This window comes from Arvicanthis niloticus, chromosome 14, assembly GCF_011762505.2.
Source record: "Arvicanthis niloticus isolate mArvNil1 chromosome 14, mArvNil1.pat.X, whole genome shotgun sequence".
NCBI classification, from domain to species: domain Eukaryota; kingdom Metazoa; phylum Chordata; class Mammalia; order Rodentia; family Muridae; genus Arvicanthis; species Arvicanthis niloticus.
Window position 1 is genome coordinate 70,727,972 of NC_047671.1, and position 248,529 is coordinate 70,976,500.

Consider the following 248,529-nt stretch of genomic DNA (forward strand, 5'->3'; position numbering starts at 1 on the left):
AATGCAATTTTTAATCACTGCTTTTTATTGAAAATGTTTTGATATTTAAGGTTGTATTCTGGCTTGGTGAGGAGGTGCACACCTTTAAATCCAGCACCCTTGAAGCAGAGACTCGCAAAGCTCTCTGAATTTGAGGCCAGCTTAGTCTAAATAGTGAGGCACATCCCACACAGAGAGAAAAAAAAAGGCAATTGTTCTGTAAGTCATATCTTCAAATGTTTGGCCTCTTTAAGTATATTACATACAGAGAATTTGAAATTCTTTTGGCTGCATATTCATGAAAACAACTCACTTATGGCTCTTACTTTAAGCAGAGTAGATGTGTTTCTATAACAGAATATTGACCTACATAACCCTTCTCTACTGACATTATAATTTCAAAAGCAGGATTATTTTTCATAGTTCTAGGTGGGACGGAAAAAAACTAACACACACACACATGTACACACACACTGTTGTGGAATTGGTTTATTACTTATATTATGTTAATTGGGTTCCCAAACACCTTTATGTTCTTATTGAAAGTGGTCACTGGGGATGAGTTATCCAAACACTAACAAGGCAGAAAGAGGGAAGCTTCATCAGCCCATAGAGGACCAACATGACAGCCTGAGCCCACAGGCTCACTCAGGTCTCACATTCTTTTCTTGATCCTCCTCTTACTCCCTGGGTGATCTCTTGCATCTATGGCTGTCCCTCCCCATGCTGTGGCCAGCTTATCCTCAGAGCCTCAGGCATGGCACTCATCCTGACAGCACAGAGAGATGAGATGTACCCTTGACATTCACCTTTTAGATAGGCAAGATGACAACGCATGCAACGCTACCGTTTCAACATCTTGTGTCATAAGCAACAGCACGTGTAGGGTTGGTCAAGCATTTCTATGAAGTACCAAAATCCCCAGGTCTTCTTTTGCTGCCTTCAGGTCTCTTGTCTCAGCTCATAAAACCTCCTGCCACATGGGGGTGGGGGGGGGATTTCCTGTACTCCCAACTTTATTCAGTCACCAGCTGTGGTGATCTGAATGAGAATGACCCACATGTGTTTGAATACTTGACCCCTAGTTGGTGGAAGGGTTTAGGAAGGATTAGGAAGTGTGAGCTTATTGGAGAAGGTGGTGGGCTTTGAGGCTTCAAAATCAATTTCATTTTCAACTCCTTTCCCTCTTGCGGGCGTGCATGCGTGCACACATGCACGTGTGTGTGCTCACACGCATGCACACACACTTCAACTTGTAAATAAGATGTAAGCTCTTAGCTACTACTGTAACACTGTGCCTGCCCACTCCCATGTTCCCACCACAATGGCCATGGACTCACCCTCTGAAACTGTAAGCTCCATTGAATGTTCTCTTTTATAAGTTGCCTTGGTTACATCGTCTCTTCACAACAATAGTAACCCTAAGGCACCAGCTCCTGAAGGAAGCACCTCCTAAACATTTCTCTAGTCTTTGTCCATCCCAACTACCACTTTCAAGGACGTATCACATTCATTCCATTCTTCCTCCGTGGGCCATTTCTACATGTTCTCCATTCATTTGGCTGGTGAGAGGTGAAGTGCTGCCCCCTAAAGTCTAGCACTTGCATCGCAGCCCAGCCAGTTGGACTGTAAGGCCATTGCTTCTTGCTTCATGTCTTCAGTGTAACACTCAGTGGCCTCTCCAATCTAACTCTAAAGACCCTCACCCCTTCCCTTTTGCCAGTCACCACATAACTCGTGTTTTACATAATGTTTGTAATGTCATCACATGTCGTAGTGGTTTGGAATACAGTTATCCTCTTGCTGATTTAATCCATCCTTCAAGACCCCTTTGCCTATCACCAGATCTCCACTTCCTCTCAGCAAAATGATCCCTTCTCTTCAGATCCAAAGCATTCTGCTTGTATTATATATTTACTAATCTAACAGCCACCTTTAAGCTCTCCAGTGGGAAAAAAATCTGGCTTACCTTCAGTACCTAGCATGTGTTAGTTAAAGAGATACGGGTTTTGTACATTAGAATTCTTTCCTGCAGTTCAAACCCAGGACTGTTTGAGCCTCCCTTCCTCCCTTCCTTCCTTTTTCCTGTCTGTGACACCAGTGCTTGGTGCTGTCCACTCCGTCAAATTGTAAACTTCATGTTATCCAGGTCTTTCGATATCTTTTCTGGTTCGGCACCATGCTGCCTAGGTGTGAACAGAAAATCCTCAATTTTGAGGAACAGGAACAAGATGCTCAAAGAGGCTCTGGTACACACAGGAACGAGAGCTGAAGAGAAAAGAAGAGCCTGCCAAGAAGGGCCTGTAAAGGTTTGTGCTGAGGAATCAGTGGAACAAGAAGTCTTGTTCCTGAGGCTGAGAAAAGGATGGGACTCAGGTTTCTTTCTCCATTGCTGGCAAAGATGGTTCATACTCTTCTTTTTTTTATTTAAAACTGGATCTTACTGTATAGCTTGGCCTGTCCTGGAACTTATTATGTAGACCAGTCTAGCCTCAAACTCACAGAGATCCTCTTGAATGCTGAGATTAAAGGCATGCACCACTCAGCTTAGTTTGATTGTTCATACCTTAAGCACTAAATTAAAGAAGAATAAATTTGGGGCTGAAGAGAAGACTTGGTGGTTAAGAGCATTTATTGCTTTTGCAGGGAACCTTGAGTTGCAGGATCTTCTGACCTCTGCAGGCACCAGGCATGTGGAGCACATACATACACACAGGCAAAACACTCTTAAACATAAAATAAAATAAATAATCTAAAAAAAAACCTGTTTAAGAATAAATTTAAAGCAAGACACACACAACAGGAAATCCATTTATTAGTAATAGGAACTGTTTTCTCCACTTTGGTACTTTAAATTTTTTAAGTACTTTACATTTTGCCTATTAAATGTCAGAGTGGTCTCCCACATTTGAACAACATGGAATAACAAGCTTACACTTCCATTTGGAATAACTAAAAACCTGACAAAATACAACAGCTAGTGAGACCTTGGCTATAAGACACCAAAGGAGAGGTACCCCAGAAGGGTAAATAGCATGGTGAGCCCCCAGATGCCCTGACACCTTAAGAAGGACCACTCAGGGTGCAGAGAGAGATAATCTAGACAGAGAACTGAGATTCTGTACCAGGCAGGGTCAGAGCTGGGACTCTCAGAGACCAAGGCAGCTTGAGTTCACAGAACAGCAGTGGTAATTACTTTTCCTATTGTTACGACCAAATATTTGATCAGAAGCAATCTTTTGGCTCACAGCTTGAAGGTGAAGCACATCACTGTGGGAATCACAGCAGCAGGAAGCCCTTCTGTGGCAGCAGGAACAGGAGTTGCTCACTTGCTCAATCCGGACAGATCAGGAAGCTGAGCTACTCCCGCTGACAAGATGGAGCATACGCTAAAACCGTGTGTCAAAGCAAACTCTTCTCCCTTTAGCTGTGTTTTATTAGGCATTTGGCCCCAGTGATGAGAAAAGTAGAGAAAACTTGCTAAAGAGAAGTGGAGACATTGCTTTGCTCACCTGACAACCCTGTGGTTAGAGGCATATGCTCTGGCTTGCAGGATGCAGGGAACACAGGGTGCAGGCTCTGCCTTATATCTGGGCTGGCTTCCTGTTCAGTCTGTTTCCTCCAGTCAGGCTCTACCTCCTAAAGGTTCCAACCTTCCAATACAGCACCATAATCTGGTGACCCAGTGCCCAGGAATGGAGCCTGGAGGACATCCAAACCATAACAACCATGCAGTGGGAAGCAGGGAACTACACAATCAGGATCTCCTGGGAACCTTCAGGCGGTACTGATCCAGTCATGGAAATGGCCCACGGTCAGGCAAACAACTGAAAAATTAGAGACAGTGATACCCAGATTGGTCTTGACCCACTAGGCCAAGTGAAAAAATGCAAATCTGCAGTCATTGGCTAAAGTACCTAGAATGCCGCAGTAGTCGGGAAAATTAACCCTGGACTATGCACAGCTCTAGGCTCACCTAAACAAAGCTTTAATGCATGTCTCCAAAGGATCGAAGTCTTTCTAGGAAACTCAACTTTATTCCAAAAGGCAGTGGAAGGATATTTATAGGGACACACACACACAGAGCATTCAACACAGTAAAATGTGCAATACCTGTTATCTCACCGGTGCCAGTAATCTACAACACCTGTGGTATCAGTTCCTTTTTTCATTGCTGTGATCAAATAAATACCTGATGTGAAGGAACTTAAGGAGAACATACTTATTTTAGCTTGCAGTTCTGGCAAGGGAGGTGTAAAGGCAGGAGCATGGGGTAGCTGGTCAACTTGCCTAGGTAGTAAAGAAGTAAAGAGAGGACAGGAAGTGGGGCTGAGCTAAACAAAGCTTTCCCTCAGCGAGGGAATAAAGCAATTCGAACACGAGCCTGTGGAGGACAGTTCACATTTAAACTCCCGACACTCAGGATACATAGTGAGATACTACAACCAAAATAAAAAAGGTAGAAATATTAATACTAAACAATGCTGCTCTCTCCAGTGTGGGACAGAGACAGTTCTCACACTCTCATGACCCCGGGGCCAGCTCTTCCACCTGCAATAGGTAGCAAGAAGCAAGGTGGGAGAAAGGTATCTCTAACTCCTCCATACCACTGCACAGGAGACAGGAGACAGGGCCAGCTCTCCCATGTTCATACCCTTGGGCCAGCTCACCTGCTCACCTCCCACAGTGTGCTGGACTTGCTCTTCCAAGCTGGCTAGGGCGGGGTCAGCTCTCCTGCTCTCTTGCCCCCAGGGCCAGTTCTCCTGTGATACTCAGGCAAAGGGTGGGGCCAGTTCTGTCCAGACATTAACAAGTCAACCATCGGGGAGTTGGGGGGGGGGTCGTAGCTCAAACCAGGGACCATCTGCCCTGTAAGGTGGTAACAGGCCTCTGCTGCTGCTGGGTCATGGATCCAGACATGGCCCCCAGTGGCAGCACAGGTCAGGATTCCACCATGATACCGTGTGGCATCACCAGCTACTCACATTTGGCTGTTTGTCACTCCCCCTGAGTCTCCAGTTCTGCCTCTCTTCACCAAGCCCACATCCTTCTGTTTCTCTTTCTCTTGCACTTCTCCATCATTTACTTGCTTCTTTTAGTGGCATCCAGGGTCTCTGAGTGCCTGGGGTCATCTCAGGAGTGGTCTCAGGCTCATGCATTGGGCACCCAGCAGGGGTCATTGCCAGTGCTGTCTGCCCTCCCTCCAGGTCTGCACAGCACTGGACCGGTGGTCTTCTCAGAATAGCTCCTGTCTGGGGGCCCCTGGTACCAGACTGGTGGTGGTCTCAGGCTTGCTTTTTTCAGGGAGTGTTAGTGTCCTTATCATCCCAATGTTCACAGGACAGAACACGGAGTGTAGACATAGCCTCTCTTCTCTCTGCCACCTACTGATACACATGTGACAAGGCAGTGACACCTCCCATGCCTCTAGGGGCAGGAAAGCCCTATGTTTTTATGTGAGATGTTCTTTGACTTTTATTTTGTTTTAAGTCTTTTGGTTTTGTTTTCATGACAGGTTTCTCTGTGTAGTCCTGACTGTTCTAGAACTCACTCTGTAGACCAGGCTGATCTCAAACTTAGAGATCAAGCCACCTCTGACTCCCAAGTGCTGGGATTAAAGGTGTGTGCCACCACTACCAGCATCCCTGACTTTCAACATTAGAATAATTTTTTAAAGGTTTCTTATATTCTGTAGTGTGTATGAGGGGGTAGTGGAGCAGGGATAAGAGAGGGCATTACCTTGTAGCCCAGACTAGCCTGGAACTTTCCATGTAGTCCATAATGGTCTCAATGTGTAGAATTCTTTTACCTCAGCCTCCAGACTGCTAGAATTATGATCTTCAGCAACTACAGTCATATTATATGTCTTTCCAATGACAGGTATTTGTTTTGTTTTTTAAAATGAGGTAGGGAAAAAGGAATGGAAGAAAGGAAGGAGAAAAAAGAAAGGGATGGAGGGAGGGAAAGGGAGAGGAGAAGACAGGAGGAGAGGGGAGGGGAGGGAAGGGAAGGGGAAGACACAGTAATTCTGGCTGGGTTACAGTTTAGGTTGGGCTGTGGTTATTGGCTAGGTGAGGATTGTGGTTTAACTACAGGGTTACTCAGAGTGGTGAGGTAGAAAAACAATCTTTCCCTGGGCCCCTTCTGTCTGAAATGTACCTGATAAATGAGTTCATCCACCATGTAACATTGCCTCTGCTTCTTTCTCTAGCTTGCTGGCTTCCCAAGACCAGGAGCGGGAAGGCACTGATGCTCTTTGCCTCAGCTTGCCCGCTTGACAGGGCAGCTCCCTGTTGTTGGAGTGACCATACAGTAGAGCTGTTTCTGACCTTCAGCTCTAGTTTACATCCAGCCACTGTCTAACAACCTCTGTCTGAAAATGTTCAAACCAACAGAAAAGCCAAACTGTTACAAGTAACATTGTTCACCTGGATCCATGAGCTAACATCCAGCCTCATTTCCTATTTATTGTGCGCTGGTTTTCCTGAACTCCTGGGAAGCAAATTACAACCATTTTGACAATCTAATCCAAGGTACCTCTAGAGCAAGAACATTCTCCTAAAATACTGAAGAAATTTAATATTAGCGTGACATTTCTCTTGTGCACATGTATGCACAGAAAATGGTCAATATTCAGACCTCCTCACCATCCAGAATCCCCTCAGTTATCCAGACTTCCTGCTGAGTCTTGGCTTTGCTACTGGTGAGCTACTCGTGAGCATAACCACACTGGCAGAACACTCACATCTATGTGCTATATTCAGTTAAGGAGACCATATCATATGCCACAAATCTGCTTCTAGAGAGTTGCAAGTCACACCTCCTTGTTCTCTCCAGGAACAGTCAGGCATTCCCTTAAGCTCCAGTTGTTCTGGGGAACAATTAAGAAAGCACAGCATCTAGGCCAGCCTGTAAGTCCTCATTCCTCCACTGAAGATTGCCTCTACTATGGGCATTCTGGTTTATCCTCATGGTCTACAAATAGTTTGCCTTTTAAACTCTGACTCCAATTTGGTCATGTTGGTGCACTCCAAGGAGCAGATATCATCTTGGCCTTGGGACCGGTACAACGAGGTCTGCCTTTACCCTCTGCATTGCCCAAAAATTGGCCTGTCACAGTTTTAGCTATTAAAGATTGTTTCTTTTCAATCCCATTGCATCAAAAGGATATGGCTAGGTTTGCTTTTACAGTCCCTTCCATGAATCATGCAGAGCCAGATCATCGATATGAATGGGTTGTATTGCCACAAGGCATGGCCAACAGTCCCACTATGTGTCAACTGTATGTTGATGCCGCCTTGAAAGAAGTCAGACAGATTTTTTTGAAAATCAAATGTTATCATTATATGGATGATATTCTTGTTGCTGCCCCTACCGAGCAGATGCTTGATGAAGCCTATAGAGCTGTTGTGTTAAGTTTAAGAAAGAAACAGTTAGTGATAGCTCCTGAGAAGGTACAAAAGGGCTCTGTGGTTAATTATTTAGGAACAAAAATATCTTTAGGACAAGTAATTCCTCAAAAAATCCAGATTCACACAGATAATTTGCGTACCTTGAATGATTTTCAAAGATTGTTGGGAGATATACAGTGACTTAGACCCTATCTCTCATTGTCTAATAAACAATTACAGCCATTATATGATATTTTACCAGGTGATTCAGACCTCAACTCCCCTAGACATTTAACTAATGAAGCTAGAGCAGCATTAACATTAGCGGAAAAGGGCATACAAGATGCAGCCTTGAGGCATAGAGATGAATCACAGGATATTACATTATGCATATTGCCAACTGAATGTCAGCCTACAGGAGTATTATGGCAAGGGGCCCCTTTACTTTGGGTGCACCTGAAAATTTCTCCTGCTCAGACACTCACTCATTATCCAACTGCAGTAGCCCAATTAGCCATGCTGGGAATTCGTCAGAGTGTTCAACACTTTGGCATCCAACCTACAAGCCTAATTGTACCATACACAGCCGCTCAACTTGAAGTATTGACGGCCACTGTGGATGATTGGGCAATTTTGAGATGTACTTTTAATGAGACAATGGATAATCATTTTCCAAAGGACCCTATATTACAATTGATTAATGCTCATCCTGTGGTCTTTCCACGGATCACCCATAGAAAGCCTTTGTTAAATTGCCCTACTATTTTTACAGATGGTTCTAAGACGGGATGTGGAACATTTTTGGTTGCAGGATCGTTGCCTGTAACCATCCAATTTCCTCCAGCGTCACCTCAAGTTATAGAATTACAGGTTGTGATAAAGGTTTTTGAACGATTTTCTCGTTCCTTTAATTTGATATCTGATAGTCAGTATGTAGTAAATGCTATTAAACAATTGGAAATTGTAGGTATAATAAACCTAAAGTCCACCATAGGAGAGTTACTTACCCAATTGCAATTTCTTATTTGGAATAGGGAACAACCCTTTCTTGTTCAACATATTCATGCCCATACTGGTTTACCTGGTCCATTGACTGAAGGAAATGATATTGTTGATAAAGCTTCAAAGACCCATTTCAATGTTGCAAATTTTGCGCTCCATGATTCCCTGGAGTTAGCAAGACACTTTCATAGCCAGTTTCATGTAAATTCTAAAACCCTATCATCTCGATTTGGCATTCCTTGTGCTGATGCTAGAGATAGTGAAAACTTGTCGAGCTTGTGCCCCATTGTTACCCCAGATGGGAATGGGGTTAATCCCCGAGGCCTACGCCCCCTACATTTATGGCAAATGGATGTCACCCATTTCCCTGAATTTGGAAGATTAAATATATTCATGTTTCTATAGATACTGCTTCTGGAATTATGTTTGCCTCCCTGCATTCTGGGGAGAAGGCTTGCCATATCATTGCTCACTGTTTTGAAGCCTGGGGAGCCTGGGGCATGCCTAAATGTTTAAAGACAGATAATGGACCGGCGTACACCTCTACTTCCTTTGTGTCCTTTTGTAAGACCATGGGAGTTCACCTTAACCATGGTTTGCCTTATAATCCTCAGGGGCAGGGCATTGCTGAGCGGGCACACCGCACCCTAAAGGAATGTCTTCTTAAACAAAGAGGGGGAATAGCCTCTGGCTGCAAGTCTAGAGAGAGAGAGTGGCTATAGCCCTCTTTACCCTAAATTTTTTGACTCTGGATAAGCAGGGACGGGCTGCAGCTGATCACCATGCTGATCCCGATGCTACCCATAAAGGCATGGTAATGTGGAAGGACATATTGACAGGAAAATGGAGTGGCCCTGACCCAGTATTGGTGTGGGCGAGAGGATCTGTTTGTGTGTTTCCTCAGGATCAACATCAGCCAATTTGGGTTCCAGAAAGACTTACCAGGGTTATACAGCAGGAAGACAGGAATGGAGATGCTAAGGAAGACTCTTCTGCTGATGTGGATGCTACCAGCGATAAGGAGCAATGCTAGTTTTTGTTATGGAAGTCTCACCTTTGAAAGCTCAGTACAAATTTTAAGTTTAGGACAAAATACTTCTTTTCAACCCACACCGGTATGTGTGTGTGGCCTCCTTTTACATTTGTTGTATAAAATGATATTTTTAATGGTAGTGTTTTAATAGTTGTTTTTATTCGTTATGTTGGAATGTTTCTAAATATCATTTTGTTATGGTTGCCTGTGTGCCTCGATATCTTCCTCGGCCTGTGGAAGCCCCTTCAGCCATGATTTTATTTAGATATAAAAGAGATTTTGGCATTACTGCATCAATAGTTACAGCCATTGCTGTTTCAGCCACTGCACTATTTCATCGACCACCACAGTCCAGACTGCAGCTGCTTTGAATAATATGTCTGTGGCAGTTGCTGAGGCCTTGGATACTCAAGGAAATATTAATAATCATTTGAAAGCGGGCATTCTATTGCTTTATAAAAGAATTGATCTTGTTCAGGAACAGGTAGATGTATTGATGGAGTTGGCTCAATTGGGTTGCCAATGGAAAAATACAGGTATATGTGTTACCTCTGTGCCTTTTCAGAATATAAGCCATGCTAGTAATCTTTCCAAAAGCCTTTCTCAGTTCCTTACAGGAAATTGGTTGATAGAATTCGAGGGAATGTTGAGAGAATTACAATAGTCCATTGTTTACATTAACTTGACCAGAGTAGACGCCTTCCTGGCCTCCAGATTGACTAGCTGGATCCTTCAAGCAATGTCCCACATCAAGGAATGGGTGGGAATCAGGGAGGTTGCTATGTGCCTGGTCCTCATCAGTTGCCTTGCCTTTTAGTGCATGCATCAGATGAAAGCCTGACAGAAAACATCTCAGGCCTTGATTGTACAAGCGTTTGCAGCAGTGGAGATGGGACAGTCTCCTCAAGTGTGGCTTGGCATGCTAGAGAAATAGTCAATGACAGGTAAGACTCCTTGGGCATGTTACCAACCTAAGACAGGGACTAAACCAAAGCTGTTTGACTCCCCATGACTGGTAAGAAGCGCTGATTGAAAGGGGCAACCTAAGACAGGCACTCTCTCTGCCAAAATTAATAAATAAGTGGGAATTGTGAGGAGCCGGTGCAGCAGCACAGTCAGCAAAAAATGGCGCCTGCAGAGTTTCAAGAGCCGTTTCTTGGCGGTTTGTGCGCTGCCTTCCTTTCCCTGACAGAGCCACGTCCGCAGAACTACTGCGCAGACTCGCTGCCATGCAGAATCGGGCCATTTGACATGCACCAATGAGGCAGGCCCACGTGGCAGGTTCTGAATGGGACAGGCATGGGGATAAAAGGACTGCTGTTAAGGGAATCAGGGGCTTCCAGAGAGAAGATTATAAAGGGTTCCTGAATAAACTGCATTGAGAAGAACTCCAAGTTGCGTAGTTCCTGTTTGCTGGCCGGATAGAGAAGCGACAAAGTTATTATTCAAATATATGCTCTCAGCTCAGACTTCATAAATATTGATGTAGTTTGTTCTACAATGGTCACCTGTAGCTCCCTCATTACAAGAAGCCTGAGTCAAACATCAGACAGTCCCCTTAGTCTGGGATTCTAGCAAGTAGTGGGGATAGACCATGGAGAAATTCATATGTCACTGATTAGAGAGAGACCCAGAGTGGAGGAAAAATGAAGAGGAGAGGAGGAGGGAAGGGGAGAGAGGGAGGGAAGAGAGGAAGGAAGGAGGGAGGGATGAATAAGTGGAGAAAGAAGGAACAGGTGAAAGAAGCTTAGGCCACAAATTCTTTTAAGGGCACATCCCCAGTGACCTCAGAACCTCTCACCAATATCCCCAGCCTACACAACACACACACACACACACACACACACAGAGAGAGAGAGAGAGAGAGAGAGAGAGAGAGAGAGAGAGAGAGAGAGAGTTCTGTCTCCTCGAAATTGTGCAGAATTCCTTGAAAGACATTTACCTTTTTCTCCCATGGCCCCCTGTCACACCTTGCTCAATTCCAGGCTTGGCTCTTCCAGCCTTTGCAGCTCACCTGCTATGGCTTTCTATCTCTAAACTCAGCCTTAAGCGGATGCAGTCAAACCTCGATGAGAGCACAAGCCACTGGAAGCCGTGCTCGTGCGCGGAGTAGGCGAGCAGCTGTCCTGGAAGCATGTAGACTTCATTGGCCTTGCTCAATGCTGAGCCTCAAGTCTTAACCCACTGGGATCATCACAGGAGCGTGATGGCAGTAACAGAGCATGAGGCATCCCATCCACAGAGTCAGAGAGAAGGGGCTGCAGGGCTGGGAGGGACCAGGGAGAACGGAATTCATTTGATGACTCAGAGTTTCAGTGTGAGAGGATAAAGTTCTGGAGCTGAAGAGAGAAGTGTGCACAGTTGTGTGCATGTGCTTAATGCCATGAACTGCCCGCTTTAAAGTAATAGAATTAAATTCTGTCCTATGAATATTTTACCACAGTAAAAAAAAAAAAAGAATAAACAATCATAGAAAAAAGGGGACTGTGGTTCTGAATTTTAAAATGACCTAAGCTGAATATCTGTCCTCAGAGCTTACAAGGCAGTCAAATGGAGTTCTAACATGTCCGAGCTAGTAGAGTGGTTGACCCAGAGTTCTCCAAAGAGAGTGTCTCAAAACACATACAACGGGGAAGAGAGAAAAATCAGAAGTTCCATATGTATTTTTTAATAAAATATTTCCTGCTTTGAAGAGTAGATTTAATCTAGTTGGAGAGACTAAGGAAACACATGCATATAATTTAGAAACAAAGAGACTTGCCCCGGGCAACATCATGCAAACAATGGTACTCCCCCTTTTGCATCATTTACAAACTTTTTTGAGACAGAGGCTCAGATATCCAAGACTGGCTTTGAACTTGATATATAGTTGAAAATGGCCTTGAGCTGCTGAGCCCGTGCCTTGTGGATGCTGGGATTGCAGGTGTGCACTATGCCTGACACATGTAGTCCCAGAGATCAAACCCTGGGCAGACGTCCTTCCAGGCAGGCACTCCAGCAACTGAGTTCCATCATTGACTCTACAAATTTAAAGACCACTATTTAACAATAAGTTTTAGACAAATGTCACATATTCCAGGCTGACATCGAACTCCCCATGTAGCTGAAGATGAACCTTGAACTTCTGATCTATAGCTTCTACTGCCCAGGACTGAGATTACAGGTATGTGCCACCATGTTCCATACATGTGGTCCTGGGGGATGGAGCCTGGGGCTTTGTGCATGCTAAGCACGCATTCCAGGCCTGAGCCCCAGCCCAGGATTATTTTCTTACATCCAAATCACACCACTAGCCTGAGATCATGGGCCAAAGGTCTTTCCATGTGTTTTGCTATATGTAGCCCACCTGGCCAAACCTGCCTTGCGTACAGCAGATCCTCCCTGACAGTCCCCGAGCAGACCTTCTACAACACTCTGCTGCAAACGAGGGCCATGCTGCTGCAGCTTCATGACACTGGACTAGATCTCCCCGTCAGTCCTCCCCTTTCTGATCCTCTCTACATTCTCTCCTTTCTCCTCCTTCTTCTCTCCCTTCCTCTTTTCCTTCTTTTATCTACATTCTCCTTATAAAGACAGGATATTGGGCAGAATGCTTTCAAATCTCCTTTCTTTAAGAAGTGTGCTGGGGGGGGGGTATAATGAACATTTTTTAATTTAAATTTCTATTTTTGAGAATTTCGTACACGAATAGTGTTTACATTGTTTTTATCCTTCCCTCTTCCCCTGTCTAACTCCTCTTGTGTCCCATCCCAAGTACATTATTTCTTCATCTACGATAATCTTGTTTATTTTTATTTACATGAATATACTGTAGCTGTCTTCAGACACACCAGAAGAGGACATCAGATCCCATTACAGACGGTTGTGAGCCACCAAGTGTGCTGGGAACTGAACTCAGGACCTGTGGAAGAGCAGTCAGTGTTCTCAACTGCTGAGCCATCTCTCCAGCCCGCAGTAACACACACACACACACACACACACACACACACACACACACACACACACCCCTCTTACTAAGTCCACTCAGTAGTTCTCATACCTAGGTTTGTTTAGGGCTGACCACTTGGGATTGAACAACCTCTCATGGGCTCGTCCCTGGGGGCAGGGAACAGCTGACTCTCCCGCTCTTCGAAGCCACTGACTGCCTGTGGCTCCTCACCAAGCATTGGAGCCTCATGGAATTTCCCTATCCACACAACATACGAAATATGTTGACATTCTGTATATTTTTATAAGTGCATGAAATCCTGAAATAGATCATTTTAAAACCTATGATAGGTTTATAAAAACCTATGATAGGATAATAGAAGATGGTAAGACCCCTGTCCTTGAATCAGAGGGGCAAGCAATCTCACTTATCATGGGAGGTATAATGCCCCTGCTCTCGTATTCTGGAGCCTACACTGCCCGGGCTTTCTTCTGGGCTTCATAAGGAAGAGTGTTTTGCAGTCTTCTTGGGCTGGCTGCTCACCTTCTATATGGGTGGCAGAAAAACACCAACCTCCTCAGAAAGCATCTGACCCTACCCTTGTGACAGCTCGTCCATCCAGCTTGTAAGAGAGGCAGGAGCAGAGGGAAACAATGACTAAGAGACTCTTCTGTGTTAGCAACGCTGCTACCCCACAGGTTTCATCCACACTCTGCCCTAGGCACGGATCTGAAATGACATCACCCCTAAGGTGCAACAGATGCTCAATGCTCGCACTGCCATTACAGGCCACAGGCAACCTTCTAGAACACTCTTCAGGGCACGGAGCTCAGGGTATGGTAGAAATAGGGTGGTCCAGAAGCACACAGCAGACCTGCTCCTTCATTGGTTGGCAGATAAACTAACATTCCCCAAGCCTAAGCTCCCATTGAAAAGTGAAGATAATCACTACCCAAGCCCGTTGCTTTCCAGAACCTTTGTGATGACCACAGGCTAAGCTGAGGATGCTAGAACCAGGTGAAGGGGGAGGACAGGGAGTCACCAGCGAGCCTCTGTGCCTGCAGGGCACTGAGAAGGCTGGCCTGGCTGGAAGCTTGGAGCTCTGGACACATGTCTAGTGTCCCTGGCACCGGCTGGCAGGTTACTACATGATCCAGCTGCACACCTGCTTCAGCCATTCACTCTCATAGCTTGCCCAACCCAGGCATATTGGGATGACAGCATCTGGCTGAGATTCCATCCAGATGCCAAGGTTCTTCTGCGATGTAGCAGATAGCAGATCTTGCTCCCACAGCCTCTCTATTGCACAGCTGGCCTTCAGCTCAGGGGAGGCCCAGGCAGCCATAGGCATGGGACATCTGCTTCCACCCTCCAGCTGGACAGTAGGCATGAGGATTTGCAGGTAGAAGCTGGGGCACCTAAGGTATGGGACACTAGGAAGTGCAAGCCTAAGAAGGAGGGCTAATGGCACCTGCCAGGAAGCAGATGTGACTGCAGGGACTTGCTAAATCTGATTTAGGAAAGTGCTAGGGAAACTCAAGGCCAGTACCAATGACATCCAGAGCCTCAGCCTATGGTCCTCGACTAGGTTTAGGAGACCCAGAGGTCTTCTCTACCCTGGGTGGCCAAGTCATGCCACTTCCTCAGGCTTCTATAAAACTCTGCATTGATGGAGTTGGGCAGAATCCCTCTTCTCCCATGAGCACACGTCACCCCAGCTTCCATCGTGGTGACAAACTGCAAATGTCTCATCTTCCCAAATGCTAACTTTACTTGGGAGTTAGGAGGTAAGGAACGGGTTTTCACTTCTCAAACAGTTTTACGAGTTCTAATTCACATCGCATATGATCCACTTACTAAAACACTCAATCAAATGGTTTTGAGTACTCTCCTGGTTATGTGACAATCACCGCCACCCGTCCTAGATCAGAGCTGTTTACCGCTCAAAGGGAAAGTGACTGTTCCATCAGCCACGGCCTCCCAGCGCCTTCCAGCCCTCCCTGCCTTGGCAAGTACTAACCTACTTTCTGCCTCTATAGATTTTCCTCTTTTGAACATTTCATACAGATGGAATCATTCACATGTGGTTTTACAGGGATAATTATTACATTAAAATGAATAGTTCTGCAATGAAAAGCAGGCAGAAGATTAGACTCATTTTAAATTACAAAAGATTTATTTCAAAGACATCCCCCTAGCATCTGGCAGCTTCTTGCTAAGTCTAACTTTCCTGTGAACAGTAATTCATTCTTCCCCTCTCCCTAGGGCCAGGTCGGGGAGGAAAGGACCTTAATGATCTTTTGACCCCCATCCTGGCTTCAACCTTAGAAGACCCCAGCGCTCAGAGAGCACATCTAGGAACATCTATTAGTGACTTTCTGTCTTCATCATCTTCCCTTAGATCCCTTCTCTGTGGGCACAGTCTGTTCTTAGTCATTAAAAAAGCAACACCCTGTCAGTCTTTCAGATTTCTAAGAGACCTAATAGACTGGGGATGTTTCCTGCTTACTCGCCTCAGACCATTTTCCTGGCCTCATGGGCGGGGCTGCTTCTTGATTGCTGAGATACGATGTTCACACACATTTCTGGAGAACACTGTGATGAATTAATATAAGCACCCAATCTGTATGGGATGGGGGATGATCAGATGGAAGACTGTATTAGGAACTTCTGATCTTCATGGCTGGATACATGAGAGGAGCGTTCTAATCTTTTTACTCACTGCAATGTGGAATAATACCAAGGAGTGCCATGGTGTGGGCAGTGCCAGTTCAATGAGTACTTTCTGAAAGAAAAGAAATGCAAGAAAGAGTGGAACATGGAGAAGGAGAGAGAAAGGGAGGGAAGAGGGAGAAAAGGAGCAAAAGATGGGGTGAGAGAGGACAACCTAGAAACACGCTTCCCATTATCATCTGTGGTCGTTCAAATTAAAATGGCCCCATAGGCCCTCTGTTAGTGGCACTATTAGGAAGTTGTTGGAGGAAGTCTGTCTCAGTCTCTTCCTGTTGACCTTGGATCAAGAGGTAGAGCTCTCAGCTCCTTCTCTAGTCCCATGTCTGCTTGCATGCCACCATGATTCCCACCATGAAAATAGACTAAGCCTCTGAACTGTAAGCCAGCCCCAATTAAATGTCCTTTATAAGAGTTACCATGTCATGGTGTCTCTTAATAGCAATAGAAACCCTAACTAAGACAGCATCCCTGGATGAAATAACCCCTGAACTTACTTTTTCATAAATCTTCTCTGCCCCAAATCAGGACAACAAAACTAAAGACGTGAGAACAGAGAGGCGGAAGAGGCAGAAGAGGTGGAAAGGCTGCCCCAATTAGTGACTAACCCTGATGCCAGCTACTTCTTAACCCAGCAAGGGCTTTGGCATTTTTTTGCTCATTAGACCTTTCTAGAAGCCAGCTGAGGATTCTTTGGGCTACCTTTTGATGAAGGAAGCCTAAGGTGGAGTACAGTGCTTCAGCCTGCCCTGGGTCCCTACAGCTGCAAGCTTGACAACCCTGCTTGACATTGGTAATTCTCGGGGACACAAACAACCAGTGGACATAACAAGAAGAAGGGTCAGTGAGTGTCAGGGTCTGTTTGCCTACTTTCTGGCATCCTGCTTAAAACACTACCTGGCTAGTTAGGATAGACGACAGAGGTGCGGGTTAGTAGGAAGAGAAGGAGTAAGAAGAGGAGGAGAAGAAGGGGAGGAGAAGCTAGGGGATGAAAGAGAGATAGAGGGGGGAGACAGGGAGGCAGATGTTCATGTATCTCCACCAGTCAAAGATGGTTGATATATCTAGGTTGGGTAGTGGGTTACACCTCTGATTGAGCAATACCAAACTTATAAAGCCAATGATTAGCATTTTAAAAAAATGTATAAATGCAAAAAAGAAAAGGGGGCATGGGATAGGGGTTTTCTAAGGGGAGGGGGGAATGGGGAAAGGGGATGGCATCTGAAGTGTAAATAAAATATCAAATAAAAAATGAGAAAAAAAAACACTGCCTGGCAATGTGCCATGATTGGACCCCAGACTGAGATCTCACCTCCCATCAGTCTCCCTTTCTATGGAGCATAAATTGAGCCCAACTAAGGACAAGAGACAAATTTTGCAGGGTCCTGGGTCATTTGAGTACAGATACAGGCTGTTTCTCAAGGAAGTGTTCCTGCCCCAGGGAACGTTGAGGGTCAACCACTGAACAATTAGTTTGGCATATCTAAGTTTCTATTTCCTCTGTAAATGGACACGCAAGTGCCTCCCTCAGAAACCTGTAGCATGGCAATGGAGACTGCACCCACAAACTCTAATGCTGGCCCTGCACAGACTGTCCTGTCCTATCCACAGCTAGATGTGCTGCACTGGACCTTATGCCACAGCTCAGCACTCAGCCAGTGCTTCTTTAGGGGCACCAGGCTGTCCTGCTGTGATCAGTGCACTGCTGACTCTGTTCACTGGACTCAGACAAGTCTCCAGTCTTACCAGTTGTTGTGGCCCGAGCTGCCCCATGCTTGGGGGCCAAAATGTTGGGGACCACTCTAGCTCTATCAATGTTGGAACCCACACTGCCAAAAGCCTTGGGGGCTAAGTTGTTAGAACTCGCACTGCCCCAAGCTGCTTCAGTCCACAGGTTGGGGTTCAGCAAGGGAGAGAGAGTGAGGATAGATGTGAGGATTGGAGACCAGACAGAGTGTGATTCAATCCCATTTATTCATCAGTCTCTCTTCTTCTCTCCAAGTCCCTAGTTCCATGTCCCTAGTTCCTAGTACCAAGTCTCAAGTCCTAATTCCTAGTTCTAGTTGCTAGTCTCTTCCTCAGTTCCAAGTTCTTTCTCCAAGTGCTAAGTGCCTAATTTTCTGTCTTCTGTCTGCCTCTTGCCTTTTATATGTCTCACTTCTAAGTCACGCCTTTAAGTCACACCCCTAGGTCTTATCTCTAAATCACATCTTTACGTCTCACACACCCAAGGGAAAATCCTGGGTATCTAAGACAAGATGTTATCAGAGTGTGCTCAGCTGTTGTAGGCTATTGTAAACAAGTCTCTTGTCAGGGTATATGGCTCAAGATGGCTGCAAGGATGATAGCCGCCTTCTGTTGGCCCCCCACAACCAGTGGACAACTGTCTCAAGGCATCTGATACTTTGGGGTTCAGGAGAGCCAAGGGATTTACCCATGAGGATGTAGAACCTTCTCCATCCAGTTCCTTCTTCTCACTTCAGTATCTCAGGGGTTAAAAAAGAAATTCCCTGAAATCCTATATGAAAAGATGAAGCAGGAAGATTCTTAGGAGAACTTTGGTTCCTTGGCAGAAGAGTGTTTGTTCTGTGCCTCACCCACAGTGTGGCTCAAGGACAGGTACCTGTATTAATTAGTTTTCATGTAGATGGGATGGAATAGCTGACAAAACAATAAGGAAGGCAAAGGTTCAGTTGGGCTCATAGCTGGAGGGTGCAGCCTGCCATGGCTAGGGGAGCGTGAGGTGCCTGAGCACACTGCATCCACACTCAGGCAGTGAACAAGTGGTCTCGACAAGATCACATTCTAGTGCCTGTTTGGTCTGGGCCTTGTACCCATGGAATGTCTGTACATGCTTAAGGCTATCCCTGCTACATTAATTAGTCTAATCTGGAAACTTTGTTATAGACATGTCCGTGAGGACTATCTCCTAGGGATGCTAGACCCAATGAGGCTAACACCAGTACTAACCAACATAACCCTGCAGTGTGTCAACCATGTTGTGACCACATACCATAGCCATACACTGTGAGGAATCTGTAACAGCACAGGCAGGATCTACAAAGCACAAAGGTGCGGGAGTCACGGGACACTTTCCTATCAAATCCCACCAAGCCTTCAACACCAGTGAGCTTAGCCATGACCTAAGTGAATCTGAGCCAGAAGTTGTGAGGTAACTCAGACAGAGGGAATGTTGCACAGATGGGCACTGACTTCTGGGAATGCAAGCTGTCTTTACTAATCTGTCCACGTATATATGGATATATGTACATATATGCACACACAATATGTTTTGTGCTTTTATTGGTATAAAAACAAATATAATCGAGCTTGGCATATACTTCACAGTGTGTGTGTATGTATGTGCTGAATATAAATGAATATGATTATGACATGGGATACACTGAATATATCAACTTTATCCATTTTACTTCCTTGATTGAATATATGAACTTTATCCATTTTATTTCCTGGATTTAAAGCAATTAAAACAAACATTTTTCTAGGCCCTCAGCCTTGTGATTCTGATGCTAAAGAAGTTGGCCCTGAGAGCAGACCACTCAAAGTGCCTAGGGACAGTCACAATCTGGAGCCATTCCTTTTGAGACAGCCAACTCCTCAGCCTCTGGTGTTCAATTGTTCAAGCAAAGGCCACCCCCTGTGTTAGGGCTGAAATAATAAGGTAGAGATGGTCTGTTTTGACAGCAGCTGAAGCATAATGCTGAGAGAGAAGAAAGGAGGCAGGGCTGGGATCAGATGCTTCAAATCTGTTGGTTCCAGATGAACACACACAGGTGCACCCAGGGCCAAGAATTTGGTATTTGGTGACTGCTCTGGACTAGGAGAAGATGTATGTGTATGTGTGTGTATGTGTGTGTGTGTGTGTGTGTGTGTGTGTGTGTGTGTATTTGTGTGTGTGTATAATATCTCACATATGCATACATATATATTAATACATATATATTAGCAAATATATATGTAATACTAAATATATATAATACTAAATATAATGTGTATAGCCCATCAATGGGATATTGCCAAATTTCTATTCCTTTAATGTTACATGTCTGTCATTCCACCTACAAAGCTGACAGAAACAAGCACCACAGGCCTGCTCTCCAGATCCTGCCCCAGCCAATGAGCACCACACATTGCTCAATGAGCCAGACTCCTCCGGGAGAGAAGGGGAGAGAAGGCATGTGGCGCCACACTGGGGACAAGTGACCTTTAAGATGGGGCAGTAGCAAGGCTACTATTCTGCTTGTTTTGTGGCAAAGTAATCAGATTTATCCAAAACTTCACAGAGAAATTCACTCCCTAAATTATCTAGGAGAGAACAGAGTTTGGGCAAGGGAGGGGGGGGGGGGGCTCAACATACAGGCCCAGGATCCTTCTAGGCCACACAGAAAATACAACTTAGTCTCACCCAGCCTCAATTCACTCATCTGTAACATAGGAACATCATTCTCTTGCCACAATTCAAAGATGTGTCATGTGTGGGAAATGGGAAGATGAAGATAATTCAACCTTTAAACTCATGTCTGGAGAATGAGGAGATGGCAAGTAGATGAAGAGCTCACCATGCAAACCTGAGGTCCAAGGCTCAGATTCACAAAACCCAGATAAACGCTGGATGAGCATGCCATACCACCCACAACTGCAGTGCTTAGAACACGGGGGCAGGACACCTGCGACAAGGTGTCTAGTCTCACCTGGATCAGCGAGCTCTGGGCTTAGCTGAGGTATCCTGCCTCAATCTAGAAACTGGAAAGCAATCAAGGATGACTTCCAATATCAATCTCTACATTAATATACCTGCACACACATGTATGTCCCCACACATACATACACATTTTTAAAACAAATCTCTTATAGCCTTTTGTTCAGCACACATGGAAAATATAGTTAATATTGGGTAACTCAATATTTCTACCTTGTTCTCTAATTCGAATGGATAGATGCTCATGGATGCAATCCCAGCACTTGGAAGGTTGAGGCAGGAGGATCGAAAATTCTAGGCCAACCTCAGATGTAGTAAGTTCAAGGCAACCATAGATTACATAAGACCCCATCTCTTGACTTTTTAAAAATGAGGCAAATAACTTTAGACAAGAAATTAGCAATGATACATATGTAAAGTCAATTCACTTACTTCTCATCCCCAACAAACCCTTTTGGGAGATGCTTGCCCTTTGAGCTAGTTTTCTTGTGAACATACTGCCATGAAGTTCCATCTGTGTCCTTGGCCCTGGAGGATACTCTTGGAGACTCTCTAGAGTGTCCCTGTCACCCACTGCTCTGTCCCATGTCCTCCACTCTAGAAGCCGCTCTCCAGCATGCTGACTCGAGTTGGCCATTACTTGACCTCATGCCATGGCCAAACTGGCAGAGGTGTGTCCAGCAACATACAACAATGGACTTCCCAGATACTGTAATGAGCAATGTGAGGGGAAGAAAAAATCTTAGATATGCATGTCTGAGACCTCTTGGTTCTGAGCAGCCTGGAAGGGAGAGTCCTCTCCTGCAGAGGACTGGTCTGTATACCAACTGGTCTGTAGTGAGCTACCCCCAAAAAATAATGATAAAAGGAACCCTCTGGAGAAAGGAGTTTATCATTCTTTAAGGCTGACTGTTTCAGAGATGACATGGGCCTGAGGGACAACCCAAGAACCACTAGCCTGGCTTTGACAGGCTCACCTTCCACTATGGCTGTTCACCGGCTATTGCCCCAGAAAGGGCAAGCTCTCCCACACACTTTTCAGTGTTTCACCTGGGGTTTTTGAAAGTGGAAGAGGAGGTGCCTTGAGCATGAACCCAGGGGATTTGAAGCAAAGGGGAAAAGCACAGCTCCCAGCTCCATAGATCCTGAAGGCCACTAGAGTAAAGCTACATAGTTATCAGGGTGAAAAAAGCAGGATGCCCCAAACAGCAAGGTGACAGGCATGTGTCATGGATGTGCACTCCCCCTTTCTTCTGCTCTACCATCTTTCTAGAAGCATGCTACTGGAGCTGGTGTTACTCCACCATCATGTCAGTTCTGGTGAGCCACTAGCCCTCGGATGTCACCAGAGACCTCCCACCACCTTGATCCCAGACTGAGGCTCATCTATTGAACTCAAGTTCACTACTGTCACATGAGGTTTCTCAAAGGAATGTTCTCAGGGGTGAGGTGCATAGTTTAAATTGTCTTTTTATCCCAGTGTTGGGGACTGAACCCAGGGGCTTGTCATTGCTAGGCATACTCTCTCTCAGCACTCAGCTAAATCCCAACCCCAAGATTTATGGCTTGAAAGTGATGGTCACCAGTGACTTAAAGTGGAGTTTGACTCCACCGAAGACATTCTCTTAGCTGCCCTACTTTGAGAGATCTTCATTAATGAGTAGTTTTCCCTGGACACACAGCTTTGGACCCAACACCATGACCATACCACCAGCCCTGCGCCTGCTCCTCGGTGCTGACCATGATGGAAAGTTACATTATTTATTTATTTTTTATCACACTCTCCTCCCCATGTTCTCCTCTAGCCTTGGCATTGCTGGTCTCCACTGCAGCCCTGCTTGTCATCTATAACTTATCCCACATGCATTCTCTGTCCCGGTCAGTGTCATTCTTCTCTTAGCTATGGAAAACTTGGCTGATTGCAGAATGGTTTGTGGCCATTACAACTCATTAACTAATTAATATAGACAAATTAAAACCTTAGAGATGCCTTGCTCCATGGAGTGTATGAAAAGCCTGCTGTGCTTTGTAGGCTGTGATCCTGAAAAATTATTCAGTTTCTCTAAAACTGCTTATTGGTGTATAAAATCTTCGTCTATATAGTTTTTTTTTAATGCATCACATATGTGATAGTTTATATTGTCACCTCAGAGATAATTTTCCAGGCATGCCTGTTGGACAACTTGGAAAAAGTACCCTAAATGTGAGCAGTGACATGCCTTGGGCAAGTGTCTTGGACAAAACAAAAAGGAAGAATTGGGTTGAGCACCAGCATTAGTTATTTTTTGTTCCCTGACTGTGGATACACTGTAACAGCTACTTCACAACTATGGATACACTGTAGCAGCTGCCTTAAGCTTCCACTGCCCTGGTATCCCCACTATGATAGACTGTACCTTCAAATGTCCAGCCAAACAAAACTCCTTTACATAAGCTGCTTATATTGGGTATTTTGTCATTGAAACAACATAGTTAATGTAACATTCTATGTGATATATATTACAAGTTAAACAAAGGTAACTTTATTGTTGTGTTTAATACTCACCCAAATTCTCTGAGATGAGTGACATTTCTCTCACAGAAGTAGAGGACACCAATAGCTTCCACTCAGTAAATAGTGTGAGAGAAATTCAAATCTCAGTTTGATCTCAAACTTCATAGTATTTTTCATGGGTTTCCATTACAGCCTGAAGACCTGTTTGAAGTGGTATGATGGCAACAGAAAAGTGCCTGGTATCAGGACAGAGGCAGAGAGTGGTGAGCCAAGGCCAAAGAATGAGCCCAGAGCCAGAGCAAAGCAACTGGAGTCAGTAGACACCACTAAACCAACTTGAGAGCCGTTGAGGGACCTGGAGGAAGGAACTGGAAGAGGTTTACCAAGGCATATGTTTGAATGTAAATGATCTAGGTGACAGAAGAGATGATACATAAACATACACGAGAGCAATGAGACCATCAGATGAAAGGACGGAGGGTGAGCTGACTCACATACAAAGCACATACAAAAGACCATGTTGAAAATGAAGGTGGAAAGAGTGTCCACAGTCATAACTGAAATTGAAAGGCAGAATCCTTAGTACAAAGAGAAGTGCTGAGAAGCTGTAGGGAGCAGGTAGGGCATCTGAAGAGCCACTTGAGGTCAAGAGGACATGCCAGCAGCTAAGAGGACTGCTCAGAATGTTGTGTGCAGCAAAACTGAGGAGATGAGGTGATGATTACAGAAAACTGTAATGCTTCATTTCATCCCGATGCCACAGGTTGGTCTAACAGACATGTACAGAAAATCATGCTAAACAATGATATAATACACACACTCTCAGCAACATTTGCACACCTCAATCTCAACAGATTCGAAGTATTGGCAGGCATCCTACAGACCACATTCTGTCACCACAATTCAGCCAGCACAGGACAACCCCAAACCCTTAGGCACTCAGAAAAAGCATAGGTGTGGGTAGCATATAACATAAATGTTAAGATATACTGTTTGGGCTATCAAGGTGGCTCTGTGGGTAAGGATGCTTACTGCCATGCCTAACAGCCTCGGATCTATATGATAGAAGGAGACAACTGATTTCTACAAGTTGTCCTTTGACTTCCATGTTTATTTGGTGGTGTTCCTCCCACAGAAATAAATGGAATAAAATTTAAAAGATGGCAATATTTATCGTTAAAGGACTGGGATGAAGTTCAGTGCTAGAATGCTTGTTTAGCATGCACGATGATTCTCAGCGCCATCAAAAAGTATTTGCTTTCAGCTATAAGTCAAGCAATATAGCATCAAAGATAGCTAAATTGACAATTAGAATTAAGAATTAAGAATCTTTTCTTAGTTGGGGTTTCCACTGCTATGATAAAACACCATGACCAAAAACAACTTGTGGAGGAAAGGCTTTATTTCACCTTACAGCTGTATTCTGTCATCGAAGGAAGTTGGCACAGAAAACCAAGGCAGGAATCCAGAGGCAGGAACCGATACGGAAGTCACAGAGGGACACTTTTTTTATGGGCTTACTCCTCATAGCTTGCTGAGCCTGTTTTCTTATAACACCCAGGACCACCAAACCTGGGGTAGCACTGCCAACATAACCTTCCATCAATCATCAATCAAGAAAATACACCATAGTTTGCCCACAGGACAATTTCATAAGGGCATTTTCTCAGCTGAGGTTCCCTCTTCCAGAACGTGTCAGGTTGGCATAAAAGTACCAACCCAAACCTCAAACAGAACAATATGTATATGAAACTGGCAGCACTTAGATCCATGGAAAAGAAGAAGCATCTGACAAATTACAGGAATAATTTTTATCTGATTAAAACTGGACCCCAATTCATACCAATTAAAAACTAATTTCAGAAGCTAGGTTTTACATGTATCATCTGTAACCCTAGCACTGGAGAGACTGAGGCACGAGAGGTGCAGTGAAGTCTGAGGCCAGAAGTCAGGGAGCGATGCTTTTTTAATGGGCTTGCTGTTCATGGCTACATCTGGACCACATAGTGAGTTCTAAGCCAGCTTGTGTTTCAGAGTGAGGCTTTATCTCAACAAGTCAGTAAGTGAGTAAGTAAACAGATAAAATCAATTTCAAGTAGGTTAAGTAGTTAAATGGGAAAACTACAGAATTTTAAAAGTGTGTTTAAAAGATGAAGAGACAGCTCAAGGAAGAGCACTCCCTGCCCTGCCAGATGATCCGAGTTTGGTTTCCAGCCCACTTTCCAGATGGTTCATAACTGTGTCTAACTCCAACTTCAGGGGATCCGATGCTCTCCTTTGGCCAACATAGGCACGCATACACATTTGCACATATTACTACATACATATATACATAAACACCAATACATCTTTAAAACAGACATTTGAGTGGATAAAGAAACACACACACACAGACACACACACTCGAGTTTTATTCAGCTGTAAAGAAGGATTAAATTATGTCATTTGCAGGAAAACGAATAGAATTGGAAATAATCATTTTAATCAAATAAGCAAGACTCATGCAAATATCATATGCAGAAACTGGATTTAAATAAATATGTATGAATACATATATGATATAAAAGTAAAATGAGGACTATGTGGGACTTGGACCCTTTTCATGCAGTGGGTAGAGGCACTCAGAGAAGATAACAGAGGGCAAGAAAGACATGGATTATCTTACATGCAGGAGGAGGAACACCTGCCAGGAGAAAGAGAAGGGGTAGAAGAGAGGCAGAGGGGAGAGGAGGTCTATGAGAGGAACAATATATATGTTTGAAAATGTCATAACGAAACCCATTATTTTCACCAGCTGAAAATAAATGGAAAAAAGATAACACAGATACATCATGAACTTGTATGTGGTGAGATCCCAGAAGCCAAACACAATCACATGGAATATACAGAGAGGACTGGAGAATTTAAATGACAAAGCCAGTAACTTCTGAAACAATATGTCAGACTGAGAGCACAGTTGCTTCTCCATACCTGAGGGAGATTGGAGCCAAGACACTCCCAAACCAACCATGACCGAAATCCATGGGTGCTCAAGAATGACTTATGTTTGAATGTATTTGGTATTGGAGTGAGGGGCTTAATGAAGAAAGAGGGGATGGCAACATTGGCAAATGCCTCAAAGACCGGACCCCACAATGAATGAAGTTCTAAGAAAGCTCACCAATGCACCCCAAGAAAACGAGGATTTCTGCTCACTGCACCAGCAGTGGGGTGGGGGAGCAGAACCCTCTTTGAGCACCCAATGCCCTCCCTGGACAATGCCTGGTGAAAAAGTGCCTGAGAAGGAAAGGGTTCTGTGGCTCTGCCAGCCTCACAGCCTTTCGAATTTCTTGCATGAATTACAAATGTCTCCATCCTGTTCAGCCTGTCTGGTGTCTGCCTCACCTAATACCAGGCATTGCTATGCCTTCATTCATCCTAAAGCAAAGCCTGTTGTCTGTCTCTCTTTTGGCAGAAAGACAAGTCCACCCCTTCCAGGCCATTCATTCTTCCATAGGCTGCAGGGGGCAGGGCTGTGGTGCAAGGGGCACTGCAGGAAATCCAGGTCTGCTTGGCTTCAGCGCAAGGTGCAGGGTTGGTATCTGTATCAAAGGGTGCAGGAGCTGCTATGACTCAAACTCAGCTGTCCTCAGAGTTCGAGCTGTTGAGACTGTTTGTTTGTACTCTTATTATATTAGGCATTTGAAGAAAAAGAAAATGTTTTAATCAGCAGGAATCAGTCTCCACATGCTTTTATTATAAATATCTCCAGGCAAACCTAAGGTTATTTCATAGACTACCAAAGTTACAGGCCTGCTTCAGCTTCAACAGGAATCTGGGAGGGGCACCAAGTAAGAAGCTCCCTCTCTAGGCTTTGAGAAGTCCTTGTTTTAGAAAGCTGGGCACCCATTCACCCATGCCCGTAACCAGCAGGGAAAATCCCAAACCCTGACCCATCCATCCACCCACTTCCTACTAACAGCAGTAGTTATGGGTTTGGGTGGTCCTGATGTTTACAGTAAACGGTCAGAGCTCAAGCACTCCAAGCCTAACTGGGCCTCACCTCTAAAGAAGATAGCGTAGTCTGCTGTATTAAGGCCTCACTTCTTTCTTGCCTGAGAAAACAGAAGATGAAAAGTCTGAGATTGTTAGAACCAGGATGAGGAAGAGACTCTCAGGACTCTGCTTCAGTGATCCAGATTGGTCTTGTTCCTTCAGACCCTGTAGGGATCCAGCACTAGCTGGGGCTAGGGAGCCATTGAGAAGTGAGCTGGCAGCAGGCCAAGCGTTTCTGTTCCTCTGTTCCTTGCTGTGCAGACCCCTGCTTGGCCTCTTCAGCTAGGTTCCCATAAGTGTGTGTCCTACATGGAAGGATACCCCCTTCCTGTCCATACTGTTCCCCAAGGTTGGAGTTTCTTGAGCCAATTTTTCTTCTGTGAGGATGAACCTGGCTCTCCTTGCTCTTTCCCCAAAGGGCTCTTTCTGGCCTCCTCCCTGGAGACCCTTACCAACCAGGTCAGTGAAACATGAGATCACCTATGTCCGGGAATTGTGACGTTCCTGCCGACCACCACATGGTTTCCCGGGTGGAAACATCTCAGACTGTAGACATGGCAGCAAGAGGCCCTGAGAGTCACCCAGGCTGATTTTTAGTAAGAATGTGAAGCTACAATGACTCTCCACCTGCCTTTAGTGTGGATTCACCCTCTTGTACTCCAGACTCACAAGGCTGAGCCATGAGTGACCTGGCTGCTATCTGATCTGGGACTCCAGCCCTATCCTAAATGTCCAGCCACATCTTAGAAGAGGCCCAAGGTGGACAGTTGGTTCTCTGGTAGCCTATGACCTCTACAGAATTGCCTATGGCTGTCACAGTGACTGTCCCAAATATAGGGGCTCTGCAGACCTGAGAAAGGGCACTAAAACCATACCTACAAATGCATAGCCAGCAAGTATGTGACCTCCTTTGGACTCACTCAGGTGGCAGTCTCTGGTGACACTAAGAGGGGATGCCTCCTCTCAACCTTCACTCCCACAGCAAGCAGCTGAGGCTTCTAGACCACCAGCTATCCCTCCAACCCCTACCTCCCATCCCCCACCTCCACCCCCAAGCAATGCTGCAGTTAGTTGTTGGTCAATTGTCCCTGTAGTGCTGGAGGATCACACTGGAAGCCTGTGTCCCATGTGCTCCAGGCTTGCTTGCCAGCACAGGATGAGATTAGCTGATACAGTCTTTAAGACCCAGGGCCTTCTGGGGGGAGGGGGAGTTAGATGCTGGGATCTACCCTTAAAGGGAATTCTGGGACCTCACTCAGCCCTCCCTGTTTCTTGTCATTTCCTGGCTGTCATGTTGGGAGAAGTTGCTACTATTATGTGCTCCTAGCACACTGCACTGCCTTGTACTGGTCCCAAGCAACAGGGGAACTATTCAAGGACTGAAACTGGAAATATGAGCCAATATAAATCTTTCCTCTTTTTAAATTATCTTCAGTATTCTATTATAAAACTAAGAGACACAGATATTATTTGCTCACCTGTAAAATGAGATGCTTGCATCAGTATCTAAAACTCCTTTGGATATGTGTACATCAGACCACCTCAAAAGCCCTATAAATTTCTGTGGTTAATAATGAATGACTTGAACCAACCACTACAAAACAAAAAAGTAGTTTTTAAAAATTAGAATAATTTATGAATCAAATGGAAAATTCAGTGGAGAAAACTCTCAAGAACATAATAATATTTTTTTTCACAATCATAATGCCATGCTATAAATTCCCCCAAAAGCCCATTCAAAAACTGAAAATCTTTAGTTATTATAACCACTACCAGTGTTGCTATTACAATTACTTTTATTTTCATGCTGTCTGATTTGGATGGAAAATTTGTGTGGGAAATTTATGAGAGGGTTTGGGAGATGGATCAACAGGTATAAAATTGGTTGCTATACAAGCTTAAGGACCTGTGTTCAGATCTCCAGCATCCACTGGGAAAAGCTGAGCCTGGCTGTTTGAGCCTGCAATCCCAGTGCTCAGCTGTGTGTAGGGAGGGACAGGAGGATCCCTGGAGCATACTAAAAATGGTAAGCTCCAGGTTCAGCCAGAAATCCTGTCTCAAAGGAATACGCAGAGAATGATAATGCTGAATAATGGGCATCCTCCCGTGGCCCAAAGACATTCAGATAGGAATTCAAGTGGAAACTGAGTGGGTGAGATGGCTGAGTAGGCTTGCTGCCGAGCCTGAGGATCCGAGTTCAAGCCTTGAGCCCAAAAGTAGAAGAGAATCACCTCCCATAAATTGTCCTCTGACATCCACACACATGCCATGGCACACAGATGCACATAGACACATACAAATAAATGTGAAAAAAATCCAGAAATTGAAAATATAAAAGATACATGAGGAACTGCTTAGACACAAGGCAAATAATCCTGCTGTCTTTTCTGACTAAAACGTAAGTAGAGTGAATGGCTGAGTGTGGTGCCCTCTAGCTGGCAGTGATGGTATTCCTCTTTGTGAGAGGGTTCTCCCTTCATGAGTGCTTTAAATGCAGTTGAAGAATGCAGTCAGCCACTTCATCTTCGCCTTAGGTTTAAAATCACTTCTTAAACATATCTGGCTTAGAAACTGACTTGTGTTGCCAGGTTGCTAATGATTTTTAAAAAATAATACTGGAATTTGTACATAAATTAAATGCATTCTAGTGCCATGTCTTTAGGCCAATGGACTTCTCTCACTAGGTTTCTGTTCCTGGGTCTAAAATCTGATTATAGCAAAAGTTCATTTGTGCTTCAAGATTCCTGATTCCTAAGCTTGGATGTGGTATGACCCATGCAGTTATATAGTTATTGACAACTGAGAAGTCCAGATTTACTATAAATTAGTAAGAGCATATTTCTACTGAAGTTCTTAGCACTTATAACACACACGCAAATTATCTGGACATTTTGCTAAAATTCAGATTCTAATAGAGTCACCAAGTATTTACATTTATAACAGTCTTCTAGGTGACCTGCCTGAAGGTTTTCTCCACAAAACACTGCCAAGATGTGTCTATGGCTGTGATCAGTCTTTCCTTATGCCTGTGACACTGCCACCTGGTCAGGTTGTCTGAAATGGGGGACTGCCCCTTGACTCTAAAGCAGCCATTTTCAGCCTGGTCAGATATCAAAGAGATTGTTTAGCAGAAAATCACTCTCAAAGGTACGGATATTCAACAGGAAGAACATTTCACAGGTCACAGATTGAAGATGGCATACATGGGGGAAACACACAATAAAGACCAAAGGCAGCAGCCAAAAGTTGGTCATAGACACAGAGACCAAACATCTGGGCACCGGAGTTGAAAGACAAAATTCTGATACTTCAAGGGCATATGATAGCTGGCGAGCAAGCTGGGCTAACAAGAAGGCCCAGCAGTTAAAGGCGCTTGCTGCCAAGTCTAAGGACCCGAGTTTCACCCCTTAGAACATACATTGCTGAAGGAGAGACCTGACTCCTATCCGTTGTTCCCTGACTTCCACACACATGTTAAGGTTCATACCACACTAAACAAACATACAAGCAATATAAACCTATGACAGGTGGCTACACTTTGTGCTCTGAGCTGAAAGGGTTTTGTGCTCTTTGAAGCCTGACTTAAACATATAGAAACTGTTCCAATGGAATGTTCTGTAACCTTCCACTAAATCCATGAATGCGGACATCTTACATGCCCCACTACACTTTGAAGCCCCAGTGAAGGGCTCCTTTACTTTGAGGCAATCTTTTACTGTAGCCTTGATTTCACTACAGAAACTAGGGCAAAACCCAAAACCACCACCACCACCAACAAAAACCCCTAAATTTAAAAGATGTTTTAAATGTAGACTCATTTGTGATCACATGGACAGTAAGCTCTCATTCCAGACCATCCTGTCACACTTAGGGTGGCCAAGGTCACTAAAAGCCAATAGAAGAAGGGAAGGAATAGGCTACTGTAAAGTACACAAACCTACCAGCTTAACATCGAAATTAATTCCTAGAGTTCTAGAAATCCAAAGTCAAGACCCAGCTGTGCTGGGGTGAACCAACCCGAGTATCCTTGGCTTAAGATGGCCATTACCTCACTTTGTCTCCATGTGATCTTCCCTCTGTCTATCTTCGTCCTAATCTCAATCTTAACAAGACATCATTTGCCAGGCAGTGGTAGCTCACACCTTTAATCCCCACACCCAGGAGGCAGAGGCAGGTGGTTCTCTGAGTTTGAGGCCAGCCTGGTCTACAGAGCAAGTTCCAGGATAGCCAAGACTACACAGAGAAACCCTGTCTCAAAACAAAATAAACAAGCAAACAACCTCCAAAACCAAAATCCAAACTGAACAAACAAAATAAAAGGGAGGGAGGGAGGGAGGGAGGGAGGGAGGGAGGGAGGGAGGGAGGGAGACAGACAGACAGACAGACAGACAGAGAAGAAGAAAGAAGACAGCTGATATATTAGGGTCTGTCCTCATGGTTTCATTTTAACTCTACTTTAAACCCTCGTTCTCCAAATACAGCCAGATTCTGAGCTAGTTGGAGCTTAGGCTTTCAACATAGGAATGACTGTATGTGTCACAATTCAGCCCCTAACCTTGTCATGTTCTTCTTTGAGATGGCTGCTGGGCTGATACCATGGCTAGGTATCATTGTAGCAATTGCCATGACAACGTGGTGAACTCTACAACAGTATGGTCAATTAGATACAGTTAGAGTTGGCCATGAAGGGATAGCAAGGCTAATTAGTAGATTAGTGTTGGAGGGCAGTTACATGCCTTGTGGTTTTATTGCTGGCCCTGTCTTGTTCAACACATTTATGGACAAGGAATGAACACAGAAGGCATGCTTATGAAGTCATTGGAAGACACAGGCTGAATGGAGTTCATGCTTACAATCCTAGCACTCAGAATACAGAGAGGGAGAATTAGGAGTTCAAAGCCAACCTTAGCTACATAGTGAACTAAGCCAGTCTGAGTTACATGGGACTCTATCTCAAAATAAAGACAACTTTTGGCTGAGAGGCATAATGAACTACATAGTTGCCTGAATAACTTTAACTCCAAAGTTCTCATCAGTGACAGTGGGAAGTCCTGAAAACATCTGCTAGAGTAAAGATTAAATTGCAGTTCCTGAAAGTAGCAAAGGGCTGGGATTGTAAGAAGGCTGTGGTGCCCGGTGCACGGCCTTTGCTGTACATGCAACTGAGGCTCAGCTGCCATGCCAGGAAGAATGCGACCCCTTATGAGAGGAATCACGACGGCAATGGGACATGTGGCTTGCACTCTTCACTGAGGCCTCTGATGCAGCCTGTAAATTGGAGGAGGAGGAGGTGGAGGTGTTGCCCTGCCCTTCCTTACAGCTGGGGAACTGAATGAGAAAGAAAGATCAAATTAAATCTGTTAAGAAGCCCCCACTGAGACCCAAAATCTTGGAACCAAGAGTCAGACAGTAAGAAGAGAACGTGGTAAAGCTGACAGAAGAGAGCCCTCAGCTTCAGTAGAGAAGGCAAATCCATGATTGGACATGTAGACAGGAGCCTTCTCAATGACCCAATACAAGAACCTATGTTAATCAGGGAACACTTGGTGTTTGACTTGAGAAAGGCTTTTAAACAGGCAATGAAAGATCCTGTATCAGGCCTTGATAACATTTATATTTTAGTGTTGGGCCTAACACGAGGTCTAATCTCCATTCAACCTGCGCCTTTCAGTCACGTACACAGGTAGAGGGCATGATGAACAGGCCCTAGAGAGATTTACATACTAAAAGAGGTACCTGAAGGCCAGAGGGTGGAGCCGATTAAACGTTCCTCCTCAGCCCCTCTCCCCTCTTCCCCTCCCTATTTAACTCAGGTCCACCCTGGGTTTATGGGGTGTGCATCCAGATCCATCCACCATCTGCCATGTCAATAAACCGGTTTTGGAAACCCAAGGACTTTCTCGTGTGTTGGGGCAGCAATGCCATGAGGAACCTTGAGGAGCCGTGGAGAGGCCTTTAGTTAATGAGCAGCCGGGCCCAACTTCCAGCTGGAGGAACCCAGAGTGTTCCCAACTGACTACCCACAGCATGGCGGGAGGAAACCTGGGATGCCCAGCCATATTTTTTCCTACATTTTAGTATCCTCTTAGCTATCCAAAACCAACTTGAATGGATGGTGCTGAGCATTCAGAGAAGCTGCTTAGACTCTAAAGGGTTACTTTAAATAATGCTAAGTCTGTGTGTCTTACACATTGTAAAAGGACATGGGAAAACAACCAGGGCAGCTAGTAAAAGACTTTAAATTTAAGCATTCCAAGGTCTAGGAAAATATTGTTGGGTGGAAACCTCAGTACCAAGGGTGGGCTATCTCCTGCTGAAGATTCAGAAATCATAAAAACTATTGATATTGCTATTGGATTCATGCCAGAACTAGATGATTAGCCCCTACTGCTAAAGGCACTATCAGCTTTAGCTTCAGGACATTTTAAAAATCAACCTGAGCTTGAACTAGAAGCTCCTTTCCTACTAGCTGTCTTCCATAGCGTTGCACGAGGCCATGCAGGTTGCTCAGGGAGAATGTTCACTGATAGTTCTGTTTGGCTATGTGCCCTGTGTGGCTATAGTAGCAATGTGCCAGGCAGGGTGCACCCACTGGTGAAATAGTGACACAACTGCTTTGGGTGGGAAAACTCATATTCGATTCAAGGTTTGCTTCCCAGGAGAGAATTCACATCAGCTACTCTATTCAGGCTATAAGCCTGTGGCTGGGAGAGTCATAGGCCCTGGAAGAAAGCCCACTGATAATTTTTTAAGTGAATGTGATATGTCTATCAAACTGCCTTCTATACATGTGTTTATGCTCATAGGCCTCTGTGTCTGTTAGCTTCAAGTGGACATGGAAGTGGAAGGTATATTATAAGGACTCTTAACTAGTCAAACTCCTAAGAAATGATGAGGGCAGTGACACACTAGTCTGGTGCTCAGCCAGAGACAGAGATAATCAGACATTTATATTACCTTCCCAAAGACTCAAGGCACACCATGAAGATTAGACAGAAAAAAAAAAAAGAGCTATAAGAGGTAGTGTTGTATAGTAACTTCCTCTGCATTGAAACATTTCATCCTAGATTGACATTTGTTAAGACTTAAGTAAAACTTACAAACCTTAGTGAACAACTCATAAGTCTCAGGAAGTTCCTGAAATTTATAAAATTCACAAGACTCACCCCCTTACTAAGATTATACCAACAACCTGATGAAGAATTTCCTTAAGACTAGAAGGCCCATAAAAAATAAAAAAAGACTTCTGAAGATGTTCACTTGAAAATATGTATATATATGTGTGTGTGTGTGTGTGTGTGTGTGTGTGTGTGTGTGTAACTAGAAACTCCAAGATGTCACTGTTTTAATTACAACAAAGACATTTCTCAGAAAAGATCAATTTATGGAGAATTTTGAGTCTGGCTTTAAATGGAACAGAAAGGTAGAGAGAGTAATAGGCAATATCTTTGCAGACCATAAGATTTTATGTTTCTATGTCTAAGGAGACACAAAATCAACACAGTCATATCTTAACAAACTTTAGATTTTCACTATTTCTGAAATCAGAGACTGAAGGTATAAGACTTATTAAAAATACAAAATCATATATAGTGTGTTTCTATAGTTGGCTGAAGGGTGTCCTTCCAAAATCCATGTCCCCTGGAACCTCATAATGTATTACTAGAAAAAAGAGAGTACTTGCAGATGTTACTTCTAAGAGTCAAGATGAGGTCATATTGTACTAAGCACGGGCTTATGCCCTGAATACAGTACTAGATATGAGTTATCTCCTAAGAAGCAAACCTTGAATCTAAGTCCTTCAAGAAGAGAAGACATAAAGACTCAGAGAATCCATGTAAGGACAAGAAAAGTTCTGCTGTCACAAGCCAGGCCCTACCAGTAGCCAAGAGATAATTAAGGAGTCCTCTAGAACCTGAAGAGTGAGTGTAGTCCTGCTTAGACTGGAGCCTTGCATTTGGACTTCTGGCTTCCAGAACTGTGAGAGAATAAGTGCCTTGCTTTCTGGCTTGGCTTCTTTTCCTGCTGCTGTGATTACATGCTCTGACAAAAGCAACTTAAGGGAGAAGGAGTTTATTATGGCCCACAGTTCAAGGGAGTAGTCCATCATAGTACTGAAGCCAAGAAGGCTTGAAACAGCTGGTCACATTCCATCCATGATCAGGAAGCAGTAATGAATGCACAGTGCTTTTCTCAGCTCCTCTCTCCACTTACAAGGTCCAAGATCTCATCCAGGGAATGGTGTCATCCATAAGGGGTACGTTTTCCCATCTTAATGCAATTAATATAATTCCCCATAGTCATGCCTCAAGCTGTATTTTCCAGGTGACTTGAGATTCTATGAAGTTAACAATACTAGCATCTGTGGTGTTTGAATAAAAAAATGTCTGCTAAAAGTTAATGTATTTAAACAGTCTCTAGTTGGTAATGCTGTCTGCGGAAGTCATGAAACTTAGAACCAAGAACCTTGATGAAGGAAGTCAAAGAGAAGACTGTCATTTATCAGTTGTCTTCCTCCCTTTGGGAATAGAGGCAAAGATATAATTCTGTAAGAATTAACATTACTAAGAGCTGTGTGGTGAGAGACATTTACATCACCAACTGAAAGTTAAAGTTTCTTTAGAGAGTGCAGGCATGGTGCTAGGGCAATAGAAGAGAGCTAACATAGGATTCATAAGCACAAGAAAGACATAGGATCCACAAGCACAAGGAAGAGAGAGCAAGATTAACTTTTCATGGTTTGGGTTATTGAAATCTCAAAGCCTCCAACAAGGCCACAGCTCTCAATCTTTCTCTAACAGTTCTACCAACGGAGGGCCAAGTATTCAAACATAGGAACCTATGGATGCCAAATTCATTCAAACCACCACAGAGAGACCCACTTAGCCTTAGGATTGGAGACCCAACACAAAAGGCTTCAAAAAGGCAACCAGCAAGTCCTTTCCTTTCCTTGAAAAGCCTTCATTAGTATTACAAACAGAAAAGGCTGAGTCCTATAGCGGCAACCTCAAGTTGTACCTTTTATACTAGCTTTCCATCTGCTAAATAATTTGCATAGATAGAATTGCGGTGACTTTTTTCTGACATTACTTCGACATGTGAAGGATTACTGTCAGTAAATAAGACAGAAAGATATTCATCTTGTCCCTCAGGTAAGCAAGATGAAATAATTTAAGGCAATCTATGAGCTACTTGAGGGAATGAGAAACATGGCCTCCATATCACACAGCTTTCTCTCTCTCCAACTGGTGCTGTTCTTCACGCTTCCCCTGATGTCTCCTGTGGTACGTACATAGGACAGAGTGCTGTGTTAACAGATTAAAAATACCTATGGTTACCACAGAAGGAACCCAGACAGAAATGCACCAAAAATGCTGACAGTCATGTATTTTCAGTTTTTTAAAATGTTATTTGCCAAATTCCTCAGTAAGACTATATTGTTCTTATAATCAAGGAAAAATCTTTGAGCTAAAGAGATTGCAGGTGACACTTCCAGTTCCTTTTTTGTAATTTCTTTGAATCACACATTGTGAAGAATTTATCTAGACCAAAGTGGGTCCTTGACCAGTCTCATGTTCTTTTTGAATTTTGGAACAGTTTGGATAGTATCAATGTATGACTAACCCCTCCTTACATTTCCAATGTTAGATCTCCCCTCCATGATTTAAAAAAGTCAGCCAAAGTAAATGCTTACTTTACCTTATATTTGATATAAAGTAGCATATTTTTGTACTTTTTACCTAAAACCTTAGAATTTGTGACTTAAAACTCTCTATCAGTGATATAGCTCAGCCAAGCAAACCTTGACAACCTTTGATCCCCAGAACCCACATAAAGATGGAAAGAAATGATGGGCTCCAGAGTGTGTCCTCTGACCTTCGTATGATTACTGTGGTATAGAGTTTTAAAAAATTTTTTTTCCAAAGTTGAGGCCAATTTTTATTTCTTCACTGAACATGAGTGCTCCATTTCAGCAACATATTTCTTTCCTAAGGAGTCTGTGAAAATCCAGTCTCGTAATTATGTTTTTGGAAAAGAGTACACCTGGCTATATATTAGTATTTATGCAGATATTTTGATTTCTGAAAAGAGCCTCACCAACAGATTATTAGAGGCTTAATATGAGTAGTTGGGTATTCAGGCAATCCCATCCATGTCCATATCTAGAAATGCTAAATTGATATCATCCCGCATCTGACCCACTCATTGTTTTTTTATTAAGAATATAATTCTCACAGAGAAGAGGTTGGAGTGATCGTGAATTCAGGTTGGCTCATTCAGGTTGGATGAGACCAGTGATGCTTCAGAGTTAAAACAACATAGTGGGTCCTTCCAGTGAATGACCTTCCTTCTTCCCTGCCTCACTGCCACACTCCTCCTCCAGTAACAAGCATAGGATATCCCTCTTCTGTTGTTCTTACAGCGCTTATTTGGTGAAGGAATAGTGGAACCTGCAGACATAATTTGATAGATTCTAATGAAATAATATAATTTATAAAATGGAAAATTCATGAAATTTATAAAATAGTAAATTTTAAGTGAAAATTGTTTTTCCCATATAGACTATAACAAGATTCTACTAGCACACCTGATCTAGAAAACAGGTAGGTGGAAGTAAGAATAGAACTGTGAAAAAGGTGAGGTCAGCATGCTGTCATATGTAAGTAAGAGTGTAAGAACATAGGGACTACACAGAGTAGTATGTATGAAACTAATGAACATGGATGGACCTTGAGAAGGGATGGAGGCCCTGGGGAACCTGTAAGAGAAGCATTCTGGTGTGTCCTTTTATACTGTTTCAATGTGACCCATGTTTCTATAATGTTTTCAATAAAAATCTGGGAGGAATGGCAATTATAGCTCCCAACCCTACAAGAAACTTAGTAGACAAAGTCATGAATGTGGCTATCTTAGGATTTCTATTGATGTAATGAAATACCACCAAAAACAAGTTGGGGAGGAAAGGTTTATTGGCTTACACTTCCACATTGTAGTTCATCATTGGAGGAAGTCAGGACAGGAACTCAAAAAGGTCAGGAACCTGGAGGCAGGAGCTGATGCAGAGGCCATGCTTGTTCCGCCTGCATTCTTATAGGACCCATGACTACCAGCCCAGGGATAGCATCACCCACAATGGGCTAGGCACATTAATCACTAAGAAACTGCCCTAACGAGTTTGCATATAACATTTTTTTAAATTGAAGTTCCTTCCTCTCAGATGACTCTAGTTAGTGCCAAGTTGACATAAAACTATCCAGAACAGTGAATTGTCAACCTGACTGGATTTATACTCAGCATGGAAACACAACTCTGGGTAGGTCTATAACAATGTTTTCAGAACGTTATAAACTGAGCAGGAAAGATCCACACTTAATGTGGGCTGCTAAGGGGCCTGGACTGAATAAAAAGAGATGGGCTGAATACCGGCATTCATGTGTTTTGGCTGCAAACACCATGTGACCATCTATTTCACCTTCCTGCTGCCTTGCCTTACCAACCTTGATGGATTCCACCATGAGCCAGAATAATCGTTCCTCCCTTGGTGGATAGTTTGTCACGGTAACAAGTAGCTCCTACAGGGGTGCAGCTATGGTAGAACCTTCATATAGCAAGACTGAGTTCAATCATCAGCACACCATCCTACACACACACAAACACACACACACACACACACACACACACACACACACACACACAGAGAGAGAGAGAGAGAGAGAGAGAGAGAGAGAGAGAGAGAGAGAGAGAGAGAGAGAGAGAGAGACTGATAAATGTCTCTGTTAGTCAGATCCTTCCTTCTTGTGGCTTCCTGTACCAGTCTCCAATGCCAAGAAATTTAGCCAAGTAAACAGTTGGGTAGGGAGGGCATAAAGCTGTGTCACTTAAAATCTCCAAATAACAAAGCATTACTCTTGCATTATGTCTCCTATTATATTTGATAGGCTGGTTTGAACAACTTACATACAGTCTTTACTAAATTCTCACAGCCACTGTATAAGCCGGGTACCTTTTTAAAGATGTGGAAACAAAAGTAAAATAATTTGCCCAAGGTAAGTAGCACAGGCTTTTTATTGCTGTGATAAAACACCATAAGCAAAAGCAACTTGAGGAGGAAAGGGTTTATTTCAGTTTATAGTTCCACATTACAGTCCATCACTGAGGGAAGTAAAGGCAGTAGAACCGGACAGAAACCTAGAGGCAGGAGGTGAAGCAGAGGCCATGATGGAGGAGTGTTGTTTACTGACTCGTTCAGCATGCTTTCTTGTAACACTCAGGACTACCAGTCCACTAAGAGCTAAACTGTTCCGTATCAATCATCAATGAATAAAGTACACCATAGGCTTACCCACAGGTGAAAGGGTTCCCTCTTCTAAAAGGACTCTAGCTTCTGTCAAGTTCACATAGAACTAGCCAGCAGAACTGGCTATGGTTAACAAGAGACCAGAGCTGTTAAAGTACAACGTTCGTTCTGTGTGACAATTGATAATGGTCAACTGCAGCTGAGAAATTAGTGGTGACTAAGAAGAGACTGGCATCACTGAGGTGAGATCTGGAAAGTGTTTCCTCAGGGTCAGCACACAGAACCTGTATTCTTGAGGCATCCAGGGATGTATCATGTGCTGATAACTCAAGTTGTTAGTATAAGAGTCACCCAGGTAGTACTGTTTTGAAGTGTGCAGGGTTCACAAAGAGCAGCTGCATCTTGGTACTGTGTGGTAGTGCTGCAGTCCCTGAGGAGAGGCCATTGGTGAAGATACAGACTTAGTTGCAGTAGAAGATCTAGGATAGAAGGACTTATGGAGAGATGCTGAGGCTTGGCACCATGTGGCAAGGTCAGAGTCCTTGAAGAGAGCGCAGAAGAAGCCAGTGGGAAAGGTACAGCCCAGTTGCAGAGACTCCAGGACTTTGGAGATGACAGTACCACTGCATAACCACCAAGGACTTCCTGTATCGTGGAACCAGCCTGAAATAATGAGAGATGCTGTGTGTATGCTGCAGATTAGGCAATAAACCTAAAGAAGATAACCCCTCAGAGGCATTCCCAGAAACCTGTCTCTGATGCTCACCAAGTGACAACTGAGATAGTCTCATTACACTCAGACATGTGACACAATATGCTATCCCCTGCAGAATGTAACTGGAACATCTGAGGACAAATTTGTACACACACTTAATGTATTCAATCTACAACATACAAAGTGAAAAGCTCAAGTCAGCATGTACCTTGGTTCTGTTACTTTGCTAAAAATTATACCATACCATTGCCGTGTTTTCTGCTGGAACACCACCACTAGTATGAAGTCTTAATTCTAAGCACATTTCTCTTGACAAAATCCTAATGGAATTTATGCCACATATAATTTTGAAGAACTTTATAGGTTTTAAAAAATATTTGTTAAGTCAATGAAATGGCTCTGCAGGTTAATGACACTTGCTGCCAAGTCTGATGATCTGATCTGTCCCACATAATAAAGAGAACCAACTCCTGTAAGTTGTCCCCAGACCTCTATATGTGCATGCCTATAAATCATACACATATACAATAAATATATAAAAAACATTTTCCCAATGTTTCTTTAAAAAGGAGACTACTGGATTAGGGAGGAGACAGTGAGCAGGAGTGTCTTCTGTACAAACAGGAGAGCCAGAGCTGGATCCATAGCACTCACAAAACAGAACACCACCACCAACAACAAAAAAGGCTTGTTAATACTGTATATAAAAAACAATGCATCTGGCAAGCAAAGCTACCCTAAAGTCTCCATTTTGTCAACTGTGTCTATCTTGGATACACACATTTGTTTTTCTCTGTATAAGACAGGTTTTGAAACCTGTACAACACACGTTTCAACATGCACATTAAAGAACTTGGGAACTGGCTCAGTGGGTAAAGTACCTGCTGTAGTGAGCATAAGGACCCACGTTTGGATCCCCAGTACCCATGTAAAATGTTAGCCATGGTGGTACACTCCTGAAATCCTAGAGCACAAAGGAGGAGATGGGAAGAACCAAAGGGGCTGCTGGCCAGCCAGTCTGGCCAATAAGTAAGCTCCAGACTCGGACCTTGTTTTCAAGCATAAGATGGAGAGGTGAGAGAGAAAGACACCCATACAAACACCACACATATGTGTTATCACAAAAGGTTTATATTAAAAATTTTGAAAAAGAGTATCTTGGTAAGAAAAACTCAATGGACCAAGAAAATCTTTCATAATGACTATGTTTAGCTTTTTTTTTTTTTTTTTTGGGAGTTAAGCAGTGGGCAAAATTACGGCTATTTCAAAGGAAGTGATAGAGAAACTTAGATCTAAGTGTGAGTCCAGAACCCAAATGTCCACATAACCCAAATGCAAAAAAGAGACTCACTGCCAGGCAGAGCTGTGTCCTCCAGGGACTGGTTGCTAATAGAAACTGCTGCAAAGTCAGCAACTGAGCAAAGTTTTGTTTGTTTTTTAATTATAAAATAATTATTTTAATGGTGTATTTGAAATAATTTTAAACATCTGATCAATAAGATTACACAAGTGTAGAGTATGCTGCACTTTACAAAAAATAAAGGTAAGCACTTAAATATACAACTTTGGGTATAGATCCTTGATAAGGTACTTTTTAAAGCATATACATAATTTACGGCATTTTACATAACTTGCTAAAACAAAATTTGTGGCCAGTTAAACTCTTGCAACAGTATAGAATGTGGCCATAACAGTCCCTATGGGAAGAACAGGACGAAGAGTGACATACTGAAGTGTTTTCCCAGGAGAGTTTGGCTTTCTGTATGTGATTTCAATTTCACCATTATTTTTGTCAGCTATAATCTACACAAGTAGATTTAAAACGGAGAGAGGAGGTACTTTGAATATCAGCTTCCTCCTCAGAGAGAGGTACATAATGTGTTGCTCACATTTAGAACCACCCTAAGAGCGAGACATTGACAGCACCTCTTAAGTTCACAATTCAAAGGAAGTCCTACTGTTTAAATGTTCTTACCATCAAGTTTCTAAACTTGAAAAGCACTAGATGCTTAAAACATAGGGTAACTAGGAGATTCTTTGTAAAAGAAAGAACTCCTTCTTGGGAATTAAAATAATACAAAACCAAATCATTCTTTTGAAATACTGTAACTAAATATCTGCCAGGTTTTCCTCTTTGGTTGACCTATGATTTTTTTTTTTTCATCACTAAAACAAGGGCCAGCTTTGACATTCCCAGTGCAGCCATTTCCCCTTGGACACATGGTGCACACATCTGTACAAGATGCCATTCTCATCCTTTGTCAATTTGAATGCAAACCCTCATTTTGTCCAGTATGTTCTAGCTTTTCCAATTTCAGTGAGGTATATCAGAAGCGATTTTAGTTTTAAAACTTGGCCGAAAAGGACGGCATCAGAAACTAGGTATCAGAAACACTGCAGCGTGGGAAGCCAGAGTCTGCAACCTCAGACACAAATGATCTCCATCTGCTGTGTAATTCTGGCTCAATTAACCCAAGTTGAGTCGCCTCTACTCTGTAGCTTGTCACATTTCAACTACAGAAAGTAACTGTTACCATTAGCAAAGCACCTCTAACTGCAGACCATAAAATCTAATACTAGGAGACAGGTTCAGTATAGGATACATTCTGACTCACTCTTTATCCTACATCTAGATGCAGCCTGTATCAGAGGAAGGCACCTCACTGCTACTGAATGGAAAACAACAACAACAACAAATGAAGGTGGTAAAAGGGAATCCCTAGCTACTGTACTTAGACGCAGGTCGGTAGGTGATACTTCTATATAAAGTATACACAGTACTGACTTTCAGAAAGCATCTGAATTCTCATCTGCAAGAGTCCACAGGACATACAAGATGTAGTAAAAGCTTGTCAGTGTAAACAGTGGTCTTCCAGACTGGTGACTATTTTCCAGAGTAGATTTCAGAACAGTGCAACAGTGCTCTCTCTCAGTGTCTTCTTTGGCAGTAAACATGTGCATCTGGATGGATGGAGTGATCACTTAAGAAGAGCAAGGTATAGGGCTCGAGAATACTTCATCTCTCTCTCCTGTTCCATACAGAATATCAAGTCCCTGAGGCAGATTCTTGTGATTCTTGGACGAAGCAATGGTTTGGTGGCTGTTAGGCTGGAAGTCCCAGAAGTAGAAGGATTATCTTTGAAGCTCTAAAAAGAAAGAGAGAGAGAGAAGTAGTTTAAAGTAAGGACTTTTTATAAAGGGAAAGCCTGTTGCTGTGGTACATGTGGCACTGTCCATTGGGAAAGTGTGCTGGAAGGCTCAACCCACTGAAGTCATGACCTCATTTGCTCCTCTCTCCTGAGCTAGCAGAGCCTGGAAGAGAGACCTCTTCTCTTCCAGGTGCTCCTTTGCTCCACTCTCCTGCCCCTTCACGGTCAGACTTCCCACTTGAAAGATTTTACAAAAACCTTCAAAGTGATGGATGAATCTATTATTTTGATCATGGTGCTGAAGGGTTACATACACGTAAAAAGCCACTGCCACAAAGCAGTTTTTTTATGCATCAATTATAAAAATAAATATAACAAAAGCCCATTATGGTTCAGATCTCATCAAGTTACTGTGCCAAAAATCTTTAATGGCTCCCCAGAGGCCAGAGCTCCACTTGAAAATGTGTCTCTTTCTTTCATACAACATTGCAACAAGGTCTGTGAGGGCTGCCTCCCACTGCTTAGACCAGATAGAAAAATGATTCTGGCCTGGGGAAGTCATGTGTCATGAGCCTCACAGCAAGGTAGAATAGTACTCGATTTTAAATGTGATCTGAAGTCAGTGTCATTAGCCACTGTGCTATGTGGTATTATTGATGGTGCCAGGTAAGCACCATCCTGGTTCCCTCCAATCACACAATTGCCATTCTCTTTTACAAAGGACTTTACCTACATGCAATAGGCAGAGATCTCCAGAAGGGCACTCAAGGGCAGTCTATTCACCTAATGAGATTTATTATGAAGCTTATGCTGTATAACAGTGATTCATAGATGGTTCCACCACAAACCCACCAGACCAGAAGCTTTCTAAGGACAATGACTATTATTTATGACCCCTCTGGAACTTGGCAAAGTATGAAGAACAGCATGGATTATCTATAGTATTTTGTTTTTGAAACAGAGACTCACTATTTAGTTCTGGTTGGCCTGGAACTCACTGTGTAGGTTCAAGTAGGCCTCAAACTCAAAGATCTACTTTCCTCTTCCTCCCAAGTATTGAAGTGCTGGCATTTAAAGGCATGCACGACCACATCTAGCCTAATATTTTCTTAACTGAATTTACTGATTATAAACAGAACAGCCAATGTGAGTTTCAGATTCATCTAAGAATGAACTGAAAGCCAGTATTCCTGCAGTAAGACAGTTCCTTAAACATTGACATCTATGCACTATTTTGCTAAATTTTCCTTTTTAAGTTTTTACTTACATTGTTTTGTTTTTTTTTTTTTTTTTTGGCTGCATGATGTGGGGTTGAGTGAAGGGCACATGCATGATATGGTGTGTATGCAGAGGCCAGAGAACAACTCTGTGGGATTGGTTCTCTCCTATAATTATGTGGGTCTTAGGGATCAAATTCAGGTTATCAAGTACTTTATCCACTGAGCCATCTTATTGTCACTTAAACAACAACAAAAACAAAGAAGGCAACCCACAGTCTTACTGAGTTTTGCCATCTATTAACCAGCATGGCATCATAACTCTATAGGTGCAGTAGTGGAGCACATAACTTGGCAGTAACCAACAGCTCTCTAATTAAACCCATTCAGCAAGATGGATACCATGTCTGGTACTGGAAACTTAGCTAATTATTCAGTACTAGAGAAATTAGGGTTATTAAAATACAATCTACAGCTACCTAAACTAACTACTAACATAATCCCTAACAATAATTCATAAATGAACATTGTGTTCTTATGCCAGCACTTAAGGGTAGTTTTCAGCCCTCACCCAGGAAATCTCTTTACAACAGTAAGCGACCACTCTAGAAAAATACAACCAATAAAAATGCAGAGTTGTGGAGCCCTGTCCAAACAGGTACCTCTACAATCCAATTGCACCTCCACTCAAGGCTCAGAGATCATTTCAGAAGAATTATAAGTGCCTGAGGGACTGGGAGTTTGCTGTAAGACTGTACCTTCTGGTAATATCAGAAGCTATACACAAAGTCTCACAAATATGAAGACCCAGATGTGAACAATGATGACACCAATAATCAGGCCAAACCAGATGGGGGAAAGCCTATAAGGCCTCAATCCAACACAAAGAACTATGGACAACTGAGGAAAGAGCACACCAATTGTCTGTTCAGTGCCAAACAGTGATTCCTGAAAACACATGCACAAGTAATACATGGATTCAATAAGCTATACTGAAGACACAGAATATGTGTGTATACATATTCACAACAATTAGTGAAAAAATAGAAGCCATTAATTTTTTAAAAAGCAGGGAAGAATATATGGAAGGATTTGGAAGGAAGAAACATAAAGAAGAAATGTTATTAAATTATAATCTCAAAAATTAAAAATAAAGCCAGGCAGGGTGGTGCATTCCTTTAATCCCAGCACTCAGTGGGGAGAAGTAGGTGGATCTCTGAGTTGGAGGCCAGCCTTGTCTACACCATGAGTTCCACAGCAGACAGTACTACACAGAAAAACCCTGTCTCAAAAAAAAAAAAAATAGCAATTAATTAACATTAATTAATTACAAAGATGTTTAAACTGTTATATGTATGTATGGTATATATGAGTGCTGGTGGGCATATACCACATCTAGTGTGTAGACGTCAGAGGACAACTTTCAGAGTTGGTTCTCTCCTTCTACCATAGATTCCAGGGATCAAACCACAGTTGCTGGAATTGTACAGTAAGCACATTCATCCACTGAATCATCTTGCTTGTCCCAAACAAAGAATTTCTTGGATGATAACTGTGTAAAAGTAAAACCCTCATTTTGTGTGTAGGGATGTGGGGTGTACTCTAGCTCAAAACTCCAGAGTACAGACTATCATAGCAGGCGAGTCACAGCGGCAGGGCCTTTAGGGAAATTGCTGTATTATATCCACAGACAAAAGAAGAGAGGCACAGATAGGCACATCATTTCACTCGGCTGGTACTAGGTACTACACTCTTGCACAGTTCAGGACCCCTTTCTTAGGGAATGGTGCCACCTACACTGAGCATGTCCTCTAATCTTCAGTAACATTATGAAGATAATCCTCCACAGGCAGGTTAGTCTAATCTAGACAATTATTACTCATCGAGAGTCTCCAGATCATAGAAACCTTTGCCTTTTCATTTTTTAAAACTACATTTTGTTTTGAAATGTATTTTCAGGACTAGAAAGATGGCTCAGTGGGTAGAGGCACATTTGGCACAAGCCTGAGACCTGTGTTTGATCCCTGGAACACATAATAAGGTAAAAGAAAAAAACTGATTCCACAAAGTCTTCTTCTCACTTCCACATGAAAGTAGGGCATGCACACCCATGCATGTGCATCATGAATGCAATACAATAATAAATTTCGTAAAACTTTAGGTATTAAAAAAACCTATTTTTGATAGGATTGGTAAGTTTGGTAGGATGAAGCAAACTTGATTCATCCACTTGAGACTTACTAATTTTTTTTTTTTTTAAATGGTTTTTCGAGACAGGGTTTCTCTGTGTAGCCCTGGCTGTCCTGGAACTCACTCTGTAGACCAGGCTGGCCTCGAACTCAGAAATCCACCTGCCTCTGCCTCCTAAGTGCTGGGATTAAAGGCCTGTGCCACCACTGCCCAGACACTTGGGACTTACAGAGAGGTATTTAGGTAATAACATGGGAATCCAATCTTCCCATCCTGTTTTAATAACACTGAATTTTAATTATTCTCTTCACAATTTTAGTTTGTTTTGACAGTGTGGGGCATGGTATATACAGACTACAAAACACCAAGGTCAAAACCAGTCAACCAAATTCCATATTCACAGCATGACTTCAGGGAGGCTTTACTTAGTCAAACAACTTTTCTTATAGCATCCAATTTTTGAGGGCTATACCATCCTAACCATGTCTGTTCTTTCATTAGGATAAACTTGCTCATAGAACCCTATGGAAGAAACGGTTGTAGAGTGTGATCTGTGCATGTCCAAGTGGTGAACTATGGCTGAGCAAGCATGGCAGTCCATAGTGAGTGACCTGGTATCTTCCTTTCCTACAACCTTTGCTACTCAGGCATCCAATAGTTGACAATTTACTACTGTCAATTATTAACACTAAAACATTTTCACATGATTTTTGCAGGATGATCTCAACCACTCAGCTTTGGAAACAATAAATATACATAATAGGAAGTCAGTAAAATGTATTATTGATAGTGACAGGCAATCTTATTTTTAAGAATTGGAGTTATTTAAAACTTCAGTGAATTCTAAAGACGTAAAGAAGAGGAAGGAAGGAAGGAAGGAAGGAAGGAAGGAAGGAAGGAAGGAAGGAAGGAAGGAAGGAAGGAAGTTAGGAAGGATGGGAGGGAAAGAGGGAGCAAGGGAAAGGAGATGAGGGAGGAAGGGAAGACAGATGGACAGATGGATAGATAGATGCATCTCATATAGTTCAGGTTGGTGCCCAAAATCACCTTGAAGCCAAAGATAAACTCTGAACTTTTGGCCTTCCTGTCTATACTTCCCAAATGTTAGAATCAGAGGTGTATGCCACCATGGTTTATATTGTTTATATTGTGGTGGGGTTCAAATACAGGACTTTTAGCAATTTGCACAAGGACTTTACTGATCTAGTTACATTTCCAGTTCAAAAAAAGGGCTTTTTTCAGTCATAAATGATATATCATTGATAATTCTAAATCTATAAATATATTTAACAGTGTTCACACATCTGCCTGCAACCAAGTTTACCATCTTATATAAATTTTAAAGTTGACTAGATAAATATGTCTCAGCAATTTTATTTTTATGAAAATACCTAGAAATGTCATTTCTAACAAAAGTCACATAAGTTTATATTTTGTACTAGTATTCACAATAATCCTAACTGGAAACACAAGGACTATTATAAATGAAGTAAGCTGTAACAACTGAGAGACCCAGGACACAAAGGAACAACTACTGTATGGTTCCATTTTTGCCATGTTTCCAAACAGGCAAGCTTGCAGGAGTCAGGCAACAATTCTTGGGGATCCAAGGAGCTGTGCAAACCCAGTAGTTTTGAAAAGCTCCACGATGCTTCCTTCTTAGTCTGACTACTGTCTAGGTGGGTACATTCCCTGCCTAAAAACTGAGTCAGTTTATGCTTTGGTTTTTGTTCCTTCTGGACCAATGTGTGTTTTGATAAAAAAAAAAAAAAAATTAAACTGCTAGCAAAAATCCCACCTCATCTCCGTAGGAAATTAAAAAGAAAGTGCAAGAGGGGGGAAGAAAAGATGATAAGATTGTTAAATGTAAAGAAAATAGAGACCCAATTATCTGAGTTAAAGAACAAAGGGGTCTCGGTTCATGTTTGCCATATGACAAGCCTGAAGGGTACAAGGGAAGAGCTGCATTATAGCTGCCACTCCAGGGTTGAAGAGAAGGTCACTGCAACAGGATGCAGTGGAAAGCCTGAGGCAATGTTATAAATGAAACAAACCCCGAGGGACACTCTACAACCCACCACAAATGTCTTTCATAATTCACAACTTTACTCTCTTCCCCCAAATCATGACTGACTTAGAAAGCCAAATTTTTGGAACTGCATGCAAAGTAAATGCCTACTGTTTTTGTAAGTGGGATAGTTAACAATTCTGACTGGTTAGTTTCACCATGGCAAAGCCATAATAATCAGATAATTCTTGGTTATTGAATGACTACTTGTATTCATCAACACTAAACCTGCCTCTTAGTTTTCCTTTTCCTCCATGCCACCAGGTCCTTTCCCCAAGTTTACTTAGTTCAACAATGCCAAGGCTGAAGAATTTATTGTAGTTCAGGGAGAATATAAAAGAAAAAAAATAGGATCTTATAAAGAGTGCATTGTTTTGAAACAGAGGGCTTTCCAATCCACTTCTCATGAGGATATTCTTTTATATGAATTCTTAAAATGGACAAACAACCAACTTACCAAATGCCTAACTAAACCTAGTGTCAGCACCCTCTATAACAACAGACCAATTAAACTAGCTTCACTAATTCGTTAGGATTACACGGTTGAACAAAGCTTCTTATTTCTATAAAACAGCAAAAATTATTTTATTCTTAAAAGAAGAAAGTAAGTACCAGTAGTTAGCATCTTTAGATAATTAACAATGCAGTGACTTGATGTGCCAGGATGGGATGGATGATATACAGAGGGGATAGGGATGGGCTATGTGAGGGGTGGGACTGGGAAGGGAGCTACAATCAGGATGTAAAGAGAAAGAAAGAAAGAAAGAAAGAAAGAAAGAAAGAAAGAAAGAAAGAAAGAAAGAAAGAAAGAAAGAAAGATAGATAGATAGATAGAGGAACAATTAAAAACAACTAGTCATCCAAAATTTTATTTCCATCTACATGATGGAGCAGGTGATATAAAATAAAATCTTTAAAAGCCTTTCATCTTTTAAGTTATGTCACTACTACACCAAGTTAGAAGCCAGAACAAGAGCTGGGTGACAGAGTGACTTCAGAAGCCCTGCCACACTTCTCTCACATCAGGTGGATCTTTACCCAAGTGTCGCCACCTTTACAGAAGGGTGGAAAAACCCCTAAGAGTCAGAGGTCAGGAAGAACCTGAGCAAAACAGGGTGTCCTGGACAAGCAGAACCAATACACAAGAACTCATAGCAGCATGGACTGGGCTGGGGCTCACGAACTGCCTGCAACAAGCTGAGAAGTTGTCAGTAGTACCTGTCTCCATTGCTAGGTCACACTCTGATGTAGTTCATGTATTGTGTCACAGGCACCTACGTTGAGATGATATTGTAAAAAAATAATGCTAGTTGTCAACTTTATAAACAATCTCAAACAAACAACTTCTCTGTCCCTCAGTTTCTTACACTGTAAACAAGAGTACCAACAGCAATACCACCCCACCCCGAGATCTATTTGAAGATTAAATGAGAATAGCACTGGGAGCACAATATGCGATCTTTAAATGCTGGCCTTTATCATCTTAATGAAATAACTGGTCATCTGAGAGGCACTGAATGATTGCAATCAGGAAAAGTATATATAACTTTAGCTCCAGACATAACCTTTCTCCTAATCAAATGTTACCACCTGTACTCATTCTCAAGTTCTTATCAAATCACCAATTCGCTAAAGTTAGAGAAATGATAAATCTTGTTATGCTCTCTTGTCTCTCAGTGAACTCTTCAAATTTTAGTGGAGCTTTCAGTTAGTGCTTAAAGCTAAAACGCACACTGATGGGGCACTCTGCAGGTAGCAGGTAGCAGGTAGCCAAAAGACACATGTACAGATAGGACATCTTACACTTCTCCAATGAAAACACACACACACACACACACACACACACACACACACACACACACACACACTCACACTCACTCTGTACAAGCGAAGTAACAAGAAAATAAACCTCTTCTGTACTTTTCCCTGGATTGTAAGACTAAGAAAACACAAATGTTCTCTGTACCTTAACAGTTAACCAAGCACAAAAACTGGGGCAGCTTTAAATGAGAGGAAAGAAGTAACAACATACAGACTTCTCAGATTCTCTGCCCAGTTTCTACCAAGGCCCAGTGTTACGTCATTCTAACAGCTCTTATGGTGGGATACAAATCTTTATAAATTCAAAGGAGGAAACAAAGATTACACGTAGGAGTTAGGGATCAGAATGAGACCTGGTTCCACAATAGAACATTCTCTAGAACCTGGGAACAAGGATAAATAAGAGTGTTACTAGAGCTGGCTCAGTAGGTAAGAGTGCTTGCTGCACAAGCAAGAGGATCTTAAGTCAGATATCCAGAATCCTCCATCTCCCTTCCCCAACCCCCTCTCTCTCTCAGCACTGAATGGAAACATGGAACTGAAGTGGGATTACTAGGGTTAGAAGTTCTAGTTTAGTAAGAGACTGTTTCTCAAGTGAGTAAGGTGGAGAGTGATAGAACAGGACATCCATCTTCTTCTGGACCAAGAGCATATACACAGGTGAACACAACTTCATACATACACCCCTCTCCCCAATAAGTAAGTTATTGCCTCACCCAGTGCAACAACACAGAGAACCTTATGTCCAAAAGACCAAGCTTTCAAGTCAGACCAGAGTTGGTAGAGTGCTTGTCTAACATGCAGGTAGCCCTGGCTTTGATAGTGGCACCACTAGCTCTTACCTGTAAATTCAGCACTAAGATGGAGGCAGGGAGATCAAAATCTCAATGTCAACCACATCAACACTGTGAGTTGGAGGCCAGCTTAGGCTACACAAGACCCTGTCTAGAATACAAAAACAAAAACAAAACAAACAAAAACCAAACAGTAAACTTTCTAAGCCTTGAGGGGAACACAGCAGAACACACTGAACTTTGAGGCCGACTGCCCTCTGGTGGTCAAGAGGCAGAACTTTTGAAGCTACAGTCTGACTTTAATCACATTCATTTTATCCTTGAGAGTTGTACCAAGGCTTAGGCAGTCAGACATGTCTGTCTCTAACCAATAATTTTGTCATTCTAGTGTGTTTCAAAGGAAGTAAGCATACTTAAGTGACATTGAACCATAGGCTTTGAACTATAATTGTAGTTATGTCAGCTGCTAAAGAAATGAACTGGTTGTCATAAGTACTAACCCTAATCTCTACTTCAGGCCCCACCGTTTTTGTTTGTTTTAAGCAAATTTTGAGGAAAGCTTCCAAATGAATGTACTACACATATCTCACATTCAACATACTTTGAACCATTATTCTTTCCCTTCTTCCTCTTTTATTTCCAGAAATGTAAATGTATATACATAGAATGCCCAATGCAACAATCTGGATGAAAGCCCCCGCCCACTTCCATCCACTACGCTCTACTGACCCACCCACCATGCTTACCATCCCACCTCTCCTTAACACTCTTAAGTCACTTACATCTTTCAACCTTTTCACTTTTATTATCTTCTATTATTTGAAAAAAACACTAATTTTAAACAGTCTACCCTTTTGTATTACTATTGTTTATACTAGAGTGTGAATAACTGTTCTAAAACAACCATCTGGTAATACAATTTTCCTGTTTGAAATGCTCCAATGACTAAAAATCTATACAAATACACAAGGATATAAACAGACATTTACATCCACAATAAAGCCAGTCCTGTGTCTCATTTCTTTATTCCTGTTATAAACTACGGATCATGGAAGAAATAATTTCTCTCTTTGATGTGGCCAGTAAACAGCAAACAGTATGCTTTCTTCCTAGCGAAGCATTCTCCAGTTCAGCTGTCCTATCCTCAAGTTCCAATGCTGTAATGCTTAAGGACTGAAGTCAGGTAGTGTATTTCCCCAGTGCCTACAAGCACTAACTTGTCCAGTTCTAGACTAGTTGCAATCTGTGCACTTTCCTAGGATTCTCCTCAAACTACAAGCCTGCTCTTCCGTTATCTCAAACCTGTCACTCACTGAACTGAAGAGGATGACTGTGATCTATAAAGATCTTTTACAGTCACTGAAGAAGGATCTGATCGATGTGTGCAGGGTCCAGTGTCACATAACACAGCTGGTATGAATGAGCACTGAAGTTGAATCACCACAATCCTTGAACCTTCTGAGTCAAAACTATGCTGCTATTCTCAGCGTTAAGTCAAACAAATCTGGGATAAAAACATAAAGTTCTTGGGGGTGTATTTGTGAAGTATTATCCAGTCCTCTAAAAACTGTTTTATCTACTTACTCCCACTAAGCTACCATTAGATGGAATTTATTCAAAACAGTGGTCTTTTTAAAGTTTTTTTTTTTTCCCTTACATCCTCAAAATAGTGTAAGGCAGTTCAGCCAGCCAAGTAATATGACACATATGAACATCAAATGGCCAACTAGCAGCCAACTCTGAAAAGCCGTAACTTGACTGCCTCCAGTGGCCAAGTACAAAAATACATCTTAGGTATTTTCTAAAAGTCATTAGAAAGCTCATGCAAACTGTCTGGATCTCAGTTTTCTTTTGTTAAAGCTTCTTCCCAGACTGACAGTGAATAGCAACAAGCAGTCTAGTTTCATACTAGAAGAACTGTGTGTGAAGGTTGCTGTGCCTAACAACTGAAGGTGCAGACTTACTAACAGGTTCGAATGTATTCACATTAGCTTTATTTATAAGTTTAGCAACTATAGAGTCCGTGAGCTCCATACAGGATGGAAAATATTCCTATAAAAATATCTGGACTGACGGGAAAACTGAAAGAGCCTGAGCAAGGCTGCTTTTCCATTAGTAACACGTTACAAGGCTACATAATGGCAGTCTAGGACAGGAAGTTCAAAGCTAGCAGCAGCAGCACACAGAACAGAGGGCAAGCGGGTGGTGGGCGGAGGGAGGGCTCCTATGTGAAGTGAACGATACTGAACCTCAGCAACAGTCAGAAATGCATATTTATGTTTCAAAAGATACAGATGCCACTTTAAAAAAAGGATACATATAAAAAGGTAAACAATAAAGAAAGAAAAGAATATTGTTTTTTCTTTATTGTTAAAATATATTTGACTAATTCAAATGACAATATATAGGAGAAATAAAAAAACAATTTCTTAAAGACTCACTATGAATGAAAGCATAATTAAGTTAGAGGTACATATGTGGAAAAAACATGTAAATTCTAGGCATAAGAAAGCTATCACAACTATAAAATATTTAAAAAGCAGGCTTACAAAGAATATTTCTAAAAATGAAGATCATTCAGTCCCTAATGATAAAAGCACAATTTCTGTCAGAAAGATATATGGCACCTACAAGCAAGCAATGATAGAAACAGGAATTAAAGTAGACATAGGTAAAAACATAATTATAGTAGTCTCACCCTATTCTCTCAGCACTTTGTAGAATAAGTACCTCTGGCCCAAAGTAAACTAGTAAGAAGACAGAGAATTATATACACATACTAATAATGGCAGAATATATATGTTTATAAATATATTCATCTAAACTGACCAAACAAACATAAGCTTCAACAGACTTAAAAGGACTGAAATAATAAATTATGTTCTCTGCCACATGAAAACAAAACAATGTAGAAAAGAAACATTTCTAAACAGCTGGTATGTGAAAGTTATGAAGAAGGAAATTAGAGTTAACACAAGCAAATTATATACAACGTATTAAAGTTTGTATGGGTGAATCCAAGACAGAAAGATAATGAAAATTCACAGTAGATTACTCAATGTTCAGTTGGTCAAGTGCAGGCCTAGCTTGCATAAAAGCTTTTGTTCAATCAATCCCTAGTATCCTAGATGTGGATGCATATGATGGTGAACGCTTCAATTTCTACAACTCTTAGACGGGAGAAATAGGAAGATCAGAAGTTCAAGGATATCCCTGATGATGTGGTGAGTTTTAGGTCAGTTTGGTCTACATAAAATCATGGCTCAAGAAAATGTTCAAGAAGTTGTAAATTAGTGTCTGATTAATAAAAACCAATGAGGCCTTTCTAAACTAATGAAGAAGCGAGAGGAGGGGGAAAAAAGGATAAAACCTACTGTTTATCAACATTGGGAATGAAAAAGAATATACTTTATTACAGACATTAAAAAGATAGCAAGACATGATGAATAGTTTCATGTTAACAACCTGAACAACTCAGACAAGACAGAGTCTCCCATGGCAGAGAAAGTATAGTGACAAGAACAGGAGGTGCTGGTTAAGCCTCACTCACACTCAGGAAGCAGAGAACAATGAATGTGCTCAGCTAGCTTTTCCCTTTGTATTCAGTTTTGAATCACGCTATTGCCTAATTTAGGCTGAGCCCCCCCACCCCACTTAACAATCCAGATAACCCCTCACAGTTAGCCCAGAGATTTGTTTCACTGATTCTAAATCCCGTCAGGTTGACAATCAAGATTAATCACCCCAAGTATAAAAACTGTTCAAGAAACATACTTTTACCAAGCAACATAAAGAGAAAATCCAATATTGTATTTTCTCCACAATGAACTCTCGGTAGACCTGGATAAGAGAAGTAATAAGCAGTAGCTATGATACAGTCTGAATACTATGTAGTCTTCACACCAAACAAATCAGTCCCTTACCCCTGTAGACTGCCTCACTCAAAGTTGTAGACATGGAAACAATGCAGTCAGAATGTCACAAATGACTGCTGGTTCAAGAAAGTTCTTGCTCCTTTCTGAGCTCATGTTTACTATCTTTCTTCTCCACTTCTTGCTACTGTGCTCTCCTTCTCTCTCCCCTCTCCCTCCCTTTCCTCAGGTGAGAGCAGTAAGCAGTAGCTTTATCACTGCACTATAGCCTGGACACTAGACTGTCTTGAAACTCCCTATGTGTGTGCACGTGCAGACATGCAGATGCCCATGGAGATTACACCTAGGACAAGCAAGCACTTTATGACAGTAATATTTCCAGCCAATTTTTCATTTTATTTTTGCACACCGTTCAAAAGTTATCAAGGGTTGGCTCTGAACCTACTCTGCAGCCCAAGCAGGCCTTGAAAGTACCATCCTGATGCCTCATATTCTCAGGCAGCTGAGATATAAAATACGCTTATCAACAGTATAAAAAACTAGTAGATAACTATAAGTATGAAGAATGACATGACAGACTGAGAGGAAACTAAAATATTATAAGGAAAATGAAGATGGTAGACACAAATCAACAAGGCTACAATACTCATAGGTGGAAAGGTAAAATGTCCATTCTCCACCAGTTTTTGTAAAAATTAGAAGATCAATATAGGCTGACTTCAAATCAACTAATGAAGAAAAATCTGGAATATAAAAATAATAGCTATAGAAAAATACACCAATATAAAACATATGTGTATACATGAACATTAACTTTTGTCACCCTAACACGATATTTGAGATAATCAACTAATATAGAAAAAAAAAAAGGTTGACTGGCTCATAATTTGAGGGCCCAACCCATGATAAGTTGGACTGGTTAGTTTTGCATCATGGCAAGGTAGTACATTATGCCATCAGTCTATGATGCAGCAGAATCCTTTCAACTAAAGGTCAGGGAGCAAGAGAACTAGGAGGAGCAAGAGTCCCCAAGTCCCCTTCAAGCCACACCATTAATGACCACCTATTTGGTCATTTCTCTCAAAAGCTGTACCATCTTCCCATAGATATACTCCCTAAGGATCAAGGCCTTATTCATTGACCTCTAGAAGATATTCAATTTATAGTTAATATACTAAATGCTTTTCCAGCATAATATATATGGTAATAAGTAAAATGCAATGGAGGGTTTTTCCAGCAAGTAAAGTACAGTAAGGGTATCTCTTGTGTGAAAAAACCCAGTTCATGCCTTACACTAGACAAGAAAATAGCAAGAAGGGTCAAAGACCTTAAAGGGCAAAGTTAAATCCATAAAGTTTCTAAGAAAAAAAATAATGACAATAACATAGTAAAGTTTTACAAAGATGGGATAATGCTTTTTAATATATAAAAATTACTAATTATAAAAGTATGGGTTAGACTTCGTGATAATTAAAACCTTTATTTCTTCAAAGACAGCAAAATAAAAGTACATTGCTGAAAGAAGTCTGAAGTAGTATAGGCAACCTGTTGAAAATCACATAGAACTCTTTGGAAGGTTAAAACATGTGACTTTTTCCTGCTCTAATACTTACACTAAGTACTTACCTAAGAGAAATGAAAACCCTTCTACAAAATTACTTTTACAAGGATGTTCATAGTCACTTTAGATGCACTAAGCAAAATGTGTAAACCAACCAAATATCTGATGCATAAGCAAATTATAGTCTTCATACACTAACCTGCTGGTCAGCACTGACAAGGATGTCCCCCTAATGGTCAGTATAAAATCTCAAAGCCATTATGTGAATGAAACTACTCAGATGCATTATTCCATGATTTTCAACTATTCAAGACCCTACAACAGGCAAAACTAAGGTATGGTAATAGATATGAAGGCCTTGGACCTCAGTGGTTGACAGTTCATACTAGTTTTGCAGAGTACCTGAGAACCAGGTTGCTTAAAAACACTTATAATTCTAGCTCCAACAACACCTTCTTCTGGCCTTGGAGGATACCTGCACTCACATGTGAATGTACACGTACACAGACATGCACACAATTAAGTAAAAATAAATCTGAAGAAAGAAATTAAAACAGGAATTACAAAGGGGGTTGAGGGTTGCAGGAAGAATGCATTTTATCACCCTACTTTCTGTACAGTGATAAAAATGGTGTTATATCTTGATTTTAAGAAATGATTATAATAAAACACAGCACATTTTACGGCATATAAATTATATCTCAAATCTAATAAAAAAAAAACTAAAGCTCAATTAAATTTTAAACTTAAAATTCAGATTTCAAAGATATTCTGTCAAGGTGTCCCCAATGGAACCTGGTAACTCAGCCATATGGTCAGGTGCATTTTGCAATAAAAATCTGAGAAGTTAGTGACACAAAAATTTTACATTCACAACTACAAAAAACAAACAAACAAAAAAAAACAAACAAACAAACAGTGTTTACTCCAGTACCTACACAGAAAATTTGTAAATTAATTCAAAACAAAATGTCATCTGGAAGATACTATAAGATCCTAGACTGTGGGCTTGGAATGTATCTCAGCTGACAGAACATTTTCATGGCATAAATAAAACTCGAGTTTGATCCCTAGCACTGCAGAAAACTGGGCACGGGGGTTCACACCTGTAATCTCAGCTAGTAAGAGGCAGGAGGATCAAAAACTCAAGAATATCCTCTACTACATAGCAAGTTGGAGGCCAGCCTAGGCTACAGGAGCCCTGCCATTAAAAACAAACAAAGAAACCCCAACCTAGAATACGGTTAACTCCTCCACGTATTATTGGGACATTTAACTACCTATTTCTCAATGGGACTATCAACAGAATTTTGGGTAGCTAAGAGAGTGAGCCTGATCTCTCACACTGCTCAATGCTTCACTTTAGTGGAGCTCACCTACCAAATTCTAGTAACATATTTGAAGGGAGTCATGGTATCACAGTGACAAAATGACATTCAGAGTTGTGGTGTCAGAATAACATTGCACATATTTCTAAACATTCCACAGGAGAGGGTACTGGCCCTAGTCGAGAATATCTTAAGCTAATGATCAAAAGCATTAAAAACTAGTCATCCAATTAATAGATTTAATCTACCTTACCAATCTAACTCTGAAATCGATGACTTACCCAGCATTACTTGCTTAATCTCTTAGGGGATAAAATACATACTTTTATTTGCTATGTCTAAGACTGACTCAAGCAAATGAGGAATACTAATTTTGTTGATATTTCTAATTAGAGAAATTATACAACCAATAAGAGACTGTAATATGTTAGAAATACCATTAGAAATCAAGTTGCTGAGTGGAATAATATATCTCCAAGATGACGTCTAATGGACAGACCTCATGAAGGACCCATTTAGGTGTAACACTGGCTCAAACACACAAATACATGCATGGTACTCCCATAGGGTCCTCCATAGCAGTACTTGGTGAACAGCTAAAACCTCCTTGAATAACACATTCTAACTAAATCAAGCACAAATTACCTTCCTTCAGGTCCCTAGCTGGATAGTACTGCTTTGGGAGGTTCTGGGAACCTTTAGGGGGCAAAATGGGACCAATCTGGAGGAATTAAGTTGCTGAGGAGCCAACCTTAAGATGGAGCCTGTCCCAGTTCTTAACCCAGTTTCTGGTTCCTGACAGATACCATTTAAAAATTAACAGCCATCTATTCTGGCACATGGACCAAGCCTTCTGCTATGGCTACCCACCAAAATGAACCCTAATCCTCTGAAAATGTGAGTAAGAAGAATTCTTCCCTCTCTTAAGTTGTCAGGTATCCTGTCAATTGACTGAAATATTCAATATTGTTAAGATGATGGTATTATTCAAAATTCAATTCCAGTCAAAATATCACTTACATTTTTGGATGAAATTACCAATCTGCTCCTAAAATATGTGAAACTTTAAAAGATCCATAATATATTCCAAACATTTGAAAACAAAAACAGGAAAACAAAAAACAAGTTATAGGTTCCCATTTTGTAATTTCAAGACTTACTATGCAAAGTCACAGTGACGAAGCAATCAAGTGCAGCGTATGGATATAAACATGGGTAGAGTGATACCAACAGGACAAAAATAACCTTGACTATCCACTGGGTCTTACAAGCTTCCTGAGAACCTTCAATGGGAAAACACTGGTCTTTCTAAAATGAATGCCAGACAGATGGATGTCAGTGGCCAGGGGAAAAGATCAATGGCTTGCTCAACAATAATCAGAGAAGCTAAAGTAGATGGGAACAAAAAGAGATCCACAGACAGAAGCTGTTCAGAGCGAGACACTTTGGAATGCTCAGCCCTAAATGGGATGTCTCCATCAAATCCTTCCCCCAAGGCTCATGGAACCCAGAAGAAGAGGTGGAAAGAATGTTAAGAGCCAGTGAGGATGGAAGATACCAAGGAAACCAGACCTTCTACACAGCAGGACTGAAGCTCATATGAACTCAGAAATGGTGGCAGTATGCCCAGGATCTGCTTGGTCTGTACCAGATAGAGTCCTAGCACTGGAAGGGGATGTGAACACATGCCCCCATATGTAACCCAAACGCTAGCTCTAATTGTTAACCACTTGCAAATGAAATATTAGTTTTCTCCAAGGGACTCCCAATGGGGAAACAAACAACTCTTATGGGCAGGCCCCAGGCTCAGCAAGCAAACACAAAACAAACTCAATAGCATCTTTAGACATTCTTTGTTGCATAAGGGCTTTTTAAATTTTTTTAAACCTCATAGGTCCTCTGCAAATATGTTATGGTTTCTGGTGTTGTGTCTTTATGGATTTCCTGTGTGTGTAGGCATGTGTGTGTCTATCTGTCTGTGTGTGTTTCTTTGGTTTTTTTTCTTCTGTTTGTTTTGTACTATTCCACTTGTTTGTTTTTTTTTTGCTTGTTTTCTCTTATTTTACTTTATTATTATTCCTTATAAGCTTCTGTTTTCTGAGGAGAGGCAGAAAGGGTATAAACTAGATGGGAGATAACATAGGGAGGAGCTGGGAGGAATTGAAGGAGGGAAAAACATAATCAGAATATATTATATGAAAAATCAAACCTATTTTAATAAAATAACTTATTTTAAAATTATTTATTGATTTATTTACTTATTCTCTATGTTTGTGCATGTGTACACCATGGCACATGTATGAACACTAGAGTACAGCTAGAGTTCTCTCTTTCCTTAAAGTGGGTCCTGGGTAATGAATTCAGATCATCAGGCCTGACATACTTGCTGAGCCATCTCCCTAGCCTAGAAGAATGAATTTGACATGACTCATATCATGTCAAACAAATCAAAGACAGTAAATATAAGGAACAGAACATGGTAACCCTTAAGAAGTTAAAGATAAATATAAATCTTTGTAGAATTCTATTAGATATTATTTCTAAGCTATGATCCTCAAAGCATAAACAATCAAATCAAGACTAGACTAGATTGTTTCCACAGTGGATGACATAATTAGCCACCAGAGAGATGCAAAACAAATCCACAAGTGAGATATACTTCACACTCACTAGGATTGCTATAGTTTTAAATACAGATGATGGTAAGCAGTAGCAAGGAGAAACTGGAACCATCCTGCACTGTAAGTAAAATATGTGATCACCATGAAAAGCAGTTTGTCAGCTCCTTTATTTATCAAACATTAAGTGCCATCTGATTCCAAAAGTCTACTAGAGCTATACCAAGAGAAAAAAAAAAAAAAAAACAAACCAAGTACACATGAACTTTTGTATATCAATGTTCAGAATGACATTTTTCTTAGTTCCCAAAAAGAACAAACAATGAAAGGATAAATAAAGCACTGTGCATTCACACAATGAATTATTCAAACAAAAAGAAATGGTTACTGATACACTCTATACAACATGTAGACCATGAAAACATGTTAAGTGAAAAAAGCTAAACACAAAAGGCCATCACACAAATCTATTTACAGGACTGCCCATTTGGATTATATGAAAGATATTCCAAACAAGCCCTTCCTCCCCCCTCACCCTTTGGACACAGGGTATCTCTACATGGCCCTAGCTGTCTGGGAACTCATTATGTAGACCAAGCTGACTCAAACTCATAAAGGTCCACTTGCATCTTCCTCCAAGTTCTGGGATTAAAGGTGTACACCACAGCTAGTTCAAACAGGAAAAATTTTAAGAAAAAGCCCCAAAGCAGATGACTAGCTACTGCTATTAGCAGAATAGCTAACAGCTAATAGCTAATGGCTACTGTTTTAGAATAACAAAAATGTACAAAGGTTAGAGTGATGATAATTGCTCTATGTGGTGAAAATATTGACAGTTACTGAGTTGTACACTTTAAAATAGTGCATTTATTGTTCATAAATCAAGTATCAACAACTCTGTCAAACTAAAGATTTATAGGTACTGTTAAACCTAAACAAAAAATAAGCTTGTATAAATATTTCAAAATCAAATTATTTTTTTTCCACTCAATAGTCTGGAATTCTTGTGGATAAAGTAAAAACAGGAGTTCTAATGCTATAAAAGTTACTACTACAAGCATATCTAAAGTAGATTAATTTTTTTTATGAAAACAATTTTTTTAAACTGGTAACATCAATTAAAAACCTGAACATCTAATTTGGGCAATAGCACAGGGAACTTAACTGTCATTTCAATTAACTGCTTTTTTTGCAGTAATCTGACAATAAATGCTATCTGCTGTTAATTAGCACTTACCTATCATTTTGGAAAGCCCTTTAAAACCTAATACTTATTACAGATAATCCTATATAACAAGCAATTCATGATTTTAAAAATCACTAAAATGTGAGCCAAATAGCTGCATAAGAGTCTGAAGCGAAGCACTAAGGAATACTCACAACAATATAATGGGTTGTGTGCGAATAAGGTAAGAGTAGTGTTAGTCTAAACTCCAGAAAATACATCCATATAATAAGATAGACACAGTCTTTCAAGAAATGCTTCCAGAATCCAGATAGCTCACAAAAATCATCTTAAAGCTATATAATTTTAAGCAAGCGAGTTTCTCAGCATAAGTTTAACATTAAGCTAACTTTAATGAATACACTTTAAAAAAAAAAATTACAATGTAAGTTCTTAAATGCCACATATAAACACCATGTGCCCTCAGGAGAACTGTACCCAGAACACTTAATGTAGCATAAGAGTGCAAACAATGATTCCGACAGGCTCACAGACCACTCTATACAGATGTTTCAGCATTTTTTTCTAGACTACACCAATTTCCAGTTTAATCACAAGTATCAACGGTAAACTCCTAAAAGGAACACAATACTTTTACCATTTGTCTGTATCAATGTCATAGTTCTTTAAGTTAAAAGTCAGAAAAGTCTAGAACACAAATCCAGCACTGCTTCACAAAAGAAAGCTAATTTTTAGATTTAGATGATTACTTTTCAAGAAACTGGAAAACCTTGTTCTGTTCTTTTTACCACTCACTGTACCTAACAGACCTTTCCCTTTTGAGTCAACTTGTTAGTCTCAAGCCATGCAATTTTTAAAATTGTATTTGGTTGCTCATTCATTCATTGAGGGAGGGGTACGCTCCAGTACTCCTGCAGAAGTCAGGACAAATTACAGGAGTAGGTTCCCCCTTCCATCATGTGGATCCAGGGAATTAAACTAAGATCATCAGGTTTGACTGAAGGTACACTTACCCATTAAGCCATCTCCTTGGCTTAAAACCATTAATAATGAATATCCATTTTTACTACCAATCCTATTTCTAAAATTTGAAAGAATAAAAATCAAAACCATGGCTAAACATTTAATTACAAAAAGAATCATACATTGCACTAGAAACCAAATATACTTAACAACAGAGATGGGTAAATTGTGCAATAAAATGTATAAAGTAGCATTTAATGATCTGGGAAATGTACAGATTAGATAATTAAATTAAAAAGTAGATCACCAAAAACAAGCTAATTTTGTTAAGTCACGGCTGAAGCTGACAGTGATAGTACCTGCATGCCTACAGCACTCAGGAGGGGAAGGCAGGAAGACCACAAGCTTAAACCACTGAGCTTATACAGCAGGTTCAAGGCCAGTCTAGGCTACATGAGAGCCCATATCAAAACAAAACAAGCAAATAACAAACAAACAAAAACAGCAGAATAGAATAATTAATTTCCCATTATAAAACTTTCTTCAGATCAAAGTAAAACTTTTAGCTTTAAACCTTAAAATGAAATAGGAAAAGAAAGCTAAAAAGAAAAAAAAGTCATCTAAAGACTTGAGTTATATGGCAAGAAAAGGAAAGTGCTCTGAGAAGAATAAAAGTGTCCTGCTGGGAATAAGGCAGGATTACTACAATTACTAACAAGAAAAGGTCTGGCCTTGAGGTCTCTAGTGACAGCCATAGGGAGATCGACTCAAAGCAGGAGGACAATTACAGGAGCATGTTGCCTTTAAAAGTCCTCTTTGTGATGCCAATGGTTAGATTTATTAAGTTATTTTTATCTTAGAAAAGGCATTTCAACATGATTTAAGCCAGTCAGTCCCTGAGAAACTTATTAAAATTTTTGGACTCTAAATTTTAGTGGGATTTAATATTTTTCATCTATACATATATATTGAGGTTAATATTTAAAACAGCACGACCCAATCTTGTTTGTTCTTATGGGGCCGCCATGTTTTCCACTAGACAAGGCCTGAGGCCAAGAGTGGCAGAGTGCTCTCGCAGCTGCTCGGCTCTGATCCGCAGCTCAGGCCAGGCAGAAGCACTGGCCCTGCCACCCACCAGACGCCAGCGTGGGAGATGGCTCTGCCAATCTCCCATGCTGTCTCCACAAGGCTGGTCTGAACCCTGATAATACCTGCCATCCACATGGTACCAGGTAGAAATGAAACTCTAAAGCTTAATTATTATCCAAAGGCTTTATATATTTGTTAATGCTCAATTAACAATCTGCCCACACAATGAGTTGTTTTCCAATATCTAACCTTAAGATATAAATCGTTACTCAGGGCTGTTCTGGACCCACGTGTGGTTCTCCAAGGTGCCTACATCTCTCTCCCTAACTCCTCCTCTTCCTTCTCCTCTTCCTCTCCTCTCAACTCCTCACTCTGCCTACCTCTCATACAGCTCACTTTCTGAGCTTTATACAAAGTAGTGGGAAAATATCCTGCTACACATATATGCCAAATGTCTACAGAAGTTGTTGCTTATTGCTTGCCAGAGAAATCAACATGGTATCCATATGGTGGAATATGTGTTCAGACCACCCTTACACATAAGGAGTCAGGTAACCCTGAGAATAACATTGCTGTTCTGGCAATTTTGACTTAATGAGATATGAAGGGAAAAAAGCATCCAGATCAGTACCTACATGTTAAAAGCTGTGCTCATTTTCTTCTGTAACAAAATCACATGTGGGACCATGGTAATTCAAATGACCTTAGGAATAAAGGTATGACTATCCATTGTGATGCTCAAAGATCCCTCTTACTTCTTCAAAGCCAAGTGTTAAGGGAAGTAGAAACATGATCTGCGTCATGAGTGTCATGATTTCAGATCTCTGGTAATGGCTCTACAATCCCTTGGGGAAGATGGTTTAGCATATTAGTAGGTAGTTAATTCTAGTTGCTTTCACTTACTCTTCTTCACTTCCACAGGCTAGTGAACCAATATACAATTTTACAAGTTGTTGAATTTGTTCATTAAAATGATGCATTCCAGAAATGTGTAGATGTTCAGTGGACCAAAGCCTAAACTCTAGTGACACTGGTAGAACACAACAGTGCTTTGAATCTTCTAGATTTCAAGTGAGGTTCAGAATCAATGTCTAACAGTTCCTAAGAAGTCCATTTATTTCCTTCTCTGATGTACAATCACACTGGCAAATGGTTTCAGGTCCTAAGGAAAGACTAAGAAATGAAAGTATAAATTTCTAGTTATGTGGTTTGTCTTTCAAAGGTCTTCAGGTCTGTGAGCTGGCTTATACACCTGGGAGTAGACTGACTTTACCAAATTAATCTAAATCTTATATGGTCACTGGACCTAGAAGACTCTTGTTTATAAAAGTCAAGAAAGACTTAATAGGTTATTTATTAATTTCATAGTTATAAATTCTCAGAATCTCTGAAGCTTGGACTATAATGGTTACTGCATTGGCTTTGCTGGCCATTAAATCCACTATCCATCTGTCTTTAGCAATTTAGAGTCATTATTAGTTTCTGTCACCCAGGATCCCATTATTACCAATAATTTCAAGGAACTTAGTCTGACAGTACAAACTCCTGTCATTAACATAAAGTGAAAAGCCAGAAGAACTTTTCAAGGATGTTGTCTTCCACCAAGTACATATTCTCTTAGTTACAATTTTTAAAAAGAGTGTCCTCAAGAGAACCAACTCCTACAAGTTGTTCTCTGACATCCATAGGCATGCCATGGCATGCACAGTCATGTACAAAAAAAGGAGTAAGGTTTTTAAAGTGTCTGTCCTCTAGATCTATCAGAAGACAAGTGATAAACTCTAACATGATACATGCCCTCATGCATCTTAATCACTCCAGTCTCTGTAAACAAGTACTTCTAATAAACAAATAGAGTTCTAGCGCCTATTCTGTTCTGCTTGGTACAGACTTCCTACATATCTAATTTTAAGTCAACCGAGCAAAAAAAACTTGCTCAAGTCACTCCCAATCCTCTGCCCTAAACCTTCTATCAGAAATCTTTGCTTAGCAAACTTCTATCAATGAATTTGGCCTGACTCAATCTATATAGTCTTTCTACTCTGATCCCAACAATTCAAATCCATTCTTACAGTATCTCTTGGGCAACCGCAGGCAAAAAGGAAGCAGTCTGTTTAGTGTTTCTTGCATCTTCTCATGGATCATTTATCTCACCTTATGGGGAATACTGGAAGCTGAGTAGGCATAAAAGCAGTAAGAGGTGGCAAGGGCCAGTTCTAAGGAAGATCAGTTAACTTTTACAAGACAACCACCCTAAGAGAAGCCGTAAGTGATTCCTTGGGAGACTAACCTGCTTCACACGGGGCTAGAAGGATTGGTTTAAATGCAATGAAGCACTGAGTTGTTAAAGGTACTCACTTAATAGGAATCTATTTATATTCCTATCTCAATATTTAGGTTTCCATCCTTTCCCCCGAAATGTTAAAATGTTAACTTAAAAAGATGCTACACAGCTGGATATTCAATCTGAGTTGTAACTCAAATCCCTATAGACTTTGGATTTGGTTTCAAGAAATCTATGACTTTAGCTAAAAGATATAAAAGTTTCTTTTGGGGTAAACAAGAGCTTCAACTTCCTTCTGCCACCTGAGCTCAGAACTTATAGCTTCTTTCTTCTGTAAGTACTTCAGTATACTTTGAAGGAAGCAATATATATCATTATTCATGTTTTTGTTAGGCCAGACTTGCTCTCCCAAAACCCTGCCTTCCTTATTTGTAGAGTCCAAAGTGTAGAAAGTATCTTGTTTGTTATTAAATGCCATCTCTGTCTCTGCTGTCATTAAAAACAGGGTGAAAGTAGCCTAATTAGACCAGAAAACAACTTTAAAAACGCAGAACTACTTCAAGAACTTATCCTTATGGTTCTATTCCTTTACAGTGTTGATGGCACACATTTCTGACCAGTACTTGGTAAAATAATTTTTAATATGGTATCAGTAGCACCTCATGGCCTATACTAACCAGGAGCTGTATAAGAAAGGAATTCTGGGAAGTACAGTACCAATTTAGAAATACAACACAATGTCAGCATACCATCTTGACCTTTTTCTTTCTTAACTATCTTTGTAGTGTCCTGGCTTTAAAGTCATAACTCTCCTATTCATTGCTTCTTTTTTTAAATAAAAAAAGTGTGCATGTGTGTGCATGCACACATACATGCATGTAAGTGTGTATGTATGTACAAGCAGAAATCAGAAGATTGTTTCCAGGCACAGTTTTTGCCTTTTATTTTGTTGAGGGAAGGTCTCATCACTGTTGCTGCATTAAACACACCAGCTAGCTGTCTAGGTCACAAACTTCTAGGAGATGTCTTTTTCTCCATCACACTGTAGAAGTGCTGGTATTATAGATGTGTGCCACAACAGGTTTTTTATGAGTCCTGGGAGACCAATCAGGTCATTAGGCTTTGAATACTAGTACCTTTATGAGCTGAAACATTCCCCCAGTCCTTATTGTTTATTTTTGTCACTACTTTCTAAGGGGGAAAAAGGCTTTTAAAGAATTATTTAATGTTATACACATGAGGAACATACAGAAAACTAATCTGGACTTCCAGTGAAAGTAGATGGCAATAAAAAGTGGCTACTGTTTGTGTTCCACGAGAAAATAAAGATTAAATCTGGACTTCTCATGTCAACTGTGTACCTTTGAAAAGTACCTTTGGATTCCATTGCTCTGTGTCTCCTGGTGTTCCCTCCCTCCTAGTATGGACACAGCAAAGTTGGATAGAGCTCTATCCACCTTAGTGCCATCAGGGCCTTTTCAGGACACAAGATCTAGCCTGTTCTGAATTCTTTTTTGGTTATGAGGAGGAAGTTATGCTGCACACGTTCTGTGCATGTCTGGAAATGAAAAGCATCATTTTGGGGTGTAATGTAGCCAGCTTTCACTTCAAAAGTACAGAGACCACAGGAATAAGAGGTGGAAAGAATACTGCTGTAAAGAATAATGGGGGTGGGCTGCAGGGACTATCTACTTCACAGACTTCTTCACAAAACCAGAGTAGTTTTGGGACTCCAATTAGCAATTCTTTATGAAGTGCCTACATCCTAACACATTGAATCTGTAGTATAGAGCAACAAGGAATAAAAAAAGAAAGTCTGCACCATTATGAGTGAAAGTTTTTTTTTCCAATTTAGTGTAGTAGGGTTATTAATGACACTTCAAATATCCTTTTTTCAGAAGAATAAAACTGAATTTTTCTGGTTGAGACTGTAACTCATTAGTAGAGTGGCTTCCTAATATACAGAAAGCCCTGAGTTCAACTGCTAGCAAAAAAACCAATTAAGTCATTAAAGAGTTTAAAAACTAAAGAAATTTATCCAACATACAAAATATTGTATTATTTTTATTTACTTCAACACTGGTTCAGAGGTAACTTTCAGTTTTTCTTTAAACAAGCTCAGTTTATTTCTTATATATAAAGAATTGTATGGTTGCCCTTGTCTTTATGACAGTGGTCATTCTTTAAGAAGCCAGATCTGCAGACTGCAGAGATCAATCAGGCTATGCTTCTCTGCAGATTCTTCCTAACAGAGTTAAGCAAGCTCTTTGTCCTGTGTCCCAACAGCAGCCCCTGATTTATGTTTTAACCAGGTCCTGGCTATTCTATGCTACTAGTCACATACTCAATGCTGAACCAATTCATATGATGTGAAATTACCCACCAGACCCCAGAAAACTGATATTAAAAAGTCTGATACTTCCCTCCTCCCCCCAACTCTATTTGTCTTATTTTCATTCTTTATGAAGCTCCTCTCCTGGTTTTAAATGGAAGCTGTAGTTTCCATTTAAGCCTCTCATTATGTTTTGGCCTGTCTCATATTATTGTTCTGTTTACTGCTTAATGCTTCACCTCCCACCTTGACTGAGGCCCCATCACGGCCTGAAGACCCTTTTTCCAAATAAACCTCATTCCTGAACAACCTCATGTATTGGCTTTCCCTTTCCCTGGACTAACACTGTTGTTTTATCATTATTTCTTTATTATTATATTTAACACATACCAAATGCAAAATAAAGCTCTGGTAGGTTTTAGAATCCTGGTGTACTTTAATCCATAGGGCTAGAGGTGTTTAGTAGGATGGAACGGTATCACTTGTGTTTTGGGGGGCCCAGGTATAGGGACCCCAAAACAACAAAGAAAACATGTAGGAAGATCCTGAAAGCATGATTCTATTATAGCATCATTATTCATTTATCCTGACTTTTATTGCTATTTCCTCATTCATAACAATTCCTAATAAATTTGAAAAATCCTCTTCCTCCTTCCCATGCTATCACCCACAAACAACCTATTCTAATAGCTTGAACATCATGTCAAGTCAGAGTTAGCCCACTCCTGGTGAAATGCACCTCTCACAAGGATATCATACATATCAGATATTTACATTACGGTTTATAGCAATAGCAAAATTATAGTACTAAAGTAGCAGTAAAACAGTCCTAGCATCAGGAAAGTTGAGGAGGAGCCCTGGCCTAGAGTTTAATGGTCAGCATTGTACTCAGGGTCATTTGAGCTAAAACAATAGCATTTCTACAACGATGACGAAGATAAAACTATTAAGCTCTTACTTGATAGTAGAATTTACATAAAATTAATCCATAAAGTATTACAAGCCAAGTGTTATATTTTTTCAACCTACGGATAATTTAGAATGAGGTTTAAAGGACTTGTCCAAATGTAAAAGCTTACAATAGTTAAGAATCAAGCTCAGACCTGTATTATATATGTACTTACTTATTATCCCATGTGCTCTATATAAAAACCAAACCAGTAGTGAAAGAAAAATTTCCAACGAATTACACTTCTGTGTGATATCTGAGGATTTCAATTTATAGAAGCAGAGTAGAGTGAGGTTTACAAAGGGTTTAGGAAATGGAGAGATGGAAAATTGTTTAATCAGTGTTGTAGTCTTACATGATGTACAAGTATATAAGATATTTTAATAATATGAGTATGTTCAATGAACATTCCCTATACACTTAAAATGGTTCAGATGGTTAAGAGGTTTTGGTACTAAAATATTTACAGATATATACCAGATCCAGGGTGTACCATCACTGACAGACTATGTGAGACCCTAAGTTTAACTTCTAGAACTACCAATAATAACTAACTAAATAAGTAAGATATGTCATGAGAACAGCCTTTTTGTATTGCCTGATAATATAGCCAATAGCCAAAAGTAAATATTAAAATTCATGCTCATTTAAAGGATAAGAATTTCCTACCTAATGCTAGCTAGCTTCATTTCAAGAGCTCAATAACCACATGCAGCAGACATAAATTATTTTCATATTCATAGCAAATTCTATTAGGACAGGTTCACAGTGTGTAAAAATGACAGTAATACAAATACATTCTATTTAAAATTGTATGTGTGGCACTTCAAACCAGCAAGGTAAGAATTACTGAATAAATGGTGTTAACTAGTTATTAGGACCAAGAAAAAAATAAAACTAAAGGCACATTAACAACTTTCCTTCCTCTTTGACACAATGTCTCAGTATGCAGCCACAGCTGGCTCAACCTTGCTACTTAAGAAAGGCGGGCCTGAACTCCTAGCTCCACTGAGATAATAGGTATTCACTGACTAGTCTACATTTAAATTCTTATTTAGAGATTTAGGAATAAACCCAAACCACATTTTTCTTTTTTTTAAGAGTGAAAAGATGCATGCAACCTCACAGTTTCAGAGAAGTCAATTCATTTCTGACAGAGAAAACATGGTAGAACAGAGTTTACTTCACTGAGCCAGAAAGAAATGTTGGATAAATGCACAAACACAAAGCTATGGGTTTAATACCCAGCACTATGACAAAAGCTAGAAAAAAAATTAAAATATAGACCTAAAGCGTATAATGTAATCCTAATTAAGAAAGAGCTTTCATAGAAAGGATAGCTACAATGCCTGAACTTAGGAAGCTATGGCAGAAGGATCCAGGTTCAAGGCTAGCCTGGGCTACACAGTGAGTCCCTGTTTCAAAATAAAACAAAAAGAAACAAGTGATAGAGATTACAAAAGAGAATATAAACCTAATAGACAATGGAAGACTGATTTAAAAAAATAGAGAAAGCTATCAAATGTAAAGCAAAGCAAACAAGTAAACTTTATATGAATAAAGAAGAGAAAAACAGAAAAGAAAATGATAGAAAAGGTTTCTGTTTCTTTAATTATAAAACATAATTCAGTGGGAAAAAGTAAAAGTGTCTCTAACTTTGTGTATGTCTGAGTTATTCTAGTAACTTTTTCTAGATATGGATATTCTCTAACCAAGTATTTTCAGAATTTCACTTATACAACAATTTAAGTAAAAGGAACTACTAAGAGGCAATGAAAGCAAAGACCTGAAAAATGACCTGAGCATTTATTGGAGAAGTAGTTGAATAAATTATAATTCATTTAAGCACAGTACTGTCATATATCTAGGTTTTTAAAAAATTCATGATATACCGGCAGTGGTGGCACACACCTTTAATCCCAGCACTTGGGAGGCAGAGGCAGGCGGGTTTGTGAGTTCAAGGCCAGCCTGGTCTACAAAGTGAGTTCCAGGACAGCCAGGGCTACACAAAGAAACCCTGTCTTGAAAAACCAAAATAATAATAATAATAATAATAATAATAATAATAATAATAATAATAATAATATGTTCCGAGCCCCTCCGTGTCCCCTTCGCCCGCGAAAAGAGACACGTGAGGCGGTGTTCGGGTGGTTACCACAACGAGGCTTTACTTCTTGTATAAGCAGAAGCAGAAAGACGAAAGACCAGAAAAGGCACTGCTTATATACACCCTAGAGTAACGTGTTCACTTCTGATTGGCTGTTCACTCATTACCCATAATACGCCCCGGGATGGGCAGTGACTTTGGCACGCTTTTAGCCTTTTGCACCTGCGCAGTCAGTTGTTTACTTGTGGAGACACGGGATGTCAGTGCCATCTTGCAATGGCGGAATGTATCACCGCTAACCACGGCTTCCTACAAATAATAAAATTAATGATATGATGGTACATGTTTGTAATCCCACCATTTGAAGGGAGGATGGGAGGTGGAGATGTTCTAGAACATTACCTGGCAGCTTGGCAGCTTGTAGGCCAGATAAGCTGCAGTAAGCACAATGGCAACAGATCCAAGAGAAACCCTGCCTTTAGAAAGTGGAAGGTGAGAACTGAGTCCTGTCAGCTGTTCTCTGACATTCTATGTGCATTTTGACAAGAGTGTGCATATCCCATTCACATACACAAATGTGCACAAAACAATTAAAAATTTAAAATAGAATTTAGGAAAAAATAATAAATAAGCCACTGTGGGTTGAATATGCTTGGCTCAGGGAGTGGTAATATTAAGACATATGGCCTTGTTGGAGTGGGTGTGTCACTGTGGAGGTGGACTATGAGACTTTCCTCCTAGCTTCCTGGAAGTCAGTCTTCTGTTTACCTTTGGCCTTCACTAGCACCATGCCTGCCTGGACACTGCCATGATTCCTGCCTTGAGGATAATGGACTGAACCTCTGAACCTGTAAGCTAAGCCCAAATAAATACTGTCCTTTATAAGAGCTGCTTTGGTCATGACTGTCTTTTATAAAAGTTGCCTTGGTCATGGTGTGTCTTCATGGCAACAGAAACCCAAACTAAGACAGCTATATACACACACTTTGTGCTCAGAAATAAGAGGGCTAATGCAGTCTCAGAAGACAGGTATAGATAAACAAACAGGAGATTACATAAAAATATAAGAAACGGACCTAGAGTGTCCTTTGAGAATATACAGCTCTTGTAGAAGAAGCAAGTTCAATTTCTAACACCTATGTCAGAAGGCTCAAAAACACCTGTAACTGAAGCTCTCTCCAGGGGATCTGACACCTTCTATCCACTACAGTCATCTGTATTTGTATGCCCAAACCCACATGCAACTCCCCCCCATACCCCACACATATAAAAAAAATGAATATTTACAAATGTTAGAAAGAATACACAGGGGTTTTTAAAAAGAGAAATGGCATACTTGAAAATAGGGACTTAAAAACAACAATATTTTTTAAAAAAAGAGTTGAAAAAACACACATGTTTAAAAAAATGGCAAAAATAGATTTTAAAAAATATATAGAACTTATATAAAAAATTCTGCAAAGCAGAGAAAAAGAAAGTTTGGTATCATGTAGAACAAGATAGATGATCTCCACGCCTCTTGCCTTTGTTTTCTTCTTGGCTTACATTTTTGACATAAAAACAAAAGCAACAACAACAAACACTATTATCAGTACCTCGTTTCCTGACTCTAGTGGTCTCTTCTTCCGTGGTCCAATAGCTGCAAGAGCTGTGAGATTAGCATCTCTGTATTGGATCTGGGCAAGCTCCAACTGCTGCAGCTAGAAGATGGGGGAAAGGGGAAGAGTCAGCATTTACACAGATGCTTAGAAGGAAAATGATCACAAAACCAATTTCTATATTTATTCCCAATAAAATTATAGACTAAAATAAATATTGACTTCCTTCCAGCCAAGGGCATATTCCTCATGTCTTGACTCCAGTAGCTCCTAGTCCTTAATCTTTACATAGAAGAAACAGAGCTCAGGGAAGAGGAAGTACAGACAGAAGAAGAAAAATAAAAGTAAGACATGCCTGCAGAAAAAGTTACAGTCAGTTAAAAAGAGACTGGTCAAGCCACAGTCATCCTTTTCTGAGTAAAAGGAAATCAGCACAGTGTTTGAAGATTATAGACCATATACAGTTCTAACGTACTCTTATCTCTGACAACCACACTAAAACCACTGACTACTCAAAAGAAAAAAAATTGCACAGTGAGGGTCTAAGAGAGTAGAGCAATTTCATAGAAGCCACCCAAAGACATGGTAGAACCAGTAATCAGAGACCAATGTCCTCTGTAAAAACATTTGCAAATAAGATTTGTGGATTTATTTTATATTCATCTTCATGGCAAAAATCTTGAGTGATGTACATTAGTCTGGAATGGTCAAAACTATAAGGCACAATTTTTCAGTCTTAGGGCAACAATACAGAAGGTATCCACAAAAGATGTCTTATTGAAAAAGGATTTCAAAGTGATTATATGTGGAAATAGTGATGTATCTTTATAAAGACAAAGTAAAAAAATAAAATATCGCTGCATAAACCCTTCAGCTTTTCTAGAAGAGAAAAAAAACTTAATTCTCATGAAATCATACTGCTGTGTAAGGAAAAAAATAGTTGTTGAGGCTGAAGATAGTCACAGCCTATCTATAAGGAATATTCCTAGGAAACAAAACAGTAAGCAAAGATCAAACGTGTTATAAAAACGGTAAGGCCGAGAGCACAGCACGGGGACACCTATGAGGGCTGGGCTCTCATCACACATATCCAGCTCTCATGCTCATGTTACATTGCCTAGTCTCCAGAGCTGTGGAAAATAAAATCCTGTTGAATACATGCTATCTGCTAAGGTTTGTTTTAATGTAGTAGCATAAATATACTTAGAAAACCAATAATCAAAGTAAGCTACGAAATATTCTATCTGCACTAAAATTTATAGGATAGAAATCCTTTTAAGCTGTAGGCTTTCTTATAAATAAATTGTTAGATAAGGGTTTTCAGAAGTTATAAAATCTTTTGTTGCTGCTGGCCTTTTTAATAAAAACTATAGTCAAGAGTCTGATGCTGCCACAATCCAGAACTTCTATGTAACAAAAAAGCTGGTTCTAGTTAATCTACCCTAAAGCACAAATCAAATAAAAATATATTTTAAAGGCCTTCCCTATAGATATATGATATCTTCAAGATAAATCACACCAAATAAGGGCCCTCTCCCATACCTTGTAAGGAAGATTTTTAAACTGACTGGGTAAATAACTCTTCCTTCACACATGCTTTTAAAAAAATTTCCAAAACAAAACAAAACAAGCAAGCAAAAATCTCTGAAAAACTGGCCATTGTTTTAATTAGTTCTTTAGTTATAACATATTCTCAAAACCAATACCATTCTCAAAACCAGCAAAGAAATCAGACATAACTAGAACAAGAGGAAGCTCTGGCATTAATACAGATTTGATACCTGTAGTTGAAGATGACGACAACATGAAGCTCAGAAAAAAATTCAACAGAACTACATGGTTATATATATAATCATTATATATATTATATATATGCAGAAAAGCTAAATTATCAATGAAAAGCATCATCAACAACACCCTCCTCTCCCAGCCATGGCTGGCAGGCAAGACGGCTCAGATGGGTAAGAGGCTTGCTGCTCAACCTGATGACCTGAGGTTTGATCCTTATGGCTCACAAGGTAGAAAAGAGAATCAGCTTCCCAAGTTGTCTTCTAGTCCTCACATTTATATGTGCTAGAGTACATACATACACACACACACACACACACACACACACACACAGTCATATAAAGGTAAATGTAAGACAAAACAAACAAACAAAAAACATTAAAAAAGTCACCCTAGTTTTAATGTATGCATTTAGCAAAACTACAAGATACAAGTTGCCACAAACAGTAATAATCATCTACCCAATATTAGTAAGGAACAGGTGGAACCAGATACATTGAAATGAAATACTGAGAAATAAATTATGTACAGCTATTTGTATGCTTCAAGTCACAAAATATCACACAAGAAAAACAAACGAAGAGATGACCGTGTTCATGAATTACTCCATTAGACTTGATAAAGATCTTAAAAGGTAAGGATATAGCTTAACAGCAGGGCACCTATCTAGTACCTGTGAGGCTCTGGACTTAATCCCCAGAACCCAACTCCCCTGCCTTATACACCAAAAGGATTTTTGAAAACTGACCCAAGGATCTACCTCCTGCAATGTGAGTGCTAATGAAAAGACCACAAAGGATCAGAGTTCCTGTGTTAAGACTGAGTCTCTGCCCTCCCAACTCCCTAATCCACTTTGACAGTACCTTGAATGTCTAACATTATATCTATTGAAAAAATGGAAAGGGGGAGAAAAAAAAGGGGCTTGGGTAGTTCACATTTTGAATTATAGCACCTGGGAGGCACAGGTGGGTGAACCTCTCAGTTCAAGGCTACCATGATCTATAGATCGAGTTCCAGGGCAACCATGCTAAACAGAGAAACTCTCTAACTTGGAAAACAGGAAGGAAGGGAGGGAAGCAGGGAGGGAGGGAGGGAGAAAGAAAAGAAGAAATGGAGGAGAAAGTGAACCTCCACGTATAAAATAAACTTTAAAAACATCTAATCTGGACATAAACTTTAAATGTTATACAAAAATTAACTTAAGGTTTAGAAACATAAACTATAAAAAGCACAAAAGATAATCTTCATGAGTTAGGAGTCTAGCAAAGACTTCTTAGATGTGACATATCTATTTACAAAAGCACTGAAAAACTGGTCTTCATTGAAATTAAAATCTTCTGATCTGTGAGGGATACATTTAAGAAAATGAAAGGCTAGTTTTATGTCAACTTGACATAAGCTGGAGTCATCGTGGAAGGAAAAAACTCAGCTGGGAACATGCCTCCAACCAGACTTGTCTGTGGCACATTTCCTTAATGTGGTAGACTGAATGTGGTAGAATGATGTGGTAGACCCAACTTACTGTATTGGTGGTGCCACCTGGGCTGGTGGTCCTGAAATGCTATAAAAAAGGCAGGCTGAGCAGGTCAATATGTAGTGATCCATATCCTTTGCTTCAGTTCCAACATCTAGTTTTCTGCTTTAAATTCTTATGTCAAATTCCCTTCCCAACGGTCTGTGATTGGGATGCCTAAGTGTTGACGCCTGCCTCCTTCTAGCATAGCTGAAGCCACTGTGTCCCAGCCTGACAGCTACTTCATATTGTTGTTGTAACATGCCTGCCAGTCATTGTCACTGAAAAGTAACTTGACTCAGATCGGGTCATGCTGACCCCAGTTTGTTAATCTTAAAGAATCCCACAAAGCTTTCTATAGAACCATCAAATTAAAGGTCAATATGAGCTGTTAAAATGTAGCAGTCTAAAAGTGCTGACGCCTGTGTATGAGCTCACTGTGGTTGTTGTTGTTTTAGCCTTTATAAGCTGACATATAAAAATGTTCAAGGTTGTAGTCTCAGACCCCAAATTCTAGCTAAGGCACTGATTGGTAAGTCTTAGGGTGTGTGTTAAATAAACAATCCCTGTGTGACATCAGTGTTCGTGGGATGATTCCTGAGTCCCAATAATAAGCTTAAATAAACCCTTTCTTCCCCAAGCTGTTGCTTATGGTCATGGTCTTAATCACAGCAATTGAAAACTCTAGCTAAAACAGAAATTGGCACCAGGTCGTGAGGCACTGTATGACAGATCTGGCCTTGTGTTTGGGGAAGATTGTGGTAGAACTTTGGAACTTCTGGATGGAAAAGCCAATGAAAACTTGGAGCTTAATGGGCTGTTGCGGGAGCTTTAAAGACAAGAATGCAGAGAACAATAAGAATGATGGAGGCCTGACTTGCGAATAAAGTTTCAAGGGGAAGCAAAGACACTGCTAAGATCATTTATGTGATGTTCAGAATTTAAACTGTAGTTCTGGTCAGCTGGTGCTGAAGGATCAGCCATGATTAGCAAGAGACCAGCACCACTGAAGTGAAACCTATGGTTTACAAGAACAACTGATGTTGGTTAGTAGGAACTGAGATATTAGTAGTGATTAAGAAGCCACTAGTGTCATGGAAGATTGTAAATCTGAAAGTATTTACTCAGGGAAGACACAGATATTGAGGGCTGCAGCTGATGTGTCTTAGGCTAGCAGCTAAACTTGGTAATAGGTAAGAATCATTCAGATATGCACTCCTTTAATCCCAGCACTCAGGAGGCAGAAGCAGGTGGATCTCTGGGTTTAAGGCCAGAACAGGTTTACACAGAAAGTTTCAAGGCTATATAATATAAGGAGACCCTGTCTCAAACATACAAACAGAACAAAATAAAATAATGTCCTCCCAAGTATAGTGATATATACTTTTAACCCAGAATTTGGGAGGCAGAGACAGAAGGATCTCTATGAATTCTAAGCCAGCCTAGTTTACACAGAGTGTACCAAGGCATCCAGGGCTAAATATTGAAACCCTGCCTCCAAAAAAAAAAAAAAAACCCAACCCGAACAAACAAATAAAAACAAAAAACAAAGCAACAAATAGTAAAAGACCAAAATAACAAATTCTGTACAGCCTTTCTCAAAATATACTTTCTATTCAGAAATGAGGCCTTATATGCAGTACTCTATTAATTACACAATAGTGGTCTCTGGAGAGTTGTAACCTGAGTTTTCAGTTTCATAATCTATTTAGAAAAACAATCCTATTTCAGAGTATATATTTCTAATTTGTCATGCATTTTAATCACTTCCCCACAGGTTGGTATGCAAAGTCAATGTTCCAACAGGTACATGATTGTAGTCCTTTTCTTCCCCTTTATTGTCTGATATAAAATGAAGCTGAGAAGGCTTCAAGTGTTAAAAAGAAAATGAATGCATATTTTTTTTGTTTCACTTTGCACAGAACTCACATGTCTCAAAAGAGAAAAAAGAAATCTAAATAGTTATAAGGTTCATAAAATATATTTTTAAAACTCTTTAAGAAATCAGGATGCTTAAACTTTAAGGTCCGATGGCTTGCTGTGCAGAATTTGGAGTGATGCACTAAGGGAGAACACTAAGGGGAAGACAGATGCTAATCTACAACATACAACACAGATTTCAGACAAGTCTGCAGCTGGACTAAGCCTGCTTATTTGGAATTAGAATCTGACAATTAGTGATGTACGTTAAAGCTTTACAAATCGAGGGTAAAATGAAAGCATGTCACCATTTACATTTTAGAAAAATTATCTATTAATCCCTAAATTGCAGCAGTGAAGATTGTTCTTAGAAAAAACAGCAACCTAAAACACAGCAAAACAAATGCACAAACAAAAAACACTACATACTGAAAACTGAAAAAGATACCCCTCAAGTTTAAGATAAAATGTCTGAATTACATGGATGGACCCAGACATTTTGCTAGACTGCAATAAGGTTTCCAAATGGATAACCTGTCAGGTCAATGCCAACAGTATGCAGCAGGAGCCATTGCAATGGGCTGAGACTAGGCTGAAGGCAAACCCAAAGGCAGCCAGATAAGAACAGCAATATTGTCAATAGAAGAATAAAAAGCAATCACTAGATACCTTCATAAAAACCTGTCAATTTAACAGATTGTCATATAAACTAAACATAAAAATATAAAGTTTCTAAAATTATTTTAGGAAAAAAGAAAAACCCTAGGAGAACCATCAGTATCAAAGCTGTAGTCATTAACAATTCAAAGTCTAGATTTAGGCATGATTTGAAACATGATAAACAACCTTGCTGAAACATCTCCAAGCATAAACAAAGCCTACAACTTCTTTAAGTGGTTCTTTTGTAATTCTGCATTTATAATGTTGTCATTTGTCCATTTTCCGTGACCAGTTTGCAAAGGGAAACAAAGCTGTTTTAATAGAGCAATCACTACAAAACAGCACTAATCTTCCAATTAAATCAAGAAAACTTCCTAGTTAATACCAAAATAACAAACCATAGTATTACAACTTTTACAAGTGCATACCTTTATAAATTACTTTACAAGAGAATATTTCAACTCCAGAGTAATGTATGGATAATATTTCAATAATCAAAATACCTATGTGTGTGACTCTGAAAGGGACAGAAGACAAAAATAAGAATATTTAACTTTCAAACTAACAACAACTTTGCAACAATAAATAATACAGAACGACTCTCTTCTTAGACCCAGGCTAAGAAGTTTGATTCCTTTTGATCATAGTGGATTTACTGTAGAAGACTTTAAAAATAACCTGGAAGGAAATTATATTTCTTTTAACCTTGCTTGAAAAAGAAACAGTAAATAGAAGTGTAAAGGAAAGAACAAGAGGCAGGTCCGCTCTCCTTCAGGTAAGTAAAGAAGCTACCCCTGCCCCACAGTGCTGTCTGAGGAGTGCTGTCTACATAGTGACTTCAGAAAACAAAACCACTTCTTTCAGAGCTGAAGAAACAAAAAAACAATCTAAATGCCCATGTTTATGAAGCAACAACACACAGAATAAGATAATTAACTTTCCAAGATAAAATATCCAAGAAGAGATACTCAGGGCTCAGAGCAGTGACAAGTGGCACAACTACACAGATCTATCATTTACCTAGGTTTGCTTAGAAAGAACGGTATCTGTGGCTCTCCACATGAAGAAATGTTAGATACATTTCCACTGGAAGGAATTTAAAATAAGAAACAATTTCCTTAAAGTGACTCTGGTTCCAACACTTTATGTCCCTCCTTTCTTGCCCTAATCATTACATCTCTTTACCCAGAGTTCATGTATTTTCTTTCTCTATGCTACAGAAAATACAACACATTGATTCTAAAAAGAATCTTACTAATTTCCATGTGTTTTGCCTCAACTCCTACATTAATCCAAACAATAAGGGCCTTGGAACATTAATAAATAACCTGCTGCTGCTGGCACCCAGGTGCCAAGTGCTGCAATGCTGAAGACAACAAATTTCATAGTTCAAGAGGCACAGTTAAGGAAAAAGGTTGCTCAGGAAATCACTCGGATTTAGCACAAAGATCCTTAAAAATTGCATGAAATCAGTCAAGTAACTATAGAAACCAATTTCTTCAGCTCCATATCACACATCTCACACCTCAATTGTCTTTATTATCATCTGCTGTCAGATTCTTAACCAGGAATGTGAACAGGCTTGATGATTTATTCAGGAAGGAATAGAATCTGTAGGTCAAGTGAAAAATTCCACACACACACACACACACACACACACACACACACACACCCTTTCAACCTTAGGTACTTTCATTTCATTCTGTTCTCAGTAGCTCTGGGGGCAACTCCAGTGAGATCCAATATTAAGGCTCAATTAAAATAAGCTCCAATTAGTGGAGCTTTTTTCTCTGAGGCTAGAGAAGTCAGGAAATGGATATTGGGAAATGTAAAAAGTCAGCTACTGAGAGGAGGCTGCAGACATAAATGAACTTATTTGTTGATTTCTACAGTTGCTATGCAGAGGCCTCTGGGAGTAAAAGCTTAACCAGTCTAAGCTATAAACTAAAACCCCTGCAGCTAAACATGAACTGTGTGAAACAAGGGCTCCATTCCAGAACAGAAAACTGCTGGGCCCAGAAAATTAAAAGCCAGAGGCATTTTCCATTTAAAACTAAATCCCAGTACCGCCTCCCAGCCAAAGAATTATAAGCAGTATCAGATTTACAAAACGAACAATTACCCTGGAAAAATGTAGCCTATTGTACAGTCCCAGATGCTAAATCTCAAAAGTTTCTTTTTTCTTTCTTTTAATCCCACTCTATATTCCTCCAAGTATATAGTTGCAGTTTACAAAGAGCCATTTCCAGAAAGGCCTAAGCCTTGAAAATAAATTTTAAAAGGAGAGCACATAGCTCACTGACCTCATTTGAAGTACTGCCCTTGCCTTCAGCAGTTCCTGTCCTTCCCCAAGGCTTTTGCAAATGGTATGCAACAGTAAAATAAACCCTGACCTAATTGCCAAGAGTGAGGCTGCCAACCTTCCCTCAACACAAAGACTAGAAAAGTAACTTGAAAGTCCTACCTCTTTGGCTTTCTGTTTTAATCTCAGCTGTTCTGGATCTTCTTTATTGGAGCGGCTCTGTCAAAGGAAAAGAAAATTTTAATAGAAATCATCTAAACATGAGCATTGCTATTAAATATTTAATAAATGATCATTTCTCCTGTGATTGAAAACTCTAGCTCCAGGGGCAATGCCTCGGTCTGGTCTAGCTCCACTCCAGCCCTCGCCCCTCCTCCTTGTCATCTGCCCGGCTGCTGCACTTCTAGCCTGGAGGAAATGCATACTGAAAATGATGCTAACAGTGTCAGTCAGGTCTAGTCAAGGCATGACATTGTTCATGCTGGAACATGACAAAATGAAAACTGGACTGAACAGAAGAAAAGGAAAAGAAGTTTGGGCTCAAATTAATGAAAACAAATAACACTGGCTCATCCTTAGGTGAAGCCATTTTGGAAAAGCATACAGTATTTTAACTACTATTAAAATCAAGAACTCACCTAGCCTTTAACCAAATCTCTCTGAAAAGAGTAATTTCTGAAAGTACAATTATTTAATGACACTGGTTTTTGTTTTGTTTTGTTTTTTGCGGGGGTGGGGGTGGGGGTGGGGGTGGGGGTGGGGGTTTTCGAGACAGGGTTTCTCTGTGTAGCCCTGGCTGTCCTGGAACTCACTCTGTAGACCAGGCTGGCCTCGAACTCAGAAATCCACCTGCCTCTGCCTCCCAAGTGCTGGGATTAAAGGCGTGCGCCACCATCGCCCGGCTTAATGACACTGTTAAGCAATGGACATAGCATCTGCTCTAATACTGTTTTCTGAGCAGCATCTTCAAGTAAAAGGAAGCAGAATTTCCTATAGAAATGCCTGATTCCAGGATGGAGGCAAGAACAGTAAAGGTTGATCCGGAATATCTTAACAATAAAAGTAGGACATACTCAGTGAGTAATGAAGACACATCAAGGAACAAAGTGCAAGTTTAGACGTGTCTCCCACCTACAGGATGAAACTACTGAACAGTACTTATTTCTGAAAAGAAACAGAACATGAAGGAAAAAGACAAGTAAGATGGATGATGCTTGCAATGGGGCAGCAGTGTTATACAACAGCAACCTTTCACACACACACTATAGTGTTTTAAAGTGGTGGGCCAATATGTCTCAAGACTGCTCTCCAGAGATTCTCTAAATTGTCTAGTACAGATAGTTACATAACTGTAAATATACTAAAAAACAAAAACAAATCCCTCTTCACCAAGGTAGAGATTATACACATATCAACATAAAAGTATAAGTGTGTGTGTGTGTTGCATACCAAGTGTAGGGAAAGGAGTAGAGATGGAATAAATGCAAGAAAATGTGGGGACAGGAGGGAATCTTTAAAAGGGGCAAAAATGTATAGTTTTGACACTATTAGTATAAAATTGTTTCAAAATAAATCAAGGAAGCAATTAGAGCCCAGTATCATGTCTGATCCCTGTAAATTCTAACATTTCAGAGACGGCAACAGAACAGTGAGTTCAAAGGCAGCCTGAGCTACATACTACATAGAGCTGTCAGGACAGACTAAAAACAGAAAATAGCAGTTGGTGGGATGGGTGTGATGGTGGATGCCTTTAACGTCAGCACTCAGGAGGAGAGGGATGCCAGTCTCTAAGAGTTCAAGGCCAACCCAGTGTAGACAGAAGGTTCCAGGTAAGCCAGGGCCACATAGTGAAACTCTGTTTCAAAAATAAAGAAGATATTAGTATGTAGTTGAGGAAAAAAATCTTTCAGGAATATGAGAAATTAAAAGTAAGTTCCTCAAAACAAAAACTAAGACTTTGGTAGTCAGTCTTCACAATTTCTTGCAAGCTTCAACTACGTCTATGAAGAAGACTGGAAGTACAAAGCATAAAACTGTAGTAGCAATGAATTTGTATGTTGTACCCAAATATTACTAGTCCTACAAAACAGCTTAAAGGAAGAATACAGGTCTATTGTTCCACCTGTCTTCCCTTCACCTGTCTTCCCTCTTACTCCCCCTCTCTAGCCCCTTTCCACAAATTTATGCTTGTTCCATATATTCCAAATTATTCCTAATTTTACCATAATCCTCCTATCTTTTAAAAAAGGTTCTTGTTAACATTAACTTGGTATATACCAAATATTGTCTTAAAAGTCTAAAATTTGTAAAATATTCTAACCTGTGAATGGGGGCAGGTGGATAGGAATGCTATCAGGTACTCCAGAATATGAGGGAGGAGACAAAAGATTATGACTCATTAACTAAAACTGAAAGCACCATACCACCCCATCTTGGTTGTGACACACCCTATTAGCAAATTCATTTTAAGAAATTCAAGAGAAATCTTTAATAAAAGCAACATTGTCAATCAATAATAAAGCCAACTATGATCACATTGTCAGACCACATCCCTAGAAAATCACATAGTGCTTTACCTTGGCTGCCTTTAGTAACATCTCTCTTTCTTCTAAATCCTTCCTCTGTTTCTCCAATTGATCGAGTTTTTCAAGAAATTTGAGCTGTGATCTGGTGTCAGTAGACAAGGTATAATTTTCACTACCCTGGAAGAGAAAAAGTCTTATGATTCTGGTTTTGCGTTAGGCATTATAACACCAAAGAGAGTAACTCCAACACACACAGTAAACTAGATTTTTCATAAGAGAGTATTTTTATACTGTTAAACAAGCAAACAAAATAAAAGCCAGAAACTGTAATTGACCTTAAAATTTGAGAGATTTATATTTCACATTTATATTTCACATTTATATTATATTTCACATTTATATTTCAGAAAGATTTCCTTAGCAAGCCTCTTCAGAGACAGGGAAAGTAATTCAGTCAAACAGATCCTAATAATAGGAAAAAGAATACAGTAGAATATACCATTACCTATAATTCAATCTCCCTTAGCCACATTATTTCCTATCTTAGTAGGCATAAATATAAGTAATTAAATCTTATATGAAAAGCAAGAAACAACCACCTCACAAAATGACAGAGGAAAAAAAAAACTAGTTAGACTGGCTTGCTCTTAACAAACTAAAACACTTCTTCTATCCAAATAAAACATAAAACGGGGACCATTGAAATCGTAAAGAACTGGTTCGGAGATTCCCTTAATTTAGTCTAATTTAGACAGGAACTTTACTTAAAATAATTTTAATGCAATTTATTTATTTATCATTTATCTATCTATAAGCAGATTCTCACTATACAGACTTCCCTGGAACTTGAGATCATCTTGCCTTAGGACTCCCAAGTAGTGGGAAAACATATAATTTATAAATGAGAGCTGTACCGCAAAATTCTAATTTCTTATTTAAGTATTCTATAAAATGACAAAATTCAAACGGTCTCATTATCCTTGTATGTTAGAGTACAAAAACAGTACTTTTAAATATAACCATTTTCTAGTTTTTTCCACCCATGGCCATGAAGCTCCCTCTACAATACAAATATTTGTATATGTGGTTTGTTTGGGACACAGCTGAAAGGTCTTTTCCAATCAACACGTACCCCTCTACTGTCTCAGCAGTCAACACCTGGGGGAGACTCTTACAGCCAAAACAACTCAACACTAAGCTCAACAGTAAGCACCAGGCTTGAAATCCAGCATGGTACTATTCCATGCCCATCTCTGCTTTATCCTCAAGCTTACAGCTGCTTCAATTAACTTAGACTAAGAGATTTCATATGCCCAAGATTCTTTTTAAATTAAATTTTTATTGTTGGTATTTAACTAGATCAAAAGAGTATTACATGGTTTAAAGAAGAAGGATGTATTAGTGCTACTTATTTTACTTCAAGCTTAATACAAGAATTCCCAGATGGTCTTTAAAGTTAAATACAAGATAAAATGTGGAATACATTATAGGCCACGCATAGAGGTTAAGCATAAAAACAGTGGTTTCTTAAATACTTCATCTTTACCATTTCTGTGTTCAGAAACTCTGGAGACAGTTTATGGAAAGAAATTTAATTCAAAAGGGACAACAAACACTAAATTAAAAAGATGCACAAGCATTCTAAATTTTAACTGTATCCCATTCTCATGCTGTTCTCTTTGCTAATTTGGATACAACTGCCCTTGGCATAATTTCTCCTTTATCTTCCAGCTACTGCAAATGAATGCCTTCCCTAACCTACTAAAGCCCTAGCATCTTTGTTAAGCAACAGGCATCCCCAATATTATTATACCCTTTCCTGTATCTAACTGAAGTCTTCATGTACCAAAAGTATGAAAGTCACTAGATGCCCAGACTCAAGTGGTATTAGCACCATCAGGTGAACCCCATCTAAAAGAGCCATCATAATACTTCAGCTAGAGAGTGAAACTTCTCTATGAACACAGCACAGATCGCAGCTTCAGTGGAAAAATACCGAGTAGAACTGGGCAGTGGTGGCACTCAGGAGGCAGAGGTAGGCAAATCTCTTGACTTTGAGGCCAGCCTGGTCTACAGAGCAAGTTCAGGACAGCTAGGTTTACACAGAGAAACCTTGTTTTAAAAAAACAAAACAATACAAAACAACCCCCCACAAAACAAATAAATAGATAAACAACAAAACAAAAACCCACCAAGCAGGATCAAAAGCACTAAACTACAGGTTACTATCTATTTTTTTATTTAAATTTCAGTTTATGGTCTATGATTAATTAGAATATTATACCTAACCAAAGGAAAAAAATTCAAAAGTAACTAATGTCTAGAGTAGAAAAAAGGTGGAAATTTTACTTTTAATAATGGTGGCTCATTTTTTTAATAATCTGTGGAGTAGGATTACCTTAGTTGTATGGATAAAAATAAATGCTGAGAGATGGAGCAGGCCAAATTGTTTTAATATATACAATTACAATTAAAGTCTATAAAATAGTTGTAATTTTGAAGTAAACTTGAATTTGAAATTAAGTAGTTATCATTTCTGCTTAAAGAAGGATAATATTTGTCTTTATAATATTCAGACAGTATTTCTAGCTATGGTAAAGAATAAATGTAGGAAAATGTGCAGGATAAATCAATAGTAATAGTAACTGTATAATACAGTGGTTCTCAACCTATGGGTTACAACCCCTTGGGGGTAGAGGGGTCGAACAACATTTCACGGGGGCCGCATATCAGATATTCAACATATCTAATATTTGCATTGATTCATAACAGTAGTAAAATTACAGTTATGGAGTAGCAATGAAATAATTTTATGGTTAGGAATCATGCCATTTGAAAGGTGTGTGTGTGGGTCACTCCATTTGAAAAGTTGAGAGTCACTTATACAACAGAGAGTTAAGAAGAATCCTTAAGCTAAGTGATTAAGATCTTCCAGGTGGGGTAAACACTACCCATTTTCTTAGGGCTACCAAATATTAGTAACACATGCTATTGATATAATAGAAAGATTCTATCTGAAAGCTATACAACAGAGTTTTTAATGGCACACTGAAATGAAATCGTTTGGAAGTATTTCCTTGGGGTCAGCACATAGAAGCTGTGGTTTAGAGCAGGCCAAAGATGTATCTCATGTTGACAGCCAAACTTGGTAATGTGTAAGAGTCAGTCATGAAGTCATGGGTCTTGGAGTTATAAGAACTGTATAAAAAGAGCTGGACTCCCCGAAGAGAGGCCACAAGTAGTCACTAGTAAGATATAGTCTCAGTTGCAGTGGAGACTCTAGAATTTAAGGGGTCATGGAGACTATTGATACCAAGTGGTAAGGTCAGAGTCCCTCAAAAGATCCCATGAGGCCATTGGTGAATGTGCTCCTCACAGAGACCTCAGCCTTTGGGTGATGTCAGAAGCATGCAAAGACAACAAAGGAAAGCAGCAGCTGTGGAGCAGAACCGGCCTGAGACTAAGACAAACTGTGTGTACTGTGAAGGGTAGAGCTGGAGAAATGAAATGCTTTGGGGCCCAGAAGACCATGCGTATCAGATGTTCAGATGTCAGACACAGAGCTGTGTATACGTGTGGACTTAGGCTCTGTTTTGACTGTAACTCTGATCTGGTCCTTTCCTCTTAAAATAAGAAAGCATGTAAGGTGTTTTTTTTGTTTTGTTTTTTTTTTTTTTAAGTTTTATAAGATCCTACAGTTGAGAGACTTTTAAAGAAAAATAGACTTTTGAGTGATGGGCTCTTTTAAAGACTGTACAAATGTTTATGTTTAGAATGTTTCATGATTTGACTTAAGGCCCACTGCACAAGATGAAACACATACCTGACACTGAGTGGGTGACCAAGAGCCAGACACTGTACTGCCCAAAGACCTAGGGTAAAAACAAAATACTACTGATGGATGAAGAGGAGGAAGAGGAAGAGGAAGAAGAGGAAGAGGAAGAAGAGGAAGAGGTGGAAGAGGAAGAAGAGGAAGAAGAGGAAGAAGAGGAAGAGGAAGAAGAGGAAGAAGAGGAAGAAGAGGAAGAGGAAGAAGAGGAGGCGGCATCAATAATAAAATAATTCCTAATGATATTTTGCTATACTCAAAGATTAGTGCCTTGTTCAGCTATCATCAGAGAAGCTTCTTCCTGAAGCAGATGAGAGCACATAGAGACCCACAGCCAAACTCTCCCACAGGAAGAGTTTAAGAGCCAGAGGGAATGGATGGAGGACACCAAGAAAACCAGGCCCTCTAAAAATCATGACCAAAGCACAAATGAATTCACAGAGACTGAAGCAGTATATATAGGACTTTCACAAGTCTGTGCCAGGTCCTTTGTGCATATGTTACGACTTCCAGTTTAGTGGTTTGGGGGATTCCTGAGTGTGCAAATGTACGGATCTCCTATTCTTGTACCTTCTCTTGGGCTCTTTTTCTTCTGTTTGTTTGTCTTGACCAGCTCTGATTTAATGGTTTATGTTTTATCTTTTTATATTTTATTATCATCTCTTAGAAGCCTTTTTTTTTCTAATGATAGAAGGGGAATGGATTCATATGGGAGGGAAGGAGGGGACGAACTGGGAGGAGTGAAGGGAGGGAAAATGTAATCAAGATATACTATGTGAGAAAAGAACCTACTTTCAATAAAAGAAAAAGCTGGAATGTTTTATGTTGTCATACTAATATAAGAAGGACATTTTAGGATCAATAACAAAGGACAGATTATGTAACTCTATGTACTCTAGAGACTTGCCGCAAGAGATCTTTTACATCCAGGAGTCCAAGACGTACTTGGGTCACATAGGAAGTTAAGTGATTAACCACAGACAAGGAGGAAGAATGGGATGATGTGTAGTGATAAAAGGGTTAAGAAGATTGCATTATTCAATGGCCCACGTGTTGTCTGCTTGGTCACAAGCCAATGTGTTAATGGAAGGAACTAGAACAGACCCTAGAAAATATTAGGACGCTAGCCTCCCCTCGTTTTCTCTTTTAAATCCTGGCTATCTTGAGCTTAACAGCTTTGCTTCACCAGAAAGGCTACTGCCATAAATCTTTGCCATGGGACCAACGGCAATGAGTCTAACCTCCATGGACTACAGTCTCTCAATCTGTGAGCCAAAAGAAACCTTTCTTTATTTTAAGCTAATTAGCTTAGACATTTGTTTTAGTAACAGAAATATGCTAAAAGTTATATAAACCCAACAACAAAGGCCTCAAATAGAAAGCAAACCTGGTTACAACTTTTTGTTTGGTATCAAAGATTAAACCCAGAGCCTCATGTATACATCTTCTATTACTGAACTAAACTCAGTGTTTCAGTATCAGACTGAATATAGACCGTCAACAAAAAGCAGATGGCAACACTGAAAACCAGCTTAGAAAATAATCATATATCAATATTACACCAAAGATAAAAAAATATACATATTCTATTCAAGCATGTGAAACATTCTCTAGAAAATACCACATATTAGGTTTCAAAAGAAGCCTTAATGAATTCAAATAATTTCAATCATATTGTTTTCTCTTATCACAAAGAAGTGAAAATTGAAGAGAAAAAAAGGATAGCACTGAAAAAAAAAAAACCTTGAAAATTTCACAAAAATGTGGAAACTTAACAACACATACTCAACTAGTGAGTCAAAGGGAAAACAAAACAAAAAACAGACAACAGACAAATAAAAGACAATACCCCAAATGTATAAAATACAGTGCAGAGATCCATAGTGGTAACTGTCTACCTAGAAGAGAACAGTCTCAAACAAACACCTTTATTTCACCTCCTACATAATTGTTAAAAAAGAAGCAAAGTAAACCTAAAACTAGTAGAACAAAGGAAACAATAAAGACCAGAACAGAGATAAATAATATTCAGAACACACAAGCAAAGTCAATAAAACCAAAATGTTCTGGTTCTTTGTAATGACTAAGAAAATTGGGGAACCATTAGCTAGAGTAACAAAGAGAAAAGGAAAGACACAAAAGAATCAAAACACAAAGTACAGTTTACTAGCACCAATTGAACTGACAGATATAATGAATGACCCACAAAAATGGGCAGATTTCTAGACTCACATAAAATGAAATACTGATACTTTGTTTCCCAAAGTTTTTTCTGGTGTTTATTCTGTATTTTTAAGTCAGTCTAACAAATTGTCACAAAGAATTTTCAAGTAAGAACCTTAACAGCTATAGGTCTTCTGAAGTACTAAGTGAGACAGAAGTAAATAAGAACGATGATTTCTCCCGCAAGTTTCCTAGGGAGGCAGCAGCAGATATTCTGGATTTCCTTTCATCTGTGTGGCTATGAAGATTTGGTAGTGAATGAACCCTTTTTGCAAACTTAAAACCTTATGAAGTTACTAATTTACCAATATATTGGAAGTCTAGCCCTTAGTACTTTTTAATAAGGAAAAGCAGTACTCCTTTTCATTCCACTATGTTTTCTTAAAATCCATAATCATTCAGGATATCTGCCCACCTCTGAAATTTCAGTTCATAACTGATCTTACCCTAAAGACCAAGAAGCAATAAAAACTACAATTTAAATACACTTCAAATGCTTTCACCTTGGTAAGTTACTTGTTACACCACTAGGCAGGCTCTTCCGGCATTTAGATTTTCCTAACAGCAGCTAACTAAGAACAGTAATGCCTGATACCACACCAGGATCAGCACTAACTAAAATGTATATGATCACTAGCAGAGTCCAGACCACCAAAGAGAACACAATAACCAATATTCCATCCTAACACAGTTTTCTTCCTAATCAAGCCTTGAGGAGGAGCCTCAGGCAAAACAGGTGCATATTCCAATTTACAACAACAAACTTATTTTGGACACTACTGTAAACCTATTTTAATTTGATTTTCTATGTAAGCACATCTAAGTAAACAATTAAGGAAACTGCTTCCTACTAACATGAAATATATGTCTCAACCTTTCTAAAAATACATCCAGATATGGACCCTTGTCCATGAAACTACCTTTAATACTGCTCAGATGACAGTCTGTACTTCTTTAGTGATTTTCTTTACCTTGTAAACAGTCATCCGGTGCTGAGCAATTGTAGTTAGTTTCTCTAGAAGGCCTCGTAATCTCTCCTGGGTTGCATGGGAGATCAAGTTCACAGCATCAGAGTTAAGTTCCGTAATGTCATGCTTTTTACCTGTAGAGGCAGAGAAAATCCATTACATGTTTTAGTAGTGGCTTATAATTGAAATAATTAGCACAGCAGGTATTCAGTTCCCTCTGGAAGTCATACCCATCATGAATAAAGGTTTGGAGATTATGATTTTCCTGGTAAAGTCACAACTTCAAAGATCTTAGACATTACATTAATAAAACCTAGCCTGGAGCCTCAGAAAATATAGACATTGTTTCCCTTAGCCTCTAGAATCATTCTCCTTGCAAGGTCATTTATAGGACAAAGTTAATAAGAACACAAATCAAGTTTAGTGTTGAGGGAGGAAAATGGTAACTGCAGAAATTAGTGCTATATTCTGTTAATTTTATTAATTAAAAAAAATGGAAAGTCACATTTTACCCCGTTTGACACTGTTAATAATTCATGACATTTATTTCAGTGAACTGAAATTATAACTCTGTTAATTCCTTGTCTATAAAACATGCCTATATACTTCTTGCCCATTGCCAATTATATTTTTGCACTACTAATGTTTTCATAAATTAACCTGTTAAATTACAAGCTGAAATATGCTCAAAACCTCATCATTTCATTATCAATTTTACTTACTCCTTTTTTATGAACAAATTGTTTTATCCTGGTGGTAATGAGGAAGAAAGTTTTAGGGAAAAAATTAAATGGCAAACGCAAGAGCAGTAGCTCTCTTACAAACAATCATCAGTGTTTAAACTGCTTCTTAGGGGCAATATACCTGGCTGCCTCAGAAGATATGCAAATCTAAACATAGGCAGAGAGTAATCTAAGGGAGATGTATTTTTAAAGACTGTGTAAATGTCCCTGTGTTTGCCTAGGTCTGTGTTGTACATGCATGTATGTGTATTCACATATGTGTAAAGTACTAAGGATCCAGTCCTCATATTTGCAGAAGTGTTTTATCCACTAAGCCACTTCTCAAGGCCTCTGTGGTTGTTTTAAAACACACACACACACACACACACACACACACACACACACACACACGTATATCTTTATAGTAATTTAAAGTGTTTTTTATTTTTGCATGCTAATTTATATAATACATATTCTCAAAGGCTGAACTACAGCAAAAATATAGTTTAATTACAACTCAAATACACTTTGATATTACCACATAGTAAATTTAAATTTTAAAAATATAGTCAAGAGTAAACTAAATAGAAAGAAAATGTAAACTTATCCAACTCTTTTTCAACTAAATCTTCAAAGTGTAATTCATAACTTTGTGAAAAACTGAGCTCATTTCCAATTTCAGACTGAAATAGAGGGAAAAGAAAAACCCACTACAAAGACACAACTTCATTAAAATGTTCAGCATAAACAATTGCTTGGGCCTTCTATATAAGGAACAGTAAAATTTCAAAACAATCAATGATTAAATTATATCCTCAGCTGGGTTGGAGAGATGACTCAGTAGGAGCCACTCACTGCTTTTCCAGAGGACCTCAATTTGATTCCTAGCACCAGCGTCGGTGGCTCATAACATGTAACACTAGCTCCAGGGGATCAATGGTTTTGGCCTCCATGTGAATCAGAACTCACATGCAAATATAGACACATACATATACAAATTTAAAAAATAAATATAAATTACAACAAGACATAGGGTAGTCAAGTTACTTTATGATTTACTTTTTAAAAAATGAGCATTTAGAATTAGTATTGTGAAAAAGATTTTTTTAAATGCTAACTATATTTTAAAAACTAAATAAAAATGAAAATGATTTATTTAAAATCTATACTGGGTTTGATTCTCAGAAAAAGATATTAAAAAATAATAATAACTGGTATTCTTCAGAGAACTCCTAAACCTGATAAACAACCCCAGCAAAGTGGCTGGATATAAAATCAACTCAAATCAGTAGCCTACCTCTACTTGAAGAATAAACAGGCTGAGAAAGAAATTAGAGAAATGACACCCTTAACAATAGTCACAAATAATATAAAATACCTTAGTGTGAATCTAACCAAGTGAAAGATCTATATGACAAGAATTTCAAGTCTCTGAAGAAAGAAATCAAAGAAAATCTCAGAAGACGAAAAGATATCCCATGCTCATGGATTGGCAGGATTAATATAGTAAAAATGGCCATCTTGCCAAAAGCAATTTACAGATTAATGTAATCCCCATTAAAATTCCAACTCAATTCTTCACAGCGATAGAAAGAACAATTTGCAAATTCATTTGGAATAACAAAAAACCCAGGATATCAAGAACTATTCTCAACAATAAAAGAACTTCTGGGGGAATCACCATCCCTGACCTCAAGCTGTACTACAGAGTAATAGTGATAAAAACTGCACAGTATTAGTACAGAGACAGACAGGAAGATCAATGGAATATAATTGAAGGCCCAGAAATGAACCCACACACCTATAGTCATTTGATCTTTGACAAAGAAGCTAAAACCATCCAGTGGAAAAAGGACATTTTCAACAAATGGTGCTGGTTCAACTGGAGGTCAGCATGTAGAACAATGCAAATCAATCCATTCTTATCTCCTTGTACAAAGCACAACTCCAAGTGGATAAAGGACCTTCACATAAAACCAGATACACTGAAACTAATAGAAGAGAAAATGGGGAAAAGCCTCGAACACATGGGCACAGGGGGAAAGTTCCTGAACAGAACACCAATGGTTTATGCTCTAAGATCAAGAATTGACAAATGGGACCTCATAAAATTGCAAAGCTTCTGTAAGGCAAAGGACACTGTCAATAGGACAAAATAGCAACCAACAGATTGGGAAAAGATCTTAACCAATCCTACATCAGATAGAGGGCTAATATCCAATATATACAAAGAACTCAAGAAATTACACTCCAGACAACCAAATAACCCTATTTAAAAATGGGGTACAGAGCTAAACAAAGAATTCTCAACTGAGGAAACTCGAATGGCCGAGAAGCACCTAAAGAAATGTTCAATATCCTTCGTCATCAGGGAAATACAAATCAAAACAACCCTGAGATTCCACCTCACACCAGCCAGAATGGCCATGATCAAAAACTCAGGTGGTAGCAGATGCTGGCAAGGATGTGGAGAAAGAGGAACACTCCTCCATTGTTGGTGGGATTGCAAGCTGGTACAACCACTCTGGAAATCAGTCTGGGGGTTCCTCAGAAAATTGGACATAGCATAACTGAAAAGCCACCTATACCACTCCTGGGCATATACCTAGAAGATGCTCTAACATATAACAAGGACACATGCTCCACTATGTTCATAGCAGCCTTATTTATAATAGCCAGAAGCTGTAAAGAACCCAGATGTCCTTCAACAGAGGAATGGATACAGAAAATGTGGTACATTTACACAATGGAATATTACTCAGCTATTAAAAACAATGAATTCGAGAAATTCTTAGGAAAATGGATGGAACTAGAAAATATCATCCTGAGTGCGGTAATCAAATCACAAAAGAACACACATGGTATGCACTCACTGATAATTGGATATTAGCCTAAAAGCTCGAAATACCCAAGATATTTCAGACCATTCACAGACCACATGAAGCTCATGAACAAGGAAGACCAAAGTGTGGGTGCTTTGGTCTTTCTTAAAAGGAGTAGCAAAATACCCATGGAAGCAAATATGGAGACAAAGTGTGAGATAAAAGCTGAAGGAGGGGTCATCTGGAGACTGTTCCATTTGAGTATCCATCCCATGTGCAGTCATCAAAGTAGGCACTGATGTGGATGTCAGGGCATGTTGACAGGAGCCTGATATAGCTGTCTCCTTAGAAGTCTGCCAGAGCCTGAAATATACAGAGGCAGATGCTCACAGCTAACCACTGAACTGATCATGGGGTTCCCAATGGAGGAGTTAGAGAGAAGACTGAAGGAGCTGAAAGGGTTGCAGTCCCATGGGGAGAGCAGCAATACCAACCAACCAGAGCTCCCAGGATCTAAACTACCAGCCTGGGAGCACATAGGGAGGGACCCATGGCTCCAGCTGTATATGTAGGTGAGGATGGCCTTGTAAGGCATACTTGGGAGAGGAAGTCCTTGGTCCAGTGAAGGCTGGATGCCCCAGTGTGGGGGAATTCGTGGGTGAGAAGGTGGGAGTGAGAGGGTGGAAATACAATATCTAATAAAAATAAAATAAAATATGTAGCTGCAACAATAAATAAAATAGAATTTCTACTTTAAAAAAATAATAACTGGTATTCTTTTTTAAAACCTATAATACTTAAGTATTGGTAATGAACAAGTGTTAATAAATAATTCCTGAGGGTATATATGATAGCCAATGTTCAAAAATACCTTTACTAAGTTAGAAACAAATCTGAGAGCACAAGTTAAAACTATAGATTAATTCCCACTTTTAATACATTTTAAACAAGCCAACATAATTAAGGAGAGCTAGTTAGTGCTTGCCTGCTTACTGCTGACTTTATGTGTGCAATTTAATTTAGGAAATTAGAAGAAAAAATGAAGAATACTGACATTTAATCTAACCTTCACACAGAAAAACATTCTCAAAAATTCTTTCAGAAAATATAAATTTCTATTGTTTTAAAAAATGTTTTATTGATTCTTTGTGAGTTTCACATCATGTACCCTAATCTAACTCCTCTCCCTGTCCCTTCTTATTTGTGCTCTGCCCTTACAACAACCCCATCCCTGGGAGGGAAAATAAAAAACAAAACATAAAACCATCTCAGGTGCAGGGCCTGCTTTCCCTCCTACTTGCCAAAAGTGGCAAGGGACAAGGGGCAGAGAGCATCTCTCCCTATCTCTCGGTAGCCCACACTACCTCTTAGCTAGCTCTCCAGTGCTCATGCCCAATGTCTCCTAAAACAGAGGTTCCCAAACTACAGACAATAGGTTAAAACTCATCTCTGATTTTATAGTAATCCAATCACATGGAAGTTTACGCCTCCCTAAAATGCATGCAGAAACTCTGTCCATGATTCAATTAGGGTAACTGGAATGGAGACCTTCTGATTTACTCATAAAGAATAAGGCAAAAGTAGATCACATAAGGGTACAACATAAAGAGAGTTCCAATCTTGTCTATTGTTACATTTAATATGAGGTCTTATAGTCTTTCACAAATTGAAATTTAGTTCCAAATAATGAGTATATCATCAAGGATCACCAAGAAGGCTTTGATGGAAAATCTTGAAGAGCACCCAGATCTGACTTCCCTACTCCAAATCAGTGTCAAAAATTATGAGTTACGTAAGCCTTCACAGCTATGGTATTTTGTTAGAGACGTCAGGGCCCAATAAGAAACAGTTCTGCTCATCTGTTCATATGATGTTCATGTTTGCTTTTGGTCTGGACCAAGAGGGCTCAGCAGCTATAGCACAAAGTGGCCCTATCACCCAGACATATGTGGAAAAATGTTGTTATTATCTTAACTTGTCTTCAAATCGTAAGAAAATGATCATACAAAGATCAATATATGGCTCAGAGTTAGGAACACAGGCAGAGGATGCAGCCTGAATTTCAAACACCCACATTGTAAAGCTCACAATCATCTGTAACTCCAGCTCGAGGAGGACATCTGGCCACTACAGGCACCGCACAGTAATGCATAAACCCACACATAGGACACATATACACATCATTAAACATAATATTTAATACTTTAAAACTGAAAACAATCATTTAATAAAGATTTTAATCAAACTAGAAATGGAAGGGGAAAAGGACTGAACCAATGCTCTGGATAACATGGCACTACAAGCAATATGATGATTCTTCTCAACAGAGGCTCCTTTTCCCATGTAACTCTAGCTGTGTCACACTGACAAAAACTAACTGGGAGAAACTACTATTAACTGTTCACTAAAAACAGATAATAAGGCTTTAAAGTATTCAACATGTCCTACATAAAATACTCATTGTTAATAATGAAGTAGAACAAATACGGTACAATTCATACAAAATCTCCAATCTCATCTATTGTTACATTAATGTAACAATACTGCAGCCTCATGGTCTTATAGTCTTTCACAAATTGAAATTTAGTTCCAAATAATGAGTATATCATCATCCATTTTCTTTCATTCACTGCAGCCACCTAAAAACTACCCTGCACCTAGAGAAAAATCTTAGTATTCTAGATCAGCTTTCTCCTACAATAAAAGTAAAATTAAATTTTGGGATTGTTACAAGAAAAAAAAAATTGATTCTCATTAGATATTCCTATAATTTGTGAATACAGTATCTAACATAAACTTTTATTTGTATATACACATATCTAAGGACCAACAAGGAGCAAGATTTTAAAAATAAGTATGCATTAAATATTCGTGTAAAATATAAATCTCTATTACTATCATAAAAATGAATAAATTAACTTATATTTTCTACCCAGAAACAAAAGGTTGTTGTAATGATTTTTTTAAATAAAATGTTTTAGTCTGTAATATTCAAGGAATCGTAGACTATTTCTAGAACCTTATGTAAGCTTTAGAGTCCCAGGCCATCTCTTTAAATATTTCCCCTCAACAAACATTCCTATTGGGTCAATAATCATGATTCTATACTTACCAATGTCTAAAATTCTCTTCTGTAGAGCTCCAATGACAAGGAATGGTTCTTCTTTACACGACTGAATGAGTGTGCCAACAAAGTCAGAATGTGTTGCTAAGATACAGGCATTTTCTTCATCAAGGTTGACCTCTGCCATGCAAGTCACATCATTGATGTCATCTTCACCTCTAAAGGGAGAAAAAGTTATAGTTTGGGTAGGGTAGGGTAGGGTAGGGTAGCGTGTGTGTGTGTGTGTGTGTGTGTGTGTGTGTGTGTGTGTGTTGTGTGCACACGGGCACTCATGTATATATAGTTTCAGAGTGCAAAGAAACATAAGGTCTTAACCAAGTATGGTAGTGCCCCCTGTAATTCCAGTACTGGGGAAGCAGAGGCAGGAGAATCAGGAGTAAAAGGTCATCATTGGCTACAGAGCCAGTTCAAGGTCAGTCTGCTGCATAGAAAACAAAACAAAACAAAACAAAACACAAAGGAAAACAGATTGTTCTTATAAATAACAACATTGTTTTATTGAGTTTACCCAATGAAGTGAATTTAGGAAATGTCCATCTTTCTCCTTAAGCTTTTAAAATTAAACTGACATCACTAAGTACAAGAGTACATTTCCTGAAGGAGAAATCAGAACCTGCTGTGTGGTGAAGAGCTTATCTTTTCCTCTGCAGTAAGTGAGACACACCACGAGGGATCTGGACTTACCAAGCCATCCACAAATCCTCTACAATGAAAGGCAAGGAAATGAAAACCGACTCTGCTTTCATCCAAGACTGTTAAAAGAGCCTCAGATTTCCATGTGCATTCCACTATTCCACTTAGTAGCAGCAAAAACACTAGGTCACAAAAAGTTCTATCACATAAAGTCCCTTGAGAAACTATCTGTCTAACTATTCTGAAATCTATTTTTTAAATTAATTTTGTTTTTATGATTCTGATTTTTTACATGCTTCCTCTTACCAAATGAATACATTAAAACATACCCTCAAGAAATGAGATACAAAGGACCTATCAGCAAAATATTTTAAAATTCTATACATGAACATATATACATACATACAAAAACAAACATGAAAGGGGTTTAGGATCCTTGCTTTAGAGCAGTCAAGTTAATCTCATAGGATTACTATTTGGCTATAGTACTAACATGAAGATGTGTACTTAAGAGAAGTGAGAAAATATTAAAATTACCCCGATCATCCTTCTCACCATATGTAATAACTGTCTAGTTGTTCATGGTTTACATACTAATACACAAAAGTTTGATATTTTATATTAACAAGTATCCCATAAAAAGATGGGCAAATGGCACATCACAAACTCTATGTCAAACAGATTTAAATTATACATCCCCTATGATGATCATTTCTGTAGAGAACAAATTATAATCATCAAACACTTAAGGAATGAAAACCCCTGACGTCCACCTTTAAAAAGCATCATATTAAAGGTAAGGGAGGAAAAAGTCCCCACATGAACATAGAGAAATGAGCCAAATAAAAGAAAGGTGCCAGACACAAGCCTAACGTAAAAAGAAGAACAATGGCTTTATCATCATGCAGCCCACTAACAGTTCAACATTTACAGGTGTGTCCGTACTAGGGAGGAAAAAGAACCAATTAGTATCTCAAACTACTAATGAAACAGTCATAATAAAGAAAATAATTCCATCAACTAAATGTACAAAGTTCTTAATGGCTCTAAAAATTAACTTCCAACTGATATAAATCAAGTGGTATGTCCAGATTTAAATATTTAAATACAAAGTATAAAAATGACAGAGATAATTACCTAAACAAAGATCACACTCTAAAAAAAAAAATCTTACATAAGCCAGCCCCAATTAAATGTTGTCCTTATAAGAGTTGCCTTGGTCATGGTGTCACTTTCCAGCAATAAAGACCCTAAGACAGCTTGCATGACAAGCACTTTACCAAATGAGCCACGTCAATATTGGCCCTGATTTATTCCTTAAAAAGCACACCTGCGTAATATGAACTATACCTAGAAATCTGAGGTAGGCACCAAAGTTTCAGACTCTGCCCTAACAGTCTGCAGTAATACAGCTGTGGTAAGTATGATTCTTCCCATTTTTACTCATTAGTCATCCCATCTAAAAACCAAAAATAAAACTGAATAGGTATATCAAGTGTTCTTGAATGAAAGACATAAGAAGCTAAAACTGTATTAAAAACTAAGCATAATATTATTTTAAGAATAAAATAAAAAGCCTATCATGTTAAATAACTTTAAATCTAAGCAATATAAAATTTAAAAATGAGTAAAAAAAAAAATGAGACCATCACTGCCATCCTCCTTTCTCATAAAGCCTCCCTAACTAAATGCCCTTTGAGTCTCTTACTTTCTCTTCACCAATACTGTGTAACACCCTGAATGAATAGGCACTGAAATTCTTTTCTTCAGACTACATTTGAGAGCAGTAAGTACTTATAAAACATGGTGAATATCAGAAATACTTTAGAACATTTTAAAAACAGATTACAGTCATTTCTTGTCTATAGGTATGCCATTCTGGATAAGCCTAGAATCCAAACATTTAGCAAGTTTACTAGGTAACTCTAAAATTACCGATCTATATTCTACTAGCAAATGTTAAGTTGCTTTCAATATCCATGCTTTTCCTATATCTGTACTTCTCACTTATATTAGTTCTGCTAAGAAATTTGTAGCATGAATCACAACAGTATTATCAACATCTTTGATCCTTCTTGGAGATAGGCATGACCAATAAACCTAACTCCAGGCCACATAGCTTTTAACCTTAGCTCATGGTGTGCTCACCACTAAGGTTTTTCATCAATTTATTATATGTTTTTGCACAAAAATAATTTTTCCTGGACATCATTTACTATGTGTTCAATATAGATTATATTAGTAAATTGCCATGTGCTGTCTGTACTTGCCGGAAAGTACAAACTCTGAAGGCAAAATGGGACCCCTAATCTCAGACTCAAGCATGTTTATCAGCAATGTGCTCAAGACTCTTTGCTGGGGCAGGCTGACCTCCTCCATTTATGTCAGGAAGAAAAAAGCACTAAGGCATTAAAAACACTGCACCATTGAAAACAGCTGGAAGGTAAAATATTTCTAGTGGAGGTTAAAATTGGTTATCTAATGTTATCCTTCAGTGGAATGAGTAGCTGGAAGCTTATTCAAGGAGAATAAGCTACTCTGTTCTGTCTAGGACTCTCAACTGGTTACTCCTGTATGACTGTTTATCAGACCTTGCCCAGTCATTTTTTCTGGGTGTTGTAAATATCTGATTTGATGTCAAGCATTTAACTGCTACTTATTATTTGTTCTTTTAATTGCTATATAAGCAATAAACTCACTCAAAATCATAGGTGTAGAAACTGTAGAGAATTTTCTATACAGAATAATATTAACAGCTTTGAAAGACTTGATGGTCTCCTTTTTGAGGCATTCTGTGTAGTTCCCTAGGTGGCATGTTGGGCTTTAGCTGCCCTCTTCTGGCTGGTTTTTAACTCTATACCTAATCCATTGTAGGCCTAGCTAACATCAATGTCCTCTCTCTACTAGCTCAAAGATGGAAGAGTTTGATTTAGCCACCAGACTTTTTTTTTGGCCACCAGATTTTTGTCTCTTTTTAAAAATCACTATCCTAAAATGAATAAACATGTATTAGCAGCACATAAACAATACATACTACTATTGATGTATTTGTATGCACAACGCACAACACACAAAACAAGATGCATATGTTTAAAGGTAAACACAATCCAAAACATATTAGAAAACTTGATTTCCTTTGCAATATATAAAAAAAACTGAGTATCAAATTTAGAAGTAAAACAACATATGAAATAACACTATTACCTTGTTTGAGATGAAACCTGAATCTCTGGTGCCCTCTGGTGTTTTAAACACTATACAACTTCTAATATTCATCCTAGATACACCAAGAAGCTAAATACAAAATAGGATTTTCCAGTGAAAAAGTCGCAAATTCACAACATAAGTTTAGATTAACCAGGTATCTCTCAACAACAGCAACAAAGCAGATATCAAATATTATGAAATCCAATCTAGTTTAGTCAAGAAGGCCTAACATCATATATTACTGTTCTTTCTTAATATAAGTCAACATTAAGGGTCTGATTTTAGTTTCATTTGGACTAAGATGGCACTAATACTGTCTCAAAAAAAAACCCCTCTGTATAAATTTCTTTATACACTGTAATATGTGTAAGATTACATATGACACAAATTACCAAAAAGTATTTTTAAGAATATTTTAATGCAAAAATTAAAGACACCTAATTACCAAAAAATAAACACTGTAGAAAATTCAGCCTTTTCAACAAATGGTGCTAGGAAAACTAAATATCCACAAATAGAAGAATGAAAGTAGATCCTTATCTCTTAACCTCTAAGAAAATGAATGGATCAAAAAAGAAATGGATCACACACCTTAATATAAGACATGAAATTCTGGAGAAAATGTGGTATGTCTACACAACGGAATACTATTCACAGCTTTTAATAATGAAGACATCATGAAATCTGCAGGCAAGTGAGTGGAACTTGAGAATATCACAGAAATTGAACCACCACCCAAAGAGCATGAAGGGACCCGACATAAGGGTTCCCAAACATATTTGTAGCAGATGTGTGACTTGGTCTTCGTGTGGGTCCCCTATCAACTGGAGTGGGGACTATCTCTCACTCCATTGCCTGCCACAAGATACCCTTCCCCTACCTGGACTGCTTGGTTGGGCCTCAGTGGGAAAGGATGTGCTTAGTCCTGCTGGGTTGGGTGGTACCTATGGTTGTGGTGGGGGAGGCTTCCCCCTCTCTGAGAAGGGAATAGGGTAATGGAGGAAAGAGATCTGTAGACTACTAAACAGGTTTTTCAAAATGCATTGAAAAAAGCATGTATAATTTATGTCTGCTATTTATAAATTATACTCAGTAAAATACTCTTAGAAATTTTAATTTTTAATTTTATTAACGTATATGGTTGTTTTGCCCACATTATGTCTGTGAGTTCCATGTATGTCTGGTGCCCATGGAGGCCAGAAGAAGGCACTAGATTCATTAGAGATAGAGTTACAAAGAGTTGTGAATTGCCATGTGGGTGCTAGGAATCAAACTAGGGCTATCTCTTATTAGAATGTTTGAAAGGCATTCAAATCTATTTATTTAGACATTAGTCTTTATCATCTTTTTTTCCCTGAAACTTTACTTTCATACATTAAACCAACTTTTAACTACTGACTTTCTTTACCTGAAGCATGTTGGTCCATTCTCTTTTATTTTATTGTTCTGAATAGAAGATGTTTGAGCTTGAAGCGACAAAAGTTTATTTCCAGGCAGAGTAATTTGCTTTATGATAGAAGCTGTAAAAACAAAACAAGAAAGAAGAAAGTAGAATACCTCCCCTCAAAAAGGCAATCATGTCACATTAGGAAAAACTCAGAACAGTTTTTAGTAAATATGAAATAATCAAAAAGTGTATTAAGCTGCCCAGAACTATGTTTTAATTTAAATACGCTAATGAATGTAAACCCTGAATTTAAAAAAATCAGCTTATAAACATCTTTGGGTTATGTTTTTAGGTAGTCTCAAATTGTCTTTAAAATTAGCATCATTATAAAAACATCATGCTTGAAAGGTAACCGTTGATAATATTTCAATTATATTGGTTTTTTGAGACAGGGTTTCTCTGTGTAGTCCTGGCTGTCCTGGAACTCACTCTGTAGACCAGGCTGGCCTTGAACTCAGAAATCCGCCTGCCTCTGCCTCCCAAGTGCTGGGATTAAAGGCGTGCGCCACCATCACCCGGCTATATTGGTATATTTTTTAACACATATTTACTGCTAGAATCTTTTATATAATAATACAATACTTTAAGCAATTGTTTGTTTCAAAACAATATATATGTCTAAAATGTAACAAATCTTTTGGTTTTCTCTTGATTTCTTAACACAACAGGTGCAAGCCCTGCTGTTCCGGATGCACTGGGTCAAGTGGGGATGGCAGCATGTACATGGAGGGAACTTACTAGTAGGCATCACAGTATTCACTAGTGTCTTCTGCCCACAGTTCAGAGTACTCAGTGGTGAGGAGTGGGAAATGGAGGTCACCTTATTCGCACTGCCTCCTGAAGGCTGCTGGACTACCTGAAACAATGAGAGCTTACATTGTGGTCACTCAAGAAAGCATGCTGTAGCGATGAACAAGAGCTGCTATTTTTAACAATCTATTCTGTTTAGCTATACATACCTCTAGCTAGCACAGGAAGAATGCCTAGGCAAACTTTCATTTGTTTTATTAAGACAAGACCTCTAGGATGGCCTTTGAGTAATGGGGCTCCTCCTGCCTCAGTTTCCCAAATGCTAGGGTTTGTGTGTGTATTACCACACCCAGTTCAATCTGTATATAGCAAATTAACTTGCTCAAAAGTTAAAAAAATGGATACATTAAATATTTTCTACATCAGAATTCAATTTTAAAAAGTAATTGTATAAATATGTTTATTTCTTAATTTACCATGAAAAATTTCAAACACGTACAGAAGCATACAGAACAAAATGAAACTATCTATACCACTACCCAGACTAAGCAATGATCAATTCTTACACAATCATGTTTCACCTATGCCTTTTACTCACTTTCCAATTATTTAAAACAAATCTAAGAAATATCTTTATCCATAATATTTCAAAATACATCTTCTAAAGATAAAGACTTTTATCTATTATTTTTATAAAGTATTATCCTAAATCCATCAGAAAGTGCTGTTCTCCCAAATAATAGTTACAGGAATACAGTAATAGTTGGGAATAAAGAAAGAAAAATTAAAATGTTAACAAGATAATCACTTTTAGCTTCAAAGAAAAGACAGAAAAAGCAGAGTGTCATATTATCATTTCAAAGAAAAGCAGTCATCATGTATTTGGGGCAGCTATAGATAGGGAGATATTAGAAGTTCTTAAATTTCTCTGTGTTTATTATAAAGAGTGCTATCTGTCTAAGAGACATGCTTCTAAGTAAAAATTTACAAAAAAAAAAGTTTTATCTGTAATTAAAATGTACAAATCAAGTGTGTGCCACTAGATTAATCTCTCAAGCAAGGCATGGTAGCGCTTGGAGGCAGGAAGATAGATCTCTGTGAGTTCCTAGTCTGCACAGCAAGTTCCAGGCCAGCCATGGCTATACAGTAAGACCTGTCTCGAAAAAGATGAAGTAACAAGAAATGCAAAGCATTTTAGTGTCTCCTTGGAGAAAAAACAGAATAAAATAATACAATTGCTATCCCTCTTTGATAATAGAAATCTCCTAGGAAGGGAATTATAAGTTGGAATAATTCAACTGCCATTATTCTTCAGTAAGAGGAAAGCTGTATGTGTGTGTGTATGTTTTGTTTCTGAGACAGAGCCTCAAACCAGCTTAGGTGGACTTAAGCCTGTGATCCTTCTGCTTCAGCCTGAGTAACTAGGACCGCAGACCTGAACCATAAAGTCAGGGTAGAAAAGAACTCTTGCAGAAATAATACATGCCAATGGAGTAGACATCATGCATATTCTGAAGTATTGGGGCTTGGGTTTAAAGTTCACAAAGTAATATACCTTTATGCATTCAGAAAAGAATCTACGTAATTTTGCCTTTTCTCTCTATAATTTTATTTTTCCATCTCCAAAAAATATTCAACTTACTCTCCAAAATTAACTGACTTTCCTGGAGGAAAAAAAAGAAGCCAGGAATTTTTAATTAACTTTTTCATTTCTGAATTGTTTGCAAATATGTGGATTTGTATAATTTTACTTTTAACTTAATCTGTTAAAACTAGTTTTAGAAATTTAAATTTTAAAAATTAGCTGACTAAAATTACAATTTTTGTGTTCTGAGTTAGTTTTGCTAAATAAAATTGGAAAGTGATCTTTTGTTTAATGAACAAAACAGTTTTTACACAAACAGCTAAAAAAAAAACTTTTATGCATCAAATTCAGGGACTAGGAGTTAAATTCCGTGGTAGACAGACAGACAGACAGACAGACAAGGAGAAAGGCCAAAGCTAGGCAATAAAGATGATAAACTTCTAAGGTGGCTGGCTTCTTCTATTACCAGAGGCTCCAGAGAGATGCACTGGCTCAAAGCAGGACAAGTTATACAACAGTTTTCAACCTATCAGCCACCCTGTTCCTCTTCCACTGACAACCCTATATTACAAAGGAAGACTCTTGAGACTTACAAGCTTCAGCCCTGGAAAAGAAACTGGATTTCCAGCTTCCAGAGTTGAACTCTGCTTTGCAAGGGGTCTTTTTTCTGTATGTCTGTGATATGTGTATATCCTCTTCCTCAATAAAAGTCTGTCTTTGTCTTCAACTGCTGACTATCTGCTGCTGTCTGAGGTGAGCTCTCTCTGTGGTTACCCATTTCACTGGAGTTTCTATCCCTTTCAACTGACAGAAACAATGAGCTGGAACAAAACCCATAGGCAGTAACAAAAACAACCTGACTGTTTCTATGTGAAAAAGTTAAGGGTAATATAGTAAGTTTAGTATTTATGTTGAGTGTATAATTACTATATGAAAATGATAAAAAAAAAAAAGCATTAAGTTTAGCAATTTATAAAAAATTGAATTCTTACAAAAATTTCTAGAGCTACCAAGTAGGGTCACATTTCAAGTATTTAGTGCAAAATAGAAAATTTACACCTAAAAAAAAAAAAACTGAACAATTTTAGTTCATAGAACCCCTGAATATAATAAACAACAGTCAATAAGGAAAAAAGGTAGAATGTAAAGAAAAGAAAACATGCAGTAATAAATCTACTTTTTAAAAGAGGTGGTGGATAAAATATAAAATGTCATAAAATAATGTGAATTGAAAACAGGTAGTTTGGAAAAATTCTTACAACTTGAAGTTCAGTTAGAGTACTTTCTTATTCAAAAGCCTAAAGATATAAAATTCTCCAGAATTATACTAACCAAAAATAAATATTAAGAAATATTAATAAAATTTTAAGCTCATGATTAATTATCATAATATGAATATAGACATCATTGACTGGCGGACTGCCAAGCAAAATATAAACGATGTCATTAATGCTAAGTTTATTAAAGAAAAGAGGTATTGAAGTAAGGCTCATCTCAGAAAGGCCCTACTGTAAGCAGATGCTGTCTTCCTTACAGGTAGACTGTGAAACAGATTATCAAGTCTGACAAGCTGGCCTCCACTCACGAATAAAGAAGGAAAAAAAGAAGTGGCAATAAAGCATGTAATAAAGAACACCTGAAGAGAGAGGGGCTGAGTGGAGTTCCAGGGCCCACAAGGTAGTCCAGGACTTCTGCAAATGTCGCAGTGACCACAGCTCAGCGAGGAGTCCTCGGAACACATGTCAAAACTAGAAACTGGTATAGTTTCAAAAAACCAAAAAAAAAAAAAAAAAAGTCTCCTTCAGTCACTCTGCTTTTGAGTCTTTTATTTACATCCCATGGTTTAATTTGCAGATATGTGATCTGATTAGTGAGAAACCACGCTCTTTTCAAAGCCAGAACCCATGAGGTAATTATGCACTATTCTTCTCTTGATGTAAGAGCTGCTAAGAGACTAATCTAATCTTCCTCAGACTTTTAGTAAATGTAAGTAAGAAATCATAAACAACTGACTTTGTATCATACTCTTGTCAAATTGTACCTATGTGGTTTTAATAATGTTGAGATTATATTTTAAGGTAGTGCCTGGCAAAACATGCCCTGAATTAAAAATAATGTTATCATTCCCCAAAAATAGAATTATTAAAGTAAGCTATAAAAACTCAGCACCTGACAGCCAGGTGCATATTCTTCATAATATATCCTTTTCATAAGGAGTAGCACGACCACAAATATGATCCAATGTGGAGATTTTTGTTTTTAAATGACCACGTGGTATTTTTTATAAACTATAAAGAATCCTTGCTTGCTTGTTTCTTTTTAGCATTCCTAAGCATTTCCCCCTCATCTAAACATAGAATTAAACTGATTGTATTTTATAATAGACTCAATGATATTTTTAATTACTTTTCAACTTTAAATTCAATTTAATTTCCAAGGCTATAGAGGAGACACTTGTTGCTCTTAGAGGACCTATGCATGACTCACACCACCCATATAATGGCTCACCACCATCTGTAACTCCAGTTCCAAGGACTCCTATACCCTCTTCTGATCTCTAAAGCACCAGGCACACACATAGGGTACAAACATAAATTCAGAAAAAATACTCATAAACCTAGATATGTCTTTAAACTAAAAAACTAACACCAAGAAAAGTTTCTAAAGCTGAAGTTAAAATACCAAATTTTCAAGTCAACTTTTGAAAGCATGTCCTAGCTCAATCTGGATCATTATGATTCTAGTTGTCGTAAGCAAATGTTATAAAATACATTTACAATGGAACTTTACTATCTTAACCACTGTGGGGGTTTTTTTCTACTTAAGAGGTGTGACGCTAATTTGCTGCCTAAAAAACATTAAAAAAAAAAAAAAAACAGATTTTTTACATTTTAAAGAATAAAAATAGGGGGAAAACATTTTAAGGTTTACCATTAGATTTTCTGTTACAATTTTTCTGAGATTCTAATGATTTCCAGTGAATAATATGTCAAAGCTCCAAGAGGTACATGCTGTCAAGATATTATTACCAGCAGCTTTCTGTCTCAGGACACTAGAAAACAGGAATTTTTTCCAAAAGAATAAGCTAATGGACTAACACTAGATAGGTCACTTGGTATGTCTGAATTCTTTTTTTTTATTATTAGATATTTTATTTACACTTCAGATGGCATCCCCTATCCCCATTCCCCCCACCCCCCTTAGGAAACCCCTATCCCATGCCCCCTTTTCCTTTTTGCATTTATACATTTTTTTTAAAAAAATGTTAATCATAGGCTTTATAAGTTTGGAATTGTTCAATCAGAGGTGTAACCCACTGACCGACCTAGATATAACAACTATCTTTGACTAGTGGAGATACATGAACATCTGCCTCCCTGTCTTCCCCCTCTTTCTCTCTTTCATCACCTAGCTTCTCCTCTCCTTCTTCTTCTCCTCTTCTTACTCCTTTTCTTCCTCTCAGTACTCCTTCTACCTTAGCTCCTCCTACACATCACCCTTCCTGTTAAAATGAAACTTTTCTCTCAAAATACAATTAGAGCATAATTATGCCAATTTGTACCAGTGAGGTACAAGATAGTCCTAATACCCAGTCCATCCTTTTGTTGACTAACCAGCTCCTCTGTCATCTATTCTAACTAGAACATTTAGTTCTGAACCTGGCTTTAGGATGAATGTCAGCTGACGACCATCCACTCAAATCTTTTCTCTTAAGGTCAATCGCTTTATGTTTTCAACCCCATCAGAAATCCACTTAAAGTGTTTTTTTTTTTTCCTTGCCTTTCCTTCATCATAAAAATTAGCTTTAAATTCATAACACATTAATCATATACTTTTCCTCAGCTCATGGACCTTTATGCTCTAGCCAATCAATAAGATTAGCACCGACTTAAGAACTAATAATGGACAACAGAGAAGATTCTAATCCTGCTCAGTTCTACCAAAGAAAGGCCTTTTCCTGGAACCATTCCTCAAATTCTTTGGTTCTCAATCCCAGTACCCAGAACAATATTGAAGAATCACTGACTGTTTCATGCTGGGTGGTGGTGACTCAGATAGCAGAGGCAGCTGGATCTCGGAGTTTGCAGCCTGATGTACAAAGTGAGTTCCAGGACAAGCAGAGCTGCACAGTAAGACCCTATTTCCTGCCCTCCTCAAAAAGAGGATTCCATAACCTGGTTTAATTTCAGGTATCCAGTAAAACCCTGCCCTAACATATACATTGCTCCATTTGAAATTCAAATGGAGAGTGTTAAGGGTAAGAAGATGAGAGTTCTCTAAGTGATTGTTATCTTGACTACACAACAATTAGACTGCCCTTCAATCTGGTCACCTTCTGTGCCAGAAGCTGCCTTAGAAGACAATCTCGTGCAGGTGCTGCCTATGACTCTCCACACAGTACAACTAGAAAGCACACACCAGACAAACAGAGTAAACTCAATCAAAGAGATTCAAAACACACTTTATCTAACACAAATATTTATAAAAGAGAACAGCAATCAATCAAAAGAACAGCAAGCTGTGTTTAGAGCTTTACTTAGAAAAGTGATTTTAAATTTTAAATTAATTCACTGTAGTATCTTCCATGTGTCAACAATATCCTCATAGTCTTCTAAGAATGTGTCTTTCCCTGAACAAAGTAGAAAATTCTAAACAATGTCTAATCAATAAACAGCTAAAATTCCCTTCTTTTATCAAAGAATCTATTCAACCTACCAGGAATAAGAAAAAATACACCTCTATCTATTCACTTCGCACACTTTCTCTCTTACTCCTTAGAATTTTTTTAAATATAAATATTTTTTAAATATAAAAATGTTTTTAAATATAAAAAGCAAAAAGCAGCACAAGAGCCACACCTAATGGTACAGGCCTGATAGTAATAAGGCAGAAGGACTGAAAGTTCAAGGTCAGCCTGGCAAATAGTGAGATACTGTTTTAAAAGAAAAAGAAAGAAGGTGCTGGAAGGATGGGTCAGCAGATAGTCATGTAAAAGCTGGGAAGAGAGTGGAGAGCGCCTGTAAGTCCAATACTGAAGAAAGAGAAACAGCACGATTCCACTGTGAAGGGGATAGAGAGAGAGCTCTCCTAGAGGACACAAAAGTCATTTTCCCCCTGGGAGGCTTACAGCTGTATGTAATTCCAGCTCCCACTCTGGCCACTTCAGGCACCAGAAAATCAGTGGCACACATTCATTCTCACACACATACACATAAATAAAAGTTAATCTTAAAAGAAAAATAAGGTGGAAAGCAATCTTACCCCATTGTAACCTCTTCACACACACACACACACACACACACACACACACACACACACGGGTAGGGGGCAGGGACAGAGACAGACGGAGACAAAGGCAATTCAGTCTCAAATTTTAAAAGGATTTTAATAGGCCAATGATGTAACTGGGTGATAGAATGTTTGCCCAGGGTGCTTAAGAATGCACAATCTGTAGCACTGAAAAAGAAGGAAGGGAAGGAGGGAAGAAAAGAGGAAGGGAAGAAGGCAGGAAGGGAATGGGAGGGGCAAATATACATAAAAATTTTGAAGTACACAGTCACAACTTCCATAACTCTCAAATGTTCAGTAAAACCTATGTGTGAGTTGTCCATACAACTACAGAGAGGGCAACTGAGCAAGTGAGGCTAAAAGAATTGTACCTAGTAAATTTGGGAGGTGTACAGAGTCTTGACAGAGTCTGAATGTGTGATATTTTGAGTGACTGGGGAAGAAATGAAATAGTACTCACTAGTTGCTTGACTTTGCCTGCCTGTGGAATGCCAGCTGATTGTGGAAGGAGAGGGCTCGGCTGTGCAAGTGTGATCTGGACTGGAGTGCCAATGGCAGGTTTATCAGCTTTGGTCCCAGCAGAGGTAATGGCAGGCTTCACAGATGGAAGACAAAGAGGTGTAGCAGACACTTCTCCAAAAGTTGCTGATGGAACGGCCAGTGTTACTGCTGCTCCAGACACTACTGGATTTTCAGGCTGAAGGGACACTGCTGCCACTGTATTTGGTACCGATGTTGTAAGTGGTTTTGAAGTCTGAAGCAAAACAGTTGCAGCTGTTGTACCTCCTGTTGCAGCAGCTGGGGCCACAGAATGCAGTGTCACAACTCCAGTGTTTGCTCCTCCTGGACCAGCAAGTGAATGCAGAGTCTGTTGAACAGACAGAGTTCTGGGTGCTGTTGCTCCAGAGACAAGGACTGGGGAAACTGTACTTGTCACCACAGGAGAAGTCGCTGTTGTCACGGTACAGGAAGAAATGACCACATCACCAGAAACTTCCTGAACACAGTTCTCAATGAAGCTCTGGGAGTTTGGAAGAAGCTGTCTTAAGGCAACCACACTCTTCTAGAAACAGTAGAGGAAAGGAAGACAGAGATAATTGAATGAGCTAAAAATAAAGCAAAATTTATATTAAACAACATCAAGTTAAGTAAGTACATCAAGTGTTTCAGCTGAGAAAACTATTATTTTTGTTTTCCTACCAGTAAACAGATACAATAAATTTATAGGCTGAAGTGCTTTCTCAGTGAAAAAATAATTTAAATTAAAATATAGTAAATTTATTTTGGATGTCAATGATCAACTTGATAAAGTAAAACACTACAGCATTCTTCTTCCAACTCATCTAAGCCATTGGCAGATTATTATTACTTGTGTGTGTGACACACACACACACACACATACTTATAGTTATTTATAACATAGAAGAATCAGGGTTGTTTTGTTAAACACCTTTCAAACATTGAATGTAAAGCCTTTACATCAAAATAAAACTAACACAAAATAAAAAATGATTCAAGTTTCAACTGAAAATGTAAAAAGTAATAAGTTAAACAGACAATGTGAGTGTTATTTAATTATCTCTTAATCACACCAGGAGTAACCTGAAAGGCCAAATGTATCCTCTTCTCTATGAAGCATTTAATACTTAGTCTCTCTGCTCTAGGTGATGCCAAAAAATATCAAGTTAGAAAAAAAAAAAGGGGGTGGGGGTGGGGAATGGGATTCACAGGTCCTTAGAGCAGATCAGCCAAGTAACGATGTATGGGGAAAAACAAAGCAAGCAAATCCAATACTTAGTAAACTATCCCAAAACCCCAGTAAGAGTTAGAATGGAGCTACCCTCTGTGGTAGATAAAGCTGCTCTCAGAAGCCAGAAGCCATTAAATGAACTTCTCATTGCCAGCAGTGGGCTACTGCATCAAGTTGTTGGTCAGAGAGTCCCAAGGCCCCAAAATAATATAGGCAATTGTCACTGCTGTTGGTTGCTCACAAGACATAACTAACAAGACCCTATAGCTAGGGTCACAGAACATAGAAAAACCAAGTTGAAACTGAGCTGGAAGCTCCTCCTTGCTGGTAACCCTCACAGTCCTCAGACGTGCTATTTAGGCCACTCCAGAGAAAAGCCAAAGGTTTTATTCAGCTGTGGACTCTGCATGTACCAAGACCAACTAGCCAGCCATGATATACTCAATAGTGCAACAATGGCAAATCTGCTACAAAGGTAATCAACTGTTTTCTGACTGGATTTGAGATCCTGCTACTGTAAACCTGTTCAGAATCCCTGAGCTGAGGTCATAGGCCCTAGTAACAACATTATTGCTATTCTTTTGTTAAATGAACATTATATATCCACAAATTTGCTTTATAAATAACCACATTTGTGTTTCTAGATTAGTCCTGTTTTTAGCTTTGGGTCACAGAAGCTTTTTTTTTTTTTTTTTTTTTTTTTGCAATGATCAGTAGTAACTGTTGTAGGTATAGTGTTATTGTGCACTGTGTAAAGATTATCCTTGTATCATTCAAAAGCTGTTGTCTGTGCCCCCATATATGGTTGCAAAACATTGCTCCCCAATTATTCCCTGATTGTTCAATAAAGCTGATCAGGCAATGGCTGGGCAGAGGAGAGAATAGGAATGGACTTCCTCCTAGCCAGGGGAGGAAGAGAAGGACAAGAAGTGGGGATTTGCCATGAGGGGGAAGTCCAGGAGATACCATGAGAAAACACTAGAGCTGAGAGAGCCAGAACAATACTAGCAAGTATCATGAGCACTCCAGCTGTGAAGTAGCCAGATTATCTCAGAGGATTAGAAAAGATTAATAACTGCTCAGTTATTATCCCCTTAAAGCTTATAGAATAAATATAATAGTCTCTCAATTATTTGGGACCTAGCTGGGTTAAGAAAAAAATGCCACTTTTTAACAATGCCACTAATAAACCATAGAGACTACAAATTAGTTAAAGCACTAAGGAGAAGTAGCCACTCATAATTGAGATGTATATATCAACCCCTTCAAGGCTTGGGATATCACACAAGTAGGGGAAGAATGTTATAGCGGCAGAGGAAGGGGACATGGGTGTGGAACATGGATTCTAGCTGTGATTCCCTTCACAAGGTCTGCATAAAAGGGAAAATGGGGAGAGGATTTAGTAGAGAGAATGACAGTAGAGAGGGGTAATAAACACTATGGATATTTAAAAAGGCACATAGAAACCTGCTATTCTATAAATTTCATGTGTACCTGTATGAATATATACAATGAAGTGTTTATTTGGAGCTACCCTACACAGAGAACAATGTGCCACCAAGAAGCCATGGGATGTCAAATAAAAAGCCCAGTGCTAAGTTTGGATTAATCCTTTCAACTTATTAGCCAAAGAGACCCCCAAAGCACTACAGGCTATATCTATTTGGTAAGACCCTATTCTGGAAGACACCACACACTAGCCACAGGACATGGAGAAACCAAGTTGGAACTAACCAGGAAGCTACCTCCCTACTGGATAGTTTTCGCTGTACTGGATGGTATTATGCAGGCTACTGGGTGTAAGTTATTAATGGTCTTATCTAGAGAACCTTGTGAATTTTAGTATTGACTGGCTTGCAAAAATACACTCATGAGTGCAATATTGGCAAGGATATTACAGAGTTTGAGGTCAGCTGGGTATACAGACTGAGTTCCAGGACAGCCAGGCTACTCAGAGGAACTCTGTCTCAAAAACCAAAACCAAAACCAAAACCAAAACAAACCAAGAACAAAACAAAACTGATAAAGAGATGACTCAGCAGTTAAGACTTGAATAATTAAGACCTCTTTTCCAGAGAACAGTTCAATTGAGTTCTTAGCATCCACTGGGTGCCTCATAATCACCAGTAACTCCAGCTCCAGCTTCTGCTCTCTGCTGGCCTCTGAGAATGTACATACATGCATGGCATATACTCAAATGGACACATACACATAAATAAAAAGAAATGTTAGCAAAAAGAGACAGCTGTATCAGCGGTTAAAAGCAGTTATTGTTCTTGTAGGTGACCCAGGTTTGGTTGCCAGCACTCACATGGTAGCCCACAACCATCTATAACTCCAGTTATAGGGATTCAATGTGGAGAGCCGACAGAAGGCGGCTATCATCCTTGCACCCATCTTGAGCCATATACCCTGACAAGAGACTTGATTACAATAGCCTACAACAGCTGAGCACACTCTGATAATATCTTGTTTTAGATACCCAGGATTTTCCCTTGGGTGTGTGAGACTTAAAGATGTGTGACTTGAAGGTGTGACTTAGAGATCAGATTTAGGGATGAGACCTAAGGGCATGACTTACAGGTGTGACTTAAAGGAGTGGCTTAGAAGCAGAGACATATAAAAGATGAGAGGCAGACAGAAGAAATTATTATTAAGTATTAGGCATTTGGAGTAGGCACTTGAGAATCGAGACAGGCAACTAGGATTAGACACTTGTACTTGGATGAGACTTGAGACTAGAACTTGGAATTTGGAACTTGGAGACACTAGAGACTAGGAACTAGGGACTAGGAACTCAAGACTTGGGACTTAGACTAGGGAGACTGAAAGATAAACGGGATTGAATCACACTCTGTCTGGTCTTCATTCCTCACTCTCTCTCTTGCTGAATGAACCCTGACCTGCAGACCGGAGCAGCTTGGGGCAGTGCGGGCTCTAACAATTTAGACCCCAAGGCTTTTGGCAGTGCAGGTTCCAACATTGACAGAGCGGTTCCCGACATTTTGGCTCCCAAACGTGGGACAGAGCAGTCTGCGACATTTTTGGCGCCCAACGTGGAGCAGCTCTGGCCGCAACAATCCAACAGCTTCAGACCTCCTGAGACATCAGACACACACACTGTGCATTTACATATATGAAGGCAAAGCACTCACAAAATAAAAACAAATCCTGAAGAAAAGTAAAAATGGTGATTTAAATGGGTTTTGTTGTCTCTAAAATAGAAAATAAATACCATATGGCATCTATTCTCAAAAAGGTCATATGATAATCAAGTGAAAACAATGAACATAATATCATCTGCTGTGGTTTGGATAGCTCTTCAGTATCAAAGTCCTGTGGGCTACAGGGCTGATCCCCGGCTTGACACTAAGGAAGAGTACCAGTAATGTGAGCCTCATCCTAAATAAGGCCACTGGAGCATGCCATTTACAGAACTACAGCATCTGGTCTCTTCCTCTTTTCCTTTCACTTCCAGGCCATGTTATATGGAGTTTGATTTTATCAATGCTGTTGTCATTTAGCTGTCATATAGCTAATCCCATAAAGAAAGCAATCACAAATTAGAAACTCTAAAATCTGTCAAAATATGCCTTTCTCTTAAAAAGTCTGTCACCTTGACATTGATTCTGAAATGGAGAGCTGACTGACATCATCTGTCACACAGCTCACAGTTATCAATTTTCCTCCATTACTCTCATAGTGCATCCAACAGGGATAAAGCATTAATGATGAACATCACTGCTTTGAACAGCACCTACAACTAAAACACCTTAGAAATGAAGAGGCCTTGGAGGTAATGTTTCTACTGTAGGCCAGGTCATTCAGACCATGGCCATGTTCATTTCACAAACAGACATTCTAGGCAAATTCTGCCCAATCCTAGGTATGGCTCTAGATGTGCAAAGACCAAATCTCATTTTATTTATGCTTTAAAAATATACTAAGCACTGCATTAATCTTTCAATTCTCCCTACACTAAGACCAAGTCTCTGGCTAATACTTTCTTAGTTTCTTTGTTCCTTCTTATAATAATCCTCACTCACCTAATCAATCCATCACTTTCTCAAAGTCCCTACTGTAAACAGCCTTAGGGAAATGGGGTGTTCCCACCTCCTTTTCACTCATCCTTTACAAAGCAGAGCAAGTCTGACCTATGTGCTGTCTTTTATCCTGAATCATTATCCCAATATTCTTAAAAGGTAACTCCTCTATTACTTAAATATTTACAGAGCAAACTTTTAATTCACTACTATACTGGGTCTTTAATGACTTTATAATTTCAATTCAACTCCTTTTTAACTTCTGATAATCTAAATGAGTTTTTTTTTACTCTGCCAAAATAAGTTGTTATCAAAGATACAGCTCTTCCTCAAAAATTTATTTTCTTCAATAACTCAGAAGAGGAAAGTCAACATTATAAATTATTGAAAATTATGTACACTTAATTTGGCACTAGTATATTAGCTAAATTATAACCACATTAAATTTGGCACTAATAAACCATGTTTGATTTACTTTAACATGGATCACTGAGACCTCATTCTCTCTCATTCATCCCTCCCTATCTGCTCTCTCTCAAGTCAGGAAGGTCAGGTGACTTACTTACATCTTAACCCCAGCCTCTGGGATGTAGCTTAGAGGCAGGAAGATCAGAAATTCAAGGTACTCCTTGGTTAAACGTTAAGTTTGAGCTAGTAGTCTGGGATATATAAAACCTGTCTAAGAAACACTAAAAAGAGAAGAGTAGGGAACTAACTCAGAATTTAAAGCTACTTAACAATCTGAGTTTGAATCCCCAACAGCCATGTAAATGTCTTGTAATTCCAACACTTAGGACACAGACAAAAATTCCTGAAGCAAGCAGTCTAGCTAAACTAGCCAAACCCTTGAGTTGTGTTTGAGACATTGCCTCAATATATAAAGTGGAAAGCAATTTAGGGAGATGCCCCACTTCAACCTCTTGTTTCAACACACACACACACATACACTCCTACCTCCTCTGGCTTTAATACATACACAAAATGTATGCATCCATACACATGCAGACACAGTTATACACACACACACACACAAACTAAAAACAAAAATCTTTGAATATATTTCAATACAAACATCACACAATATTAAGTTGTCAAATTACACTCATGTTATCATTAGGGGAACCAATGGGATAGCTCAGTGGGTAGATATGTTTGCCACCAAGCCTGGCAACCAGAGTTCTAAACCATGAACCTCCCGAAGAAGAAAATCTACTCACACAAATTGTCCTCTGACCTCCATACATGAGATATATGCCTCTGTACCCAAATAATTGAATGCAAAAGTAAACTTTTGTTTTGTTTTGTTTTTGTTTTGGTTTTTGGTTTTTTTTTTTTTCGAGACAGGGTTTCTCTGTGTAGTCCTGGCTATCCTGGAACTCACCCTGTAGACCAGGCTGGCCTCGAACTCAGAAATCCGCCTGCCTCTGCCTCCCAAGTGCTCGGATTAAAGGCGTGCGCCACCACCGCCCGGCAAAAGTAAACTTTTTTAAGGTTACTGTTATGTCTGTTTTTCTAAACTGTTCAAATAAATACTATGTTGACTTATACTTTACAAATGTAATAAGGTTTCTCTCATCATTAGTATCCTCACAGGGATCTCCAATCAAACATTCAAGTTTTAACGTAAAGTAATTTATCCCAAACAATTTCTCCAAAGAAATACATCCCTACCTTAAGAAAAGGAACAAGGTGTGGCTGAGGTGCAGACTTGAGTTCAATATATAGTTTCCTAGTAAATTCTTCTGCTTCAATTTCTGCATCCTAAGGAATGGAAAAAAGAAGATACTTTTAGATCTACAAATATTTTAAGAAACAAAACTGGGTGCAATGGTGAATGCCTGTGAAGCAGCTACTCAAGATGCTGACCCATGAGGATCACTTTAGCCTAGGAGATGAAGGCCAACATAAACCACAACAATCTAGTCTCTTTAAATGAATTATTTTTAAAAAATGAAGTACTTTATAATTGTAGACAAGCTTTTCATAAGTAGTAAATTCCACCTTTACAAGGCTTTTTTTTATCTCATGTCATCAGAGAACTAAATGAACAATAAGTAACAGAGATGTCCAATTACAGAATACAGTAAAGAGAGTATTCTCTTTATGAAGAAGATTCTAATATGCAAACTGAGAAAAGAGCTGATTGTGAAAGTTTAATTTTATAATTACCTTAGTATACCTAAGATTGAATTTTTAAAATGTTACTGTAAATTTATAATAGTTCCAAAAAACTAATGAACCCTTAATTATAATTTTCTATTCTACACATTTCAGGGAGCTTGTTGGGGGAGGTCACTGTGCTGAGATTTAAACTAACAATATAAAGTAAAGAATGCACAAAACTGCTGCTAATAAGTAAATGAGAAATTGAACCAATCCTCAGTACACTGCTGTGCACTTGTGATTAAAACAGCTACTTTTGTTAATCATTTAGCAAAAAAAAAAAAAAAAAAAAAAAAAAAAAATGTTACTAACCTGTTGACTATACAAGAGGATTTAGATAGGCATTTGGAACATCGGATTGATGCTCTTTATCATATTCAAATTACTGGAAGGAGGTTCAGAGTTTAAGAGTAAGGAGCCAGTTCGAGTGTCATGCCAAATACCAACGGATTTGTGTTACTTCTAAAATTTACAATGGTAGTCATTGTAATTAGGAAAAATTTTAAAGACTCCTACAGGGTATTTGACATAATTCTAACACCTCTCTGGATGTTTTAACTTTGCATAGTGAGATTATGAATTTAAAGAATGCTGCTCTGCTGAGCTTTGATGCTGCAGATACTGCTGATAAACTTATCCATGGCCTGAAGTCAGTATTTCCACTTTGGTCAAACCTCAAGAATGGCATATATAGCTTGATCACACTAGCCCTTGTTTTATTCCTGCCCATCATGTTAAAGCTTTTCTCTAACAACATCAACATGTTGGCAGCCAAAGTACATGGCTTGAAACTGAAAATGGACCCCCAGACAGAGTTATTAATTTAACAGGCTGGCAAGCCAAGGACAGGCAAGATTCTGCACAGAGCCTTGCCAACCTAAAACAGAAAGTGCATTATTTTTGATAATGCATATTCCATGATGAGTAAGGAAGGTATCAGAACAACCTAGACAGGGCTCAGTCTTTTTAATGCAATAAAAAAGGGGGAGACATGGAGAGCTTTGGGGGCTGCTTGGCAGGAGTCTGCACTGGCCAAGGACAAAGAAATGCGCTTCAGGAAAGAATCTGACATTAGGCTAGAACAAAAAAAATAATTTCAGGCAGGAATCTAAATCTTAGGCTAGAACAAAGAAGTAATTTCAGGCAAGAATCTAAATTTTAGGCTAGAACAAAGAAGTAGGCTTCAGGCATGAAAATGACTTTGGGCTAGGACAGGAAAGTGGCTCAGATATTTTGGTCATCCTGATAAGCCCTTAGAAGCAGTGATCACGGGAGTGATCACAGGACTGTTTATTGTCTTGCTTGTTCCTTGACTATTTGTATCCATTGTGCTGCTAGTTCATCAACCTAGAACCCCAGTGTTCTCAAGGCAGACAGGATTATTAGGGCATGCTGGCTGCCAGTCCTAGCCAAAAATCATGACTCCAGAGTCAATGAGAGACTCTGCCTTAAACAAATGAAGCAGAGTGATACAGAAAGAAGCGTGATGCAGTCCTCTGGCATCTGTGTATGGCATATACACACTTATACGTACCACAGCCATGCTCATAAGATGTAGGAATAAAGGTAGGTAGGTAGAGATTTATAGCTATATACAGACACACATATGGAAAGCTGAGTGAAATTAGGAATCACATTACCTTAATACATTAAATAACTGAAAACTTAGATCTGCATAATACAAAGAATCAACATTTTGTTTTAAACAAGGCATGCTATTACAAAAATCATATATCACCAAAGACATTCATTCGCAGTGTAAAAGTAAACTAGTAGACTAAAGATTATCCACATGGATCTAGAGAAGGCTATTAAAATGCTCAATATTCCAACCATCTGCTGGGGGACAGAGATTCTCAAACAACCCACCACAAAATAGAATAAGGGAAATACCCAGCCATGTTCTGTTAAGTGCAGCCTCAAACTTATAAAATGCAAATCAGCATCATTTTCCACTCAGTTTCATTATTTTGGAAATTGTAATTTTTCTTTAAATATTATATATGTTAACAAACAATGGCTTTGTTATTCTTAGTTAAATAGAATTTTAATACTTAGTTTTAATTCTAGGGCCACAAAAAATAAAATACTGAAGGATTCTAATTTTTAGGGATATTAAGGCATACTCTGCCAAAATATTTGAGATTTGCTATCTATTGGCCTGAGATAAACAGGTTATAAACTAAAAAGGATATTTAATGAATTTATAGCTGTTGCTATCTGTATACAACTTATATAACTTAAATAACATATACTGACTTAAAAATAACAAATATTCAAAATATCATGATATATAATGAAAATTAAGTATATTTAAAGATGTACTTTATGTAGTGATTGTCAAGTTTTAATGAAGTAAAAAGTTTTAACAAATATACTTATAAACAAATATCATTAAACATCACTATCTCCCATACAATGCCCTCTGGACTCTCATAAAGCTTGCAGAATTATACAATACTAACTTACCAAAAGTTGTTCCACCAGCTTCTTCACATTCTGCCCCATTTCTGGAGACTGCGATCCACTACATGCTAGTTTTATTAACATTGAAAGGAAGTTTTTACATTTCTTCACATTTTCTAGCACTGTCTAATATAGAAAAAAAAATCACAAAATGTTAGTAAATAGGAATTAGAATTCAGCAAGAGACTATATACAAGATAAAAGTGAAAGTTTACCGGAGGAAGACCAGTCTGAGCAGCTACTGAAGTCTCGGCTTTGGGACCTGAGTCATTTGAGGGGGTAGATAATACTCCTACACTTGATGGCTTCAGGATGGATACAGTATTCACCGGCTTTGCAGGAGTAACTGTGACAACATTGCTTGGTACAGTCACAGGCTGAAATTAATTAAATCAACATAAAGTTAAATATGTATCATTATGATACCTTAGTGTATACTTTGCTTTGCATTGAAAAGACTCCAAATGAATTTTGATTTATCTGCTTTCAAGTGATGATATGATAATCTGAGGCATTGATTAGAGCTCTTTCATTCTCAGCTACCACTCTACTCTTCATTGTTATCTACTACAGCATTAGTTACCAGCAAGGTAAACTTCTAATACTAACTCCCACCTGCAAAAGCAGACTAGGAATGCTACTTACTATCCATAGGGTGGTGGTCTGTGAAAAAGTGTCACACAGAAAAGTCTTTAAAATATTAATATCTTATTAATGGAGTTGGAAAAATATCTGAATATAAACTTAAGCTATAAAGTTATGGTCATTAGCATCCATATAAAAGCTAGGCATGATGATACACTTCAATAATTCCAGTGTTTGTGGGCTAGAGACAGGTAAATCTCAGAGTGGAAGTTTTTCACTGGACAGCCAGTTCCAGGCCAAATAACAAGTTCCAACTTCAGTGAGAAACCCTGTTTAAAATAGTAAGGTAGACAGCAATTGAGAAAAATTTTATTCAACACACATACATATACAAGTGAGCATACAAGACAATACATACACGCATGCACACACACGTTTGTGTTTCTCTAAAAATATATATTTGTAATAGCAAGTCTCTGTAGTTTATATAAACTTTCCTTTTTTAAAGTATAAAATAGAGTTACCAACTACTTTTCATATGCTCAGCTATAATAATCTTATGCGGACCATCAGTATAAGTAAAATACACTAGAATATTTTATTTCCACAGTAAAAAGAATTTCATTATTGTCTACATGTATCAGAATAAGGTGGTATGACTTTAGCACCACCTACAGGACAGAAAGCTTAACACAAAAACCGTAAGCTATGGTAAACAATTAGAAAACCACACAGAACTAAAGCAACAAATATACTAAAAGTTCCATAAGAAAAGTGGAGTTAAGTGAATAGTGTGTTCAGAGAAGACTAACATTACTACACAAATTTATTTGAGATGCTTACATTCTCAAGAAAAGTTTTCTTTCTGTGTATGTCAAGGTAAATGGACACCAAAATTTTCCCTTCAGAGAAACTGGTATGAACATCAGACAGACTGTTTTGGTAAATGGTAAATAAATTTAAAATACCTATGAATAATGATTAGAACTAATGATGAAATTTCAAGGTAAAATTAAGGCCCTGGAGAGATGCCTCAGTGATTAAGATCACTTGCTGCTTTTCCAGAGGACCTAGGTTCAATTCCCAGTACTCACAAGGTGGCTCACAGCTATCTCTAACTCTAGTTAGAGGTGATCCAACCCTCTCTTCTGGCCTCCCTAGGCAACAGGAACACATACAGTACATATGCATACATTCAGGCAAGGCATCCATACACCTAAAATGATTATTTTTAAAAAATAATATTTCAGAATTTTAAAAGTAAAAAGTTTTAAAGGTAAAATTAGAAATCAAAACTAAAATCAGTCCTATTTCATTAGGTAAACAGAAAGCTGCGAATGCAGCATCCAAGCGGATTCTTCCCCAGTCTAAACTCTTCCACATTTTCCAGAGATACATCCTATGACATGGATTCTGAGTCCTTCTAGACTTTTAAACTTTTATTGTTTGTAACAGTAAGGAAGAGATATAAAGTGGTTCACATATCTGGAATCCTAGCACTTGGAGGTGAAATAAGAGGATCAGTCATTTAAGGTTAGCCTCAGGTACATACTAAGTTTAAGCCTAGACTACATAAGACCCTATTTCAAGATTAATAGTAATTATAATACTCGAGAAAACCCATCTTATAATTAGCCATATAATCTATAACACTGCACTTAGGAAAGGGTAGTTTTGAACTAGCAAGGATGATGGCCTTCAATGCCTGGTGAGTGTGTCCTCAGAGCAGTACTGACTATTGTGTACAAACCAAACCATATCCAGTGAGATGTGAGCTCTCAAACGTTCTGTTGTCTGTGAGCAGAGAAAGTACATAAGGCATTTTACTACCCTGTCAATATTTTATTTTTTCACCATGTTCTAGTTTGAGTCTTAAATCACCTCCTAAGACCTGCATTCTAAAGCTTGTGGCCCAGCCCCATGACACTACGGTGCAATGATAGAACACTGAAGTAATGGAAGTTAATGGAACTCAGTCATTAGAGCTGTACCACTGATGTGGGTATTGGGAATCCTTTCTTCCTGTCTTTGGCTTCTGGTTATAAAGTGAACGACCTCTTGCATCATACACATGATTTGTACTGTAATGCTACAGGGCCAATGGGGAGATACCTAACCTTGATGTTTCCACTGTAGTTATTGAGTGGAGTTTTTAAAACTCAATCATAACTCTTCCTTAGACTAAAATATTCTAGAGCAGTCAATGGTATTTCCAATATTAGCAAGATTGAATTGCATCAATTAAACAGATCTTGGAGACAGTAGAAAAAAAGGGCAAGATTATGTGTGAGACAGATCTGTAAAAATCAGTTATACATGCTTTACTAGATCATGCTGCATTTTAAGGTCATTTTCTGTACCTATCTGAGCAATCACATTAGGCTTGCTCATTAATTAGAAACACTAATTCTAAATTATTTATACCTTTATGTTTTTAACAATAATTATGTCTTCATCATTAAATATAAACTAATACAGAAGGCAAGATTTCAACATAGTTTTTGTGTCATATTTGCAACAATAAGACAAGTTTCCCAAGTCATTTTAAACAAATTCTGGTACCTATTAATAGGAAACTACACATGTTCTAGAGAGAATCTCGAGCTGGGCCTGATCAGTGCTCTAGTTGAAGAATAGTTTCAGGTTAAGACACTTAAGCTAAACTCCCTGTTCTTCTACATATTAGTAGAAATGTGGACAGTTTTTTAGCCTCTCTAACATTATCACATATATAGATAGAGATAATACTCTAACAAGGATGAAGTGAGGTGACTGATGGATTGAAAGATACCTAAAAGTATAAAGAACACTAAGTGCTCAATAACAGCTAGCCATTGTTTTTTAAAGCACTGGTTTTTTTTAATCAGACTTATTGCTTATGACCCCAGATAGTAGAAAAGAATGTATGTAAAGAGTGTAATTAAATAAATTTTAGAACACCAAGAGCGATACTGATATATAAGCACAGTATTCTATCTAAGTAAGCAACAAGAAGATGCATCCTCTTTGTGACAAAGGAAACATGACAGCTTCCCAAACCAGGGGATCCGCTAGTGGCCCACATACAGCATTAGCCTAGTATTGGACCAGACTGCAGCAAACACAGATAAACTGAAGCAATACTCTTATTAATGATGGGATTCTATCTTCTAAAACTCAGTAAAATCACTAAGTCAAAACATTGTATGTGGTACTTTGTCTCCATAGTAGGTAGGACATGTACATCGATCAAGGAACTTAGAAGATGTATGAATAGACCCATACTCTGTCCTGATGACCTCTGGGGGACCCTGTGCTTTCCATTTCTGCTCACAAGGAAAACAATTCCCTTGGGAGACCAGCTACTATAGCTTCCACCTGGTACTTCAGGTCCCTATGTCCACAGATGAGCAAGAAAGATGAGTCTGAACAATGAGAGAAGTAATTAATTTCCATCATCTGAAAGATGTAGTTTTTAATCACATAATAGAGGATTCAAAGATTTGAATATATATTCCTTCCAAAACTCACATTGAAATATAATTCTCATTATACTAATAAAGAAATAAGACCTTTAAGAAGTGATTAAGACAAGTACCTTTTGGTTATAAATGGGTTACGGCTGCTATTACAGGAGTAGGGATTCATTCGTAGGAGAAGTATCCTAATCAAAGGTTAAGTTCAGCTCCCATCATTCCCTCCTCTATTTTGCCTCCCTTTCTCCTAGGACACCATGCTCTCTTGCTGTATGATATCTCTGCCATAGGATAAGGCTCTCCCCATATACTGACATGATCATCTTAGACTTTCCAACTCCTGAATCATGAGTCAAACAAACTTCTATTCACTACAAAATACTCAATCTGTGCTATTCTGTTACAAATGGAGACAGAAAACTCAAGATAGGGCAGAAACATACAGAACACAGAGATCTTTAAGACAGGAAAGTCGACTAGTAGGCAACTCCCAAGACCAGCATAGGCAGTAGGCAAGAAGAGTGAGGGAAATACAAGGGAGACAAAGGAATACTGACTATCCTTTTAACCTTTGTTTCTCCAGGAAAGAAGCTTACCAGCATCCCAGAACACTTGTGAATAACATGTATAAGAAGTGTAGATACAAGATGTAGATTTCAATGAAGCACTGTAAAGAGTGTCTCGGCTATTAGAATGCTACTGGATAACTTTCAGTTATCCTCTGCTGCAAAGAGACCTGAGACAAAGTACAATTTTCCAAGAAGAGTCCAGTAAAGCCCAGAAGAGTATGTTGACTAACAGTGGGACAATACTGACAAGGGACATATACTCCAATGTTCTCTATTAGGTTGGCTGAATGAAACTTTTCCAATCCTGAATCTAGCTTAAACTTACTCTCTTTCTCGTCACAAGTATTGACTCCTAACAAACAACCTATCCAAATTCTATTTTAGCACCTACTTCTGGAGACTGCAATACATGGTTATTAGGTGTCTTTATATTACTTTAATGCATTTATGCAATGAATGACTAATACTGATAGACGCCATGTTTTCTTATTTCTGCATTAAGAGTTCACTGTCTGATAAACAGCATCATATATTATATGCCTTCAACATCTCATAGATGCTAAAATATCTGGCAAGAAATAATTGAAAAATCATGAGAAAACAGCTAGTACGCGCTCGCGCACGCACACGCTCACGCACGCACACACACACACACACACACACACACACACACACGCTCACGCGCACACACACACACCACTTACTTGTCCTGAGGAAGTACCGGAGGCAGTGGTTGCCACAGTTGTTCCTATCTGTGTCAAATTTTTAACAGGTGCCACTGTTACTTTCTTCATTAATTGTGAGCTAGCATTCTGGGGAAAGGGGACAAAGATAACACAGTTATTGACACTAGTCATTTTGTTCATTGGCTTATTTTTTGAGAAAGGGTCTCACTGTGCAGGTGTGACTAGTCTAGATCTCAATATATAGGCCTGGCTGTCCTGGAACTGGCAGAGCTCTACCTGTCTCTGCCTCAAGGTACATGCCACTACACCCAATCAATATTAGTCATTTTAAATCAACCAGTATTATGACCAAACTGAAAAGACTTTCAGCAAATGTATTACTTGGTATATACTGTAGTTTATGAATACTCTATACTATAAGCTTAACTGGTCAGTTGGTCAGCTGACATTTCTTTAAAAAAGGCAACAGATTCATAAAATAACCTTTTCTTTTATACTAATTCTCCAATTAAGCAACCTCTGTAACATTCAGCATTGAAATCTTAAACTTTGGCCAGCAAAACTGCTCAGAGGATACAAGCCTGACATCCTGAGTATGATCCCCAGATTCTATGGTGAAAAGACAAAACTGAGTCCTCTGATCTCCCCATGAGCACTGTAGAAGTATGCATCCACACTCATATACACATATTATACACAAATAAGAAAATATAAAATCTTAAACTTGATCAAAATTGGAAGGACAGGAAAAATGAGTTCCATCCTGTCAAAAGAAGTGACTTCTGAAAGTTGTCCTCTGACTTCCACAAGTGCAGGTAAGGCATGCACATCATCCTGCTACACATAGACACACAAGGCAAACAAAAGTATAATAAAGTTAAAGGAGAAAAGGAAGGAGGAAAGGAGCAAAGGGTCAACCTTTGACATTGGCTGTCTACCTCAACTGTTCTCTGCTTTAATTTTTGAGACACTATTTCTCACTGAACCTGGAGCTCTTGAATTGGCTCCACCCGCTGCCAGCAAACCCTAGGAATCTGCTTTATCTCAGTGCTATGATTACAGGTGCATGCTATCTATGCACCTGGCATACAATGAGTGTTGGAGACCAAGCTCAAACCTTCAAGCTTGGATACAAGTACTTTACCAACCTAACTAACACTAGCATTTTCTAGTTAAATAAAAATGTTCGTAAGAATATTTTTTAAACTCACTGACACACACAACAAATTTCAGTTATATAAAAAGACCAACAGCGTCTATATAAATAAGTCATATCAAACAAGGCAAAACTAATGAAATATTAAAACAGATTCCTGAATTACTTAGAACTAATTTCTATAATGTATAGATAAAATGAATACTTTAAATAGGAGTCTTACTAAGTATAAATCTAAAGTGAAACAGAGATGAGGAGATGGCTCACTCAGTAACGTGTTTGTTTCAAAATCATGAAGACCTGAGTTCAGACCCTAACACTGTATAAAAAGTAAAAAACAAAACAAGGAAAACAGGTGGGCAGTTGCCAGGGAGGCAAAGATAGGACTGTCCTGGGAGGCTGCTGATCGGCCAGTCTAGTTTATCTGTGAACTCCAATGTCAATGAGAAACCCATCTGAAAAAATAAACTGAAGAGCACCTGAGGAAGATACACAATGGATATTAGCCTCTGGCCTGCATACCCTACATAGGACCACACATGAAAGCATATAACCACATATACACACATTCTAAAAACCTGACTCACAATGAATATTTATGTTCAGCAGATGTACACTGTCCTTTCTTTGACAACAATAAAATCATTGAGTATGAAGGTACAACTTTCATTATTTTAGCAATTATCAAGTATCAAATCCAAATTTGCACTTAATTTTAAAGTTGAGCAAACTTATCTCAAATTTTTACTGGCAAACATATACATATTTATATGAAGATCGTAGCTGGAAACTAAGAAGATGAAGGTAGATTACCGGCACTGTACAGATCTTGACTGTCTGAGCATTTGCTGGTACTGCTGGTCTTGGAGTTATGTTACTTGGGGTCTTGGCTCCTGTTAAAGCTTGCTGAGGAGAGACCAGCATCAACTGACCACTGTTACTTTTGATCAAAACTGTTCCTATAATGAAAAGGAAAACAACTGTGATTCTGAAGCTGTTAAATAAAACACAAACAACACATACTTTTGTTTCCCATCTCAACACTGGGAAATGCTTGGAAGAAATGCCTAACATATAATGAACTCTAATTCACTAATTACTATAAGATGGTAAAATGTTTTCATTCAAAGCTACTTAAGCTGAGCATGCAGCACAAACCTGTAATTCTAGGACTAGGAAGCTAAGCCTAAAAAAATACAGGCTCACAGCCAGATGGGGGAATATAGTAAGAGCTTGTCTTTAAAATAATATAGCAATAAAAAATATTTTTAACTCTAAGCCTATGAAAAGATACTCCTGGAGGTCAACACTTTTCCTTCATGATACTGAAACCACAATACTACATTAAGATGGACAGGGGGCTGGAGATATGGCTCAGCAGTACTTGATGTTCTTGCAGAAGACTGGTGTTCTACTCCCAGCACCTATATGGAGTCCTACAACCCTCTCTTGAATTCCAGTTCCAGGGAAATGATGCCCTTTTCAGGCCTCTGAGAACACTGCACACAAGTGGTACACAGACACACACAGGCAAAACAATCATACACATAAAACAAAGTATCTTTTTAAAGGTGGCACAGGAATAGCACAATGCTACATAAGCTGATCAAACAAACATAACAGAAAACTCCTAGGAGACATGTCATACAGATTGAGCATCACTCATCAAAATGACTATTTCAAAATTTTAGAATATTTGCAAAGATTTTTCCAGAACATCTTTAACCTGAAACTGTGAAAGCATTCAATATGCTCCAAAAATCCAAAACATAACTAGCATAACACTGATAGTAAAGAATGGAATCCACCCTAGGTAGAGACATACCACTGTCCCTCCATTCGGCCGATTAAGGATCTGGTAAGGGCCATCCATAGGAGGGCAGGCTCACCATAAGATATAGTCAGATCCCAAGGACCCTCTAACTCCAGCTCTTTTATAAGGCATCTCTGTTGGGAGAAAACAGTGGGAAAGACAAAAGTACCACTCAGGTCCACACAGTAGTCTGCTCCTATAGTAAAGACACCACTCAAAGAGAAGCATGCCACAGTCTTGTTGCCATGCTAAATATCTCCTTAGAGGAACTGATTTGCCCTCAAAATGCTGAAAAATTAAGTGAAGAAACTATGGTATACAAAAAATAAATCTTCTTAATTGAAACAGAAGAAAGATGAAACACAAGGGAATAGAAAACAAAAATAAGTATCAGAGCTAAATCTAACTATATCAGAAGTACAGAACTAGATAAAGCAATACCCAATCATTTGTTATTTTCCTAAGACTTGTCTGAAATTTAAAAATATAGCAAGTTTGAAACTGGGTATGGTAGTTCAGCCCATAATGCCAGCATGTGGGAAGCTGAGAATCCAAGAGTATCCTGACCTATACAGTGAGTTTGGGGCACTCTCAGCTAAATATGAAGACCCACTCTAGAAAAAAAAAAAGTGAAAAAAAAAAAAAAAAAGAAACATATCACACAACAGCAAATAGAAGAAAGGGGCACTCTCAGCTAAATATGAAGACCCACTCTAGAAAAAAAAAAAGTGAAAAAAAAAAAAAAAAGAAACATATCACACAACAGCAAATAGAAGAAAGGGGCACTCTCAGCTAAATATGAAGACCCACTTTCGGAAAAAAAAAAGTGAAAAAAAAAAAAAGAAACATATCACACAACAGCAAATAGAAGAAAGCTAAAATAGTCATAATACTATCAAACAAAACATTTAAAATACAAATGCACCAAACTGAAGCAGTTGAGTTTAGGACAACCTCAAATTTTATGTGTTTCGGGCTATACACACAGCTTTTCCTAAAAATGCACTTGGTAACCTTAGACCCTCACCTGTACATACTATGCATACATGCTCCTATCTTAACAATGAACCTGTTAGCAACTTCCACACACGAATCACAGGTAACAAAACTACAGAGCCTAAAAATACATAAAGAAAAATAGTTCATCGCTTGGAAAATCTCCATTTTCACTGAAAGTACAGAACTAGAGAGATGAAGGAAGAGGATATAGATGAAGGCAGAGCATTTACTCTGAGGACAATGCCTAGCAACACCACCAAATATTCACAGGATGCCAATAAGGAAGACAAGACTTAAAAAGCAGTATAAATCAAGTAAACTTAGCATACATTTAGAGAATATTTTACCCCACAAATTAACTGTACAGAGAAAAATTTTAAACATGAATTGTCTAAACTAGGTGTGATGGTATACAGCTGTAATCCTAGCACTTGGGAAGTTGTACAAAAATGACTGCAATCTCAAAGTCAGTCTGGTTTACTTAAGCAAATTTTCAGGTCAGTCAGTACTAGGAGCGGGTAGGAGGTGCTAGAGAGATGACTCACAGGTTAAGAATGCTTGCCATTCTTTCAAAAGACCCTAAGCTCATTAGCAGCATCAAATACTCACAACCAGAGACTCATAAACACTAGTAACTTTAGTTCTAGGGGATCTAAACTTTAAAAATGATTGCACTCACATACACATGTTCATACTGACAAACAAGACAGATACACAATTAAAAATATAAATAAAATATAAAAACAAATAAAACACATTAGTACACACAACAAGCCCTGATAAATTTAAAAGTACTGAAATCATAAATGTGTTGAGCCCAACTACAATAGGATGAAAGTAGAAATAATAAGAAAACAGTTGATAAATTTAAAAATATACAAATACATTCAGAAGCCAACAGGTCAATTTAAAACAACTTAAAGGAAATTGGAAAATATACATAGATAAGTGACAAAGAATATGAAATAGCAAGATTTATGGGGTGTGATCAATGTAATGTTTACAAGAAAATTTATACCTATAAAAGTCAATCTTTAAAAAGCTCTCAAACGCAGTGGTGGCACACGCCTTTAATCCCAGCACTTGGGATGCAGAGGCAGGCGGATTTCTGAGTTCGAGGCCAGCCTGGTCTACAGAGTGAGTTCCAGGACAGCCAGGGCTACACAGAGAAACCCTATCTAGAAAAACCAAAAAAAAAAAAAAAAACCAAAAACAAAAACAAAAACAACTCTCAAACCAGAGCTGGACAGCGGTGGCACGCACCTTTAATCCTGGCACCCAAACTACAGAGAGAAACCATGTCTGAAAAACAAATAAACAAAAAAAGACCTTAAACCATTAACCTTCCATAACCTTGTAACACTGGAAGTAGAGCAAGATAAAAATTAAAACAATTACATGGGAAGACATGTAAAGATTGAAGATAAATATAATATCAAACAGAAAAATAATTGAGAAAAATTAATAACCCCAAAATTTGACTATTTGAAAAAAGTATCAAAATTGATAAATTTGAAAAGTGTGGTGATGTGGGATAAATCTCTGGATTGAGAGGCAGAGGCAGGAAGATTTCTGTGAGTTTCAGGACAACCACTGCTACATAGTGATATCCTGTCTGGAAAACAAAACAAACAACAACAACAAAATCAAAAACCTGACATACTAACTAGGCAAAAAGAAACTACTATGTGGAATGTCCAAGGATGCAGTATTTCCACCTTGCCCTTAGCACCCAGTTCTACATTCACAGTGTGGCCTTATTATTCTTCCCACTGTAACCTCATTGCCAAGTACAGCGGCTGCTCAATAGGCATTCTCTCTGTTTCTGAACAAACTGTAGAGGAAGAATCCTAAACAACTGTAAATCAATAATAAGCCAGATAAATTTATAAATGAAAGAGACAAATTCACAGAAATATACAAAGTCATAAGCTTTATCATGAAGAAATAAGACGATCTGAATAGAAGTCTAAAATATGTAAATAACAAATCAAAAAAGCATTCATATAATAAGCCCAAGTTTAGATGGCTCTGTAGGTCAAATCTCCCAAACCCTGAAAAAAAAATGCTAATATTTAACATCTTCAAGTAAATAACATTTAATTCATTTTGTCAGGTCAGTACCAGCCATACTAGAAACAGGCAAAGAGATCACAAAAATTCCTGATCAATTATCAAAAACTAAATCTGGTATCATAGCAAAAGTATTATACACAAGGACAATAGGACATTATCTCAAAGGTTGGTTCAATAACTAAACATTAAGTAAAATATTCTATCAACAGGAAAAAAAACCCACAAAAACTACATGAACATCTCACAGAAGCAGAACAAATTTGACCAAATTCAATGTCTCTTTTTTTAAAGATTTGTTATTTTTAATTAATAAGTATGTGTATATACATATATGCATACACATGTATGTATACATATACACAACACATAGATACATACAAACATACAATATGGTTGCTCATCTTCCAAAAGTAATTAAGGTCAAAATGGTCACTATTATTAATTCTCTAGTATGACAATTGCATAATGTTAATGTCAAGCATCTATGAATGCTTTCCCAATTAAAATCATACCCCGAAAATTATGTAGAACTTACAATACATACCCAGAGGCTCCTGACCTGAGGAATTTTCTGGAACTACACATTCTCCAACTATCACACCCAACTCCCACCACACAGCAAATACCTGAACTAAAGCCATAGAGTTGAAAAATAATAAACCAAATAAAGAAAATAACCAATAATAAACCAATAAAGAAAATAAACCAAATAAAGAAATAACACCATAAATCCCAATATGGTTTAACATGAAACACAAAAAAAGCCAAGACAACAAAGCTCCTTCAAAAATTCACAATTTTTCAGCAAAGACATCTAGTGAGAGTCAGTCAGATGAAACCTCAGAGAACTCAAAACAATGATTAAAAGTATGTTTAAAGACACAAATGAGCAAATGAATAGGGTATGGATTGTGTGGGAAAAGACTTCAACAAATACTTAAGATGGGGGGAAAAATCAACTTGAAATGCTAAAAATAAAGTCAAATCAAAAATTCTGTAGAAAGTCTCAGCAACAGAATAGATAAAGAAAAGGACAGAATATCAAAGTCTGAAGACATGGTAGAAGAACTGGAACAATCCAAGAACAAAGACATAATAATAAGGAATTATAAGATTCGCAATACTCTGAAAAAAAGTATAGCTATTAGGAGTAGAAGAAGGGGCAAAATCTCATTCTAAAGACATAGAAAATATTTTCTAAAGAATTATGATGGGAAATTAGTCAGTTATAAAAAGAGAATGCCAATCAAGATATAGTAGGCATTTAGGACATGAAGGCCCCAAAGGCCCTCAAAACAACTCAGACAATTGCCATTAATCTTTATAGCCCATGAGAACTAAATGGTAAGACCCTATTGCTGAAGACATTCCATACTTTGGTTACAAGACATAAAGAAATCAACCTAGAACTGATCTGAAAACACTTCCCTGCTAACTAACTTTCATAGTGCTAGAAGGCACTGTGGCAGGTCACGGGGGAGAATAGGCATCAATGGTAATAGAGCAAGCCACACAGGAGACAAGATGTGCTCACCATTTCAATAGTGACATGACAGGTATGAAGGTAACCAACTACTTTTGGATCGGATTTAAGGACACCTCAATGGGAAGGAATTCATGCCTGGAATTGTAAACTGGTCAAAACCCATAGGTTGGAAAGCTTTAGGTGAGGTACCCTACTACTGCTGTCTTGCTAAACAGACAAGTTTCAAACAGTCTTCTAAATATTTATTTACACACATAGATTAGTGCTGCCTTCAACCTTGGCCAGGAAAGCTTCTCTTTGCAGTGGTCAGCACTTAATGCCAACTCATAACTGACCAAAGTCTTAAAACTACTTATACGTAGGCTCAGCCATAAATGGAGTATCATCAGAGAACACAAAGGAAGAGAAAATGAAACGAATATAAAAGTCAGCAGATAGAGATGAATGTTCAGGATAAAGCTAGTAAGACCAGTCAACATTCCAACGGGTAGTGTTAACTGAACTCAATTATGTTAGCTTAAAAAAAATGATATGAATGGAGGGGTGGGCATGGTAGGGTGAGCATAGGAGTAGAAGGGGGAACTAGGCTGGATATAATGAAGACATTGTTTACATATATGAAATTGTCAAGGAATGAAAGACATTCTGTTTTCTAAAGAAAAAAGTTCTCATACAGTAGGTAACAGATTATTTTTTCTCTATTAATATTAATACTTTAAAAGTGGACTGCTGGGGGAATCACCACTCCTGAGCTCAAGCTGTAATGCAGAGTAATAGTGATAAAAACCAAATGGTATGGGTACAGAGACAGACAGGCTGATCAATGGAATAGAATTGAAGACCCAAAAATAAACCTACATACTGAAAGACCCCCGGCAAGGGGACCCTCACCCAAGTCCGGACCTGCACGCCCCAAGGACACACGAGAGACCTTCTTGATGCAATTGCAGAGGAGGTTGAATGACGAGGGCCCTCGGGCCGGAACATATCTCACACAGGAGATAGAGGTTCTGACCCAGAACCCAGGAAACTTGGGATATTTATGGGTAGGGGTTGGGGAGAGTGGGAAAATTTGGCGCGCTTACATATGATTGGATATTTCAAACATCAGCAACTTGCAGAAGCGGCTATGTGTGAGCTCGCAGGATGACTAGTTATTCTGACCATGAAACCTTGGACTTCTCAGAAAGGGGGAGAGAAAAGTAAACACCAGATAGCCCATTACTCACTTGGGCTTGTCTGGGCACGTCTTAGCATGCCTTTTCATTTGGGTCACCCTGTCCCTGCAGGGGCTTAATATTTTTATTATGACTATATTTAACAAATTGTTGGTGGTCTTTGCTGACCATGAATTTTTGTTATTGTTACAATGCTGCTTTCAAATTTTGTCCTCACAATACCTAGGAACACTTGATCTTTGACAAAGAAACCAAAACCATACAGTGGAAAAAAGAAAGCATCTTTAATAAATGGTGCTGATATAACTGTCTTCTGCATGTAGAAGAATGCAAATTGATCCATATGTATCTCCTTGTACAAAGCTCAAGTCAAAGTGGATCAAGGACCTCCACATAAAACCAGGTACACTGACTGACTCTACTAAAAGAGAAAGTAGGGTCGGGCAATGGTGGCACATGCCTTTAATTCCAGCACTTGGGAAGCAGAGGCAGGCGGATTTCTGAGTTCAAGGTCAACCTGGTCTACAGAGTTCCAGGACAGCCAGGGCTACACAAAAAAACCCTGTCTAAAAAAAAAAAAAAAAAAAGGTGAGAAAGAGCCTTGAACACATTGGCTCAGGGGAAATTTTTCTGAACACCAAAGGCTCAGTCTCTAAGATCAACAATTGACAAACAGGACCTCATGAAACTGAAAAGCTTCTGTAAGGCAAAGGGCACTGTCATTAACTGTACAACTGTCATTAACTGTATAGTTGTCATTACAGACAACTGTAGGTTGTCTGTAGGCAACCTACAGATTGGGAAAAGATCTTTACTATCCTTACATCCAACAGAGGGCTAATATCTAAAATATACAAAGAACTCAAGAATTTAGAGTCCAGAAAACCAAATAACCCAATTAAAAAATGGGGTACAGAGCTAAACAGAGAATTCTGAGCTAAACAGGAATCTCTAATGGTTGAGAAGCACCTAAAGAAATGTTCAACATCCTTAGTCATCAGGGAAATGCAAATCAAAATGACCCAGGGATTCCACCTTACACCAGTCAGACAGACTGGCTAAGATCAAAAAGTCAGGCTACAGTAGATGTTGGCAAGAATGTGGAGAAAGAAGAATAAACACTCCTCCATTGCTGGTGGGATTGCAAGCTGGTACTTTGGACATCGATCTGGTGGTTCCTCAGAAAATTGGCAATAGTTCTACCTGAAGACTCAGCTATACCACTCCTGGACATATACCCAAAAGATGCTCCAACATATCACAAGGACACGTGCTCCACTATGTTCATAGCAGTCTTATTTATAATAGCCAGAAGCTAGAAACAACCCAGGTTTCTCTCAACCAAGAAATGGATACAGAAAATGCAGTACATTTACAAAATAGAATACTACTCAGTTAGTAAAAATGAGGACATCACAAACTTTGCAGGCAAATGGATGGAACTAGAAAATATCATCCTGAGTGATATAACTCAGACCCAAAAGGACATAAATGGTATGCACTCACTGATGAGTGGATATTAGCCCAAAAGCTCAGAATAGCCATGATAGAACTCACAGATCATATGAAGTTTAACAAGAAGGAAGGCCCAAGTGTGGATGCTTCAATTCCACTTAGATTGGGGGGGGGGGGGGGCAGAGGGAGGGAGGAAGAGAGCTGGGTGAGAGAGGAGAGGAAGAGGGGAAAGGGGGGGGGGCAGGATCAAGTATGGGGAGAGACAGGAGAGAAGCCCAGAGGGCCAGGAGAATAAACAGAAATATGTAGCAGTGTGGGGTGGGGGTTGGGAGGAACCACTACAAAGTCCTAGACACCAGGGATGTGAGAGGCTCACAGGACCCAATGAGGACAACATGAGCTGAAATGCCCAACAGTGGGGAGATGAAACTTGAAGAGACCACCTCAGGTAGATAGACATGGCCCCCAGTTGAGGGATGGAGCCACCCACCAATCTCAAAAATTTTGACCCAGAATTGTTCTTGTCTAAAGGAAATGCAGGGACAAAAATGGAGCAGAGACTGAAGGAAAGGCCATCCAGAGACCTTCCCAACTTGGGATTCGTCATCCCATGAACAGACACCAAACCCCAACACTATTGCTGATGCCAAGAGGTGTTTGCCAACAGGAACCTGGCATGCCTGTCCTCTGAGAGGCTCTACCAGCAGCTAAGACAGATGCAGATCCTCACAGCCAACCATTGGACTGAGCCTGGGGACCCCTATGGAAGAGTTAGGGAAAGGACTGAAGGAGATGAAGGGGATGACAACCCCATAGGAAGAATGACAGTATCAACTAACCAGACCCCTCAGAGCTCCCAGGGACTAAGCCTCCAACTGAAGAGCATATATGGGCTGGTCTATGGCTCCCACTACATATGTAGCAGAGGACTACCTTGTCTGGCCTCAGTGGGAGGGGAGGTGCTTGGTCCTGTGGAAGCTTGATGCCCCATAGGGGCATGCTAGAGGGGTAAGATGGGAGTAGGTGGATGGAGGAGCACCTTCTTAGAGGAAAGGAAGGAGGATAGGGTGGGGGCTTGTGGCGGGGGGACTGGGAAGGGGGACAACATTTGAAATATAAATAAATAAAATACTTAATTAAAAAAAGTAGACTACGATCCATTTTCTACACTACACATAATTGTTTTTTGCTTTTTTGTTCTGTGAATTGCTGTGTTTCAATGGCAGAGTCTGATCTGGATGCAAGCTCTTTGATCTTTCAATATTCTCACAATTTGTAAATAGTTCCTGAAAGAATAGCAAATATATAAAAATCTAGATCCAGAAAGATTCTAACTCAAATGCTATAATTCAAAACACCTGACTGGTGGCTTTCTAGTCTCTTCTCAAATAACCTAGAGTTAGGGAAATAAGATAGACAGCCATCACTCTTTCAACAGCAGACAAGGCTCACAAACTCTTAATATGCAAACAAATTATGTTTCCCTTTAGCATCCATAAGAAACAAAGGTTACTCTTTCGTACTGAGCTCTGTAAAAATGTATATGCCTAAACTGAATTTTTCTCTAGGTACCATGGGCCAAAATCCTCTCATTTTTCACATAATAATTTACCATACTGAGTTTAACACTACTTATATTGCCCTTTTCTCCTTTCCTAAATGTACTGTAAGTAAACTAAAATACTAGGTTTTAATCACCTTTCATTGATCAAAATAGAGATTGATTTGCCAAAACAGGTTTTTATCTCTTTAAATTTCACCTCTAAACTTAGACACATAAGACTCCAAGAGATTATTATTTTGCATATTTGGTGTTAGTTTCATGAATGCATTGATTATTTTTCAAAAATAACAGAAAACTAAGCCCAAAGTAATCTATGAAAATTCAGGAAATCTATTGAATTTCCACGAGAGAAATATTGTCTACTTATAGTTGTATTCATAGTATTTTGCACAAAATCCAGCATATGTTGCAGTTATCACTACATAACAAAATATACTGCTAGCTATGTTATCTATCTCCCCCCAAAAATCACAATGCATAACATGACCTAAATGTAGTCTTCTACTTTAGTAAATAATAAAAGATAACAAGCAATCAACTTAAATGAACAATAAGTGAATTATTAAATAATAAATTATACTGCCATTAATATTTAAACGTTTGGCTCCTAAAATGTCTTAATAGGTAAATGAACTTGCCACCAAGCCTAAGAACCTAAGGCACCAGTTCTCAACCAGTCAAGACTCTTGCATGGGGTCACATATCAGATGTCCTAAATTCCAAACAGTAGCAAAATTAATTATGAAGAAGAAATGAAATAATTTTAGGGGTGAGGTCAGCACAACATTAGGAACTGTATTAAAGGATTATAGTGTTAGGAAGGTTGAAAGCCACTGTGTTAGGGATAAACTTCAGTCTTGTGTGGCTAGTGCTTTTAACAGTCATCTATTTAACCCCTGGGTTTGAGATAGGACCTTACTACATTGTAGGCCATGCTGGCCTCAACCCTGAGACCATCCTCCTGGCTCAGCCTCCTCACTGAAATTACACGCCCAAGCATGGCCTTAAATTCCTGAGTGTTCCAATACAGGAGTTGTGCACTCTCAGACCTGGCTGGATATAAGTACTTTTAAAAACAAGTTCTATTTAAAGGACATTCTGAATGAAGTTAAGTATTCAAAAGAACTTATCTTGGTAAATTAAGAACTGACACACACTCTTGAGGAACTGTTAATCGGTGCATGAGAACTGTATAGAATTTATAACCTATAGTTAGTCAATGTCATTTCATTCTATTGGATCTTCTGCTACATACAGTAGAAATTCCCCTAAACAACTCTGCAGGTACCTCTCATGTTCTTCTACCACTAACAAGTCCTTTAAAAGTCTCTCCTCTCTTCTTCAGTAATATTCTGGACACATTTATACTTAACTAAGTCTGGATTTAAGTCCCCTTTGACTTATATGAGTTATCTGCCTGGCACTGGACAATCATCTATCCCTACAGACTTCCTTTCCTTATTTGCTACCTGTCAGTTATGAGGACAGAATAAACGAAATAATAATGTATTAAAAGTGACTACCATGGCAAGCCCAAAGTAAAATAACTTGTTACAACTTATCAGCAAGCTTTCCACCTTAATGTTTTCTATCTTAAATACTTTTTTTTTTGACTTTCTAAAAAACTTCAATGATGCTAGGTGGCAGTGGTGCATGCCTTTAATCTCAGCATTCTGGAGGAAGAGGCAGATGGATCTCTGAGTTAGGCCATCCTGGTCTATTGAGTGCATTCCAAGACAACCAGGGCTACACAGAGAAACCCTAGGGGGACGGGGCACACATTTCAATGACTAGACAAGAATGTACATTGTAGCAAATTAGCGGGCAACCTCATTCAAATACATTCACCACTACTTTATAAGACTACAGGGAAGATAGTAACTTATAACTGTCAAATATATAGGATCCAATGATATACTGTTTTTACCAGTAGAGGTACTCTGTGTACCATACAACACTGAGAGAGTTTTGTGAAATATGCTTAACATAATCTGCTCAGGATATCCATGACCAAACACAGCATTAGCTCTCAGTCTTAATTAGGGTTACTACTGCTGTGATGAAACATCATGACCAAAGCAACTTAGGGAAGAAAGGGTTTATTTCCCTCACAGTTCCAAATAACAGTTCATCATAAAAAGCAATGAAGGCAGGAACTCAAAGCAGGGCAGGAACCTGGAGGCAGGAGCTGCAGCAGAAGCCAGGAGTGCTACTTACTAGCTTGCTCTCTAAGGCTTGTTCAACCTGCCCTCTTATAGAACCAGGACTGCCAGGCCAGGAATGGCACCACCGACAATAAGCTGGGCCCTCTCACATAATCATTAATTAAGAAGATACCATACAGGCTTGTCTAAAAGCCTGATCTTATGGAAACATTTTCTCAATTGAGGCTTCCTTCTCTCTGATGACTTTAGTTCATGTCAAGTTGACATAAAACTAGCCTACACACACCTCCCCACCAAAAAAAGACCCTCTGTACTTTTGATAGAGGATACTAAAGAAATCTTTTCAATTAATGTTTCCATTTTTGTGTAGCCCTGGCTGTCTGAGAACTTGCTCTCTAAACTAAGCTGGCCTCACACTCACAGAGACCTGCCTGCCTCTGCCTCCCAAGTGCTGGGATTAAAAGAGTGTGCCACCACTGCCAGGCTTAATCAAGGTTTTCTTGGCAGAGTTTTGTAGCACTACCAACATGTTCGATTTCCACTTTCTGCTTAGAAAAATTAATGGAAGACAAATTCAAGATATTTTTCAATGAAGAAGCAAGTGACAACAGTAAAATATTTACAATATGTAAATTATCACAAAGCAAAACTTTTATGCAAATCATAAAACAGCCCAACAAGGTAATAAGCCTCCAAAGAATAAAAAGCCAACAAAGAGGGCTGGAGAGATGGCTAAGAGCACTCACTGGTTGCTCTTCTTCCAGAGGACCCAAGTTCAATCCCCAGCAACCACATAGTAGCTCACAACTACAGTTTCAGGGGATCTGACACCCTCACACCAATGCACATGAAATAAAATTAAATAATTAACACCAGGAGTGGTGGTGAGCGCCTTTAATCACAGGCAGAGTTCGAGGCAAGCCTGGGCCACAAGGGCAGTTCCTGGCAGAGTATCCTGTCTCGAATCCCCCACCCCCCACTCCAGGCCCCAAAGGCAACCAAAGACTCATTAACACAACACTCACATATCACGTCAAATACAAGAGTTGCACGACTCAGATTTGTCAACCTGGGCAACTGTTCCCTACCAAAAGGGTTCTTTTAACTTAACGTTACATTTATTGCACATTTAAGATGGTATAGAACAACGATTTGACCAGGTGCAGTTGTACATACAAGTGATCCTAGCTCTTGGAAGAAGACAAGAAGACTTGAAGGTAATCCATCCCTACACACGGGAGTTCAAAGCTAGCCTGGGCTACAGGAGATCGTGTCTCAAAGAAAAAACAAAACAAAATGGAACTAATAGCTTCTGTTGTGAACTTATTTTAACTTGCTTAAATTAAAAACTTCATCGCCTAAAGTTTCAAAAACTTTCTTTTAAAAAAGGGCATCCTTTTACTGATTCTTTCTCCCCATGAAAATTAACTCCAGAGTTCCTATGTCCTCATCTAGGTGCCAGCCAATGCTTCCAGGTCTGACTGTATCTTGGGTGAAAGGACCGCTTCCTTTAATACGAAATGCAGTGAACAACCTAGAGGTTACATGAATGCCGAGACCAAATCACTGCCCGCAGACTCGCTGCAAAGTCAAGACTAGGAAGGGCTCTCCTGGCTCTAAGTTCCTCAGAGTTACGGGGTGATGCCACGTCCCGAGTCACCTCAGGCGAGCAGGAGTATTCCACATACCTGGAGGAAGCTGCAAATTAGCCGGTAGTTGGATTGTCGCGGTGCCGGGAGTTTTCACGGTGACTATCTGAGGAGCGGGCAGCCTAGGGCTGCCGAGTTTAGGCAGGGCAGTGACAGGAACCACTTTGGTCACTAGAGTCCCCACTGGGGCTGGCAAGGGCTGGGGAGCCACAGACTCCACGCAGACACTGACAGAAGCCTTAGTCACAGGGCCCAGGGCCATCGGGGTGCTCTCCACCCGCACGGGCAGCGCGGCGACCGGAGCCATGGTCACGGCCCCCGAGGAGCTTGAGACGACAGGAGCAGCGGCGCCCGCCGGCTCCGTGAGGCCCGCCGGCATGCCCTCGGAGGCTCAGCGGCAGCGGCGCTGCCCTTCCCGGAGCTGAGGCGAGGAGAGCCGGGGCGGGCGGCAGGCGACTCGGGTGCAGTCCGGGCGCCGCAGCATCGCGGAGCACACGCGCGCACCGGGCCCGGCTGGCGGCGACACTGCCGGGCACTCCCTCAGCGGCGCTCACACGTGCGCGCTCAGCCCGGGTCCCGCGGCAGAAGCGCCCGGACCGGCAGCTCTCTCAGCGCGTCACTTCAGTTCCCACCCGGGGAGCTTTAACTCTGCGCTTCCCCGCCAGAAATTCAAAAAGCCTACAGACCCGCAGAGCCCACAAGCGACCCGCAAGCGCTCCGCACAGCCCCCGGCGCGGCTCCGCCAGCCATGTTTATATAGCCACGCGGAGCCCTTGCGCACGCGCCCTGGCGGCCCCCGCCGCCCGGGGCTTCCCTGAAGCCTGACCTTCTGATTGGCCAGCGAGAGGAATCGCGCTAGTGACGTCACGAGGGGCGGCTCCGGAGTAGCTCAGACTCTCCAGCGGAATCCGAAGCGCTGAGCCGCTGGTTCCCGGAAAGTCATCACGTGCGAGCGGCGAGCGGTGAGCGGTGCTCGCCGGCTGACTTGCGGCCGGGCGCGCCTCCGCTGCCTTGTCCCCGCCCGAGCGCCTCACAAAGCCTCCAGCCGCCTCTCCTAGGATGCTAGGATGTTATACATCAAGGAAAAAGTGCGGGGAACTGATTCTGGACAAAGTGGAATTCAGTAACTCCATCTCGCTTCGGGTTTGTCTCGTTTCTGGTTTTTTTCCCCCCCCCCCCCCCCGGCGTCACTGGAAAGCCTCGCAAACATTTTCATAACAGTAGACATTGGGAAAATCGGAATAGTGTATACTTTTATAGTTCTTATTATTTTAGACTTGAAATAGCTAAAACATAAACTGGAAATATTTTCTATTCCTCCTTACTGCCCACTTCTAGCTTACTTGTTTTTACTGAATTTTGTTTAGACAGGGTCTCACTGTTTACCCTAGCTGGCCTTTGCCTCAGAGAGCGCTTTATCTCTGCCTCCCCAGGGCTGGGATTAAAGGCGTGCACCGCCCGCCGCACCTGGATATTTTCTTTTTACACTGTAGTTGAGGATGATCTCGAACTCATTCTGACTTAAAAGCGTGGCAAGCCCGCCTCGGCTTCCTACGGACTGACCATTTCGTAGCGTATTGAAATTGTTAACTTCTTTACATGTCATCTTCTGGGAAACTAGAACAGGTCTTCTGATTCTTAATAATCAAATTCCAGCTTTTAAGATCTTTTTGGAGGCGGAGGGGGAGAATTCCGGAAACAGGATTTCTCCCTAGCTTTCATGAAACTTATCTCTCTATCCTCCCCTCCCCTCCCCTCCCCTCCCCTCCCCTCCCCTCCCCTCCCCTCTTTCTTCCTACAACAGCAAGTTCAGGAAGGCCAGTCAGTGCTGCATAGTAAGACCCTCTCTTAAACAACCAAAACTCATACATTAAGTATTAATATTAAAATACTCAGGGCTCAGTAGTAAGCACACCTACTGTTATTTTAGAGGGCCTGGATTCAATTCCCAGCAAGCATGTCAGGCAGATCACAACCTTCTGTGACTCCAGCTCCATATCTGATAACCTGTCCACTGTGGGCACCAGAATGCATGTGCACCTGCCCACACAGAAACACATACATGTAATAAAAGTTAATAAAAATAGAAAAACTAAAATAATCATGGAAGCTTAATGTCCGCCAAAATTTAAAAAATCAAATTAATTGTATACTTTTTAAAGAGTTCTGAGAGAATCTCTTTGCCTCTTCTGTTATGCAAGTAAAATTACAATAAAAAGATGACAGTCTAGGAAACCACCCTTATCAGACACCAACTTCGTCTTTTTCTTGGACTTCCCAGACTTCCTATGACAGTTGAATAGGTTTTTATCACAATTATTTATTGGGGGTGGGAGCATGCATACCACAGTGTGTGTGCAGATCAGGGCGTCAGCTATTTCCTTCAATCATGTGGGTCCTGGGTATTAAACTCAGGTCTTTAGTAAACACCTTTACTAGATAAACAGTTGCACAAATGTAGAGTAGTATTTTGTAGCTTCCCAAATAACTGTCAATCTCATTCAGTTTTTCATCTTTCCCATCTCTGTAAACCTTCTGGATGTTCCTCACACGATACAGAAATCTCCATGCATGCTTCTTCCACTGTGCGTCTCACATACCTCATCCAGTCCAGGTAAACCTCTGGTCATGCTGGATGTGAGAGTGAACAGAGGCAGCAGGATGGAGAGCTCAAGCCCAGCTTTGCCAGTCCTTGTCTCAAACCAATCTTGTCTGTGGTTCAATTCATTTACGACTCTGTCCATCCCCCACCCCACGCATTCTACAGTTTTCTAGGTCACGTTGATGCTTACTTCCCCAAATGAAGTATCTTACACTCTCTGGCAGAATTCCTTGAGTGTAAATATATTTAATAAATATTTGACAAGAGATTGGATTGAATAAAGTCAGGCAACATTTAAGCAAAGCAAAAACTGTGTAGGCAACTTAAATTTTAGTCCTGTTTGTCTAAAGCTAAGTAGAGGAGTTAACCTTGATTCCCCTCCCCCCCCCCCCAGCATAACCTCCACACCCAGCCTTTTCTTTTTCTTTCTATGTTTTCCTCACTTTTGGTGAAAGCCTTAGCCTCATGCTAGGCCAGGAAAGGCTACACACACAAACACTGGCCACACATATTTTGTGGACCATGGCTTTTTCTTAAAATTATATTTTAACTAAAGCTGATGATGGTTTTGTGTCAACATGACACAGACTGGAGTTATCTGAAAGGAAGGAGCCTCAATTGAGAAAACGCCTCCATAAGCTCCAGCTGTGGAACATTTCCACAGCTGGATTAGTCAGTGATTGATGAGGGAGGGCCCAGCCCATTGTGGGTAGTGCCATCCTTGAGCTTCTGGTTGACTTCTAAAGGAAAAATGGGCTGAGTAAGCCAATAAGCAGAACTTCATGGTGTCTGCATCAGCTCTCGCCTTCAGGTTTCTGCCCTCTTTGAGTTCCTGCCCTGCCTTCCTTCAGTGATAAAGAGATATGACAGTATAAGCCAAATAAACACTTTCCTCCTTGACTTGCTTTTAGTCATGGTGTTTCATTGCAACAATGGAAATCCTAACATTTCTCCTTCCCTTTTCTCCCTCCAACACCTCCCATGTCCCTCTCCCCACTCTTCTTCACATTCATGGCCTCTTCTTTCATCAGTTGTTACTACATACATATATATATTTGTATACACACATACATTCCCAAATAGACCATGTTGAGTTTATATAGTGTTACTTGTAGGTATGTTTTCAGTGCTGAATATTGGGCACTGGACAATAGTTGCTGTGCTCTGGCTCCCAGCTTTACTGAGTTGCTGTAGTTCTTTGTGGGGAGCCAACAGAAGGTGACTATCATCCTTGCAGCCATCTTGAGCCATAGAGCCTGACAAGAGGCTTGAGTACAATATCCTACAACAGCTGAGCACACTTTTTTAAACATCTTGGTTTAGATACCCAGGATCTTTTCTTGGGTGTGTGAGATTAAAGGTGTGTGACTTAAGGGCATGACTTAGAGATCAGATTTAGAGACAAGGCCTAAGGGCATGACTTAAAGGCGTGACTTAGAGGCGTGGCTTAGAAGTGAGATATAAAAGGCGAGAGGCAGACAGAAGAAAGCAACAGATTATTAGGCAATCGGAAGTACAACTTGGAACTAGGAATTAAGTTAGAGAGTACAACTTAGAGTACAACTTGGAGTTAGTTATTAGGCATTAGGCACTTGCACTTGGAGAAAGAACTTGGAACTGGGAAAGAGACTAGCAACTGGAACTAGGATTAGGTGCTAGAAACTAGGAACTAGGGACTTGGAGAGAAGAAGAGAGACTGGAGAATAAACAGGATTGAATCACACTCTGTCTGGTCTCCATTCTTCGAGTCCATCCTCACTCTCTCTCTTGCTGAACCCCCACCCTCAGACTGGAGCAGCTTGGGGCAGTGCAGGCTCTAACAAGTTAGCCCCCAAGGCTTTTGGCAGTGCAGGTTCAAACATTGACAGAGAGGTCTGGGACATTTTGGCCCCCAAACGTGGGGTAGCTCGGGCCGCAACAGTTCTTTGTGTAAGCTTGAGGCCTCATAGAATTTCCCTATCCACTTTGGCATATCCACTGTTGTCATTCTGGTTCAGCTCACATGTGGGTGAGATTTCTATGGATGTAGCTCCTGACACTACTGGGAGGAACAATCTCACAGCATTTTGTAATCCTCTGGCTCTTGCAATGCTCCCTGAGCCTGAAGTACAAAAGTGATTTGTATCCATTGGGACCAGGCTCCACAACTCCTTATGGAGTCGGTTGTGGTTTTCCAGAGAGGTAACTGTTGCAAAGAGAGGTTCCCTTGATGAGAGGTGATGACTACACTTCTCTGACTATAAGAACAAATGTTCAGAGATTGTCCCTAGGGATTAATGTGGTTGAGTAAATTAGTAGCAGGCGCTCAAATCCGATGCTTTCAGCAGCAGTGAGTAGTTAGGTCTCCAGTACCAGGAATTGTCTCCCTCTTGTTGAGCCAATATTAAAAGAGGTTTTGGCTACTGCCAAGTTTTATCTCTTGCAGCTTTCCATACACTTGACTTGTGTATATACCTGGTATTTTGACTATGATATGCCACGGGGATTTTCTTTTCTAGTTATCTCTGGCGTTCTGTGTGCTGCTTCTTACATCTGTATGGGTATGTCTTTCCTTAGTTTGGGGAAGTTTTCTTTTATGATTTTGTTGAAGATCTGGTCTATGCCATGGACTTGGAATTCTTTCCCCTTGTTTATGCCTATGATTTGAAGGTTTTGGGTTTTTTGTTTTGTTTTTAATTTCCTATGTGTTCTTTTGCTGTGTATTTTAAATGTTTTCATGTTCATTGCTTATGTGGTCTATTTTATCTTTGAAACATGATATTCTGTCTTCTGCTTGGTTTTCTAGTTAGGCTGTTGGGTGTTTCAACTCCATCTTCATTTCAGCTTGAGTCCTCCCTCGTCAGTGCCCCCTCTCTGTTGAGTTACATCTCAAGTCCCCACTGGTCCCCATCATTCTTTAGTCCATCCATCATCAGCCTCATGTTTATTTCTTGGGTGTCACTCTGATGTTCATTCTCCTTTAACTTTTTCTCCTTGAGTTTACTGAGCTATTTCTATCTTCTTTCAATTCCTTGATTTTTTTTTTTTGAGGTTTATGACTGTTCACTTTATTTTAATTTTTCCTGGAGTTCATCTAGGTAATTCTCATTGGTAAACATTTCTATAGGACTGGTAGGTTTGGGAAGAAGATACTGCCTTGGTCTGTCATATTGTTAGTATTCCTGTGATGAGATCAGAGCATGTGGACTTTCTTCATTGGTTTTAAGTTAGTTATGGAAAGAACAGTATGAGGGGAAAGAGAAGTAGGGGTAGGGTGGGTGAAAAGAGGTTGGAAGTAACTTGGGTAGAATGCAGTCAGGTAGGCAAGTATACAGGACTGGGCTGGTATACAGGACGTTTCCCATTTCAAGCTGGGCGTATGGGTGCTGATAGGTCTGAGTGAGAAGGTTGGATGTGATGTGAGAGAATCCTGTGGTATGGCAGATACTGGCCTAATCCTAGAGCTCCTCTACAGTGAAGGCAGGGAGGTCAAGACTAGGCTTGTACACTTGTGGGACCCAGGCTAAATCTTGTAGATTATGAAAAAGACATGGATGAAAAGGTCAGGATTAGCCACCAGACTGGAGAAGGATATGGGAAGTCTATGTGTGAAGTGGAATGGTAGAGACCCTGCAAAGTTCCTGAGATGAAGGTATGGCATGTCCAGGGAGAAGCCCAAGTGTTGGCTGGGGTAACAGAGAATGTGGTGGGACTAAGAAAGGACAGAGATTTGGGACCCTGCAGAAGAACCCTGGAGGTCTCTACTACAAGGTGCAGGTGGCCAGACAAGGCATGTGCATTCTTACACATCTCTTTCTACAATTTGCTCTATTATTTATCTAATGATGGGAAATTTCATTCTCTTATTCTCCAAAATATACTCCTCCCTACCTAGCATCAATAGCCACCGGCCTGAATTTGGAGTTACATTTCTTGTCAAAACTGAAACAGGATGCTTGGGGATAAAATGATGCATTTGTCTCTATATATGAAAGAACAGAGGAAAACAAATCAGTTGACTTTATTATGATTATCTGTTAATATTTGTAAACATAATTGTCTTAGGGTTTCTGTTGCTTGAAGAGACACCATGACTACATCAACTCTTATAAAGAAAAACATTTATTTGGGACAGGCCTACAATTCAGAGGTTCAATCCATTATCACCATAGTGAGAAGCATGGTGGCACACAGGCAGACATGGTGCTGGAGAGGTATCTAAGAGTTCTACATCTGGATCAAAAGGCAGCTGGAAGAGAGAGACAATGGACCTGGCTTGAGCTTTTAAAACCCCAAAGCCCATCCCCTAGTTACACACCTCCTCCGACAAGGTCACACCTACTAATAATGCCACTCCCTGTTAGCCAAGCACTCAAACACATGAGTCTATTGGGGCTATTCCAATTCAAACCACCACACTAATGATACTGAAGCATACTTCTATTTGTGTTGTGTGTGTTGAGTGTGCATGTAAGTGGTACAGATGCATTTGCCTTGCAAATAAGGCACATGTCAGTAAATGTCCAGATATCCTGAATAAAATAAAATTGTAAACAAATGCAAAATTATTTCCAATAATTCACTATTGAGAACATACAAAAAGAATACAAGTTAAACTGAGTAAATCCAAAAGCTAAAGTTAAAATTACTGAATGAACAAATTAAATTATTCTTATTGTTCATTTGAACTTCCAAGCACCTAAAATATTTTCTAGAAACCAATCAAAGTTTACTGTTCTGGGACTGGTGAGATGCTTGGCTCATCATCAAGTAAAGATGCTTGCCACACAAGCCCGACCATGAGGTGTGATCACCAGAACCCACAAAAAGGAAGAAGAAAACTAACTTCACACAATTTTTCTGCCTTTTAATGTGTGTCATGGCTCATGTGCCCCTACCTTTGTCATACACACAAACACTAATAACAATAATTAATAACAAAATTTTAAAGTTTAAAAGGGAATTAAGACCAACTAAACATGAAGTCTGCCTGAGAAAATCTTCCTGAGTCTAAGCCTCTGATTGCATTTAGCAGCAGATGTCTTCACAGGCAATACTTGAAACCTGGTGTGTGGTGATTTTTCATCAATTCATTTAAATACCTCCTGCAACAAAGCACTCTTACAATATGATGTTCTGTCATTTTTTTTTATTTAGAAAGGAATATGACCTAAACATTTTTAAAAGGGTTAACTGCATAACCCAGTTTCCTTTTTTATTTTTTATGAGACAGGATTTTACTGTGTAACCCTGGCTGGCCTCAAACTCTAAATCATCTTCTCTCAATTTCCCAAGTGCTAGAAGTACAGGTGAGGGCCACCAGCCAAGAGATTGCTCCAGTTGTCTGCTTCCATTAATGGTTTAATACTCTCAATCACTAAAGCTTTTCAGTATTTAAAATGTAATCTCTCTTTAAGATTTATTTCTACTTCTATGTATTGAATCTGTCTATATGTATGTATGCCACATGTGTGCATATGCCTGCAGGGGCCAGAAGAAGACATTGAATTCCCTGAAGGTGGAATTCAGGCCATTGTCAGCTGCTCAGTGTGGGTAAGGAAACAGAACTCAGTTCTTCTAGAAGACCAATACACACTCTTACCTTCTTAGCCATCTCTGCAGCCACAGATAATACCTCTTAAAGAATTAACAGGAATTGTTAAGCATGGTAACACATGCCTTTAATCCCAGCACTCAGGAGGCAGAGATAGAGAGATTTCTGAATTTGAGACTAGCCTGGTCTACAGAGTGAGTTCCAGGACAGCCAGGGCTAAACAGAGAAACTCTGTCTCCAAAAGCAAACAAATGAACAAAGAATGAACAGGAATGATTAACAGAGCATTTCTAACTGGAGACATTCTCCATGATAATTTCCATTTTCTAATATTGCTACAGCAAATCTATAATAGTTGTATATTCAAAAATTAACACCAGATTTTTTATAGATACATGCATTTTAAGTGGCAGTTAAAATGTGTACGTTGCCCCCAGTCTGTTCATAGCCCGAGCAGCTTTACTAAGCCTCTGAAGCTGGGCAACAGCAGCAGCTTGCTGCAGTAATGTTAAGAAAATCATTACAAAGATTTCCAGAATTCTCTAACGGGAAAAACAAGCTTTTTTTTTTTTAATTAAAGTTTTTATTTATTTATATTTATTTATTTTTATTTTATGTGCATTGGTGTTTTGCCTATATGTATGCCTGTGTGAGGCCATCAGGTCCCCTAGAACTAGAGTGACAGACAGTTGTGAGCCACAGGAATAGGCTCATGCTGTGTAAGGAATGCATTATCTCAGTATGAGCGGTCTTGTCTGTCTGTCTGTCTTGTTTTGTTTTATCTTGGTCTGCATTTGTTTGTTATTGTTATGTAGTTAAGAACATGTAAATAAAGCTAGGTGGTGATAGTCTTTAATCCCAGCACTTGGGAGGCAGAGGCAGGAGGATCTCTGAGTTCCAGACCAGCCTGGCCTACAGACTGAATTCCAGGACAGCCAAGTATACAAAGAGAAATCCTGTCTGGGAAATCTAAAAAGAAAATAAACAAACAAACACACGTAAGCCTTCCTGGAATTACAGCTGTGTACCACCAGCTGTACCTTGAGTTAGTCTGTGTGCTATAGAATATAAAATGGCATCAGTGTCCAGAGTTGAGGTTCAGACCCCTTAAAAGAGAGGTTGGCAGTGCCAAAAGTTATGTCACAGGCAATGGGGTAATGTAGACAGATAAATATTTATGAAAGGAGGAGTGGGGAGTGGACATTTCCTAGGAATATAATTTTTATCTCCACACTAAGTAATGATGGAGGGCTGGAGGGCTGGAGGGCTGGAGGGCTGGAGGGCTGGAGGGCTGGTACTTACCTGTGGCTATAGCGCTGCACTGTCACTCAGCGCCCTCTATTGACAAAGCTTAACATTTCACCAGCTAACAACAGAGAAAGGCTTTCTCAAGTCTTGGCTGGACTCCTCCATCACAGTAGGGGTGGGGGTGGGGAGGACAGGCTAATAGTAGAGATCAGAACTTCAGAACTAGCACATGTGTTAACAGTATTTTATTCTTCAAAATATGTTTTCGAAGAATATTGAGAACAGCACTGTCTCACATTTGTTGCAAACATCTTTAAGCCTGGCCTAACAACAGCTGGATCTTTGCCTCTGCATTCCTTGTCTTTCAATGTTATTTTGGTTTGAATGAAGAAAATCTGGCTTTTAGTAGATATGTAGTTGGAAAGGGAAAGGATTTCAATAGACTTTTTATATTATGATGGATAAGCAAAACTTGGCAAGTAGTTTTTAAAAGATGAGTGGCAATATGGAAATTGAACTATGAATCATATTTTATACTCAGATACATCACAGTTCTTTGGTTACATATCTTTCTTGGTTCTTTAGGGCCTCAGCTTATGGTTGTGAAGTTGCTGCCCTCCTGTGTCAGTCCCCAGATTGCTGAGATAACAGACATGCACCACAAGTTCAGCTATGTTACTGAGGGGGCGTTTACTCATGCAGAGCTTCACTATAAAACATATGTTGGGAAATATACTAGTTCAGGATCCGAAGCCCGTACAGTGTCCCCTCACGCCCAAGGTCTCTTTTCAGCAGCGTCATTTACTCAGAATCAACTGTAACTCAAAGAAATAAAATGGGAAGTTCCAGAAACAATTGGTAAGTTTTAAACTGTAAACTTCTCTGAACAGCATGAGGCAATCTCTCTTCTTCCTGCTGTCCTACCTAGGATGTGAATCACCACCTTGTCTGGCATGTCCTCACTATATATGCTTCCGGCCCATTGGTCACTTAGCCATCTCTGTTGCCAAATGAGCTGGGGGCTGTGGCACAGTTCTTGTGTTGAAATAACGCGAATGCTGTAGCCTAACATACACCCCCCAGCCTGGATCACTCCCTTCACCTCAGCTAATTGCATATTTTATCATTTCATCACAAGAAAGGTAAATGTAAAGGTCTTAGTTACTTTAGTTACTCCTTACTGCTGTGGCTAAACACTTGACAGAAACAACTTGAAGGAGTAAAGATTTATCAATTTAGTGAAGAGTTCCAGGGGGTCCCAGTCCATCATTGTGGCAGAGGCTAAATGGTGCTCATGGTGACCTGAGCCTCTGACAACAATCCCTCACCATGTTGGTGACCAGGAAAGAGAGCATAGACTAGAACCAAAGACATGGACAATTAACCTTCAAGACCCCACCCTGAGTGGCCTACTTCTGCCTGGTAGGCCATCAGCACCACCAAAGGCTCTATGACCTCAAAAACAGTGGCATAATAATATGTTCAAACATAGAAAACTGTATGGGAGAGTTCTCTTTCAACGGTAATGGAACAGAAGAAGGTATTTGAGAGGCCACATTTTCATACCTTTTATTATATTGGAGTTAGTTTTTAAAATCTACATATATGTATGTGAGACAGTTTCAGATCTTGGACAGCTGTCAGCTGTCATGTGGGTGCTGGGAACTGAACCAGGATTCTCTAGAGAAGCATCCAGTTCTCTTAACTGCTGAGCCATCTCTCCAGGTTCCTATACTGTTGTAATTGTTCTATTTTAATATTGATAATTGTCGATCTCTTATTGTGCCCAATTTATATAATGACTTCAGGAAAAAGAATGTTCTGTGTTTCTCCATAACATCCATCTCATGAATGTTACAAACAAAACACAAAAAAGAGACTTATCCAGGTTTATCTTCAGTAAAGTGAATTCATTAAGGGTCACTTACAGGGATGGCTGTGTTTTTACAAAGCCATCAACACTGTCACCATCTCCCATGAAACTATGTTTTATAAACTACTGTAGAATTGAGCAAACCTGGGATTACAGTGCACCTCATGTTGAAGCAGAAAAGGTAATTACAGCTCCTAGAGGTGGGAAATTTACATGCTCATGTAGACAGCATCCTTGCTTTTATCAGGGATTGTGCTGTCTCTTGCTATCACTATCCAACTGTGGCTGTTTGCTGCATTGGAGTTACTCTGGCTAGTATTTGGAGGGTGTCTCTTGCTGTACTCTATCCTTTCCTCTGGCTATTACATTTTTTATGCCCCCTCCATGCTCCCTGAGCACTGAAGGAGTCATCTTGTGTGCATCTCCTACTGAGAGTAAAGCACTGAGCCCCAGTTCCTCAAGCACAGATGCATATTTTTATATAAACACCAATCAAGAGCAATGCATCCAGCCACAAGGAATATGGATAAAACCATTCGGGTTTTTCAGTGTCCATACCACAAAGCTAAAGGTGCTTAGGGTTAAGCAATTATTTCTCACTTTTCCAATTCTTTGATAGTGACTGTGGAATCGTCACATTATCCCAGCATTTAAATAATTAAAACCAGACTGTTTAATTATTCTCTTTCACAGACAGAAAGTAAGTAGCACCAGTTTCGATTCCACGCATCCATGTCTGTCTTTCCTGTTGGAACACCCAGGTAGAGTCCTCTGGCTATGGTGTACAGTGTGTCCCAGAAGCACTGAGAATATCTCACTATAATGGAGACATGAATAGAATCTCCTAGAGAGGAAAAGTAGTTGCCTACCTCAAAATAAACCTGTCCTTTTCACTTTTTCTGTCCAATCTCTATATCCATCTATAGTTGCCTAGTGTCATCTGTTGCCCCAGTGTTCATCAGCCTATATGGTCTATATATCATTGTAGTCTATATATTCATTTTCATGGAATCTTAGCTATCTTGTCAGAGAAGCAACTGTGTGTGTGTGTGTGTCTGTGTGTCTGTGTGTCTGTGTATGTCTGTGTTGTGTGTAATGTAAGATTATCTGCCTCTGGTGCAGGAAGCACTATATATGCATGTCTTAGTTAGGGCTTTATTGCTGTGAACAGACATCATGACCAATGCAAGTCTTATGAAGGACAACATTTAATTGGGGCTGGCTTACAGGTCAAAGGTTCAGTTCATTGCCATCAAGGCAGGAGCATGGCAGCATCCAGGCAGGCATGATGCAGACAGAGCTGAGAGTTCTACATCTTCATCTGAAGGCTGCTAGCAGAATACTGGCTTCCAGGCAGCTAGGATGAGGGTCTTAAAGCCCACACCTACAGTGACACACCTGTTCCAACAGGGCCACACCTAATCATGCCACTCCCTGGGCCATGCATATACAAACCATCACACTGTGACATACCCTTCTTTCTTTTCTCCATTCTCTTAATTAGTGAACTGCTGTTCTGTCTTCAGTGTCTTTTATAAACTTACCAAAGGAGCACTGAGTTTCCTATTAATTTTATGTCATCTTATACCAATATGGCTCAAACTCTGACACATTACTTCTGACATGCTGTAAACATTGTTTCATTTTTTCACATAAAAAAAATTCTAGAACTGGAGAGAAGGTTTAGTGGTTATGAGTGCTTACTGCTCTTCTAGAGGACCCAAGTTCAGCCTCCAGCATCATTGTCTGATGGCTCACAATCATTTGCTGCTCCAGGGAATCTGATGTCTTGGGATCTCTTTCACTCACACAAGAATGCTCATACAGAGGCACATGTTAACATATAATTAAAAATAGGTATTTCAAATTTTCTGCAATGAAGATATAGTCAAGAGATCACACATGCACACATACACAATTTGTATTTGTTTATATAAATACACACACACAAATTTACCAATATTCTAGTCCAAACTACATTTATGACAAAATGAAACAAACTAATCCCATCAGTCTTTCCGCAGTAAAGCACCAGATCTTAGGGTGGCATTTCTACCATTTGGATTTCTAGGAGAATCTTTTGTACATGTTTTCCTTGTTTCATATGAGATGGAACATTCTGCAGAGAGCTGGCCAAGATAACAAAACTTCAGGATGACCTTGAAAAGTAAAACTATCAGTACAGACAAGGAAACACAAAATAGTGAGAAAATACACAAAGAGCCCCCAATGAATGTTTAAATATCAACCCTGTATTTGCACATTGGGATGCAAATGACATCTGCTCCCCTGAAGAACTGAGGAGATGGCAAACAGCTATTTTTGTCTGGAGGGCTAGGTGGGAGGAGGGGAGAGGAAAAGAGATGAGGTGGTGGGGATGCTGGACAGAAGACATGCTATTAGATCAAGTAGAAGCAGGCTAGACTCAGAGCTCCTCAAGATGCTTCCTTTTAACCATTCTGCCTAGTCAGAGCTCCTGGAGAACACTGGTATCTGCATATCCACTCTGTACTGGAGGTAGTCATCAGAGAGGAAGGAGCCTCAGTGGAGGAAATGCCTTTATGAGATCCAGCTGGAAGACATTTTTGTTATTGGTGACCAATGGGCAAGGGCTTAGCCCATTGTGAGTGGTTCTTTCCCTGGGCTGGTGGTCCTGGGTCATATGAGAAAGCAGGCTGAACAAGCCATGGAAAGCAAGCAAGTAAGAAGCACCCCTCCATGGCCTCTGCATAGGCTGCTACCTACAGAATCCTGTCATTTGAGTTCCAGTCCTGACTTTTTTTGACAGTGAACTGTGATGTGGAACTGTAAGCCAAATAAATCCTTTACTCCCAACTTGTCATGGTGTTTCATGGCAACAATAGACACTCTAACTAAGACACCATTTAACTGGAACTCTTCTATAAGGGTCAGTTGCCCTCTGGCCAGGCAGTCCAGCTTCAGGTGTTTCACTGTCTCCAGATGGAGCCACAAACTGATCACACAACTCTCCTGCAAATATATGCTGTTTCCAGCAATTATAGCTTTAGTGATTTGTGGGCATCTCATATTTACTCTGCTGACAGAATTCACCTAGAAGGCATGTTGATGCATAGCACACAGAGGAGGATGGCCACCCTGGGGTTTCTGCAAATGATCCACTCTGACTCATCTTTGGATGAGCTGCAACATGTGTCTGTTGTGACTTTCTTGGGGAGCTATGAAAGTAACAGTAACATCAGTCTTTAAAACAATGCCTGCTTCCAAAGAATGCCTCAGACTCATCAAGATGACTAAAACAAGTTCATTAAGGTTTACTAGTCAGAGCAGTAGACAGCTCTGTATGCTTTCCCCTCACTTACCAACATCCCGTTTTACAGGGTTCTAAGTTCACAGAAGAACTGATGCAAACATGGGCTATGAACACTACAAGCAGCAGAGGTGATTACTGGCTGAAATATCATAAGGCAAAACAAAACTAGACTCTGGAAAATTATGTGTGGACTCTATCTTTACCCTTATAAATTCTAGCAATGTCAAAGAAGAGAGTCTCAGCACAGGATAGTTCCTTTGCTACTGCTTGCTATATAAAACAACTAATTGGAGGCTTTCCCTGAAATGGAGTCACTGACCATAACTCAGACAAGTCCCATTGCAAAAGCTGTCAATCTTAATCTGTATACATGTGTGTGTGGTGCTGAAATTATCATCTTTGCCTGAAATGTGTGTTTGTGTGTATGTAATATGTATATAATTTTACATGTATGGGTGTTCTGTCTGCATGTGTGTCTCTGTACCACATGAATGCCTGGTGCCATGGCAGTCAGAAGAGGGTTTTAGATCCCCTGACACTGGAGTTAAGTTGATGGTGAGGTGCCATGTGGGTGCAGTGAATCAAATTCAGACCCTTTGTAAAATGGCCAGTGCTCTTAACTGCTAAGCCGTCTCTCCAGCACAAACATATATTATTTATTTGAGACAAAACTCTCTTCTGGCCTCTACAGCACTAGGCATTCATCCGGTGCAGAGACGTGTGTGTGTGTGTGTGTGTGAGAGAGAGAGAGAGAGAGAGAGAGAGAGAGAGAGAGAGAGAGAGAGAGAGAGTTAAAGGTAGCATGGACTTGTCTTAAAACTAGGTGTGTAGCTGAGAATGATCTTGAATTTCTATTTTCCTACTGCCTCCATCTTACAAGTATTAAGAATATAGCCAGGTACCATTATTCCATTTATTGTAATGCTGGAGACTGAATCCAGGACTTCATGTATGAAAGGCAAGCACTCTACCAACTAAGGAACACTCCCAACCGCCTTTATTTTGGAGACAAGGTCTTGCAGAGTTTATCCTGTAGGCCTTAAGCTTGGTACTTCCTTCTGTCCCAGCCTCCTGAGTAGCTGGGATTGTCCACTGGCCTCACCAGACCCATACTTCCTTGAAATTTTGGTCATTGCTAATAAATAAGATCAGCTGTTCTCCTTGAAGAGACAATTTATTATTGTCATTTCAGAAACAATAAAATATAGTTTGTCTCTCAGTGCATCTGTTGAATACAAAATGGTGGTCCATTAAAAGCACTTAACCCAACTGAGAATTCAAACAAGTACACAAATGCTTCTCTTCAAACTTGTCTTCTTACTGTGATGTGTTCTCCATTTATTACACAGAATTCAAACATATCATTTTTACTTACTCATCAATATTTTTAAAAAATATAACCATGTTTTGACAAAAGCTGTGAATTAAAGAAACTGTGCCAAACATGGTGGCACACACCTTTAATCCCAGCACTCCAGAGGTGGAGGCAGGCATTCTGTCTCTATGAGCTCAAGGCCTGCCTAGTCTACCAAATGAGGACAACCATGCTGTAACACAAAGAAACCTTGTCTTAGAGAGAGAGAGAGAGAGAGAGAGAGAGAGAGAGAGAGAGAGAAAGAGAGAGAGAGAGAGAGAGAGAGAGAGAAACAGTAACAGTAGAGATAGCCAGATGGATGGACAGTAAGTACCCTATTATGTTAAAAAACAACACCAATGGTAAGATCCAAATGGTAAAGATAGACAGATGGATAATAACCTGACCTATTGATACAAACAACACCAATGTTAAGATCCCAGTGGCAAGGCAGGAGAGGTGGCTCAGTGGTTAGGAGCATGTGTGGCTCTTCCAGAGGATCCAGGTTCAGCTGTCCAAGTTGGGAGCATGTGTGGCTCTTCCAGAGGATCCAGGTTCAGCTGTCCGAGTTGGGGGTCCATAACTCCAGCTTCAGCTCCAAGGGTTTTGACACCCTCCTGACTCCAAGGGCACTATACATGTGTACATATATCCATGCACATAAAAAGAAAGCCAATCTTTAAAAAATGGATCAAAAAGGGCTTTTGTTGTCAATTCTGGGTCTCTTCATTGCTAAGAGGTAAAATGCTGCTGCTGTTCCCAGTTCTAGACTCCACACTAGAGCACTTCATTTCCTGTATCCTAACTGGATACCACCCAAGTGGATCTTTGCTACAAAATATTTCAACTGAAACTGGCATAGTGAAAACAGCAGAGTCATCAAAATTCACAAACCATGCCTGATTTAGGCCTTCGATTGTCCCTGCATTACTAGTGCAGTATAAGAAACCTTACATGCATAATCATGCCTGTGTTTATATACAGCTCAAAGATAAGAACTATAATATACCAAATAAAAATATTACTAAGGATTTCCTAGAGCAACAAAACTATGCTTTATGTGATTTGAAGATGAATGGCCACCATATCCATCTGCACGTTTCAGAATCCGACAGACAACCTTGTTCAGTACAAGATTGAAGCCTCAAAAAGTGGGTCGGGACGACAGGGTTTGGAGATATAGCTTAGCTGTTAGATATACTTACTGCTCCTACAAAGAACTAAACAGTGTTGAATTCTCAACACCGACAGCCATCTGTAACTCTAATTCTAGGGGATTTTATGCCTTAGGACTTCCATTAGCACCAGGCATGACTGCAGTTCATAAATGGCCATTCCAGAAAAACACGCATAAATAAATAAATCTAAAAGGGGCAGAGGACCAATGGTGTGTCCAGTCCAAGACTGAAATTCAGAACTCCCTGCATTGTTGGTGTCACCTCAACTGAGGCTGAGCTGGGTTTGAGTCCATAAACAAAGGCAACAGAAGCCCTTGTTCACAAACAAGTACCAACATAGGATGGCAGGCTCTGCCTTCTTCCATATGTGGTTCCATGCAGATTCACAATCTAGTGGATGGTGCCACTCACACAAAATTCAGCTGCTATGGAATTGTCTCTGGACACTTCCAAAGACACTGAGAAAACTGCTTACTGGGTATTTCCTGATTCGGTTAAGATGGCCATCAAGCTTAACTATCACACCTATCACTCACCTGGAGAACTTGTAAAAAAAAAAAAAAAAAAAAAAAAAAAAAAAAAAAAAAAAAAAAAAAAAAAAACCTCTTCTTTTCATTGTTTTTCTCATTTTTAATAGATATTGTCTTATGCTATAATGAGGAAACAAATCTAAGCAAGTACTTATGTTTTTGTTGTTGTTTGTTTTCAGACAGTGTGCTCACAATGTAGCTATAATTGTGCTGGCACTGACCTTGTAGACCAAGACGATTTTAAACTCAGAGATCCACCTACACCCAGCTACATGACTTTTTTTTTTTTTTTTACATGACTTTTTAATTAATAAGACTGGAAAGATTTTGGATTTTCAAGCTTTACATGAATGGATTTATAGTAGTCACTGAGGTCTTACTAAATATCTCCTATGTCCTGGGCACTATTCCAGGCTCTGGACATATACCAGCAAATAAAATGACACAAAAGTTACAATCCTAGTGGACAGTACAGTCGTTCTGCAAGTCTATACAATCGCATTTTACCAACACCTTAGTTGGGTAGTATTAGGTTAGGGAAATGAAGTACTCTCTTACACATGGTAACCCTGTGTATAAGGTGGAAATGTGCAGCAATTAGGAAGCTGTGAGCATAGGTTGCATATTGGGTACTTGCCACTGTGACAGGTGCCTTAACAGAAGGAATTTAAAGGAAAAGGGTTTTATTTTGGCTCATAGCTTCAGAGAGTACATGTATAGATGATTACTTGACTCCACATTTCTAAAACTGTTGTGAGGCAGACCATCATGGTGGCAAAGGGCTGTATGCATAACTGTTCACCTCTCATCAGACACAATAGAGAAATGGAAAGCAAGGGCCAAGGTACATGCAAGGACCCATTCTCAGTGACATAATTCCTACACTAGGTTCCATTTCAATTTCTAGAATTTTCCCAATAGTCCTAGCAGCTGAGGGCCATGACATGAGACTATGACAGATACTTCATCTCTATACCATAATAGTGGGGATAGAGGAGTGTGGACAGAATTCCCCAGCTCTGAGGCTAAGAGCATGCTCAGGGTACACAAAGACAGTGCAGCAGCTTGGTAGAAAAGCAGAGGAGAATGGCAGGAAATGAAACAAAGCTGTCTACGAATGATTTGGGCAGAGTTTCCTCAGGGTTTGTCAGAATCCTGGGCTCCATACAACCTCAGTACCAACATCCCCAGACATTTGTGTATATATTACATCATAAGAAGCAAGAGATTAAGTATATTGGCTTTGGCATTTTAACATTCTTAGCTTAAGATGGAGTTTAGTTTTTGTTGTCCTATCTCTGAGCTACAACACTTGGTTCAAGCCATGCCTTCACAGTTGTTTATTTTGAAAAAAGTCTTCACTAAACTGCCAGCTAAGCAAGCCCTGAACTAGCAATTCTCTTCCTCAGTCTTCCAAGTTCGGATAACAGGTATGTCTGACTACCATTTGTAGCTTATAAAGAATCTTTGTAGCCAGTTAGTGGTGGTGCATGCCTTTAATCCCAGCACTTGGGAGGCAGAGGCAGGTGGATCTCTGAGTTCAAGGCCAGCCTGGTCTACAGAGTGAGTTCCAGGACAGCTAGGGCTGGCTATACAGAGAAACCCTGTCTCAAAAAACCAAAAAAAAAAAAAATGTATTTCTGCCAAAACATTTTTGGGATTTGGGGAGAGATGGCATTGGACTTTGCTCTAGGAGTTTTCCAGTCTGAGTATGATTCTTAATAACATTTCATAGTTTTCAGAGTGTGAATCCTTTACTACATTTTGGATAGTATATTCATTCCTAAGTATTTCTCCTTTGTGATGCTATCTGAGGTAAAATTGTTTTAATTTTGAGATTACTTGTTGGTAGTTTAGGTGGTTTGAATATGCTTGGCCCGTTGGAAGTGGCACTATTAGGAGATGTGGCCTTGTTAGAGGAAGATTGTCACTATGTAGGCCGGCTTTGAGGTCTCCTAGCGCTCAAGCTCCATCCAATGAGGAAGAGACCCTCCTCCTTCCTGCTTGCAAAAGACAAGTTTCCTTCTGTCTGCCTTCCAATCAAGACCTAAAACTTCCAGCTTTTTCAGCACCATATCTGCATACATACCACCATGTTTCCCACCATAAGAAGAATGGACTGAATGTCTGAAACTATAAACCACCCCATTAAATATTTTTCTTTATAAGAGTTCCCTTGGTCATGGTATCTCTTCACAGCAATAGAAATGCTAACTAACTAAGACAGTAGTATAAAAATACACAATTCTGTAATGAATCACACAGGATGCTAGAACTGATAAATAGCATCTGTGAACAGGAAGGGTCTTAACTGCCTTCCCTCTATCCCTCTCTCTCTCTTTGCCTAATTGCTTGGGCTCTAACTTCCAACACAAAGGGGAATAAAAACGATCAAAGCAGGCATCCTTGATCACAGAGTTTTCAGTCTTTCATTATTGATTATTGACTCCTTCAAAATGTTCCTTTAGCATATTTAAGAAGTTATCTCAGTTCACTGTCTTTAATCACAACTGATTTTCTGTACATTTTCCCCAATGTGATAGCTTACTGAAGATAGACATAGACACAGGAAAATTGGGGGCTTCTGAAACCAGAAAAGCAAAACAAAACAAAGCCAAAAACCCAAAAAACAAACCAAACCAAAAAAATAAATCCCCCCCCCCCCAAACTCCAACAAAATGCAAACAGTTGTAGTTTCTAGGTGTTTGCTTCAAGGACTTCTTGCTGTCATCAACAGATTTGTTACTGAGAAAAAAAACTTCTACTTCATGGCTTCACTGATAACAGCAGCCATCATTGCCTAAATGTTGTGGGCCAAGCTGCCCCACGTTTGGGGGTCAAAATGACATGGACTGCTCTATCAATATTGGAATCCGCACTGTCAAAAGCTTTGGGGGCTAAATTGTTAGAGCCCACACTGCCCCAAGCTTCTCCAGTCCACGAGTCGGGGTTCAGCAAGAGAGAGTAAGGACAGATGTAAGGAATGGAGACCAGACAGAGTGTGATTTATTCTTTTATCCCATTTATTCTTCAGTCTCTCTTGTCTCCAAGTTCCTAGTTCCTAGTACCAAGTCTCAAGTCCTAATCCTAGTTCTAAGTTGCTAGTCTCTTTCCCAGTTCCAAGTTACCTGCCTCAGTCTGAAGTACTCTTCCAAGTACAAGTGTCTAAAAATTTCTTCTATCTGCCTTTGCCTTTCATTTGTCTCACTTCTAAGCCACGCCTTTAAGTCACACCTTTAAGTCTTATCTCTATATTACACCTTTAAGTCACACCTTTAAGTCTCAGCTCTAAATCACACCTTTGAGTCTCACACACCCAAGGGAAAATCCTGGGTATCTAAAACAAGATGTTATCAGAGTGTGCTCAGCTGTTATAGGCTGTTGTAAACAAGTCTCTTGTCAGGGTATAAGGCTCAAGATGGCTGCAAGGATGATAGCCGCCTTCTGTTGGCTCCCCACACCTAAATACATAAGAAAAAGGGAATTCTTCCAAATGTATCAGAATCTGTTATAAATCAATGAGAACAAAGCCAAACCCCACCTGAAAAATAAAGCAAAATATACAATTAATGACAATGACAAAATTCAAAACCATAAAAGCATGCTTATTTCCAGATATTACAAAGTAAAATCAAAATTGGACTTTTTGGCAGAGTCTGAGGCTATATTGTATCGATTTTGGTTCAACAGTGAAGCTAAGCTACTGGATGCAGAAAAGCAGGACCTGTGGGAAGTAGACCTCATAGTCCTGAGAGCTGAGGGAGAGAGACACCATTGCCCTGCTCTCATGTAGTAACTGCTGGTGGGATGGTAGTCCATTCACAATAAGAAAGTAAGCTAGACTTGAATGGGAGAACAAGAACCCACCAGAACATGTACCTTTTCCACTGTCCTTGACACCCATGACCTTTAAGAAATTGATATTGTTAGACCTGAAGAAGCATACATGATGGTCCAGTTGGCAGAAATCTGAAGGAAAAGAATAGGAAGATTTGATGGAAGTGAGCAGCCACGACTCTTTCAACACCAGCTAAGGGAGTGAGCCCAGTGTGTGGGAGCTGCTGCTGTGCCCCACACCCACACAGTGCTGCCGCCCTTGCCTTTTCAGTCTTGCACTGATTTCTCTTGTAGTCATCCCTACTGTGGAGCCATATAGGGAGGGGAAAGCAGAGTCACATCCCCAACCTGGCTGAGCTGGCCACAGACAGAACCACCACAGCTACAATGGGAAGAGTGAGAGGGACTCTGTTTCCAGAAGCTCAGATTTGTGTAATTGCAATTCTAATTATTCTGATGAGTTATTTTAAAAATTCTTCTGTATATGTGAAACATGCATCTTTCATTGCAATATTTGCATTAGTAAATGTAAAAATATGAAAACAAATCTCTATGTAAAGAAATCTGGTCAATACACTGGAAAGAATGACGCAAGTGCAAAATGTTAATCTCTTCCTTATATACTGTTGGAAAAGCAAGGTAGAAACAGTAGCTAATAACACTATTTGTGTTAAGATATGTTATTTACCTCCTGACTGTAACAAAAGCTACTCACAGAAAGGATTATTAGGGCTCACAGTTCAGGCAGATAATACATCATGGTGGGTGGGTTATGACAGCAGAAGACTAGGTGACTCCCACATAGTTTTTACTGTGCATAGTCAGGATGCAGATATGTTTGTGTTCAGCTCATGTTTTATTTCTTATTCAGCTTGGGTTCCTAGCCCATGGAAGGGTTCCTAGCCCATGGAATGGTACAGTCTATGTTTTGTGTGAATCTTCCAACTTAACCAACGTTGGATAATCCTTTACAGGAATGCCCGAACAGCTGTCTCTTTGATGAATCAAGATCCTGTCAACTTTACAATATAGACAATTACAAATTCAACTCTTGCCAATGGGCACCCAAAGTTCTTAAGACATAACCTGTTAGCCCTGTCCCCCATAGGCTTGTAGCTCCTACCTGCATTCACTCCAACTTCCAAAGTCTCTAGAATCTTTAGTTTCTGCTGTAGAGTTTTATGTCAACTTGACACAAGCTAAAGTCATCTGAGCCTTAAGAAAATGATGACTAGACTAGTGATATGGAAGTATAAGCCAAATAAATTATTTCCTCCCCAAGTTGCTTTTTGGTCATAGTGTTTTACTGTAGCAATAGAAACCGTAAGACACATTACACTGTCCTAAGGTTTAAGTGCAGATTCTCTTATAAGACTCATGATCTTGACACCTGTACAATAAAACCAGGTTACATGGTTCCAATAAACAATGGCACAGACTAAACATTTCCATTCCAAACAGGAGGAATGAGGGCAAAACAAAGGCTCTGCTGACCTGACTCCAGCAAGGCCACATCCTACAGTTCCATAACTTTCCAGAACAGCTCCGCCAACTGGGGACCAAGTATTCAAACACAATGCTGCTTTCTCTTCAGTCCTGTTCTCAAGAGTCTTCCATGATACACAGAACTGGAGTGCAGCCCCCTTCTCCAGTAAAGGATTGCCACCTTATGACTTATCACTTTTTCTGTTTTATCCCCTTCTTTTGTTCTTAAGAACATAAAATGTTTCATTTCCTTTTTTAAAAATCTGATATTGTATGTTACATTTATTATAGTGTTGGGAGCCGATTTTTAGCAGAAAGCGGCTAGATTATCTTTGCAGCCATCTGGAACCATATACCCTGATAAGAGATTTAGTTTTCAATAGCCTACAACAGCTGAAGCACACTCTGATATCCCACATATTTTGTGTTGCTGTTTACTGCCCCCAGCTGCAAGGCGCACGTGGTAGCCACGCCTGCAAGGCATGCGGTTCACGTGCTGTCCACGTGCTATCCAGGCCATATTTGCCTGTAAGGTGCACGTGGTATCCAAGCCTGCAAGGCGCACGGTGCACGTGCTATCCACACTATAGACGCCTGTAAGGCTTACGTCATATCAACACCTGCAAGGCACGTGGTATCCACGTGCCTACAAGGCACGTGGCAAAAGTGTATAAATACCTCAGAATTCCCTTCAATAAACAAGACTTGAGACTTGAGACTTGATCGGAACCTCTGTCTTGTCTCCATTCTTCGCGTCTCTTCCCCTGCAGCCCCACTCTCTCTCTTGACCAGAGCACTTAGCCCCAAAGCGTTGAGGCAGAGTACGGTTCACAACATTATAGAAGATTTTATTTTTAAAACTCCAAAACTATTAGCAACATACCCTTTGTCAAATTCACAGGTTGTAAAGGAAATAGTCCCTTGACACTCATAAATTTGTAAGATTGGGTGCAACCATATGACATTTTGGTCACTTTTGGACAAGGATCAGATCTTGTCCAGTTGCATGTTTACTCAGCATGTATCCAGTGAGATGAGCAATGTATGAAGGTCACTTCAAGTCACTGTGCCTTCAGCTGTCTTAAAACCACATATTTTTGTATGATAATGCTGTCTCCCACTCCTGAAGTTTGCCTGTTTTGACTTAGGAATCAAATCCACTTTGTGTATGTATGTTCAAATATACATATATGTGTAATGTATATATATATATATATATATATATATATATATATATATATATTCACTAACTGTGGGGTCTTCCATCATGTGCCAAGGAGATGAACAAATTGAGTTCTTCACAAGCAGTTAGATAGGGTAATTATTTTACCCTTTTCTCCCAATGTCTGGGCCTTTGAAGGAGTCACTCTATATAAGTTAACAGTCTTACAAGTATTTTATTAAGTCACACCATAGGCAAGCTGTCAGAACAAAGATGAGTGTGATCTGGAACCCAGCCTTAAAGCTCAATTAGAGCTTTAAATTAGAAGAGAAGGCAGACACAAAGAGTTTCACAACATTAATTCTAAATGAAAATTATTGTGACTTAATGTCTATCTTCCTAATACATAGTAATAAGGACAAAAACTAAGTCTAGCTGGTCATGCGGGGACACGTGTGATCCATTGAGAGGTTGAGATCAAAGGATCAGGAGTTCAAGGTCATCCTATGGCTACAAAGGGTATTCGAGGCCAGTGTGGGCTACTTGAGATCCTATCTTAAAAAAGAAAAACCAATAAGCTGAGCTTATTCTTGTCCCTATATTTTTAGCATCGATCATACTGCCTAACTTACAATCCTTCTGCCTCAGCCTCCGGAGTCAGCACATACAGATTTTATCAAATTGTTGACACCTCACCAACACACTGATGTTCTTACCATTCATCAAGAAATGCAGCTTGGGGTTCGGTTTATTTTGAGACAACTAGCTCCTTAACTAACAGAGAAGAGACAAACTTTAAAAAGTTACTAACTTTAAAAATCATCTTCTTTTCCCATAGAATTTGCTTGTATGAAGAAAAGCAACAACACTATGCAAGCTGCACAGTGTAGTATCAGACTTATGTGGAACTGAGGAATTTTAAAGAAAATCTTCCCATTAACCTATGCTTGAAAATAACTGACATTCTTGAAGATGAACATAAAACTCGATGGTTGGTTCCAACTCGCGGATTTCTTCTAAAACCTCAGGAAGCAACTCTAATCAGCAGAGAGCGTGAGCTGCTAGTGATCCTCGGTACTAGGTTGACTTTTTTGACTTTTTCTTCTCTGCTTCGTCCTTTTCCCTTTCTATTTCAGTTACCTCCAATTCAATTTCTTTGGCACTAAACATCTGAGAAAAGAAAACATCAAAAACGTATATCAATACTTGGATATTTTCTACCTGTAACTTTCTGTCTTATAACCTTAGAATGCCACAAAATACCTCAATAAATACAAAGTGATGCTCTTAGACCTAACACGTTAAATTCAGGCTTGTCACATCCAGTAGCGTTGCAAGGCAGGGCGTGATACTTCCTTACACAGCTTGTACATGCACTGCCACTCTGTGACATGTGAACGCCACGCTTATTTCTGAGAACTCCCTCTCCTTCATCCTACTGTGTGCTTCTCTTACATAGTTCAGCTATTGCTGTGACTAGCATGTGAAAAGTCCCCACAGACTCAGGTATTTTGGGTATCTGGTGCCAACCTGGTGTTGCTCTTTTGGAAAGTAGTGGAACCTTTGAAAGGTAGGGGCCTTAAGTTTTACAACTTCTTGTCCTGTCTCTACTTCCTATTATACGGTATGCATTAGGAGATGAGGGAGGAGTTCTTGCCCAGATCGGGGAGCAGGGAGCAGACAGACAGACAGTGTGAGTGCATGTGTATACACACCTGTAAGGATAGTGTGAGAAGACTCTCTTTACTAGAAGCTGACTATGCCGGCACTCAATCCGGAATTTCAGGGCTGAGAGAAATACTTACGTAGTAAGCCACCCATGCTACAATAGTTCTGTGAAGGCCTCCCCACTAAGACAAGCTTACAGTAATGAGACACTTTCCAGTTAAGGGGTAAACAGCATGTTCTAGGAACACAGAATGAGCCAGGCAAGGAGACCTGAGCATGGCATAGCTGGTCCTTTATAGTGGAGTCAAAGGAACAATCAGCTGAATCTGTAGGATGGGGAGAGAGTCTCAGACACATTTCTCCCAGAGCTGTTGAGTTCACTATCTGCAGCATCTGACTACTCAACCTCTTGCCTCACCCCTATGTGGCAGTTCCAACTTTTGCCAGCATGGCTGAGACTTTTAGAGCCTGCGTATCATCCTTAACCTTTATTTGGACACCAGGGTTTCTTTCTGAATTCCACCTTTATTGTTGACATTGTTCATGTCAAATATTCTGTGCTTTTCCCCCTTTTAGGCTAACATATTTTCCTTCTGTTTACTATTATTCCTTTATTCCCCCTGTTAGCAGTCCATTTTTATTTGCATTTTTGCTTGGGTCTTGCTACTTTATCTAGACATTATAGAAGCCTGGTTAAACAGGCCAAGAATCAAACCCTGGTATTTTCTACTTTGTATGTAAGAACACATACATACTTTATATTTCCCTTTTGTTTAATGATACTGATTGAAATGAGTACAGTTCAATAAGGGTCTACTGCATAGCACACTACCATTTCATAAAATATAAAAGTTAGGCTGGAGACATGGCTCAGTGGTTAAGAGCACTGACTGCTCTCCCAGAGGTCCTGAGTTCAATTCCCAGCAACCACACGGTGGCTCACAACCATCTGCAATGGAATCTGATACCCTTTTCTGGTGTGTCTGAAGAGAGCAATGGTGTACTCATATACATTAAATAAATAAATAAATAAATAAATAAATAAATAAATCTCTTTTAAAAAGAAATAATAAATAGTTAATAGCATTTTGGTGGTGGTGGTAGTGGGTGGGTAGGTGGGTTTGCTTTTGTTCTTGTTGTTTTCTTTTCTGAGTCATGGTCTCACTATGTAGCCTTAAATGCCCTGCAACTCACTATGTAAATCAGGCTGGCCTTAAACTCACAGAGCTCTGCCTGCCTCTGCCTTTAGGGTGCTGGGATTAAAACTATGCCTGTCCCATATTTCTTTGAGGTAGAAGGTCTTGCTGTGTAGACATGGCTTGCTTAGAACTTGTGATCCACTGCTTTGGTCTTCCTAGTGCTAATGTGACAGACATGTATCATCATGGTAGGTTATCCAGCAATGCTTGGATGGAATAATTATTAGCCTCATTTTGCATACAAGGAAGCTGAAAACTAATAATGGGGGCAGTTTGCTCAAGGTTATCCTTGTGAAATGAACTGGTCTGAGAGTGTCGACTCAGGTCAGTACACCTCACTCAGCATGTTAAAGTGCGGCTACTAAATTCAAAGTGCTCTATTCACTATGCTGAAGTGTTACATGCAATGGCACTGTAATTTGCTTCCAGAAAATGTACTCTTCTTCCACTTGTCAACAATTTATGTGTAACTTGTGTATGTATGTCTACCTCAGCAGGTATGCCTGTAGCGTAGCTAAAGAAACAATCCTGACTTTTGTGGCTTCAGAGTGTTGGTGTATCTGTCCCTAACGTCTTGTCAGAAGTGAAAACCAAGCCCACTACTCATCTCTACAGCCTGTGTTTACACTCTGTTGTTTCTGGGGGCTGTGCAGGGGGCCTACTCCAACCCTGTCCCCATTCCTCTTATTTATTGAAACTTTGCTGCTGTCCTATCCTTTTGTTCACCTTTTAGAAAAGTGGTAAAACACTCCACCACCACCACCACGCCCCCACGTTGTTTTACACAGTACTGAATTTGGCATGAATTTTTTTCTGAAATATTTTTCTTAAACACAAAAGAAAACATGTATAAAATCAATCTTCTAAGCCTATTTTAGTTCAGTTTCTCATGTTTTGAGAGGTTTTATGCATTCTACATAGACAACTATTGGCAAACTAGACTGCTAACAATTCTACCTCAGGGACTAGAAACCACGTAAGAAACTCTCTTAAGCCACTGAGACCACTAGCATAATAATCTGACAAGTTGTTCTGATTTTAACTCATAATGACTGAAGAAAGGCATACAAGCAATGTTAGGACATTGTTCTTATAAACTGTGTCACCAAGAAATATGAAAAGGTTATTATACTAGGGATTAACATTAAAATGTGAAAGAGGCTCAAGGCATTTTCAAGTGAAATGTAGAGACCTGAGAAGAAAAACCATCATACAGGACAGAGGCATGTAGCCCAGTGGGACAGTGCTACAGGACAGAGGCATGTAGCCCAGTGGGACAGTGCTTATGATGCACAGGACTGAAGCATGTAGCACAAATGATGCATAAAGCCTTGGGTAAGATCCTCGGAACCAGAGGAAATACTGAAGTGATCAGAAAGTATGGAGATGCTCTCATGGACTGGAGGTACACAAGTTCCTGCTCTCTGGGTAGGTAGACTATAAGGGCTCCTACTGACAAGCATAAACACTAAATGGTCAACCTGCATCAAGCTCTTATCATCTCTAAGTCTTCACAAAGCCAGGAGTATGCCTCTGCCTGCAGTAAGCTAACAGACTAGCCACTCTCAGCCCAAACAGAGATCGTTGTGGTGTCAATGGATGTAGCATGCTTGCAATGCCAATTCACAGGCACCAACAGCATTTTAACATCTACCAAACTATGCTAGTAGTAACTTACCTTCAAAGGTTGATGTCTTCGTATTATGGCCAGTTCAATGTTCTTTCCACCAGACTGGACAACCTAGTGTAGAGCAAAGACACATAAGGACCTCTTCAGCTGACATGGGTACAGTTCAGTGTCACAGTGAGCGCCTGGTGTGTGTGTGTGTGTTTCCCTGGGTTTGAGTCTTCAACACTATAAACAAACAACAAACTACTTCTGAAAATTGTGTTTAATGAACAAAACAGAGTAAAGAAACCCAAAACAAATGCTCACAACACAGTTTACAGGTCACTCACCTCGAGCAAAGCTTTTATTGCTAGTTTGATAGCTTCACTGTCATTTGAAATTGCATCTTCTGTGTAATTTTTTTCTAGAAATTCCCGGACAGTTTTAGCACTCCGGCCTATTGCATTTGCCTAGAAAAATTAAAAGAAAATTATTGATACAAATGGATTTATTGTTACCATATATGATCAGGCTTTTGGGGTTTACTCCAGTGTTGAATAATGATAAAATCATAAAGTGAAAATTTGACAAGCATTTTAAAGAGTTATTTGTTATATGTGATTAATCCATAATGTCATCCCCAAATCTTTCAGAATTCCTTCTACATCTACCTTCACCTCCCTAAAATCCCCACGTGTATGTCCATCCTTTTTTAAACAGCCCACTGAGTCCAATCTGTGCTGCCCATATACACTTCTGGATCAGCCACTGGAGCGTGGTTACCCACAAGAACCACATCCTGAACCAAAACTGGCTCTCTACCACCTGGCCACAGCTCTCAGTCAGGATGGAATCATGAGCTCTGATCTGCTAGCACCCATGGGAGAATGTGGACCTGTGGTCTTGTGCAGGTGGCCAAAACTGCTCAAAGCTTACAAATGCAGCTGTCCCGTCACATTAAGAGGACAGTCACCGTGCAGTCCAGTCCTCCTGACCTCTGTGCCTTACATTCTTTCTGCCCTCTCCTTTGAAATCATTCTCTGAGCCTCGGGGTGAAGTGACAGATGTCTCATTTGTAGCTGCGCACTCGACGGACACTTAGGTGCAGCACTGTAATCAGCTGTGAGACCCACATCAATCACCACCCACTACACAACGATGCATCTGTGGTGGAAACATTTAAAAGGTATTATTTTTTGAGTTTGTGTAAGTATAAATATGTGTTTGTATAAGTATAAATAGAAGCCCAAAAACCTGTCACCTGATGTGAATGCAGGGAACTGAACTCAGATCCTATGCAAGGACAGTATACACTCTTTACATCAAAAGGAAACCCTTCTTCCTGGCATAGTTATTGAGACTAATTTGCTTCTCACAAGTTCTTGTTAACTGGTTGCTTTCCAGATGTATATGGTAGTAGTTTATTAGAAAATTATTTCCCTGAGTCCTGAAAGTCTCACAAGCTCATCTCACAGGGACTCACTCGGCCACACACTAGCCTCAAAGGCTCTCTGAAACTGAGAGAAGACTCTATAGCAGTACCTATGCTTGCATTTTTTCATGCATCAAAAGCTAATACCATGTTGACTACACTACCAAGTGTGGCTGCCAACCTGGGCTGGACCCTCACCCGCGAATCAGACATGCAGCAGTTTGTGTATGCTGAGGCCTTTTCCTGCCACAAGTTGTAGGCTTAGTTGAGGTCACCCTTCACTTTGCTCCAGTGTAGAGCAGGCCTCTCCTTAAGCCTGCTAATCTCCATGACAATCACCTCTGTTGCAGCACATGCTTTCCTGCAACATTAAGCTTCCTAGAGCTTTTCTATCCAAACTCTGTATTTTGAATTTCTTTCTGCTACTCATTTTCACTGTAGACCCTGCACAAGGGAAATCAGTAACAGTTATGCCACAGATTCAGTGTTCTGCATATTTAATTTTCCTCCACCAAAGAAATAGGTCCAGCACATTTTAATTTAGCCTCAAGCAAGTTCTAAGGACATAGGCAGAAAGCAGTCAGATTTCTTGCCAAAATATGACAAGAATGCCTTTGTATTAGTTACTTTAGTTGCTGTGATTATACATCAGGACCAAAAGTGAGTAATAAAGCAGTTAATCTGGGATTGCAGTCTCAGAGATTCAGAGTCTATCATGAAGAGAAGCATAGCAGCAGATAGCAGACATGACAGCGGAAGTAGGAAGCTACAAGCTTACATGTCAACTACAAACACAATGCGGAGTGGGCCAACTACATTAGGATGAGGGTACAAAGTCTCAAAACCCAAAAGTAGTGAGATACTTCCTCCAGCAAGGCCCACCACCTAAACCTCCCCAGACAGTGCTATGGGGACATGACAGCCGGCCATAACCTAATGGCAATTGTGTTACTGCCTGCTCCATCCCAATTATTAAACATTTCTCCAGGAGTGCTCAGACCTGCATAGCTCAGACCTGCATAATAATTTACACATACCACCCCTGAGAAGGCTAAAGAACCAGGCACCCCTACAGGCCATTGACCTTTGCCCTGGAATGCTGGTGAGATCCTGGTGGCCTGCAGGTGAGATAAGAATAGGATAGGGTGCTCCCGCTGTGAGGTACTTAACTGCTAGCTTTCTGCTAAACTTGTTTATCAGTGTGGGACTGGGAGGAAGTGGTCCTTTTATTACTATCCAACAGGAAGGAGAAACATCTGAGGGGAATAGACAATTATCTTGCCCAGCTGTGGATTCCACAGACATCTGCAACATCAACCTCTGATGTCCACCTTTGTTTTTTTTAATTGTTTTTTTTTTAAGATTTATTTTATTTATTCCATGTATATGAGCACACTGTTGCTGTCTTCAGACACACCAGAAAAAAGCATCAGATCCCTTTATAGATGGTTGTGACCCACCATGTGGTTGCTGAGAATTGAACTCAGGATCTCTGGAAGAGCAGTCAGTGCTCTTAACCACCCAAGCCATCTCTCCAGCCCCGATGTCCACCTTGATAAGCCCTTCTTTTAGCCCATCCAGCATGTGTGAAGTCTGGCACTAAAGCTGTCATACTTCTGTTAGTACTAAGAATAAATTTATTTAATGTAAATTTGAATTGAGTCTGTATTTTTGGTCTTCCTTAGTGGATTCAAATGCCATAGCACTAGCATCAACTGAAAATTAAGTGTTTAAACAGACAAAGTGTGCCCCCCCCCCATTCCACTCTCTCCCTGCAATAGGCTCATGGCCAAATCATAATGCAAAAGGCATTTATAAGGTTCAACTTCAAGAATCCCCACAATTTTTAACAGTCCCAATGGTGTTTAAAACACCAAAGCCTCTTCTTGAGTCAAACTCTTAATCTTAACCTCTATAAAAAAACAAATTACATACTTCCAACATGCAATAGAATAGAATATACATTTCTATTCCAAAAGGGAGAAGAAAGCTCAAAGCAGAGAAACGCTGTGAGGAAGGCATGTGCTAGCATAGAAGAACAGAAGACACTAGTGTGGCTGAGCCAAGAAGGTGGACAGCTAAGTAGACAAAGGGATTAAAGTAGCACGATAAACTTCATTTTGTTTTCCAGACTCCATTTTAAGTTAACTCGCCCTTAGAGAGGCATGGCCCCCACCCTTGTGTTCTGAGAAAAACACGAAATGTCTCTGGCAGTTGCAATATAGACACCGCAGGTGCAGATAACAACAGAGTGGGCTAAGAAAACATAAGTCATTTTCAGGTCAAGATACTCCTTTTTGATACATGGTCCCTCCTTGTGGTTTGACCAGATGTTGTCAACAATAAGCTTAAAGGTCAACATTTTTTTACACTCTCATTTAACACCAAGGCTTTGAAGCCCCAGCTTGCAGGTTTTCCTTGATAAACCTCTTACCCCTAGACCTTGGAGCCACTCTCCTATCCTACTGCATCAGAAAGCTTTGTGTCCCAGGCTCAAGCCTGAATAAAGACTCTTGTGTGCTTGCATCAGAGTTGTGGTTCCTGGTAGTCTCTGTGGGGGTCTCTCGATCTGGACACAACATTTGGTGTGTTGGCTGGGAAATCCCCAGCGTCCGTGGACCGCGGAGGGTCCAGCACCGGCTGGTAAGTGTTTAGTGTCTTTGTGTATTGTCTGTGTCTGTTCTTACTTTTGTTTTTTGAAAAACAAAAAAGTCTCAAGGTGTCAGTATATGTGGCAGGGAGTGACTTAGAGTGGAAGCACTGGAGGGTCACAGCTTCTGGGGTGGGTAGGGTCAAGGATATGTTCCTGCAACCCCTTCTGACCCCGGGGTGGATGAGGTATCCACCAATCAGAGGAATTTCTGGTGGAAGATGGAGAGTTCCACCATCAGTTACTTTCCTCCCAGTGCTTTTGATTTCTGAAGTGGGAATCTGTGAGTCCAAGTTCTTGGATTCATTTTTGTTTTCAGTTGTGAAGCGGCTATTTTTTCTATGTCTGTCTGTTCTCATTCTTGTGTTGTTTGGACTTTGTCTGCATTGGACTGTCACAGAGGCCGTGGAACAGACTACCTCTCACCCCCTCAATCTTATTTTAACTCATTTTAAGGAATTTAAGGCTAGGGCTTATAACCTCTTTTTAGATGTGAAGAAAGGAAAGATGGCCACTTATTGTGTAAGAATGTAATTTCAGGTCTCAGCTTGAACTTAAAATTAAAAGATCTTTAAGTTTGAGTCAAATATTAGCTGCCCCGAGGCACATCCCGGGAAAAGCACATTCCAAAGACTCAAGCAAACATTCCAGGAAGAAAGATCCAAGATAGGAGTTTATGAGCCCTTGACACAGTAAACCTGGGTAAACAGAAGCTACTTAAGCTGACCTTCTTTGTTGTAAAAAGATAAGGTGCAAATTTGAGTTACTTAGAAACCAGGCCTGGGAACGGCTGTTGGAGTTTGGCCTTTATGGTTATTGTTTAAGAGGTAATTGTATAACTGCCCTTGTAAATTCTGTAAAAATAGTATATAAGCTGCCTTCAGCTTTAATTCGGGGTTCTTCTTGCAGGCATGCAAGGGAACCCTAGTGCACTGGTTTTTATCAATTTATCAATTTATCAATAAACCTCATGTTATTGCAGCAAATCCCATTTGTGAGTGTCTCTGGGGGACCATGTCCCCTGGTTTGGATCTTTAGAGTCCAACAACTGCAGCTTGGAGTGTCCAGCTCTAGATGTTGGCTGGCCACTGGAGGGAACCTTCTGTCTCCCCGTGGTTTCCGCAGTAGAAGATAAAGTGTTACAAAAGGCTAAAGGGCACCCTGATCATGTCCCCTTTCTACTAGTGTGGACGGAGTTAGTTACTATCCCTCCACCTTGGATTAAGCCTTTCCTCTTTCCCCTTGCTCATGTTTCTTTGTCAACAGGAACAATTCCAACCCTGGTAACCAATGAGTGAGGGCCTCCCAGACTAACAGCTCCTCTCTACACTGTTTCACAGAATAGTACCCCAGAAGACCTCATGTCCCCCCTTCTCCTTATGGATCCCCTTCTCCTGCACCACAGGGTGATGGGGAACAACTGGAGCTGGCTCTGGCTCCAGCCTCACCACCAGTGGCAACAGCTTTGGGGTGAGGAGGGGGATCTGCACAGAACAAAAAAAGTAGGTACACGGTGTCCCCTGATGCTAGAGGGCCAGAAGCAGACGCCACTGTTTTGCCCCTACAGGCAACAGGGCCAGCAGATCAAGATGGGATTCAACCTCACCACTATGGCCCTTTGCTGCTGCCAACCTCTATAATTGAAGGACGCAAAATGCCCAATTTTCTGAGAACCCTAAGAACCTTATTGACCTCTTAGACACTCTTCTCTTTACTCATCAGCCTACCTGGGATGATTGTCAGCAGCTTTTTCAGGTTCATTTTACTACTGAAGAAAAGGAGCGCATTATCCTAGAGACTCGGAAAGACATGCCAGGAAAATGGCACCCCAATCCAGAACCAAGCGGACAATGATGGATTTCCTTTTAGGAGACAAAAATTGGGGTTTCAATATGGCTGGAGGTAAGGGGTGTCTCCAGGTCTACCACCAGGCTCTGTTGGTAGGTTTCAAAGGGGCTGCTAGGTGGCCCACTAATTTGACCAAGGTTTATGATGTTAGGCAGGGAGCAGATGAACAGCAGCATTTCTCAAACAGGTCATGGAGGCTTTCCACTGCTCTATGAACACAGACCTTGAGAAAACAGAGAATTCTAGCATGGTAGCCCTGGCTTTTATAAATCAGTCAGTGCCAGACATCAGGAAGAAGTTACAGAGTCAAGAAAGATTAGGAGAAAAGTCATTGAGGGATCTAGTGGAAGTTGCAGAGAAGGTATACAGTAACAAAGAAAGTACAGAAGAACAGATTAAGGCAGGAAAGACACTGAACAGAGATTTGGCCACAGTACTTCTAGCCAACAATGCCTCAGATCAAGGAGAAAGGAAAAGCCAGCTTTACAGGAAAAGATGCTAGAGGACAAGATTCTAAAGGAGGCTGCCAATCACAATTAGGTAAGAATCAATGTGCTTACTACAAGGAAGAAGGTCATTGGACTAGAGACTGTCCAAAGAAGAAGCAGCAGGCTAAGGTCATGGTCAAGGGGGAAGAAGATTGAGGAAGACAGGGTTCAGACCCCCTCCTGAACCCAGGGTAACCCTTAGAGTGATGGGAAACCCCTGGACTTCATGATAGATACTGGGGCTCAAAACTTGGTGCTTCTAAAGGCCAAGGAACCAATGTCTTTCAAAAGGTCCTGGGTCCAGGGGATCACAGGTACCAAACAACATTCATAGACTACCCAAAGATCAGATTTAGGAATGAGATGGGTAATCCATTTATTTATGGTCATTCTTGAATTCCCCTACCCCTTGCTGGGAAATATTAGCAAAGATATGAGAACTCAAATTAATTTTAAACCAATTACTGGATCATAAAGGCAACCCAATCCAGGTTTGGACACTTAACTTGGCCTCAGAGACTGAGTACAGATTATGAGTCACCAACCTCCCCAGAACAAGACTTGGATGTCTGGCTGAGGAAATTTCCCCAGCATGTACAGAAACAAGGGGCATGGGCCTAGCAAAATTTTGACCTCCTGTGTTTCTTGAGCTTAAACCAGGAGGTGATCCTGCTTGGGTCCACCAGTATATTATGTCCCAGGAATCTCGGAAGGGGATTACACCCCATATTCATAAACCATTGGCCCTGGGAGATCTCAAGCACTACCAGTTGGCTTGGAATACTCCACTGCTACCAGTGAGAAAGCTAAAGTCTAATGATTACCATCCTGCCAAGAACCTATGGGAAGATAATTGCAGGGTGACAGACGTACACCCCATGGCATCTAACCTCTATACTTTGCTGAGCTCATTGTTGTCTGACCGAAAGTGGCACTCTGTCCTTAATCTAAAAGATGACTGTTTTTAAAATAGCTTACCCATACCCCTAAGAGTCAGGAATACTTTGCCTTCAAATGGTATGATCCAGAGGAAGGCATCACAGACAGTTCACCTGGACTAACCTTCCCCAAGGCTTCAAGAATTTACTCATCATCTTTGATGAAGCTCTGCATGATTACCTGGGTGAGTACTGAGCTAACAACTGGGATATTACTCTTCTCCACTATGTAGATGTTCTTCTGATTGCAACAGAGTCCAAGGCGAGTTTCCAAAAAAAGACTCAGAGACTCTTGCAGACTCTGGGGTGTATAGGGTATCAAACATCAGCTAAACAGGTTCAATTTTGCAAGACTACAGTAACTTACCTCAGTTAAATTCTGAAGAAAGGCTAACAATGGCTGTCAGCAGCAAGAAAAGAGACTGTCCTCAGTATTCCTAGTCCCTGACCGCAACAGGTGAGAGCATTCTTGGGGTCTGCAGGCTTCTAAAAATTAGAGGTTCCAGGCTTTGCTAAGATGGCTAAGCCTCCATATGAAGCCACTAAAATAACTAAGGACTTTATCTGGACTCAGGAACAACCGAAGGCTTTTGAAAAGGTACAACAGGCCCTGTTGTCTGCCCCTGTTCTGAGGCTGCCAGACATCACTAACCATTCCATCTATATGTTGATGAACATGGAGGGGTAGCTAAAGGGGTTTTGACCCAAACTTTAGGGCCATGGATACAGCTGGTGGCTTATTTATCAAAGAAACTGGACCTAGTGGCAGCAGAATGGCCTCCTTGCCTGAATATTATTGCAGCCATGGCACTGTTGGTCAAAGATGCAGATAAACTAACTCTGGGACAGAATTTGATTGTGACTACTCCCCCATGCAATTGAAGTGGTACTCAAGCAGTCTCCTGAGTGGTGGTTCAGTAATGCCTGCATGACTTATTATCAGACTTGACTAATCAACCCTGGCCAAGTTACTTTCTAGCCGCCTGTTTCTCTGAACCCTGAAACTCCTACCCAATCCTGACTTGAACCATCCACTCCATCCATGTGATGAGATTCTGGCTCAGATACATCGTACCTCACTTGAAGGACTCTCCTCTTTCTGAGACAGAGCAAACTTGGTTTACAGATGGGAGTAGCTTCATCCATGAGGGCAGGGGAAGCCAGGGACAGCAGTGACTACAGAAACAAAGGTAATCTGGGCTCAGTCTCTTCCTCCAGGCACGTCAGCTCAAAGGGCAGCATTAATACAGTCCCTCATCATGGGAAAAGGACTGGATGTTAACATCTACACAGATAACCAGTATGCATTTGCAAACCACTCTTGTGCATGGAGCCATTTACCAGGAATGAGAACTCCTAACAGCAGAAGGAGGAACTATCAAAAACAAAGATGAAATTCTACAATTCCTTAAAGCCTTCTAGCTGCCAAAAAATATTGGCAATCATTCATTGCTCAGGGCACCAAAAAGGAACAGCACCAGTGGCTAGAGGTAAAAACCTAGCTAACAAGGCTGCTAAGGAGGTAACTTTACAGGAAACAGCCATCTCTGTATTGGCCACTGTCTTATCTGAACTACCTAATCTCAACCTGCCAGAGCAACTGTTCTATACAGAAGAGATTAAGTGGGCTAACAACCAGCCCATGCATCAATGTCTAGAGGGCTGGTGGCAATAAACTGAAGGTAAACTAATATTACCTACCCCTTTACCAAGAATCATTCTTAGAAAAATCCACAGTCACCCACATGTGTGTTGGATAAATGGCAGATGTGGTCAGACAATCCAAAGTGACTTTCAATGATATACAGTGCTCCCTTGAGTATATAGTGACAGACTGCAAAGCTTGACCAATACTCTCAGCAATCCCAAACATCTAGGTTCCCCACTGTGAGGTTAGAGACCTGGGACCTATAGGAAAATTGATTTTACAGAGGTCAAACCGGAAATGTCCAGCTATAAGTATTTGCTGGTATTTGTGGACATTTTCTCTGATGGACAGAGGTGTTCCCAACTAAGACTGAAACAGCAAAGGCAGTGACCAAGAAATTTGTGGAGGACATCTGACCCAGGTATGGATTTTATCATATGATATGGTTAGACAATGGACCAGCATTTGTGTCCAAGGTAAGTCAGGATGTAGCAAAGTTCATTGGGGCAGACTGGGAATTGCATTGTGCACACCAATCCCAAAGTTCAGGGCAGATAGAAAGAATGAATAGAACATTAAAAGAGACCTTAACTAAATTAGCCTTAGAGACTGCTGGGAACTGGGTAATGCTCCTTCCCTTTGCCCTGTATTGGGTAAGAAATTATCCTTACCAGATGGGAATAACCCCCTTGTGGTTATCCCAACCCCTAATTGTACCAAGCCTGCAGTTGGAAGTCATTGCAGAACAGGAGGAGGATGATTTAAGATTTAGGGTCAGAGTTACCATATGGTCTTATAATATGTTTGGCCTAAATTATGTGCCCTTTAAGAAGCAGACCTGGTTCCAGAACTGCATAAGTTTCCACTAAGAGACTGAGTCTATGTGAGGAGATTTCGCCAAGGTATACTTGAACCAGATGGAAAGGACCTTACATCATCCTCTTGACCTCACCGACTGCCATCAAAGTGGACAGAATAACTGCCTGGTACAACTACACACACACCAGACCTGATAATCCCTTCTCCACTAAAGAAGACTACCTAACTCTAGCCTCAATGGAATGGAAGGTTCAAAAGGGCACCAACCCCCTCAAGTTAAAATTGACTCAGTCCTTTGTCTCCTGTCCCTGCTAACTGTATGTATTGCAGCCCCTAACTCACACAAGCCTTTTGGTTTAACTTGGGTGACTGAAAATTCTGAGACTGGCTATCATGCCCAACTATCCTGTACAAAAGAGCCAATTGGAATATCCTGGTTCTCAGACTTGATTTTTGATTTATGCCAGCTGGTTGATAAATTATGGCCCAACACCCAACAGACTCCTCAGGATTCATACCCTGAATACTGATGAAGGACTTTTTACATATGTCCAGGGCAAAAAGAGCTATCAAATGTGGGGGTGGAAAACAGTTCTACTGTGCTGCCTGGGGATGTGAAACATCAGTCACCAGAAATAGGGGACCGAGAGTGTCAAAAGAAGATCTTATCACAGTTGCTCAGGCTCACTGACAAGGGAAAACAAGCCAAGGGATGAGAAGCTGGGAAATCTTGAAGTCTCTGCATCAATGGGCTTACTACAATCCTTGGTTACTCTTTATAGTCAAACTCCTAATGAAGCCAACCACAAGCAAGTCAGCAACTGCAATAGGCCCAAATCAAATTCTAGCACCCCCTAAACCAGAACTGGTCCCAACACCGTCTAGACCAACAACTACCTTATCAACAGTTACTCAATTGCAGGGTCCCTTAGTTCCATAGTTCCCTCTTGAACAACCAGAATCAGTGGCTCTCCTCTGGTCAATGATGTTAAATACCTTCTAGATATTAAATCCTTCCAAGCCTGAACTTACCACTTCCTGCTGGTTACAGTATATGTCAGACACCCCCTTTTATAAAGGTATTGAGTTAATAGCATAATACAATGTTTCTGAAAGGGATTCTGCATGTAAATGGTCTCAGGAAGGTCTAGCTTTAACCCTCCAAACCATATCAGAACAGGAAAGATCACACCAACACCTCTGTGATCAGACCACTCCCATAGTCCACTCCAAATGGATTATTCCTCAGAACAGGCATGGTGGACCTACTCAACAGGACTGACCCCTTGTGTGAATGGGGCAGTTCTTAATTCTTCTACTCCAGATTCAATTAGTGCCCAGTATAACCTATTATTCAGAGGAATGGTGCTGAAAGCCTTGATAGGACAAACTGAGACAGGCCTAATGAAACAAACAGAGAACTTATCTCTTTGATCTTCACACTGACTCTATGGGCAGGACTAGCCAGAGCCGGCACTGGATTAGCTGCACTGGCATTACAGGAAAAGAACTATAACAGTTTAAAAGCAGACATAGATGAAGCTATCCAGTGCCCAGAAAGATCCATTTCCCACCTGGAGCATAATGTAGATTCTCTGGCTGAAGTAATGTTACAAAATAGCCAGGGACTAAACTTAGTTACATCACTCTACCAATTGACCCAAGTCTGCTGAAGTGGCAAGAATCTGCAGCATACCACCAGAAGTTTTTTGATGCATTTCTCTCTTTGGAGTCCCGACAAATGGAGCTCAATTGTGCAATGTAAGGTGGACCAATACATGCGTGTTGTTAGCAAAGAATCCTTCATCATGTGTCCTTTCATGTGCTTGCTTTAGCAGAACATCCTGTCTCCTGTGTCTGCTTCAGTAAATCATTCCTTCATGTGTTTGTCCCAGAAAAACACAATCCAATACAACTGACTTTCCAAAGAACCCTTAAGTTTCCACTTCAGTACTGTTTCTGACTCAGGGGCACCTGAGTCTTTTACCATAAAATAGCAGCAAGTTAATTTATATAGCATGTAAATACTATGATATAAAATCAAGTCCACACCCAATAATTAGAAATAAACACTGAGGTTGGTCGGCAGAGTGTACACCTTTAATCCCAACAGGCAGATCTCTCTGAGTTCTAGGCCAGTCTGGTCTACAGAGTGAGCTCCAGGACAGTCAGGGCTGTTACACAGAGAAAATCTGTCTTGAAAAACTAAAAAAAGAAAAGAAAAAAAAATAAAAGAACACAGAGACAACGTTGAAATACTTAATTCATTTAAAAATGAAACCCATTTTATATTTGTTGTGTTAGCTTTTTTGGTCTACCACTACAAAATACCACCAATTAGGTGGCTTCAAGAATGAAAACTTCTCAAAGTTCTGGAGGCTTGAACTACAAACTGCTTCTAAACAAGGGTTTTCTTACAATATCCTCACACAGCTTCCAACCCTACCGTACCCTAACCCACTCCACCCCTGCTTTGTAAAATATGATTTTAAATAAAACCACAGCACTTAGATTAACTTACTAGAATTTGTTATGTTTTTTTCAATTCATAAGTTGAAGTTCTAACTCTTCTATGACTAGTTTTGAAGGTTAGATGTTTGGTGAGATAATTAAGGTTAAATGAGATTTTTAAAGTAGGACTTTAATTTTTGTGTCCTTTGAGATGAGAGAGACACCTAAGTCACCTTTGCTATGTGAACATGCCAACAGGAATGGGGAAAATGTCACAAGGCCCCACCTCTATGGAGAGATACAGGCAGTTAATAACTACCGAGAGAGGTAGAATTAGTCTTCGCCAGGGATGAGCCCTCTAGTTGGTTATCCAATACAACATGGCTAACCCTAAAATATATACATAATAGAAGCAACATGAAGCAAACAGACTTAGCAATTTTCTGTGTGTATACATACATATTCACACAAACAGACACACATACATAGGTGTGTAACAAGCGTGAAGAAAAAGAGGCTATAAATTGTAGAGGGAGCAGGGGTAGGAAAGAGGTGTTGGAAGGTGGAAAGCAAATAGAGAAAGTGATGTGATTATATTTTAATTAAAAAATAAAATGTTTTTGAAAGTAACCTTGAGGAGGAGAGAGATGGCTCAGCATTTAAGAGTTCAATGTGCTCTTCCAGAGGATCTGGGTTTTATTCCAAGCTCCCACGTGACAACTGAGCTACCACCTGTAGTCCACTTCTAGGATGTGATGCCCTCTCCTGCTATTAGACATGCACATGGTACAGACATATATGCAAGTGAAACACATACATGTAAAAATACATCTTAAAAAAAACTTTAAAAAAATTTAATGAACATGTGCTCATGCACACACAAACATGTATACAGACAGACAGACAGACAGACAGACACACACACACACACACACACACACACACACACACACAGAATTTTTCTGTGTGTTATTTCCCACTCACTGTTTTGAAATACTATTTGGGTGAGCTATAGCATCATTCAAGCATTAAGAAAGAAAGGGACAAGCCAGGCAGTGGTGGCTCACGCCTTTAATCCTAGCACTTGGGAGGCAGAGGCAGGTGGATTTCTGAGTTCAGGGCCAGCCTGGTCTACAGAGTGACTTCCAGGACAGCCAAAGCGATACAGAGAAACCCTGTCTCAAACAAACAAACAAACAAACAAAGGAAGGGATATTTTAATGTCCTTCTCAGTGAAGTGTTCATATTCTACTCAAGGTAGTTGCTTTCTAACAGTTGATTACAGGTTGGAATCTGGAACCACGTGTTTTAAACTTTTTAAACTGGAACTTTTAAAACTGTTTACACTAAAGTCTCTTGGCCAATAATTATTTTAAAGTAAACAAAAAATTTCTTGTTAGGATATGGTGGTATATTCCTATAACTCCAGAAGTCAAGAAGCTGAGACATGAGTTCTAGGCCAGCGTGAAATAAACAAAAAAGCAAGCAAACAAAATAACCCCTACAATTTTAGAATTCTGTTCTCAGTAGTGACAGCATTGTAAATATTTTGGTTTTTGTTTGCTTTTGTAATGGCTTCTTTGTAGGCTGTATGCATCTCAGGCTGGGCTCAAATCGTTTATTCTCTTCACTCAGTAATACGGTGCTGTGACCAGTTTTAACTTTGGATAGTCAACAATCATTGGTAGTTTGGAGTGAATCTTTTATACTATGCCTTGGTCACCTGGAAAACACTGGATCACTGAATTACACAGATATTCTAAATGTTGATCTATCTTGTTTCTAAAATGTCAAATAAGTAAACTTCTTTTTACCAATAGTTTCATCAAAGAAATTGTCAGGCGCGTTGTGCTAGATAGATGTTTCTAAATCTTGTTTAAAACCTTGAATTGTATCATTAGCAACAAATACTATCTGATGTTTTCTGCAGAAACAGGCTCAGCCTGTTCAATTCTGAGAACACATCTTGGCACATTTCACATCTGAATAAACACCATTGTTGTCTATTGTTCTATGAGACACAAGTGAAGTGCCATTAAATATGAGCAGTTTTGACTTGCAAGGGAAAGAATAAACTAATTGTTTTTCTGAGCGCAATTCCCACCATGCTTGCAGATGTGCCGTATGCATGTGATCACTCCATCACACAAAAGGCTAAAGGGCTGTGCGAGTAGCCAATAGTTTACAGTGGCAATTAATAGCATCTACTCTTTCATCAAAGATAACTCGAATTTGCTCGTCTAGTTGCTGCAAACTCATGATGGTGCAGGGTACCACTAAAGCTTGGTGCTTTGGCACCAGCAGCTTTACCACATTCAATCAGTTTATCTGTCCACATAAAAAAAGAGAATGGTCACCTTAGTGTTATGAGTTTTCCTTGTGGGTTGTAGAGGCTCAGCTCGCCTCAGATATACTATGGGAAGGAAAGTGAGAGCACAGTGATCCAGGTCAATCACATGATGACTGACCTAGCATTTTTTATTGGGTTCCAGATGTTTAATCTTGCCCTTTTATAGAAATTCTGAGGAAGCATTGAGACTATCAAAGGGGTAGAAATGGGAAACTAACTCTCAAAGATTTCTCCAAGTATTGATAAGGCCTCAGCCTTCAACTGGTGACCTCAGGGGCACAGTCTTATTACCCAGCTAGTGACTGAAGGGTTCAGTGGCTCACCTGCCCACACCTTATTCAACAAGAGGGGCAGTGAAGATGCCATCTGCAACCTTAGTCATTTAAGTCTATGGAGGTAGTTATATCTGTTCACTTGCTCACATTTGCAAGATGCCTCAGACTTTACTGCCAAGAGTAGAACCTCCCCCCCCCCAGCTTAATTCATATGCTGACAGTGAAGGTATCACTAATATTTCTGGATTGATATGATACTAAAATGCCCGGCCATTAGATTCAGTCAGCTTGCAGGCCAGAAGAGATACAGTTATGAAACCCATCTATTCTTAGAACAGGATGCAGTTGGACAATTACTTAACAATTCACTTTGGGTTGGTTGCTGTAAGATTGTCTCCTACCACCTAAACTACAGAATTAATTGTAAATTGGCCAAGCTTGTTGGTCATTCTGATCTAAAGATTTTTGACAGAGAACACTGAGTATCTGCGGTGGTTGGAATATGCTTGACCCAAGGGATGTCACTATTAGGAGGTGTGACCTTGTTGGAGTAGGTGTGGCCTTGTGGAAGAAGTGTGTCATTGTTGGGCGGGCTTTGAGACACTCCTCCTAGCTGCCTGGAGGACAGTCTTTTCCTGACTGCATTCTGATTAAGATGTAGAACTCTCGGTTCCTTATCCAGCACCATGTCTGCCTGGATACTGCCATGCTTCCTGCCATGCTTCCTGCATGGACTGAACCTCTGGACCTGTAAGCCAGCTCCAATTAAATGTTGTCCTTTATAAGAGTTGCCTTGTTCATAGTGTCTCGTCTTAATAATAAAATCTTAGTAACACATAAGTTGGAAACAGGGACTGGGGTATTGCTGTGATAGGCCTGACCCTGCTTTTATTTGGAAGAATGTGAATTTGGGACTTTGTATTTAGAAAGCAATGGAAAGCTTTAAGTGAGGCTTAATGGGACATACAAGTAGAATCATGAAAGACAGTGTTCCTGAGGCTGATTTGAACTGTGGGGACCTAGCTCAAGAGGTTTCAGAGAAGTCTTTTCTGTATGTGGCTTAGATACTGTTCTTATATATTTTGGTGAAGAATATGGCTGCTTTTTGCCCTTGTCTGAAGCGTCTACCTGAGGCTAAGGTAAAGACATTTTGTTGATTAATTACACTGACAAAGAAAATCTCAGAAAAGCCCAGCATTGATTTTGCCCTCTGGTTTACTCTCATGAACAGTGTTTTGATCAAGCATTGCAAGCTTAGAAAGGAAAAATACAAAATGTATGGTACATGTAATAAAGGGGAACCAGAAAGTGAAATAGAATTAAATCTTGTGTTCAAGGAGATAAGCAGATTAAGGGAATGGTGAATTTGGAACAAGATCTTACTCAGCTAAGCTTATTGTTTGCCACTGAATAAGAAACAGTTATATCATGTTAGATGTTATTATTAATTGGTTATTGTTTTCACTAGGACTTTAAATCTGGAATGAACTATAATCCAAAAATGGAGAATACAGGATTTGATCTGGATCTTCAGGCACAGTAGTCATGAAAAGCTTAGGCCTAGCCATGATAATATATGCCTTTAATCCCAGGATACAGAGGCAAGCAAATCTCTAAGTTCAAGGCCAGCCTAGTACAAAGCAAGTTTCAGGTAAAGAAAAAGTTAAGTCCATGTGTGATGGTACATGGATTCAATCCCAGCATTCTGGACACATGGCCATGCAGATCTTTGAGTTCAAGGTCAATCTACAGAGTAAGTCCTGGATAGTCAAGCTTAGGCAGTGAAGGAGCTTTAGAAAACAGAAATCTGGTAATGATGTAATAGAACGAAAGGATCAAGTTCTAGTTCTAGCAAGTAGCAGAACTTGGCAGCTATTGCCATGTGGCCCTAGCTTTTGAGTATAGAGGGGACTACTGGGACAATTGATGCTGGTTAGCTGGAGCTAAGAAATTAGTGGTGATTAAGAAGAAACCAGCATTGCTGAGGTAAAATCTTCTGGGAATTGTTTTCTGAGAGCACAAAGAAACTGTGTTCCTCATGTTTCAACTGGATTTGATAATGTGTAATAATCACCAGGGTGGTGCTGGTGAGGTTTGGTACTGTGAGAGGGCAGGGAAGCCAATGGTGAAGGTACAGTCTCAGTTGCAGTTGATGGCCTAGCACTGAAGGGGCCATGCAAAGAATTTGAGGCTTGTCATCATGAGAACCTATGAGGGACTATGGGTGAAACCTAGCTGCAGTGGAAGTCTCCAGTACGATGAAATAATCACCAAGTAACAGCAGCAGCAGTGGAGTGGAGTCAACCAGAGCCTAGAGTGCTACAGAGGGCAGAGCTGGAGACGTGGCACAAACCGTTTGGAGGAGCCCTGAAAATCATGTGTGCATCCCAGGCACTAGAACAAGAAGCTGTAAAGTTGAAGTTGCCTTAAAGACCCCAAGATGTTTGAGATGCCAGAGCCGTGAGTTATTTGCTGAGTGAAGTTGCTACTGGAGTGGAACTAGCCTAGGAGAAGTTTGTTGCAGTCAACAGAGCAGAAAAGAGTTGGGGACCTGAAGAGCACTTTGACATCAGACACGGAGAAGCAGAGCTTAGGGTTTGCTCAGCTGGCTTTTGGTCTTGCTTTGGTCCAGTATTTCCTTACAGTGATGTTTTGGAATGGTAATGTGTATCCTGTGATGTCAGAGGTATGGATCTGCTTTTGACAGTTAAGCGACTGGAACACTGTTGACACTGTTATAGACAATAGAGACTTTGGAAATTGGGTGAAATGTATTTTGCATTATTCTATGTTTAGGTATGGCCCCTATAGTCTCATGTGTTTGAACAATCCTATGGGGGTCAGGGAGTACAATGTGGTGGTTTGAATATGCGTGGCACAGGGAGTGGCACTATTAGGAGATGTGGCCTTGTTGGAGGAAGTGTGTCACTGTGGGGGTGGGCTTTAACCCTCCTCTTGGCTGCCTGGAGAACAGTCTTCTCCTGAATGCATTCTGACCAAGATGTAGAACTCTTGGCTCCTTATCCAGCTTTGTCATGGTGTCTCTTCACAGCAACAACCCCTAACTAAGCACTTGTCCAGCTCAGTCAGCTCCTTACATGTAACATACCTTCTAGTGTCATGAAATCACAAAGTTCAGACCACATGTTCCAGACACAGAGGCAGGTCCTTCCATGCAAGTGTGATTTACCACTGTATCCAGACACCATGGTGGAACTCATCAGTTCCAGGCTCCTTGACTCCTCTGCTGCACTGTGCGTGAGGTCTGTACATGGACTGTGTTAGTGGAGGTCACGGACCTGCATCACCAGCTCTTGCCAGATAAAAACTCACGCTGGACACTGAAAATGACAACTGGCAGGGTGATTTAGAGCTGGCAAACTCTCCTTGCAGTGACCAAACTGGTGATGTACAAGCAGAAAGACAACAGACTTTCAGACATCAAGGGACACACCCAGAAGGACTCATACCAAATTCAGAATTATTTTTCATTCTACCCATCCTGGTTCTCTTTTCTAGATTATCAGCCTTTCATTCCAAGATACTAGGGTTTCCTGCTAACCTTGAAATGTATAACAGTTTTATATCCTATTATTTGAGCTATAATACTATATCTCAAGCTTCTGAGATACCCTTATCTCTTATAATGAGTCTTAGCATCATCCTGTAGTTCTGGAGTTTCATAGATACCAGCTAAGGTACTATTAGGTACAGTAGATCTAAAGAGACCTTCTGAGCTAAAGAAATCTACCTCAATACTGGATTCCCATGAGAGCTGACAGTCTCACTGGAATGGTCCTGAGATCAGACATCATGAATGTCTGGCTACCAGATCTCACTGGCCAGGAAAGACATAGAAAATACTGTACACACTCACAAAGGCATTAATGGGGAGGTCTAGGAAAACCAGTTACCTCCTGGAGCAGAGGTTTGCTGATCATATTTTGAGAATTGTAATTTATTCTTTATATTTGATTTGGCTAAATACTTTAGACTTTTAAGTCCCAGCAACTGTTATATAGGAAATATTTGATATTTCATAACAAGTCATCTGGACAGAGTCTTCCATAACTCACCTAACATACCACCACACAGGCTTGTCTTTCTCTAACATCTAGAATGTAACAGGTTTGTTTAAGGCACTCCTACCTCCAGTGTTCAGAACAGGTCTAGGCAAATCTGCCTTGGTCCTCTTGTTGAAGGAAGAAGAGCCCCTTGCACCTCCAGTCTCATCTAGCTACTGTTCTATTTCTATGCTCCTCTTTATCATCATAAAAAGACAAAACTAGCCACTGCCTTCCTCATCACCTGCTTTTTTTGGAGGGGGATTATGAACATATAATGAAATATTAACAGTATATTCCTTATCTCTAAAGCTGATACTAACACTGAGATATGTATTGTACTTTTCTCCACTTACACACACACACACACACACACACACACACACACACACACACAATTTCAGTATTATAGATACCATATTACGTTCATTTATTTATTTTGTGGGTATGAGCTGTGTTTGTGGGTGGAGGTCAGAGGACAATGTGAAGAAGTTGGTTTTCATCCATCAGGTGGGTCCTGGGAATTGAAGTCAAGAGACCTGGCCAAGCATCCTTACCTCCTGAGCTGTCTCACCAGCCCCATGTCGTCTTGTTTGACTACATTATACTTACCACATCCAGAAAACGTCACAGTGTTATCTAATATAAGTCCACATATAAATATCTCTGCACCTCTAAAATATTCTTTGAGTTTATTTTCCCCATCCAGATATACTCAACAATTATGGTTCACATTTGTTTGTTTTGATTCATTTACATTAAAAAGGTCTTCTTGTGTTTCTTCTGTCTTTCAATAGCAAGAGACTATTTCATGTTCTGAACATATCTGATTGTTCCTTTCTTATTAGACTCAGGTTACACCCAGTGGTATTAAATACTTCAAAGGTAAACTATCTCCTTACCCAAGCATCAGTTGGGAAGCATGTATATCATTTTAGCCACTGTGATAGCTATTTTTGTCAACTTGACTATATCCAGAATTAACTAAAACGCAAGTGGCTGGTATCTGTAAGGGATTTTGTTTGTTTGTTTTTTGTTTCTCAAGACAGAGTTTATCTGTGTATCTCTGAGTGTCCTGGAACTTTGTAGACCAACTCACCTGGCAAGAGATTTTTCTTAATTAAATCATTTGAAATGGGAAGATCCACTTTAACCTGGGTCACACTTTTTGGTGGCAGTCTATATAAAACATGGAAGAAGGAAGCTCGTGTGATGGTTGCTTGACCTCACTCTTGTTGGCAAGTCCACCCCTTTACTGGTAGTAGAGCCTGCTTCCTCAGGATTCTGGTGTGTACTGAAGACTAGCTGAGACATCCAGCCTTAGAGACTGAACTGAATTCTTGGACTTTCCATTGGTAGACAGCCACTCTTTCACTAGCTGGACTACAGTATCTAAACCACTCGAATAAATCTAAATAAAGTCTTATTTGATACTGAGCACAGTCTGTAAGTTCCCATGTGTGTGGAAGATGTTCCTACAGAGAACATGGTCTCACTAGACTAGAGCTGAGACTGCCATTTAACTTTGGCAGACAGCAGAGCAGAGCATTCTTCAAATCCACGTCACTGGTGAAGTTTCAAAATATTTGAAAATTCTTTCATTTTCCTAAGTAATGGGCAACAAAACAAAGCTCCTTTTCCGGATGCCTTCAGGCATTAGACAAACTAAATAGAGAACCATTTATGCAAATTTAGAACTACATTAGAATGGATAGTAATGTTGTAAAGATAACTGCAACCTGAAGATAGCAAGCTTAAAATATATTTCAAGACTTACCATAAAATTATTAGATCTGCTTAAGGCAATGACTGGAAGACATAGAAAGCAAGTAAGGCACCGAGCTGGCTCTGCAGGGCAGGGCTGCCGACCCTGAAGAACCTCAGTTGGCTCCTTAGGATCCAGAAGACAGAAGAAGAGACCTGACTACTGCAGGTGGTCTGCAACCTCCACACGTTTACTCCACACACATACAAATAAATACGTGTAATAACATTTAAAAAGATAGTACAGGTCATAGCATTTCTAATTGGCAGGATGAAATACTAATACTTTTCAAGGGCAAATCCATAGCTTCTGACTCCTAGCTTCCCTAGGCAGATTAAAGACAGCTGTGAGAAGCACCCTTATGTTGGTTGCAAGATTATAATCTGCTGCTTTTGGCCTCTGAATTAAGAAACAGTAGCTTGCTAGTATGATTAGTTCAAATCAACTTCTTTTTCCCCTTGGAGACCATATTTCATGTGTCACCCAACCTGGCCTTGAGCTTACCATGGAGCTGACCGTGAGCCTGGATTTCGGATCTTCCTGCACTCATCTGCTGGATAACTGCTCCTGGGACTCAAACCCAGTGCTTCATGCATGCTAGGCAAACAATCTGCCATGTGAGGTACAGCCTCAGCCCTCAGCCAAACTGTTGACTCTATACAGTTAATAAAGACCATGGTGGTGTTTCCACCATTAATTTCTTTGGCTTTTAGTACTTGTAAAAATAACTCAATGTGGAATTACTTAAAGCTTGAATACTTAACTTTAATAATGAAGTTAAAATCACTTTTACTACTCTCTGGAGCTGTAGCCTTATGCTTATACAAGGTAGTTTATGAAAATTCACTGCTGGAAACTGTTACTAAGTTTCTCTGGGTCCTGGGCATTTGCATTTCCTTTGAGCAAACCATTAAAGAAGGTGGCAGTATTCTGAAACAAGAATAACTTACACCGAAAAAGAATTCCACTTATTATATGAAGATTATTTCTATATACTAACACATAGTATGTATTGGAGTTTATGGCTCTCTGACTCTCCTAGAAGAGAGGACATGGGATTGGATACATAGATCAGCAGTTAAGAGCACACACACATGAAAGGCTTACACCAGGGCCAGACGATCTGATCCCCTTTTCTGACCTCTGAGAGCACTGGACATGCAGCATTCAGACAAAACATCCATCCATATAAGTGGAACAAATGAAATATTTCTCTGTGGAAAACAGACTCAGAAAGACAAATATTACACTTTCTCCTCACAAAACACATGAAAGTAGGCAGGGGTAGTATGAAACAGGGAGGGTAATGGATGAACAACTATGAATGGAGTCCAATGATATGCATGCATAAAAATGTTATTAGACCTCAAACATTAAGGTGGGGTTAATTCATCGGGTTTATTTTGTTTTGTTTTCTGAGACAAGGCATCAGGCTGACCTGAAACTCACTATGTAACCCTGGTTGTCCTTGAACTCCCAGCAATTTTGTGGACCCAGCTTCCTAAAACCTGGGATTATAGGTATGCACCAACAGGGCTGGCTTAAACCAAGGTCTTTTCACAATCCTAAACCATCATTTCTGAAGAGCTAAATGACTATAATCTATAGTCTGTGTCACTGTCAATATTTTAATGCAACATAATTCTGTCATGTCCTTGAAAGCAATAAAGCATTTGCATTTATTACAAATTCTGCAATAAATTAATGCATTTATCTGACAACTTCTATAAAAAATGAATAAATTCATTACTCACTTTCCAAGCATGATAAGTACCGGAGGGATCTGTCTGATACAATCTTGGGATACCATCATCATCAAAGCCTACAATTAAGGCTGAAATACCAAAAGGCCTTCGTCCATTGCTCTGGGTATATTTCTAAAAAATAAAATTTATTTTTACTATAACAGTCTTAGTTACTATTTTATTGCTGTGATGAGACACCATGACTAAGGCAACTTTTATAAAAGAAAACATTTAATTGGAGGCTTGCTTACTGTTTCAGAGATTTATTAGTCCAGTATCATCATGGCAGGGAGCATGGCAACAGACAGAAGACATTCTGGAGAAGTAGCTAACAGGTAAGAGAGACTGGGCCTGGCATGGGCTTTTGAAACCTCAAAGCCTACCCCCTCATGACACACCTATTCCAACAAGGCCACAACTCTTAACTGTTATCATCCTTTCAAATAGGGTCACTCCTTGGTCACTAAGCATTCAAATATTTGAGTCTATTGGGACCATTCTTAGTCAAACCACCACAAAAACTATCACATCAAATAAAATTTTAGAAACTAAGCATTGCCATCAGAATTATTTACTCTCCTGATTATTTTTTAAAACCTTCCCAATATTTTTAATTATGCGTACGTGTGTCTTCATGTGGGTGTGTGGATATGCGCACAGGGATTCCTGGAGCTGGAGTTACAGGGGTGATGAGCTATTAGGACCCAACCTCTGGACCTCTGGAAGAGCAGGAAATGCTCTTTACCACTGAGCCAACCCTCCGGGCCCTACTTTTCTAATTTTATTGTATACATTTTTTTAGTGTTTCTTGACTATTTTTAATTCATAATGACATTTTAAGTAAATCAATGTGTATAATCTGTAAAGTATAATCACAAATTTGCTAATAGATGATATTTTTTTCTTAAAAGATTCCTGTTCCACTTGTGTTATTTCCCATTTCTAAATAAAATTTTAGGTTACCATATCAGTTTTGTACTCAGTCATGCCTTCCTCCTCGGTCCCCCCACTTCCCTACCCACCTTTTGCTGGTGTTTTCCTTCCCTCCTCTGTTTTCATGTCAAATGGACTTCATTCTTCAGCCCAAGTATGCACAGATGTGTGGTGGCCTGGATAAGAATGGCCCCTGAAGCTCCTGTACGTGAATGCTTAGTCACCAAGGAGTGACTAGTAACTAGTAGGTGTGGCCTTGTTGGAGGAAGTGTGTTACTACTGGGGTGGCTTTGGGGTATTCAAAAGCTCAAGCCATGCTCAGTGTCTCTCTCTTCCTGCTGTTTGTGGATCCAGATGCAGACTCTCGGCTCCCCTCCAGCACCATGGCTGTCTGTGTGCCACCATGCTTCCCATCATGATGAAAACTCTCTGAAACTGTAAGCAGGACCAATTAAATGCTTTCTTTTATAAGAGCTGTCATGGCCATGATGTTTCTTCACAACAAAAGAACCACAACTAAGAGTATGAAATCTCTTTGACCCAGTGGAGGTCTGGGCATTTGTTTTGCTTGTCAGAGAAGCTGTGTTAATAAGCTGTGCTTTGAAGGCACACCCTTGTTTGTCTATAGGAACACTGTAGCTACTATTTGGGGCTACTCCTACTTGATAATATTGCTACCAAATATTCTCTGTTCACTGTACTGTGTCATCTCCTTCTGTCCCAAGAAAAGGGATCTTTTGTTTCTCTTGAAGAAAAGCACACATTTCCCCTACAGACAATGCAACACTGAAACCAATTATATTTTTCTTATTACTTTTGTGTCTGGGAACTTTCTGGATTTGTGCACCAAGGAGTGGCGTTCTAACTGAGACGGGTCATATGAAGAGGCAGCCCTGACAGAAGGCTAAGGACTGAATACATAGGTAACTTTACTTAACTACGCGGCTGGATGTAGCTCTGTATAATTCTGTAGTTTGAAACAGCTTTTTAGTGGCTTCTTTCAGTCTTATTTGCATATGGGATCTGTTTTCTCATTTTTCAAGCTTATTATGCCATGCTTTACTAGTAATGTTTGTACAAACTACTAAGCTAAGAACATAAATTCGTCTTTTAAAATACGGGTTATGTTTAATTCCTGTGTACTGTCTAATATTCTAGTTCACACTGAGGTATGAAGTAGATGTAGTAGCTATTGTTTTAGAAGAAAGACCTTCTTACTTTACTTTTCAGTCTTTACATTTTCGTAAAAAGGTAATACAAGCAAGTTAAGCCTGTAAGGTCCACATGAACCTTCTCTGGCTTGGGGCACAGGCCTCCCCTGGCTATCTTCCAGTCACAGACTTAAAACTGTGCTTCCACAGTCTATTCACAGGGCTTCAATTTCTCCAGAAGCAACTTTAAAAGCCACACATAAGAACCTTGCCTGTGTGTTGTTCTGTGTCTTGCTTTTTTGTTAGATTCCTTTCTAACAACTGGGAAAATTGAAACAAAATATCAAAGTAACAATACAAAAATTTTGGAATTTCTTCTAAAAATGAAGCAACAAGCTTTAAAAAACCAAAACCAGTGACTTGATGTACATTGTTCGTTTCAGAACTTTAGTATTTGGATTTATGAAGCACCTATAAAAATCTCCACATAGAACCAGGGTATCTTCCCTGCCAAAGCAACGAGAGGCTCAAGTCAGCAAAGCTGGTGGCATTCTAACACCCGTGCTCATGGAAAGAAAGCAAACTCAATAGCTTCCCAAAGGCAGTAAGATAGAGGAAAGCCAGGATTCCATCTTTAAGTTACAGCTTTTGCAGATCTACTCTTGACAAATTGCTTGTTAACAGAGGGGCGGCTTAAGGAAATATGGTGTGCACAGATGGTATACACACACCAGAGTGTTTTAACCACAAAGAAGAACTAAGTTACTCTGTTGTAGGTTAATGAATGGAACTGAAAACAGTCCTATTAAGTGAATTATACCAGTGTCAAAGAGAAAAATATATATTTTCTCCTTTTTTGGGTTCCTGTACTTTATATAAACACATAAAATCAACTATGTACAAATGACATGTCATGTATGTACACATGAAGTGAAACCACAGAGCAGCGGAGGAGTAAGTTTTAGGGGGTGGGGGTGGGAGAGGGAGGACAAGAATATAGGATAGACATGGCTACATTTGTTCAATATAAAATATATACTTCCTGGAATATTTTTACATTCAGAAACAGATTTGAAGAGAGTAATGTAGGCCTGGTACGACAGCTGAGTGGGTAAAGCACTTGCTGCCAAGCCTGAGCTGAGTTTTGTCACCAGGATCCCCCTGCTAGAAGAGAACCAACTCCCTCAGCTTGTACTCATATGTGTACTGACACATGTCACTGAACCCAGAATAAATATGTAATTAAAATGTCCATTCAGGGCCTGGAGAGATGGCTCAGCGGGTAAGAGCAGTGGTTGCTCTTCCAGAGGTTCTGAGTTCAATTCCCAGCAACCATGTGGTGCCTCACACCGTCAATGATGAGATCTGGTGCCCTCTTCTGGAGTGCAGGCATAAATGCATGCAGAACACTATATATAAATAAATGTTTAAAAAAAAGATTAAAAATATTTTTAAAGGAGAACATAATCAACACAAAACTCTACACTGAGCATCTTATTCGAGGAGGTCAGGTAAGAAAAAACAACAACAAAAAAACCCCTCAACATTCTTGCTGAAGGACAATTTGCTCAAGTAGAAATGAAAAGAGTGAGCCAGCATGTGGGAAAATTCCAAGTCATTAATTAGGAAACACAAGAAAAAAATGAAAACCAGCATTCATGAGCCCCCTGGGATAGCTGGTTGCACAATACAAGAGGGATCAATCCTTCTAGAAAGCTGTTTGGCACATATAACAAGATCCTTAAAGTCACTTCTAATCTTCAATCTAGTAACCCCTTACTTAAAACTTAATTTAATAATACAGTTTTAAAAAAGAACAAGCAACGATCAAACGAAAATAATGTTGTTGGGTATCAGGGAGGAGGAGAACAAAAAAGCTGAAGCGACGCCACTGTCAAACAACCACCAGAGTGGTCACAGATTCTAACACCACAGTTGGAGACAATAGCCAAGTACACGTGCGGCACGTGAGCACCCAGCCTGCGTGCCTCTGCTCCTTTCCGCATTCAATGGCAGGGCATGTGTGGATTCAGAAGAGAGCATATCTAAACCGATCAGGTGGACTCTGGTTTGCAGGTGAAGTAATGGATATTTCTTTGAAAAACTTTAAGGAATGATATTGTTGAGTCTACAGAAGGTTAAAATTTTCCTTTGAAAATCTGACATTCTCTAAAAAAATTATAATTCCAAGAACTGAAACTCATCTTGATTTCTGGTGATGCAAAACCACTTTACCCAAATAAGTGCATGAGGTAATTCTGCAAATGAATAAGGAACCTAAGGCATGCTGTGGACTAAGGGCTTGGAGCCCCTGCGGATTTCTAAGACAGGACCAATGATAGCGCTCAGAGTGTCAGCTCACCTGCTTTAGAGTGGCTATGAAGCGAGTTATATACTCTACGGTGACGGGGTCCTCCACTGTGAGCTTGTGGCTCTGGCACTCCACCCGGGCTCTGCTGATCACCACTCTAGCATCAGCTGTCAGACCTGCAAAACCAATCAAACTCTGAAGTCTATACATGTCTCAATATATATTTTCCTTGTCAAAAGGTTTAGTTTTCAGTTCTTTCTTACAGCATCCTTCGGCTTGCAGTAATGCCTTCATAAAGGATTTAAAAAATGCCATGTGCCTTAACTGTGATTGATTTCCTTTTAAAGACTAATTTCACATGTCCCTCTCTCATTTGTAAAGGAAATAGTAAATGGTTTGCTTTCAACACTATTAACAAGTTGGATTTTATTTTTTCTTACAAGAGCAAGAACAAGACTCTGAAGCACATAGGCATTGTATTCAGAGTATGTTTGAGGAACTGCAATGTATCAATTCTCAATTTTTTGTCAAAATGAAAATTTAGGAAATCAAAGATGTTAAGACAGGTGGACCTCTGACAGAGCTAAAATATCCAAACAAGTCAAGATTAATTCTCAGCATGTCTATGTGTGTGCATACACACACACGCACACACACACACACACACTCACACACACACACACACACACACACACACACACACTCACACACACGCTCTGATATAAATGAAACTGTTCGAAGAAGGAGAAAGGGGTATTGGATGCTCTGGAGCTGGACTTAAAAGCAGCTGTGAGCTGACTTCTGCACAGTTTCTGGGAACAAGCGCAAGTCTCTGCAAAAGTTTTACTGCTGAGCCATCTCTCCAGACCCTTCACTCCTCAGTTGATACTATATTGTACTCAAAACCACATCCACTCAAAACATCAGGCACTTCTCAGTCATTGCTCTTTATCTGTCACAAGCAAGAGATGGCCTAACCCCCCCGGGGGGTGGGGGCTTAAAGGTTTGGCAGCTAGAAATAGTTCAGATAGGCTACTTGAGAGTCTGTCCTCTTTATAATGTGATCATGACCCACAACCAGAGAAACACATCAAAAATATGTGGGTGATGGCTCAGCGGGTGCCTGTCACACAAGCATGGCAAACTCAATGGTGACTTTGGTGTTGGCAAGCTAAAGGTGTCAGGGCCATATCAAATCCTTCCACTAGCGTGCTTGTTCTGTTTCCCCAGGACTGTGTGACTTGCTTGTGACTGCAGGTGGCTTCCCTACACCCCTGCGTACTCCCTGTGGCTCTTTGCTCATTAGTATCTTTTTCCGATGCCTAGTGTTCCTCAGTTCTCTTCTCTGAATAAAGCCATTTACAGCTCAGACTATGTTCACTCCTGGGTGACAGAGACAGTTTCTAATCTGCTATCTCATTCCAGACACCATTTCCATTTCGTATGTCCAACAATTCTTTGTAGAATCTACAGGATTTTCTTTCTACATGTAAGATTAGGGTACCTGTGATCAGAGATTATTTTCCTATCTTTCTTTGACAGTTGGGGTGTTTTATGTCTTTCCCTTGACTAATTACTCTGGACAGAACATGAAGTGACAAAGCTGGTATCCTTGTCTGTTGAGATTACAGACGTGAAGTTTCAATTGTTTATCATGAATCAATACATCAGCTGTGAGTTATTCACATGTACTTTAATTGTGCTGAGGTAAACTTCTAATTTGTTGTGTTTCTTTTTAACCAAGGAAGAGTACTGAATGATACCGGATGTACATTTTTTTTGATTCAGTTGATGTAACTGTCCAGCTTTCCCTTTGGTGTTCATGTCCTGTTAGTGTGGAAATGGAGTCATCATCTCAGACACCTGCTGAGCTCCTGACTGACTGAAGGAAGGACCAGGTAGTCTGTGCACTTCAGGAATGTTGTCAAAATGCAATGGTATACATATACTCCTAAATCTTTTGTATTTCTGTGCAAGGGGCAGCAATGACCCCAGATTTCATTTCTCATTTTACTTGAGAAATGGTTTTATTTAGCCAATACACATAGTTTCTTAATTTTGCTCACCTTTTCAAAAACAAATTCTTGCTGTAGTTTTCTATTATCTTTCTGTTCTGTTTATCGCCATGTGATGGTGTGATGTTGCCTTTGGAGTCACTCTGGTCTGTGTTTTCAGTGCAGTCGCTGCAGGGTAAAGACTCCTTATGTGTTTACTTCTCTTTCCTCTTAGCAACGGCTTAATTAAATCCATAACTTTTGACACCATTGAGTCTCATTTTTTATTTCTCTCAAAATATTTACTAATTTCACTTATAGTAGCTATTGATTTATTCTTATCCATGGCAGTTTAGAATTATATTGTTTAATTGAAATATATTTGTGCATTTTAAGTTTGCCTTCCGCTATTGATTTCTGGTTTCATTCCTTTTCGAGCAGAAAGATACTAAATATGATTTCATCTTTTAGATTTGTCAAGAATTGTTTTGTGACAATAAGGCATAGAATGATAAAGGACCTTCTTTTGCTGAATGGGTGTTTTAAGGGTTAATATAAAATCCCTGTTTAAAAAACAATCAGAAACTAAGCAAAATAAAAAATGATGAGCCATGTTGTGGGAGCTGAGGAGGCCTTGGGTGAATGTGTGGAGAGAAACCGGAAGTCCTGAGTGGGGGTATATTGATTACATGTGGCTAGGTCAAGGATCAATGCCCTAGACCCATGAAAATTGGCAAAGCCTTCCTCCAGGGTCAGACTCAGAGTGATCACAAAGTCTTCCTCTGGTGCAAGTACAGATGTTGACAGTGTACTCAAGTGGCAGTGTGCGCAGGACTAACGACTGCACTTCTCCCAGATATTCACAGCTTGAGACTATTCTCCTAGAGACACCTTCTACCAAGAGCAGTTAGCTCCTCCCCGTGTGCTGTATACAACACATGTGCTGAGGTTCCAGGGTGGTGAATCAGTCAGTGTGGCTACATCACATAGCCCACCTGTACTTGGCATGTACATGTGTCTGTGAGTCTGTCCTTTCTTCATACCCTTGCTACCTTCAGGCAGGTTAAGGTACCAAGCCATGCAGGATGCAGCAACATCTCTCAATCAATGTAAAAAGGCAAATATTCACAAGAAAGTATGCTCAGAGCTATCAGCCTTGAGGAAATAAAGTTTAATCCACAATCAGAAATTGCACATATACAAAAGAATGATAAAAAAAAACAAAAAAAACAGTCCCTACAAACCAAATGCTACTGTGACAGTAGGGACAACACAGCCACTTTTACAATCTGGCACTGATATAACACTAAAGATGTGTTACCACACAGCCAGCAATTATATGGTATCTATTCCACAGAAATAAAACCGCATATTCCCCAAAACACCTACCCCAAGATATTCACACTTTACCTGTAAAAAGCAACAACTAGAAGGGCCCAAAGATAAGCAGGCAACCTGTTAATAGCAGCGGCACATTCATACCATGCAACTCTACCCAACAATGAAAGGGAAAGCAGCTTCTAATGCTTCCAGCAACCAGGGGGAACTGCAGAGGAATCACAGAGAATGAACAAGGGCCACCAGCAAAGGTCCAATTTGTGCATCATATAAGATTCAAACATAACAAAGTCATAAAAACAGACTTGACTAGTGGCCAGCTGGTTAGAAGGGAAGGGACTGGCATGAGTTAGGCTGAGGGGACGAAGCAGTTGTGCCGTGAGAACAGTGGAACAGTGTGAATCTACATGTGAGCTAAGCACATCCAAACGACTCAGCAGATCATGAAGCCTCTTCCCACAGACACTGTCCATAAATGTCCATACTTCATTTGTAATGTATGACAACTGGAAATGGCCCAAATATCCTTTAGCGGCTGAGCTATTAACAAAGGTGTACATTCTCATCACTACTCATTACACACATCACATATACATGTAAACAGATGCAGAGAAAGCTGCTGAAATCTCAGCAAGTTGATGTTGGCTTACACAAATAGTTTTAAAGATGGCATCACTAAGGGTAAATGTAAAAGACTCCTCTGTGTTTCTTAGAAATTTCATATGACTCTGTAAAATTTACAAAATACTACAGGCCGGGAAATGATTCAGCTGCAAGTACCTTTAGAATAAAGTTAGCCCCCCCCCCCCCAATATAAAAGCCAGCATGGGCAGCCATCCCTGTAACCCTAATGATGGAGGAAGCAAGGGACATACTGATCCCCAGAGCCCTGGCTGCCTGGAACTCACTAGAGCAGGCTGGCCTCTAGCTTACAGAGATGCCTCTGCTTCCTGAGTTCTGATATCAAAGACTTTCATAAAAGATGTAGTAAAGAAGCAATAAAGGAAGCTTATCCAACAACAACCTCTGGCTTCCACGTGCATGATAATACATGTGCATGTACAACGATAGGCAAGCTCACACGCATCTATATACACACCCACACCCCAACAAAATTCTGGGGCTGAGGGTAGTAGTTCAATGGCTGAGTGTTTGCAAGGCATAGGGCTTCTTAAAACCTTATATACTCATGACTCCTTTTGACCAGAGAAATTGTTATATGACCTAGATGTATTGATATATAAAACAAGTACAAACCAATTATTTTCTGACAATAATTGTTCAGTATGCAGGTAATTTTATCATTAAAAAAGTAAATTTGCATACTACAGAGATAGTTGTTCTGTTTATTTTCACATAAACAATTAAATCTTGGCTGAATAATTGGTATAGTTGGCCATTGAGCAGCTTCAGCCCTTTTCAGAGTTGATCAATACTTTGATTTTATAACCACCAATGCTTAGAATTCAACTTCATATAAATACATAGAACAAAATGACAGGCATATTTAAAGTAATTTTAGAAATAATTGGAAATTCTGCACTGTCTTAAGGCAGTATTCTATTGCTGTGAAGAGACACCATGACCACAGAAACTCTTATAAAACAGGATTTACATTGGGAACTTGCTTACAGCTCCAGAGGCTCGGTTGATTATCATCACGGCTGAGATGGTGCTGTGCAGGCGGACGTGGTGTGGAGAAGTACCTGAGAGTTCTACACCCAGATCCACAGGCACCAGGAAGAGTGAGACACCGGGCCTGGCTTGAGCATCTGAAACCCTAAAGGCCATCCCCAGTGACACACTTCCTCCAACAAGGCCACATCTCCTAATCCTCAACCAGTGCCACTCCCTGAAGACCAAGCATTCAAATCTATGAGCCCATTGGGGCCATTCTTATCTAAACCAACACACATCCTAAATCAAATTCACTGATTTTTTTTTTTGTGTGTTTGTGTGTGAAACTCAAGTCAACATTTCAGAGAACTCTTAAGATCAAACATTTTAACACATATAATTCAAAGGTACACCAATTTGATATATTTTGAGGAATGGTAGTAGAAAATATTGTCTTTGTCTCCCACAATGAAGCCATTGTACTGCCACAAAAGTTAAAAGTTTTGCATATAGGTAAAGACACTGCAACTCTTGCGTATATATTGTGTGTATGTGTGTATACATATATGTATGTGTATGTAATACGTGTGTGTGTGTGTGTGTGTGTGTGTGTGTGTGTGTGTGTGTGTACGCGCGCGCTCAGGTGCTTCAGACATAAATGTAGGTGGTGTGTGTTAGTGGCATGCACAGTGCAAAATGCACATGTTCACACCCAAGTCTGGAGAGTTGCTCCATGCAACCCAGGTGAGCATGTTCAAAGGCAGCTCTGATTCATATCTGTTTGTCAATTAAGTTTTGGTTGTCATGTTCTAACATTTTACTACTGTTAATTTTCTCCAATCTCACATTTAGTTTGGTCATAGCACACAGTTTAGAAAGTTGAGACTTAGCACATCTGTATCACATCACACACAGATATCTCCTTCCCTCCCTCCTTCCCTCCCTCCTTCCTTTCCTCCCTTCTTCTCTCTCTCCCTCTCTTCCTCCTCTCACCCCTCTCTAACTGGGGTTGCAGAGATGCCTCACCAATTAAGTCCGACTCCTCTTGCACAAGTCCAAGTTCAGTTACCTGCATCCACATCACACAGCTCACATCTCCACTGGAGGGTATCTGACACCCTCTTCTGGCCTCCACAGGCATCAGAAACCCACACATGTATACATAGAATACAAATAAAAGTAAATAAAATCTTTTAAAAATTATATAAATTCTATAAATAATTAGTTCTATAAATTACATGCAAAGAGAAATCTATCTTTAACATTTATGCTTTACTATCAAAGATTATTATTTAAAATTTTTCAGTTTTTAGAGCTGTGGCTTTTTAAATATAGGTGACATTTTGTAGTTAAGAAGTAAATGAAGGAAACCTTTAGCAATAGGGTGACTGTGCTGCCCCACTCTCCTCCATAAGCATCATACATACCAGCGAGAGTCTGTACACACCTGCAAACGCCATGCAGACATGATCATCAAGGGCACAGATTTTCCTCACTGTCCTCTCATCTTGAAGCTTGGCCACTGACTTCTTTTCCACCCCAAGCACAACTATATTAGTTCCTCGAATTCCAACCTATAAAGACATTTTTTAAAAAGTAAATTTAAAGTCAAAACTGGCTAATTATTCTAACATGTGTCAACGAGTTACAGGATTTCTCTTAAACAATTAATAAAATGGAAAAGGAGCCATCTAGGAAATAAGATGCACAGGTTCTGGCTGACCAGATGCCTAGTCCCCAGTCTCAAGACACATAAGACAAAGAGGTAGAAGTTACAAAGAAATACAATCAGTGGTGCATGAAAATGGTACCTAAATATACAACAACTTCAGGGCAAATGAAGGAAGATGATATGGTAATCTGAGCAAATTGGCACAGCCAATCCTGACAAGGTAGGATAGAAGGCTGGGGCTGGGAGATGCCTCTCTGGGTAGGAATCTTGCTGTATGAGAACAAAGACAGCATCCACGTCAAATGCCAAGCATGTCTGTGAGTGTCTACATCCCCTGGGAGACAGAGAAAGGTGGACCCCAACAGCAAGCTGTCTTGCCAGCAAACCTAAGTGAAATGGCACATATCTGGTTCAGTCAGAGGACAACTTTGCAGGCTCAATTCTCTCCTACAACCACTTGGTTCCTGGGGGCTGTCAGGGTATCAAGCTTGGCAGCAAGCACCTTTACCTACAGAGTCATCTTCCAGACCTGCTCTCTGCCTCTTGAATATAGGTGCGATGTCTTCAGCATAGGTTCGATGTGCTCAGCTGCCACAGTTTCTCACTGTGATGTCCCCCACCCCATGTACTGCAGCTTTGGACTGTGAGCAAAGGGTATTTGACTTCTTTTCCTGTTTGTCTCACTTTATTTCATTCTTCTATCTTACCACCCTAGCTAAGACCTGCACTGTGTGTTGAATAAAAGTAGGCAAAGCAGATACATTTGTATTGTTCCTGATTTGAATTGTCCCCCATTTAATATGATTCTGGCTCCAGGTTTGCCATATATAGTCTTTATGTTCAGATATGTTCATTCTATTCCTAGTCTCTTCTGGGCTTTTATCACCAAGAGATACTGGGTTTTATCAAAAAGCCTTTTCTGTATCTACTGATAAAATAATCTTGTGATTTTTGTCCTTGAGTCCATTGTTTTTTCTGTTTTTCTCACTTAGTATCTGTTCTTTAAGACCTTCAAATAATGCATTTTGACCATCACCTCTCCTCCAACTCCTCCCAGATCAGTTACCTACCCACCCAACTTTGTGTCTTCTTTTCTCAGTCCATTTGAATCCAATTTGCTCATGTCTGGTCACCCCCAGCCCCAGAGCACAACTGACCTACCAAGGGCTACATACTCAAAGAAAACTGACATTCTCTTTCCCAGAAGCCATCAATTGCCAAGTACCCCTTAGCTAGGAATGAGACTTCGTGCTTATGGTCCCTCTCAATGTCTGGCTTGAGCTTACATAAATTTTGTGCATGCTGTCATAGCCACTGTTGAGTTAATATGTCTAATAAGTGCCTTGTTATTTCCTTGAAGTCATCAACCATCTTTGGCTCTTACAATCTTTTCTCCACCTATTCCACAACAAATTTTGAGCTCATGGGAAGAGGTTACGTGATATAGAAGTCTGACTTGGGGCTGAGCATTTCACAGTATAGATACTTAACCAGTTGTAGGGATCTGTATTAATCACTTGTACTAACAAAACAAGTTTCTCATTTTGGGGTTGGGAGATGCATTAATCTATGGATACAACAAAAAGCCATTATGAGTTGTTTTCTAATATGTCCATTAAACAAAATAATAACAATGGGTTCTCCCATAGGACCCAAGATCTAACTAGCTACAGGTTCTTGGCCTAGAAAACAGGGCCAAGTATGGGCTGCATCTTTTGGAGCAGGCAGTAAATACAATCAGAATTATATGGTTGGTTACTCTCATAAAGTTTGTGCCACTGTGGCATCAGTGAGAATGCTGTAACAGGCTGGTCACTGTTGTAGCTTACATGGTTCACAATGAGTTGGCCGGAAATCATCCATCTCAGAAGCTAAGCGAAGTCACTCCTGGTTAGTACTTGGGTGAGAGTCCATTTATTTTCTGTATTATATTTATTGTTTTGTTCGTGTGAACCATCCCAGAATCTAAGTCAATATGACTGTGATGAATAAAATTTTTGATGTGTTATTAAATTGAGTTTGCAAGTATTTTATGAAGAAATTTTATATCTATCTTCATCAGAAAAAATGATCTGTAATTTTCCTTGTGAGATCTTTTATCTTATTTAGTATCAGAGTAATACTGGCTTTGTAAATGGAGTTTAGAAGCATTCCTTTCCTTTCTAATTTATTGAATAGTTTGAGAAACTGTAATGGTCTAGAAGTCAGCAGTGATAGCAATCTAGGCCTGAACATTTTTAGTTCGAATAATTTTTATTACTGTTTCAATCTCTTTGTATTACAGATCTGGTTATATTCTCATGGCTTAATTTTGGTAAGTCATATACAATCACATTTAAGATTTTCTAATCTAATGGAATATTGAGTCTCTAATAATCATAATGGTTTTCTAAATTTCACTGGCATGTCTTTTTATTTCCAATTTTATGAATTTAGACATTTGCATACAAGTATTTAATGTACAATGAACATATTCTCCATGCCATACCCTCTTCTGTGAGTTAGATGAGGAATGTTCCCCAAGGCTTGGGTATTTCAGCTCTAGGTCTCCAGTGGTCACACTACTTGGAGAGGTTTAGAAGTTGCACCCTAGCTAGAGGACGTCTGTCACTAGAGATGGGCTTTCAGAGCTTATAGCCTGGCCCCGCTTCTGGTTCATTGTCTATGCCTCAAGCTTATGGTTTGAAGATGCATACTCCGGTCCCTGCGACCATGCCTGTCAACGGTTGTTATGCCTCCCTGCCTTGATGGGCTTTATTTTTCTGGAACTGTAAGCTAAAATACATACTTTCTTCCCTAAGTTGCTTTGGTCATAGTATTTTATAGAGCAATAGAAAAGTAAATAATACATCCTGTTTCTCCACTGCAAAACAAAACAAAACCCACAACCATAGCAAGGTCTCACGTTGCCCATGTTGGGTCTTAAAGTCACGGGAGTAGCTACGGATGATCTTAACTTCCTCATCCTTACATCTCTTTCAAGAGCTGGAACTACAAGGGGAAACTACCATGCCTGCTTCATGTGGTGCTGTGGACCAAACTCAGGCATTCGTTAGTGCTGGGCAGGCACTTTACCAACTGAGTTACATCCAAGGCCTCTCTCTCTTTCAGTTAGTTTGTCTAAGGGCTTAATCTTTTCAAAGATGCAACTCTTTGTTTCACTGGTTGTCTGCTTTTAAAAAAATATCTCATTAATTTCTGCTCTGATCATAATTCGTTCTTCCTCTCTGACTTTGAGTTTCTTCTGAGGCTCTAAGATCCATCATTAAATTGTTTATTTTAGATCAGACTCTTCAATATACACATTTGTAGCTATAAACTCAACATTGCTCACTCTTTCTCCAATGTAATGGTATACTGCTTTCATTTTCACTTGCTTCTAAGAATATAATTTCCTTTTTGATTTCTTCTATGACACATTCATCATGTTGTTCAATCTTCACAAGTCTGTATATATTCAAGCTTCTACTACTACTTATGCTTTTTTCATTATGATCAAATACCATTCAAAATTGATCATAATCTTCCAGTATTTTAAGACTGACTTTGCCTTCTATTGTATGATCTATTTCCATGGACTAATGAGAAGAGTATAGACTCACAGTGCTCAGATGGAGTAGTCAGCAGATGTCTGTCAAGTCTCTGCAATCTCTGGTGTCACTTACCTGATGTGTCTGTTCAATTTTCATCAGGACAACATATTGCTGAGGCTGGGTAGTTAAAACGAACCACTATTATTTTGGGGGTTGATGTGTGTCTTTATATTGGTAGCATTTGTTTTGTAAAACCAAGGGCACCTATTTTTTGTTCACATATGTTTAAAAATGTCCTGTTCTCTGGGTGATCATTTTCTTAACCACTTTTAAAGGTTGTTTTAAATCTATTTTGCCAGATATTAATCACGTTTTCTATTTTCATTTCTTTGGAATACCTTTTTCCATTTTTTTTTCAGTCAGAGGTTTTAGACATTTTTGATGACGAGGTGCATTAAACAGACTTTGTGATTTTAACTTTTTGCTGTACGCCAGAACTCCAGAACTCACAGAGTTCTTTGTCTTTGTTTTCTGAGCGCTGGGAGTTAAGTGTTTACCATTACATTTGGCTAGATCTTGTTTTTTTAATTCAGTCTTCTAGTTTGTGTCTTTGGGCTGAGAAACTTAGACCACTAATATTGACTTGTTGAAATCTGCTAATTCCAGAGTCACACTTTCCAGTGCTTTGTGTGTTTTCTTATTCTTCATTTGCTTCTGTTGCATTCTCATGTGGCTTAAGCCTTCCCTTTGGCCTCATAGATGTGTTTCTGTTTTAAATTGGAAAGATTTCTTCAAGAATCCCTTTAGAGCTAATGTAGTGGTCATAAATTCCTTTAACCTTTAAAAAATATTATTATTGTTTTTCTTCTTCATTTATGACCAACAGCTTTACTATGTATTGTAGCCTGGGTTGGTAACTGTTTTCTTTCACAACTTGAAATATATAATTCTAAAAACTCACAGCTTTTGAAGTTTCTGTTGAAATCTGGTGTTAATGATAGCTTGCTTTTGTGTGTGACTTGGTGTTTTTCTCTTATACTTGCCAAATATCCTTTTTTCTTTTGTATATTTAATTATTTGACTACAATACAATGAGGGGAGATTGGCTGGCCTATTTAGTGTCCCATAGTGTGGTGTTTTGAATGAAAATGGCCCTCATTGGCTCATAGGGAGTGGCAAAAGGATCGGGACATTTGGCCTTGCTGAACTGCTGTGGCTTTGTTGGAGGAAGTGTGCCACTGGGGGTGGGTTTTAGGTGTCAGAAGCTCAAGCCAGGCCCAGTGGCTCTCTACCCCTTCTTGCTGTCTGCCGATCTGGATGTAGAACCCTTGGCTTCTTCTCCAGCACCATGTCTGCCCGCATGACACCAGGCTTCCTACCATGGTGATGATGGATTACACCACGAAACCTATAAGCCAGCTGCAATGAAATATTTTCCTCTATAAGAGTTGCCATCATCATGGTGTCCCTTCACAGCAACAGAAACGCTAAGATAGAAGTTGCTACCAGCAACTGGGGTATTGTTGTGGTAAGCCTGACCATGTTTTTGCCTGGAGAACTATGGACCATTTTGGGACTTTGGACTAGACTGGACATTTAAGTGGGCTTAATGGGCTCCACTAGTGGAACGTGGAAGACAGTGGTGCCAAGGGTGATTTCAACTGTGGGGGCCCAGCTCACGAGGTTTCTTAGAAGAATGGTATTGGTATGTGACCTAGAGATCATTCTTGTATTCTGACAAAGAATGTGGCTGCTTTCTCCCTTTGTCAAAAAAGGCCCAAGGCCCAATTGGAGAGTTTGGACTAACAGCATTGGCAGAGGAGATTTCCAGACAGCCTAGCATCAACTGTGTTGCTTGGTCATTAATGGCCAGTCTTATGCAGCTCTATAATAAAAAGGAGAAAGCTGAGCAAGAAAAAGTACAGAATGTACAGTTTTAGAAGAAAAAGAACACAAAGAATAAAGGGAGGGTGACTACGGGGCACCAGGATAAACTTCTAACTTGTAAAAAAGAATTAAAGAAAAACACACACCTTTAGTCCCAGCACTTGGGAGGTGGAGGCAGGTGGATTTCAGACTTCAAGGCCAGCCTGATTTTCAGAAAAAATTCTAGGCCAGCCACACTCAGGCAGTGAAGGAAACAACTGAAAACAGAAAGCTGATGTTTTATATGTAATTGAATGAAAGGGGCCATGTTCCAGCCCCAGCAAGCAGCAGAACCTGGCAGCTTTGGCTACTGGTTTTAACTTTAGAGTCAAGGATAAAGGAAAGGGACTATGAAACCTCTTTCTGTGACTGAGGAAAGCTGCTGAAGACAAGACTGTGGCAGGAGTGTCTGTGCATAGAGGTCCAGAGGCCCCTGCGTGAGGCATGGAAGGTCTCTGTATGAAGCTGTAAAGGTAAACCCTAGATTACCTTGGAAGCCCCAAGATGCTGGAAATGCCAGAGCTATGGGATGACTGCCAGCGAAGGCTGGAATTGTATGGAGCCAACCCAAGAGAAAGAAGTGTGTTGCAGTCAACAAAGCTGACAGGAGTTGGAGATCTGAAGTGCACTTTGATATCAGGTAAAAAGATGCAGAGTTTGGAGTTTGTCCGGTTGGCTTCCAGTCTTGTCCAGTATTTCCTCACTATGGCTCCCTTTCCTCTCCTTTGGAATGGTAAGGTATATCTTGTGCCATTTGTTTGTTGCAAGTATGTGATCTGCTTTTTAATTTTGATTTTACAGATTGCCATGAGTATCTGAACTTTGCCATGAGAGACTTTGAACTTTGGACTTTTAAATTTTGTGAAGACTGTGATAGATTATGGGGACTTTTGAAGTTGGACTAAATGCATTTTGTATTATGATATGGATACAAACAAATGGGGCCAGAGAATGAAATGTGGTGGTTTGAACAAAAATGACTCCCATAGGCTCATAGAGAGTGGGATTGTTTGAAAGGCTTAGGACACATGACCTTGTTGGATTGGTGTAACCTTGGAGAAGTGTGTCAATGGGGGTGGACTTTTAAGTTTCAGGAGCTCAAACCAACCCCAGTGGCTCTCTCTCCCTTCCTACTGCTTATTGATCCAGATATAGAATTTTCAGCTCCTTTTCCAACATCAGGTCTGCCTATGAATTGCCATGAGTCCAACCATGACAATAATGGACTAAATTTCTGATCCTGTAACCCAGCCCCAATTAAATGTTGTCCTTCGTAAGAGCTGCCATGGTCATGATGTCCCTTCACAGCAATAGAAACCCTAATTAAGACACAAAGATCTACAATGTCTTGTACATACCTTCTCTTTAGCTTTGACATTGTCTGAAAGCTCCAATTATTCTACATTACATCACCTCTATGCCCAGACGTTTTGTCCTACCTTCATCTGTCCTATTGGTGAGGGTTCTATGATCTTAACAGACTTTTCGACTATGTCACTTGCAGTACTTAATTTGCATTTTTTCACTATTTCTCTTTATTGAATTTTACTTTCACATCCTATTTTTACTTCCTTATTCTCTTCAGTTGCTTGTGTGTGTGTTTAAAATTTATTCAGAAGTTTGTATACTCTCTGATTTCTTCAAACACATTTATAATCATTGTTTTGTTTTGTTTGTCAAGGTTGGCATCTTGTTTACTCTCACTTGAGTACATTACTGAGATTAATAATTTCTGAAAGAGACATGAGGCTTTGCTGTTTAATGCTTTTTTAGAGTTAGATGGTAAATCGTTGTTTGGAATCTTTAAGGTATTTTTGTTTTATGTGTCTGGGTTTTGCCTACATGTGTGTCTAGGCACCACATGCATCCCTGATACCCATGGAGGGCAGAAAAGGGATTGAATTTCCTGGAACTAGAGTTATCCGTGGTTGTGATCCACCATGTGAGCACTGGGATTCAAACCAGGGTCCTCTGGAAGAACAGCCAGTACTCTTAACCACTGAGCCATCTCTCATGCCCAGATTATTTTTATTAATCGCTGCTGTTCTTTTAGTTTAAATGTCTGTAATGTTCAAGATGGACTAGATTGTAGTGCACTTGAGGTGTTGTTTTTATCTACTGGGCTTCTGTTCCAAATACTGGGCTCAGTCTCTGGTACTTTCTTTTTCTTTTTAAAGAATACTGGTGTTGCCTTATTCTGGCCTCCATGAACATAGACACACATGCAGGCAAAATACCTATACACATGAAATAAACAAATAAATACTGCTTGGTTGGTAGTTGAAACCTCAAATCTTTCAGCATTTATTCTTAGGATCCCAGATACTGATCATATACTCCTAGATGGTCTAGTCGCAGATGCTTGTCCCACAGTGGGGATCATATATGTTAGTCACACATCTAGTCGTCCTTTAGGGTCAAGTAGTGAAGGCTGTTCTTGCCTTTGAGTAGTCTGTTGTCAGTGTGAGGTCTCATGACAGATGCTGGTTAAATCTCTTGGCATTCCTTCAGGAGGCTGGTTTCTAATGGTATTGTTTCTCCTAAGGAGACTTTTGTGAGGCTGGGTCACTATAATACTGATCCACTCTTCACGGGTCAGGATGCAAATGTTGGTCCCTGGGTCTGGGCAGTCCTTCTTCGTGTCTGGTGTGCTGCTTGGAGTCTGGGATCCCTATAGACACTGTCTTTGATTTTTCATCTTATTAAATCCTGTGTAGTTCTCAAAGCTTTTCTATCACCTGGAGTTACAAGATAGTTGTGAGCTGTCAGGTGTTACGTGCCAGGAACTGAACTCAGATCCTCTGGAAGGACAGAAAGTGCTCAAGTGCTCTTAACTGCTGACGCCACTTCTGTAATCTTGTACTGAGTCTTTTTAAGATGATATCACACTGCTGCTCAGGTCACATGCATATCCCAGATCTTTCAGTCTGCTGCTGCTTGCAACTTTTTGAGTCTGCCTCTGTCTCATGCTTTAAAATACAGTGGGTAAGGCTGGTTGGATGTCTCAGTGCCATGGTTAAGAGGCTGGGGTGAGTGTGTGTGTGTGTGTGTGTGTGTGTGTGTGTGAGAGAGAGAGAGAGAGAGAGAGAGAGAGAGAGAGAGAGAGAGAGAGAGAGAGAGAGAATATGAATTACCTATACATGACTACCTATAACCCCAGTCCTAGGTGTTCCAATGCCATCTTGTGGCTTCTGAGAATAATGAATACATGTGGTACACAGACATATATGCAAGCAAAACCCCATACACTTAAAAATAAATTATTTTAAAAATATGGTGGGTACTGGGAACTATATCCAGATCCTCTGCAAGAGCAGACAAGTTATACTCTGACCACCACACAAGTACCACAGTACACAGGCACATGCAAGTGAGTGTATACTGGCGTGTGTGTGTGTGTGTGTGTGTGTGTATGTGTGTGTGTGTGCACACACACACACATACACACATATATATATATACACATACACACAAAGTAAATAAACAAATAAATACATGTAATTTTATAATTTTAAAAGGAGGCTTGTGGGGCTGGAGAGATGACTCAGCATTTAGGAGCACTGACTGCTCTTCAATCCGCAGCAACCACACAGTGGCTCACAACCTTCTATAATGGGATCTGATGCCCTCTTCTGGTGTGTCTGAAGACAACAAGTGTAGTCATATACATAAAATAAAAAATTCTTTTTTAAAAATTAAAAAGAGGCTTGTAATCTGGTTAGCAATTTAAAGAGTCTACTGCTTTTTCAGGAGACTGGAGTTTCTTTCTTAGAACCCACATAGAGTGGCTTACAACCACCTGTAACTCCAGGGGACCCAGAATTCTCTGCTGGCCTCCACAGTCACTGCACTCACATGTGCACACTCACACTTAGACATACAAATGAATATATGTAATTAAACAATCTAATAGATTGCTTTATTTTATTAATTTATCAATTAATATTATTAATTAAATTAATGAATTAAATTAAATTAATATACTCTCCAGCCAAGATCAATCTTGTGAGCTTTAAACATGTCTATTGGTTGTATACTAGATTTGTTTGTTTCTTGATCTGACTCAAGACCTTACTATGTAGTTTAAGTTGGCCTTGAACTCACAATCTTCCTGCTCAAGTGCCACCATACTCTGTATTGTATTTTGAACAGCTGCTCCTCTGAACTCACTTGCAACACAAGCCTCTGTGCACGGCCACTCACAATATGGCAAACAGACTCCAGTAGAGTGAGCAACAGAAAGCAAGCGAGGGCAGGCAAAGATGAGAAAAAGGAGCCATCTCGTTGCTACTCAGTCTCTGGAGTGGCATTCCATCACTTCTATTCCATTTATTAGAGGTAAGCCATCAGCATCACACCCCCGAGGGGTCAGGACACAGCATGAGCACTCGAGGTGAGGAGTAGAGAAAACTTCAGGAACACTTCAATCTCACCAAGTCAGTTACAGTCTCACTCAAAATTCATGTTTCACATTCTTAAATAAAATTGCAGCTGAACTCAGAGATGGAGGCACCATCTTAGATTCTTACTCCTCCCTGGCAAACACCAAAGAGATAATTATGACAATATTTCTCTGCAATCTGCTTCATTATCATTTTTGTTCCAACACTAGCAACCACTTTTATCTATGCTATTACCACCGGGAGTGGGGGACAGGGTAACTGGTCTCTCCAATTCTAGTTATGATCTCATCCAATCCGAAGCGCACAGTGTAGATGGAGAAATGATATTTCCTGTTTAAAATACTCTTCCTTCCTCTGCTTTTCACCTCCTCACCTGGCTACCTTCCATCTTTCCAATGGTTCCTTAAATATGCTTTCTAAGGAGGGTTTCTCTTATAACTGCACTATCTGTAGCATCCCATGCCATCTCCAGTATTATACTCATTTAGGCCGTGTACTGACTTTTTATTTTGTAATAGAGGGAATTGTACATAGCCCATGCTGGCCTGGAACTCAGTCTTCGAGTGTTGGTTTTACCGTCTCATACTACCATTCCAATCTAGGACTTTTCTCTTATTTCTCTAAATTTCTTTCTAGACAGTAAGTTCCTTAAAAACTACGATTGTATCTACCACTTTCACTATGAAACCCTATAGTCCAGGTTAACAACTATAAGTCTTTTTGAAAGGACTTAAAAAATTAACATGTTGAAAGAACCAGAGACAAACTGAATCAAAAAAAGAGAATAATCATAAATAATAAGTTACAATTAATAATTAATTTATGTGAATTACATCTTAACTTGTATTTCTTCTTTCAACACACATCAATCTTATGAATCAGGAGCTATGTTGATGTTTATTTTACTACTAAAAACAATGCCACTACTATGTCTAAGCAGTCAAGTGTATAAGTGCCTTTATAGCTCTCATAGAGGACTCAGGTTTGGCTCCCAGCACCATATCTGGTGGCTCACAACTGCCCCAACTCCAGCTCCAGAGGATCTTATGCCCTCTTTTGGCCTCTGAGGGTACCACACACAGTGCACATAAACTTATGAAGGTGCACACAGTCATACACAGAAATAAAACAAACAGATCTTTCAAATAAAAAAATGGAACAAAGAAAGAAAATATAGGATGAAGAGGTGGCTCACTAGTTAAAAATGTTTATTGCTGCTCTTCCAGAGAACCAGGTTGGTTCTCAGCACTCACAGGGTAGCTTACAAATATCCAGAACTTCTATTTGATTAGACTAGGCTAGTCAGTCAGTGAGCCTCAGAATTCTTCTGTTTCCCCTTGGATTACAAACATGTACCACCATTCTGTGTATTATCTAAACATAGGTTCTGGAGACTGAACTCTAGGTCTCATGCTTGCACAGAAGACACTTTACTCACTGAGCTATTTCTCAGCCTAAGAATGGAGATTCTTAAAGAATAAGTAAGGGTTGGAGTATCATCAACAACAGCATACACATAGCATGCGCACGGCCTCGGGTTTCACATCCAGCACCAAGAGACAAAAGTTACAAATCAACACTGAAGAAAAATAAAACACAGTGGTGGCATGCCCCTTTAGTCCCCAGCATCAAAAGGCAGAGGCAGATCTCTGAGTTTGAAGCCAGCCTGGTCTACACATCAACTTTTAGGACAGCCATGGTTATGTAGGGAAACCTTGTCTTGAAAAGAGAGAAAAAAAGAAAAGCAGATGTTTTCCCTTCTTCTCTGTACAGTGACAGAAACATTTATTAGTGAAATCAAGAATCTACGTCTTAATTAAAGATGTGGATGGTGACTTCAGAACACTCTGAAAGCTAGACTGCAGAGCTGAGATTAAACAAGTTAAAATATAGCCCCTGTAAAAATCTGGGGTCAGGGAAAGGATAAGTGGATGAATGAGAATAAATTTTAACTTTTTTATGATAATGCTGTGATTCACATGCTCTCCTAAGATTTCTGTACTTTTCCAAAATGTCATTCAAACATATTTCATCTTTATAGAAAAAGAAACTGAACCAAAAAGAAAGGAGCCTTCCAGCTCCAGTTTGTTCTGTTAGCAAGAAGCAGAACCTGGGCTAATTACGGCCTATATAATTTTTATATTTTATTACTAAGTAATGTCATGTCTACATAGTGGTCAAACCTGATCAGGCAGGCTTACTTGTTATTCATCATATCTACTGTTTATAGACACAATATTTAACAGTATAACTTTATTCTATATAAAAGGCCATAGCACCCTCAAGGAAACACAATGAATAACTCCATAAAAAGATGCAAATTATAATTTCGGAATCCTGAGGTAAGAGTCTCATCCTTCCAGTGAATCCTTAAAAATGCCCACTTTAGGTCTTTTTATATCCTTACCCTTTTACAGCTGATGACAAAGGAACTATCAATCAGCTCTATAGCATTCTTAAAACACTCTAAACGAGCTGATGTGGTTTCTTATTACACCCCCATCTTCTCCCATTACTCCCTTCATTTTAGGCTCTAAAACTCGGGCATTATTTCCTAACCATATGCTATACACCATGCTGGGGACTATAGAACGTTTTGTTTTTATCAAAATGGTACCCTTTTGGTTTAAACAACACCAGCCTTTCCTTAAACTTCCAACTCTAACAAAGCTTAACTAGTGGGCCCAATTAAACAGAAAAATACTTTTTAAGTGATCTTGTTTTGTAATCATTTTTGCCATTTTACATTTGATAGATTTATTAGATTTATAATAAAAGTGAATTAACTTCTTCTTTCCATTATCAAGTTGATATAGAAGTGGAAGTCGATACTTGTAGACTGAGAGATGCTCTGTGTATTCTCATAGCTACTGTCTCAATTTCCAAAACACACACAAACATATTCATGAAATTTGAGAGATTTTTAAAAAAAAAATCACATCCTGTATTCATAGACTATGGCTCAGAAGCTTGGGGGTGCTAGATCTTTCACTGGGGCACTTTTGTCCTTTAAATTTTTCATAAATTATGATGATTATTGAATGCAATTAAAATTTGGCAGCAGTGTAACAGCTGTCCTGAGAATTGAAAAGTTTTTAGGTAATGTGGATTCATAAGTCTAAAACAGGGTAGAATCTCTTGAAATTTCCAGTATTACTTGAACACCCATGCGGGCACACACAGAGCAGTACAAAAGTGAGGATGGCGGGCGGGGGGACCTTTGAAACACTGCCAAATACCGAGGTTGAAATTTGGGACAATTACTTTTAATGAAGCCATTTGGATCAGCATTTCTAACTGTTCCTCTCACTAACAGGAAGTTAGTATTTTATTTGTTCTGGGATTGAGGGCATGATGGGGGGTGCTGTAAGGTTTTAATTTTTATCACTATTAAACGGTAGTTTTGGTTATGAAAGAGCTATTAACTTTACCTTGGGTCAGTGGGTTCCCAAGGAAGTGACCATGCGCACTGCCGTAGAATGTTCTAGATGTTTTGTCGGTGACTACTACAAACATAACACCATACTTTTTACAGTGTCTGTAACTGTCCTTAAACAAAGGCAGTTACAGAAGACAAAAGGCTGAACTCTGTAACCTTCACTGCCAACCTGAGGCTGCTCTGGGAGGGGGAGCAGCGGCTGCCTGGGGAGCATCTTACCGCGGTGGAGCCTTTCTTCACTGCTTCCTGGGCATACTCCACTTGAAAAAGGTGACCATCGGGGGAGAAGACAGTGATTGCCCTGTCATACCGAGAAGCCATCACGCAGACCTTCGAGGATTCTACCAGGCCTCCGAAGCTGCCTAGAACTGGAGTCCACGGGGCTTCCTGTGCTAACGCCCGGAAGTGGTTACTCCTGAACTCTCATGTGCTCCCAACTGCCTCCGGAAGTCCTGGAGTTCCAGACTGTGGTCCCGCCCCTTCCCCTCCCCCCAGGTCTGAGAGCCTTTGGCTGTCTCTAGAAAGTCCTGTTAGTGTGGCCTGAAGGATAGAAAATATGAAAATATATATATATATATTTTTTTTTCTTATATATATATATAAGAATATATATTATATATATATATATTTAAGAAATATATAAATTATATATAAGAAATATATAAATATATATATTTAAGAAATATATATATATTTCTTATATATAAAGAATATATATATATATTCTTTAACGGATCACTGAGTTGAGGCTAGTGAATTTCAAGACAGCCACAGTTACACAGAGAAGCCCCATCTTGTAAAAAATAAAGCAAAAAAATGGATTTATTTTTTGATAGGCTTTGAATCTACCATCTTGCACATTACATCCTTGAGACACATCCATCCCTAGCTCTGTCTTCAAAATTTGAAACAGTCTTACTAAGTTGCCCAGGTTTGCAAAGAAATAACAATTTGACTAATGTTATAGTTTATTCTAGTTTTCCTCCAGCTTTATAAACAAAATAGAGCTTATGGACAAATTGACTCAAGAACATACTCTATCAATACAAATAGCAAGAATTTATATAATACTGTTTTAATTAAAGAAAGAAATAAGAGTCCAAAGATATGACTTAAATATGTCTTAAGCTTAGCTGTAGCAAGAGTTATATATAACCTGGTGTAACATTACTGCCTATGAAACAAGTCAGTAAGATGGGAATATTTAAAACTCTGCAGCAGTGTGTTCTGAGGTTAAAATGTGTTTATAGGTGTCATAACTTAAAATGGTTCCAGATGGGTACTAACAGGCATGTACATTTAGCTATTATTACTTGCCATGTATTTTTTATTAGATACCATTTTCCATTGGGAAGAATCTTAAAGTTGGTGAAATCAACCCTAACTGAGAGGGGTGGGGAGGAGAAGGAGGAGGAAGAGGAGGAAGAGGAGGAAGAGGAGGAAGAGGAGGAGGAAAGAAACTCATTTCTTTCTATTCAAAATCCTAGATTTTAGTTGATTTCTGAAAATTAGTTGTATTCATCCCTCCCTAACCCGTTCAACCCTTTTCTTCCATACTGGCCACTCTTTAAAAAGTTTCATCTGGAGGGACATTCTTGACCAAACTTGCAGTTATTTTACAGTGTCAGGACAAACCACCATTTGCCAGAAGATGTTTTTGAGAAGTATTTGATTATTTTTGTTACATATACACTTTTCTTTTTTTAAAAAAACTTGTTATACTCATAGATTCACAGGAAATTAGAAGGAGAGAGGGGAGCCTCTTCTACCTAGTTCAGTCTGATGGCAATGTTTTCCTACCTACAGTAAGTACATTATCAGTATCAGGAAGTTCACATTGATGCACCTCATAGAGCTTTTCTAGATTTCAACAACTCACTGCATTCCTCATATGCATTTCTGTGTCATTTATCAGGTGTAGGTCACCACCACACCTGCCACCACAGTCAAGGTCCACTTGAGCTTTCCACCTAACTGTTCCCGCTTCAGTCACTTTGACAAACACTAATCCATTCTCCATCTCTTAATTTTCTCTACAAAAAGTTTACATATAGGATGTAAATGTTTTATGACTTTTTATTTTAAAAAATAAAAGTAGATTCACAGGAAGTTAGGGAATGATAGAGTTCTCCCTTATATGGTGATGTATAATCTTTAAAATCACAGAATAAAAAAAAATCGGTGGTTAATATTAGTATAGGGAATATTTATACATTTAAAGAAAAAATATTTTTTTTATTATGTGCGTTGTGAGCCTGGAGTGAGGATGTGTGTATATACATGAGCACAGGCTTCTAATAGCAAGACGTGGGTGTCAGACCATTTGGTACGGGGCTACAAGGCAGTATGAGGCACCTGGTATTGGTTCTGGGAACCAAATTCAAGTCTTCTCTCTATAAGGACAACAAGTGCTTTAAACACTGTTGCCCTTATAGAGAGGGCCATCTCTCTATCTCTGTCTTTAGTTTTGACTTAAAAGCATTTTATAAACAGTAAACATATTAGAGGATGCATTTTAGAAATATTTAGAATGATTGACCAGGAATAATGGCGTATACCTTTAATCCCAGCACTCAGGAGGCAGAGGCAGGTGGGTCTTTGTGAGTTCTAGGCCAGCTTGGTCTACATAGTAAGTTCCAGGATAGTAAGTAGCTACAGAGAAACAGATATGTTTGTGTGTATATGTATATATTCATTAACATTTAATTTTCCTACTTATAAAATTGAAATAATACCTAGTTTACAAGGTTGTTGCAAAGAAAACAATTAATCAGTGAATCAGTCTCCCATAGCCATCTGTTACAGAGGAAGCTCTTTAAAATATTGACTATTCTCATTCGTTACTGAGTTGAGAAAACACGACAATGTTTTAAGAGCAAAATCAGAAAGAGCACAACTATAGCGGGAACCATCTATACCTCTTTAAAATGTATGTGTGAGCAGGCATGACGGCACTTGGGAGTTGGAGGCAGGAAGATCAGGAATTCAAGATGATCTACAAAGGGGTTCATGGAAGCTGAGCCTCAGCTGAGGTAGGAAGTGATCCTACCTCAAAAAAAAAAAGTCAGAAAAGCTCAAAGATCTATATTTGAGAAAATACATGTTTGGAACTGTATAAAGAAAGGAGTGAAAAGACATATGTCAACTTAACTAAAGACATATGTTAACTCAACTTGGCAGCAGACTAGAGATTAGAAAGGTATATGAGGGAGAAATTGCCATTTTAAACTCTCTCTCTGTCTCTGTCTCTCTGGCTGTCTCTGTCTCTCTTTCTGTGTGTATGTATGTTATTCAAAATTTTGTTGAGCATAGCTTAGCTTACACTTACGAAAAGTAACAGCATGAACCAATTTAATTCCTAGAGGTTTCTGACATCAATCTGGAAGACTACGGTTAATTCTATTAAGAACCATTTAAAATACTGAACAAAATACTTTTTAAAACCTGTATGTTGTCTGCCAAAATGGCTCCATGGTTAAGAGTGCCTGCATAAAACCCAAATCGACTCATGGAGCTTTAGTTCCAGGGCACCTGATGCCTCCATAGGCACCTGTACACACATGCACATGCCCATAGGAATATTCATAATTTAAAATAAACAAATCTTTAAAGAAGGTCTGTGTTCTCTCTAAAGAACTAACAAAGAATGGAGATCGGTGGTGCCATGATTCTGATAAACACAGAAACGACAGGCTTGGCTTTTACCCTTGAGATATTTGCCTACTCCCAGAGCATAGTTAAGAAACAGAAGTGGACTTGAAAGACAAAATAGAAGTCCAACACCTGTCACAATGTTATGGTAACATTTAGGCTTTTGTTGAGTCCCAAAGGCTATGGCACAGGATACGGGCACAACAAGCCTGCCTTCATTGTGTGTTCTTCTGCACAGGGACTGTCCTCTTACATACCCTCTACAAACATGTCTGATGTGAAGATCACAAAAACACAATGATACATTGTCTTAAAAAAAACCCTTAAGTTAGTGTATGTGTGCATATGTAACTATACATGTGTGTATGTGTGTGTATGTGTTGTGTGTAAGTATGTGCTGTGGCATGCATGAATGTGGAGGACAAAGCACACCTAGGGTGGTAGTCCTTGAACTTTCTGCCTTATTGGAGATAAAGTCTTGACTACTGTTGCACTCACCAGGGGAGCTGGCACACACGATTTTTGAAATTCTCCTGTCTTTGTCACCCATCTCAGTATAGAAGTTCTGGGATTACAGATTTGGCTACCACACCTAACTTTACATGGGCATTTAGGATTCAAACTCAGGTCCTTAGATTTTATCCCCAAGCCACGTCCTGGCCCCCAAATAAACTGAACAGGAGCAACAAGCAGGTAAAGTGTAATGAAACCCATGTCACCAATAGTCACTGTACAATCCACAGGCAATAACCTGTTTTGCTTATTTTAACTATTTAACTTTGAAAGGTGCACAGAGATTGGGTCTAGGTGGTTCTGCTGCTTCTTACATCAGACTCAAATGAAAGACTGGCTTTTCTCTTGCACCTGTGTGATTCACTGGCAGGAAAGAAACACCTATGTTGACATAGGAAGAAGTGGAAAGGTCACTGAAATCAAGAATAAAAGTTAGAAGCTGGAGAGACATTGCTGTAATTAAAGGCACTTCCCACATAATCAAGCATCACAGTTCCCTGTGACTTCATTTTGTGGTGAGCCAGTGTTCTCTTCTGCCCCTGTACACACACACACACACACACACACACACACACACACACACGCAGGCATGCACACACAGAAGCATTGATACATAAGAAATAAATCTTTAAATTATTTTAGAATGAAACTCAAAATCCTCCAAGATGTCCTGTAATCAGTAAAATGTACTGTCATTAGAATTCCTGGTTCAAAAAAAAAAAAAAACAACAACAACAAAAAAAAAACAAAAACAAAAAAACAAAACAAAAAAAACACAAAACCCTCAAAGAACTTAATTGAAATTAACAGGTTTTAAAAATATCCAAATAAAAAGTTTTCAGACCTAGAAAAAGAGAGACAGAGATTTTCCTTCACAAAATAACATGAAGATTTAAATGATTTTGATCTATAACTGGAAGAAAATCAGTTACCAAACTGAAACTTCCTGATCTTTGGAGATACCTAGAGAACCTAGAAGAGTTTTACACTGTCAAAAATAGAGTAGACTACTAACTAACTAACTAGTGTGTATATAATGTATATATGTACATATATGTGCATGAGTATTTTGCCTGTGTGTATGTCTGTGTACCACATACATGTCTGGTACCTGCAGAGGTCAATAGAGGACACTAGATTCCCTGAAACTGAGGTTATGGATTAACGTGCGCACTATCTGTGTGAGAGAAACCAAACCTAGGTCCTATGTAAGAAGAGCCCAAATATTTTTTAATCATTTTTTTCACTTTACATCCCAATATCAACCCTTCCTTTCCTTCCAGTACCCCCTCATGTAGAACCGCTCCCCATTCCTCCACCTCTTTTCCTTTGAGAAGGAGGAGCCAACTCTAGCTATCACCCCATACACTACCCTACCTCCTGAGCACATCAGATTGTTATAGGACTAGACACATCTTCTCCCACTGTGGCCAGAAAAAGGCCGTTGGTCCATTTATGGTAACAGGATCCATAGGCAGGTAGGCGACAGATTCAGGGACAGAAACTGCTCCATTTGTTGGAGACCAAGCTGTCCATCTGCCTCAGATGTGTGGGGGACCTAGGTCTAGCTTGTGCTTGCTCTTTGGTTGGTGACTCAGTCTCTCGAAGCTCCCAAAGGTCCAGGTTAGTTGATCCTGTAGAGTCCCTATCCACTTCAGAAACCTCAGTCTTTCCCCCAACTCTTCCATAAACCTCTCTGAGCTTCATTAATGTTTGGCTCTGGGTCTCTGTATCTCTTTCCATTGGCTGCTGGGTGGAGCCTCTCAGTAGACAGTTATACTAGGTTTCTGTTTGCAAACATAACAGCATCATTAGTAGTGTCAAGGATTGGTTCTTGTCCATAAGATGGATCTCAATTTGGGGCAGTCATTGGTTGGCCATTCCCTCCATCTCTGCTCCGTGTCCCTGCACATCTTGTAGGCAGGCCATATTTTAGGTTGAAGGTTTTGTGGGTGGGTTGCTCTCCTTTCCCTCTACTGGGAGTCCCTGGCTATAGGAGATGGCCACTTCTGGATCTATATACCCCACTACTAAGAGTCTTAGCTAGAGTCTCTGCCATGGATCCCCTGGGGACTCTCCTCATCCCAGGCCTCTGGCATATCCCAGAGATTGCCCCCTCCCCACCGATTTTCCTTCTCTCTCCCCTGCTCACCCTACAACTGATCTCCCCTCCCTGCCCTGCTCCCCTTCCCATCTCCTCTCCTACCCAATTTCCTCCTTCCATCAAACTCGAAAACCTATTTTGTTTCCTCTTCTAAGAAAGATTCAACCGTCCTCCCTCGGAGCCCAAGCACTCTTAATCGTTGAGTCATTCTCCAGCCCTACTAACTCAACATTTATCTTTTTATTGCATGAATATATATTTGGAGAGAGAGAGAGAGAGAGAGAGAGAGAGAGAGAGAGAGAGAGAGAGAGAGAGAGGAAGAAAGAGGTGGAGGAGGAGGAGGAGGAAGGAGAGGGGGGAGAGGGAGAGGGAGAGGGAGAGGGAGAGGGAGAGGGAGAGGGAGAGGGAGAGGGAGAGGGAGAGGGAGAGGGAGAGGGAGAGGGAGAGGGAGAGGGAGAGGGAGACGGAGAGGGAGAGGGAGACGGAGAGGGAGAGGGAGAGGGAGAGTGAAGCTGCTGGGCCCTTGGTGTAGATCAAGACATAAACATAGCATAAACTAAAACATATGTTATTCCTTACCATGTATCATTCATGAGAAAAAATAGCCAGCTTAAATTTATGTCATTCAATAATTGGTAGATTATTTATTGTATTTTTGACTATTGAAAGTCACTTTTGACTATTGAAAGTCACTTTGCTATTCAAAGTGGCAAAATGGGACCCAACATAGAAAGAAATCTTGCTGCTGTCAAATAAATCCTATTACTTTGAAGTAAGGCCTTTCAGTTGAATGAACAGACTCCTTTTCTCCTGGAGCTCTCACTTTATACCTGAATGTCTGACAAAGTGTGGTTATCCACCTAGGCAGGCAGACATTTGAACATGAACAAAATGAGTCTGTTGTTTCACAAAAAATATAACTAACTGGATTTATTCCAAAGACAAAACTTCTATCTTTCAGGCAAACACTAGGATTTTGAAGACCTTTGCTCATCATTATGAACTTGCAAATTCTCAGTAACCAAAGACTCTTGGGATAGAATGATAATATTAGCCAGTACTTTTGTTTGTTTGTTTGATTATTGAGACAAGGTCTTTCTGTGTCACTCTGGCTGCTCTAGAACATGATGCATACATGAGGCAGGCCTCAGGTTTGTGGTAATCCCCTACCTCTGTCTCTCAAGTGCTGAAATCTCAAGTATGCACTATCATACCTTGATATAAGTATAATTTTTTTTATTAAAGTTTGATATGAAAGTACATATAAGTAAAAGAAACATTCAAACAGATAGATCACTGGATTTTAATATAACAAAGTACTAAAAGTTTATTGATATTATTTTAGATTATGGATGTCAACTAATCTGTAGGAAACAATTTCCCAAGTTTTAGTTTACTACCAAAGAACACCTAATAATATGAAATCACTGAATTATTGATACAAAGTGCTCAAGAAAGACTTCAAGTACTCCTTTGCTGGCTAATATTGTTGCAAGAATATTTTAGCTATATTTTCAACCAGACTACCATATTGTAATAGGTTAAATATAGAAGCAGATATGCAACTCTATCTGTAATTAAGCCAGGCATTAAAAGGACTCAGTGGCAAAGTATTTCCTAGCAAGTGTGAAGTCTTGAGCTCAATCCCAAGGACTGGGAGAGACAGGGGACAGAAAGAAGAGACAGTGCTGCCCTTCTCACTACAATATTGGTTTTGAGACTGGAGAGGTGGCTCAATGGTTAAGACACTACTGCTCTAAAAAAAAGACCCAGCTGTTGCGGCCTGAGCTACCTCACGCTTGGGGGCCAAAATGTCTTGGATCGTTCTATCAGTGTTGGAACCCGCAGTGCCAAAAGCCTTGGGGACTAAGTTGTTAGAGCCCACACTGCCCCAAGCTGCTCCAGTCCACTGGTCAGGGTTCTGTAGGGAAAAAAAATAAAGCTAGGGATCCCAGGGTTCCTCCCGCCATGCTGTGGGTAGTCGGCTGGGAACACTCTGGGTTCCTCCAGCTAGAAGTTGGGCCCGGCTGCTCATTAACAAAGGCCTCTCCCCAGCTCCTCATGGTTCCTCCTGGCAGCACGGCCCTAACACACGAGGAAGTCCTTGGGTTTCCAAAACCGATTTATTCACATGGCGGATGGTGGATGGATCTGAATGCATACCCCCTGAAACCCAGGATTGACCTGACTTAAAAAGGGGAGGGGAGAAAGGGGAAAGGGGCTGGGGAGGAATGTTTAATTGGCTCCACCTCTGGCCTTCAGGTACCTCATTAGTATGTAAATCTCTCTAGGGCCTGTTCACACCCTCCACCTGTGTATGTGACTGAAGGGTAGAGGTGGAATGGAGATTAGACTTCGTGTTAGGCCCGACAAGGTTCAGCAAGAGAGAGAGTGAGGACGGACTCGAAGAATGGAAACCAGACAATGTGATTCAATCCCATTTATTCTTCAGTCTTCCTAGTCCAAGTCCCAAGTCTTGAGTTCCTAGTCCCTAGTTTCTAGTCTTGAGTGCCTCCAAATTCCAAGTTACTTCCTGCAAGTGCTAAGTGCCTAATGTCTAATTCCAAGTTCTTCCTCCAAGTGCCTAATACCTAATAAGTCTTCTTCCTCAATGCCTAATTCCTACTCCAAGTTGTACTCAACTCTTCTGTCTGCCTCTCGCCTTTTATATGTCTCACTTCTAAGCCACGCCTTTAGGTCACACCTTTAAGCCATGCCCTTAGGTCTTGTCTCTAAATCTGATCTCTAAGTCACTCCCTTAAGTCTCAGCTCTAAATCACAGCTTTAAGTCTCACACGCCCAAGGAAAGATCCTGGGTATCTAAAACAAGATGTTATCAGAGTGTGCTCAGCTGTTGTAGGCTAATGTAATCAAATCTCTTGTCAGGGTACATGGCTCAAGAGGGCTGCAAGGATGATAGCCGCCTTCTGTAGGCTCCCCACACCCAGCACCCACATTGGACTACTTATAACTGCCTGTAACTCCAGACCCAAGGAATCCAACACCTTTGGCCTCCGCAGGCACCCACATACATACACAGAAATACACAATCACAATTAAAATGATAAAATTGTTTTTGCAAATGAAATAATTATTTATAGAAATATGTTAAGTATGTGAACGTGTAACTAAAGCATCTTTAACTTTCTAATATTTAAATATTAATAGATATGGCACGTTTTAATATGGTTCCTTAAGATATTCGAAACATTTCAAGATGGAACAGTAAGGACTGCAGCTTTGAAAACCTGGAGGAGAGAGCTCTTAGTGACTAACTACCTGCCAGAAGCAAAGAGCAGCTTGGATATGTGTGAGTTTTTCATATGCTATGTCTTGTGCTTGACCAAAATAACCATGCAATAAGTGGCCAAAGAAATGGTGCCCCAAACAGAAAGAAGAACAATTGGCATGGAAACAGACAATGGAACTTGGGACACATTCATTTCCTAGATCTGAGTTATGGAACTATCAGATGCACATTTTTAAAATGTAAGATAATCATAATGACAGGATTAAAGACAAGATTACAAATTTTAGACAACTAGAGGTAGAGGAGTGTAAAGCACATTAGCTGGTGTAAATGCTCTGTGATTAGAGTTTAAAATGGCTCACAAAGACAAAGACAAAAGTGGTCAACACTGAGCTGAAGGCAGGTGTGGGTAGATGATAGTAAACAAAAAACCTTTATGAAAGTAAAAACACATAAAATATAGAGACACTGAAAGATATGCTTAGATGTGTTAAAACATCCACTTACATAATAATTGGGTGTCATGCAGAATATTTACACAATTGAGTAAGAATGGTATTACAAATGAACATAAAAGTGCTTCATTTGTAATATTTCAAACTCACAGAAGAATCAAACTTAATATTTAGGAAAAAACATTAATACCACACATAATAAAATTTATACTTAAACATTTGTAAACTTGTGTGAAATGCAGTAAGAAACTCTTTATCACAATCTGAATATAAAAATGTAAGAGGCTACCAACTGACTTCTATATTGACAGGAATTCGGTTTTCAACATGGCGAAAGAAAACATCTGTAAGCACGACATTTTAGGGTAAAGCACAGCCATTGAACTGGAAAGCAAAGGAAGGCATTTGTTATACAAACAGGCCATGTTCGTCACCAGCAGACACTCACTAAAGGAAACACTAACAGATGTTCTCCAAGCAGAAAGAAATGATCAAATAAGAAATAAAAATATTAATTTAATAAATACACACACAAAATCAAAAGTCAATTGTATGAAAGAATGACAGTCTCTTATGGGCTTACATAGAACATTAAACTTGGTGTCAAAATTAATATATAATGTGTAAAGGGGCAAATGAAGTTAAAGTGCCCAAACTTTTATTGTTGTGCGAAAAAGTAAATCTCCGCATTCACAGTAATGCTTGATTGGTCTAAAAGGCATGTTTTGTTCTTTGGAGAAATTACCAAGAAATTCATGTAAGAATGTTTAAAAAGAATAATTCATCAAAGACAAGAAAAGAACTAGGCATGGTGGCACATGACTATGATCCTAGCACTCAGGAACCAGAGCTGGGGGGGCTGTCAAAAGTTTAAGTCCAACTTGGTTTACATGAGCCAGTTTGCCTGAACCACAGAGTCAGAACTCTGTCCCAAAACAAACAAGATAAAGGGGCCAAAAAACGACAGGACCTAGGGATGAAGTTGAGTTCTAGAGTATAAGCATAGGAGATACGAAGTCTTGAATTCAATCCCTAAAGAGGACAGGAAAGAAAAAAAAAAAAAAAGAAAGAAAACAAACAATACAGGATGAAAAATAAAAATTAAATGGTATTTAGTTGATTTAAAGATAATTATATCAACATTTATATTTTCTATAATAATTTAAATGTTTTAATTGGATGACTTAGATCTTTAGAACAGCTTTTAGACAGAGCCTCATGTAACCCAGGCTGGCCTCAAACTTGTTATATAGTTGAGGCTAGTGGCCCGCGCAACCTCCCGCCAGCAGGAACGACGCGGCACACACAGGATCCTTCTGCAGTAAAGCTTTTATGCGTCTTGAGAGGGAGAGCATAAGCTTACAGATGAAGAGGACCCCGAGGGGGCAAAATCCCAGCCCTTATATAGGAAACTGCTCCCCGCCTAGGACGTGGCACCCAATGGTTGGCTGTAGCCCGTTGGCCGGTATTGTGTCACAGGTGAGGCAGTGCACTAGCACACGCGCAAACCATTTGTCAGTTGGTCGAACGGATGTCAGCGCCATCTTGCAACGGTGAATGTGAGGGCGGCTCCTCACATCTCCCCCTTTTCTTTTAATCATCAAGCAATAGACCACCCAATGCTGAGAGCAGAGATAGAGGTCAAATCCCCAGTAAGCAAATTAGAGTAAGGCAAGATCACCCTATCGCGTGCAATGGGCAACGCCCAGCGATGTGCAAGGGCTGATATAGCCTACAACTCTCTCTGTGCCATTTTTCCTGGGGGAAGGTTATTTTAGGCACTCAACCTTCATGCAAGATGACATATCTCCCCAGAATAGGCCCATTTAACACCGCAGGGCCATTCTGCTGCAGTGCTTAGCCATGCAACTCTCCTGGGCTGCTGAAGCACACTCACTCTACCCAGTGCAGTGAGGGCAGCCTCTTGGGGTGCAAGAGCTGAGTGGCCAGTGATCTATTGCCTAAGCATAGAGAGCCAAATATCGGGGGAGGCACCTTGTTCTAGTGCCGTGAGTGCCTGGGTGACAACCACCTTGTCTCTTTTCGTTTGTGCCTTAAGCTTGCAAACCAACCAGAGGAGTAACACACCCCCACAGCAGAGTGCAGCTCTGAACAGGCCAACCCCCACCCACTCTTTGAAGAAGGAGATGGCTGAATGGATCCATGACGACAATTCCTCGGTCAAGAATAAATCAAGGCGGGTCAAATTCACCTCAATTATGGCAAAGCGCAATTTATGAAGCGTTTCTTCGAATTCTAGGGTCCAATTCTGCAATAAAAACTGAGAAAAAACTTTTGACAAATTAGTGGTGCGGGTATAATTATCATAAGGTATGGATGTTATACATAACCCAGGCATCTTCTGTTCGCATCCCAATTGAGCCAACTGCCATAAAATATCAATTTGCTCTTGAACCAGGTCAATCCTCTGATTCACTAGCATCAATCCCCCCATGATTTGAGAATTGGTGGAGGCTTGTACATCCAATGCTGGAGTGACTGATGCAGACAGTTGGTTTATAGAATCTGCCGCCTGCACCGAGGAGGATAATGCAAGGGCAGAGGCTGTAACCGATCCTATTACAGCGGCCCCTGCAATAATGCCCACTATAATGGCAGAAATTCCAAAATCTCTCCTAATTCTAAAATGGGCTAAAGTGTTGGGTGCCTCTACTGGCACAGGAACAAATCTTGGCAAGCGGGTAACCATGGCAAAAGGGAACATTGTAGCATTCCAGCAGAGAACAAAAAAGCAGGTATTAGGTGCGCATGTCAAGGTCTCATTCCAGATAAAACTATCATTGCTCACTATCCAAACAAAAGGTGGCCATACACAGACCAGAGTAGGTCCAAATGTGATGCTCTTAAACTCAGTATACTTGGTGTTAGCAGATTGCCAACTAAAGCTACCCCCCGATTTTCTTTTACCAAGGGAACCACCAAGGGTACCCGTCCAGTCAAATGACAATTGTCCCTTAGCGGTGGCCCCCTTCCCTAGCATAACAAGGGGTGACAGATCGGTGCAACTTCCGTTTACCCCACAAAGGAGCCATTGGTCAAACGGATTCACATCTGCCTTTCTCGGATTCATGTATGTGAAATTAAATCCCATAAAGGTATCATTATAATATGTGCTAATATCTGGGGAGAAAGTAAAATATAAAACATAAACTTCCTAACAAGCGATAGCTGTTATTGGTGGGCACGCTCTGAATCTGATCATCATAAGGGATATAGGCCAAGCCCAAAGACTTATTGGTCACCGGCATGGGAATTGGGAAGGTTGTCATAATCCCCCACCATGGTGTCCCTGTTACCATCCTCAGGCTTATCAACATCTTCATCATGATGATCAACTGTAGACTTTGGCAGCATCGGTTTTTCATGTTCAAAGATCTTGCGGGTCAGTCTCTCTGGTACCCAGAAGGGATTCTCGTCCTCCTGTGGGAAGACACAAACAGCTCCCCTGGATCTTATCAAAATAGGATCCGGGCCTTTCCATTTTCCTGTTAGCACATCTTTCCATTTTACCATTTCTTTTGGCCTGTCAGGCTCTATACAATGACGCTCAGCCGCAGTGTGGCCTTGAGCATCAAGATTCAAAAAATTAAGGGTAAAGAGTGCCATGGAAACAGCTACTCTTGGTACTGGGGGGAGAGCCTCCTCAACTCCCCCTTTCTGTTTTATTAAATATGATTTAAGTGTGCGATGGGCACGTTCTACGATGCCTTGTCCTTGAGGGTTGTATGGAAGTCCAGTCAAGTGAGTTACTGCCATTTGGTGACAGAACTGTTGAAATTTTTGAGAGGTATAAGCTGGTCCATTGTCTGTTTTGAGGAGTTTGGGTTTCCCCCAGGCACTCCATGCTTCCAGACAATGTTGGATCACATGTGAGGCCTTTTCACCTGTTAGAGGTGTGGCAACAATGATACCAGAACATGTATCAATAGAGACATGTAAGTATTGAAGCCTTCCAAAGGAAGGGACATGAGTAACATCCATCTGCCAGACCTGTAAAGGCCTTATGCCACGTGGGTTTATTCCCACATGAGGAGCAGGCAAGAATTCACAGCAATTTTGGCATTGAATAACAATCTCCCTGGCTTCTTTTCTGGTAAGTGAGTAACGGCGACGCAAGGTCTCCGCCGTCACATGAAAATGTTTGTGGAACTCCCTTGCTGCTTCTGTTTGAGATGATAACGCAACAGCCACGAGCTTGGTAGCTTTATCTGCTAGCTCATTTCCCAAAGTCATAGGGCCAGGGAGTCCTGAATGGGCTCTGATATGAGTAATATACATAGGAGATCTTCTATTCAATAAAGCAAGCTGTATTTGTTGAAAGGTGCCATGAACTCTGCTAGAGGGCTTTATGATTCCAGCTACTTCAAGAAGGTTAACTGCGTTAACCACGTAAAAGGAATCTGACACAATGTTAAGAGGCCCTGGAAAGGTTTTAAGGACCTCCAGTACCACCAAACATTCTACAAGTTGAGGTGATGTTTCACTGAACTGTTTTGACACCACTTTATTATTTACTACATAAGCACCCAGACCAGTCTTTGACCCATCTGTATATACAACAATCCCATCCTTAAGAGGTTGCCTAGCTGTAATTTTTGGAAATACTATAGCCTGATTCAATGCAAATTGTAAAACAGGATGTTTAGGATAATGATTATCAATCTGTCCTGAAAAAGAGGTAACCAAGATTGCCCAATCATTAGAGGTGGCCACCAGAACTTGTACTTGCGCAGCAGTATAAGGTGTAATGAGAGAGTTAGGCTCTCGTCCAAAATGAGTAATGGCTGCCTTTATTCCTCGAAGCGCAAGCTGGGCAATTGCATTGGGATACCAGTCTATAATTTTGGCAGGAGAGGCGTTCGGATGAACCCATAATAAGGGCCCTTTCTGCCACAACACGGCAGTTGGCAGCCGAATGGTTTTCATAACACACAGGATAAAAGGTTGTGATTCATCAATGCGCTGCAGCTGAGCTCTTTGCAAGGCATCCTCTACCTTCTTTAAGGCCTGACTTGCGGCAGGAGTAAGGGCCCTAGGAGAGGAGATATGGGGGTCTCCTTCTAAAACATCAAATAAAGGTTTCAACTCAGCTGAAGAAATTTTCAAAAAGGGTCTGAGCCAATTTATATCTCCCAATAATTTCTGAAAATCATTGAGGGTGTGCAGATGGTCTCTACAGATTTCCAATTTTTGGGGAATTACATTGGTAGGAGAAATAACAGTCCCCAAGAAGGTGCCCACCTCAGAGATCTGAACCTTCTCCACTGCTATTTGTAACCCCCATTGTGCCAAAGTTTGTATCAAACAGGGGTAGGCTTCTTGTAATATTTTTAACTCTTTATGTGACAAAAGTATGTCATCCATATAATGGATGACAAGTAAGGTGGGAAATCGTTGTCTTAGCGGTCCCAAGGCTGTTTGAACAAAAATTTGACACATGGTGGGGCTATTGGCCATGCCCTGGGGTAAGACTTTCCATTGATACCTCTTGTCTGGTTCCATATGATTAATGGAAGGAATAGTAAAAGCAAATCTAGGCCTATCTTTAGGGCACAAGGGTATGGAGAAAAAGCAATCTTTAATATCTATAATGAGGAGCTTCCAGCCACAAGGGAGAGCAGAGAGCACAGGAAGGCCCCTCTGGACTGGGCCCAACAATTTCATCTGTTCATTAATAGCTCTGAGGTCATGGAGTAATCTCCATTTTCCCGACTTCTTTTTGATCACGAAGATGGGAGTATTCCAAGGTGAGGTAGAAGACTCAATATGATCGAGCTCTAATTGTTCCTTTACCAATTTTGTTACAGCTTCTAGTTTTTCAGAGGATAAAGGCCATTGGGGAACCCACACCGGGTCCTCTGTTTTCCACGGTATAGGCTGTACTACCCCAACGGCCCCTAGGAAAAACCCAACCCTTTTCTATCTTGTTTTCTACTAGGGGATATAGGCTCCACCCTGCCCTGTTCCAACTTTCCCAGTCCTTTTCCTTCCCTGTAGCCCATCTTAATCATCATGTCTCTTGCCTGGTCCGAATATGGTTTTTTAAGAATAGGTTCATTTGACAGGGTGAGACCCATACCCTGCAAGACATCTCTTCCCCAGAGGTTAACGGGAAGAGGAAGAATATAAGGTATAAATTTTCCCTGCTGTCCTTCGGGGGATTCCCAGGTCAAGGTTGTGGAGCTGATGGTGGGGCAAGACTGATATCCTAGGCCTTGTAACGAATGTGATGACTCAATGGTGGGCCATGCTTTGGGCCACCAGTGTGAGGAGATGATACTCTTATCAGCCCCAGTATCTAGAATACCCTCAAAATCTTTTCCTTTTACTTTTAAACACAGTTTAGGCCTTTCATTCAAGGGAATCATTAAGTAAGCTAGATCACTACCTGAGGAGCCCATCTGTTCTGTTCCCATTCTATTGACCCTTCCCACCTCAGGGAGGAATAGCAACTGGGCTATTCGATCTCCCTTTGTAATAGAAAAAACTCCTCTAGGGCTAGAACATAAGACTTGTATTTCAGGAGAATGCTGGCCATCCACTACCCCGGGGTACACTATTAAACCTTGCAGGGTGAGTGATCCTCGGCCGAGGATAAGGCCCATGATTCCAGGAAGCAAGGGTGTTATAGGCTCCACCGGAATTGGCTGAATATTCATTTGTGGCATTAGTAAGAAGTTGGAGGCGGCTCGCAAATCCACCCTTGTGGGTCTTCCTGGGTTATTTCCTGATTTCTCTTTCTGTTGGCTTCCTGGGTTCTGACTAGTCGGTTCCCATATCTTTGAGGGCCCTGGGACCGGGGGCCCGATGTCCCGTTTTTTGGCATCTCGTCTGACTGATTATCCAGCGGGGGGAGGAGTCTGCCCCTAATATCTCTTACTGAACGGCATGCACTAGCTTTATGATATCCCTTGCCGCATCTGTCACAAAGAGTGGGAGTCTCTACCTTTCTATTCAAATTTGTACAATCCTTTTTAAAATGACCGGGCTTGCCACAATTATAGCAGACCTTTGGACCGGGTCTCATCAGGGGACGCCTCTGTGATTGAAGAATAGCAGCCGCCAGCCCAGCATTAGTAAGGGGCCCTCCGAGCTCTCGGCAGACCCTAAGCCAATCTTGTAAGCCCTTGTTTTTACGTGGAGCAATGGCTGCTCGGCACTCCTGAGTGGCTTGTTCAAAAATTATCTGTTGGATTAGGGGCTCGACTGGACCTATGTCTCCGAAAATACGCCCAGCTGCCTCTGTCATTCTGGCCACAAAATCTGAAAAGGACTCTTGGGGTCCCTGAATTATCTTTGTGAGTTGTCCACTCGCTTCCCCTTTTCGGGAAAGTGCCTTCCATGCCCTAATGGCTGTGGCAGAGACCTGGGTATAGGCTCCCCAATGATAGTTAGCTTGATCAGCAGTATAAGCCCCTTGACCTGTTAACAGGTCTAAAGTCCAATCTCTCTGTTCCGGGGTCAAGGCAGTAGCGTTGACCCGGGCTTGTGCTTGTGCGGCCTCATACCACAGTGCTTTCCATTCTATATATTGGCCCATATTAGGGAGGGCGGCTTTTGCAATCATTTGCCAATCGGCTGGTGTTAATGCTGAATTGGCAAGTCTATCAAGCTGTACCAGGGTAAAATTAGCATTGGTCCCATACTTGCGAACAGATTCGGCCAGTTCCTTAAGCTGGTTGAAATCTACTGGCACATGAATTCGCCCTCCATTTTCTGTTTCAAAAACAGGGAATACAGTCCTGATCTTTCTCCTCACCTTTTCTGGTACAAGCGAGTAACCTGATGGAGGATGCGCCTCATAAGGCGGAGGTGCAGAGGGCACCGTCTTTTGAGGAGGAATTCTAGGTAATTTTTTATATTTCTTGTTATCATCTGGGTGATATCTCTCTGCCTCATATCTAGCTGCTTCTTCATCTAACTCAGCCTCCTCCTCCGAGTTAAGAGTATCCTTACCAGAGGTGTCATCATCACTGGAGCTTTCCGAACTGTCGAGGGTCAGTGCCTCCAGCTCCAAAGAGGGGTAGAGCCCACCCTTTCTCTCCTTACGAGGGATACTGGACTCCATCGGGGGTATCTCTCCTGTCTTAGGAGGGTGCCTATCCTTCTTTTTTGGGACGTCCTTTTTCTTGCGCGCGCCCAACCTCTCACTCCATTCGGTTTCTGACATGCTGTCCTGAACTCCCTCGAGAGTAACCTGCCCTTCACTTACTGCTTCCTTATAGTTTTCATCTCCTAAACAGTTTTTAACAACTAGAACAAGGACCATGAAAATCACAGTGAAGATCAGGCCATAAATTTCAGGGGCAGACATACCTCTCCGAATGTACCTCCCTGCAGTTCTGAATCCTCCTCTGAATCGAGGGGTCCTCTGAGGTGCTGACGATGACGAGGTCGAGATCTCCCGGGTTTCGGCACCAGATGGCCCGCGCAACCTCCCGCCAGCAGGAACGACGCGGCACACACAGGATCCTTCTGCAGTAAAGCTTTTATGCGTCTTGAGAGGGAGAGCATAAGCTTACAGATGAAGAGGACCCCGAGGGGGCAAAATCCCAGCCCTTATATAGGAAACTGCTCCCCGCCTAGGACGTGGCACCCAATGGTTGGCTGTAGCCCGTTGGCCGGTATTGTGTCACAGGTGAGGCAGTGCACTAGCACACGCGCAAACCATTTGTCAGTTGGTCGAACGGATGTCAGCGCCATCTTGCAACGGTGAATGTGAGGGCGGCTCCTCACAGGCTAGTCCTGAATCCTTCCATTCACCTGCCTCTGCTTCCCAAGTTTTGTGAAAATAGATGTATGTCATTGAGCTTAGCCACAAGGTCTTGTCATTAAAAGTGGATTTTAGGAGGCCTGGAGAGATTTCTCAGCAGTTAAGAACACTTCTTGATCTTCCAAAGGACCAAGTTCAACTCTCAGAACTCAAGTCAGATGGCTCATAGTCGCCTATTACTCCAGTTCCATAGGAATCTGATGCCTCTGGCCTGGGAGATACCTGCACACACACACACACACACACACACACACACACACACACACACACACACACACTGAAAAATAATCTAAAATCTTTCAAAAGGAGGTCTTAGGTTAAGATGAAGAACAAGTGATAGTTAAGATTAGCTTACTTTACCAAAATGACCTACCAAATTTGAATTTTATGTGGAGATTACAATAGCCTTCTTGGTGATTAATGAAATAAGCACTCCCCAAATTAAAACAATATGTAATATGCAGCAGCATGCGTAATATATATGACCTCTCTCTTCCTCCTGTATGCTCTCACTGTGGCAAATAGCTATGGATTGCCTACATGATTTAAGCAAATGTGAAAATTGACAAGAACTGTTAGTATGGTACAACCTGAGTCAAATTTCAAACATTATAAGGAGACAGAATACATTCTCTGACAAATGAAATTAATAAAAAAATAAGTAAGAGCCTAGTTGCAGGATATAATTTATTTAAATTTTTAAGAAAACCCACACACCATAGAAGGATTAACATTAGGAGTTGAAAAAATACTTTGACAATCATTATAAAAACAAAACATGTTACAGGTATTGTGTTATAGTCAAAATAATGACTAAGCAGGAGATGATAACACTAAGTGCTTACAGCAGAAGGGGAGAAAATAGGGTCAGAGAGAGGATTCCGAAGTTAGAGTGTGTATTGCTCTTTCAGAGTCTCTAAGTTCAGTTTCCAGTACCTGTACAGCGTTTTGTAGCTGTCTGCAACTCCATTTTAAGGGTGTCTCATTTCATACTATATTCTGGCCCCTCTGGGTGCCTGCATGTATGTGGTGTGCATAAATATATGTACACATTAATTAAATAATAATTTTAAAAAATTGAAAAAAAAGTCAATCACCCAAATACTAATGTCAAGATGATTTATTTACTTAGTGTATTTAATATTATGATTCTGGAGAACAAACCAATAGCTTTATTGTTGTGTGAGTGTTTGCTACACCGCTTTGGTTCCTGACAGATTGCACACACCCAACTGTCCAGGAGCTATTTTTGTATCTGCAGATGAAAAACACACACAAGTTACCTAATTTTTAAAATGCCTTGGCTACCTCAAAGTCTGGGCACCGCTAAACGTTCCCCTGCTACCCCAGGCCCAATTGGGGAAGTGGCCCACTTATCTGGAGTCTCACATGACTGGTTGGCTTTATTTCCTGTGGCTCCTGCATTCCTTCCTACGACTCTCTTTTGTTCCTCTCTGTGTCCCACCCCATGCTCAGCCATTTGGCCATTGGCATCTTTATTGATAGATCAAAAACCAATTGGGGACAAAGACCTTCAGTATCTGAACATGCAGATTCATGATTGAATCAACACTTTAGAACCAGTCTCCAACACTTGAACATACTAGGCAAGTGCTGTGCTTATCTTAGAGATGGGCTATAGCCCATCTCTAAGATGTTATATTTCATAAGCTCAAAAGCAGCAGGGCCGATGACTGTGGAATAGAACCTTTGCAGTCTGTGGCCATAAATCTTTCCTCTTTACAATCTGATTATCTCATAGTTTGTCATTCTGGTCCAAGAAAACACCTGTAGACTTATACTTTTTAAACACTTATGTTACTAAGGGTTTTTAAATGCTTCAACCTTCCTTATGGCCCACCAACCAAAGAGGGACTTGGACCTGTTTAGAAGTAGTTCTTTGGAAAGATTCCAATCTTTGTTGTTGAAACCAGTCCACTAGCAAAACATCAAACATCAATCAGTACAGCAGCTCAGTCCAGAAAAACTGCAAGGCTTTGCCCATAGTCACAAGTCCACCCAAGCAGCAAGAAAAACACCACCAGAAGTTCTTTGGTACTCTTCTCTCTATGTAACCACAACAAACAAAGATCAGCTAAGAAAGCAAGGCAAACCAATGCAAGCGCTTCATCAGCAAAGACCAGTATCAGCAAAGACTAGATCAGCAAGGTGAACCAATGCCAGAGTGCCATCTCTCAACCATCTGCTCCAGCAAAACATCACATGCCCTTTCACCAGACAGCTTCCAGAAAAACATCACATGATGCAAATGAGTCTTCAACCCCCCCCCCAAATCCCACTTCAAACACCATAAAGTATTACCAAGAAAACTTAAAAAAGACCCAAGTGAGGGGAAACCAGATTCCTGAGTGAATTACTCACATCAACCTCTAGACACTCAATGCAATATCAACAAGAATTCTAATACTTTCATTTTTTCATAGGAAGAACTGAAGTTGATACTTAAATATTGTCTGATGAACTTTCACATATGCATCTACCCATGGAACCATGACCCTAGTAAGAGAAATAGCGTCTGTCCATCATCCCCAGAAGGCCCGTTGTCTGTCTTTGTAGTTCCTCATCCATCCTCATTTCTAGTCAGTGATCTATTATGTCTCTGGCTTAACTCACATTTGCCTTGTGTCAATTTTTACACAAATGAAATCAATAGGTTATACTCTTTTCTATTCTGAATTCTTTATGAGATTCATGCATTTTATTGCTGCTAGTAATGTGCCGCCCCCTTTTAACTGCTGACAAGCATTATGTTATAGGTATGGACTACATCGGCCCGCTAACCTGTACTGAGTATTTGCATTGTTTGCAGCTTTGTATTATTTTATTAAACTCTTTGGTGTAGGCAGTATTCCAAGAAGAATAATAAAGGATAAGCATTCCAACTTCTCTACCTCCATATAAATTTATATTCTAAAATATTCATTTAAATAAAAACATTTTAAAAATTACATATTTAAAGCAATATAATCTCTGGTATTATGTTAAAATAACTTAAACTGACAAAGAATTTTTAAACATATTATTTATTTACTACAGTAAAATTCCATTTTCTTAGCCAGGTTTGGTAATGTGCATCTTCAATCCCAGAACTCAAGAGGCAGAGGCAGGTAAATTCTCAGCCTGGCCTACATAGCAAGGTTCAGATCAGGTAGTCTACACTGACATCATGTGTCAAAAACTTTATCATTTTATTTATGGGAATTATCATTAATAACTTGAAGCAATCTGTTTTGGTTTAATACCTTAATTTAAAACACGCAATTCTTCACATTTCTATTGCTTCTTTCTTCTTCCCTCCCTCTCTCCATCCCCCCCTCCCCACACCCAGGGTCTCTCTATGTAGCTCTGGTTGTCTTGGAACTCTCCAATATCCACTTCACACCACATTCAGCCCTTCTCTTTCCTGATGCTATTTTGACACTCAAATTCTGTCATTATGTATTATTAACTCCAAAACCATAACTTGACTTTTGTACTTGTCTTCTAACATGATAGATCTGTAATAAAAGTGTATATGTGCCTCTTCTGTTACGCTTACTATGAGGCTAACTTTACTGCTTTAAAACACCATTCTTTTGTGGATTTACCACACTTTCTAGCACAGTACACTTTAGCATCAAGGCTACCCTTCAGAGCAGTGTGTGCTGGTACATACATACCTGTAATGCAGGTATTTGGAGGATGAACCAGGAGGACTAAGATCAACCTTGAGAGTTCCAGAGCAGCCTGAGGAACCTGAAACCTGAAAAAGGTTTTTCTTTGGTATTGCTTGTAAGTCATGTATTCTGGTGACAATTTCTCAAGTGTTGTTTGTAGGGAGTATCTTTAATTTCTCCTTCATTCTCTTTCTCTCATTCTCTCTCTCTCTCATTCTCTCTCTCTCTCTCTCTCTCTCTCTCTCTCTCTCTCTTTCTCTAAATGGAAGTTTTTTTCAAATTAAAATAGACTATGTATACATGTCATCTTAAAAAAGATTTACTATTTTTAGTTTATGTTTATGGGTGTTTTTCCTACATACATGTTTACCATATATATGCCTGGTGCCTGTAGAATTCAGAAAAGGATATCAGAATCTCTGGAATTGGAATTACGAACAATTGTGAACCATCATGTGGTTCTAGGAATCAAACTTACATCCTCTGGGGAGCATCCAGTGCTCTTTCATTCTGAGACATCTGTCCAGCCCACTTCATTATTTTTCTATCTAAGGTTAGCAAAAGTAGGGGTCTAAACAGATGGTTCAATGGTTAAGAATATATACTACTTCTGTAGAAGACTCAATTTTGGTTCCCAGAACACCCACTTCTGGTGGTTTTTAACCACCTGTAACTTTAGCTCAAAGAAATCTGATGTTCTGACATATATATATATGTGTGTGTGTGTGTGTGTATATATATATATATATATATATATATATATATATATATATATATATTCATATATATACAATTCATATATATGAATGTACATGAATATATGAAATGTAATAAAATCTTAAAGTTAGCAAAGTTGTTAATAAAAAAGTAACAGAGGGCTGGAGAGGTGAGAAGCAGATTAAAAGTGCTTGCTGTACTTGCAAAGGACCTGGATGAGGTTCCTATTGCCCATTTCAGACAGATCACAATTGCATGCCACTCCACCAAGGGGACCCAATTCCCCTTTTAGGCCTCCAGGGGTACCCAAATCTCATGTGCGCGCGCGCACACACACACACACACAGTAGTTTTTTTAAACAAGAAAATGATTCCTGAAATTGACTCCTGAGTTTGTTTAATGTTATTTTTTATTTAAGGCATGTGTGCATGTGTTTCTATGTGTGCATCTGCACCTACATGTGAATGTCATCAAGGCATTCCAGTACCTATTTTTTCCCTCTGACTCTTCTTTTTTAAATTAATTTTTTTATTCACTTTATAGCCCAATATCAACCCGCCTCTCCTCCCAGTCCCCCCATGGCAGCTCCTTTCCATATTGCCCCCTCCCATTCTCCTCTGACAAGTGTAAGCCCCCCTGGAATCCCCTCCCCTCTGGGCACATCAGGTACTGCTGGATTAGGAACATCCTCTCCCATTGAGCCTAGACAAGGAGGCCCAGTTAGGGGAATGGGATCCACTGACAGGCAACAGATTCAGGAACAGCCCCCAACTCCAGTTGTTGGGGAACCCTCATGAAGACCAAGCTGCATATCTGCTGCATTACATGTGTGGGCGGGGGCTAGGTCCAGCCTGTGCTTGCTCTTTGATTGGTGATTCAGTCTCTTGGAGCCCCCAAGAGTCCAAGTTAGTTGACACTGTTGGTCTTCCTGTGGAATCCCTATCTGTTTCAAATTCTTCAATCCTTGGTTCCTCCCCTCATCCCAGGCTCTTCCACAGGACTCCCTAAGTTCCATCTAATATTTGGCTGTGGGTCTTTGCATCTGTTTTAATCAACTGTTGGTTGGAGCCTCTCAGAAGACAGTTATACCAGGTTTCTGTCTGCAAGCATAACAGAGTGTAATAGTGTCAGGGATTGGTTCTTGCTCATGGGCTGGATCTCAGTTTGGGCCAGTCATTGGTTGGTCATTTTCTCAGTCTCTGCTCTGTCTTTGCTCCTGCACGGCTTGTAGGTAGGCTATATTTTGGGTTGAAGGATCTGTAGGTGGTTTACTGTCCTTTTCCCTCCACTGGGAGTCTACCCTGGCTACAGAAAGTGGCCACTTCTGGATCCACATTACCCACTGCTAGGAGTCTAAGCTAGAGTCCCTGCCATGGACTCCCTGGGGTCTCCTCCCATCCCAGGTCTCTGGCATGTCCTAGAGACGCTCCATCTGCCCACTGCCAATTTCCATTCTCTCTCTGTTCTCCCTACATCTGATCTCCCCACCTCTTTCCTCTTCTCATCCCTTCTCCTACTCAGTTGTCTCCCTCTCTCCACCTCTGATATCTATTTTATTTCCCCTTCTGAGAAAGAATCAACCAGCCTCCCTTGGGCCCTCTGTTATTTGGGTTCTTTGTGTCTGTGGATTGTAGCAGGGTTATCTTGTGTGGCTAAAATCCACTTATAAGTGAGAACTGATCATGTATGCCCTTTTGGGTCTGAGTTGCCTCACTCAAGATGGTATAGTTGGATAGTTGATGGAACTCAAGACAGTTCCATCCATTTGCCTGCGAAATTTATGACGTCCTTGTTTTCAATAGCTGAGTAGTATTTCATTGTGTAAATGAACCACATTTTTAAAAGTCCATTCTTTAGTTGAGGGACATGTAGGTTGTTTTCAGTTTCTGGGTATTATAGATAAAGCTTCTATTAACATAGTTGGGCAAGTGTACTTGTGGGATGTTGGAGTGTCTTTTGGCTATATGCCCAGGAGTGGTATAGCTGGGATTTGAGGTAGAACTAGTTCCAATTTTCTGAGAACCCACCAAATTGATTTCCAGAGTGGTTGTGCAAGTTTGCACTCCTGCTAGCAATGGACAAGTGTTCTTCTTGCTCTACATCCTTGTCAACATGTGCTGTCCCTTGAGGGTTTTTAAAAATAGATTTATTCATTTATGTATTTTTTATGATTGTCCTATCTGAGTGTTCACCTGCATGCCAGAAGAAGACATCAGATCCCATTACAAATAGTTGTGAGTCACCATGTGGTTGCTGGGAATTGAACTCAGGCCCTCTGGAAGAACATTTAGTACTGTTAGCAGTTGGCCATCTCTCCAGGCCTATCCCTTGATTTTTTGATCTTAGCCATTATAATGGGTGTGAGGTGGAATCTCAGAGTTGTTTTGATTTGCATTTCCTTGATGACTAAGAACGCTGAACATTTCTTTAAATGTTTCTCGGCCAAGATTCCTCTGTTGCGAATTCTCTGTTTAGCTCTGCTGTGGAGAGCCGACAAAAGGCGGCTATCATCCTTGCAGCCATCTTGAGCCATATACCCTGATAAGAGACTTGATTACATTAGCCTGCAACAGCTGAGCACACTCTGATAATATCTTGCTTTAGATACCCAGGATTTTCCCTTGGGTGTGTGAGATTAAAAAGGCATGACTTAGAGGTGTGGCTTAGAAGTGAGACATATAAAAGGCAAGAGGCAGACAGGAGAGTTCAGAACAATTTGGAGTAACAGAGATTCAGACACTGGAGTAGGAATTAGGCATTGAGGAAGAAGACACTTGGACTAGAGAACTCAGAAGAAAGCAACAGATTATTAGGCACTTGGGAGTACAACTTGGAACTAGGAATTAGGTTAGAGAGTACAAATTGCAGTACAACTTGGAGGAAGAACTTGGACAGTACAACTTGGAGTTAGTTATTAGGCATTAGACATTAGGCACTTAGCACTTGGAAGAAGTAACTTGGAACTTGGAGGCACTAGGAACTAGGAACTAGGAACTAGGGACTAGGAACTCAAGACTTGGGACTTGGACTAGGAAGAGAGACTGAAGAATAAACGGGATTGAATCACACTCTGGTCTCCATTCTTCGAGTCCGTCCTCACTCTCTCTCTTGCTGAACCCTGACCGGCGGACCAGAGCAGCTTGGGGCAGTGTGGGCTAACAAGTTAGTCCTCAAGGCTTTTGGCAGTGCAGGTTCCAACATTGACAGAACGGCTGAGACATTTTGGCCCCCAAGTGTGGGGCAGAGCGGCTCTCAACATTTTTGGCCCCCAAACGTGGGGCAGCTCAGGCCACAACACTCTGTACCTCGTTTTTCAATTGGGCTATCTGGGTTATTGTCTAACTTCTTGAATTCTTTATATATTTTGGATTTTAGCCCTCTGTCAGATGTAGGATTGGTGAAGATCTTTTCCCAGTTGGTAGTCTGTGTTTTTTCCTATTGACTGTGTCCTTTGTCTAATAGAAGCTTTTCAATTTCATGAGGTCCCATTTATTAATTGTTAATCTTACTGACTGAGCCATTTGTGTTTTGTTCAGGAAGTTGTCTCCTGTACCAATGAGTTCAAGACTACTCCCCACTTTCTGTACTATTAGATTTAGTGTATGTGGTTTTATGTTGAAATCTTTGATTCACTTGGACTTGAGTTTTGTACAGGGTGATAAATTACACTGTTGTACATGCAGACATCCAGTTAGACCAGCACCATTTGTTGAAGATGCTCTCCCTGTACCATTGTATGGTTTTGCCTTTGTCAAAAAAAAAAAAAAAATCAAGTGTTCATTTTTAACAATTTCTTTGCCAAAAATCAAGTGTCCATAGGTGAGTTTATTTTGGGGCCTTCGATTTGATTCCATTCCACTGGTCAACCTGTCTGTTTTTTGTACTAATACCATGTAGTTTTTATCATCATTGCTCTGTCATACAGCTTGAAGTCAGGTTTGGTGATACCCCAGAAGTTCTTTTATTGTTTAGCTATCCAATGGGGTGTTTTTTCCATTAGAAGTTGAGAATTATTTTTTCAAGGTCTGTAAAGCATTATGTTGCAGTTTTGAAAGGAAGTGCATTGAATCTACAGATTGCCTTTGGGAAGATGACAATTTTCACTATATTAATCCCATTGATCCATGAGCATGGGAGATCTTTTCATATTCTGATATCTTCTTCAATTTTGTTCTTCAGAAACTTGAAGTTCTTGTCATACAGGTCTTTTACCTTTTTAGCTATAGTTACATCAAGATATTTTATATTATTTATGGCTATTGTATAAGGGTTTTTTCCTTTCCCAGTGAGTTTATCATTTGTATAAAGGAGGGCTACTGATTTCTTTGAGTTAATTTGTATCCAACCACTTTGCTCAAGGAGTTTATCAGCTGTAGGAGCTTTCTGGTAAAATTTTGGAGTCACTTATGTATACTATAATATTATCTAAGAATAGAGATACTTTGACTTCTTCCTTTCCAATTTGTATCCCCTTGATCTCCTTTAATTGTCTTATTGCTGTAGCTGGGGATTCAATTTCTATATTGAAGAGATATGAAGAGAGTAGACAGCCCTTAGTTTGGAGAAATTTATTTAACTTTCTCTCCATTTAATCTGACAAAAATGGAGGCTGGAGAGATGGCTTAACAGTTAAGAGTATACACTGCTCTTCAAAAGGATCTAGGTTTGATTTCCAGCATCCAGGTAGTAGCTATCTACTATTGAGTCCCCCAGACTTGGGGGACCCAATGCTGTTTTGTAATATCTGAGAGCACCAGGCATTCATGTAATGCACAGACATATAAGCAGACAAAATATCTGTACTCAAAAAATAGAAATAACTCTTAAAACACAAAGCAAAACAAAACAACAATCATACAAGAGTAGAAAGCACAGAAACTCTAAAAAGACCAAAAAGTTTAGGAATTGCTATTCATAGTATATATATTTACAAATAATAATCTATTTAATTTAAAGAAAAGGAACTTACAGTAATTCTTTTCTATTCCTTGCAGTGGTGTGTGTGTATGTATGTATGTATGTATGGGTGTATGTGTGCAGGTGCAGATTTGTGTGTATTGGAGAGGGGGTGATGTATTTTCATGTCACAGTATGCATTTGGAGGTTCAAGGACAACCTTAATGTCTTAGTCAGTGTATTACTTCAGATTTTATTGCCGTGAAGAGACTCCATGACCAAGGCAACTCTTATAAAGGAAATATTTAATTGGGGGCTGGTTTACAGTTTCAAAGTTCAGTCCATTATCGTCATGGCAGGAAGCATGTCAGTGTCAAGGTAGACATGGTACTGGATAAGGAGCTGAGAGTTCTACATCTTGATTGGCATATAGGAGAAGGGTACTGTGTGTAAGTCACACTGAGCATAGCTTGTACAGTTAAGACTCTAATGCCCTACCTCCACAATGACACACTTCCTCTACAAGACTGTACCTCTTAATAGTGCCACTCTCTATGGCCAAGCATTCAAACACATTAATCTGTAGTGGCCATACATATTCAAACCACTACAGTTGGTGTTCTATAGCTGTGAAGAGACATCATCACAACATACCTCCTAATTCTCAAATAGCAACAGTCCCTGATGACCAAGTATTCAAATAAATAAGCCTATTGAGTTCCTTTGTATTCAAACCACCACATTCCACTCCCTGGCCCCATAGGCTTGTAGCCATGTCATAACACAAAAATTCATTCAGGCCAACTTCAAAAGTTGTCAAAGTATACCACAGCCTCAACACTGTTATAAAATCCAAAGTTGAAAGTCTCTTCTTTATATTTCTCACTTCTAAGCCATGCCTCTAAGTCACACCCTTAAGTCATGCCCTTAGGTCTTATCTCTAAATCACACCTTAAGTCACACCCTTAAGTCTCACACTTTTAAGTCTCACACACCCAAGGGAAAGTCCTGGGTATCTAAAACAAGATGTTATCAGAGTGTGCTCAGCTGTTGTAGACTATTGTAATCAAGTCTCTTGTCAGGGTATGTGGCTCAAGATGGCTGAAAAGATGATAGCCACCTTCTGCTAGCTCCCCCCGCCCCCCCCCCCCCACACATTTTAATTTCTTTTCACAGATTGAAAGCTTACCTGGCTTTGCTGTTGCCCTGTGGTCATCACTCTCTTTATCTCATTTAGCATCCAGCTTTTCTTTAAATTTCTTATGTTCTTGAGCACTGGACTTAGTTTCATTATACTTCCTGTTGTCCCTTTTCTCCTCTCACTGTACATTTTGCAGTTTCCCTTGTTTAGCTTTCTCCTTTTAATTAAGATTTGCTTAAGAGTGACAGAATCAATACTAGGCTATCTTGAAATCTCCTCAGCCAATGTCGTTAATCCTAAGTTCTTTATTTAACCTCAGGCAGAGGTTTGTTTGTCTGGTTGGTTGGTTGGGTTTTGTTTGTTTGTTTGTTTGCTTTGTTTTGTTTTCTGTTTTGTTTTTAGACAAGAGGAGAAAGCAGCCATATTTGTCACCAAAATATCACAAGAAAGGTTTTTAGACCATTTATTATTATTTTTCTCCTCTGGAACATCTTTGCCAGTCTGTTATCAACATTATTCTCAGCACTACTGTCTTCTATGTTTCTACTACTAGGATGGCCTACTAAGCCTGCTTAAGGCAGTCAACTCTTTCCAATTAAAAGACTGAAAGTCCACATTTCTCTAACAAGAAGCATGGTCAGGACTGTTACAGAAATACCCTGCTCCCTGGTACCAACTTCTCTGTTAGATAGCATTCTATGGCTATGAAAAGACAGCATGATCATTGTAACTCTTAAAAAGGAAAACATTTAATTGGGTCTTGCTTACAGTTCTACAGTTTAGTCTATTGTCATCATGGTAAGAAGTACAGCAGCACATAGGCAAACATGGTGCTGGAGAGGTATCTAAGACTAACTACTACATCCAATTGCACTGGCAGCAGGAAGAAAGATTTTGGACTTGGAATGGGTTTTTAAAACCTTGAAGCCCCAGTGACACACTTCCTTCAATGAGAGCATGCTTCTAATCTTCAAGTGGTGCCACTCCCTGATGACCAAGCATTCAAGTATATGAGCCTATGGGGACATTCTTATTCTAACCACCACAAGTGGGCAAAGGTTCTTGCCTTCCACCTTTCTTCTTCATTGTCTGCTGCTTTGTATATCAGGGTGGCTGACCCGCGAGATTTCAGAAACTCCCTGGTCTCCTCTCATCTGGCTCCAAGAGTTCAGGTATTATAGATACAAGCTACTAAGACTCTATGTAGGTTCTGGGATTCAGATTCAGGTCATCACACTTGGGTGGCAATAATAATATAACAATAATGAAACAATAATTATATAGTGTGCACATTAATGTCTGAGGCCGAAGGAAGGCACTGGAGCCTTTGAGCTGAGTAGCACACAGGTGTGTGTCTGCTGCAAAGTATTGGTGCTGGAGTCTGAACCAGTGTACTTTCATTTTACATATTATAATTTCTTTAGTATTTATTTTCTGTCTCTATTGCTTATAGTAGGAATTGAACTCAGAGCCTCATCTATGCTTTGCAAACAGTCTACAACTGATTTACTTAAAAAATATATCAACATAATTGGTAGCTTTAATATGTATCAGGGTAGGATATGAACAACTTATAAATACTTTACTAACTATTCTTGAAGTTATGACAATTTCATATTAGAAATTAACAATGAATTAGTTTCCAATTGTTTCTTTTTCGCTAGTTTTCTTGAGATACAGTCCTGCTGTGTAGCCCAGGTTGTTTTTGAGCTCCATCTTCCTGCCTCAGGTTCCTAGTCACTAGGCTGATGAGATGTGCTATCATGTCTGGCTTTCTAGTGATATTCTAACAAATTATCATAAAGCTTATTGTCTAAACAACATTGATACATTGCTTTGGAATATTACAGGATAGATATCTGAAACAGGCTGAGGTAAAGGAACCAGTAACTTTTAGCAATGGCCACTCAACTTGTCTTCATCAAGATGGCCTCTTCCTGACCTCCTGCTCATC

General features: G+C 40.0%; 3 protein-coding genes and 1 non-coding gene across 4 annotated transcripts; all 4 read right to left on the minus strand.

Moving 5' to 3' along the window:
* Positions 1-5,285: 5,285 nt before the first annotated feature.
* Positions 5,286-5,417, minus strand: LOC117720237 (small nucleolar RNA SNORA17). Its single transcript, XR_004608270.1, has one exon. It is a non-coding gene; the product is annotated as a small nucleolar RNA SNORA17 (small nucleolar RNA).
* A 36,347-nt stretch (positions 5,418-41,764) lies between these two features.
* Positions 41,765-142,582, minus strand: Taf4b (TATA-box binding protein associated factor 4b). The gene is made up of 15 exons (XM_034517652.2): positions 142,056-142,582; positions 128,445-128,590; positions 126,494-126,601; positions 121,396-121,557; positions 121,184-121,306; positions 118,223-118,312; positions 111,219-111,821; positions 103,873-103,990; positions 103,096-103,207; positions 97,836-98,005; positions 91,183-91,313; positions 84,211-84,336; positions 81,797-81,853; positions 73,449-73,553; positions 41,765-43,471 (listed from the first exon to the last, which is right to left on the minus strand). The coding sequence occupies exons 1-15, from the start codon at positions 142,393-142,395 to the stop codon at positions 43,304-43,306; spliced, it is 2,559 nt and encodes an 852-aa protein (XP_034373543.1). The 5' UTR covers positions 142,396-142,582; the 3' UTR covers positions 41,765-43,303.
* A 23,740-nt stretch (positions 142,583-166,322) lies between these two features.
* On the minus strand, positions 166,323-217,764 carry Psma8 (proteasome 20S subunit alpha 8). Its single transcript, XM_034517949.2, has 7 exons — positions 217,596-217,764; positions 203,851-203,977; positions 197,506-197,630; positions 193,069-193,191; positions 170,937-171,056; positions 170,656-170,718; positions 166,323-167,280 (listed from the first exon to the last, which is right to left on the minus strand). Exons 1-7 carry the CDS (start codon positions 217,695-217,697, stop codon positions 167,188-167,190), a joined length of 753 nt encoding a protein of 250 aa, XP_034373840.1. The 5' UTR covers positions 217,698-217,764; the 3' UTR covers positions 166,323-167,187.
* Positions 217,765-229,500: 11,736 nt separating this feature from the next.
* On the minus strand, positions 229,501-236,097 carry LOC143434371 (uncharacterized). The gene is made up of 2 exons (XM_076912967.1): positions 235,687-236,097; positions 229,501-230,790 (listed from the first exon to the last, which is right to left on the minus strand). Exons 1-2 carry the CDS (start codon positions 235,882-235,884, stop codon positions 230,602-230,604), a joined length of 387 nt encoding a protein of 128 aa, XP_076769082.1. The 5' UTR covers positions 235,885-236,097; the 3' UTR covers positions 229,501-230,601.
* Positions 236,098-248,529: the final 12,432 nt, after the last annotated feature.

What these genes read in the sequence shown, in the direction of transcription:
- Taf4b (XM_034517652.2), bottom strand. Translation starts at nt 142,395, where the DNA reads ATGCCGGCGGGCCTCACGGAGCCGGCGGGCGCCGCTGCTCCTGTCGTC. An exon ending in CCGGTACTTCCTCAGGACAA is followed by an intron (nt 121,558 to 126,493) that starts GTAAGTGGTGTG and finishes AATTAATTTCAG; the next exon opens with CCTGTGACTGTACCAAGCAA. An exon ending in ACCGGATGACTGTTTACAAG is followed by an intron (nt 84,337 to 91,182) that starts GTAAAGAAAATC and finishes TTTCTCTTCCAG; the next exon opens with GGTAGTGAAAATTATACCTT.
- Psma8 (XM_034517949.2), bottom strand. Translation starts at nt 217,697, where the DNA reads ATGGCTTCTCGGTATGACAGGGCAATCACTGTCTTCTCCCCCGATGGT. An exon ending in GTACTTATCATGCTTGGAAA is followed by an intron (nt 171,057 to 193,068) that starts GTGAGTAATGAA and finishes TAATTTTTCTAG; the next exon opens with GCAAATGCAATAGGCCGGAG. An exon ending in GAAGACATCAACCTTTGAAG is followed by an intron (nt 167,281 to 170,655) that starts GTAAGTTACTAC and finishes TTCTTTTCTCAG; the next exon opens with ATGTTTAGTGCCAAAGAAAT.
- LOC143434371 (XM_076912967.1), bottom strand. Translation starts at nt 235,884, where the DNA reads ATGCTCTCCCTCTCAAGACGCATAAAAGCTTTACTGCAGAAGGATCCT. An exon ending in AGGGAGGTACATTCGGAGAG is followed by an intron (nt 230,791 to 235,686) that starts GTATGTCTGCCC and finishes GTCTTCCCACAG; the next exon opens with GAGGACGAGAATCCCTTCTG.